This window comes from Gobio gobio (genome assembly GCF_949357685.1).
Source record: "Gobio gobio genome assembly, chromosome: 14".
NCBI classification, from domain to species: domain Eukaryota; kingdom Metazoa; phylum Chordata; class Actinopteri; order Cypriniformes; family Gobionidae; genus Gobio; species Gobio gobio.
Window position 1 is genome coordinate 42,622,319 of NC_137107.1, and position 288,358 is coordinate 42,910,676.

General features: G+C 39.0%; 8 protein-coding genes across 11 annotated transcripts; 4 read left to right on the forward strand and 4 right to left on the reverse strand.

Annotated features, from left to right (window-relative positions):
- The first annotated feature begins 2,323 nt into the window (after window positions 1-2,323).
- On the forward strand, window positions 2,324-10,157 carry LOC307137437 (proteinase-activated receptor 3). The gene is made up of 2 exons (XM_079835097.1): window positions 2,324-2,531; window positions 6,699-10,157. Exons 1-2 carry the CDS (start codon window positions 2,468-2,470, stop codon window positions 7,760-7,762), a joined length of 1,128 nt encoding a protein of 375 aa, XP_079691223.1. The 5' UTR covers window positions 2,324-2,467; the 3' UTR covers window positions 7,763-10,157.
- Window positions 10,158-14,086: 3,929 nt separating this feature from the next.
- Window positions 14,087-44,649, forward strand: taf1c (TATA-box binding protein associated factor, RNA polymerase I subunit C). Of its 2 annotated transcripts, XM_079835162.1 has the most exons (17): window positions 14,106-14,540; window positions 15,590-15,704; window positions 16,562-16,658; window positions 17,362-17,414; window positions 17,518-17,613; window positions 21,699-21,754; window positions 22,149-22,396; window positions 22,736-22,864; window positions 23,018-23,135; window positions 25,649-25,720; window positions 27,469-27,604; window positions 28,426-28,551; window positions 32,633-32,810; window positions 34,261-34,398; window positions 35,208-36,226; window positions 40,387-40,732; window positions 44,162-44,649. In XM_079835162.1, the coding sequence occupies exons 4-16, from the start codon at window positions 17,397-17,399 to the stop codon at window positions 40,699-40,701; spliced, it is 2,649 nt and encodes an 882-aa protein (XP_079691288.1). In that variant the 5' UTR covers window positions 14,106-14,540; window positions 15,590-15,704; window positions 16,562-16,658; window positions 17,362-17,396; the 3' UTR covers window positions 40,702-40,732; window positions 44,162-44,649. The 2 variants fall into 2 exon arrangements, with proteins under 2 accessions (XP_079691287.1, XP_079691288.1); XM_079835161.1 differs by lacking the exon at window positions 16,562-16,658 and having other exon boundaries at window positions 14,087-14,540.
- Window positions 41,540-47,303, reverse strand: ccng2 (cyclin G2). Its single transcript, XM_079835167.1, has 8 exons — window positions 47,210-47,303; window positions 46,273-46,414; window positions 45,650-45,787; window positions 45,309-45,559; window positions 44,933-45,011; window positions 44,747-44,845; window positions 44,175-44,377; window positions 41,540-42,543 (listed from the first exon to the last, which is right to left on the reverse strand). Exons 2-8 carry the CDS (start codon window positions 46,375-46,377, stop codon window positions 42,426-42,428), a joined length of 993 nt encoding a protein of 330 aa, XP_079691293.1. The 5' UTR covers window positions 46,378-46,414; window positions 47,210-47,303; the 3' UTR covers window positions 41,540-42,425.
- Window positions 47,304-48,990: 1,687 nt separating this feature from the next.
- ccni (cyclin I) lies at window positions 48,991-61,277 on the forward strand. Its single transcript, XM_079835859.1, has 7 exons — window positions 48,991-49,258; window positions 50,095-50,251; window positions 51,826-51,960; window positions 53,882-53,956; window positions 54,520-54,660; window positions 56,319-56,552; window positions 60,014-61,277. Exons 2-7 carry the CDS (start codon window positions 50,138-50,140, stop codon window positions 60,401-60,403), a joined length of 1,089 nt encoding a protein of 362 aa, XP_079691985.1. The 5' UTR covers window positions 48,991-49,258; window positions 50,095-50,137; the 3' UTR covers window positions 60,404-61,277.
- Window positions 61,278-62,698: 1,421 nt separating this feature from the next.
- Window positions 62,699-66,196, forward strand: sowahb (sosondowah ankyrin repeat domain family member B). Its single transcript, XM_079834975.1, has one exon. It carries the CDS (start codon window positions 62,738-62,740, stop codon window positions 64,892-64,894), a length of 2,157 nt encoding a protein of 718 aa, XP_079691101.1. The 5' UTR covers window positions 62,699-62,737; the 3' UTR covers window positions 64,895-66,196.
- Window positions 66,197-73,808: 7,612 nt separating this feature from the next.
- Window positions 73,809-176,925, reverse strand: shroom3 (shroom family member 3). Of its 2 annotated transcripts, XM_079835158.1 has the most exons (11): window positions 176,139-176,925; window positions 152,514-152,668; window positions 114,527-114,625; window positions 101,267-101,401; window positions 93,378-96,372; window positions 92,230-92,291; window positions 91,038-91,760; window positions 89,782-90,156; window positions 86,301-86,403; window positions 85,482-85,757; window positions 73,809-75,390 (listed from the first exon to the last, which is right to left on the reverse strand). In XM_079835158.1, the coding sequence occupies exons 1-11, from the start codon at window positions 176,283-176,285 to the stop codon at window positions 75,043-75,045; spliced, it is 5,418 nt and encodes a 1,805-aa protein (XP_079691284.1). In that variant the 5' UTR covers window positions 176,286-176,925; the 3' UTR covers window positions 73,809-75,042. The 2 variants fall into 2 exon arrangements, with proteins under 2 accessions (XP_079691284.1, XP_079691285.1); XM_079835159.1 differs by lacking the exons at window positions 152,514-152,668; window positions 176,139-176,925 and adding an exon at window positions 129,912-130,110.
- A 24,735-nt stretch (window positions 176,926-201,660) lies between these two features.
- On the reverse strand, window positions 201,661-210,485 carry stbd1 (starch binding domain 1). Its single transcript, XM_079836012.1, has 2 exons — window positions 210,069-210,485; window positions 201,661-207,300 (listed from the first exon to the last, which is right to left on the reverse strand). The coding sequence occupies exons 1-2, from the start codon at window positions 210,337-210,339 to the stop codon at window positions 206,033-206,035; spliced, it is 1,539 nt and encodes a 512-aa protein (XP_079692138.1). The 5' UTR covers window positions 210,340-210,485; the 3' UTR covers window positions 201,661-206,032.
- A 16,357-nt stretch (window positions 210,486-226,842) lies between these two features.
- Window positions 226,843-234,442, reverse strand: LOC307137301 (urokinase plasminogen activator surface receptor). 2 transcript variants are annotated; one of them, XM_079834889.1, is made up of 6 exons: window positions 233,984-234,442; window positions 233,796-233,901; window positions 233,615-233,710; window positions 232,589-232,735; window positions 227,708-227,815; window positions 226,843-227,580 (listed from the first exon to the last, which is right to left on the reverse strand). In XM_079834889.1, exons 2-6 carry the CDS (start codon window positions 233,842-233,844, stop codon window positions 227,387-227,389), a joined length of 594 nt encoding a protein of 197 aa, XP_079691015.1. In that variant the 5' UTR covers window positions 233,845-233,901; window positions 233,984-234,442; the 3' UTR covers window positions 226,843-227,386. The 2 variants fall into 2 exon arrangements, with proteins under 2 accessions (XP_079691015.1, XP_079691016.1); XM_079834890.1 differs by having other exon boundaries at window positions 227,184-227,580; window positions 232,589-232,684; window positions 233,984-234,204.
- Between the last annotated feature and the right edge of the window lie 53,916 nt (window positions 234,443-288,358).

Consider the following 288,358-nt stretch of genomic DNA (forward strand, 5'->3'; position numbering starts at 1 on the left):
AATGTTACTTAAGTAGAAGTAAAAGTACTTGTCTAAAAATTTACTCAAGTAAAAGTAAAAAGTAGTTCATTTAAAATGTACTCAGAGTAAAAGTTACTGAGTAACTTTTTTTAACTGTGGGCTGGGGGACTCTCCCTGGGTTGTAATATAATGAGATTTTCACGGTATGAAAACATCAGTTTCACAGCATCACGGTATTAATTATTTAATAAATAAACTGTATTATTAAATTATGGTTATATTATCACATCAAATGGCATTAAATTAATGAAAACAGTTGAACAAATGCTTTATTATAACAAACTTGAAACCATTTGTTTGTTTTGTTTTTTATTAAAATTCCAATAAAACATGTCTAATGAACTAAATTAAATAAATTATTATGAATTAGATTAACAACTTTAAGAATCTTTAAGAAATTTAAGAGTCTTATGACATTTTTGTTTTTATGATTTAATACAAATACATTTCCAAAACGGTGGTAATCAAATAAAAAATATATTCTTAAATAATGTTTAAATTATGTAATATTATTATTGTTGTTATTATTATTTTGACAAGTATTCTATAGGCCTACAATAGTAATATATTTCTGTCACAATTTCATCTAGTTAAACCGTTTATTTTTTACGGGTTTCAGTGAGGACCTATTTCAGTGAAGATGTTTCAGAGTGTATTTGATAATGGCTTTTAATCAAATAAAATGATGAAAATGCTCATTAGGGAGTCTCAGATTAGCTCTGGAAATGTTCATATGTTCATGTCCAAATATGTTTTTTGAGACGTTAAACACCACAAGCATCGCGTAGGCTACTTGAGTATGTAGTCTAGTAGACGAAACGGCGCTGCTCATTTATCAAGCTCATCTCCTTGATCATATATTCATATAGCAGTGTTTTGAGCTTTAATATTCACATACCATGTCGTGATTTGATTTATTGTACAGCTCTACTGTCGATGTATTCATTCATCCATCAGTTTGCGTGTTTAACGTGACATCTGCATTATACTGTAAATTAAATTGTCATGTCTGGATTCCGGGATTCCCTCTGCATCACAGAACACATTCGGCCTTAAGTTAAAAACATACCTTTATCCGCACAGAGGGTGTTCCCGAACATGTTCTATGTGTTTCCTCCTTTGCATCTAATTTTTTTTGCTAATTTATCCTCCAGGACAACACCCGGCAATCCTCCAGGACAAAAGTATTTCAACACTATCCAGGGATTCACAACGGCGGTTCGCTTTCAGTTGGGTCTGGAGTATGTCTTGTTCGTCCGTCTCCATCTTTTTGTGATTTTTGCGTGTTCGTTCTACCGCTCTTCAATTCAATGTAGTCGTTTCCGGATTGCGCCCCCCCCCCCCCCCCCTTGTATTATTTTTACTCAGTAACGGATGTGGTTTAAAATGTAGCGAAGTACAATACTTCAAACAAAACATACTTAAGTAAAAGTAAAATTACAGATTTTCAAAACTACTTAAAAAAGTAGAAGTACACAGAAAAACTACTCAATTACAGTAACGCGAGTAAATGTAATTCGTTACTTTCCACCTCTGCCGTTTAGTCTCATTGTTTGAATCTTGATTTACCACGAGTACCATGTTTTACCAAGTAACAAGTTTTAACAAGTGTCTCATAGCAGCCACCGAGCGAACGCACAGAATAACGTTAGTATTTTCAACACGCTCAAATGTATCTAATATGATAAAACAGTGCTGTGTTACCTCACATACGCTTGACCGGAAGAAGCGGAAGTGGTCAACTGTGGCATAATAAAAGCTCTGCTCCTGTCGAGCCGTGCGTCGCACTCGTCTCTCATTAGTAATCGCTCCCGTGGCCACGCCGCGCTCCCACAACACTCGGCCCTGCTCTACTTTACTACAGTAAAGTTAATAATCTCATCCAAGAACAGGGCCCAAGTCCCGTCCCGATTCTTTCCCACCGGCTTTGAGGTGAAAACGTCATCTCCCATGAATCGGCGCTCCATCTCTGCGTCATCAAGCTACGCCTTTGTTTTGAATAGGCGACCTCTAGCGGCGAAAAATACATATTGTGCCTTTAAATAAATGACTATGAACAAATTCTTTAACTTTTTAACTAGGCTATCCCTTTAAGACTTGTTGGATAGTGAAAAAGAGTTTCAGGTGCAAGAGCACAAAATGGTCCCAGTAATTAGGATGTTTATGATGTCAAAGGCTAAAGAATTCAACTGGACTAGTGGGAAGGAAGGATGATGTCATCGGTATGGAACGACTCTGCTATTCTGATGAGAGAGGGAGAGAGAGAGAGAGAGAGAGAGAGAGAGAGAGAGAGAGAGAGAGAGAGAGAGAGAGAGAGAGAGACGCGCGGTCACAGTTCTCTTGTGCCGTGAGTCGTGACTCGTGTCGAGCTTCATTTGCATTCCACACAGACAAACCGCGTTAAGACTTCGTTTTTAATTGACAAAATTGGACGTTTTTCTCGGTCATGGGGAAAGTTTTTCTTTTCGTTTTGATCACATTAATTCTTCTGAACGCGACCCAGGCTAAAGGTAAGAAAATCGATTGGTTGGAAACCGTTTAGTTTTGATTCACTTCAAACAATCCTTTGCTCTGTATAGCCAGATAATCTCCTCATATACATCTGCGTGAAGAGCGAGAAAAGATTCGACTTACTGTAGAAATACCACACCATAACAACTACATCATTGAATCGGATGTAGGATTGTACAGAAGTACAGTGTGTTTTTGTCTTTGTTTTTCGTAAAGACTATCCCTCTCTGAAATAATCTAAACCAAAACAAACCAAACAGATATACAGTACAACATTTGAGAAGTTATTTTTTGTTAGTTTATTTATATTATACTGTTCATATTTTTAGACCGATTTGAAATAGACATAACAGGAGGTCTTAGTAAAATAAGTTTGCAAATAACGTAAATTGGATTATTTTTTCTATTATAAACAACCATAAAACTGTATTCCCCATTGAAATAATCTATAATCAGATTTAATCAACTATACAGTAAAACATCTGAGATATATTAATATTATGAATATTTTTATATTATATTTATTGTTATATTTTAGTATGGTAGTTATTAATATTTTAGACTCATTTTAATAATAATAATAATAATACATTTTATAATTATTTCATAGCACTTTTAAAGCTAATTAGGACAAAGTGATTTACAAAAGGTAAAAAGACATGAAGAGCTTTATAAAATATACAATCAAGTAAAAAAAGTAATACATGAATAGCTTTACAAAATAAAAATAAAAATGAGATCTAATATCCATTGGCAGGCTATTCCACAACATTGGAGCCACTGCAGAAGCTCTGTCACCTTTTGTTGATCTTGGAACAGCCGACAATCAATGACTAGAAGATCTGAGACATCGAACTGTTTCATAGGTCTTAAAAGGTCTGCTAAATACTTAGACTCCAAACCATGTGGTGATTGTGTCAATAATAATAGCTTAAATACAATACTAAAAATGAATTGGTAGCCACATCTAGTAGGCAATTGAGCTAAAACTGGAGTTGATTAAAATATTTAGTTTGTGTCTATAGCAGCATTTTGTACTAATTGAAGCCTGGGCTAAAATGTGTTGATTTAAAGTAGAAAACAGATCAATAATCCAGACGAGATGAAATAAAAGCATGACTACGCTTCTGTCTTTAAAACTTAAAATCTGCCTCGCATTAGAAATATTTTTGAACTGATGAAAATACGACTGAGCCAACTTCTTTGGTGTCAAAATAAACACCCAAGTTTTTCACTACCTGCCGAATATTGGGGAACACCTTATTAAGAGCTGACTCAATCTCTACTTTATCAGTACTTCAGTTTTATTAGTATTGAATTGCAGAAAATTACAAGCCATCCAGTTTTTTACATCTGCTAAGCATGCTTGGAGGACATCTTAACTTCCAGATCATTGGATCGCAGTGATGAATATAACCAGTGTTGGGGAAAGTTACTTTTAAAAGTAATGCATTATAATATTGGGCTACTTCCTAGAAAAGTAACTAATTGCATTACAGTTACTTTTTAATGGAAAGTAATGTGTTACATTACTTTTGCATTACTTTTTCTCACCTGGGCTGGGCTTGCTTGGTTTTTAATAACAACAAAAAAAGTTCTAATTTTGGCGAACGCAAAGTGAAATGAATGAGCCTCAGGCTGAAGGAAATGCAAATTCCTTTCAGCTTTGCTGGCATTCTGGGTTGAAGACGAATGGGATGCAGGAGAAGAAAGTTCAACACTTACTTCAGCAATAAAAAAAGTAATTTTTTCTTATTAGTATGGTTGAAGTATATCATCGAAGGTCAGCAGCAAAGACATTGGTTAATAAAGTGAGATTAAATACATAAAGTATATATGTGTAATTTAATGTATTTAATTATTGCAGGTTTGCGTAATATTAAGATAGTTAATAATAATTGTGAGTAATACTGAATCTGTTTTTTTTGCAAGTGCACACAATTCATCTCAACATGGGGGCAAGTCAATAACTTGCGTTACTTGAAAAAGTATGATATTTTGTTGTATATTTAAAAGAAATGCATTACTTTACTAGCCTGACGTCGTCATACTCAATTCTAGTCAGAATATGAGTCTGATACTGCTCTGTTGGGCTGTGATTATGGGGCGTGTTTCAACCAAACCAGGAAAGACTTCACCTACAACCAATCAGAGCAACGGAGCGACGCATAACGTTAGTTGTCAAATGTCAACAGAACTCGACTGCACACAGTGTTGCCAAGTCCGCGGGTTGAAGCGACCCCAATTATGTGATATACAGACCCAGGAATGCGAATTTTAGCTGCCAGCCCTGCCAAAATAACACATATTTTACCCCCCAAATGCCTTTTTTTAATTTTTAATTTTTTTACCCCCCCCCCCCCCCCCCCCCCCCCAGTTGCACATGTATCGGTGTGTGTGTGTGTGTGTGTGTGTGGAGAGAGAGAGAGTAGGCTTACATTACATCTTATTGAATCATATAAGCTCATATTATATTTTATTGACACACTTTAATGGGTAAATTAATTTATTTACTGGACACATTAAACACAAACATATAAAGCTTTTATTTGTACACATAGCATTGAAACGATGGAGTGTGTTGTGGTTGCTTCATCTGACAGAGCTTCTTCCACAGACTTCTGCCTGCTTTATTTTAAATAAGCACCAGATGGCGCTGTTCTTGACACTCTCGAAGCTTTGAATCTTTTCCCGAAACAGTCAGGGTAAAGCCTCACTGCTTCATGAGGCTTCATTTCCACATCCCTACTTTCATATGCAACACATCTTAAAAGAATATGCTCTACCGTTTCTGGCAGACCACATTTGTCACAATAACCATTTTCATGTCTTAGCAATGATTGACAGAATGAACAGGCTTATATAGGGTGAGCTAACTAGGTAATGGGGTGCAGGTGGATGTAATCAATGGGTGTTGAAGAGTCCGGGCAAAGGATTATGGGAGATGTAGTCCTTGATGGAGTGACAGTCTGGAGTGGAGTGCCCTCTGGTGGTTCTCATAGGCACTCAGACTGGTGAATTTATGCTCGGTATGGTTCGCTTAAATAGTTCCAACTCGGTTGAGGTTCCAAGCGTGCCGTACCGATACTAAAAAGTGACGTGTAAACACTGCAGATTGCTGATTGTTCAGAGAGAATCGTCACTACCATTATATAGTTATGTGACAGTGATATAGCGACTGAGACCCTAAACTTATTGCTAAATACAAGATTAGTTTACTAGGGTGACCATATTTTGATTACCGAAAACCAGGACACTCGGCCCGGCAATGAGATGTTCAAATGATACTCGAAGTTTACTCAAAGATTCCTTATTATTTTCAATACATTTAAAGTATGCCCCCTCTGTATGGATAGAAAATTGTTAAATTAGGGCCAGGACAGGACTTGAAAACAGGACATGTCCTGGGAAAACAGGACGTTTGGTCACCCTAAGTTTACCCCTGTGCGCTGTCGAGCAAATCAAGTGATGCCGTCATCTGCGCTTAGTTGTACGAGTGCCTAAGAGTCTCTTGTTTTTAGCAGTATTTTGTTTTGCTGCCATCAGCCTCCTTTGAAACAAACTTTTTCGTCTTGTAGTTAAAAACATCCACATGCTGAGAAGTAGAGGCGGCACAATTACAACGATCGTTCTATAATCCCACTATCTAGCCATCTATCTAGCCATCTATCTAGCCATCTATCTAGCCATCTATCTTGCCATCTATCTAGCCATCTATCTAGCCATCTATCTAGCCATCTATCTATCTATCTATCTATCTATCTATCTATCTATCTATCTATCTATCTATCTATCTATCTATCTATCTATCTATCTATCTATCTATCTATCTATCTATCTATCTATCTATCTATCTATCTATCTATCTATCTATCTATCTATCTATCTATCTATCTATCATCTATCTATCTATCTATCTATCTATCTATCTATCTATCTATCTATCTATCTATCTATCTATCTATCTATCTATCTATCTATCTATCTATCTATCTATCTATCTATCTATCTATCTATCTATCTATCTATCTATCTATCTATCTATCTATCTATCTATCTATCTATCTATCTATCTATCTATCTATCTATCTATCTATCTATCTATCTATCTCCATATAAAGTGAGGAGAAGTACTATTCCTAACTCTTCTATATGTCCAATTGCAGGAAAGAGGGCCAAGAAGAACAAACGAAACGCCACTGACATCGCCATCCCGAGGACTTTTCAAGGATATGCGATCCCAGTTAACCTCCCTCCTCCTCCTAATCAAACAACAGATCCGCAAACATGCGGCATCCCGTCTGCCGTGGGGTTACGCAACAACAACACAGCAAAGTACCTCCAGGGTTCTCTGAGCAAGTGCTTCATCCCAGCGGTCTACATCATAGCCATCATTGTCGGCGTTCCCGCCAATATCGCCATTTTGTTCGCTGTTGGAGCCAAAGTGAGGGTCGTTTCATCGGCGATTTTGTACTGTAGCTTAGCGTTGTCCGACCTGCTGCTGTTGTTCAGCCTCTTGCTGAAGGCACACTATCATCTCAGTGGAAACAATTGGATTTTCGGTGAAACCGCCTGCCGCATCACGACCGCCTGTTTTTACGGCAACCTCTACTGCTCAGCTTTCACACTAGCGTGCATTAGTATCAAGCGCTACCTTGCCGTGGTTCATCCATTTCTCTATAAGAGTTTGCCAAAGCGCACGTTCAGCGCCTGGGGTTGCTTAACTGTTTGGATTGTGTTTATTATCGCCCTTATCCCGGAACTCCTAGTGCAGCAAAGCTACCGCATCCAACATCTCGGAATAACCACATGCCACGACGTTCTTCCTGACAACATATACTACTACCAGTGGCTTGTCTATTACAACCTTGGCCTCACCTGTGTTGGTTTTTTCCTGCCCCTAGTGGTGACAGTAGCATGTTACACTTCCATCGTCTGGCACCTGAACCGCTCGCACCGAGATTGGGCTCTTTACATCAGAGCTAGCACGTTTAACTTCATTATCTTCGCCCTGTGCTTCGGCCCAAGCAGCTGTTTTTATTTTCTGCATTACGTCCTTCTGTCTGCTGGCACTACAGAGAGTTTCTACATCTACTTCAGTGTGTCCGTGTGTCTGTGTTGCCTGCATAGCGCTCTGGATCCCTTTCTGTTCGCGCTCATGTCCAGGACTGTCGGAACCAAACGCTACTTTCTTGCACGCAAAGGACGCGCGCTTAGCATCTCTACGTAAAGTGAGTATGAGGTCTCTGCGGAACAAAAGTGGGTGTTTCTAAATTTGTGGGTGTTTTCAAACTGATGGGTGTTTATAAATCACGCAGTGAAAATGATCCCCTTCACCCGACCCCACCCCTAAACACTACCCACACTGTGACGTGGGCCAATCAGGTAACACAGTGGAAAACGCCCCTCTGTTTATGGCCTCGCCCACTGATCTGGTAACTCCTATTACTATCCTTCAGAGACCTATACTTGGGTACAGTCGACATGAAATGCATGTTGCGCAACCCATTTAGCTTCCGTAATCCTGTGTATTCCCAAGTGAAACAGGATGTTTAATGTGAACTCGTTGAAACAGCCGAAATAGAAAGTCGTTTTCTTAACGGCAAGAGAAAGTTGTAGCATTTTGATAAAAGACTACAAGCACTTACACTACCGTTCAAAAGATTGGGATAGTTTTTTGAAAGAAAGAAATGCTTTAATTTAGCAAGGATGCATACAATTGATCAAATTTGGCACTAAAGACATTTATACTTTTACAAAAGATTTCTGTTTTAGATATTATCCTGAAAAAATTTAGTTTTCAGCATTGATAATAATAATCAGGAATGTTTTTTGAGCAGCAAATCATCATCTAGAATGATCTCTGAAGGATCATGTGACACTGAAGACTAGATGAACACAGATAATTTTTTTTTTACCTTTATGGGTACAACAACTTGTAACTGCAGTACCCTTAAAAGGACACATTCTTGCCTCTTTTTTTTTTTTTTACCACAAAAAGGTTTATAGTAGTACCTTAAGGTACATATTTGTACTCTAAAGCCCTATTCGGACGGTAATTGTTTCTCACGTGGACGTTCGTAAAAATACATTTGCATGCCACCTCAGTGATAAAACTCGTGCATTCGGATGGCGATTTATTCACGGTGGAGGAGTGTGTTTTGTGATTCGCTGCTCATGTGGTCAATAACATAGTATGCTGTGAATAAAATGTCATTTGCTTGGTATAATAAGAATAAACGCATATTTAATTTAATAATAGGAAAATAATATACAAATTATTGAATTATTTAAATCTGTTTAAAAATAGGAAGATATATAGATGCACATTATATGCATATTTTATCTCAAAATAAAGGATGCCATTTTGTTCCACATGGAAATGAGCGGAAATAAGTTAATACAGCCTCTTATTAACATGAGGTAAACACAATGCTGCTTGGTTATTTTAACATATATAATTGCTGCCGTAATAACGTACCTTTTCAAATGTGTATGTGCTTTTCTTCTTTTTATTTTTTGAGCGGTGATGAAATATTTCAGTAATAAAGGCAATGTAACCAATTAGCGAAGTGCAACCGCACGGTGCTCTGCAGTGGTCAAAAAGGATATAAACAGTGAATTTTGAAGTGATATATTCTTGAAAACTTAATTTAATTACCACACAACCTTGGTGTTTGTCAAAAACAGTAGGTAATTCGGCCGGGGATTTTTACGCGGGTGGTGCTGGTGGGAAAAAAAACACTGACATTCTGGATTCGGATGGCAATAAAATCACAGACTAGTCCCTGTAAATGATGAAAATACCTTACGACCCCACGAGAAACAATTACCGTCCGAATAGGGCTTACACGGTACTAATATGCACCTTTTAGGAGTAAAAAATTACAAAGATGTCCTTTTAAGGGTACCGTGGTTACAGTTTGTTGTACCCCTAAAGGTAGGCCTACAATTTTTACTCCCTTTTTCTCTGTGAGAATGATGCTGAAATTCCAGCTTTGCATCACAGGAATAAATTCAATTTTAAAATATATTACAATATAAAACAGTTATTTTAATTTGTAATAATATTTCACAATATTTTCCTGTATTTTTTTATCAAATAAATGCAGCCTTGACGAGCAGAAGAGACCACATGCTTTTGAACAGTAGTGCACATTTGATGATGTACAGTGCACTAAGTAGGCAATACTATAGGGTCAATTCTGATTTCATTTTGACTAAATTGATTTAAAAAAAAAGGAGTAATCTAAAATCTGTTAGAATCTTGTTTCTAAAACCTCCTTGAGTTAGGTTTAAAGTATTTAATATGTGAAGACAAGTGCCATTAGGAGAACTAATAGTTTGTAGTTCCAGCCAGTTGGCTCGAATCGCTTGGACAGGACTGGAGCTGCACCTTTTATACTGAATACAAATGGAGAGACATTTGAATGGCCCTGAGAGAAAAGAGTGTAATATACGGCCTGGACTGTGTTCAGTGTGTGTTTTATGAATGTTACATAAAGCCTTGTTGACCAAGGCAAAGTTTGTCCGTTTGTATAGAGAATGTAAATGCTTTATGATAATGCCTATATTTAAACACATGTGATTTCAACGCAGAGCATTTAATACATAATATAGTCATTAAAACAAGTAAAACAAAAGTCTCGGCTGTCTGGTAAATTATATTCCATGGATCTCAATCAAATGCCATCTGCCGGACTAAGGTGGGTCCAGTGGTGTTTTGTTCACTTTAAAATGAAAATGAGCCCATGATTTACTCACCCTCAAGTCACCCTAGGTTTATATGACTTTCTTCTTTCTGGTGAACACAATCATATTTGTTATATTAATAAATATCCTTCCAAGCTTTATAATGGCAGTGACGGGGTCCATTTTGAGTTTGAAGCTCAAAAAAGCACATCCATTCATTATAAAAGTACTCCACACGGCTCTGGGGGGTTAATAAAGGCCTTCTGAAGAGAATTGATGGGTTTTTGTAAGAAAAATATCATATTTAAATCTTTATAAAGTAAAATATATAGCTTCCGAAGAAAGTGTGACGTTCTAGTGATACGTTGCATCAGTTACTCTTTTTCCGTAAGTTAAATACGGAAGGCGGTCTGGCGGAAGCTAGATATTTTACTTTATAAAGTTTTAAATATGATATTTTTCTTACAAAAACCCATCGATTCTCTTCAGAAGGCCTTTATTAACCCAGTGGAGCCGTGTGGAGTACTTTTATAATGAATGTATGTGCTTCTTTGAGCTTCAAACTCAAAATGGACCCAGTCACTGCCATTATAGAGCTTGGAAACATCAGGATATGTATTAATATAATGCTGATTATGTTCATTAGAAAGAAGAAAGCCATATACACCTAGGATGGCTTGAGGGTGAGTAAATCACTTTCATTTTAAAGTGAACTACTCCTTTAAATTTGATTAATCAAAAAAACCTCAGCAAGATTTGACTTCGACTGCAGTTTGGAGACGCCGTCTCTGGCTTGAAGACAACAGTGCCAGTGGGTTGTGACTAACTGTGTAGCAACACATTCTTTCTCTCTGTTTCTCATGCAGACATGCTCATACAGAGGCACAGACTTCTTAAAATCAGCTTGAAATGGAAGTTGCGATAATGTTTTCTTTTCCATTGCGACGTATATCCAAGAGAAACGGCTTCTCGAATGAGGAAAAAAAATTGGTAATGCTTTACAGCCAGGGGTCTCCAAACTCTGTCCTGGAGGGCCACTGTCCTGCAGAGTTTAGCTCCAACCCCAAATAAACACACCTGAACTAACTTATCAGTGTTTCACAAGCATAGATATACATAATAAAGGCTAGATGTCTTACGGAGGAGTCTCTAACGTCATCACCGGCGGCCATCTTGTCACAGGCAAGCTTTCTGGCGGGCTCTGAGGTACCTGATGTAAGGTGAGTGATCTGCACGAACACAACTACTCTTATCTCGCTGAAATCTTGACGGATTAACAAATGGATTGGTTTCTTACAAACATTATTAACGTGGCTATAATTCTGGATGCTTGAACAAATTATGAACAATTATTCAAAAGTATGCAGTGTCATATCTACATCTCTGTCGATTATAACAAACCAAACAGTTTGAAAATCGGTAGAAAATTGAGCAAGTTATGGTTGTTTAAAAAGCACATGCACCATTAAAACACAATGTTACGAGAGAGCGAGCTGACTGTGACAAGATGGCCGCCAGGTGCGGATGTCAACCTCCATTGGCCAGCAGCGCGGACGAGACATCTAGCCTTTATTATGTATATCTATGCTCACAAGGCCCTAGTTAGACACTAATAAGGTGGTTCAGGTGTGTTTATTTGGGGTTGGAGCTAAACTCTGCAGGACAGCGGCCCTCCAGGGCCGCGTTTGGAGACCCCTGATGTATATGATGCACTATAAAAGTGATTTTAATGCATTAATTATGCCTTGTAATGCACCTTATGTACTGTAACCACAGTTATAATATACATTATAATGCTTATCTAATCATAGAACACACCGTTAGAAAGTATAGTGCATTAAAACACATGACGAACAACCAATTTCAGAATCTGCAAATATTATAATACATTTTAACCTTGTTTACATAAGGGCTTTAATGGTGCAGTGTGTAGTATTTATGAGGATCTATAGACAGAAATGCAATATAATATACATAACTATGCTTTCAGTGGTGTATAAAGACATTACATAATGATTCGCTATGTTTTTATTACCTTAGAATGAGCCATTTCTCTCTACATACACCGCGAGGCTTACAGTGAAGTCGCCATTTTGCGCCGCCATGTTTCTACAGTAGCCCTAAATGGACAAACTTCTCTACACTTTTTGCCATTGAGATGACTTGAAAAAAAGTGTCCCAATCACCCTGACTTCACCCTACCAAAAATGTTGTCTATTGAGAATTGATTGGATGGTTGTGGTTTGCTATTGGTGGATGGTTGGCTAAAATTTACACAGTGCACCTTTAAGTGTTACCAAAAATGTTGTCCATTAAAAATTGATATAATGTTTTGCTATTGGTGGATGATCTCATGTGATTGACAGGTTGCCCCGCCCTCACGCCAGTAAACAAGTCATCAGAGAAGAGATGCGGCGAGAGAGAGGGGAATTTATTTTGATGAAAGATTACGAGGCACATGAATTTAAAAAACAATGATGCACGGATAAATCATTTATAATAAACACTGCAATATTCCATAAAGATAATTGTCAGTTTTGATATCATGGTGACTTTAATGTTGCAATGCAACTATAGATTTCACATTTGTCTCATATATTGTTTAATAGAGCCAATATGACAACTGATAGCCATAAATAAATGTTGTGTTGTGTTTGATTAGACTGCTCTCTTGTAATCTCTTATCTCACTAAGATATCATGTTTGACAAATATTCGTTTTGATGCATGGTTTACTCATTTTTATGGTTATGACCTGTCTTGTTGTTTTTAGCTGGAATGCTCTTTGGCTTTATCTCAGTGAGCAGTCGGTGCTTAAGTGTAAAATGTAAATGCATTCATTCACAGGCTTGATATGAACTCACGCATATCACTGTCTTGACAACCTCTATTGTTTCATAAGCGTAACCCTGCAGGAATGTGAAGAGAGGATGGCAGGTGGGGATCATAGAAAAAAATTGGAAAAGTGTTTTTGAGCCTATATTGTCATTGTAAATGCACATTAACTTAATTCAGTTCTTATTCAAGTTTTGCTTTTTGATTAATTTGTCAAGTCAAGTCACCTTTATTTATATAGCACTTTATACAACACAGAACATTTCAATGATGCAGACAGAATTCAATTCTGCTGTAAAGCAGATCTAAAAAGACAATAGTAGGCCTAAACAGTCAGTATTCAGTTAAAATCAGTTCAGTGTTGATTAGTTTAGGTTCAATTACTGTGTAAAGTATATGCTACATCAATTATGAAATTAGTTCAATTCAGCTATAAAGCATCAAAACAGAATGATCAACTGGTGCAAAATGACTGTGAATATTCAAACGAAAGATACTTTTGATTATTATTATATTTTTTAAAAAAATATTTGCTTACATTTATTTTCTTTTCATTTACATACCCAAGGACCTAGCACAGCATCAGATGTTTTATTACAACATGCAGGTAAAGTTTTTTTTTTTTTTTTTTTTTAAAGCACGAAAAGCAATACAATGTTTACATTGAAAATATGTAAATAAGCTGAGAACTAATAAAAACGTGTAAAAAATCTGGATGTACAACTGGGGACACTGCATTTATATATTCATTAGTTATAGGCCAAACTTACACTTTCACAATCAGTGTTTGCTGAAACCAGAAAACAAAACACTATTTATCACCTCTGTATTTATTATTACTGTATTTGTTTATTGTTTATTTGCTTACTTAGGCTACTTACTTGCGACAATTGAGCTACAAATGTTTATGACCATTGTACACTGACAAGAGCTTTATTTTGAAATTATTTAAATTCTTTTTTTTTTTTTTAAATGTTAAAAATGCTTTTATTTTGAAATGTGTTCCGGTGGCGGGCGGATTGAACGGTCTCGCGCGTTCTGGCTTCCGTAGTGTAAATCAGCTGAGACATGTGAGTGACGTGTGAACGGCGCGGACCGGACACGTTTTGTTTAGCGCACACGCGGTCGCTTGCCATCCACGTTTATCATAAGCGCGTTCTTCGTCGTGCAATATTTCCAAAATGTATCTATACGAAAATGACTTTTTCGACATATTACAATCTTAAAGCAACGTTATAAGTGGAGACAATCGTGGGACCCATCAGTGCGCACGTGGACGCCCGTGCTCACGTGAACATGCCCGGGCTTGTCTGATCTTCTTGGCCGGGTAGACGGGACTTCCGTGCGACCATCATGGACAACGCATTTCCTCATCAGCTTTTCCCACATTTGTTTCTGGATGGACCCCCTGAAGCTGAGGCGCAGCACAATTATGGAGGCTGGGGCTCATACGAGCGCGTGCTTGCTGTTAGTCCCGGGCCGGTAAGACGAGTCGCATCATAACGAAAGTGACAGATCCGCCCTGATGTACAGAATACACACGTTAAATATGCGGGCACACGTGTAAATATACAATTATACAAATGGCATGTGTTATATAGAGATTGAGATGTTTTTGGCGCTTTAAAGCAGCTATTCCTGATGCCTAAATGTATTTCTAGCCCTTATTATTGCATGTTAACTCTTTCAGTGGTGTTATGCAGTTATGATGCATGCACGAGCTAAACGAGGATTTGTTTATTTATTACTAAATATCCCTTGAATAATCTATAAGTGTGTGTGTGTATGTGTTTATATTAATATTATATGTTTGATCACACTTAAGTTTAGGGTCAAATTCTCAGTATTAACTACGACTTTTGACTTAATATAAGGTAGTTAAGTTTAGGTATTGGTAGGATTCAATTATGTAGAATATGGTCATGCAGAATAAGGCATTATTATGTGCTTTATAAGAACTAATAATCAGTCAATATCCGTGTAAAATGTATGCTAATAATAAACAACTAGCTTTTAGTGAGAATTGGACCCTAAACTAAAGTGTTACTGCAAGTTTTTATGATTATTTGAAGTACAGAAAACCAAAATTATGTCATCTTAAAGTTTATTATTGCATATGGTATGATCCCCCCTCCACCAAACTTTACACTTGGCACAATGCAGTCAGACAAGTCCCGTTCTCCTGGCAACCGCCAAACCCAGCAATATAGTGAATTACTTCACAAAATACCGCTTGAAGAATCAGTAAGAATAATTAAAAGAAATTCAATAACAATGCATACTGAGTTGATTTATGGTAAGGAGTTCCAGAGTTATTATAAATTATGATTCGGTGAAGTACAGAAATCACAAATGTATAGTGGCAGCCGTGGCACAAAAGAACACTAGGACTTCTCTAAATATTGGCTATTTGTGTTTTTTTCTTGCATGATTTAACAGAAAGAGAACACAATTATCATAATGTTATATTTCACATTCTCCACAATTGTGAATCTTTATCATGACTGACCTGTTTATTGTGAATTTTACAGTGTGATGATGAACAATCGGCGACCCTTCCTGGGTTTGAATCCCAGCACACTGTGAGCGGTGAGGAATGGGTGCCGGTCAAACCAGCCGTTACTCCTTTAATGCCAGCATTTGAAGGTAAATACTTATTATTAATGGTCTAAAGTTTAGTCATTTGATGGTCTTAAATGATAAAACATCCTCAGATCCCAAAATATAAAAAGCATTTTTTTCTGTTAATGTAGTGCATTAGCTTGGTTATGAATATAGAGTCTATTTTAAGTAATTCTTTGTGGAAGAAAAAAGCATTGTGGTAAATCTCACGAAGAACATGTTATAGGTTATATTTTAAAATAAAACAAAAATATATTAACATCAAGGCAGTTTTACCAATTAAAATGCAGTGTTATTTTAATATTTATATAATATCTAATATAAGGTTTTTCATTTTTTAAAATGAAATCATTACTATTTACCGGAATATCGCATAAGATATCGCCCATCCCTAACATCCATTTCATAACAAGCATGCGTGTTTATTTTAGCACTTTCATAATTGAAACAACACACAACAGCCTGTAAAACATTTAAACAATTATTAGTAAATAATGGTAACCTAAAGAATATAAGAGAATTAAATGTTAAAGGAACACAGACTTTTGGGACCGTCTAGCCTACTGCTCAATAAGTCATGAAATAACGCCAACATTTTCCACTTTAAAACAGTCCCCAGCACGCTCTCTGTGTAAGCATGTTGTCACGTTGGTTATGTTGACGGAAGTTAGCCTATTTTGAAGTGCTCTGTAAAATCATTGCGCCGCTGCACTCATGGGACGGCACAAAGTTCCTTGACTACGCAGAAATGAGAGTATAGTTCCCAGCCATGTCTAGAAAATCGCAACTTTTCATTTTCCGTCGGTCTTAGTACACAATGTAACTATACACAAACATGTAAATTGGAAAATGTTGGTGTTATTTTGTCTCTTATTGAGCAGTAGGCTAGCTGGAGCCATTTACCTCCAGTCTTTGTGCTAAGCTAGGCTAGCGGTGGGTGCATCAGACAGAGTTATGGCACGCACGAGGATGAGAATGGTATGTATGGACTTATCTAACTCTGGGGGATATGGGGAATAAGCTAAAGTCCCAAAATTCGGCGTGTTCCTTTAAAAAAAAAAAAGTGGATCACATTTCCCCACAAAGATGCGTCATATGCCGCTCTGAGCTTTGAGAGGGATGTGGGACACAAGCAGGAAAGAAACCTTATCTTTTTTTAATATCATATTTTTTTTCTCATCAAATTTTACCTTCCAAAGTGTCAAAACATTTAGGCTATGTTTGATTTTGTGCCGCCAGAGAAAGCGGAACTAAAATCACCTGTGCGTGCATGTGTGTGTGTGTGTGTGTGTGTGTGTGTGTGTGTGATAAATGCACTATACAAATAAACTTGATGTGCCTTACCAAGTCTAATAACAATCACAAACTGTGTTAAATCGAGTTAAAAAGGTGTCTGTCCTACAGTGTTTTTCTACTTTACTGAGGGCTGATCTCAATAACTCAATAATCAGTTTCATTTTAATTTGTTTATATTTTATTTGCTTATATAAAAAAAAATATTTTTTGCCGTTAACAAAATTTTTTGTAATCGTTTTAATTAACCAGTAACAACAACTGGGGTCGGGAGGTAATGTTTTTAATTGTAAAATGGTCACACTGCTAATGCTTTAGTTTTGTTTTCGGGGTGATAATTGCATGATTTATTTCTATATATTAATTTATTTTTAATCATCTTTCCAAGATGGCAAAGTCTCATCTGTTGATCTACCAGATCCAATGGATTTTCCAGAGCATGTAAGTTAGAGCAGCATAATTCTCATGATTGTTTTGAAGCGACTTCTCATCTCAAAATGTTGTATTTAGTAATAAAATGCGGTTTTGTCTCTTTTCTCTTCAGATGCAGTATTTCTACCAGCATTACTATACGGATGCGTTCTCTACAATGGGACATCTGCTCCGGGATAATCTCTCTTACTCACTTAAAGGGCCAGAGGTGAGGGAGACCTGGGCTCTGTTCTTCGTATGTCGCTATCTCAGTTAGCTGGATTTGATTGTTGACGATTTGGCATGATCTTGAATTGTTTGGTTCTTCGATGCTCATCCTGGACTTGCTGTCATAGCAACAGGTCCTTAAGCTTAAACCTGCTCGCGAGCAGCTTATTTCCTGTAAACAGGATTAGATTGCATCTTGAGGTGATATTTAAAATCTGTCCCAGCCACTGCTACTTTATTACAAGAGTTCATTACTGAACCAGGGGCAATAATAATAATTTTAAATAATAATAATATAGACATTTTTAATTGTATATGTATATGAGAATGTATATAATATTATCATGTTGTGTATAATAGAGCTGCAACTAACGATTATTTTTTCTGTCGACTAATCTAACGATTATTTTTTCGATTAGTCGACTAATCTAACGATTATTTTTCCGGATTAATCTTATGATTCTTTTTACTGATTATTGTACTTCAAAGAGGGTAGTGAATTTGTATATTATTTTAACATGAAATCAATGAATGATGACAATATTAATTGTATTTCAGGAAGGGTAGTGTACATAGGCTATGCCATTTTATAAAGAAATATATGAACACAAGAAGCTTTTTAAACATAATATATAATGATACTATTCATCATAAAATGTATACAGAGTAGGCCTAATTAGGAAAAGTTGTTTACTATAGTAGTTGAGTATGATTTACTTATTGATTTGTTTCAATAGTAAACGAAAATGCACTTGTATTTATCTGCAAAAGGTTCACATACAGGAGCTTTCAGCATAGTTTTAATATAGTATAACTAGTTGTCTATTTTGAAGATACATGTGCATAAACAACGACTAAAGCTGCCAGAAGTTTTAGCCCAAACTTCAAAGACACATTTAAATGATTAAAGCTAGAGGCATATCTTAACTTTAATGTTACTTTAATCATGCAAACTACCTATATACAACAAGTTATTATGCATATGTGTTTGGGACAGAGCGGAACCAGGTCGCATTAACAGCAGATATATGCAGCCCATAATAAATAAAAGCACGAGACGTACTGGGGTCGGAGAAGAACCCCGGAAAATGTGACCGTCTGTTGCAATCCACGCGCCACGGTTCAGCTGCGCGAGAGAACACTGGCAGCAGGGTTGCCAGGTTTACACAACAAAACCCACCCATTCGTTACTCAAAACTAGTCCAAAACAAGCCCAATCGCGTTTCGGGGAGGTTCTCTGGTAAATATCGCGTTCGGGGGGTTAAATATGTGTGTTTTTTTGCAGGGCTGCCTGCTAAAATTCTCATTCCCGGGGCTAAATATCACATAATTGGGATCGCTTCAACCCGCGGACATGAGACACAGCCCGCGGCAACAGTGTAGAAGTAGCCCAATTCCGCGGAAAAAAACGGGACTTGGCAACACTGACTGGCAGTGTGAAAGCTCCCGCTCTCCACGCGCACAGCACCTGCTCTGCCACCGCGCGCAATGTGAAACCGGCATTACAGAGCGAACAAAGCACAGTTTTACTCGGCTTCTGTTTAAAGTACTCCCACACTTTTGAATGTCGCGGTCTGGCTTTATATGATAAATGATCATTTTCACTATGCCCGGGAGCAGAAGCTGCCATTATTCTAGATCTTCTGTTCCATTCTAGAACGTAAATAATGTGCCGCCGACGCGTCGACGCATTTCACGCACGTCGACGTATTTTCGTAGTCGACGTCGACGCGTCGTTGCAGCCCTAGTGTATAATACTATAGACACAGCCACTTGATTGAGCGATTTATTTGTGATGGAATAATTACTTTATAATTTTATTGGAGGTTTACACACATGTTGTACAGTTAATCTGAGCCGTGCATTAATTTACGTGATGACGGATATTATGGGAGTGGCTTGATGCAGAGAATTTGATCTTAACCCTTAAGAAACTTTAATGCTGGCACGTTACAAATCTGCTCCAAATTGAATTAAAAATGTAATTACAACATTGAAATAAAAATGTAAAGGGTGTACAAACACTGTATAAAATCGTGAATATAAATAATTGGTAATCATGTAAAAAAAAAATAAAAAAAAAAAATAATTATCATTGATCTATTATAACTTATGTTGGTTTGGTCGTTTAGCTGTTTCCTTATAAAGGTCTAGATATTTGTGGGGGTTTTTTTTGGTGTAATTTGTCAAGTTTTTTGCCAGGTGGCTTTTTTGATTATATGATGTCATTACGTTGCTGTCTTGACTAGGGGTGCACCGATCCGATATTAGGATCGGATATCGGCCGCGATACTGACAAAATAGCTGGATCGGGGATCGGAAAAATGAACAGATCCACAAGCCGATCCAGGTGTTTTTTTCCGTCGCAGCAGAACCTACGTCATTCGTCAGCTTCACGTGTGTCGCATGCTAGAAGGGAGCGAGCCAGAGAGTCGGCTGTGTGGAGGAGATATTTCACGCTTGCCACACCAACTAGTTCGTCGCTGTTTCGAGGGTATTACTGCAAAGTCAGGGTCTTTCCTGCATTGACATTTTTTTGACGGCCAAAGCCTAATTTGATGAGTTATTGTGATTTACGAGTGATGTAGAACAGATGCTGCGCTCGTGACTGAGTGACAGAGAGACCGATCTGAGAGCTCCTCCCCCGCGCGCGCTCTCTGGGTCTTCAAAATAATCAGTGTTCGCTCTCATATTTCACATATTAATCCAAATCAAAAGCTCGGAAGACCGAAACCATGTTGCACGTGACACATTCGGACAATTTTGTCCTTGAATTATCACTGGGTGTGAATTGCGCTCAAAAAACATTGACTCTTCTCTGACCAGCTGACATAAAGCATACTTTCAATAAGCGGGAGACAAATTATATCCAGTTATGAAGTGTTTTCTGTGTGTTGACATCTTTCGCGATGTTCTAACAGACGGGATTCGCACACAACGCGTCTGCTAATGTCCGATTCGTGACCTAATGACTCCTTTGAACCGAATCATTTTAACGACTGGCCAGAACAACTGATCCGTCCAACACTGAACTCATGAACTCAGTTTATTAATTTACTCAGAACGCAACTGAAATGAGAACACAAGTGTGCTTACCCAATTTAGCAAGAGTGGGTAGTAAGAATTATTTTTAATTATCAACAGTATTTCATCTTATTTCTGTTGACAATGTGTAGTAAAATAAAAAGGCCTAGCCTACAATCATTTAATCTGGAGTGAGGTGAAACCAGAACAAAGTTGTTATTAGCTAGCTGAAAATTTTTAATAAATTGCATATGGCAGAAAATTAGACTATTTGTTAATTTGTAATGCTACTTTTTAATATTGATATGATTATATACCAAAACAATTATCTGTAGTGTAAAAAAATGTTTGGTAACTGTCAGATTACTATTGTATGTTTGACCAATAGGCCTACACTGTTTTTTGTTTCCACTGCTACATTTTATTTATTTAAAGAAGTTAGATTACATTCTATTTTAGATTTGAATGCACAATTGTTTTTTAAATAAATAAGAATTCAACACCTTACATACATCTGTTATTTTGTCTTAGTTATGTTTAGTTAGTAAAGTCTGGTGCCTTTAGTCTCTTCAAGGAAGGTATAAGGTGGAAGATATACAGTTTATTATTAATTCAACAATATATCGGATCGGTATCGGGTATCGACAGATACACAAAGCCCAGGCATCGGTATCGGTATCGGGACTGAAAAAGTCGGATCGGTGCACCCCTAGTCTTGACGCAAGCCAATCGCTGCATTGCTGATCGAGGTTTTGAGTATCGATGCATCTGCCCTCTTCAGGGAAAACAAGAACGTGCAGTAATCTTAGATCATTTAATCCAGATATTTAAATCCAATCCGCAAATTCGTTTGAAGAACCAAATTAGCCTGAGATCAGTTATCACGATTAAAAGATCTGGGATCTGTCAAATCATCTCGGATGTATTAAGCGAGGTACGAAGAACGGACCCCTGATGTGTGTGCTTGTTGTGGTCAGAATGAGGTGTCATTGTTTTGTTGTTGGCATGTTTTCACGTTTCTTAGTGGTCCTGTAGTAGTTGTCTTCTGTTCTTGTTTTTCAGGATGCCTTGTCAATGCGCTGGTCTAGAGTATTTATAGATGGCTTGAATTATAAGAGGTAAGATTATTTTATGGGAATCAACTTGTCTGACAATTGCCATGTTGATAATCACATCACATTAAAGTGCCTGATCTGGCCAATCAGAGCAGAGTAGACCAATCACAACAGACTGGAGTGGACCATCTGACCAATCAGAACAGTAGACCAATCACCAGAGTACACCATGTGCAATGTATATTAAGAGACAATTTAAGTTTTTGGAGACCTTATTTTAGGAGACTGCCAATACAAAATGAGAAATCTTTAAAATAGCATAATAGGGGCATTTAAAAACAAAAAATGGTTTTAAAAATAGTTTTAATTGGTAAAGTGAGAGGGAAAAAAGACAAGGTGAAGTTTTAATTTAGTAATGCATTAAAAATAATGCTCAGATGTGGTTTCCTCCTTTTAGGTGCGAGTATTCACATTTCTCGAAGAAGATCCGTCGTTTGCACCATCTTCTCAGGGATATTGTGAGCGACGTTCCTCCGTCTCTCCTTTCCTCGCTCCTCTACGAAGAGCTGACGTCTCGGAGGGAACAGCTGCAGTTCAGTCCAGATACCACAGGGGGCGCTCTCGGATACGTGCCCTTATATGAAGGTCGTGGCGGCAGTGAAGGCTGTTTTATCTATCCCAGCGGAGAAGGGATGGACAAACTCTGTATCCTCTGCCATAGTTGCCATAGCGTCACAGTTTGTTTGATGCCATGTTGATGAACTTTATTAAGGTGTCAGTGATCTGAGGGCTGATCTCAATAACTGAATATTTAAGTCCATATATTTTATTTTATCCCTGTTCAACCAATCACTTTACCAACCATCCAGAACACCATGGCAAGCACATAGCAACACACACTAACCCACCTAGAATACTATACCACTGGGGTGTCCAATCCTGCTCCTGGAGTGCCCAGCTCTGTAAATCATCTGTTCTTTATTCTTTAGAACATCTAAACATGTCTTTGCTGCTTGTAATATTTCCTTCACTGCTGTTCCTCAGATTTCCACAGGGTGGTGCAAGAGTTTAACGATGACAAGCCTCCTAGTTTTGACATGCAACCCCAACCTATTGTCTTTTATTTGAATGGAATTATCAGACAGCTCAGTTTGGACAATATGGAGGATGTAGGTGAGATGTGAGAAATGGATTGGCTGCTGAGAGAGAAAAAATTACATTTGGGAAGAGTCATTCATTACACCAATCAAACATCTTCATATCAGAGTGAAAAATCAAATCAATTTCATGTTGTCAAATTATTGCATGCCAAACATCTGTGTGCAGGTAATGTGGCTGTGCGGTCAGATTATTGCTGTGGCGTGTGGAGGATAGGAGACAACACAAAGCCGCGGTTATTGGACGTCATCCAGACAAAAGATCGCTTCTCTTGCGTCACCGTCAGGTGTGTCTGAAAGCTCTTGCTGCCTCACAGAACATGTCTGCTTGTGCTCCTGATGGACTCTGATTATTCAGGGCTTCCTTAAGGCCGACTGCAAGTTGACTAAAAATGTCCCTAGCGGTTATTCAAATGATCATTGATACTGCTCCATTGATACTGAACTGATAGTCAAAGTACTTTATTTTACTATTCTGCTGAATGAGTGTATGCAAGAATGAGTGCAGACATGTTGTGCATTTAAGTTTAAATAACCTTTTTCCCCCCCTTGCCATTGTGATCATGCTTGAATAGTGTTGTGTGTTCTGTGTTGGTTAGTTATACCTACTGGACACTAGGGCTGCCAAAATGTCTGAAAAGCTAAATTTAAAATTCTTTCATAAATATTAGCAAAATTCCAATTATATTCAAACTCTAAAGGCAATATTTAAATGTTAGATGGAAAATGTACTGTATTGTCTCCTATGGCCACAAGAGGTCGCAACCGAGCGCAACAAGCAAATGTAAACCAAATCAAGCATCGCATATTTTATTGAAATGTAATGACATTCACTTTTTACAGTGCATTAACTTTTTTTAAACAATTGTTATTAAATAAAATATAATTTCATTAATGAGCATGTAAGGAAAATTAGGTAACAAAAGTGCATAAAACTGCAAGTGCATCAGTAATCTGAGATAACACGCTTCAACAGGCAACGTAATGTGGACACAAAATAGCAAACGGATTTATCCGGAAGTGCGTCCGCGTGCACATACGCCTATATTGCAATCATTTGCGAACATGTCACTTGTGTGTTACAAACGGAACCTGGAGAACTGAGGAAGAGCCGCTTTCCTGCGCGAGCCTACCTCTCCGCGCCCTGCACAAGTGCAGATAGTGAGCGTTTGTTCAGCTCAGCTTCATCTGCACACACAACGCGTCTGCTAATGTCCGATTCGCGAACCAATGACTCATTTGAACCGGATCATTTTAACGACTGGTTAGAACAACTGATCCGTCCAACACTTGAACTAACGAACCAGTTTATTAATTTACTCAGAACTCCTCTGAAATGAGAACACAAGTGTGCTTACCCAATTCAGCAAGAGTGAATAGTAAGAATTAATTTAATTATCCACAGTCATTCAGCTTATTTATGTTGACAATGTGTAGTGAAATATAATTTAGTGTAGACTGGAGTTAGGTGAGACCAGAACAAAGTTGTTAGCTAGCTGATAATTTTACTAAATTGTATATGGTAGAAAATTAGGCTATTTATTAATTTATGCTACTTTTTAATATTGATATGATTATACCAAAACAATTATCATTAAATAGTGTAAAAAATGAGGATCAAAAGAAACAAACATCAAGGTAGAGATCATACATAATATCAGATGTCAAAATAAGATAAGCAAAAATTACAAAAGTTTCTTTGCATTTATTTTACATGTATTGTCAGTGTTGCACTCACAGATCACGTAGGTAGAGTTCTTTACTGTGTGTGTGGATGACAATGTCTGTCAGAAACCACCGAAGACCATTTTTGACCCAGGAAAAACCCTGCTATAGGATGATCACTTTTATTTGGTAACACTTTAGAATAATGGTCATTAGTTAATATTGGTTAACTAAATTAGTTAACATTAACTAATAATGAACTGCACTTATAAAGCGTTTATTAATTTTGTTAATGTTAATTTCAACATTTACTAATGCATTATTAAAATCTCGTTAACATTAGTTAATGCACTGTGAACTAACATGAACAAACCATGAACAGCTGTATTTATATTAACTAGCTTAAAAAAGATGAACAAATACAGTAACAAATGTACTGCTCATGGTTAGTTCATGTTAGTTAATACATTAACTAATGTTAACAAATGACCATTATTCTAAAGTGTTACCTTTTATTTTACCTTAATTACATTGACTTAATTCGATTTAAAAAGCACCAGCTGTAGCATTGATTTAACATTTTGGAACAATTATATACTTTGGTTTTATTTAATTTCACTGGTAAAGACTTTTTTTCTTTACACTGAATTTAAAAACAAATGCTGATTTAAGTAACATCTTTGTTTGGATTGCAGAATATGCAGTTGTTGCCTTTAATTTCACCTTTCAGCCTTTAATTTCCAATTAAATTTCTTGTTAATTTCAGATTGCGGACTTGTTTTCATTAGCCAAAAGCCAATTTAGCCTGTTAAATACCAAATAAACATCTTGTTCATGTATACTTTCATTCTTTTATTGTGTTAAAAAAAAAAAAAAAATCGGAAATCGGTATCGGAATCGGACAGTTTTCTTGAAAAAAATCGGTATCGGCCATGTAAAATCATGATCGGTGCATCACTAATTGAAACGTATACCTAAATGCATTTGTCTTTCTAGATTTCTTAAGAACGCAGGGTTTAGGATATTTTCCTGGATTTGCATGATATGTTTTATCCTTTGTAACTGTGGCTAAACCTATAACTTGAGTAAAAAAACGTATGTCTTATTAATGTTTTTTCTCTTTTGTCTTTCACAGTCCACACCTCCCAAATGAGCTTTTGGTGGTCAATGAGCAGGGAGCAGCATATCTTTGGACTGTGCAAAAAGGGTATGTGTATGTTTAAGAACAGTGTGTGCTTCACAGACTGTGCTATCTTGTGCTTAGAGCTCAGTGTACGAGACTCCAACATCATATCAGCTTCCATTACAAATTGTTCTTTAGCTGACTTTGAGCTGCACCCAAGCTCCAAATGTTAACCGAAGCTTTTCCATCATTGACTGAATTTTTTTTAGCCATGATTGAAAAATCTGAAGGCTGTCCATTTTGACAGATTACACTGAGGGTGATCTATTGTAACTTTTAACTGTAATTCCCACCCATGTCCAGTTGGTGGCGAGTGCACTCAAGTGTGGCAGCAGAGTGTGGTTTTCAGACTCCAGAACAAAATTAAGGCTGTGTTTACACGACAACGATGTCAAAATGGTCCCTGTTCACACGGATGTGCAAAAATTATTAAACAGGCTGTGCATGCCAGGCCAGTAGCTGGAGATATCTCTGTCACGAAACAGCTCGCGAAAACATTCATGTTGTTGTTTAAATGGAGACGAAGGCGTCACTTTCAAAACCTTGCACTTTGAAACCTGTTTTCAAAAGTTTGCATTTTCAAGCCCCCAAAATGCTGTTGACATGTGAATGAACGGCCAGAACACTTCTCTCTAGAGAGTTAATTTTTCTAGCTGACTGAGTTTTTGGACATTGAATGACTTTCCTGAGGTAAATGTAACATTACATCATTTACAAGCTGTTTTATTGACGTTTTTCTGTGGTTGAAACTGATTAAGCGACTACATGAGACATGATAATGGTTCTTGTTGAAGCTCAAACGTGCTGCGTAACACGAGAATGAACCTCATTGGTTCTTGCTGAAGCTCAAACGGGCTGCTTAACACAATAATTAACCTCATTGGTTCTTGCTGAAGCTCAAAGGTGCTGCTTAACACGAGAATGAACCTCATTGGTTCTTGCTGAAGCTCAAAGGTGCTGCTTAACACGAGAATGAACCTCATTGGTTCTTGCTGAAGCTCAAAGGTGCTGCTTAACATGAGAATTAACCTCATTGGTTCTTGCTGAAGCTCAAACGTGCTGCGTAACACGAGAATGAACCTCATTGGTTCTTGCTGAAGCTCAAAGGTGCTGCTTAACACGAGAATGAACCTCATTGGTTCTTGCTGAAGCTCAAAGGTGCTGCTTAACACGAGAATGAACCTCATTGGTTCTTGCTGAAGCTCAAAGGTGCTGCTTAACACGAGAATGAACCTCATTGGTTCTTGCTGAAGCTCAAAGGTGCTGCTTAACATGAGAATTAACCTCATTGGTTCTTGCTGAAGCTCAAACGTGCTGCGTAACACGAGAATGAACCTCATTGGTTCTTCCTAAAGCTCAAATGTGCTGCGTAGAACCTCATTGGTAGTTGTGTAGCTGTCAATGGAGGGACAGAGCTCTCAGATTTCATTTAATATCTTAATCTGTGACCCTGTGAAGTGCGGTGCATTTGTGAAATGAGGCTGTTTATTACAACAAAATGTATGTAATGCATAAAATCTAATTTCCGGATTGCATTGACAAAACCACAAATGAATGCTTCAGCATGGTTCCTTGCTGGACATCCACAAACAAATTCAGAGAACTGTTGACCCGACGTTTATGATCAATCAAACTGGGTTCTGCAGCAAAACCTCTAGTTTGTGAGTTAATGAGTCTTTGTGCAGTGAGCTGATGCAACCCCGTACCACAATGATGCAGTGTGTCGATGATGTAACCAGTCCAGAGTTTTGAGACATTCTGTTCTCTTTCAGATTGCAGAAGTTCCGTCAGGAGAGTTCCAACCTGTACTTCAATGCCAAGTCGCCATGGCGATGGTGTGAGTTCTCCTGTCATCCGAGAGTGATGGTCTATGCTGACAGAACGGGGGTGGAGCTTACAGACATACGGGTAAAGTGGTGCTTCTTAGGTGTATTATTATTGGCCAAAATTATGTCCTCCATAAACATTTAGTACCTTATCAGAGTGCATTGTTTTTCAAGTTTTAATAGCCAAACCACCAATACAGCAACACCCTACCAGAGTAGAAGCAGCATCATGCAAATACTTCATTATATCATATACTTCATGAATACTTCATATAATCAAAATTGGAGGATGTTACAGAGATAAAATACAGCTAAAGACATGGAACTTGCATTTAAAATAAATTCTTGTTCTCTCCTTTTCTGCATTTCACTTCTGCTCAGTATATGAACACATGAACGCTGAGTCAATTCACAAGCTTTTTACCATTTCATTTGAGGAAAAACTACCATGAAATACATGCTGAAACTGAATAAACTGTCAAAATAAGTCCGATTTGACTTTAGCAGAAATATATATTAATATTGTATTCTAAAAAAAAATCTTAAAGAAATTAGATATTTATTTATGTATTTATTTATCTATCTATCATACAAACCAAGATATTGGAAAAATAAAATGGAAAATACAGAATTTAGGGGATTTCATGGGGCTGTAAGTTAAAAGGTAGTTTACTCTGTGGAGATGAATTGTGAACAAACACGTTTTACATCCATTTGCAAGGTCTAACACATATGTGGAAAACATTTCCTTCTCTATTGATGGTAAATTAATATTGCGATGCTGTTTTTCACCATGTGACCCAGCCCTATTATGTTCGCTCTTTTGTTAGCCTTCTCTTTATTCCTCTGCGTTTTTAGGTGGCTCTCGATTTATTATTAATCTTTGTCACTTCCTCTATGCAGAGTGATGATTGTTCTCACACATTGTTCCGGATTGGAAAGACACCAGCTTGTGTGTCGGGAGAGCGAGTGATTCTAGCCAAGTACCTGGGTAAAAGCCACGCCAATCACCACCTTGTTAACACCCAGGTAAACACTGGCATATATCGTGATTCAAGATGAGTGTTTGCATCAGATATAAGTGCAGAGGGGTGTGTTCCACCTTGTGTTTTTCACTGAGATTCTCCAGAACTTCCTTGAATGATGATCTGTATCAAATATCTTGGGAATGGCATTGATTCTACACACACCTGTTTGAACTTTAAAAAAAAAATCTTTACAGGAACTAATGATCATTAATGTTGTGGAGCATTTCCTTATCGAATGTGTTTAATAACCACAATCTTGACATTACCAAAAGTAACTTGCCAGTACCACGGTAGTAATGTGGTATTCTTTGAACTACCTTGGTGTACACGAATACAAAAGTATATAAATATGTGACCCGTGCTGGCAAAAGGAGTCGGAATGTGCACAGGATAATTTCAAGCGACAGGCAATTTTGAGGTTCATTAAGCCCTCGATTAGCGATCCCAATGCTCCAAATAGCAATTAAACATCTAAAGGTGTCTTTATTTGTACGTTTTCTGGGAGAAGTATCTTTCCTTTGTCCATGAAAACGTTCTTACTCACGCTGACTGACCGATCCGAAGCGTGCGCATAATGACGCCTCTGCAATCCCGATATACACAGAATTACAGTACTTCAAAATATCTGTCTTGGCAAGTATTCAGGCAAACATTATCTGTTGTGTCTTATGTGAATGTTTGGTTAACTGTTGTGGAAAAACAATTGATGTGTTGTTATATTAGATCCGTGTGGTACAGTAGGTCTTAATACATAGGCGGTCGGTCTCATGAATGTAAATCAAACAATTGTGGTACCACTGGGAAAAAAAAGTTGAATATATTTTTCTTAATAGATATTTGGTTTTGACTTTGTGTGTATCAAATTTGGTGTTACGAGAGATTTTAAGGTATGGTTGCTAAGTGATATTGTTTTGGAACTGACTTTGCTGACTATATTGACTTAAAACAGGTGTAGCTCAGTCATTTTGAAGGGTTTTTAATAGAGCCCGACCGATAAAGGATTTTTAAGGCCGATACCGATACAAATATTTGGTCACTTAAAAATCCGATATTCCGATATATCAGCCGATATATATAAAATAACAGAAACGCGTAAAAAAAACACAAAAAGATTTCCCTTATACATTAGTTATTTGTAATTATTCATGATCCCTCAGCCTCTCTAAAATAATATGATAATGCAGTTTAAAAATAAACTTGTTTGTTTTATTGTCACAACAGAACAGAGGAACATAAAATATATTAAAGTTCTGATAAATAAAATGTATAAAAATACAAACTTAAGATATGAAACTTAAAGTCGTTTGGGCTAACAAAAACAAAAAATCAAAGTTACCAGTATTAATAGATGTGGTAAGCTTTATAAATATAACTTTTAGCAAGACTGGAAAAAAAAATATTCAGTTAAGTTCTAGAAGTTCTGATAAATAACAACAACAGCAAAACATAAACTATATACAGTATAAATATGAGCCACCTTATAATTACAATGTCAACTTGCTTATCCCTTTACATGCACTTTTAATTCTATCCATCAAGCTACCACAAACCATTTTCAATCATCATTTGCTGCCTGCCTTCTAAAATCTACTAACGTTACTGATGATGACTCGTGTAATCCATTATTTGACTCGTTAATGCGGCGTCTGAACGAAGTCACGCACTTTCGTTCACTCTTCACGAGCCTAACTTACGATTTACAATGCAGAGACTGGAACTACAAATATACTAGTTATAAATACAGTAATCATTACTTTATTCAGGCAGAATAAGTTTGTTGTGTTTTTCAAGGCGCATTAATGTTAGCGGTCTCCCACTGATAGCCATGGCATTAGCTAGCTTTGTGGTTAGCGTCTATGATAAGTTATAATTTAGAAATATGTATACTTTTTCAAAATAACGGGCAGGGGAGAGATGATACGTCTCATGATGTCAAACTGTCAGACTATTAAAGAAATACATCTTATTCAGTCACATTGTCCGAGGTAAAATAAGTCAGTCAACTGTAACCTAGCGTAATTACCAGCTCTCTTGGCTTACATGTAACAGCAAAACTGGACTTGGCAGTTACAAATTGTGTCATGTTATTTGAGTTAAGAAAACTGATGGGGATGTTCTTTTAACTGTTATTCAATTCAAGCAATGTATGTCTCGTTGCCAACTTACATGCATTTCGCGGATGATCTGTGTTGTGAATGCAGCGCTCAGAGCGCTGAAGCTCAGCATGACTCTGCTGGATCAGCTGGTGGTGTTGCCAGCCGGCACGTTGTAGAGTGCCCTCTGGTGGACAAACTATGAAACGCCAACACTCAATGTGTTTGAGAGGTGTTTCGTCCGGTTTTTTTATTTTTAAAAAAATATTAATTTATCGGCCATCATAAATGCCGATACCGATAGTTTGGAAAAAGCCTAATATCGGCCGATAATATCGGCCCGCCGATATATCGGTCGGGCTCTAGTTTTTAATAGAGAATGTGAAAATAACTTTAGAATTTTTTGACAATTTGATCATTGCGACTCATTTTGCCGGCACGGGTCACATTTAGTAATAATTAGGGAAGTAATCAACCAAAGAAAATCTTGGTCGACTGAAGTTCTGAAATTTTCGACTACAAATGATGCTAGGAAAAAAACGTTAAATTAATTAGCTGCGCAGTACTTGGTAGCCTTATTGTCTGCCTAAATGAATTATAAATAAACATAAACTAGTAGGCTATTTGCAGTATATTAAATCGTTTTTGAGCTGATTATTTTGCACTGAAATGAGTCTGACACACGAGTGTATCGGCTCTGACAGCTTTGCATCGCGTGCATCAGCGCAATATCATAGCCTATGATTTCCGAAAATATAGTACTATGTTGTCAACTAGTGATATCATCACAAGAACTTTTGAGGAATATGCAATATAATTTAGACAATTGTTTTTGTCAAATGTATTATAATAACTGACAGACACTATCATTTCAGCCACTGTGCAGCTCGAACATACACGAATAGACTATTAACTTAAAGCTTTTACTCTTAAACACAAAAGGCACGTCCAAGTTATCTTACCGTTTTTAGATGATATGACATGTTTGTCGTCGAGCTGTGATATGCAAACTGTTGCTTGCAAAATTTGCATTCGACTTTTTTCCCAATTTCTATTTTTAAAAAATGCTGCCACACTGTTGATGTCTTTGTTGACATGGTAGAAGAGGACTGACTAGGAAAACACTCTCAATTAAATAAATGATATACAGCAAAGTAGCCTAACTTTACTTCACTGTTTCTCTTCTCCAGTGGGTTGGGCTAATCCAAAATAAGTGAAAACAAGGGGATGTTCTGAGGACAGACTGTTACCTGTGAAACGGGTGCTCTGAAAACATCCCCATTAGCAATTAGTGCTTTCCACCTGATGAAATGAACGCGGCAAAAAAATCGACGAATCTGAATTTTTGTCGAGCCAGAACGTATCGACTAATAAACAACTAATCGACTGGGAGATTACAGCCCTAGTAATAATGAAGTATTGTGGAATGCTATTTATTCATTACTGTTCAAATGTTTGCAGTCTGTAAGATTTTCTTTTTTTGAGTTTTAAAAACAAGTCTCTTATGCTCACCAAGGCTGCATTTATTTGATCAAAAATACAACAAAAAATTTACAGAAATATTGTGTAATATTATTACTATTTAAATGAACTGTTTTCTATTGGAATATATTGTAAAATGTAATTTCCTGTGATCAAAGCTGAATTTTCAGCATCATTACTCCAAGCTTCAGTGTAACATGATCCTTCAGAAATCACTCTAATATGATGTTCTGCTCAAGAACATTTCTTATCATAATCAATGTTTAAAACAGTTGTGCTCATTAATATTTAATTGAAATAGAAATATTTTATAACATTATACATGGCTTTACTGTCACTTTTATTAATTGAATGCGTCCTTGCTGAAATGTTAATTCCTTTAAAAAAAAAAAAAAACTTTTGAGTGGTAATGTATATTTAAAGACCCATAACAGATTCTCCTGTTATTTGATGCCCTCACTGTGCAGTGTAAGAGAAATAAAGCATTTCCTGTTTCTGCGTCTGCAGTTTTCCACGTACATCATGGATGAGCGCGTTCCCAGTGTTCCCATGCTGAAATGGAACCATATGATGGAGTCTCCGCCTATATTTGCCTGCGGTCTGCCAGCACAGACCCCAAGCCAAACCTCCAAATTGCTGCTTGGTACTCAGAGGTCACAGGAAGTCATGCTACTGCAGTACACAGGTGAGGGGTTTGTGTATCAGTAACCGTTTCTGTTTGTTTACTAATTGCTGTGCATTATTTAAGTTATGAGTTTTATCAGTTTATTTTATCTGGTAATGTGCCACCAGTTGAGGTATAGGAAGACAATTATGATAATGGAAAGCATGTATTGCGGGTAGTTGAATCTTATTGGTCAGGGCACTTTTTTAATTTTTAATTTATTTATTTTTTTATATGCATTAGAGCCGGTTCACACAGAAGGCATTTTTGGCTTCCACTATGGTTTTCTTTTTGAACATGCTTCTTCAGCACCTTGTGAAAACGTTTAAAATCCCTTCTCGAGGCGCTGCGTTCTCTGCAGTTTCACTGTGTTTCGCTGTTTTTGAATGCATCAGTAGCTATGTTTCCATCTAAAGTTGCGAATTTAACTTGTGCGCAAAATTGGAATATCACTTAAAACATTTGCAAAAAAAAGCACAGATTCTATCCCGTGTTCAAGAGAACAAAATCGTCACTTCCTGGGAAATTGGTGCAACATATCCTTGATAATAGGGGAAGCTGCTGCAATTGTTTTCCAATTGCTTTTTTCCTACATAAGAAATTACTTCAGGCCCATTCAATTCACACCAAGAACGATAACAATAAAGATAACTATTAGCGTCCACACCAGAGGATGCTATCGTTCTGTTTATTCTAAGCTCGTGCTTGTCTGCCATTTTTAAATGCTCGAGCTCGTTACAGCAGGATGGATTCTGATTGGCTGTCAATGTTTTTATTGTTCATCAGCTGGAAAAAAAACATTCTGAAGGTGATTCCAAAGATATCGTTTCTCTCTGCACTTATAGGCTATTCTTTAATAAGACCGATTTTTAGAACTCTTATCTTTGTTATTTTTAGTTATCGTCCTTGGTGGGAACAGGCCTTTAGGGCTCAGTCAGAGCATACAGATGAAACTTAATAAATGTTGTCAAGTTATATTTTTTGGAGGAGGATGCATAGTGTTTGAGAACGTAATTGTGAGTTCTGGGAGGGCATTATACCCAACCATTTTGATGACTGGCTCAGGCATTTCAGAATGACCAAACCAACAGTTGAAATCAAACCAATTGTTTTTTTTGCAGAAGGGATTCACACAGTAAATGTGTTTCCATCTTAGTTTATCTGCACGTCTTCTCATCGGATAAAAGTTATCCGCTTCAATTGAGCTCATACGTTTGTTGTATGCACATTTTCAGAATTGATGCCGTTTCCATCAAGCGTTTAAGTGATATCCCAAAATGTGCACACAAATAGAAACACAGCTAGTGTGTCCAGTGTGAACTGTCAAAATGTAGATCTGCATGCAACCCAAAAAGGTTTTGAGCTTCTCCTGGAGCGTTTTTCCTGTAATAAGTGTACTGTATGACAATTTGAATAAAAACACTTTACTAAACAACTGAATAAATGACTGCATCTTTATTTTGTCACTTAGGTGGGAGGGAGCATGCCTGTCAGGCTCAGGGACCCATTCAGAGGCTTTTTAGTCCTAAAGAGAGTCTGAGCCACCTAGACCTTCAGCTACCCCACAAGCAACACCTCGCTCAGGAGAGACTGAATGTACCCGTTACAGGTCAGGACACTTTCACAACCATTTTATCAACTAAAACCAGATTGAAGGTAATAGATGGTATTTTTTGACTAGCATGAAGTATGTGATCTTAATTTGATCAAAGGTCAAAGGTGGGGAGCACAGGTACTGCGGGGGGGATCAGCAGGGGGGAAAAAAAGAAAGAAACAAGTGCATGAATAGAGGTTGACGCTCTGCTTTTATGAAGCGGCACCGAACTGCAATTCCACTGAATCGTTCTTTAGACCATTGACTGAACAAGCCCAGCATAGAAGTTCCTCGCTATAGAAAAGCACTGCTTCAGTGGACTGAATCACAAGTTGATATTGTGAAGGCGCCGCTCCCGTGCCATGTTCCAGCAAGAAGACGTACAAGAAGCTGAGGTTGTGAGGCGCTTGAGAGCCACTGGGGTAATCCATAGTGCACCAAATTGGACATTGGGTAAAGTGGGATAGCTAAGCTTTCTTGCTCCATCTCAAGCAAATCTGTGATAACACTACATTAATAATTCTAGCTGTTTTGTCATATGATAGCCTCTTTTAAGTTGGTTTGGAGTGGTGAGGTGATAATCACAGTCAAAAGTGGAAGAAAAGAACAGGATTTAATGCGATCCGAGCTGCTTTGAGACACTGAAATCACTGTATCATGAGCTGCTCACATTTGTAAATGAACAGTGTTGAGCATATATTTAATTAAATCAAAGCTTTTGAGATTTGAATCTCTCACTAATCTATACTTTCAGCCCTACTCTTATTTGGTGCAATGATTATCAGACTACTGTACTCATGTGGTGCTTTCAATTTATTCCTCAGGTTTTTCTGTTGTACGGAATAAGGAGTACGTGTCCGTTTTCCAGCTCTCAGATGCTGGAGACATCTTTTTCCAAACGTTGAAACTGCATGCAGACCAGACCACGACCAACGAGGATGTCCCAGAACAAGCTGTCAGTGTGGAACATACTGTAGAAAATGGACATTTGGAAGTAGTCAACAATGTTGACGAAGATCACTTAAATGCTTCGGATACCAGCAAAGACCCATTAAGCTGTTCTATTGGGAATAACACAACTTGCTGTACCAGACCACCCAACCCAAGCCAGGATCCTGATCTCCAAGTTGCCTGGAACGAATGGTTCAAGCCCATTTTTAAAAAGGCTTCAGGGAAAAAACGACACTCTCGTTTTCGACGGATAAGAACCGATGATTTAAAGGGCTTAAAAGGCAAAAAGAAGTATAAACTTGTGGCAGATAGTGTGACGAAATTGAGGAAAGACCTTCAAGCGGTTATGAGGAAGAAAGAGTCGCTCTCGCATAGGGTCACGTACCTGCCTCACCTGGACGTGACACCAGTTCCCAATCCTGTAGATCCCGAAGAATGGGACGACGATGTGAGCCAGCGTTTGGCTGCGTCGTGGGAGGGCAATTGGAAACAGTGGTGGGAGGAGAAGCTGGGCTTGAACCGGGCCCAGAAAATTGCTGCGCTCCGTAGAAGGCGTCATAAGGCGAAGCAGGCCAGAGCTCGGCATCGCACATCGCTTGCTGGAAGCTTCACCTCGTCTGTAAGTTACCAAGAAAGTGTCTTGGATTTGCCATCGGCGGGGAGCCAGGTTCTGGATTCTAATGATGAGACTTCGGAAAAATCTCAAGCCACGGACATGGCGGAATGGAGGTCCAGATCGGAGTTGCACAAAAAGAGCCGCATCATACTGAGACGGTTTTTAAATGATCAATCGACTGTGGAAGAACCTTTCAGATCTCCTCTACGTTCTCCTCCGAGAAGGCATGATCAAGACCTTTTGACATCTCCGTCAAAATCTCAGTCTTCTCTTCAGGTAAGGATTCACTGTTATGGAATTTCAGAGTTGATAACCAATAACTTGCCAATCATTGTGGCTGACACCGGTAATTGTATTACTTTTAACCTTGTTAAATGGAACCGCTGTCTAATACATTTGGCTTGTTTAATTGAAATCATCTGTTGTGCCATTTTCATGAATAAGTGAAAACAAGACATAATACCAAGACATGTTCATTAATTACATCTTAATATAAAATGGCACATGAGTACATTTGTGATTGTGAATTAAAGGGATGGTTCACACAACTATGAAATAATTATTAAATTATCATTTACTCGCCCCCCAAACCTGTAAGATTTTCTTCATCTTCAGAACACAAATGAAGCTCTTTTTAATGGTATCTGTGAGACGCTTTATATGTAGGGCTGGGCGATAAATCGATTTTATCAATTGACTCGAATGTGTAGTTTACGTTGATTTGTTTGAATAAAAATCAGTTTTCCCTTTAACATTCGCTGACGCTCCCCTCTGGCCTCCCGTAGTTCCGAATGGGCTCAGCCTGCGCCCCGTGCATTTGCCATAGAGATACACAAACAACAAGGACAGTGTCATCTTATAACATAGTGTCATTCGTAATTGGTTCGGTCAGTCGCAGAACAAACAATACCCCGCTGCAAAGTGTGTTTTAAGTCTGAACGGAACCGCGCTACTCGTTTGAGCTGCGTGGACGTTTTTCAGCTCGGAGCAATAATAGACAGCGCAGCGGAAGCTCACACTGAGTGTCACACGGGCCAATCTCGTGACACCATTACTACACAGCGCTGGGAGATCCAGTGAGAGCGTTTGAATTCACCACAGAATTAATAACATCGCTACTGTGAGATCTAGTGGAAGCGTTCGGCACAGTATTATGTTATAAACCACAGATATAAGATCAAACACAGCTGATGTGGAAACCAGACAACATGAGCGAGGATCAGGGGCACATGGATTTAATGGATTTGATGTTGTCATTATTCATCTCAGGGTTCGTGAAACCTTTAGAGATTAAAATTCAAGCACTTAAGGGTTTTCAGGAGCTTCACACTTTTTCCCAGCACTTCAAAGCTCCAAATATTTTCCAATTTTAATGTAATTTTTAATGTGATGATTTGTAAAACCAAAAGGGTATTGTGGAAGAAATAGGCGAATGTTTTTTTTTTTATATATATATATTTTTTTTTATATATACAATTCCTTTAATAATCACTGAAGCTTTTGGTCAGTTCAGTGTGAGACTATAAAAGAACAATGGTAACCTATATTTAGTAAGAGCAGACTAGATTTTTTTGCACATTACTTTTGTTAATAAAGTAATAAAATTTTGTTTTATCTGCATATCAATTCATAAACCTTTGATATGTATTGTATACTGCAAAACATATGGTGCCTATATATACACCGTGGAATAGTCAAGGTTTATTCACATGCTGAAAGTTTTGGACCCCAGGTATGTGCTACCAAGCCGCAAATATTTTTAAACAATATAAAGTTATAACTTGTTTTGAACAATTTCTTTATCTGCAGATTGATTTTAAGTAGGAGGGAAAAAATCGATTTAAATCGTAAATTGGATTTTTTTGTGAAAAAAAATCTGTTATTCTTTTTTTAGGCCATATCGCCCAGCCCTATTTATATGATGAACTTTTATTCACATAAACATTAATCTGTGAACATGAACAGAAACTCAGCCGGACCTGCTTGATGCGCAAGAACAAACCTTATTGGTTCTTGTGGAAGCTCAAACGTGTTGTGTAACACAAGATTGAAACTCGTTGGTTCTTGCACGTCAAGCAAACATTCTTTTTTACCTCAACTGATGTGTGAGTTGATGAATGTTTATATGCGAGTCAAAGGCTAAATTCCATCTGTTCATCATATAAAGTGATCGTGTCTCTTTAGAAAGTTTTGGACTAAACCGCTCAATTCATATGGATTAGTTTTACGATCTCTTTATGAACTTTTTGAAGCATCAAATACCCCTTTTCCACCAAGGCAGTGCTAGAGCTAATTCAGAGCCAGAGCTAGTCCTAGTTCATAGTTGGTTCGACTGAGGAGCCTTCTAAGAACCGGTTTGCTTTTCCACCTGCTTAGAGCCACAACAGAGCCATGTCTTACGTATACGTCACTGTATACGTCTCATCTCTCTCAGCAACACTAGTGAGGCAGCGGCAGTGTTGCCAAGTCTGTGGTTTTGCTGCGGGCTGTTTTTTCATGTCCGCGGGATGAAGCGACCCCAATATTATGTGATATTTAGCCCCGGGAATGCGAATTTTAGTAGGCAACCATGCCAAAAAACATATTTTACCCCCAAATGGAACGCGATTGGGCTTGTTTTGAGTAGCAATTGGGCGGGTTTTGATGTGAAAACCTGGCAACCCTGGGCAGCCGGAAACACACACCAGGCTTGTTCGAGATGCATCGTCACTGCGCAGACGATCAGCGTATGATATAGGCTTGCTACGATAGTCGGTGTTACCGGTGTCCAGACTCAACACCGGTTACATCACTTGCCCACCGTGACACCGCCCACCGTCTTTTTGATTTTTTTATAGTAATAAAATAATTTGGTTCAGTTAGAGAACAGACAATACAAATAAAAATTGAACGTATCTGCTTAATAAAGCAGGATCCGACCGTGAGTCTCGGCAGCGGCAGGAGTCATTCATCAGATTTAAGAGTGAGTAGCTGACTGAGATGATCGCGGAAGATTTGATTTCAGAGCGAAACGTAAAAGCGCCTATTTAACGGAGTTTGTCATTTGCTTTCTTGTTGTGTTTTTCATTAAAAATAATAGGCTAATGAACCCACAATTCAAGCAACCCGCAGCCAAATTGGCGCTAATTCAAAACCGAAAGGAAAATATGCACGGCCGCACAGAGCGCGCATTGTTTACTTTCGCCTGGCTCCGCGTGCGAGCCTCCGCGCTACGCTGACTGCGCGCATTTATTTTTGCCGCGCGCACCCTCAAGCTCGTGCGGGCGCGTTGAGTATAAACACGGCTTTACGGACGAACTGATATTCATTCATGGCGTGCATCTCAATCATAGACTGATCACTGCTTGATCAGTGCCCTGACTACTGAACTAGGGAACTGATTGAGACGCACCCATGGCCTCACAGAGCGCGCATTTACGAGCTGTCATTCATGGTGTGTGCGCACTGGCGCGTTTTCAGTTCAGAGCGGTCGTGTGCATGTTACTTTCGCTTAGATAGAATTAGTGATTTAAAAGCCTCCGCCGGTGTTACCGGTATTACCGGTGTTGTCACACATCAATTAACCGGTGGGAAAATTTCCTCACCGTCACATCCCTAGTATGATATAAAAAAAAACGCATGAGTGAATCAAAAGCATAAGGAGTCATATGCTCTCGCTGGACTCGTTATCATACGGCGATCGGTCTCTGCACAGCACCGCTGTGAACAAGCCATCCATCAACAATGCAAACGTTGCGTTACTATTCATTCACATGGCTTTACGATCCTACATCGGCATCAAAACACAACGCAAACACAGCGAATCCAACGCATTCATGCAGTTCGCCGTAATTTGTATTGACGGAGATTACAAACAAGCAGCAGCTGTTAGCTCCATTAGCTGCTATTTCAAACATGGCGGATCTCAAGTTTGTGTTGGTCTTGTTGACCCCGCCCCCAGCGCCTGACTTAATCGGTTCTTACTTCTAGCCCTGTTCTAGCCCAGCAATGTTTTGGCGCTACTTAAGAACCACTTTTCCTGGCTCGGAGCTGGGGCTTTGGGTGTGGAAACACAAAGAACCGATTTGAAACTAGGCTCTGGCTCCGATCTAGCTCTAGCTCTGCTTTGGTGGAAAAGGGGTAAAAGATCAAAGTGGTAGTTGCGTGTCAATGGAGGGACAGAAATCGCTCAGATTTGATTAAAAAAAGATCTTCATTTGTGGTTTGGGACGACATGAGGGTTGAGTAAATTATGACACTGTTCATTTTGGGGTGAACTAACCATTTAAATGAGCTTAATAAATTAACAAGTTGCGATGAAGTAATCCTCACTAGTGTCATGACAAATTGGCTAAACAAATTATCGGTGAAAGTTTCAGCAGAAATTCCATTATAACCGTAATAATCATAACCAATAATATATCGGCTGCCAATATATCACGCAACTCTACTTTCAGGTTGAACGACCAATCTCGAGCACCCCCAATGTTGCAGTAAGGACGGATTCGGGACCTCATCAAGGATCACCCACCTCGACATTGATGCCAACTAGCCAATTGAAGCGGCGCAAGGAGTTTTACCTTAATTCTCTTCCCACTTCGCAGACATGTACTCAGAACTCGGCACCGGACGATGGATTTTCATTGTCTCAAATTCGCCTTTCTTCGCCAACTCAGTCGTCCAAGCTCTCCTTGTCTTCCCAGAGAGTTTCCCAACTCAGAAGCTCCTCACAGGCCTCCCAGACAAAAAAGAAGTCTCGGATGGGCTTCTAAAAATCTGGCTCCAAACAAGGAATGCTGCAAGGCAAGTGACCTACTTTTTGTGCGGTGTCAAATGTTTGGGTACTGTACGCAGGCGGGATGTGTTTTAACAAGGAACTCGAGCCAATGTTTCTATAGCGAGTGTGTATGTGTGCATGAGTTGCACGAATTTTTGTAATGAATAGCAAATGCTGACTGTTTGAACCAATTAGAGCGTACTAGTGGTCTATAGATCGGTCCACTTGATTTTGTGGCACTTGAGTTTACAAAACTCGTATAATGTCTGTAGAGGAAAACCAAGTTTATTACTTGACTTTCCAACCATATTCAAAAGTGTCTTAAAATGTTTGCTATGTGGTATTCTCTAGTCTAGTGTTACTTGAAAAATGTCTTCACAGTATGTAGTGCATTGTGTTTTGAAATGGATCCCGTGGAATTTTTATGGCATGTTGCCCACTTGTTTCTCTAAGGGAACCGAAGGATCATTTCCAGCTGGTGAAAACTGACTTGACATGGTTTCTTTCTAGTGCACTGGTTGTTTCTCATAAGAACGAGTTCCTCTTTTTTTGAAAATGTCAATCGCATAGCACCAGGCAGAATTGCATCATGCACTTGTTGTTTGTAGGGGTTTAGATCGGCTGATAACATGACGTTGTTGTGGTTGACGAAGGCATGGTGAAGCCACTGTATTGTGTTGTTGTTGTGTGAAATTCAGCGGTTTACAGCATCTGCTGGCTGTTTACCATTTTCTGCGTGTGTGGAATAGTTGAGGCTCTTGGGAACAGAGAACCAATTGAGGTTGAGCTGATGTTCATGATAACCCAACTAAGCAAAACAGGAGACATTGAGTGAATTTCAAAATAGCTTTTTTTTTTTTAATTGTGAATGTTTTTTTGTTTTTTATATATATATATATTACCATGACAAAAATAACAATAAGTTAATATCTACAAGAAGCTATACAGAACGTATATGCACTTTTTTTTTTTTTACATTGTACAAATTTACATTTTTAGGCTTTTTTTTGTTGCACTTTTTCAACATACAGTATTTGTCTTCATACATCGGCTAAAGTGAAACTTGTACTAAATTGGCAAGTAGGTTAACATCATCACACTCAAACATACACACAAAAAAATAAACAATCTGCTTTTTTTCTCTCCCTGTGAACTCGATGCACACCTTGGTAAATCTCTGACTCCATGACCTCAGAGAGGCGGCAGTTCTGCAGGCACGCAGCTTTCCCGCTGGCACACGCTAACAATCATATTACAAAACTCAAAGTACAAGTCCTAAGTTGTTCTATAACAGTCTAGTGTACCTTGGATATGTCATATTGAGCAACCTGGAATGTTGACAAATCCTAACATGCACCAACTACTATAAACGCTAAGGCTACATTTTTTTGTTTTTTTTGTTTAACTTTTTAGCTGCCAGTGTTGTGCAGTGCAGAATTAACACAAGTCATCAAGAGAGACGTTTACAGTATGTGGACTGGCGTTTTGTAAAGCCATAAACCAAGAGGTTTAAAGTACAATTCTGATATTTTGGACTCGTTGGTTTCATTGAACCCAGGCACAATGGCACCTCGCTGTACAGCATTAGGTTTACAGCCAGGAGAGGTCTGTGACATCATCGTGAAAGATGACAAGGAAGCCATTGAGATCGTTATTTGGCGGTGTGGCGGACACATCTCCATTGGTGATTGTGCTCCTTGGCAAGTGGTTTAGAGCGAACTACTCTCTGCAGGCACGGGACCGGAAGTTGGAGGGGAAGTAGGGTCCTTCGGCGTCGCTGCCCAGCGAGCTGCTCAGACTCTCTTCCCCAGAGCTCAGGTCTTCACTTGAATCCTCACTGTTGTAAGAGGAACGAACACAGTCAGAATTTTGTTACAGATGCCCCTGAAATCATTAGTCATTTGTTTTGGGAATCTCCTAAGGTGCAAATTTTTTTTTTGAGAGGACTTTTTGATTTCGTTTTTTACAAAAGGAAGCCATGGTTGTTCATTTTGTAGAAGCTTTATGTGAAGTTATGGTAATTTTAATAATTATGTTTGGTCATTTATTAGATTCATGAAGTCAAATGGCTTGGACCAAATGCCTAAACTTGATTAAAACATCAAGACAATAAAATGTATTTGGGAACCGTATCTAAAAGTAAAATCTTGAAAGCTATACAAATTATGCAGTCGTTTCAGAGATGCTAGTTTATTTTTAGTAATTCTGTGCTTTTGTCATTTTTAGTTTTTATTCTATTAGCTTTAGTTTGCTTTTAAATAGTTATATTTATAGTCATTTTAGTACTTTAGTTATCTGGCCACATTTCTACGTTTTTCATTGAATATTATGCAAATGGTTTCAATCAAGCTGGAATATTTCTTTCTCCTTCTAATCTATTCTATTGATTTTTCTTCCCTTCTATATACCCATGGCATGTTTGGTGATGTAATTGTTTTGTTTTTTTTGTTGTACTGGCCACACCTCGCACGCCCGTCTCTTACTCACAGGTGATGCTGCACAACCTGTGTCCTCTTTGTAAACACATTATTCTCTACCCACATTCCATAGCTGCGCCTACCTTGACGTGTATGCATATCTAACCCATTAGTAGTGAGTCCCGTCTGGATTTTCAGCCTGTAATCAGCTGTGTCACTGAGTCTTGGGAATGACTTATTGCTCCTGGCGAATAAACATGCTTGGGTTGGTTGCTGGGACGTGACTAATCGTTCATAGTTATCAACTAACATGGTAAGGACACCTGATAGTAAGACGTTGGGTGGGGCGTACTGAAAGAACTTCAGCCTGTGCTGACGGGGTTGTGACGTAAGTGGTGTGTGTAAAAGAGTAACACACCAAGGTTAAGTCATGTCGTGATGGGGAAATACTGTGATTGAACTGAAACCAGAAGTTGTGATGGAAAATTGCGCACATAGTGACAGGCGTACTCTACGTAAATCATTCCCAAGTATGTTTGGTTGCTGCTATTTCCTGATGTTTTAGACTTAAGTTGTAATCTGTAGAATATGGACCTGGAAAATTCAATCAATCGGTCACATTATAGTAATCAGTGTTGTTTTAGTATTATTTATATTATTTTATAGTATTTATTCATATCTGAAATTAGTTTTAGTAATTTTTCTTTTGTCTTTTTTTGTTGTCATTTTAGTACTTAAACTTGTTTTATTTTCATATCTAATACTTAAGTTTTATTTTATTTGAATTACAGAAGACCGTTTTGGTTCAATACTGTCAGGTTCTGCTATCACAGAAGATCATTTTGACTTGTAAATTTGCCCCATAGACCGTCATTGCAAACGTAACTGTCTGTTTTTTGTTTGTTTTGCAAACTGAAGGACATCTAAATTTTCTGTGGTAAACAAGTGTGATTGAAACCATCTGTATGTGGTTAAACCAGAATATTCATACTACTGATATTAAGATGAGTGTGAGACTAATGTCGTGTCTTTCCGCAGGTGAGCTGTTTACCTCTCGCTCTCGTCCCACGAGCCCTCTGGAATTGTGGGTAGCTCTGGGATGCTGCGGTAGCTGCTGTGCAAGTTCTGCGCTGTCCTCCGCGAGACGATCCACACCAGTTTCTTGTGGTCGGGTTTGGCACATTCTGGAGAGGAGTACTCTCTCATACACTGGTCAACGAGGCCACGCCAGCGCGCCAGGTCAGCCTTCGAGATCTGAGTAGGGCAACAGACATTGCTACATTAGACACCAGCTCTTACATAAGGACAGGGCACAGAGCCAGCGAAATTTCAGATGGGACCGACAAGTGTAAACCAATAGTCTGCTGGCGACAGGACACTTCTTTAAGTGCTTTGAATTTTTTCCTTTGGATGTTTGAGAGCTATTGCAACCAAAGGAATATTTTTTTAATCAATCAATTGTAAAGGATTCTTGTGCTGGCACTGTTTTGGTTCAAAATTGTCTGATTAAACTAGTTCACTCGACCAATCTGTGATATTCACTTTTTATTTCTTCCCTTTTTGAAAGGTTTTATTGTGGTACTCAGGCCATTTAAAAAGACTGACCTACTTCTGAGTATTTACCTTCAAGTGTGTTTGTATGCGGTGGGCGATCTCAAACAGATCCGCAGACTGTAAGGCCTCGATCTCAAGCATCAAGAGCGACAAGGCGAGCACCGAAGGCTAAAAGAAAGAGGGAATTCATCAGAATTCAAACTTCCACATAATTCACTTCCAGTATCTGTTTATTTGTTTTGAAGTAGTTCTTACTTTTGCTTTGGAGAAAACAATTCTGCATAGGCAGGCTTTCAGCTGGGCTTCCAGTTTGTCAAGATTCAGGATGTCTTTTCTGAAAGCAAGAAAAAGAGTTGGTCAGAGTGCATTAAATGTGAGCTTGCATTTAGTTACTGTTAGCTGAGCTGTTTGTCATTTGACAAGCTGTTCCTGTGTGGTCTAGTCAGAAGATTATCCTAGTTTCTGATGGCTGACAGCATTCACTGTGACCCATATACAGCAAAATGCTCCTATAGTGCACTTGCCAACTCTGTCTATCAACCTTCACAGGGCCAAGTTTCCTTTGTCAATCCTGCACATTTAAAAAGTTTATCTGGCTTTTGAGTTTGATCATGCCACCACCCGTTCTTACCTGTTGGACGTGTGCGAAAGTGCAATGGCGTGGTACAAATGCAGAAAGGTTAAGGCTGTGACGGCTTTGAACTGGAAGTTGAGTTTCTCTGAAATGATCTTCTCCATTCGGCTGAGGTCCGAGACGGTAAACTTGCACTGGCTGATGCGAATGAGCTCGTGGCTGGACGAAATATTGCATTCCTCTTCGGTCGCTCGCGCGGCGATGTGGAGGCAGCCGATGCTGATGCAGGCCAAATACTTGGACTGAACCTTTACGCAAAAAACACCACCGATCAGTTATACCAGAGAAGATGTCATGCGGTACATGTTAATTGAAATCGGTTATAATTAACTGGTTACCTTCATCATAGCTAGAAACCTGTCCAGCAGGTTAACGGCTAGTACAAAGGTCTGAGTGCTGTAACCGAAGAAACTGGTCAAACTCCAGAGATCTTCCACTCGAGCATCTCGACATTTGGCTGAAACTCCATTACCGTTCTGTGTGCACAAGGAGAAATAAGGAACATTTCAAGTTAAAACTGTGATTTGGTCTAACATATTGTTAATTGGACCGTTAAAGTGATGGTTCACCCAAAAATTCAAACCTCAAGTTGATCCAAACCTGTACGAGTTTTTCTTCTGCTGAACACAAAGAATTTGGAAGTCAAAGAATAATAATATGGAAGTCAAAGGGACCCATCAACTGCATGGTTACCGACATTATTCAAAATGTTTTCCTTTGTATTCATCAGAAGAGAAATTCATACAGGTTTGGAACAACTTGAGGGTGAGAACATAATGACAGGATTTTAATTTTCGGGTGAACTATCCCTTTAAGAGTTGAGATGGTCGAGTTGTGTGTTTTTTTGTTTGTTTGTACATTTTACAAGTCAAATACAATGTAGAGAAATATTCTAAATTGCAATAACTGTTATGTTTTCAAATGTAATGTATTTTCACAGGAGTTAGTAAAACTAGTTTACCTCTTGGGTGGATTCGATCAAACTGAGACCCGTTTCCTTAGGCAGATAATGAACCTCCAGCTCCAAATTGCTCTTCAGCTCCTTCATCAGTTTGAAGGCCTCCATATTTTGTCTTTATCTGGGTTTCAAGTCTCCAAAGCACCTTTAAAAAGGGCATAAAAAAGTCAGTAAATTGAGTTCACCCAGGGCGGTGGGTCAAGGTTTTGCCCAGCCCCCCTCCGCTCAGCTGAGCCTCGGTGTCGGGTTTCGCTGGTTAACGCCTTCTTACAGCAGATCCAAACAAATAAATCGGACGTTTTCCGTCTGAGATGTGCAAATAAACGTGGAAACGTTGTTTTTAAAACGCTTTAACTTGAATATTAAGCCTAGAACAGCATCGAAAGTGAATGTCATCCAGCGGAGCTCAGTTGATCCTTCAGCTGGAAAATACCTCGACCAGAGGGGGAGGGGTTTAAATCTTTACACTGCTGTACAGTGTATGTTTTTAACCTCAGATTATGTACGGGTTATTTGATTATTACAACATAACATCGGGTACTGTAACATTTTACGGATCAATCTATTCGACTCAGAAGAATAATACAGAAATTGACTTCAAATTCTACATGTAACGTTACTGGCTTAGAAAGTAAACATCAAAGACGACCAAAAAAACGATATTCGGTCATTCCAATATAATAAATCTATAACTTACATTAAAGACATGCACAAATGGTCGATACAATACCATTTAAAACTATAAGAAATATACAAATCTGACGTTAGTCGAAATCTAGTCCATAAACACCAGCATAACCAAAGATCAAACCTATTTTCAGAATAATAAAAAAACAACTAGAACATTTAAACAGTGACAGTCCGTCTATACGGATATTTGAAAAGGAAACCAACATGTTAACGTCAATTCTTGAAGATAAGATGAATAAAGGTGAATTACCAGAGATGTTAAAAGGACATATTGTGTTTGTGTATCCGAGTCTTTCTTTCGTCTGTTTTCTCTGCTTCTCTTTCCTTTTGTTGATGTTGAATGTAGCTCCGCCCCTCTGGGCCTGGCACGTACGGAACGTAAGTATCTCTGTTTAGATGCATTTTATGCAGTTTATAACGGGTACTTTTGTCATTCCTGCACTTGGTTGAGTGTATGTGATGTTATTTCATCTTTATGAAACGTCTGTTTTAAATATTTCATGTTGTAGAACATACTAGCGTAGTTTTAAAGCGCTCGGTGTTTTAAGATACTGACAGTCGAACCGACCAATGGAATCGCCCGAAGATGTAGCGTTCAAATAGTCCGCCCAAAATTCTCGGCGCTCATTGGCTGCTGGGTTCCATGTAGACGCCGACCGTTGGTTGGACTCGATAGCTTTTCCTGCACTGTGAATGGTTGTTGCTGGGTTTGTTTTGACAGGGTTGCCAAGGGGCAGGAAATGTAGTACAAATGCATTCCGAATCCTCTTTCATATGTTCATTTTGTGATGAGTTTCTGTGTTTTCCAATTAAAAAATAGCCCTTTTCTCTTCAACAATCATTAAACGAGTTATTTACATTTTAGTTGAATGTTATAGCAGATGCTAGTGAATTTGTTACAATGAATTGATGCGTGAAAGGTGAAAAATATTCCATTAGGTCCGAGAAATGACCGTATCAGGCACATCGAATTTAATAATAATGATAATAATACTATTTTTTTATGAATGCTATTAAAATGTAAATTTTCTCTTTAACACACACACACACACACACACACACACACACACACACACACACACACACACACACACACACACACACACACACACACACACACAACACAACACACACACATATAACATGTACACAACACACACACACACATATATAACATGTACACAACACACACATATATAACATGTACACAACACACACACATATATAACATGTACACAACATACACATATATAACATGTACACAGCACACACATATATAACATGTACACAGCACACACATATATAACATGTACACAACACACACATATATAACATGTACACAACACACACACATATATAACGTACACAACACACATATATAACATGTACACAACACACACACACATTTATAACATGTACACAACACACGTACACAACACACACATATATAACATGTACACAACACACGTACACAACACACACACATAACATGTACACAACACACGTACACAACACACACACATATAACATGTACACAACACACATACACAACACACACATATATAGCATGTACACAACACACACACATAACATGTACACAACACACATACACACCACACACATATAACACATACAACACCACACACATATATAACATTCAACACACACACACACACACACACATATATATAATATCCGTTATTGAAAAGGATCTATAGATGTTAGAATATTTGAATTGATTCATTTACATTTTATCTCCTTAATATTTCGTTTGTACGTTGTTTTATGTATTTCTGTGTCATCTTGAGACTGTATTTGAATGTAGTCCCTACAGTACGATCTACACTCAAAACCCTTCGCCAGAGAAAGTAGTCCTTTCATGACACTTACCGAATTCAAAATAATTTCCGTTCATAAATGAACATCTGACTCCATCTACATTAATTTGCTGTGCTTTTTAGTATTTTTAACCGTTTATAATCTTTCTTAATATTTTTTTTATTTATGAGAATGTTTTAGGTGGAGGTTCCTGTGTACGGTGAGGAGTTTGGCGGAAGGTTCTCCTTCCCTTCTCAGTCTCCTCCTCGGAAGTAGACGTCCGTCTATATTCCGTTCATTTTATTTTTAACATCAGTTCGGAAATATCCCTTTTAGATTTTTAAAACCCACACCAAATTTTACCTCAAGCATGGAGGCGAAGCTGGACGCTTAAAAAGATGGCTGATTCCGATTTGCTCCTTTATTTTACCTCCGTTTAATGGACCGGATGATCTGCGTTTCCCACAACCTTGCAGGGGAGGTAAAGAAATCTTAACCATTTCTAAGGGCTTTTATAGACAGATTTGTATAATTTCACTTAATGAAACCAGCGTAAATGGATATTACGATACCTATAAAATACTACATTTGTGTTTTTGGTGTAGCTAGGTGTGTGTGTGATTGCATGTATACTGATCTATTACTGTGTAGCTAGTCCGCTAACACATATCTAATGTAAACTGCGTCAACACTATTAACATTTCATACTGAGCTGTGATAAGGGGTTTTGTCGTGTTTAAAGGCATTGTTTACACTAAACTGTACAGGTGTTGTACAGCAGTATTGCTTCTATATAACAAGAATGGGACACTGAATTAATTCTCATTTGTCCTCAATTCAAATGGCAAGTGAAACCACCATCAGTCCAGAGCTGATTTATAGTAAATGTTTTTTTTTTTTAACGTAAATTGTTCTTGATTTGGTATTCATTGTAACATTAGGAATAACTATGATGGCATATGCAGTATATGTGTAAATTAGTGCTGTCAAATCGATTAATCGCATCCAAAATAAAAGTTCGTGTTTACATAATGTGTGTGCTGTGTATAATTATGTATATACATAAATGTGTGTGTATTTATATATATATTTAAAAAATATTTGCATGTGTTTATACTAAATATATATTTTGTTATTAAAATATAATTATAAGCAGGTTGGATAAAATACTTAAAGTAAATGCATTTGTCCTAAACTGTGTTTTTAAATGTGATTAAAAAATAGACTTGATAATAAATCAATTCCCAAGGCAGCCCAGACATCCCTTGGAATTTATGACAGACTATGTTTGATATGTTTTGTGTGTTCTGCGCTCAGGTAGCTGTATCCAGTGGGGAGGTAGGCTTTTCCAGGGTGCGTGATGAAGTTCACCCAACCCTTGGAAAGCCGGAAGCTGTCATCTCTTCTAGAGAAGGCAGTTTCTAGGGAAGCCAAACTATGGAAGGTTTACGTGCCAAAGAAACCTACCAACCAGGTGAGTCTGTCAGCTGATATCTCTGGTTTGTGAGGTATGACAAAACCATGTTTACATAGTGGGAGGCAGATAGTTATGAAGAGAATTTAATTTAGTTTCTGTCTAGGTACAGTGTGAATATTAATGTTGCGATGTACCATCATCATCATTATTATGTACTGTAATTTCGAGGCCTGAATTTCAGAAGATTTAGTATTTATGACTTGCCAGAATTTTGTAGACACTGGGAAGCAGTTTTATGAGGCTGTTTATCTCTAGATACTGATGTCTATTGTGACTATATATGGTGTGTTTGTGTCTGTTACACTCATATATGTGACAGTGTCAGAGGTCTGCCACACAAACCGATCCTGATGGGAACTATGGCACTATGGTTTTATAAATTTGAGTTTGCTTTTAGTGAAGTAGTAATTAATGAAAAACAAAATGCTTTACTATTAGGGGTGTAATGGTACACAAAACTGACGGAAAACTGACAGCAGGGGAGAGAACTAAATATTAAAGGGCTTTTTTTTTATTTAAATTAAACAGTGGTTTACTGAACAAATTGTGTTTGTCCTTAAATGAATTCAATTATAACTAAGTATCTCTGCTAATGCTGTAAAGTGTAAACTATATAGGGAGCCCTTACTTGCACACTATAACATTAAAGGCTAGTTAGCCTAAATTCAGTTGCTATTTACTTGTAGATATAATAATCAACACTCAAATAATAACTCATTGTATGCAAACATTTAAACTTCACATCAGGCAGTTTTTGCATTAACTTCTAAATCTAATTAAAAAATTGTTATTACTCCAATTCGTTGTTGAAATATAATCATTTAAACACAGTGTCTGTCATTTTCATGACCGATTAATTTAAACATACATGAAATAATCAAGACATCACTAACAGGTTCAGTAGAATATAATGAATATATATAGCCTAATAGGGTGCATATATTTAGCCAAAGAGTTGATTTCTCTAGTAAACTAACAGCTGTGGACACTGAATGACTTCTGAGGTAAATGTGATGCTACGTGACATTGTTTTTAAGCTGTTTTATTGACGTCTTTCTGAGGTTGAAACACTGATTGGGCAATTAAACAACATTTGATACCTTTCAGTAAGTTGTAAAGTATCCTCAACATACCTTCAGATGTTGATTCATGTTTATTCTCTAGGAAGAGATGATCGCTTTCACTCGCGCTGCCACTTGAACTGACGCGCATATACTGTGTGGTCTGTCACGTCACATTAAATAGCGTCAAAACGGCATTTATCGTTTGAATTTCAGGATAAAATGGACTGAATACTTCATATGTTCATGTGGGAGCTCAGATTGAAGTGTGTTCCGCTCGTAAAACAAGCTGACTGTAAACTGTTAAAGATTGCAGTCGGTACAGTTTCTTTACACACTTGTACCGAAACGGTTTGGTACGAATACGAGTACCGTTACACCCCTAATTACTATTATAAATAAACATCTGTGCATCTGAGTCTACTTGGATTGACACTACAAGCAGCTTTGATTTGGATTTGACAGTATGGGTTGTTTTGTGTTTGATTGAATGTGTTTTTTTTTCTTTAGGATACAGATATTTCCCCTGAAAAGCGTGATGAGGCCGTCCGGTGGTTGAGGGATGTGCATTCCCAGCTGAAGCTCTATCCAGAGACCCTCTGCCTGGCCATCGGCATTCTGGATCGCTTCCTCTCTGCCATTAAGGTAATGTTTAAAAAAGTCTGACCGGTCAAGGTCTCCTGTCCCAGTCAATGATTGTGGTTTTATGGCATTTTCCATTTATACAGCTGTCCATAACAGGTTTTAGCTGGTCTAATTGCGGCCCATGATAGGGACTTCACATAATAACTCCTATTTTTAAAAACAATTATAATAATGTTCTCGATTCTACGTTTCACCTCTGTTAAAGCTTGTTTATTAATTTAGCTCATTCTTAGCATTGTGTGCGGAAAATATTGTGGCTCTTATGATACATTTCATATGATATTCCACTTTGATTTGTAAGGTGGGTAGGATAAAGCACCTACTAAATGCAGAAATGTGTCGGGTGCATTTAAATTGATGCATTTTGTGCAGTGTAATTTATGCATGTTTGAATTGTATGCAGTGTAATTTATGCATTTAAATCTATGCATGTATGCATTTTGTGCAGTGTAATTTATGCATTTAAATGAATGCATTGTAACTTGTGCACTTAAAGTTATGCATATGCATGTCATGCATTATAATGTATGCATTTAAAGTTATCATTTTAGTATGATTAGCATAATTGCATTCTTCTGTGCAGTGAACATTATTTTATTCTATTATACAACTTTTTACAGATAAAATTTAGGTGACTATTTAGCTTAGTGGTTTTATTATACAACACTGAATATTTTTTGCTCTCTTCTCTTTGTGCCATTTTCTTTTAGAACATCAGAAAACGTTCCTGAACATTCAAGGGCTGCAGAGGCAATTCTAGAATCTTTTTTATTTTTTAGATAGAAAGTGAAACTGCCTGCGACGTATTTTTAGATGCAGCTACATGGCAGTCACTGCAGATCTGATTTGTTCTTGTGCTTTGGCATTCGAGTGAACAGGAAATAAACACAGGAAGTTCTTATCTGTGTGAGAAACATTTGCCCTTACCTGTTGTGACAAATCATTATATACTAAACAAGTAGCAAGAAGAGTGGGGATATGTATCCAAACTACAAATTACATGTAATCACGACGCCAGGCGCAACGCAAATGTTTTTTTGCTAGTTTCAGCCCGACGCAGTTCTCATTTTCACGTCCAGAGCCACGTTGTTTAAGTAGAAAATGCCCTCACGCTCATCTGTTCGCCCATGGGCGTGCTGGTCTGAAAACAGGTGTGTTCAGGCGCATTGTTGGTGCGTTGCAATTTTGAGGCAACTGAAAACAACTGCGCCATTGACCAACAAAAACCTGGTCTAAAGTCAATAGGGCAGTATTTAAAGGTTGTGTTAGCAATATGTGCCTATAGGCGGGTGCACAACACATTTACACTCTGTTTATTACACACACACAGTGACGTGCAGCAGCACACAAATATTTTTAAATATTAAAAATAAAAGGATTCCTCTCTGGAGAAGCGTTCAGTCTTCCCGCTCGCAAATTCCGCCATGTAAATAGCGAATCCGCCATGGTGCGAGCGCAACTGGCTTTTAAAGGGAATGGGAGATGAGACTCTTGATTGGTTTATTGCACATTACGCCCAAAACACACCCATGACTCATTAAGAGAATAGGGACAACCCTTTTAGACCATGCGCCTGGCGTGCAGACTGTTCTTCTACTAGCAAAAGTGGATCCGCCCTAAGTGCACTTGCGCTGTGCACTTCAGACCATGCGCTTAGATTGTTAAAATAGGGCCCATAATGTAGTAAGCTTATTTATGACATTTTACAATATTATTATTAGCTTTTTTGTTGTTCCTTTAATTTGTTTTTATTGCATTTATTCAACATCTGAAGATAGCCTCAGATGCTGACGTGGCATTAAAAAAAAACATTACTACTACTACCTGTTGGGACAAACTTGCATACACAATAAGCAGTGCACGAGATGCATTATTGCAGTACCGTCACTGATCAATCTCTCTCTCTCTCTCTCTTTTTCAGGCCCGCCCTAAGTACCTGCGCTGTATCGCCATCTCTTGTTTCTTCCTGGCTGTTAAGACCAATGAGGAAGATGAGGTGAATGCAGTATTAATATGCCAATCCACGATCAGATGCATGGTCATCTTCGGTCATCATGGCTCTCTGTGGCTTTATCTATTTGTGTAGCAGTTCAGTTCTCCTGTGGGAAACTATGACCCTGGATGGAACATCTCTGATGTCACGGGGCAGATAAATCCCTTTCAAGTCTAAAATCAGCCCCAGTCTGATGGCCTTTTAGTAAAAACTGTCCTTTAGTGAGACTGAAGGATGACAAAACATTCCCATCAGCTGCTTGATGAAAGAACAGACAGTGAGACATTATCTGAAGGAATACAACAACTGAGATTTTTCCACTTAAAACACCAAAGATGGACTAATATTTAATCTGATTATTTTCTGGCAGCCCTTTTAAAGTCATTTCTGGCTAGAACTGACCATGTGATGTGGCTTAAATTTAGCGAAGCAATCACCACAATTAGTTCAGTTATGCCATTTCTGTACTATGTATTTTTGTCAACCAGTATGTTTGTGTTTTAATAATTCTGTGTGTTTCTGTGGACACCTCTGTGTGTGTAACTGTTTAATGTGTGTTTTTGCAGCGGATCCCGTCTCTGAGGGAGCTGGTGTCCAGCAGCAAATGTGGCTGTTCTCCGTCGGAGATCTTGCGGATGGAGAGGATTATTCTGGATAAGCTGAACTGGGACCTGCACTCTGCCACCGCACTGGACTTCCTTTACATCGTGAGTGCACTTCCTCTCTCTCTCACACACGCAAGATGCCACCAAACTTTGCAGCTTTACGTACAGATGGCAAACTTTGCTTCATACATATTCTGGGCTCTCTGAGAGTTTTGGTGATTGTAATTGACGTCTCCTTAATGTATGTATGTATGTATGTATGTATGTGGGTCAAAGACGAAATAGGGGTTTTCAAGCATCAAAAAAATAAATGTGTAATACAGCTTTAAATTTAGTTTTTTCCTGTACATTAGAATGTGTCCTGTTTAATTTTATATTTTCTTATAAAAAATAATGACTATCACACATTTTTTACCATAATTTACAGAAGACACCCACTAAAATGTCATTCAGTGTAACAATATTTATGTATCAGAAAATCTTATTAGGCATATTTAAAACAGGAATCATTTGATGGCATATTAAAGGACTCTATTTAAGTATCAAAGTCCAGCCCACAAATACTAATTAATTGTAATTTTTAAATCTTTATACTTTGCCACTATCCTTCAAACCACTAGGTTTACCCATTTGCCAGGAAGAAGTTTTTGTAAGGAAGTGAAAATCATTTAAAATAGAATAAAATTTTGTATGATCACATTATTTTATATATTTTAATGATTACAGGTTAGAATAAGTATATTGTTTAATTTTTTACATAAATATATCTGTTACACTGAATGAAAAAAGCATTACCCTGAATGACGAAATTCTACTTCAGCTTATATTGCAGGCCATAAGCTGGCCATCTATATCAAAAAATGAGCTTGACCAGTAAAGTTAATCACAATTATTCACAACATCTACTTATTTTTAAAAAATTCTAACAATATAAATGTTTTTTTGGCATTTCACTGAATGACGTGCGGTTTTGTAACTTAGATACCACACCATGAAAAGGTGGAATTATCAAATATTTAAGAGCAATGAATTCACTTTTCTGCAGCACCACATGGTCTTCAGGGGGCCTTGATGATGTCACAGACTGTCGAATGACTATCTGTTTTTTATATGATTTCAGAATGGCTTCTTGATCCTGTTACACTGAATGATCTCTTACAAACTGGATTTTCGGGACAAAAGTCCCCTGGTTATTTAAATACTTAAAAAAAATAAGTAAGACATAGTCTTTTTAATATAACACAGCCAACACATATTTGAAAATGCCAAGAAAACAAATATATTTTTTTACTTGTTATTTCATACATTTATTTAAAAATGTAATGGCAAAATCAAATTCCGGACCATTACGCTGAATGACAATTTTACACTTTGGAACATTATTTCCCCTAAATGTTGACATTTTATTTTGACAAAAGTTATTTGAAATAGTAAAGTAGACCGTTTACTTGCATTTAACATGTTTTTTATGTATATAAAATGACTTTTGTAAACATATTTTGATGCGGACACCAAAATTGTCACGTCTCGTCTTTGACCCATGTATGTATGTATGTATGTTGATGCTAGTAGTAAGAGAAATGAATTTAGATAGGTTTGCATCCTTATGTGGGTGTTGAGGAAGGATCCTCCTTGTTGGCATATTGAGGTTGCTGTTAATCTCCAGCTTTCCATGTGGGTGCTGAAGGACTGCCAATTCATCCGATCAAGTGCTGAGATGCAAAAATATAGATTTTTATCCACCCTTTCTCTCTTTGTAGTTCCATGCGATGGTTCTGAGCTGTAAGTCCGGGCGGCTGAACGTGGCGTTGTCGGGTCTGAACCCGTCACAGCACGTGGCTCTGCTCACCCAGCAGCTCTTCCACTGTCTGACCCACAATGCACTGCTGCCGGTGCGTGGCTCATTGCTGTCCCTCGGCCTCATCACGCTGGAACTGGAGAAACTCTGTCCTGATTGGCTCGCTCTCACTGTCGACCTGCTGCACAAATTACAGGTAAGAACTGAAGAAGTTCAGTGGCTCCAGATTGTGTTTGAATACATTATAATGTATGAGTCTTTTAAACAAATACCTTCCTGGGATGTCTAACATTAGTGTCTATAGGGTTGTCTATAGGGGCCAACTAGTCCTGAGATGATTTCCATGTGTTTTCATGATTTCCATGAGAGTGCTTTTTTTTAACACTGTATAGCCTGACATATGACATAATAGTCAGAAAAATCAAATGTTTTGAAATAGAACAAGTTATTTGATCCTTTAGACAAAATCTAACAAACAAATGTGTGTGTGTGTGTGTGTGTGTGTGTATATATATATATATATATCCGATCAGGCATAACATAAGACCACCTTCCTAATATTTTGTTGGTCCCCCTTTTGCTGCCAAAACAGCCCTGACCCATCAAGGTGGGATTGGATTGGACTTGTTTGTTCAGCACATCCCACAGATGCTCGACTGGATTGAGTTCTGGGGAATTTGAAGGCCAAGTCAACACCTCAAACTCGTTGTTGTGCTCCTCAAACCATTCCTGAACCAGTTTTGCTTTGTGTCAGGCGCATTATCTGCTGAAAGAGCCACAGCCACCAGGAAATACCGTTTCCTTAGGTTGGTGGTACGTGTCCAACATGGATGGCAGAAACCCAAGGTTTCCCAGCAGAACATTGCCCAAAGCATCACTGCCTCCGCCGGCGTGCCTTCTTCCCATAGTGCATCCTGGTGCCATGTGTTGCCCAGGTAAGCGACACACACGCACCCGGCCATCCACGTGATGTAAAAGAACATGTGATTCATCAGACCAGGCCACCTTCTTCCATTGCGCCGTGGTCCAGTTCTGATGCTCACATGCCCACTGTTGGTGCTTTTGGCGGTGGACACTGCATGTGCACCCTGACTGGTCAGCGGCTATGCCGCCCCATACGCAACAAACTGCGATGCTCTGTGTATTCTGACACCCTTCTATCCAAACCAGCTTTAACTTCTTGAGCAATTTGAGCTACAGTAGCTCATCTGTTTGATCAGACCACACGTGCATCAATGAGCGTTGGCCGCCCATGACCCTGTCGCCGGTTCTCCACTGTTCCTTCCTTGGAGCACTCTTGATACTGACCACTGCAGACCGGGAACACCCCACAAGAGCTGCAGTTTTGGAGATGCTCTGACCCAGTCGTCTAGCCATCACAATTTGGCCCTTGTCGAGCTTGCAAATTTTTTTTTTTTCATATATTTGATACTTCAGGCTTTTATGGCTCATATAGTTTGATATATCAACAACCTGCCTATCTCATAGCGTCTGTAGCCAGTTTCAAAAAACGTCTAAAGACACATCTTTTCCAGCAGCACCTGACCAATTAAAACCAGCACTTAACTAACTTAACTATTCTATTCATTGTTCTGTTTTTATATATATATATAAACCTATATGTACTGCGCTAGACTAACTGAGACTTATTACAGCACTTCAGGCTGTTGCCCTGTGTTTGTCTGATTGCTTCTATTGCTCTCATTTGTAAGTCACTTTGGATAAAAGCGTCTGCTAAATGATTAAATGTAAATATAGGAGAATATGGAGCTCATAATCAAGGATGAAAACTCAGCCAAAATATGAGATTTTTTTAACAGTTTAACAGAGTACTTGCATAAAATGCATATAAATATCAGCTGTCACTCTACCAATAATATTTCTTAGTAAGATGATATATATATGCTTCGTCTTATGATGAAAGCTCTGTAGTTTTTTATTCAGGGGGTCAAAACCATAGACTGTAAAAAATATGGACATGGTGTCCGTGACGTCACCCATAGGATTCTGAAGAGCAGTTTTGAAGCGTAAAGTAGGATCGAGCTGGCCAGCGCGTCATCGTGCGTCACTCCCAGATAATAGAAAATGGGCAAAAAGGCGGGACGTGGGCGGAGCTAAGGTGACGCGATGACTAACAGACAGCAGATAAATGGCTGTCCACCTGTCACTCAAAGTAGTCACGCCCTTAATTATGCAGAACTTTAAGGCTTTATATAATGTAAACGAATGAGTTATTAAAAAAAATCACCCCCCTCACAGTTGTCATGACGGGCAAAATTAGCCGTATAGACCAAAACATTGAAAATGTTTCTCAAAAGTCTGATGGATCATATTTAATACATTTTAACATGTTTTTTTTGTGGAAAATTATGCATGGATAAACAAGTAAACCAAAGCTGCAGTCCAGTAAGTGTTCATCTTGAAATATTACTAACAATATAGAAGCTTTTGTTCACTTTTTTTGTTACGTTTGTTCACCACAAAAAGACATGTGAACCACGACCTGAAGCTGGACGTTTTTACAATTATGCTTCGCTAAAAAAGTATAAACTATCAAGCAGATTTGATCATGTTGATCATTTAGAGGCTTTGCAAATTTGATACAGTAGTATTTATAGGTTTAAAAGAGTAAATGTGTATTGAATATTGTTTGTAAAATGAAATAATGTCGATTTTAGAGGGAAAAATCAGGTGACCAGATCCAAACATTTCCATTCAACAAATACGTAAAGTGCTCAGAAAGATCACATTGATCTGTGGTCGCATTGACATGGAGACTAAATCAAGTTTAGTGTCAGTCGCGTTTTGCGACGATCCAGTTATCTCATTATTCCTCAATCCCTCGTGCTACAGGGGCTCTTTTCATCCTTGATGTTCAGATGAACTCATCTGAACTCATCATCTATACATTAGAGCCGCACCAGCGTACATAATCTGTCTCACATGCTTGGGTTTCTGTAGGCTCTCTAACCCTTATCAAAACTCAAAAGAGGCCCGGTCATTCACTTCTCCAAACAAACTCCGTTATCTGTGCCAGCAGCTCAAAGCGAAAGAAGAAATAAAGACCTTTAAAAGTCCCTTGCATTACTGTAATGAGTGTCATACATTTACAGAAATTCCCAAAGTTCAGTTTTACGGTTCCATGTACCTTTAAAAATACAGGTTGTGAAGCAGTTTTCAAATATGAATAACTATGTATTGAAGATTGATGTCTTTTTATTTGATTTACACCATCATTCAAAAGTTTAGGGTTGGTAAGATTTAAAAAGATAAATGTATTTGACAGTAAAAACAGAAACATTGTGAAATATTGATAGAATTTTAAAGAATTGTTTTCTATTTGAATACATCTTAAAATGTAGTTTATTCCTGTGATCAAAGCTGAATTTTCAGCATCATTACTCGTCTTCAGTGTCACATGATCTTTCAGAAATCATTCTAATATATGCTGCTCAAGAAACATTTATGATTATTATTATTATAAATGTTGAAAACAAACTGTTTTTTAGGATTGTTTTGATTAATGGAGAATTTAAAAAAACGCATTTATTTAAAAATGGAAATCTTTTGTAACGTTATAAATGTGTTTACTGTCACTTTTGTGTCCTTTTATTTGTTGTAGAACTAACACCTATTTTTCCGCTTCCTCTTTTTCAGATCGACAGTTCTCAGCTGATTGGCTGTCGAGAGCTGGTTGCACGTTGCCTGTCCACACATATGGCTTCCCTGCCTCCTAACACTGTGTACATCTGCCATCCCCTACCGAAAGCTCGGGAGCCTCGGGACAGGGGAGTCCTGCCCACCTGGCAAGTCTCCTCTGCCCCGACAGCACCCTCTGACCCCAACAACCGCTCAAGCAAGTCCTCAGCCAAGCGGAAGGTGGAGCACATGGAGGTGGATGAGTATTTTGATGGGATCAAGCGCCTGTACAACGAAGAGAGTCCCCAGGAGGGGGCGCTCGCGTGCACGGGCGAAACAGTGGGAGGAGGGCAGAAGAATGCTGGCTCCTCCCCCTGCCCGCCTCTCCAACCGGTCAGAGAAACCTAGAGGAAGAAAACGCCTAAACAATCACACAACCACAGCAACCGTGTTCATCAGTTCACCTCAGAGCAAGAGAGAGGCCAAAAATACTAACAAAAAAAAACATTTCTGTGCATTATGCCATTTCATAACCGTTCGCTGAGCGTAAACATAAAAGGCTTGGAAAAAAGCCGGAAAAAAATCTAAATATAAAGGAAAAATGTTTGCAAAAAAAAGTAGGAATATTTTTCCCTCCATCTGTGGAAACTGATAGTTCCATTGTTCCTGTTCGTTTCTTTTTATATGTATTTCCTGTCATTTATTTCATCTATACGTTTCACCGTTGTATCTCCTTTTTATTTGTCAAACACAGCCCTCAATATTTCTGAGTGCTCTTACACACACATATATATGTATGTGTGTGTATATGCATGCATATATATATGAAGGCTGTGGTAAAAGAGTGGCATTTCTGAAGATGTATATTAGTTTTGTACAAATGTACACTCTCTTTCACAGCTGGGTCTAATTGCTCGTTGTGATACGCGTGTGTGTGTGTGTGTGATCGAATGTGTGTGTGAGTATTTGAAGGGTGATAATGTCCCTATCACTTCCTTAAACTGAGCATTAAAGATGAACTGGTGTAATCCATGGCATTAGATCACACATGGCGTGACTTAGTAGTTAGTAATGTGACTGTTATATTGAGTAGAACAAAATGCGTAAGATGCTGAACTAACAAAAAGCTTTAGACCTTCACCATTCCTTTGCTGATCATCATAACCTTCATGCGCTGTTCCTGCCGAAAGCTTTCTCTCCTGCTCTGAGGTGCTGAGGACAGTCCGGGCCGCTGCTGAGAAACCTCCCAACGCTCAAATAAATGAACATGTACTGAACTGATGATGTCTCTGCTGTCGTTTTTTTTCTGAGTTTGTGTGTGTGGAGAAACAATACTGTGTTCTTAACAATGAAATGTGATATTTCTACTGTCGAACTCTCTAACCAGGGAGAAACTGAGAGGTCATGGTTGTGAAACACAGGTCAGGCTTTTACGTCATCTGTATGTGATTTATGTGCTTTAGCTGATGGATGAGTTGCTGAAGAAAATGTGTATTCGGTTTCTCAAGCCTATGATGCAAGTAAGTGGAATTGGAAATGATTAGCTATTTATTCAAATTTGAATGTTAAATTACTAGAACTTCAATGTTTCATATAACCAGTTCAAACAGAAAAAAGTGGCATGTCTGCTTATTGCAGACAATAAAAAAAAATGCTGCAGGATATTTCTCCATCATGATCTTAATTTGCCTTGATTTTTAGTGCATGAATGTTTTAGTGGATGTCAGTTCTCAAGTTCACACGGGTGTCCTAGAAGAGGAACCACAGGTTCATCACATTAACTATGAATATGTTCTACCACAAGTTTCAGAACTTTGTGTCCTCATTTCATATTTAATCAATTAATACAACCATTTTACAAACAATACAACCGGACACATCTGTCTGTATTTAAAGAAATGCTACTTGTTTGATTTGTTTTTTAACCTAAAGTCACACTCTAAAAAATGCTGGGTTATTTTTTCAACCCAACCGCTGGGTTGAGAATGTTGGGTCATTTTATTGGGTTATTTTCTCAGTGTTGGGTTGTTTTTTGTGTAACCCAACCGCTGGGTCAAGTATACTGGCAGTTGAAACAGTGAACTCATTTTATATTTAATCAATTAATACAACCATTTTACAATACAATACAACCGGACACATCTGTCTGTATTTAAATAAATGCTACTTGTTTGATTTGTTTTTTAACCTAAAGAAATGAATATATGTTCACTACTCTCAAGTGCCCAAATAGCTACTTTCAGGTACCATAAATAAATGGAAAAATGTATACTTGTTCAGCCATTCGACCTATTTTTAAAACAACATTTAATGAAGTTCTAATAATATTTCACAATATACAGGCAACAGTATATTTTAGCAGTTTAAAATATAGTATAACTATTTGAATAATATAAGCAGGTTGTTTTCTATTGTAAGTATTATCATCACTAGAATTCAAACCAAGGTTTTTGATAGTTCATAAATATGTACACGGATAGATAGATAGATAGATAGATAGATAGATAGATAGATAGATAGATAGATAGATAGATAGATAGATAGATAGATAGATAGATAGATAGATAGATAGATAGATAGATAGATAGAGGTGCACAGGTATCTCAGGACGCAGGTATGCAGGTGGAAATGAGAGCGAAACCAGTGGGTGGAGTTACAATCTCAACTGGCAAAACCGCCTGTCAGGTCCCTCGGTTCAGTTTGATTCTGGGATAACACGAGAGGGATTCACACGGCGCGAGCATGGCCACCGACTTTACTCAAGAGTCCGTGATGCGCTTCGTCGTCAACAACGGCGGGAAGGTGCGAAACGCGGATTTATTGAACCACTACAGGAGGTTTTTGAGGGAGGACGAGGACCGAGAGCAGAACCGGGAGTTATTTAAGAGGTATGTGAACTCCGTGGCGACTGTGCGGCAGGAGGAGGGGGTGTCTGTTGTTGTGCTGAGGAAAAAATACCGTGCGCATCTCGGAGACCTCGCCAAGACCCACGAGCCCGAGCGACAGAAAGAACGAGACTCTAAACCAGCGGTGAGCGGCAAACCGCGAGCTGATTTGACCATCCCAACTCGTGTTGAAATCTTGCCAGCTGCTGGTATCATCACCACCACCTCCACCACAAACAACAATAATAACAACAACGATTCTACTCCCACTTTTGAAAAAGCGGTCAAAACTTCAACACCACATGGGAGGGAACAATCTGTTGTTTACACTTCCCCTGCAGAACAGGTTAACAACACCTGCCATTTAAAACCAACCCCATCTGACACAGACAGTCGCTCGAGTGCGAGCGGCCAGAGCTTTGAACAGCCATGGGAGTCCAAAGCAACCAGGGAGGCAACAGAGCTGGAACACAACAGCGTAAACCCTGCCAAACAGAGACAATTAAGGGAAGCAGATGGTTGCGAGCAGTCCTTCGTCGCCCCTGCTTACTATGAGGTTAGATTGTGGCCTCCAGTTGAAAGGAAAAGTTCGGAAGCCGGCACATTCGATGTTCACAGACACTCAGGCGAGCCTGTCGCCAAAGCGTGGCCTTTGCACTCGACCCTCGGACAGTCTCATGTGTACAACTCTTCTCCTTGTCTACTGGACCGCCCTGTTTCTCCTCATATACACTCCCAGGCGTACGCTCATGCAGGCCTGAGCCAAAGCAATGATAGTCTACTACGACCGAACGGAAGGTTTAACGGGTTTCCGATCCAAGAGCAGGAAGAGTATGAGTCTCAAATGCACGGCTTGCCTGAAGATGTCCATGCAAGCGCCACGTATCTGCAGCTCCATCGTCCTTCGAGTCTGTCCTCTAGTCGTGATAGCATCTCAATCCCCTCCCCTTTGTCTACTCCACCTGATACCGACTGGCCTCAAGATTTTGGGCGCGAGGAGCAGTCCAGCGATCAGGAATTTGGAGGGCAAGACAGGGACGATGTACGCGCTTTCCTGCGTCGCACACAAGAGGCGAGGTTATTGTCGCAACTCCACCAACCGAGTCGCAACATCACGTCCTTGCACCACTCGACGGGTCACCTCGACGACGAGGGCTCGAGGGCATCCACAGGAAGCAATTCCCCGGAGACCCATTACGGACCCATCGCCCGGCGGTTGACGTCCCGTCTGCGGAGTCGCATGTGTCGGAGTCTCGGAGAAGACCTGGATCATTCGTTCCCAGAGGACAACATCTCGGCACGGCACAACCGTCTCCAGCTGCTGTCCTCGACTCTAAGCATGGGCAATCTAATCACCGCATCCTCTAGCCGAGGACACAGTTCCCTCTCTTCGCCCACAGGATCCACACAGAGTTTGGGGAACTCCGTGCACGATGGGTCGTTCAGCAGCAAACATTCGCCCATCCCTCTGGACTCCAGAGAACACAACTGGTTTGTCAAAGCAGCATCAGGCTCGTGGACCGACATCTACGCCCTCTTCCGAGAGGACACGAGCCTCCTGAGCAAACGAGACTTCATATCTGGCTTCACCGTCGTCCACTGGATTGCAAAGCATGGCGACCATCGCGTCCTGAACACGCTGTGGTACGGAGTCGACAAAGTCGGGATGACTCTAGACGTCAACGCGAAAACTTTGTGCGGCTACACGCCGCTACACCTGGCGGCCATTCACGGCCACAAGAAACTCATTCGGCTCCTGGTGCAAAAGTTCAAAGCTGATGTGCGGCTACGGGACAGCAGCGGGAAGAGGCCGTGGCAATACTTGGGCAAAGATGAACACCGGGACATCTTAGAACTTCTGGGTGCCCCACAGAAACGCATTAGTGGTTGCCCAGTAATCCTGCCCGAAAGATCTGCCACCACAAAGGTGAACGTCAAAAGAAATACGTCCATTGCCGCACTGTTCAAACACAAGTCTCACTTGATGGTCAAGTCTAGTCCGGAAGCTTTTTAGTGGCGGTATTGTTGTAAGGACTTTAACCTCATAATGGTGGCACTTTTTTTTTGCTGGTGTAAAAGCACTTTCACTTCTTTTTTATGATTAAAAATATGGCCACGTGCATTGAACGGTGCGATGTTTCTGTTGTGTTCTCGGTTTCTAAATTGGGTTTGAGGGTTTTCTATGAATGTCGTTTCTATATATATTCTGGGAGTTTTGAAACTCCCTTGTGAGGGAAAGGGTTAGTTCACTCAAATGAAACTTCTGTCATTATTTACTCACGCTCATGTCTTTCCAAACCTGTTTGACTTTCTTCTGTGGAACTCAAAAGAAGATATTTTTTGTCGATGCAATGAAAGTCCCATGTTGTTTTGGACCCCACTGACTTTTGTAAAATACATTTGTTCCACAGAAGATAGAAAGCCAAACAGGTTTGGACTGACATGAATGACAGAATGGTTATTTTTGAGTGGACTATCCCTGTTTTGCTTCATACTAATACAAACTAGATTCCCACTCACGTTGTTTCAGACAGAGGATCATCTAAATATGCTTTCTGCTCATAACAAGTTCTTCATTTCCTCTGCAGGGACAAATTAGTTTGAGTTTTTACCCTTAAGCTCTGCAGGTTTTTTCTTCTCCTCTGTGCTTAATCTAGGAAACTATTCAGTTCAGAAATGTCCATGTTCTCTAGTGTGTGTTGAGGTGAGCATTTCGATCTCGTTTGCAATTTATTTTTGTGTTGGGATATTGCAGTTGGCGTCTTTCTTCCCGTGATCTCGCACAGCACTGCATGCGTCCATGGTGAAAACCACAGATAAGCTCTCAGCTGGTTTAGTCCAGCTAATATTTAACTCATTTATCCTCCTTATCTTAAAACGTTGGATGAGAGATAAAGAAAAAAGCCTCCAAATTCCAACTGATTTGGAAGAACATTCCAGTCATAGCTCGCAGACCTCCTTGAGTGTTTTCTTGAGGTCCTTTTCTCTCTTTTCCGTTTTTCTCAGAGTCATGTGATGTAGGAATGAAAGTTCTCTGTGTTCAAGGCTTGATGATTTGCATGCTGAGCTAAACCTGTTTCTTGTGTGTTCTGCCTGATCTGAGTTTAGCCTGGCTTCACTGGTGGAGTTGGGATATTATCACTTTTTTTCTTCCGTGGAAACATCACAATGCGATCTATGTGTATGAAGTGTTGTGTTCGCCGACATGTTTCGACTTGTCTCGGCTTGTTGGCTGAGTCTTGCATAATATTTACACTTTATGATACACCTTTATGTTCCAGCTTTATTATTTTGAATAAAACACAAAGACTTTGACCACTGTAAAACCGTTTTGACCTTTGATTCAGTTGCATGTGTAGATCTGCCTTAATATACAGACCAATCAAATGGTTTGACTTTGAAATCAAGCAAATCTTCCCCAGAGGTTTCTTTTCAAGGGCAAACAAATCCTCGGTGGTGCATGCAACGTATTCGGACCTCTTAGATTTTTAAATTACAATCACATGACTATTTTGAGGCACAGTAGCCAAAAGTGATGCTCGGAGGGGATTTTTTAACTATGAGGGAAGAACAAAAAAACTATCTGACATAATGATTTGGCAAAAAAAGGCAAACTACAGTTAGAGGTTTAATTTTACTATGCAAAAACGTATCATAACCAGTTATTAATATTTCATTGGTTCTCTCTTGTTTTTGCATAGTTTATTCCAAAAATTACAATTTTGCATCACAAATCAAACAATTGACTCCAAGCTCAACTATGCAACATCCTTACAAAAGCTTTAACACATTTTTTATAATATTTGAATAAAAGGCGAAGATGTCAATTTTCCGAGGCTGGACATCACTTTTGGCCAGTGAACCGCCTGCTGCTGTTTAAATGATTCAGATTGCTTGCACTGCCCTGATAAAGTAGCACATATCATTATGGTTAAGCCGTTACACTGATCTGGGATCTGGTTACCATTACATTGTTTGTTTGGCAGTTTCTTTTCACTCACAAGTTTCCTGTTGCAGAACTGACCGTATTATGGCCGGTGTCAAGTGACCTGATTCTCTCTAAAGGGATTCCAAGAATAAAGGTGAATATAACACAACTCCCACACCTTATGACCATTTGACCAATTTCATTACTTTCCCAGGCATTTGTGATTAACTCTTTCCCCGCCATTGACGGAAATGTTTGGCTTTCCGTGTTTTCACTGTTATAAGGTAGGGGGCGCTATTCACATCTTCTAAAAGAGTACTAAATCTCTAGCCTGGATGCCAGCTGAACTTAGCTCCACCCACAACATTTGAGGTCGGGAAGTTCGGTCTGGACTTGATCCATTGTGGAGCGACTATGCTCGAACCAGAGGCGTTCGGACCAATCAGATTGTCAGGGCGGGCTTTATACACTCTAAAAAAAAAAGGTTCTATATGGCACCAAAAATGGTTCTTGGCTCGTAATCATAGGGGAACCTTTTTTAGTGCTATATAGCACCAATTTTGGTGCTTCAGTGTAGGGGTCGACCGATATGGATTTTTTAGTGTCGGCTCAAGAAGTGCCGATACCGATTTTTTTTTTCATCAGCCTTAGCCGATGACCGATACGGGCTGCCGATTTTCTTGAGCCGATACTGCTTTTGCTCCCACAATTTACAACATAAAAATGACACAATGATCATGATGATAACAATTTAAAATTTACAATTTAAAAAAAGGAACATTTATTGAACTAAAATTTTTTTTAAACAAATGGTAAAAACAGGTGAGGTAGAACAAGAAAAAAAAAGTTCAGTGGTGAAAATAAATTCTGAAAATAAATATTTAAGCATAAATAAAATAATTACACTATTGCACAGTATCAACACACTGACTGTACTATACTTAATTTTAAAACTATTTACAACCTAGTCATTTAATGGTTACACTCTAAAAAATGCTGGGTTAAAAATAACCCAAGTTGGTTTGAATATGGACTAACCCAGCAATTGGTGTTTTGACCCAGCGGTTGGGTAAAATGTTTGCTTAAAACAACCCAATTGATGGGTTAGTCCATTTTCAACCCAACTTGGGTTATTTTTAACCCAGCATTTTTTAGAGTGTAGGTGCACTTAACTTAATATCTTGTAGAGCAACACCAGCGGTAATTCAGGAAAAAATCTCCCAATGTTCCATGTGAAACTTCAGTCTTTCGACCTTTTACCATCGTGTCAATTCTCAATTGATTTTGATTCATATGCGCGAGGGAGGGAGAGCAAGAGAGTTTGAAGATGGTGAGAGCTGCCTGTGGACGCCTGTTTGTTAATAATGCAGGGAAAAAAATATCGGCGAATGCAGCAGCCTTGTATCGGCCGATACACGTAAAAATCACAAATATCGGCCCGATATATCGGTCTAAAACTACTTCAGTGGTTCTTCAGCGATTTTTTTCAGAGGTTCTTTGACTAAGGTGCTATATAGCACCTCTGAAGAACCATTTTTGGTGCCATATAGAACCTTTTTTTTTTAGAGTGTATGATGATGGACAGATGATCAACAGTAATGTAACCATCCACGTCACCAAAGAGCGCTTGGGTTGAATTTTTTCTAATCCTAAACGGAGATCTTGTTCGTATATGCATTCACCTTTGTCTCAAAAATGATGATCGTGTTGGTAAGTACTCCGCGTATCCTTAAATTCTTTTTACAACACCGGCAAAGATCATTTACACTCTTCTTCTTCCAGTGTTCGTGCAGTTGAGTTCTGATGACAACTATGCGTCGCTCAACACGTCCCTTACTCCGTTGCTCTGATTGGTTGTAGGTCTATTCAATTGAGTGCAGAGGCATTTTCTTTCCTGGTTATGTTGAAACACGCCCCATATTCACAGTATCAGACTCATATTCTGACTAGAATCTGAGTATGACGACGTCAGGCTACTAAATCTCCTGAACAAAATGTGCATATTCTTACATAATGGTGTTGTTTCTTCTGCTTTTACATCTGTGTTTTGTAAAAGCAGAAGAAACAACATTATGTAAGAATATGCACATTTTGTTTGTAAATAATGCAGGGAAAAAAATATCGGCGAATGCAGCAGCCTTGTATCGGCCGATGCCGATACACGTAAAAATCACAAATATCGGCCCGATATATCGGCCGGCATATATTATGTAAGAATATGCACATTTTGTTCAGGAGATTTAGTAGCCTGACGTCGTCATACTCAGATTCTAGTCAGAATATGAGTCTGATACTGTGATTATGGGGCGTGTTTCAACCGAAACAGGAAAGAAAATGCCTCTGCACTCAATCTTCGAAACTGCCTAACGCTACTGAGTTAAATGTTCACCTAGGACTGTGAAGCTTTGGAGGTGTTGATGGACTCGATCTACTCCATCTGTGTTTTGATTATCGCTCTGAATCTGATACAGATGTAGTCTTTTAAAAAAAAAAGACTAAAAAAAAAAGGTTCTATATGGCACCAAAAATGGTTCTTGGCTCGTAATCATAGGGGAACCTTTTTTAGTGCTATATAGCACCAATTTTGGTGCTTCAGTGTAGGGGTCGACCGATATGGATTTTTTAGTGTCGGCTCAAGAAGTGCCGATACCGATTTTTTTTTTCATCAGCCTTAGCCGATGACCGATACGGGCTGCCGATTTTCTTGAGCCGATACTGCTTTTGCTCCCACAATTTACAACATAAAAATGACACAATGATCATGATGATAACAATTTAAAATTTACAATTTAAAAAAAGGAACATTTATTGAACTAAAATTTTTTTTTAACAAATGGTAAAAACAGGTGAGGTAGAACAAGAAAAAAAAAGTTCAGTGGTGAAAATAAATTCTGAAAATAAATATTTAAGCATAAATAAAATAATTACACTATTGCACAGTATCAACACACTGACTGTACTATACTTAATTTTAAAACTATTTACAACCTAGTCATTTAATGGTTACACTCTAAAAAATGCTGGGTTAAAAATAACCCAAGTTGGTTTGAATATGGACTAACCCAGCAATTGGTGTTTTGACCCAGCGGTTGGGTAAAATGTTTGCTTAAAACAACCCAATTGATGGGTTAGTCCATTTTCAACCCAACTTGGGTTATTTTTAACCCAGCATTTTTTAGAGTGTAGGTGCACTTAACTTAATATCTTGTAGAGCAACACCAGCGGTAATTCAGGAAAAAATCTCCCAATGTTCCATGTGAAACTTCAGTCTTTCGACCTTTTACCATCGTGTCAATTCTCAATTGATTTTGATTCATATGCGCGAGGGAGGGAGAGCAAGAGAGTTTGAAGATGGTGAGAGCTGCCTGTGGACGCCTGTTTGTTAATAATGCAGGGAAAAAAATATCGGCGAATGCAGCAGCCTTGTATCGGCCGATACACGTAAAAATCACAAATATCGGCCCGATATATCGGTCTAAAACTACTTCAGTGGTTCTTCAGCGATTTTTCAGAGGTTCTTTGACTAAGGTGCTATATAGCACCTCTGAAGAACCATTTTTGGTGCCATATAGAACCTTTTTTTTTTAGAGTGTATGATGATGGACAGATGATCAACAGTAATGTAACCATCCACGTCACCAAAGAGCGCTTGGGTTGAATTTTTTCTAATCCTAAACGGAGATCTTGTTCGTATATGCATTCACCTTTGTCTCAAAAATGATGATCGTGTTGGTAAGTACTCCGCGTATCCTTAAATTCTTTTTACAACACCGGCAAAGATCATTTACACTCTTCTTCTTCCAGTGTTCGTGCAGTTGAGTTCTGATGACAACTATGCGTCGCTCAACACGTCCCTTACTCCGTTGCTCTGATTGGTTGTAGGTCTATTCAATTGAGTGCAGAGGCATTTTCTTTCCTGGTTATGTTGAAACACGCCCCATATTCACAGTATCAGACTCATATTCTGACTAGAATCTGAGTATGACGACGTCAGGCTACTAAATCTCCTGAACAAAATGTGCATATTCTTACATAATGGTGTTGTTTCTTCTGCTTTTACATCTGTGTTTTGTAAAAGCAGAAGAAACAACATTATGTAAGAATATGCACATTTTGTTTGTAAATAATGCAGGGAAAAAAATATCGGCGAATGCAGCAGCCTTGTATCGGCCGATGCCGATACACGTAAAAATCACAAATATCGGCCCGATATATCGGCCGGCATATATTATGTAAGAATATGCACATTTTGTTCAGGAGATTTAGTAGCCTGACGTCGTCATACTCAGATTCTAGTCAGAATATGAGTCTGATACTGTGATTATGGGGCGTGTTTCAACCGAAACAGGAAAGAAAATGCCTCTGCACTCAATCTTCGAAACTGCCTAACGCTACTGAGTTAAATGTTCACCTAGGACTGTGAAGCTTTGGAGGTGTTGATGGACTCGATCTACTCCATCTGTGTTTTGATTATCGCTCTGAATCTGATACAGATGTAGTCTTTTAAAAAAAAATTGAACAAAAGCTGAGAATTTTGTCAATGAAACTTCAACCCACAATCAAGTGTTGATAAAAAAAAGAATGCAATAAGCTAGAATAAAACAGGCTTCTTTTTTCTGTTTTTTTTTTAAAGGCAGAGGCTCTGTTCTTTCTTTTTATATATTACATATTCATATATTCAAACAAATATTCTGGGGGCCATGGAAATTTTGTGCAAATGATCAAAAATGCTGGCGGTGAAAGACTTAATCATTTTAGCGCTTGCGTTTACAAAAAGCTATTTCTAATTGCTCAAATATTTTTAAGTACACCTAGAAACAATTTCTCTCCCTGCCCTTGGTTGAGCAACTGGTTTTGTGCGAATGCAAAACATTCAGAACATCACAAGAGCTTCACTTATGCGGCTTCGATTTGCGCATCTGAGGTGAATATTTCCAATGCATTGCATATTAGAGTGAAATCTGAATTTGAAATATGGCATATGAAAACAAGTACAGCATCTATGATCTGTATAGTGTTTTTCTTTGGAAAATTTTTACTTCACAACACTCAAAAGCATAATATTGCACTGTTTACTGCACTACGGTTCATATTGAATATAATTTAATACTTAATTACATGAAAATTATTCAAAGTTTTACTTGAGTACAAGTAAGAAAGTACTACGTTTTAATGTAATTTAAGTATTAAAGGTTAAAAAAAAAGTATGACATGTATTGAAGTAAATTTTCCAAAAGAAAAAAAAAAAACGGATAAAGTATAGTAAAAATACTTCACTATTGTCCACCTCCACCTGTCAGGGGTCCTATTATGCCCTTTTACGCAATATTATCTGTCTGCAATACCTAGAATATGTTTTCATGCTTGATTGTTAAAAAACATTATTTTTCACATACTTTACAGCACCTCTCTTCCAAAGTCTTGCTAGAATGTGCCGTTTATTTCCTGCTTCGATGAAGCCCCTCCTTCCGAAATGTACTGATTGGTTGGCTCCCAGTGCCCAGTGTGTTTTGATTGGCACAGCTTAATTAGCGCGTGTTCGCTTTTCCCCCTGTGATGAGAAATCCTAGCCTGACAAGCCAGACCCACATCAAGATGTTGGGTCTGTGAACACACCATTGGCGGGGCTCAATCTGGGGGGCGGGATAAAAGCTTGTCTTTCAAATTCCCTCTGCACGCAATTGGATAGCACTACAACCAACCAGAGCAACGAAGAAGGTGAAGTGGAGCTAGTTGATAAGATTAAACTTTCGCCATATCCGGTCGGCAAAACTCTGAATACATCTTCCTTTCTTAAGAATGACTTCAGCGCCTTTCTATGTTCTTTTCTCAAAGAAAAGCTTAATTCCAAGTCTTCCAGAGTCGCGGCCAAAGCTGATTCTAAAGGCCGCTGTTCGCCAGCTTCTTTGTTTACAAGTAGCACGCGGAACTGCCGCAACTCTGCCGACATTGTTAAGCCTGCCCACCGACTCTATACACGACGTGATTGGCCTGACCAGAGTTTGGTTTTTACAGCTCGCAAGCCAACGGAGAGTTGCTAGACTACCCTGGCTGCAAATTAGATTTGCTGCCGCTAGGGTGCGTCTAGATTTCTAGGCTAGAGAAATCCAGTTCCCCTGTGAAATAGTGTCTGCTTAGGACCCCAGAGCGATTCCATTGGCTGAAAGAACTTTTAATGGGTAATCTGTTCAGGGCCTGATTACAATTCGTACAAAATCACATTTTGATTTTTGTTGTTTAAATAGTGTTAAAATGGTCTTGCAAATCATATATACTAGTATATAACCGAAGCTATAAGTTGTGAAATCAAGCATATCTCGTTCTTAATGTTTTTTTTAGTTAGCATATGTTTTAGCATAGCATACAGCTAACCGATTAGCTTAGTTTATACGCCATGGTTGCACTTACCCTACATCTTAAAAGCCCCACTTTAATGTTTATATAATAAAAAAAAACTCTTGTATTTTTGTGCACCTGTTCTGTATATTATTGTTTTTTATTCTTTATTATTTACATTATAGGTACATTACTATGTTATGATTTTGTATTGGTATTTTTACTTAGATGATCAATTTAAGTAATTGACAATATGTTAGGCATGTCCCATTATAGCGATCAATTACGTATTTCAAATTGTCATTTGTGTGTACTTAGTATGACAATGAATTCATAGTTTATTTTTAAACAATTGCTTGTTCAGAATCGTGTATTCTGAATCAATTTCTGTTTAAACAAAACATCGCGATAACAGCTTTTGATCAGGCATTTAAAACAGCTACACTGTTTCACAGGGGGACAGGACTTCTCATGACACCTGTCCCTTTATAACCACGAGTTCTTCTCTAGTGTAAATATTAATAATCAAATCAATTCAAACAGTTTCTTAGAAATCGCTTACAGCATCTTCAAAGCAGTTTTATTTGAACAGGTGGAATATATAGCAGAAAAATACCAATACTTATGGAAGGTGAGTTTCAGTGAGTTCTGACAGGACTCAATCAATCATAAAACGTCATTATTTTATTATTTTTACAATGAAATGACAAATATGAAAATGGCAAATAATGCAACACCAAGACAATGAGGTTGTATTTAAAAAATAGATTTATTTTGCCTTCCAATTGTGCTCTTTTTTTGCTTTTAAACAGTGTAAAGCATGGCAGGACCTTCTCTTCAGATTAGGCCCATCAAAAAAACAAAAACGGCATGTGTATCAGATCACAACAGCTCTTATACAAGAACAGTCCAATACAAACACTTGCATTATGAGCATCTACAGTTCGCTGCTATTGCGGTCTATGTGTTTACATACAGCTGTATGGGGTACGAGACTGTGTAAAGATGTTCTCCAAATAAAAAAACAGCCACAAATTCAAATAAAATCAAATATATTATTGGCAAAACAAGTTGGGCGTGTGCATTGCGATCAAACCAGGAAGTATAAATCCCTGCATGCAGCTCAGTTGTGAATAATATTTGTTCAATATCAGTTTTAACGGACTTTTCGCTTCCTAATCGCTACTGAAAGCAAGTACTGATATTGTGTTGAAGTGCCAGTGAACCGTCATTATTGTTTCTGCTAGTAATCGTCATGATTTAGATATAATAGCACCTCTTAAAGCTGACCATAAACGCCCAAAAGCCACAAAAACACCCTCACTAGTAATTTGCTTACAAAAATACAAGATCTATTCTGTTTTTAAACCATCTACACTTTAAAATCATGAGGGGATTGCTCAAGAGTATGTACAGCAACGTACAGATTACAAAATTCTTCCTAAACGTAAAATCATAAATATTTCGCTGTCGCATTTATTGGCAACAGGAATTTCAACGAATAGACAGTGTGTGTATGTGTGTGTGTGTGTTCAATAGTTTCTTCTCTGTGACATCATAGTGGTTCATCTGTTCCAAAGTGCTCAGAAGTTACAGGGCTGGAAATGATTAGTGTTTTGGCCAATCACAATGATGCGTTTTGTGCCATTGAATTAGCATTGTGTTGTGCCTTGTGCTTCAGTGTTGTGCTATATGCTAAGTACGTAGTGTAAATGCATCGGGCATTTATTTAGCGGTGCAGTGTAGATGATGTCTCAGTTATGGTCTTCCATACGTTGTGCTCATATTCTGTCATTTCCTTCATTTAAGGCACTTGTTTGCATGCACTGCTAATCGTCAGTGTCATTGAATCATGTTCCTCCTCAGCTGCGAGTGGCATCATTCTATGATGGGCGGAGTCAGAGTGAGGTCACTGTGGTGGGACGTTGCAGGTGGGTGGAGTTAAAACAAGGCTGTGCTTGGGGGGCGGAGTCAGTGTTCTTTGGGTGGTACTCGGGGGGGAGGGTCTCCTCCAGCCTCCTCACTTGCTCCTCCCCCTGGCGTATGAGCTCGTCCAGGTGGCGCTGTCGTATGAGCAGGGCGGGTTTGATGCGGATGTAGCGCTGGTAGTCGCGCAGCTGCGGGCGGCTCAGGTAACCGGCCAGAATATCCTGAACCACTCGCTCGCGCCGGTCCAGGTTTTCCTTCAGCTCACGAGCGTCTTCCTGTTGACTGCACAGCTGCTTCCGCTTCAGCTGCAGAGATTCCTACAGAGACGCATAAACACATTGGCACACATCAGCACAAACATTCAACGTTTCGGGGTCAGTAAGATTATATTTTCAAAAGAAAGTCATCCTTTTATCAGGCAAGGATACATTAAATTGATCAAAAGTGACAGATTTTTTTTGTAACATTACAAATGTCTTTACTATTTCCAAATTAATGCTTTCTACTTTGATAATACATGTTTCTTGAGCAGCAAATCAGCATATTAGAATGATTTCTAGGGTTGCAAAATTCTGGGAATTTTCAAGGCTGAAAAATTTCCATGGAAATTAACGGAATTAATTGGAATAAACTGGGAATTTGCAAAATTGCAGGTTAGCCTATAACAATGAACTTAAATGTAGTTCATGTAAAATCTTGCAGCATAATTTTGGTTAGATTTATTGCAATTTCAGTTGAATTTCCACCCTACACCTTCCTCAAACACGCACGCACGCACACACACACACAATTTACTGCAGGGCTATAGCGGCCACACCCCCTGCATACACTGTATATTTCTCCATTACATGCATATTTGATCAAAAATAACAGAAATATTGTGAAATGTTATTACAATTTAAAATAATGTTTTTCTATTTTTAATATACTTTTAAAATGTAATTTATTCCTGTGATCAAAGCTGAATTTTCAGCATCATTACTCCAGTCTTCAGTGTCACATGATCCCTCAGAAACATTTAAGAAACATTTATTATTATTATCAATGTTGAAAACTGTTGTGCTGCGCAAAATTTTTTATAACCAGAGATACATTTTCTATGATTCTTTGATTAAAAAGTTAAAGAACAGCATTTATTTAAAATATAAATATTTTATAACAATATACATAGCCGTTCAAAAGTTTGGGGTCAGAATTTTTCTTTTTTTCTGAAAAAAATGAATATTTTATTCAGCAAGGATAAAAATAAAAGTGATAGTAAAGACTTATGGTATATTATTTAAAAAGAACAGCATTTATTCAAAATATAAATCTTTTCTAGGTTTCATTCATCAATGAATCCTGAAAAAAGTATCACAGGTTCCAAAAAAATATTAAGCAGCTGATTCCAACATTGATAATTGAGCATCAAATCAGCATATTAGAATGATTTCTGAAGGATCATGTGACACTGAAACAAATAACACATGCATAATAATTGCTGCAATAAAAATATATTTATTTGATATATTTACTAAATTAGAAGTAATTAATTGGGAAATTTATCAATATGCAAAAAAGAAGAAGAAAGAAAACAAACCCTAACATGTCAGCTCATGACCAATTAAAATGTTTATATTTATGCTTGTATATGATACCGTTTATTTATATATTCCAATTAATTCTCTTAAGTTCCCATACATTCCTGTTAAGTTTCCAAATTGGGATTTTCCAAAATTCCCCAGACTAAGTTACCATGGAAAGTTTCCAGAAACTTTCCGCCCCATTTGCAACCCTAATCATATGACAATGAAGACTGGAGTAATGATGATGATAAATTCAGCTTTGATCACAGGAATAAATTACATTTTAAAAAGATATAAAAATTGAAAACAGTTATTTTAAATTGTAATAATATTTCACAGTATTACTGTTTTTACAGTATTTTTATCAAATAAATGCTGCCTTGGTGAGCAGAAGACATTTAAAAAAATCTGTAACCTTTAAATCCTTACAGACTCCAAACGTTTGAACAGTAGTGTACATAAATATTTGCAGCTGTATGTGATGCTAGATAAAACATAATAATAAATAATGTTTCTATTTTAAAGTTTCAATATGTCAGCAGTATCCAAATCTAAAGCAGTCTTTATTTAGCGTTATAGGAATGACTAGTTCAGTCACTCTAGCGGAGTTGGCAAACCAGGATGTTTTTATGCGGGGTCGACTCTAGTGTTTGTAGAAGCATAATATTGCAAACACAGTGATGCCAAACATCTTTTTGCTGGAAACTCCTCCTAATAGAAACGAATATTACTGTTGTTTGTACAGTTTCTGTGGCTTGTCAAACAGGATTAGCTGTATAATACAATAAAATAAACAAAAGCACAATCCAAGGACTGTGACTTAAAACGAAGCTGATCTGAAGATGTGGGAATTGCTCTGATATAAGTGTGGCAGGGTTCTGAAATGCTCATGCGTGTGCAATCGAAAACATTACTGTCTGTATATTGAAACTACATTTTAAACAGCATTAAATGGAATACTTGATTCTGATTGGTCAATCGTGCCATCTAGTTATTCCCCGATAACAACCGCTAAAAACTGATAACAGGCTCACCCAGGTGAAGTTGCCGTTTTTTTTTTTTTTTTTTCTCCTCGTGGAAGTTTTGCATTTGGTGCGCTAATAAAATATTAAAACCCAGTCAAATCAATATTTTGTGTTTAGTTATTTAATTATGTCATCCGGTGTCGCGGGTTCGCTCTCGTTTCATACGCAGCTGCTGCCATTTTGCAAATATTTTTTTTGCACTCTGTAATGGATAAGATGAACAGGTAAGATTTCATCTCAGATCAATATCTCTGCATTTCCTCACCCTCAAGTTGGTCCAAACCTGTATGAATTTCTTTGTTCTGCTGATCAAAAAGGAAGATATTTGGAAGAACGTTTGTAACCAAGCAGATCTTGGCAGCCATTGACTACTATAGTATTCCCCCCCCACTATTGTAGTCAGTGGCGGCCGAGATCTGCTGTTACAAATGTTCTTCCAAATATCTTCCTTTTTGATCATCAGAACAAAAACTCATACAGGTTTGGAACAACTTGAATGACTAAATGATGACAGAATTTTCATTTTTGGGTGAACTATCCCTTTAAATGTCTGTCTGGTTTGAACTCGCCGCTTACTCTCTCCATGGAAGCTCGACTCGGATTGATATTTCACATCTAATTATTTACTTATGTGGCAAGTAGCCGTATAATAAGCGGGATAATGTAAATCCAGCCGGTTGTTACCGCAGAATAAACCCCCTCAGGCTGATGCAAGACCTCTCTTGTTCACCCTGTCTGGGTTTATTCTGATAATAAATATAGGCTAGCCGATAACAACCGGCTGGATGTACATTATCCCTTATTTATGTCATGAGATATCAAACACACAAAGTGTTATTATCATGAACCCGAGCCTAAATAAACCATGACGTTAGGTTTCAGTGTAATTCACAGATAAGACTTTATCTCTGTCCTCACCTTTCAAATGAATCACTATCTTATGTAATATGTCCTTTAATGAGCATTTCTTGTTTCTTCTCAGTACGAGAAATGCGGGCGAGCAAAGTTATTTGGAAGAGCACTTTATTCAGAAAAACTAAGTGTTAAAGGAGTGTCTGCTTGGGAATTCAAGGTATGTTTGCATGACAACGATGTATTAAACACAAGTTTTCATGCATAGACGAAAGCATTGTCACAACAATCCTGTTCAAATGGATCCGCGTAAACATAAAAAAAAAACGCTGTAGTGTTCATGCCAGGCCAGTAGTTGGCCATGTCACTTTGTAAAGAAACACTACACGCCTATAGACTGAACATGATGCGCATGATGTTACCATTTTCACAAATTTGTGTTTTTGTGTGGATGCTGCCCGGGACTAGCCTAGAAATCTAGACGCACCCTAGCGGCAGAAAATGTATTTTGCCGCGAGTGTAGTCTAGCAACTCTCGGTAGACCTGAGAGCTGGAAAAACCAAACTCTGGTCAGGCCAATCACAGCGTGTGTAGAGTCGGTGGGCGGGCTTAACATAATGACAGCACGTCATGGCAGAGTTGCGGCGGTTCTGCGTACTACTCGTAAACAAAGAAGCTGACGAACAGCGTCTTTTGAATCGGATTTGGCCTTGACTCTGGAAGACTTGGAGTTAAGCTTTTCTTTGAGAAAAGAACAAAGAACGGCACTGAAGTCATTCTTAAAAAAAAGATGTGTTCGACGTTTTGCCTACCGGATACAGCAAAAGTCTATCAACTAACGTTAGCTCGGCTTCACCTTCTCTTTGCTCTGGTTGGTTGTGGTGCTCATGGCACTATCCAATTGCATGCAGAGGGAATTTGAAAGACAACCGTTTATCCCGCCCCTCGGATTGAGCCCTGCCAATGATGAGTTTCCAGACCCAACATCTTGATGTGGGTCTGGCTTGTCAGGCTAGCCCGGGACTGGAAAATGCAAGTTGATCTAGACCGGAAGCTCAGCTTTCCTCCTGAGATGATTACAACTAACCTCAGGCCGGACCTGATCATGTGGTCAACCCTCGCAAAAGTTCCTGTTCATTGTGGAACTAACTGTGCCAGGGGAGGCTACAATTGGTGAAGTGAATGAACGTAAAAGCCTGAAGTACTCAGACGTAGCAGCCGAAGTAGTACAATGGGGCTGGCGAACCCAGTTGATCCCAGTAGAGATTGGTTGCAGAGGTTTTCTAGGCACAACAACAACTAGGCTACTGAAGGGGTTGGGAGTCAGAGGACAGGCCTTCCAACAAGCTGCTAGGCTGCTGAGCAAAGCAGCAACTGGCTGTGGCTAAAAAGGAAGGACCCCAAATGGTCTGCAAAATGACCAAGAGGGGTAAAAGCAGAGGGGAGCACACCTGGAAGGCCAGGTGTTGCTGTTGAGCCCTTTGGAGGTGTCGTGGACCTATCAATGAAACACCAAGGAAGGCGGGTGCCCACCTGATGACCCCCATGAAGTGATTACCCCTACCCACTCAAGATGTTAAGAAAGTGCCGATTATTCAAAGGGATTGTAATATCAAGTCCTATATGCTCAACGAGTTGACACGGAGACGATAACGGTATCGTTTTCAAATACTTGCACTTTGAAACCTGTTTTCAAAAGTTAGCAATTTCAGGTTCCCAAAACGCTGTTGTCAAGTAAATGAACAGCCAAAAAGCATAAAATGGTTTCCTTTTTTTTTTTTAAATGGTGTCATGTGAATGGCCCTCAGACTGTTGTCTGTTGTCAGTGGGAAGATCATTTAATTAATTAATCTTTAATAATCATACATGTAGCCCCAATTATTTGAAATATTTGTACTTACACTACCATTCAAAAGATTGGATCAGTAAGATTTTTTAAAAATAAATTACAATTAATATTCAGTAAAGAAGCAATAATTTGATCAAACGTGACAGTAAAGACATTTATAATGTTTATAATGAACTTTCTATTAATCAAAGGAGCATACACACACAAAAAAAGTTCTATATGGCACCAAAAAATGGTTCTTGGCTCGTAATCATAGGGGAAACTTTTTAAGTGCTATATAGCACCAATTTTGGTGCTTCAGCGGTTCTTTGACTAAAGGTGCTATATAGCACCGCTACCATATACAGAACATGTTAAGATATGGTGCTATATAGCACCAAATGTGGCAGAAGGGCTTGTCCTCTCCTCACAGCAAAATGGACATATTTGCATGACTTTCTAACATTTACAGATGGAGAATATAACTGTGAAATGTAAGTTATGCACTGAGGAAAACCGCATTAAACACCGCAAGTATTTATCTGTCTGTCAGCAGCACAAGTGTCTCTCAGAGCGTCTGACAGGGCAAGCTGCTTTAAACCATACGTGTTAACTGGGCCTATATCTTACCAGTTATTTTGAAGCCCTTAATATAAAGCATGTGTCATGTTTAGGACAAATTGTATCATGCACTTTCCCTGCATCAGCTCACTCTCCACTATTTTTCAGATGCTTTCGTATCAATCTACTGTATATCGATATAAACGGTATTGCCTCCTTCAATATCGTTTCTAAGAAATATAGGCCTATCGATATATTGTACACACTCGATATACCGCCCAGTCTTAAAGGAGCATGTAACAAATTTATCATGATTTACACAAAAATATTAAGCAGCACAACTGTTTACAACATTGATAAAGATCATAAATGTTTCTTGAGCAGCAAATCCTCATATCAGAATGATTTCTGAAGGATCATGTGACGCTGAAGACTGGAGTAATGATGCTGAAAATTCAGCTTTGATCACAGGAATAAATTACATTTTAACATGTATTCACATAGAAAACAGTTCTTTTAAACTGTACTAATATTTCACAATATTACAGTATTTTTGTTCAAATAAATGCAGCCAAGAGACTTACTGACCCAAACTTTTAAACAGCAGTGTATATAACTGTATTAGTCATCACATGACCATTGCTAATGACCAACTAATGTTAGTGATTAAATCAGGGAAGCTTAAGGGGAAATATATACTACAATATACCCTTTCATTTACACATTCAAAAACATTTGAACCTAACACACATCTTTTGATTAAAAATAGTGTTCATAACATTCCCAGTACTAAAGCACAATGTGTGTTTATGTGAGTGAGGCTTTTGTCTCCCTCAAGCATATTATTTATGATGTTGTAATCTTCTAAAATGATCACTTATTGTTGTTTTGTACTTGTTTATGTAAAGCCGGAGAGGTAAAAGTTGCCCTGCAGGGCAATAGATGTGTAAGACCGATTAAACATGCAGTTTTCCGTAAAATATAAATATTATTATATTTATTCTGAAATACTCTATTTTATATTTTTAATAATGAAAATGTTATTGTAATAGTAATATTTCTTGTTTTGTTAAATGTTTTTATTTAGCAATAATAATAAAATCTTAATAATAATTATTAGTCATATTAATATATGAGCACAAAATGTTATATGTACACTTTTCAATTGTAAAAATAATAAATAAAATTGCATTTTAAATTGCAAAACTCAATTTTACCCAGAATAATCGCAATTCGATATTTTTCCCAAGTCGTGCAGCCCTAGTTTAGGGTTAGTTACTTGTAATTATCAGGGCCGGATTAACCATCAGGGCAACTGGTCACTTGCCCAGGGGCACAGGACATCTAAGGGGCCCTGGCTGGGCACCGTCAAATATTATGTTAGATCACGTTATAAACGCAGTCCTCACTTTCCTAATTATATGCAGATTTTTGCAACCCGTTCGATCAACATATGTTAAATCACGTTAAAAACAGTGTCTGTAGCTTCCTTCTCTCCTGCACAGCGAGCGAGGACGGGCTGTCAGGTCGAATCACGTGACTTGACGCTCTGAAATCAGAGTTGCCAAATTGAGCGGTTTTGAATTGGGTGGATAAAATTTGGGCTGGTTTGGGGTCAGTTTGGCGGTTTTCAAACATCTAAATTTTATAGTCTAATCAGTTAATAACAAACTCAAGTGTGCATGTACTCCATAAAATCAGTCATCATGACACATACTGGCATAGAGTCAGCTGGCGTTGGTGTTGACGTCACCGACGAGCACGCACTTTCAGCCAATCAGCGATCTGCAGGGAGTCGCGCTCATTTATGACAGGTTTTCAGTGCGAAATTGTAGCTGGATATCAAATGATCGCTATGCCAAAGTGGCATAAATATACAGTTATAAATTATCTACAGTAATGAGTGGTGGGAGAGTGAACCAACTCTCAAAACGTGAATTACACCTGTGACTCAAAGACTCTTTATACATATAACTAACTCTAAGAGCACAGTTGAATGACTTGAATTAAAACGGAATATATGACTCCTGTCCATCGTCGTGTGGACACTGGCCTGACCAGAACATTTGCACCTTTTAAACCGTCCAGACTGTGCTGTACTCGTCCCAACAGCTGCTGAAAGAGGTTTGAATCAACGATTAATCCATTTGGACTGTGTTAAAGGGTAACCTCAGCGATTTAGCATTAAGCCTTGTATCAGTAGAAACCCTGTCGTATATTCGAATTATTGTTATTCCCCCTCATATCCCCCTGAGACGAGAATTATGCATTTTATTACTGGGAAAAAAATCCTCCAATGACGCAAATATCGTAATTTTGCGTCGTCGTCGGATTTTTGGCCAGAGGCAAGAGACTACAGGAGCTAGACTCCTGCTGCGTGTGCCGTGACTTTCGTTCGGCTTACTCACACTTTATTGAAAAGACACGTTCAGTTTTTCATTGTAAAGTCTATTCTCTAACTGAACGAAATGGTTTATTACTCTGAATATCAAAACGACGGTGGGGCGGTGGGCAAGTGATAACCAATAGCCGTGGCATTGCATTCTGGGAGTTGTTGTCTTTCATCCACAAGACCATTTTTTTTTCTTTTCATAGTCTAGAAGGCACCAAATTTCACATTTCTACTAGATAAATGACACAGTTTAAATACACATTCATCTTTCCCAGCGCTGAAGTGCCCCTTTAAGTTCTGCGTTATGTTCCACACATATGTACTTCACGAAAGACATAACGTTACTGTAGTTCTGTCTGAAGTTAAAGTATAACACAAAGGTAAACGCATTCTTGTTGTTCATTTTTTGTTGTAGGACTATCGTACAGTATCAGTGAATGACACATTTGGCTGTGGTGTGTGTGTAATGCCTACTAATTACATTGTTTATTCCGATTATATTGGGCACTTTTTGTACTTAAATTAGTTTATTCTTACTGTTGACATTTGAAAATGATGCATGCGTTTTTCCATGGGTTAAAATCATCAGTTAATTTTGTGATTTTGACAGTTTCCACTTAAACAATTTAGTCATGCATGACTATATTTGAATGCCCTGTTTTGATCCATTTTCCTGGGAAATGTATTATGTTTTATTTTATTTTGACATCATTATTTTGTTTTAAGGAGATAAATGGTGCTAACCAACTTTGATTGACATGGCAATACAATTATATCACATTATTTTGGCAGTTCAAAATTTGGGCGTTTTTTTTTTCTTGGATTGGGCGGGATTTAGTGAGCGTTTGGGTTGGAAATCGTCGACCCAATCGGGCAACACTGTCTGAAATTTAAGCGGGAGCGCTAAAAGAAAATTAAAAAGAGAAAAGGAATTGAAATTAGTCAACATTTTGAAACGTATTCCAAAAATAGCCATAATTTCACATTGTAGCATTTTAGAAATAATCTCTGTTTTCTTTTTTAAGTTAAAGCTACACTGTGTAACTTTTTTAGTTTATTCTTAAGATAAAAACACTTAGTTCTTTCAAAAATATATGTGCTCATTAATGTATATTTACTTTCAAGTTATGTATTTTCAATGGCATATTATAAACTTACAAGAATACTTTATTACTGGACTTATATAGTGTTGACGATTTCAAAACACGGCATCATGAAGCTTCGAAGCGTTATGAATCAGTGAGTCGATTCAGCTGTTTGGATCGGCAAATTTCAGCAGTTTGGCGGTTTGACACGTGATCCGAATCATGATTCGACTCACTGATTCATAACGGTTCGAAGCTTCATGAGGCCGTGTTTTGAAATCGTCATCACTATACAAGTCGTTATTTAGGGTTTTTTTGTGCACAAAAACTATTCTCGTCACTCCATAAAGTTATTGTAGAACCACTGTAGTGAGATGGACTTTGTAACGACATCTTTAGTACCTTTTAAGGGTCTTGAGAGTGAACCGTGCATTGTGCCAATGGAGGCCTTTCAGAGCCATCAGATTTCAACTAAAATATCTTCATTTGTGTTCTGAAGATGAACGGAGGTCTGACGGGTATCGAACGACATGAGGGTAATTAATTAATGACAGAATTTTCATTTTTGGGTGAACTAACCCTTTAAGGCTTCCCTAGCTGTCTGCTTTATTTCACTGTTGCAGTCTAAATATAATTGATTGGCTATATTGAAACATTTAATAATTACTCTGTCGCCACCAAGTTCTGTGAAAGATTCATTGTAAAAAGTTATGTTAGACATTTGTGCATCTGTTCTGTCTCTTGAATGCACTTTATGCTGAGGCCATCTCCACTGAGCATTGCAGAAGCCTGATTTGTTAGTATAGAAGTATAGGCTATATGCTCTTGGTGATAGCGACTTTGCGATTGTTGCTTTGGGGCAGGGGCAGGGGCAGGGGCAGGGGCAGGGGCAGGGGCAGGGGCAGGGACAGGGGCAGGGGGGCCCTCGAGTCTTGTTGCCCAGGGCACAGGAAATTGTTAATCCGGCCCTGGTAATTATGCATAATTTACTGTTATTAATATAACAAGTACATGTAGTAATGTGTAACTACGGCACCTTAAAATAAATTGTAATTATAAATTGAGTTAAATGTAAATGTATTTTCTGAAACACTCCTCACCCTCTCTTCTACACTCTCCTCGTCGTCGTCGTCCAGCGCGCAGAGTGTGTTCTCCACACGGGCGAGTCGAGCGCTCAGCGACAGCAGCAGGTTTACGATCTTCTCCAGGTCTCCCACGAACATGCGGTACTTCTCTCTCTCATTGGGTTTGCAGCATTCAACTAAAGCTTCCATGCTGCCGCCTAGAGCCCCGAACCGCTTCTGCTGCTCCAGCAGCCCCTCTCTCTCCCCCTGCAGCGATCGGATGCTCACGTGTAGCGCGTGCAACAGCTCCACCTGCAGGACAGCAGATCGTAATGCACCATGAACAAACAGACGCTCTTAGGTCACAGGTCTGGGCCTCAGCCATTCAGCACACGTCATCGGCTCAGGGAAATGAAGGATGGCTTTGTGCGGTGACATTGGGCTCATTCTTGTGCCACTGCTCTCAATGAATACAATATGACTCCAGTATGAGAGTCACAACAATGAGTTTGAACTCGTATGCCAGGCAAAACATTTTTCCAGTTATATTTTAAAATATATTTCAGAAGTATTAAAACTAGGTAAAAATATCAGTTAAAAAAATGTATATGTATATATTTATATTATATATACTATTTATATATATATATTACATTATTATATTTGTAATATATATAAATAATGTATAAAAAAAGATACATTTTTAAACACACATATTAAATTATATTTAATGATTTAGATATATATTACAATATATTACAATAATAACATTTATATAAAATATATTATTATTTAACATATTTAAAAAATAATGTATACTTTAAAATAAAAAAAACCAATGAATGTGTATCTGACCTTCTTTTGATTCAAATAAGCTTCTTCGTCGTCCAGGTTGGTTTCCATTTTCCTTGGAACAGCGTGAGAGGGAGTCTCTGGAGCACATGGATCATCTTGAGCCCTAATGGAGGTCAAAGACAACAAACAAAGAGAAATGTTTGTCTTGCTCACACACAAACACTAGTTTTACTCCCTGAATGTCCTATTTTTCAGACCCAGGGACAGAGAATGGCTAAAATCCACATTCCCCGTGTCAAACAGAGCACACGTAATTACACGTTTAGTTCAGCGGCACAACAGAACAATCACACACGGCGCATATCAATGGAGCAATACACTCACAGGGTTTCTGCAGGTTTCATGAAGGTACATTTAAGACCAATTCAAGAAAATTTAAGGAATAAATAGAAGGGAACATAAAGGGAATGTAAATGTCTAAGCACACAATGAGTTGTAAGTTTGTGTTCAAAGTTTGTTTTCAATTTTCAACAGATCTCCATAACTTTTTAATTAATTTTACACAAAAAATGCTTAAAAGTTGGAGATAAAGTGATTTTATGATAAAAAAACAAGAACAAATGTGTTCATAAAAATCAACTTAATTCAAATGCAAGTAATTTCCATACCAAATGACAGATTTTTGTTCTTGCTTTAAGCATAAACTCACTTTTTTTGTTCAATTTCTCAGAAAACAAGACTTAATTTCTTCATTTCGCATGTCAAGTAAATGTATCTCGATTTAAGGATGTTTTTTCCGTGCATGCAATTTAATTTAAGGCCTTATGAAATCTGTTTCTCTGGACTCTGTTTTAATGGTTAAATTAAATTTGACTGACTTTCACTCATCTTCGGAACACAAATGAAGGTATTTTTAATGAAATGGGAAAGATTTCTGTCCATTGACAGTCTAAGCAATTTCCACTTTGATGCTTCAAAAAATATGTCTATCTAATCCACAAACAAATCCATACAAATTCAAGCAGTTTATTCCAAATTTTCTGAAGAGACTCGATCGCTTTATATGATGATAAAAACTATCACGGGTTTGGAACAACATTAGGGTGAGTAAACTATGACAGAATTTTCATGTTTGGGTGAACTGTCCCTTTAAGTGTTCTGACCTACTTTTGATTTATACATTCAAAATTTTCCAAATTCTGTGACATTCTGCATTATACAGTATTCCATTTTTCTATATGAATTCTGCAATTCAGTCCACGTTTTCTGCATCGCATAAATTATAGGGCCCTAATTTAAAGCTGCTGTCCGTAACTTGTTCAAGATTTACAAAAAATTATATAATGATAACGTACAACAGGAATCCATTTTCCAAACAGTGTTTTTGTCTTACCCTGATCATTATGGTACACTTATAATAAGTGTTTATATTGGGACTATTTCAGACCGGTCTGCTAGGAACTGCTGCGGAGGAGCACAGTCCCTGCGTGACTCGCCATAGACATAAACAGAGAGAAGTAGCTCCGGCTGCAATGTTCTTCCGCAAGACGCGTGCAGTTCTGTTCAATAACCGCTAGAGCGCAAAAAGTTACAGACTGAATTTAAGACTTTTTAAAGGAATACTCCACTATTTAAAAAAAAAGGCTAATTTTCACACTCCCCTAGAGTTAAACAGTTGAGTATACTATACTATTCTCTCATTCCTGCGTAATAATCAAGGAACTTTGGGCTGTACCATGAGTGCAGCGGCGCAACAATATTACACAGAGCCTGAAAATAGGCTAACTTCCGTCAACATAACCAACGTGACAACCTGCTTGCACAGGGAGCGTGCTGGGGACTATTTTCAGGTGCTGTGTAATATCATTGCGCCGCTGCACTCGTGGTCCAGCAGCAAAGTTCCTTGATTATTACGCAGGAATGAGAGAATAGTTCCTAGCCATATCGGCCTAGAAAATCACAACTTTTCATTTTCCGTCGGTCTTAGTACACGATGCAACTACAGAAGAGTCACGTTTTAAATAGGAAAAATATCAAAACTCTTTGATCATTTGAGCGAGATGCTAACGGTCTAATCAGATTCAATGATCTATGCTAAGCTATGCTAAAAGTGCTACCGCCAGACCCAGAGATCGGCTGAATGGATTCGAAAACGGTAAAACTCAACTGTTTAACTCTAGGGGAGTTGGAAAATGAGCCTATTTTCAAATATAGTGGCGTGTTCCTTTAAGGCCTTAAATTGTGGAAGGTCAAATGAAGACTTTTTTTAAGACACCACACATGGTAGTACCGCACTGCTCATGTTTGTTAATCAGATGCATTTCATAAAATTTTTATTTGAGGGAAAAAAAATAGTGTTGTGAAACTTTTATGAGCCTGTCTGCAAAATTGTGTGTAGTATCTCAAGGTGACACAAGTTTCTACATTTACCAATGGATGAGAAATGTGTGTTTCAGGATCGGCCACTAGATGTCAGTGTAATTGTGCACTGGTTAGGAGATCATCAATCATGCCGAGAGTAAACTTTAGAGAGAGAGAGAGAGACTGACCGACTGTGACAAATCTGACCCAAACTAAGCAAGCTCATCAGTTGCCTGGATATATGAGGTGAGAAAAAATCCTTCTGTTTGATCTACGAGTTCCCATGTGTTTCATATCATTACAAAAATACCATACCCTACAGATCAGTGTATTTATATTATATTTGAGCACATGGAATGCACATGATTACATTGAACATGTATACGTAATGCCATGGTTTTTGGAGTACTTTGGAGCAATGATAAAACAATATATATAAATAGATAAATATCAGCCAGGCCTTTTAGCTGTATTTATTAAGCTCTCCTTTTCTATATTAAAATAATATTAAGCACATATATCAGCCAGCCTGGCAGTGTTATTTTAGTATGATTTATATACAATTGTAGTATGAATTAATATCTTGAACTAGCTTTCAATTTTATATTTTCATTTTAATTTTAGTTTAAGTGCTTCTGTCATTTGAATTAATTTTCATTTACATTTTTTTTTAAAATTACATTTCATATTTTATATCAATTTAGTACCTCAACTTATTTATTATATATTCATTATAATTACGGAAAACACATTTTAAGAGTTTTATTTTGTTAACATCCTGGTCTCTAGATATCATTACCGGCATTGAAAACCCATGTCAGTCATTCTCATTCACTACCTTTGTGTACCATGTAAATACCATGACCCTAGTAAATGTAACCTCTACTATTAATAATCTCTCATAGCTACAGTACTGCCACAGTCATTTTTTGTAAGGAACATGAGTGAAATATGCACTAAATTCAGCAAACATGCATGTCAAATATACAGAAGTGTTATCTTTACAGCTCTATTGCACAATCTATTGTTGAGTTATCGCAGTTAAATTGGGTCGAGCACTAATATAATCAGCTTTAAACAAAGAGCTCTTGTGTTTATCGGTCCTGTGAGCATGCAATCCACCTGATTATTGGGTAACGCTATAAACAGGCTCTACCTTCACCATCTGTTCAAATCTCACCTGTGACTCGAATGGCCGCTGCTCCTCCTGTGTGGAGACGGGAAGATGTCCTCCATCAGGTCGAGGGTGGTTTTACCTGCCCAGGTGTCCAGGAGTGAGGTGAGGGATTTGTCGTGGCTCACCAGCTCTCGGGCTAAAGTCTCCACAAGCAGCTCGGCGCGTGTCCGCTCTCGTCTGGACAGCAGATTGTAGTCGGGTCCCAGGATCTCGGAGAAGTCCTCCTCTTGAGGAGCACTCCTGGGGGACTGGGGTTGAGATGAAGCGCTGGTGTTCGAGGTGGACTGAGGGTCAGGGGTCACCGATGGAGTCGTGTGGTCGTTTAATGGTCGGTCAGGCATTGGATGGATTGATGTATCGACCAGATTCTCATAAGCGCTGCAATGTGAGATGAGAGAAAATCATGTTACGTTAATGAGATTGATGGAATATTTGGGGTTCATTACAAGTTAAGCTCAATCGATAGCATCTGTGACAAATACATTTTTTCTAATTCCCACCTTTTCTTTACAAAAAAAGCAAAAATCTGTTACGGTGAGACACTTAAATGGGGCATATAGCCACCAGACATGATTTTAGTGCAAAAAAAAAATCTTTCCAATGAAAAGGCTGTGAAAATGATTTATACAGCTTTTCAATATTTTTTCAATTATACACAAGTTTTAACAGAAGAATTAATGCAAGTGGTTTTATAAAATTATAAGCTTCATATTTTTACTTTAAAAACCTACAAATTTGTGCCTATTCACTTCCATTGTTTTTGTCCATATGGGAAATACATTTTATAAATAAATATCTAAATTAAATAAATAAAATTAAATTGGCCAAAAAAAAAATATATGTTTTAAATAGCACAGCTTGAGGACATATACATAATTTCATTTTAAGATACAAATTCCATAATATAAATAATTAATATAATTAAATAGGAAATATAAGTAACTCAAATGTATCCCAAAATATTTTATGAAAATATTTTTACATCTATAGTAGCAATATATTGTTTGTATATTTTGAAATATATTTTCAGATGTATTTTGAAAAAAAAAAGTATTTTTGCCTCTTTTTATTAAGAAAACAAGGGATGTTTAAATTAATTTTGAGGTAATCATCATAATGCTACAAATGCTGATTAAACCCAGAATATTGGAAAAAAAAGTCAACGTGTTCACCCCCCCGCTTCTCACCTAATTATATCCCTAAAATCTGATTGGTTTATATAAAAGTTGTCCCAAGATCAACAAAGGGTGTGTCTTTACCTGATGGACTGTAATGGATGCTGTAAAGCTTCCATCAGACCCACATCCTCCTCGATGTGGGGTGGGAGAGGCGGAGGAGGCAGGAAGTCCTCTGTAATCTCTGTCTCTCTGATGGGCAGTGCTGGTGGTGGAGGAGAAGGTGGCGGTGGAGCTAAAAACACTTCATCATCATCTTGCAACACAGTTATACTCTGAACATCGTGAAGATTAGACTCTGAGATTCGAAGAGACAGGAGTGGCTTTGTTGGGGAGTCAGGGCTCTTGGGAAGGGTGGGCGGCTTTGAATCGGATGGCCGTGCAAGTTGTAATCCCATGACCTCTGGGTGTGGAGGTGATGGAGTGGCCACCAGACACGGGAAGTCCTTCAGGGTGTCTTCAGAAGTGCTGGTGTCGCTGGAGTTTTGCCGCAACATTCCCAGTGCTCCGGACGGACTTTGCGAGCCAGTTTCTGGAAAAGCAATAGAATCCAGGTTGGGCTGACACAGTCTGTCTGCGTTATGCCAGTCGAGGCTGGCGGAAGTGCCTGGTGAGGTGAGAGGGCAAGGGAGTCCCACAGACGCAGCTAGACCAGAAGCGCTTTGCGCTCTAGGCCGGTCTGAATGTCTCTGACGCTCTCGCCGCAACACAGGTGCGTTTTGCTGGACAGGTCCCTGGTTTAGCTGGTAACTCCTCTCCGTACGTGATGAACATGACGACTGTTTATGTCCCGTGTTCGCCAACACCCTATTAAAACAAATGCATATGAAATGAAACATCCTGTTGCCTCAAATTGTGCTTGTCAGATTTCCAATACCTGTCATTTTTAAAGTGAATTAATGCAAATAATTTGTCCTTCAATGCCTGGTGGGAATTCTTGCATGGCTCAAAACAAACTCAAAAATAGCTGCAGTGGGACTCCTGTCACTGGCACTGACCAATTAAGGGTTGGTCCTTAATTTAAGACCTTTTAAGGTTAAATATTTCCATAAAACTGTTTCAGTTTTGAACTTGCTAAGAAATTCTTGCTCTTTAAAGGACTGATCTACACAATTCTTCTACACAGAAAAAACCTATTATTCTTATCCAGTTTGGATAAGTTCAACAATTTATTTTATATGCATATATGGGACTTAAGGAATACAAAACTCAAGAGGCTCTATTTGTAGAACGAAGGAAGTAAATGGTTTTTATGTATATATTTATACACACAAACCTGTTTTCAGAGGATTCCTTGGAGGAAACTCTAAACAACTGAAGGTCTCTGGCTAAGAAGTCCTAGACAAAAAGAGAACAAAAGAACAAATAATGTTTTATTTGAGCAGGTGATGCATTGTAGCCCTTTCTGGTAGAGGTGTCAACAAAAAAATCGTAAAATGTCATATACCAGGAACAGGAAGTTAATCATGAATTAATGATTACCACAAGTTTAGAGAGCGTTGGGACTTTCATGTTAATTTTAAACTCAAGCGCATGCCATGACTACTGATAAACTAAGATCCGCTAATAAGAAAGGGACGGCATGACAACATCCTCATAGCTGAACTATGTCGTATTCAATTACTGCGAACAGATGCAGAGACCGTGACCTGAAGGGTGTGCGTGGTTCTGATGATTTATTCATGGCCAGAATGTTTAAGTTTATGTAAAACCACAAAATTAGTAAGTAGCAAAGTCATCATGCTGGTATTTTATCTACTGGCTTGAAACCACTTCCAATTTTGGAATTTGTGAATAGTCTGGGATTTCACAGGATAGTTGTGCGTCTACTGTACACGGTCATCATCATACCAGAACCATTATCGTTTACATAAAGGATAATTATTCCCTTAGATAAATGGCCTTCTTAACCATTCCAAATATTTTAAACCCAAAACCATGACGAGTTGTCCATTATCTCCAACTCCTCCCCTCTGGCACAGAAGGAGTGCAGTTATCTGTTGCACATCTGTCAGATCTCTGACTACAGCCCAGGCTCTGTGGCACCAAACAGGAAGTGAGGAGCACTGGCCTCTTCCTGTGGAGCACCAGGAGTGGGTACAAAAATGATTATCTGCCCATCTCTAAGAAAGGAACTGCTCCTTTGCCCTACAACAGACCACCGAGTACCATAATTGGTTGAAAACTTGTTCACTGATTATCACTGAACACCACATCGGCGGTTAGAGTTTTCTTCAACCAAAATTTTAGGGGAATTCTGAATGAGTAATTGGTTTTAACTATTCAATAGGAGAGTTAAAATAAGCAAATCTGCTCTGCCGTGAACACTGTTACTGTTTAACTTTGTGTGATATGAAGTCATGTCACTTCAATGATCTAACCAGTCAAGCTCGCCTGGCTTGTTTGCCACCAAATCAATTTTACCTGACTGAAGTTCTCCACTGGAGATGACTTGGAGCGGGAGTGCTGAGGAACGGGACGTTCTTCACTACGGTCCAGCAAGTCCTCAGCGGAAGCTGACCTCCCTGAGCTTTTAGCTGATGTGGCTCTCTCGAAAATGGCCTCCAGGTGCTGCGGAAGCGTATTTCTGGTCAGGGTTGGGCCTGGCTTATGAGATTCAGAATTTGTGCCTTGTGGCTGATGTGCAAAAAACTCAGGCCGTGTGTGGTTTTGGGTGCCCCTGAGAGGGTAAAAGGAGCTTTGCATTCCTGCTGGAAGAGTGGAGGCTTTTTGTACACCACCAGAGAGGCCATCATGTCCCGGCTCTTGCAAAGAGCACACACTAGAGTTGAGGCTCCGCAAGTCAGCGGAAGAGGAAGCGGACTGTAGATAAGCACTATGTGGGCGGTTTGGACGTCCGTCTACTCTTCTACCTGTTTTGCGCTCCATGTACTCAACTAAGGCATCTTGCTGCATTTGCTTCAAATCAGGCCTGGAGGAGAAGAATCTGGGCTCAGCATTGCGATTCGCCACCTGCTCAAACATCCTGCGTCGGTCTGCAACGCTTGTCTCACTCGCCAGAAACTGCTGTGTAACATTCCTCTCAGCCTGACTGATTTCCTGAGTCAACACGCCAACTTCATGCATATTTTCAGGCTCGGAAAATGATCGCTTCTTTTGCTCCATCGTAAACCGTTTGCGCCCACAGATCCGCATAACTGGGGGTCCAACAGCCGGGATACTAGGGAGTTCAGGAGGAGCGGTTTTGTTTGGCGCTTCAACAGGAACAACATGTCGTTCCTTTGGAGTGTGTGGGGACGTTGTAGCTGGTTTGGGACTTGTACCTGGTCCTTTTCGTTCTAGGGACGCATGTTTGGCCGGCACTGGTGGAGGGATAACATTAAGGTCCCGTCTTCTGAAGGAAGTTGACCTGAGAACCTTAGACTGGGCATCTTTAATGCTGTCTCTATATGCTCTGTTAAAAGATGTGTCTTGGATGGTGCCCAAGATGTCATGAATGTCACCTTTCCCTTTGCCATTCCCCTCACCAAGCTGAAAGGTACTCTTACTCCTTTGAAGACAGGTCTTGTTGGTGACAACAGGTTCTTTTTGCTGGCGATGTTGGACATGATCACTACTCCCACGTCTCATTTGGAAATCCTGCTGCACTTCCATGTGTCCATCATAGCTTGACATGCTAGAAGTACTCTGAGTTCTCCCATGAGGGATTGAGCTGTTGCTTCTCTCCAACATGTTGTGCGCATCCTCCACACCAGAGAAGGAGCTCTTGGCACTGGAAGGTCTTGATGTTTGGCTCAGACGAGCCATAGAACCATGGTGGGAGAGGCTGCTATGACTGCGAGGTTTGACTTGCTGTTTCTCAAAATGACTTACTTTCTCCAGCACAGACATGCTACGCTCACTCTGGACACTGCTTTGGCTAGCAGTACTCTCGGGACTGGCGCATCGTTGAACCTCAGCAAGTGCATTCTCCAGTCTGGTCAGGGGGTGATCAAAGTCTTGACCTCTCTGCTGGAGAGCACTAGAGTCACTGTAGTGCCTTGAAGGTTTGACTGGCTGGTCACTTCCTTGAGTTTGGATGAAGTTTCCTCTGTATGTTTGAGCAACTTGTCCCTGTGCAACTTTCCCAGTGTAAAGTGCGTCTGGATGGATGTTTTGCTCGTTGCATTTATTTTGTTCTTCATCTCGAGGTGGCCTGTAGTTGTCGTATACCTCCATACCAAGCGAAAACCTTGGCCTCTCTCTTGGTTGCACAGGGGTGTAAGGGTCCCTCCTCTCCTGGGGTACATATGGTGTTTGTGACTTCTGCACTTGTGGCTGCAAATGAGGCCGATAAAAAACAGGTTTAACCTGTGTATCATCTTGCACTTTATCAGAGAGCTTAGGTTGTGCCGAAACATAGGTTTGGACAGGGTTTGGGTTGGGAGCATTGCTTTGGTATCCGTTTTCAAGGTTGACCCTGTCCTCTTTTACTGGTCCACCTAAGTGGTCATAGTTATGGTTTTGCTTGCTCTCCTTGGCCAGTGCTGGGTAGACACTAACAGAGTTAGGGTTGCTGGTTGGGATTTGTGCAAAATGTGGCTCGGGTGGTGGGACAGGGTAGATGCTGGTGGGTAACATGAGGCGGCCGGGTTGTGCGGCTTGAGGACAACCCTGTTTGGGTTTGGTGGTAGGGCTACTTTCAGGGCTTTTTTCAATCACTGTGTGCAACTGACCTTCAGCTCCAAACGAGGACTTTCCTGTTGCCACAGAACCACTTGAGTGATGCCAAGAACCCTTGTTAAGTGCCCGCTGTGACCGAGCATGCTCAAGACTCGACCAAGAGTTGGGACGATCGTGATTACGAAATGCTGCATAGCTGTCACTGCGTAATGGAGGAGCTGGTGCCCCCTTTAGGTTCTCATAGGAGTGCCGGTTGTGAGCTGGATCCCAGACTGTCCCAACACTGTGGCGTTGTGAGCTGGTGGTGCTTCCACTACTCCCACTGCTTCCACTACTACTGCTGCCACGGTGACAGATCATGCCTGGGACATTCCCACTTCTAGACTGTGCTCTGCTGTCATTGGTCCTCATTAATGCTGAAGAGGTAATCTCATGCTCTTCAGACACACCCTGTTGGGGATCGTACACAGTGCGTATGTAGCGTATATCGGCCTGCTGCATCCCTTCTCTCTGTAGAACGTTCTCCATGGAATATGACCTCTCCTTGTTAAACGATGGTGCCGCTGCAAGGTACTCTGGGATACTAGAGCTGGTCGAGAAGGAACTGTATGCAGAGTCCCGCTTGCTGTGCAGGTGATCGATGCTGCTGGAGGATTTGGATGATGATAGTTGATAGCAGGAGCTATAGGCTGGGTGAGTGTGGTCTAGGCTCTCCATGCTTCCCCGGGAACTGTACTGATCCGGGCTCTTCCTAAGAAATCCCGTCTCAAATCCTGATAGGTCTGTGGTCGAAGCACTGCAAGAAAGAAAGGAGAAACATGAGTAATATACTAGGAACTGATTATATATATATTCTGATCATTTTACTGGGGTGGGGGAAAAAAGATAAGAATATGCCTAAGAGCAATAATAAGGTTTTACTGGGGTAATATATCAGATTGAGATACTATTGTGGTTGTCGGTCTGAGCTAAATTAGTAGCCGTTACAAACTCGGATAGACATCAAAGACATTTGTGTTTGCTATGCCTGTGACTCAATTATTCAACAAAGTATGAAGATGGTCTCTGATAATAATAATGCATTTGATGTTATTGATGTCTGGCCTTTTTACAACATATCTGGTATTGATTAAACCGGGAAATCTATGAAGTTGTTGTGAATTTGCATTGAGATTTCCTCATACTTCCTGTTCTCTCATCCCTGATCACGTGAGGATAACGTGACAAATATACACCATTAGATCTGTTACCAAACTTATCGACTGTGGGAATCTGCTACATAAAGGTTGGAATCATGGCGGTGTGTTATGTGTGTGTGTGTGTGTGTGAGACAGTGATGCCCTGGGTATGTGCCCTTTTATGGGTATGTGATTGCCGGACTCTGAAAGCTGGCATCAGAATGCTGGTATTTCTGCTGGCATAATTAACATGATGTCACTGACCCATTGTCAACAGCTCTGCAGTCACCCCTCTAAGAACTAGATCAACCAATCACAGGTCAGTCCATCAAACAATGACCACCAGGTCTCAGAATGTGGAACGCTATTGGTGTAGCCCACGGTGACCATCGCCATGGGAACCTTTGGAGGGTTGTCGAGGGAGTGTCATCCCAAAGAATGTTTTTTTTTTTTCTTTTAGAACGTGCGTCAATGCTTTGCTTTCTGGTCCTCTTCAAACACTCTAATTGTTTTTCTTTCAGTGTCATCACTGATGGCCCTTGAACGTTCTGGTCTAAATACAGTGATAATGACCCAGATAACAAGCACACAAGGATTTTTTATGTTTGGGCAACTACATAAAATATGCCCTCTGCTTATGCTATGATCGTACACAAAAAGAAACCAAGAGCCGTGTCTGACCAAAATAATCAACATTTATATCTACTAACGGTCATGTTTATGGGCTGATGTGGGCATATGCATCCACGTGCCACTTAAATAACACCCTCAAGGGCTAATCATTTTCATGTATCAAGAGGTTGCAACTTTTTAGGAAATACCTCATGAAGCCAAATCAGGTGTTGCAACCCCAACAAAGCACACATATTATTCTCTCTCTTTGAATAAATGACTCCATTGTTGTCAGTGGATTATTGCTAATCTGTGTAGGCCGATCCTTCAGTTGCATAGCTGGGAACTGTTAAAAATGTCATCTTCACTGTCTGACAATCATCATCCTTGTGAAATAGAAGCAACTGATAAAGAAAAACAATTAAGGTTTGAAAGTACGTTTCCCTGCTGTTATTTTCTTTGCTCTAAAAAGGTTAGAAGCACTTTCTACTTTTCAAGCAAACTGTAGAGATCGTGATCTTTTATGTCCTCGTAATAAATTTTAAAATACAGCAATGACTGCCTACTAGATGGCTGTGCTGACTGGCCAAATGATATCACGTGTCTCATGCGTTCATTTCGGTTTGGAATTTGGCTTCCAGCAATTATGAAAACAAGGATAAATAATCAAGATAAAATGATCATCGTGCCGCATGCCGTTCCTTTCCTTTAAAGCATAAACTTAAAGGGTTAGTTCACCCAAAAATGAAAATAATGTAATTTATTACTCACCCTCATGCCGTTCCAAGACCTCCGTTCATCTTCGGAACGCAAATGAAGATATTTTTGTTGAAATCCGATGGCTCAGTGAGGCCTGCATAGCCAGCAATGGCATTTTCTCTCAAGATCCATTAAAGTACTAAAAACATATTTAAATCAGTTCATGCGAGTACAGTGGTTCAATATTAATATTATAAAGCGACAAAAATTTTTTTGGTCCGCCAAAAAAAAACTAAATAACGACTTATATAGTGATGGCCGATTTCAAAACACTGCTTCATGAAGCTTCAGAGCGTTATGAATCAACATATCGAATCAGAGCGCCAAAGTCACGTGATTTCAGCAGTTTGGCGGTTTGACACGCGATCCGATATCATGATTCAACCCACTGATTCATAACGCTCCGAAGCTTCATGAAGCAGTGTTAAGTCACAGTCCTTCGATCGTGCTTTTGTTTAATTTATTGTATTATACAGCTAGTCCTGTTTGACAAGCATCAGGAACTGTACAAACAACAGTAATATTAGTTTTTAGTACATTAATGGATCTTGAGAGAGGAAATGTCATTTCTGGCTAAGCAGGCCTCACTGAGCTTCATTTGGGTTCCAAAGATGAACAAAGGTCTTACGGGTGTGGAACGGCATGAGGGTGAGTAATAAATGACATTATTTTCATTTTTGGGTGAACTAACCCTTTAACGTCCAAATCAGTCAAATCCTGTAACGTGACTGTCATAGTTTACTGCAGGACATGCATTATTTTATAAAGCGATATTAAAAGCGCATTAAACTGCGAAAGAGACTTTCTGTATGTGAGCTGCGAGACGGAATGCGCACCTAAACCATCAAATATACACAAAAATATGTCAAAATGTCCATCTTGGCAAGTATTTACATAAAGACAGTCAGTAATGTCTTAAGTGAATAAAGAGTTAAGAAAGAAATCGGATGTGTGTCATTATATTAGATGCATGCATTCAAGCCTAATGTGAATCGGTGCTGACTGTGTCATTAATGTTAAAGCGGTGTCTAATGCTATTTCATGCATTCTGACTTATTTACACTGTTAAAGAGTTGGATTGTCATGCTAAACATGGCCAAAAAAATTGGACCAATGAAGGAGTATTTCAGTGCCGAATACACTCCTTCAGGATTCAAGCAAGTTTCGGAAAGTTTTTTTTCCGAGTATGGCCCTGTATGAAGTCATGAATGGCAGAATTCCTTGTATGGGCACTTCTCCCGGATGAGCATGTGCCACATCCACCCGAGCGAGAGCAAGAGCGCGCCCATCAACATCTTTGTTGATTTTGTACAAAATGGCTTCTGTAAGCCAAACAATGTCACTAAAGAAGTGTGTTTTTGGTTGTGAGGGAAAGATAACCTTGTTCAGCTTCCCAAATAACCCAGTGTTAAGGAAACAATGGATGCAGTTTGTTTTTTCCAGAGCAGCAACGGAGTTCTGCAAGTGTGTTTGTTCCCGGTCATGAGTCGAAACTGCAGGCGGTGAGTGAAACTGCATCAAATGTCTGTGTTTTGTTGGCAATCGGCGTATACGTGCATATAATGAACAACACAATAACAAACGTTATCCAGGGATAATGCCGTGCTCATGACTCTTTAGATCCGCCCACTGCACGCCCCACGAGTAGGCCTGTCGCGATTGGTCGATTCAATCCACTGCGTCGACGCTGTTAATTAGTCAACGTCAAAATTTTTAGTCGACTGGGTAAGTTGGGTACGATATGAAATTGTATTAGTACCGGTACTTTAAAAATGACAGCAGTCTAATAAGAGCAGTATTTCTTAATCTGCGTCGATGTGTGACAGCTTGAGTGAGGACGTGTGTGTGAGCTCTAATTCCACCATTCACCAAACAATGGAAGCAGAACAGTCTAATATATACGCGCAGCTCAGGAAAAAGAACGCAACAGAAAAGTGCGGCGCGGCCGGGACGTAATTGCGCACGCAGCCGCCCATACGCCTGTATGTGGATTATTGGGTTTGAATGGTAATAAATATGTAAAAATCCACATCCTGGCGAGTATTCGGGTAAACGCAGTCGGATATGTCTTTAGTGAACGTATACAGAGTTGAATGAGAAATCGGGTGTTACAATGAATTTGGTCCATGCAGCTCTTAAAGGGCCGGACCTAATATTCTGTGTGAAGCAGGGCAGGGCAGGAACCTGGCAGGAACATGGGGAACATAGGGGGTTTTTTTAACCCTAAAACAATGATAAAACAATGAATAGTAAGTTATGTTATATTATTCAATTACTTATACTGTTTTTTTTTGCCATGGTATGGATTCAGTATCTGTATTGAGGTATTTTAGTCTGGTATCGTATCCAAGTCATAATTTTGGTATCGTGACAACACTATTCTATATAAAAAGTATTTGCTGATATTCTGTTTTGTTATGTTGGTTTACAAATTTGTACCTTTTTACATGTTTACTCTTTTAGTTTTACATTTTGTCAAGGGCTTGTTTACATTTATACTTTTTTTACAGTACACTACTGAAGGCCAACGTTGCAAGTTTAAGTAAAATTGTTGAAAATTATTGTGATAAATTAGTCGATAGATTAATCAATATAAAAATAGTCGTTAGTGGCAGCCCTACACACGAGTTCTGTACAGTATCTCTCTTTTATGAATATGATAAATCTCTTCGGAGATTATGATAAAGACTCTTCGGAGATATGAAAGATGCAATACTACTTTATAGGTACTCAAGATTAACATGAGACTGGCAGAAACTGTGCGTGTTATTAAACAAAAGAAAGACAAAATCACTCACTGCACTTGACTGAATAACTTTAGTAGTTTTAATGAGAATCAATGTTTTAAATTTAATTCAAAAAGACTATGCAGTGTTTTAAAGTTTAACTCAGGGTTTAATGACTTTTTTGAACACTGATTGTTTAATGCAATACTGTGTTTTAAATTGTGCAAATAGATAAGTCTATAGGCTTGTTCCAGTCTGGATATTCTCAATAGTACATCTCAAAATTGGGAAGATTGCGATTCAGATCATGTTTTGTGATCGCTTGTAGATAAGATCGTGATATGAAATTTTGGGAAGATTTCCCAGCCCTAAAAGCACTAGACTGCAGGTGTGTTTGTGTGTGAGTTGCACTGACCTGGAGTGGTAGCTCTGGTGCCAGGGGGCTCCCACACCACCCTGGGTGACTTGCATCATGCTTTCTGAGTCCTGAGGGCCCTCGCCCAGCTTCGTAGAATGCCAGGAATGAGGTCGAGATCCGGGCTCACTCCGTCTGGGAAAAAATAGATTCAAAGAAATGTAAAAAGCCATGCCTTTGCAGAATCCTCAAAATACATGACGTAAACACAACGTTAGGATTAAGAATAAATAATTAAAATACAAAGGTCGGACATAGTTTAGTGAGAAGTCAAAGCAGTTTAATGTAAGCATAAAGCACACATTGTCTGGTGTAGTCAAGGCCACTGAGGATAAAGGATCAAAACATCCCTGAAGAATGTGGCACTGCATTAGAAGCAGAATCTCGCTGTGTAAACATCAGTAAATAGATACTTCCTAATCTAGCCACTGGAAATTTGAAGTCAACCAATATTTGGACTAAGGATTTCCATTCAAATTTTATGTTACAAATATTTATGTATTATAAACATTTATTCCCAAGTATGAGAAATCCAATTCTGGGAAGCAGGGAAGTAGATTTCTATTTCTAGTTTTGGCACAGGGTGCTGAAGTATGTTTTCGAAACATGGCAAGAATGCCGGCATTGTTTAAAACAAAAACATTTTTGGTTTCAAACGGCGTGGAACATAATGAATGTTTTTCATATAACGATCAGCAGACTGTCTGTGCCTACTGCTGCTCCAGACATTTGAACACACACTCACACACAATGCCAGTTTGTGCCCAACCAGTCTGCTGACTGAAGTGACCTACTAAGGTCTTTAATGATGGTGTGAGATCAGTAGCCAGAAAGACAAAGCCAGTAAGAGACTAAAGATCATGTTCAGTCAGCTGACTGGGCAAATGTAGCACATACCTCTTTAGTGATCTTCTAGAATTGCAGCGTTCTAGAACTTTGGGTTTGACTTAGGAACATTAAAGTGCCAAGACTTCAGTGTTGAAGTCTTGACTATGATACACAGTATATATATATATAGATATATACACATATATAGATGGATAGATAGATAGATAGATAGATAGAGAGAGAGAGAGAGAGAGAGAGAGAGAGAGAGAGAGAGAGAGAGAGAGAGAGAGAGAGAGAGAGAGAGAGAGAGAGAGAGAGAGTACACAACTTTTTCCAACATTGGTAATAATAATACATGTTTCTTGAGCATCAAATCCTCATATCAGAATGATTTCTGAAGGATCATGTGACACTGAAGACTGGAGTAATGATGCTGAAAATTCAGCTTTGAATCACAGAAATAAATTGAATTTTTAAATATATTCAAATAGAAAACAGTTATTTTAAATTGTAAAAAATATTTCACAATAATATTGTTTTTGCTGTATTTTGGATCAAATAAATGCAGCCTTGGTGAGCAGAAAAGACTTTAAAAACATGTTTAAAATCTTACCGTTCTCAAATTTTTGACCGGTAGTGTGTAACAATATATACATATATATATATATATATGTATATATATATATATATATATATATATATATATAGTATTGCTATTGTAATATATCACTGTATTATATCCAATTATTAAACTAAATAGGAAATATTACTATTATAATACACCACTGTAAAATAAAAAAGATAGTAGGTCATTGTTTTTGAGGAGCTGCAAATTCCTCCACAAAGCTGCACCTAGATGATCACATTTCTCAGGACAATGAAGTGTCTTAGCCTCCACATAGACTTGTTTCCTTAACAACCCCACTCCCTTGAACTTCGACCCTGCTCTATGGAGACAGATCAGACATTGCATCTGCAAAACATCTGGCTTTTATGATATGTTGCTATGGAGGCAGCTTTCTTGCTGCTTTAACACACCCTCTTCCAAAGGGCCATTCCTTCTGACCAGTCCAGATTTGAATAAGATCAGTCATAATGACTTCCACAAGTAAAACATTTGAAATCAATGTTTAGCAAAATGCAGCAGGGCAGACAACAGAAAACCCTTCTGACCATCTTATGATTGTCTGAACCCACTGCGGTTCAATCTGAGAGGGTCAACAGGAAACGCTGATCAAGAACTACTTATCTAGATTCACAGGAGCGCAGTCGTTCCATCTAGGGAGGATAATTACTTTGCATTTTTGAAATACTTTCTGTAATGAGTAATCATATACAGATTGTGGATTCCTGCCATGCATTACCTGCTCAACAGGAGCTTATTCATATTTATACTGCAGGGCTGTTGAATGCTCCAATCTGATTGGTTGACAAACATTCTCAGGTGAGCAATTATTTTCAGGGAAATGCACAGCTAAAGTAGTTCCAGGCAGGTCTTGACCGCATTATAATTTCATATTACTTCGCCAAATGATTTCAGTTATTTCAAAGGTCTTTACAGCCGATAACTAGCCTGGATGCCAGCCGAACTTGGCCTCACCCACAACATTTTAACTCGGGCAGTTCGGTCTTGACTTGATCCGTAGAGAAGTAATTATGCCTGAACAGAAACTGTTCGGACCAATGAAATTGTCAGGGTGGGCTTTAGACGATGATGGACAGATGATAAACGTAATCATCCACGTCAAAGGCGCTTGGGTTTAATTCGTTCTAATCCTAAACTGAGAACTTGTTCGTATATGCATTCAGCTTTACTATTTCTCTCAGAAATGATGATCGTGTTGGTAAGTACTCGGTGTATCCTTAAATTATTTTTTTACAACACCGGCAAAGATCGTTTACACTCATCTTTTTCTTCTAACGTTAGGCTACTTATTCCAGCGTGCGTGCAGACAGGGTTGCCAAGTTTTTACAACAAAACCTGCCCAATAGGTAATGTTACTCAAAACTAGCCAAAAACAAGCCCAAAAGCTTTCCGGGGGGGTTCTCCGGGGAAAAAAAGGCATTTGGGGGGTAAAATATGTGTTATTTTGGCTGCGCTGGCAGCTAAAATTCGCATTCCTGGGTCTGTATATCACATAATTGGGGTCGCTTCAACCCGCGGACTTGGCAACACTGTGTGCAGTCGAGTTCTGTTGACATTTGACAACTAACGTTATGCGTCGCTCCGTTGCTCTGATTGGTTGTAGGTCTATCCAATTGAGGTCTTTCCTGATTCGGCTGAAAAACGCCCCATAATCACAGTCCAACGGAGCAGTATCAGACTCAAATTCTGAATAGAATTGAGTATGACGACGTCAGGCTAGCCGATAACAGCAAAATAACCAAAACCCATAACGACACCGACCAAGCAAATAAATATACTTAACAATAGGATAAAAACACCAAATTATTTCCATATTTTTGCCACAAAATGACGTTTTATAATGTATGGAAGCACATACTCTCTTTCTCCCGCTGTCTCTCACACTCAAACGCACACACACACATACAGTACGGACACAAACAGCGCAACTTAAAAGCTACATGACATTTCTCACTAGTGAGGTAATAACGGCGCTGTTCTTGAAGCAGATAAACTTACAGTTTCTCTATTAGTAGAGACGCTGCTGCGAACACTGTTGAGAGACGCACAGATTTAAGTAATTCATATATGCTAAGGCCCAATCCCATTTCTACCCCTTACACCTTCCAGTGAATGCGTAAAATGAAAATGGGGTGTCTCGATTCTCTTTTGTTTGGAGGGTAAGGGCCAGATAGCCCTTCAAACGAAGATTTTTCGGGATCACACTTCGAACGAAGGGGTATGAAAAACACTACCATACTGCTAGAATGCGTGTAGTGATGTTGCCACCCGGGGGGCGATCACTTGTGTGTTGCCTGGCTGACAGTTTCTCCGTAGCTTGCTAAACCCGCCATTTGAGTGATGTGAAACAAATTAATAATACAGTTATATCTGAAATATCTGGTCATCCTTCATAACGCAGTCGCTTTTTACATCTTGTATTGTCTGTAAACTCTTGGGTTAACAAGGCAACAACTGAATTGTTTGTATTAGGCTACATTGCAAAGAGCTCCGTTATCGCAGCACCACAGTACAAAACGAAACCATATTCGTACCGGCCGGATCGAATAAACAAAGAGAGAAGTTTGGCCCGATAGAAAAGCAGCTCCACTAGTCTTGTATGTTCTGTATCATTCTGTATCATCTTAGGATACAGGATAAGTCCAAATACAGGGTAAATCAAGGTTGGGAGGGAGTAATCTGTTAAACGTGTTTGCGCCTGATTTCCGTTAGATATGTGCACTTCATAGCTGTTCATACTGGTTAAATGTTACAGGACACTAATAAAAGAAACGGGGTATGATGACTTGTAAAGGGGTTGATTATCGCGCGCGCTTATCGCCAGCGTTTTTCCGAGACGTTTTTCAGGCACGTCTTGAGTGTTCACACCCAAACAATTTTCACTGCCGATGCGCAGAGTGAAAGTGCAAATTCAGTAGATGCCGCTCCCGGTACACAAGGTGGTGCTGCACCACTTTACGCTCGGTTGTCACACAGAAGAAGAAGAGAGACAGTATTTACATTTACCAAAACCATTCACACACTTTTGCTAACTGGCAAGCAGTATTAGCAGCTCATCTTTCTCTTTGTCTACTTACTTCCTCTTCGTCGTATCAATGTGTGCAAGACCGTTTTGTGCTTGAGCACCACAAAGTCGTGTTTTACTGTAACTTCAGCAGCTCCAGGCATGTGAAAACAAGCGCCTCTCCCACTGGTCGGCCGGTTTTTAACGCGCTGCGTCAAAACAAAGAAACGAACCCAAGGCTTTTTTTTTTTAATTACGTTTTTATGTCTGCCATTTTGCGTGTCGGTGTGCACACTCACATTGGCGCCCTTTGTTTAGTCACGAGCCGGTAGACGTCGGCGATAAACGCGTGCGAAAAAAGTCCCGGTGTGAACAGGCCTTAATGGTGTAGTTAATGGTTAATGGTTTCCCATTTCTTAGGGGAATATTTTCACCCCTACGGCTTGCCACTAGTTTCATAGAATAGTATAAAATAGAATTGGGCCTAAATCTCTCTTTCTCTCTCTAATAACTCACTGCATTAACAACTGCATTAGTCTGCTATCAAGCCTCCATTACTAGTTCTAAAATGACATTTTGGAATTTGCAAAGGAGGCTTGGGATTAAAGGCGTAAGAAATTAGTCAGCGTTTTAAGAAAAAAAAACTTGACAAATGTCTTGACATACATCTGAACAATGTTTTGAGGTGTGGTAAATGTGGTATAAGAGGAATAATTGACTACGGGCCATTGAATTATTGAAAAATAATTACCATTATTTGTGTATTATTTTTCTAACAATTCAACGGCCTGTCGTCAATTATTCCGCTTATACTACGTTTACCAAACCTCGAAACATTGTTATATATATATATATATATATATATTGCAATTTGAATAACAGGGTTATCATCATTAACTAAAACTATTAAAACGATTTGTTAATTGAAATAACATACAAATATTAGATGGAAAAAGGAAAACTAAAAACATTGCCTTGTCAATTGACTGAAATAAATTTACGTTGAAGCACTAAAATTACTAAATACTCAACTAATACTAAAAACTAAAGATAAAAATAAATAAAACCAGTAACACTTTAGTATGGGGAACACATATTCACTATTAACTACGACTTTTGCCTCAATAAACTCCTAATTTAATGTTATTAATAGTTAGTAAGGTAGTTTTGTAGCATTTAAGTTTAGGTATTGGGTGGGATTAAGGGATGTAGAATAAGGCATTAATATACGCTTAATAAGTACTAATAACAGCCAATATCCTAGAAATATGCATGCTAATAAGCAAGTAGTTAATAGTGAGAACTGGACCCTAAACTAAAGTGTTACCATAAAACCTGAATAATAATCAAATGATAATAATAATCCTATAATAAAAAGAAGAATAATCCTATTCAGGGCAATTCAATTTTTACATATATATATATATATAATGAAAGTCAAAAACATTTTATTGACCAAAAAAATACAGATATTTTGGGTCACAAAAGAAAAGTTTGTGGTAAATAAATCATGGCAGGATTTTAAATTCTGCCTGAACCATCCCTTTATTCCGCAGGTTTACAAAGCAAGTAGTTAATTTAAAGCATGTCAAAGGCCTTCCTCAAACTAGTAGGTGGCTGGTTACCATCCCATATTTACTGACCTGCAACCTGTCATTCCCTTGCTATCCTCCCTTACTGAACACTCAGTAATTACCTTGCAGTAAGTCTCAGCACTTTTGAGATGAGTCCAGTGGCCAGACCGTTGACGCTGGTCTCCGACGGCGTCTTACACAGCGCCCCGTCCGAACGTCCAAGATTTGATTTCTGCTTCCTCCGCAGCTTTTTGCGGTAAAAGGCCCCGAGCAGCTCCATGTCGTCCTTCGCAGTCTCCCGATAAACTGAGAGTAAAACGAGTGGCGGTTGGAAGGGTTGGCGGGACGCAAAGATCGTTAAAACGCGCAATTAAGAGTCATTAAAACGACTTGATAAGAGCTAGAATAAACATCCTGCCCTCGGCAGCACTGGGCGCTCGGGACAAACATATTTCAACAACGAAGATAGAAGGAGGACAAAGAGGAGGAATAAGCTTCCTTCATGAGATTGGATTTTAGAAAGTGTTGGATATAAGAAAGTGGGAAAATAGAAATATAACGCAACACGCCGAAAAGCTGGGAGCAAATGTGAACACATGATAGCATGCGTTCACAACATCAAACAAAGACTGCTCTTTGTGTGCATCTTCCTCTCTTCCTTTCTTTTTCTCCCTCTTCGTCATCATGATCATCCACGTGATCCCAGACAAGTCAACAAGCCCATCCATGCCCAGAGGGCATTATGGGAACAGGAAGGCCATAGTTAGGGTGTGTCGCAGACTTGCTTTCATGTGCTGGTGACAGCCGTCTCCGGGCCTGCAGGGAATATGTGCAGGTGTAATAGCACAGGTGTCTTCACCTGTCCGCAAAATAAGGCCACTGGACATGAGCAGCGTGTTGACATATTGCTCAGTTTACTCTTGCGTGCACATCAGAAGAACCTGAGGTTTCTTTGACAAATACATCACAGAGTGATGACACCCGAGTACAATAACTGCGGATTTCCGTGGCATCCCATCGTTCCCAGGAGAGTCCCTTCTCGCCACACTCTCATAGTAACCTGACTCTTCAGGAGTCCAAAGGGTTTGACCCACAAAACCCCCCCAAAACCATCTCTCTCGAGCCTTCTCGTCGCCTGCCCGGCTGGGCCAGACTGCAGAGGGTGTGTCCCGCTGCAGAAACCTTATCTGATCCCTGGGAACGCGGCTCGTCAACTACACTAATCTGTTTGATCTGAGAGGAAAATGAAATTGGAGAATTGGATCAGACTGGGATGGGGGTGTTTGTACGGCGAGGTTTGCGAGGAGAATGGAGATGGACGCTAAATACTGTCTGTCTGGTGTGGCTCTGATTGTTGCAATCACAGGGGTGTGTGTGTGTGTGTGTGTGTGTGTGTGAGTGTGTGTGTGTGATGGAAATGGATATAGTTAGTGACAGAGCAGGTCACAGGCCGCATCCCAAATTGTTTTCTATTGTAATATATAGTCAAATGTAATTTATTCCTGTGATCAAAGCTGAATTTTCAGCATCATTACTCCAGTCTTCAGTGTCACATGATCCTTTAGAAATCATTCTGATATGAGGATTTGCTGCTCAAGAAACATTTGATTCATTTTTTCAGCAATCTTTAATAAATAGAAAGTTTTTTTTTAAATGTCACTTTTGATCAATTTAATGCATCCTTACTGAATAAAATGAATAATTACTTTTTCTTACTGACCCCAAACTTTTGAACATATTGTTTGCATTTGCATGTTTGCAACACACTAAATGCATTATTTAAAAGTGTATTATTACTTGAAGTGTGCAAATTCAACTAAATAAAAAAGAAATAACACAGACTCCTCGGCATCTGTAGCACAAGGTTTTGTGGGCAATATTAATCCAAAAAGCATGCAAAAACCCAACCGGAAACTGTACATCGCATAAAATAAAACAAATAAATACATACAAATCTTGCTCAGTATGTCTGTGTTGTTTTCCAGAAAAAATATCTAAACATACTTAAAACAAGGACAAAATTACATAAGATATTAAGTCTTATTTTAAGAGAATTCTAACAAAATTTACTGAGGTTTATGCTTTAAAAAAATAATAAAAGAAAAGAAAAATAGAACAAAATCAAGTTTATATTTCTAATATATTAATTTTATGTATAATATATAATATATAATTTTTACTGGAAAACATCACAAAAATGCTGATTAAAGGGTTAGTTCACCCAAAAATGAAAATTCTGTCATTAATTACTCACCCTCATGTCGTTGGACACCCGTAAGACCTCCGTTCATATTCAGAACACAAATGAAGATATTTTAGTTGAAAGCTGATGGCTGAGAAAGGCTTCAGACAGGCCTCCATTGGCATTCAGTACATTGACACTTCCAAGATCCATGAAAGGCACTTAAAACGTTGTTACAAAGTCTATCTCACCACAGTGGCTCTACAATAATTTTACAATGCGACGACAATAGTTTTCGTGCGCAAAAAAAATCAAAATAACACCTTTAACCAACTTGTTCTCGACTTCCGTGTGTGCCTCCACGACGCATGCGCGAGAATATGACGCAGATCCGGCGCTCGGACACATGACCCAGAAGCGATTTGTTTACGAGCAGAGGAAGACGCGCGTGTCTAAGCTGTTGAATTCTACATTGATCGTGCTTTAGGTCTCGGCGTAGTTCTCAAAATGGGGTTAAAGTGTGTATTTCATGGATTCCCGAACGCCGGCGCTACGTCATATTCTCGCGCATGCGTCGTGGAGGCACACACGGAAGTCGAGAACAAGTTGGTTAAAGGTGTTATTTTGATTTTTTTTTGCGCACAAAAACTATTGTCGTCGCATCGTAAAATTATTGTAGAGTCACTGTGGTGAGATAGACTTTGTAACGACGTTTTAAGTGCCTTTTATGCGTCTTGGGAGTGTAAATGTACTGAATGCCAATGGAGGCCTGTCTGAAGCCTTTCTAAGCCATCAGCTTTCAACTAAAATATCTTCATTTGTGTTCCGAATATGAACGGAGGTCTTACGGGTGTCGAACGACATGAGGGTGAGTAATTAATGACAGAATTTTCATTTTTGGGTGAACTAACCCTTTAAGTAATGTGTTTTTGCAGGGTATAAAATCTGGGCACCCGTCATTTTTTGAATGCATTTGGAATTGGAAAATTGGAATGCAACCTTAAAGGGTTAGTTCACCCAAAAATGAAATTTCTGTCATTAATTACTCGCCCTCATGTCGTTCCAAACCCGTAAGACCTTTGTTCATCTTCGGAACCCAAATGAAGATATTTTTTAATGAAATCCTTGAGCTAACATAGGCAGCAACACAGAAAGGTAGTAAAGACATCATTAAATGAGTCCATGTGACTTCAGTGTCGAGAATACTTTTTGTGTGCAAAAAACAAACAAAAATAACAACTTTATTCAACAATCTCTTCTCATCAACGTCATTCTTCTACGCTGTTGACGTAGTAAACACAGTGCAGCGCTTCCAGGTTCTACATCAGAACGCCGACTCATTATTGGCCGACCCCTGTGTCAACTTCACACGCATGTGTCGTGGTGCTCACGTGAACAGCGTTGGCCAATAATGAGCCAGCGTTCTGACGTAGAACCCGGAAGCGCTGCACATTTCATCAAAAATATCTTCATTTGTGTTCCGAAGATGAATGAAGGCCTGAATGAGGGCGAGTAATTAGTGACAGAATTTTTTTTTTTTCTTTTTTAAGGCCCCAATATACTCCCAGTTCTTTTTCATTCTTCGCTTAAGGGTAAAAAGACATTTGAAATACATGACCAGTGGTATACCGTTAGAAAACATCCAGATGCCGCCCACACGTTTAGATGAATATGTAAATATGTGCTGCGTGCTTTCCTCTCAACAACAAAAATGACAGCGGTTAGAAAACAGCAATTAAGAAAGCATCTGATCATAGCGATGTGGATGTTTGCACCAGCTCTGCAATTCAAGAGTCGTCATGTTTATTAATACGTATTAATTATTTTACAGTTTTAAATAAAACTAAATTTTCTACTATAAAGTAGCTCTCCAGTGTGTTCATATTTTTACTCACGGACGTCTGACTTCGAAGACTGAACAGAAGAAATAAACTAGAAAAGATTTACACGTGAAAGGAGGCGGAGCCAAAGAGCCACACCTACCTATTACATAACTGCCACGGACCAATGGTAGCATGAGGTGTTTACCCCCCAGGGCAAACTTTTCAAACTCCCGAAACGAACTCTAAACAAACTTTATTTTGGCCTGATTTTGTTTAAATTACGTCATACCAGTTCTTCAATTTCGCTTGAAGTATATCGGAGCCTTTTCATCTGGATGCCATCTCAAGACACAAGTGAAATAACGTCTTCTTCTATCCTCCATCCATCTTTGCTTCAATCAGAAGATGGAGAGAATACAGAGAAGATCCCCTTATACTGACCCCACAGGAGACTATCCATTACTATCATGAACCCTCAAACCGATTGTAGTAGAGTCCTTTAAACGAACGCGGTTCATCGGAATGAAGACATCCAGGGGGAGACGGGTTATGTTATTAATGCATGTCACTGTGGGATTATGGGAAATCCTACCTCTGAGTGTGCGAATAACATTGGAATGTTCACAATCCAGAAACATGGATGAAAAACACACATGACAGATGAACTGCAAGTGAACTAGACATTATTAACGTCCTAAAAAGAAGATTCTTCTTCTAAGAACCAATTACAGCATTATGGAGAATCCGAGCGAGTTAAGAGAGAGAATTTAAGATGCAGTTTTAAATCGTCGTCCCAAGATACTTTAGACTTCCTGTACACATTCCATGAATATCTCAATGCATGTGTACGATAACACGTACACACATGTAAATAACCGTTCTAAACTGTTGGGTGGGTCAGACACCATTGTCTTGGATTAATCTTTGTACATCTATAGGGTTTTACACAACACATTTCTCAAATCCACCAAATCACCAATGAAAGCTCCAATAACTGCAGGAAAGGACCATCTAAACAGATGTTTCATTACAACATCTATGATATTCGGAGCCCAAAGGTGAGTGGACCATCCAAAACGAAGACTTAATTAGGAAATCTCTAAAAGCTAGTCCAGGAACATGGTAACTAAACACGGACAAAATTAAAACATATTTAGTATGTGTTTACAAGAGAGGGGTGGGAAATATTGTGCTCGCTATCTGTCTTTGTGTCTCTGGAGTGATCAGCGCGCCATCTGTCGGACCAATGAAATCTACTGGATGAAAAATAAATGACCTTTTTCATTGTATTTATGTATTTGAAATTTCAGTACATTATATATTGTACTGTATAACTAAAGCGCTTTACATAAACCTCTCAAAAGTTTGGGTTCAGAAAGATTTGAATCTTATCTTATCAAGATTTTCCTCTTATGTCATTTATTTGATCAAAAATACAGTAAATCAAAAATACAGTAAAAACAGTAATATTGTGAAATATTATTACAATAAAATAACTGATTAAATACATTTATATCACTCCAGTACGGCTGGTTTGCAGCTCAAGAAACATTTCTTATTATTATCAATGTTGAAAACATTTGACATTTTAATATATGCGTGTGTGTGTATATGATACTTTGAAGAATAGTATAGGATACTTATAGGATATTATATAGGATAGGATGCGTTGAAGAAAAGTTTCTTTTGTAATATTATAAATGTCTTTACTGTCACTCTTGATCAGTTTAATGCCTCCTTCCTATGATATGGCTCGAGTCCCTTTTTTAATATACGTTTTACCATCTTTTAGCCTGCCATCATATCCCCATCAAGCTCTTCAACATCATGTGACCTTTCCATTACAGCCTTATTCGGATGAAAGTGAGATTTCGGGTTGTCTCGCTATTTACAGCATCTGTACACAGTACTCCAGTTTTATTTACACACAGAAAGACAGGAAAAGAATAGAAAAAAAGGATTCATTTTGACATGTGAGACAACAGCACAATGTTGCCCTTCTCCGAAAATCCCCTTTAAACCCCGTAAACAACTCCGTATTAGTGGATTTAGAATAAACGGAGACGGGATGCAATGACAGTCACCCCTAACGTGACCGTCGGGGGAAACGAATACAAATCCACTTCAGCATTTCCTTTTCCTGTAAGAGATATGTTCGTTTCCTGTTTTCCTCTGATAAAAAATAGAAGTTCTGGGTCCTGAGAAAATAGGTTCTGTCTCTTGAGAATTTTCTCTGATGAATGACCTCATGCGTGCAGATCAGGGTTATTATAGTTAAAGGGATAGTTCACCCAAAAATTAAAATTAGCCCATAATTTACTCACCCTCAAGTCATCCTAGGTGTATATGACATTCTTCTTTCAGACAAATAAAATCTGAGGTATATTACAAAAGTCCAGGCTAATCCAAGCATCAGAACTGGATTCGTAGTTGCTTTGTTTTTGAAGTCCATAAAAAGTGCATCTGCCCATCAAATAACGTGCTCCACCCGGCTCTGGAGTGTTCATAAAGGCCTTCTGAAGCGAATCGATGCATTTGTGTAAGAAAAATATCCATATTTAAAACTTTATAGAGAAAACCTTCCCTGTTCATTTTATGGAAAAATTGTTGAAAAAGTTCCCCTGCCGATCGAAAGACTAACGCAACCAGGTCCGCTTGTCATGACATCACGTACGCATCTTGAGTTTCACTGTCAACATTCAACACTTTTCCAAGGAAATCCATCGGCTGGAACTTCAGAAGGCCTTTATTAACACCCCGGAGCCGCGTGGAGCAGTTATTTGATGGACAGATGCACTTTTTATGGACTTCAAAAACAGAGCAACTATTAATCCAGTTCTGATGCTTGGATTAGCCTGGACTTTTTAATATAATTCCGATTTTATTCGTCTGAAAGAAGAATGTCATATACACCTAGGATGACTTGAGGCTGAGTAAATTATAGGCTAATTTTCATTTTTTGGTGAACTATCCTTTTAACTAAAACTAAAACCATAAAAAAAACATTTTTGTTACTAGAAATAAAATAAATGTTAACTTAATTCAAATGACTTTTTGCTTGTGTGTTTAAAAAGAAAATGAAAATAGAATTTTGGATTGAGGAAAAGTAGATTTTTGTTCGCAATCTTAATGGTAACTAATGGTGCAGATGCAAGCAGGCATGACCAAACACAAAGACGAACAGCGAGTTGATCTCTTCACACCTGTTTCTGATGCGTAGTTTCACTCCTCCGCTGCATCTGCCGTCTCTGGAAGGACTGAGAGGTCGCGGGTCAGAACAGCAAGGGCCTGGACAACACTCTCTGCAAACACAGACGGAAGTTTAGGTTAGAAACTCACTCTTTATAAAGCACAAACAGTTAAAGTGCTCGTGTCGTGGAAAACAGAACAGCTTTTTTCAAAATGTGATCAAATGTCTGTAGCTAATCAACACTTCCTACTCTTGTTTACAGATTGTCATGATTATGGAATCACAACCATGAGCTCATTAAGTTAAAAACAGGTCACTAATAAGTGTGTCGAGACGCCTGCATTGTATATGAAAGCTTTCTAAGAAATGCATGTGATGGGCATGACTAAACACGGCTTGACTAGTTGATTGTGAAAATATGTCATTTTGCACATCCCTAGTCTAGACAGTATAAGCTCATTGGTTACTTTGTAGACGATGCGTGTCTGTTTGTCTTTAGATGATGTATTTTTGGAATTTGGAGAATCAATGTTGGACAGCGAGTGAGAAGACCAACTCTCTCTCTCTCCTTCACGTGAGTGTATTGTGTGCATGTTTGGGATTGACTCAGTTCAAAAGCGGTGTTGTTTTTCCGCCGTATTTGACAAAGGAGGCACCGGCCATTCACCACATGCTCACATGGATGTCATACACAGAGAGTTTCTATTAACCTGAAGGACATGGCCCTGTAACTCTAAACTGTATAAATAAATAAATAAATAAATAAATAAAAAAGACAAGTCTATTCCAATTTTTGGCTGCACACTGCTCTTAAGTAAAAGTGCATACCAGTATTATACTGTATATTTCATATTAGTTTCATATATATATATATATATATATATATATATATATATATATATATAACTCTCTTAATAAGAAAGGAGATGATATCTATCTATCATGAGACATATAAATGTGTGTACATCCACTTCTATTATTATCACTAGCTATGTTTCCATCCACCTATTTTTATGTGCATTTTTTGCATTAAAACAATGGAATGGATGGAAATGCCAAGATGCGCATAAATTCTAGAAATGCACATAAAAACATATGAGCTTAATTGAAGCGGATACATTTTTATACGATAAGAAGACCCTATACGATAATAAATCCCTCGATGCACAACAAAAAACTCTTGTGACTCAACATTGGATGTGATTGGATGACTGGACTAACCAGCGGACCAATCGCATCGCAACACATCTAATTTTATTTTATTATTTACAATTTTTAATTTTAATTAAAAAGTTTAATTCCCTCCTAGAAGCGTTCTCAAACACCAGCCATGTGCGCTCTTAGAAGTCGATTATTATGATGTAGGAAACATTTCTGCAGCAACTTCCATTTTTGTTAAAGATATTTTGCACCAGTTTTCCAGGAAGTGACCATTTTTGTTCTCTTGAACACGAGATGGAAACGCTGCTTTTTTCGCAAATGTTTTAAGCTATTTCCAAATTTTGCTTACAAGTTAAATGCGCAACTTTGAATGGAAACAGCTGCTGATGAACAGTTGTGCTGCTTATGTTTGTGGAAAATAATACATTTCTTCAGGATGCTTTGATGAACAGAAAGTTCAAAAGAACAGCGTTTATTTGAAATAGAAATCTTTTGTAACATTAATTTGAGGTTTTATTTAAAGGATTAGTTAGGGCTGTACGATTAATTGAAAAATAATCGAAACCGAAATTCAGAACCCTTTAACAAACGTATTTTTCCCATGTTGGTTATTTCGGTTTAAGTCACGTGACTCCGCCCCGTCAGTCACATCAAGTGCAGTTTGCAGGCACACAGAGAGATGCAGGAGCAGTTATCTGTGTTTATAGATGCCCAGAATCACTATAGTAACTGCATGTTTTACACAGTTTATACAGGTCAGTTAATTGCTGTTCTTATAGCCTACGCGCTGCCACACACACACACACACACACACACACACACACACACACACACACACACACACACACACACACACACACACACACACACACACACACACACACACACACACACACACACACACACACACACACACACACACACACACACACACACACACACACACACACACACACACACACACACACACACACACACACACACACACACACACACACACACACACACACACACACACACACACACACACACACACACACACACACACACACACACACACACACACACACACACACACACACACACACACACACACACACACACACACACACACACGGCGCTTTCACTTTCATCCTCAAAGTTTGTCAACTAAATGCGTTTAAATACTATTCAAAAACAACAATACGGAAAACTTATACATTCAGTGCTCATGAGCTTTTTTCTGTGACAGAGAGAGCAGAGCCGTGTCGCGTCTCTGACAACGCGCGCGCCCTGAAGGCAGACCTTTCACCTGCGTCCTCACAAAGCTTTGTCATTTGTATGTGTTTTAAGTCCTGCCAGTTTGAACATTAAATCGATTTTAGACCATCAGATGTGTATTATGTTGAACTAATGCCTGATATATTGTGACAAACGAACACTCAGACAGAAGCTCGCACATCACGTGAAGATCGCGTGCAGAGAGCAGCGCAAAAACGCAGTGTCACCGCTGTCCTGTGACTAAAGTAGCTTAGAAACTCAACCGTTATAGGCATATATTTTAATACATTTGAAGTAAGTACAAACCACAGCTTCATATTAATAGAGACGGAGTAATTCACACACACAATTACTCTCTCATTAATGCATTCAAATAAATGTAGGCTAATGTAGGTCTACTACTGTGTTCATTTATCTGATGTACAACAAGCAGAAATCTGCCCCATAGACAATAACTGCTGAAAGTGAACCGTTTCCTTCAAGTATTTTAAAAATCACAAAGAAATGCACTTTTTCATTAGAAAAAAAAAATCCACCTTTAATAGTAGAAAATATTTACAGTAAAAAACGTATCAGGAACTTACTCAAAAACCTTATGAGGGCAAAAAAAAGAAAAAAAAGAAAATGAAAAAAAATTGTTCATTAATTGTAATCGAGGTAAAATGTTCAATTAATCGAAATTTTTATTTTTGGTCAAATCGTTACAGCCCTAGGATTAGTTCACTTCAAAATGAAAATTTCCTGATAATTTACTCACCCCCATCTCACCCAAGATTTTGATGTCTTTCTTTCTTCAGTCGAAAAGAAATTAAGTTTTTTGAGGAAAACATTCCAGGATTTTTCTTCACATAATTGTTTTCAATTGCAACCAAAATGTTGAAGGTCCAAATCAATGCAGTTTCAAAGCGCTTTGAAGGGCGATCCCCGACGAGGAATAGGGTCTTATCTAGCAAAACGATTGGTCATTTAAAAAAAAAAAAAACATGCGAAGACTAATACAAACACCCTTTAACAAAAAAAAAGGTAAAACAACGATGTCGGACAATTTTGAAGTTGAAGATGGAGTGTTTTTTGGTAAAGGGAGTTTGAATTCGTCCTCGCACGTTTGGTTGGGGCGGTACTTCCGCCTACGTCTAGTGTGACGTCTCAGCGTGATTGCGCAATCACTGGCGGCCGTAGAGCAGCACAAGATGAGCAATTTTGGTTAAAAAAGTATATTAATTTGTAATTAAAAAAAAAAATTATAGATGCTTTGGCTAGATAAGACCCTATTCCTGGGATCGTGCAGAGCCTCTGAAGCCCTTTGAAACTTTATTGATTTGGACCTTAAACATTTTGGTTGCAATTGAAAACCACTATGTGAAGAAAAATCCTGAAATGTTTTTCCTCAAAAAACTTATTTTCTTTTCTACTGAAGAAAGAAAGACAAACATCTTGGATGAAATGGGGGTGAGTAAATTATCATGAAAATTTCATTGTGAAGTGAACTAATTCTTTAATGCATTCTTGCTGAAGAAAAATACGAATCTCTCAAAACAAAACCCTTATTTTTTGTAAACTAAATGCTTATTTGCATTTCGTGTGACAAGTGCTTTGAGGCTATTTCATAAACTGCAAGAGCTTCGACAGCAAAACAGCAGCCCTCCCGTCTCACTGAGGAATGGTGCGAGAGAGAAACACGTGTCATGTTGACACAGCATTCCTATAGTTAGGGAATGTGTCATCGCTCTCTTTTTAAAGGCTTTTTGAAAGCTTTAACACACTAATAAAAAGACAACACAAAGACGTTCCAAACAAACCCCACGTAAACATTCACTTAAAGAGACAGTCAGTCAAAAAATAAAAACATTCATTTTCTCATCACCCTCACGTCATTCCAAAACCAGTATGACTTTCTTTCTAGCATGGGACATAAAAAGATGTATAATATGATTCATTGTGTGAAAAGGAGAGCTTTGACATTCTGCTAGATGACGTTCGGTTCAACATGAGCGTGAGAAACTGCTTTCCCTTTAAAAGCGAACAGCATGTCACATACCTCCGTTTCAGATGTTCTTTCTTTTTTAAAGCTTGATTTATCACTCTCTCTCTCCAAACGGGTGTGATCAGCCCGGCTGTAAATATGCATTGGCTCTGAGCCGTTTCAGAAAAGATATTCTTCTAATTATATCGCTATTAATCACTTCAAGTGGCCTATGAAATCTCCGAACATTTATTGGAGCGGAGAGTCTTGATACACCATCTCCGATCAACACATTAACAATCCATGATTTAGATCCCAGCGTCCGCATCTCTAAACTCTTCGGCTCAAATGCCCCAGCATTCCTTGCATACCTGCCCCCTGGAGGACCTTGGTGGTCACCATAGAGACGTGACCACCATGCAACTTCCTGTAAACCCGCAATGCTGCTCGGAGATACACCGCCGTTCAAAAATGCATCAAAGTTCTTTTGAACTTTCAATTCATCAAAGAAATATGTAGGGACCATAAATAATCATATTTGAGGTGTGTGTGTGTGTGTGTGTGTGTGTGTGTGTGTGTGTGTGTGTGTGTGTGTGTGTGTGTGTGTGTGTGTGTGTGTGTGTGTGTGTGTGTGTAAATATTCCACGCCACCCACACGCTTGACCCTTTCCTCACAGATCTGACCTTTTCTCTTGTTTATATGCGTCTCGAGTGAAACGCACCCAACCACAACATCAATCAGCCACCCAATAATAAACGCTGAGTACAGCCAAACTCTCCACGGAGCACAAGATGAACAAACGCGCTACTGAACTGAGACAGTCGCTTAGAGGGGGGCGAGGAAGACCACCAGCGCTCGTCACACCCTGATCTATCATAAGACTGGAAGATCAGAGGTACTTAAAAATGTTCCCAAACACGGTTTTAGAGGTTTGTTAAACATCCATCTGCATAGTGTTGTAGAAACTTAGAAACCGGTGACTTTTTCCACTTTTTCTCCACTGATTTTTGTGGAAATACATGGAATTCTGCGCAATAGATTTAAACATGGTAGACGGAGCTAAAATGCAATGCTTTTATTTCAATTCAATTCAAATGTTTAAAGGGGTGGTTGATTATGATTTCACTTTTTAAACTTTAGTTAGTATGTAATGTTGCTGTTTGAGCATAAACAATATCTGCAAAGTTACAACGCTCAAAGTTCAAAGCAAAGGGAGATATTTTCTTTTTTTAAAAATTGCTTTTTAGAGACTACACAAGCTTCCTCCCGGGTTAGTTACATCACTAACCCTGAAATTTACATAAACCCTGCCCGCGAGAACATGCAACAAAGGGGGTGAGATTATGCTAAGAATACGCTAATCAATGACTTGAAGTTAGTAACTCCACATCATCTACATAAACTCATCAACTAACCATTCAGGAACATCTACATGTCAGTCTCTCCATCATTGTCTGACTCCGGTTTGAACATAAAAGGCTGAACAGTTTCATTGCCTGTCTGCATGAGGTTATGAGAGCTGCTAACACAAGCTCTTGAAGCTCCGCCCCGTGAGCAGCAGCTCATTTGCATTTAAAGGGACACAAAATACGTCACGTTTTTGCTCACCCTTGAAAAATGACAATTTTAAAGTCCCAGTTAACCAGAAGTTGCATCTGATTTTATTTCAGTGCTGTGATGCATTTCCAAGTGAAACGAATATTGAATAAAGGGCAGGATTTTACTTCAGCGCTCCTCCTCTCCATCTCTCGCTCATAGCAGACAAATGCTGCGTTCACACCAAACGCGAATAGAGCGTCAAAATCGCGTCTACCACGTCTAGTTGGACGCTTGAACATTTTGAATCCATACGAGCGTCCAATTCGCTGTATAAATCGAGCGTTTGAAGCAAAATAGACGCGCGTTCAAGACGCTCCAGGAGAAATATGTCATAAAACACCACTCTGCCTCTTTTCATTTTCATTAAAAATATGTATTAAACATTAATATCCAGACAAATGTGGTCCAGGCAACTCCTACATTATCTTCACTGCATGTATATTTAAATATCCTGAAAAAAAAAAGTTATGAAACTTCTCTTTGCCCTCAGTCAAAACGATTTGGCAGACAACAAATCATAGATTCATGACACCAAAAGATTGCCCGTTAGATCCACACAAGACGAACCACTACAGGACATCAGAGCCAGCGGCAAACGTCAGCAGGACTGGCCGAGGAAAGGCTGCTCTCGCCGGGGTTAATGAGCGCTGAGCGCCCGGTGATAGCCTGGATCTCACAACTCCAAAAACACAAGATTATTTTTTTTAAATGAGCGCTCTCTTTATAAATAAACCACAGATTTGAGCTTTAAACAACTACATTCTCACCTGAAAAGTCTTTGTGACACAATAGTAGTATTTTTTAATTATGCAGGGTTTCTCATCATGTCACTTTACCACGTGACAGCAGCAAGCAGGCTCCTGATTGGTTAACGCGGCTCGAATTGACGCCAAAGTTCAAATTTTTCAACTCGGGCGTCAGACGCGAATTCGCTTCAAATGCGTGAATGCACAAAAAGCACCACTCGTGCAAGACGCTAAATTCGCGTCAAATTTGCGTCATTCGTGCAAACTGGACGCGCGAACGAGGCGGAATCGCGTCCATCGCGCTGTACGAAACGCGTCTATTGCGCCGCAGGACCTCCAGACGCGCGTCAACGCACCTTTCCATTGACTTAACATTGAAATCACTCGCTCCTGACGCTCTATTCGCGTTTGGTGTGAACTCAGCATAACGATTGGAGGGGAGTGGCCGTCAAACTGACGTCATCGGAAAGGGAACGCCATTCCAGACCGGAAGTTACTTTTCAGATTTTGATTAAAGATTACCACGGCAAACTATTTTTTTCTATGTATTAACTTGCCTGGATTAATTGTTCACCCTAAGATCTGTAATGTGTGCTAGCAAAGTAAATAAGATCTTTAACATGCTATAACAAATTATCTGTGTGATATTTTGAGCTAATAATTATAAGCTATAGGCAAAACAAGTCAAAAATGTCAATTTTGGTCGAATTTGATTAACTAAAAACTAAAAATTTGTTAATTAAGCCCTTGCCTAGCAATCCCAATGCTACAAATAGCAATTAAACATCTAAAAGTATACACACACACGCACATACATACATACGTATGTATATATGTATGTATATATATGTATATATACGTATGTATATATACGTATGTATGTATGTATGTACGTATGTATGTATGTATGTATGCATGTATGCATGTATGCATGTATGTATGTATATATATATATATATACACAAACACACACACACACACACACACACAGTATATATATACACATTTATACAATATCATATCATAATGCATTTTTATATATATATATATATATATATATATATATATATATATATATATATATATATAAAAGCATTATGATATTGTTTATCTATGAAATCGTGAATTGTTTCCTACAACAATCTGCAGTCAAATTCTCAGAACAATAATAATATAATACTTAGGTGCAATTCTTGACGCTATTAAAAATAAATCATCCACTTGTTCCTGACCCTGGGATCCTTCTGAAATCTCTACAGAAATGAGCAAATGAGATGTCCTTTAAAAATCCCACAATATTCAAAATGAGCCGTTTTTAGAGCTTGATTAAATAAAGGCTATGTTTATAATGAGGAGGACGTTTTAAGATATGAAGCTTGCAGGATGTTTTAATGGTACAAAGACCTCTTATAAGTCAAAAGATCATGGCAAATTTGCTTCCTCATGTCAGGAGCCCTTTAATTAAAGAAGCTTTATTTTTTCACAGGGTTTGTGTCCTGAGTTGCACTTTCAGCATACTTCAAATATGGAAAACAAGGGGACGTTCCCTTCAAAACATGCCATTCTCCTTGAACACACCCTTCACCTGCATTTAGAGATTCTGTGAAAGTGTTTAAAGCTAAACCAGCTTGACCCGCTGCTGGAATTTTTACAGCCAAGAGAACGAATGCCGAGAGAAGGAACAAAGGAATAAAATAATTTGTTTTGACACACATCGCTTCATCACGTGAAGAAAAAAGAATGAGAGAAAAGTAAAAAATGCATGCAATAAGCCCTTTGTTTACTATAATAATGCTGGTATTTAAATCTGATAGTAATGCCGATCAGGTTATTTGTTCTTGTTTGAAAAGATATAATCTCTTCTCCATAAACAATAAAAACAGATGAAGAGCTGACCTATCTCTGTATCTGATAGACAAAATCAATACAATCTGAATGCTTATGCAAAACAGCGTCTAGCATAATATTTAAGGAAGGTGTTTTTTTTTACATGAGACAGCCAACCAGAATAATATAGCAACTGCATGGTGACGTGATAAACATCGTGCAACCCATGCACAGCATGAACCATTCACAATTAACTGGATTAATCAGCAATTTATAATAATAATAATGATAATAATAATTATTATAACTATGATTAAAATAAGCTATTTTTAATAATATAATATAATTAATAAAATATAATATAATATTTTTTGGTATAAATTATAAAATTTATATATTATAATAAACTGAATGATAATTTACCATTTGGAATTATCTGGATTCACCAACAATTACTACTAATAATAATATTAAAGTCCCTGTAAAGGCAATTCTGAGATTTTTTTCTAAACACATTATAAATGTTAGAAATGTATTGCTGAAACAAATTACAAAGACTGTGAACTATGTATTACTGAATTCAAAAGTTAGACCGTTTTTCACCGTTGCTGTGTTCAGGATTTTCTGGGCGGGGCTAAAACGGTGGCTCGATGACGCACTGGAGCCACCGAGCCTGGCTCCTCCCCTAACACGATCATAACTAGAGCACATTCGCATCAGTTCGCCCGCTCGATCGCAAGTTACTGTCGGTGCTGTAAGTTACTATAGTCTACAACTTACAAAAAAGCTTACAAAACAAACACGATGATCACGAAGAGGTGGATTAATTTTGTAAACAGCCATCTTGATGGAGAGCTGAGGATAACCACCGACGCCTGCCTCTGATTCTGCGGTGACAATACACCGGATCGTTTTACAAACTTTCACCGGAGACAACGGGGATTCACTGATAATCCGCTGCAGAACTGACTATCACCCGCCCCGGCCTTAGTCCTCCCATCCCGCCGACATCTGGTGCGTCGTGATCATAGACGCTCGTGATCAGTGAGTGTTGTCTTGTGTGCTACGTCAGCTTTCCCGCGAGTGGGCGTGGCTTCGGCGGGGACGACAGCGGACACACCCCCAGGATTTGAGAGCTCATTTTTTCAAGTTTTTGATAAGCTATTTTATGTACTTGGCTGATTTTTTAATGATTCAAATTTGGCTGGGTGGTTAAGAACACATTTATCTGTGGTGTGAGAAACTCAGAACACATGTTTAGTTTTGACTTTACAGGGACTTTAATTATTATTGTTGTTATTATGGCCTTCAAAAACGTCAAACTTTAAAACTACTTCAAACTTTCTGGTCAGGCTTTCTCAAGCCAACATCAAAGTTTGTCTTGGTGAACCTTATCTAGTTATAATATGTAATATAGTAATAATATATAAAACACACATGCACATACACACATATATATATATATATATACACACACACTCACCTAAAGGATTATTAGGAACACCTGTTCAATTTCTCATTAATGCAATTATCTAATCAACCAATCACATGGCAGTTGCTTCAATGCATTTAGGGGTGTGGTCCTGGTCAAGACAATCTCCTGAACTCCAAACTGAATGTCAGTTTGGAGCTTTCCCATATAATAAATTAATATAAGATAATTAATATAATATAATAAATATAATATAATTAATATAATATAATATAATATAATATAAATAATTGAATGCTATCTGGATTCATCAACAATTAACAATTAATAATAAAAAAAAATTATAATTATATCATAATATGATGCTATTAATATAATATTTTATAAAAAATTTACTAATTAATCAGACATTTTTTTCTGTAATTAATCGCACCTAATATTAAAGGCATGGGGGTCGATTTGAATTAGCTTTAAATTGTATGCTGAATTTCACGTGCAAATTTATGCATGTCATGCATGAAAGTGTTCATACAAAGTTTTTACGCATGCTTAGCGAAAGAGACCCATTTTCATAAGAAAATATGGACATCTCGTTTGCATCTTCTGGGCTGCTGGAAGACACCGTTTCAGTTCGTCTCCCCTGCATGCCTGCCCTCGGTCACTGAACACAACCCCCGAATGAAAGAAGAAACCAGGAACCTGATATCGGCGGAGAACAGGAAGAGACAAAATACTCTGGCAGAGGAAGAGAACACAGGGATACAGATGAAAAATAAGAGGTGATAAAAACAACAGCAGCTTTAAATGGAAGATTCACTTTGAGGATTAAGTGCTCTAGCCACACCAGAAGTTCAACAAAGCTTTGCTAATAAATTAAGTGACAACCAAACACGCTGACCTTTAGTGACTCCCCCTAAAAACAAACACGGCAACCTGACTTAACTACATTCTGGATGAACACCTCTGCCTTTATCTCTTCTCTTTGGCTCCATCTTCTAGCCTTTCTCTTGCGACTTAAAACTACATAAAATCATAAAAACAATTCTCATTCCTTCATGCCAGACAGTATTATCTCGTGTTTTTCAGAGAATCGTGCTGTTCATTATCCAGAGTGTTTTGCACTCTCCCGTCTATGGACACTAAGCCTCATGAATTTTGGATCTAGATACAGGTGCAAAACACATCATTCCAGACGAGTCAAACAAACATGCCCAGCAATAATCTACCATACACTGCTCCAAACACAGAGTCATATGCTAATTAAGTTAAATAAGTTCAGTAGACAACACAATAACTAGCTTACCAAGCTACACTTGTAATTTACAGTAGTTTAAACAACAATCAAGCGTCCCATTTGAAAACGTAGTTAGCTTAACTTAGCTACTAATAAAAAAAACAATAACATTGAACCTGAAAAGGCACAATATGTAAGATTTTTGGAATAAAATATCCAAAACCACCAGAACAATGTTATACATTTTGTTGACAACAAAGTTTAAATCCAGAGAAATCCGCAATTTTAACCATTTCACACATAAATTTAAAATATTCTGGCTGACCCCCCAAGCGTGAGTTTTTCAAGGCGACCGTTATTCAGATCGTGTTACTTTATGGTTTCCATGGTGACACGTCATTGCTTGTCACAATAGTGCTGTATGAATGATAATCGGCTTTTATTATTTAATTTTTCCTTTTTTATAGAAAATATTCACATATTTACATGAAATATCAGATTTTACGATTGTCAAATATGGACAAGTGGATGCATGTGTTGTTTAAACACCTTTTATAACGATTGTGTTAGTTGAGTTATATGTGCGATGGGCGCCACCATTTTAGTTTGTGCTGCAGTTCAGAGAATTGGATCTATTGGATTTAGACCGATATGAATAAAACTTTTTGGATTATTATTGCAGATTCTATAGACATTAGTGTGTATTTTACAAACTCTACATTTATTGTTTTGCTGGTAATTATGTGTATTTAAATGTCTGAAACCTAAAATAAATATTATTCGGTTGAAAACACTGAATAGTTGTTGTATATGACAAGTGTTAAGCCCATCTCTCTCTGGCTCAGAAGCAGTCAACGCGCAAAAGCACATTTGAATTTAGCAATTGATCACATGATGCACTAGGGCTGGGCGATATGTGTGAAAACTGTATCACGATACAAGCGTTTCATATCGGTCGATAACGATAATTATTGATATGTTTTATGACCTATTTATAATAAGGACCAGGAGAAAAATATTTTACATTTAAACATTTTTATTTTAAACGTAACCTTCCTCTGATTATAATCCCCTCAGTTATAAAGGCAGAAATGTCAACACAACCATGGAAAACACTCAAATAATTAAAATATAAACACAAGTCTAAAATCACAAAGAACACTTAACAATTATCTCTTAACATTAAGTGCAGTGCCTCCGTTATTTCTTTGTAACCGTTACAGTTTAGATGCTTTGTCATAAGGCACTGATGCAGAGTAACATTACCTCTCCATGTAGTTTCAAAGGCTGAATCCGAAATCGCCCTTATACCCTTAAATAGGGCACTATTTGAGTGGACGGCCATTTGTAGAGGTGTCCAAAACAATAGTGGACATTATTGAGTGCACTCATTCTATCCCACTTTGCACCGCAATAACGAGTGTACAGCCGAACTGTATCAGTGGACTAAAGTAGGGAATAGTGATTGAGGGTTTAGGGGGGCGATTTCGGATTCAGCCAAAGTCAAGAATAGCACAACGGCGAGCGCATCGAGTATAAACACGTCCCCAAACGAACGAGGCGCGCGCGCTGTCAGTGGAAGCTTGCGCTGCGGAGCCAGACGAAAGTATAAACAAGGCTTAAGGTGGTAAAACAAGTTTGTGATATTACCAGTCTTGGTGGGGACGACGGTCTTGCAGACGACATTGGTCTGACTACGGTCAAATTTATTAAATCCAAAAAACTGGCGAGCTGACTTGTTTTCCTGTTTTATCAACCATTTCATCGCTCGCTGCGGCGATCATTTTCCACTTATCACTCCACGCCGGTTCTGTTACTGAAGAATGAATCCAACACGAGACAACAATATGGCGCAACCAAACATGATGCAGTTACATGATTGGCTGTTAGCCTGTCGTTCCCTACGTTGCTTGGTTACCAGAGAGCGAGTGCCTTTGTTCATGCAACCAAACTTGCTTCGCAACCTCTGGTTTCTTCCAACGAAGAAAAAAAAAAAGTACAGTATCGAACATTTTATCGAACGCATTTTTTATTGAAAAAAAAAAAAAAAACGTTTTATCGCCCAGCCCTACTAATCACACCGGTGTGATTCTACGCTCCAGCCAGCCAAGACTGATCACACCGATGTGAGAAAAAGTTCAAGTTCAACCTCAGGGAAGGAGGTGGGAACCGGGAAACGTTAAACGTAACTTTAATCGTACAATTAAAATAAACAAAACAAAAGGAGTGGCAGCGGCTACATCTTTGTTACTGTTTTGAGTAAGAAACCTCTAGTGGCGAAACTTACATACTGTGCCTTTAAAAGGGTGATAAATATTACTTTTTCATCAGAATATTAGAGATTTAGCAGTATTTATCAAACACAAAAGCAATGAGTGTTTTTGAAAGAATACCCACTGATGATAACTTGAATTTTTTTCAACAAGGGATGTCACAAGTACCGGTACTTCGGTACCAAGTCGGTACTGAAATTCTAAAAATGTGACGATACCAGCATTTCTGTAGTACCGGTAGTACCGACTCCCGAGTATATTCGGTACCCGCAGCTGCGTTCAGTGGCTTCCGTGTTTATCTAAGCGCAGGGCTCCAGACCGTAGCCGAACATATACTAGTGTCTGCTGATATTAAACTGCAAAATACTATTTAAATATTACTCCTCCATGTTCTGCGTCTCTGTGTGAATGACGGGACGCAGGGGCGCGGGCTTTGTAGTCTCTGCCATGTGTCACTATATGTGGACACGAACGCATAAACCGTCCCTTCATGAGAATTTACCGTTACATTTGTGAGAAAACGGTCATATGAACACAGACACTCAAAGGTCTTCACGGCAACCCGTCAAAATAAAAGTTTGGTTTAAAAAATTGAAATTGACAGAATATATCAGGCTACTGTTGTAGCCTACAGTAGATTTAGCAATATGTAGTAATAATAATACGTCTCTACTAATAATACAAATTATTCCTAGATGGTTGATTATTTCTCACTTGATCTTTTTTTATAAACAATGTTTACTTTTAAACAGCATACAGCCTTTAAATGTTTGTATTATTTACTTATAATGATTATCATAAATAATAAACTTAATACATTTAATAAATATTTTTTAAATAGTAAAAAAAACAAAAAACATTTAGCTGTGGTACCGAAATTGGTACCGAGTACCGTGCAATTTTTTTGGTATTGGTACCGACTACTGGAATTTTGGGACCGTGACATCCCTATTTGCAACAATGTGTTATTGATCTAAACCGAAACAACATTGAACTAAATTGAACTGAATAATGACACTATTCTCTACAAATTCACTACTGAATTGGTTTCATAATTGATGAATTTTACAACATTAACACTTTTAACACTCCTGATTATTAATGTGGAGGTGCTTTTAAAACAATATGTATACAGGGCTAATAAATAAAAATATATAAATGCCTTTTACACCAAATACAACCATTAAACCTAGCCGAAAACACAGTGACAAACAGCAGCATTTCATATTCATAGCAATGAATCATTTTTCACAGTCTATTCAATACAGACAAGCCTTTCATTTGCATATGGAAACAAGCAGTTCATATGCAATTCTATGCAAAACAAAACACCAATCTCACAGTAACCAAACTCAGAGCCATCCCACCATGATCTCATTCATATATGCAATATTAGTGTTAAATATTCAGCCAAACGCACCTGGAAGCTGCACTCCAGTCCAACAAACTGTCGGCTAGTTGATATATAACAAGCAGATGAACTTTTGTTTCGCAAGATCAAGGTTAAATTTATAAGGTTAAATTTATAAGGAAAACTGCATATTTTAGATGTCATTATTTCTTTTGATCCATTTCAATTGCCTTTTAGCTTTTTGCGGCTCGCTTGATAGTGATACAACGTGACTAATGAAATTTAAATGGTACAAATATTCCATGTAATCACAGAATTAATACGGTCATAAAAATGGCATGCATGGTAATTATACAAGAATTAGAAAAATTTGGTTTTAAACAGGTTGCTGTCGCTTGCCAGCTAGCCATTTATCTAATGATATACAACTGTAGTACGCTTTATTCCAAACAAAGACACATTGTTAGACACAGCAGTGAGATTATATAAACACAGAGAGGAAACAACTTCTACCTGTTTTATATGTACGTATGTGACTGGGATTACTGTACCTGTCACGCTGATGGAGTGTCAGTGCGGCCGTTTCCCCGAGAACAGACCTAAACAAACCTGCAGTCAAACATCCAGAGCAACAGGAAATAAATCCCAACTTCACTCATTCAGTTTTAAAAGAGCCCGACTCCACATACTGCACACGGACTCCACACTGGCAGGGGAAGAACAACATCTCTCTGTTGCTCGCTCTCAAACACGGGTGACACATCAGAGGATAATGACTGCCGTCCTCTTAGCCAATCAGAGGAGCCACAGGACTGACTGAAAGCCACAGTGGTGATGTCACAGAGCAGGTTCCTCTTGTCCTGCCTTCAGGCTATCTCTCTCTCTCTCTCTCTCTCTCTCTCTCTCTCTCTCTCTCTCTCTCTGTCTTTCTCTCCTCTTGTTCTTGTCCCTCACTTTTCCTCATTCATGCTCATGCTAATGGACATTTAAATATTTTTACCTATGGTGACTCAACCAGTTTTACATCTGAGTTCATGTCCCCATTTTCATTCCCTTCATCACAGCTTTAGGGGCCATTTACACGACACCATTTTCAGCTAAAAACTGAAAACTTTTAAATGTGCTTTGGCTGTACATTTACACAACAATGTAATTGTGAAAGTGGTGACGTCATACGCATGTGTAATAGGCAGTGTTGGGGTAACACATTACAAGTAATCAGATTACTTTTCATGTAACTAGTAAAGTAACGCATTACTTTTAATTTTACATTTACTTTTTTATCTGATATGATAAACAGAGCTGCGTTACCTCATACTCGTGACTGGAAAAGCGGAGGTCCCACCGGCGACTGTGTCATAATAAAAGTCCCGCTGCTCGCGAGGCGTGTGTTGTGTTCATCTTATTAACAATCGCTCCAGCGGCCTTGCTCAGCTCCACAACACTCGGTCCTGCTCTGCTTCATACTACAGTACCATTAATAATCACATCCAGGAACATGATTTCTGCCCGAGTCCTATCCCGATTCTATCCACCGGCTGTGAGGTGAAGACCACATGTCCCAAGATTCTGCGTTCAAACGTGGCGTCATCAAACTATGCCTTTGTTTTGAATAGGCGACCTCTAGTGGACGGAAAAGTTACATAGTGCACCTTTAAGTTGTCTAAAGGCCCGGGTATACTTCGGCCGTCCGCGTTCGTGCACCGCCCGCATGACGTAATTTTCGTCATTCGGAGGGCTCGCGGCCGGCCGCACACCCCGTCCGCGCGCCATGCGCCAGCAGTACAGAAGAGTCCACTAGGTGGCAATACACACAGTATTGAGCACAGTGTTCAGCCGTCGAAGAAGAGTGTGCAAAGACCGGTTTAAAAACAACACGCTTGAAAAAAAAGAGAGAATTTTTGATTCTTCAGTGTTTCTTCCAAACTATGTTGCAATGGTGGATCCACTACAGTTCTTCTCCGATCATGCCCAGCAAATGTCCCTTTGATGACAGGACTCAGTGCTGCCCTCCGATGTCTGGTAGAGCATAGACACTTTTTTACTGCGCATGTGTCGAACGCGATCCTCCGCGCGCATCCGTTGTGTAGTATACTTTAAAAGACGCGCGGACAGGGCTGCGCGCGTGACGCGTCCGGGCGCGGTAAGTGAAGTATACCCGGGCCTTAAGATTACTGTGCGTTCTCATGTTCCCTGAAGAGGGCAGATGCATCGATACTCGAAACCACGATCAGCAATGCAGCGATTGACTTTCGGCAAGACAGCAACATAGTGACATCATATAATTAAAAAAGACACCTGACAAAAAACATGACGAATTTCTGGACCTTTATAAAGGATGACCAAAACAACATAAAAGTTTTAAAAGATAAATGATTAAAACATCCCAATTATTTATATTCATGATTTCTAGTATTTGTACAGCCTTTACATTTTTATTTCTATGTTGTAAATAGCAATTAATTTTATATTTAAAGCAGATTTGTTACGTGACAGCATTAATTCAAGTTTCTTAAGGGTCAAGATCAAGTTATCTGCATCTCCTGGGCTGCATCAAGCCATCCCATAATATCCATCATCACTCAAATTAATGCACGGCTCAGATTAACTGCACAGCATGTGTGTAAGACTCCAATAATATTATAAAGTAATTATTCCATCACATCACAAATAAATCTCTGTCTATAGTATTATAGACTACACAACATTATAATACTATTTTCAATTTGTTTTTAATATTATTATTTAAAATTATTATTGCCCCTGGTTCAGTAAGGAACTCTAGCAGTGGCTGGGACAGATTTTAAGTATCAACGGCGCTTAAAAAGATGCAATCTAATCCTGTTTACATGAAATAAGCTGACCCGAGCAGGTTTAAGCTTAAGGACCTGTTGCTATGACAGCAAGTCCAGGATGAGCGCCGAAGAACCAAACAATCCAAGATCATGCCAAATCGTCAACAATCAAATCCAGCTAACTGAGATAGCGACATACGAAGAACAGACCCCTGGTGAGAAAATGTAACGCAAAAGTAACGTAATGTTACTTTCCATAAAAAGTAACGCATTTTGTGATGCATTACTTTTAAAAGTAACTTTTTCAACATTGGTCATACGTGTTCAGTCTATAGGCATGCACGAGAACTTGACAACCAAAGCAACAATGGCGGACTACAGGACTGTGTTTGTGCTGTTTTTCTCCAGAAAAGTGTAGATTTTCGGGTCGTAGTAGTGGTGCGGTATAGTGAAGTATAGTATAGTAATCTACTGCGCCACTACTATAACCAGCGAAAAAGCATTATTTACGTATGCCAAATTCTAACATTGCCAACAAACTACTGGCCTGGCATGCATAATACATCGGTTTTTAGTTGCTTTCATTGTAATACTTCACAATATTACAACTCTTACAGTATTTTTGATCAAATAAATGCAGCCATGGTGAGCATAAGAGACTTCCTTTGCAAAAGAATAGTGCCACGCACCTGTGCTTTCTTATATATATATATAAAAGGGCAGGCGGGTGGCAATATCAGGAAAGGCTCTTGAATTGCTCTAACAGGTGGGAATAAGGAAAACCCGTCCTATTGCACACCTGTTTTGAATCCTGAGCCCTGCATCTGTGTGTGAGCTGACCGTCACCATAGAAACATCCAAACCTTGATCACCACAAAGCTTTCAGTCCAAACGAGGGGGGTGGGATCGGCTACAAATGTGTTTGTATGTGGGTGGAGGAGGGTGTTCACATCACAGACGGGAGTAAAATGCAATAAACAGAATCTGGGCCTGTTCGCTAGAAAAAGCTCAAATTAAAGACAGAGATCTTTGCATCAGATGCCGCAGTAATATGACTCTGTGTCATAACTAGACACTTTCCAGTGTCATGTGTGTTTTCCCTCGCTGAAAGCAAAATACTGTGTGAAGCAACAATCACAGCCAATAAGAACATATTTAAGGTTCATATACATCTAGACTGCAAAAAAAAAAAAAAAAAAACTTAAATAAGAATATCTTGTTTTGTTTTCCGGCAAACATATCTATCTAAATATCCTTACTGAATTTACTGAAGAAGCAAAATTGTTTTTAGTATGTATCTTGACTATTCAGATTTTTTTTTAAATAATAATAAAGATTTTATATAGTGTAGCTATGTGCTACAAAATAAATAAATTAACAATAAATGAACAAATAGACAGACAGACAGATAGATAGAGACAGACAGACAGACAATAGATAGATAGACAGACAGATAGAGACAGACAGATAGACAGTCAATAAATAGATAGATAAACAGACAGACAGACGATAGATAGACAGAGACAGACAGATAGACAGACATACAGAGACAGACAGATAGGAGACAGACAATAGATAGAGACAGACAGATAGACAGACAGATGATAGACAGACAGACAGACAACAGATAGATAGACAGACAGACAGATACAGACAGACAGACAGACAGACACAGATAGGTAGACAGACAGACAGACAGACAGACAGACAGACACAGATAGGTAGACAGACAGACAGACAGACAGACAGACAGACACAGATAGGTAGACAGACAGACAGACAGACAGACAGACAGACACAGATAGGTAGACAGACAGACAGACAGACAGACAGACACAGATAGGTAGACAGACAGACAGACAGACAGACAGACACAGATAGGTAGACAGACAGACAGACAGACAGACAGACAGACAGACAGACAGACAGACAGACAGACAGACAGACAGACAGACAGACAGACAGACAGACAGACAGACAGACAGACAGACAGACAGACAGACAGACAGACAGACAGACAGACAGACAGACAGACAGACAGACAGACAGACAGACAGACAGACAGACAGACAGACAGACAGACAGACAGACAGACAGACAGACAGACAGACAGACAGACAGACAGACAGACAGACAGACAGACAGACAGACAGACAGACAGACAGACAGACAGACAGACAGACAGACAGACAGACAGACAGACAGACAGACAGACAGACAGACAGACAGACAGACAGACAGACAGACAGACAGACATACATACATACATACATACATACATACATACATACATACATACATACATACATACATACATACATACATACATACATACATACATACATACATACATACATACATACATACATACATACATACATACATACATACATACATACATACATACATACATACATACATACATACATACATACATACATACATACATACATACATACATACATACATACATACATACATACATACATACATACATACATACATACATACATACATACATACATACATACATACATACATACATACATACATACATACATACATACATACATACAGATGGATAGGAGACAGACATACAGATAGATAGATCGATAGATAGATAAGAGAAAGACAGACAGATAGAGACACAGATAGACAGACAGACAGACAGACAGACAGATAGATAGACAGACAGATGGACAGACAGACAAATATAGACAGTCAGACAGATGGATAGGAGACAGACATACAGATAGATCGATAGATAGATAGGAGAAAGACAGACAGATAGAGACACAGATAGATAGATAGATAGAGACACAGATAGATAGATAGATAGATAGATAGATAGATAGATAGATAGATAGATAGATAGATAGATAGATAGATAGATAGATAGATAGATAGATAGATAGATAGATAGATAGATAGATAGATAGATAGATAGATAGATAGATAGATAGATAGATAGATAGATAGATAGATAGAGACAGACAGACAGACAGACAGACATACAGAGACAGACATAGATAGACAGATAGACATATAGATAGAAACAGACAGACAGGCATAGATACATGCATACAGATAGAGACAGACAGACAGATAGACAGACAGGTAGATACACTAGATAGCCTTGTGCAATGCAAACCCACAAACATTTCTCCATTTCTCTCTCTTTCTATCTCTCAATGTTTCTGACAGCCCCATCAACAAGACAAATAAAAGCCACACAGTAAACACTGTTTGTTTAATGTACAAGCCAATGTCTCCCTCCCTTCCTCTCTATCTCACTGTCATTTGTACAGTGGTCTGGCAGAGTGCACCGAAACGCGTTATGCAACTTTACACACTGTATGACTGCCATAATAATACTGATCCATTTCCCTGTGTTGATATAAACAAACCAAAGGTGTCTGCTAGTATCTAATGCCCCAAACAGCCTACAATAAAACAGGTCCAGGGTCACATAAGCATGTGATCAGTTTCAGGTGTGTGCTAAGTTTCAGATGTCCTGCTGTGCAGTCAAATACAGGTGTGCGTGTGTGGTCAGGTAGAACCTCACCTACTGCATCATGTCTTATTGAACCATAGCCCGCCCTTCATGCATGCACACGTGCAAATGTTTGATTAAACACTGAGTGGACATAACTACATCCTACTTTACTGCGGCCTCACGATCAATATCATACAGGCCGGGTCACACACACACACACACACACACACCTGAAGGCCTTGGTTGTGTTTCACGGAACATGCAAGTCAGCAGCACGTCTCTAGACCAGTCAGGTAGCATTTTTGCAGAATGTGACTGTTTGCAATAGCCAACCAACAATGCTTTTCAATTAGTGAGGTTAAGTAGTGAGTTTATCTAGATATTTCGTTCATTTTAGGCCTGGAGCTTAAAAGGGAATTAATTTAGAGATCTTTGAGAGGATTTTAGCATGCTGACAGTGTGCCAAGATATTAAGGGTTAGTTCACCCAAAAATGAAAATTGTGTCATTACTCACCATCATGTCGTTCCAAACCAGTAAGACCTTCATTCAGCTTTGGAACAAAAATCAAGATCTATTTGATGAAATCTGAGAGCTTTCTGTCCCTCCATTGACAGCTACGCAACTACCACTTGGCAGCGCGTCACTCCCGAATAACCGAAAATGGGCAAAGAGGCAAGACGTGGGCGGAGCTGAGGTGACGACTAACAGACAGCAGACAAACGACAATCCACCTGTCACTCAAAGTGACCACGCCCTTAATTATGCAGAACTTTAATGCTTTATATAATGTAAACGAATGAGTTATAAAAAAATTCACCCCCCTCACAGTTATCATGAAGGGCAAAATTAGCCGTATAGACAAAAAACACAATTTGTACCAGACTGTAAACATGTTTTTTTCTGCTGTAAAGTTGGCCATTTTACCATGGGGCTCAATGAGATTCTGCTCCCTTCTGGAGCCTGTCCCTAGCGGCCAGTCGATGAATTGCAGTTTAAGGGCGTTTTCACACCTACCTTGTTTGGTCCGGATTTTCTGACTTTTTAGTTTGGTCCGAATCAAAATTGCAGGTGTGAAACCTCCCCCGTACCACGGTCCGGACCAAACTGACGAAATTTGGTCCGACGAATAGAGGTCGTCTCGGTCCGGATCAAACTGAACAAAGGTTCGGTTCGTTTCTAGTGTGATAGCATTTTCTGTATGGTTCGGACTTTCAGACCATTTACAGGAAGTTCCTGTTTATGTTTAAATATTATAACGTTATTTTTAAATTCAATCTAGGCTACATTGATTATGAAAAGTGAAAATATGCGCAATCTGTCAGAAGACAGAAAGTCAGAAATAATTTTGAACGAAATTTTGTATGATTTTGCTTTGAAAGCATTTCTTTAATGGGAATTTCGTTTTGTATAAATTGTATCTTAATTTTAATCAACGTTTAATCAGATAATTGCCTGGATTTAATAAATAAGAAGCAAATAGTCTAGAGCAGACAATTATCGCGGGAGCGATCACATGCTTTACACATGAACTGGAGCGCGTCTCAAATAAACCGAAACTCAGCAGGCTACTTGCCTCACAAACATGAGAAATATGTGTATATAAAGCTTGAAAATGTCCACTTTTAAACGTAACGAATAAAAAAATAGTCAAGCAATGCGCACTGTTCAATAGTGGCAACGATATGCGTCCTTTCATTCAACTTGTCAAAGACGCTGATGTCAGACGCACGTCCGTTTACAAACCAATCAATGTCCAGATGCCGCCCACATAGATGATGACGAGTGGACGCAAGTGCGCCATGTAAAGTTCTTTAGTGCGCTCACATAATTGCAATGTGAAACCAAACCAAAACTAACCGAATATATAAAAAGTATCAAAACATGGTGCGGACCTTGGTGCGGACTTTCAGGTGTGAAAACGCCCTAAGTCACTTCTGTATTGGGTTCAAGAGAAACTGGGGGAGGTCGCCGCTTGAGGAAAACTCATATCTGCTTTTACAGCCTCATTGTTTTTATACCCACACTCTGGCGATCTATTCTAACCCAAGCTTTCCAAATTGTAGATTTTTAAAGGTACACTATGTAACTTAAAAAAAAAAAAATCTAAATTAACACAATTTAAGTTAATGCGTCATCAATCCTTACCCTGATTCATTGGTAAGCTTATTATAAGTGATTATATATTGTCGGGACAGTTTTTGTGGGAAATTGCGTACACTTTGCCCGTGCGCGTCTCGTCATATCCGTAAATAGAGGAAAGTTGCTCTGGCTACTTTTTTCGAACCATATTCATCTGCACAGTCACGCAGAACAGAAGCACAACCAAAACAATGTTCTTCAGCAAAATGCATGCAATTTTGTTTTTTAACTGCAACAATTTACTTTCAATTTAATTTCTGAGTGAAAATTATTCCTACTCCAATTTTTTTTTCAGTGTGTAGCCATAAAACATACATTTTGAAGCAAATCCAATGCATTCACCAGTAAATTTCCTGATTTTTAACATCCTTATTTGATCGGACTACCAAGAGTTAAAACATTTAAATATTCTAAATAATATTTCATCCCAAGATGATAACTAAACCCCCCTGCTGAATTAAACAGTCAATTCAAATTTACATGACAGCAAGGTAGCAAACTAGTGTTTATTGTTGTATAATCGCTATCTTCCACATACTATTTTTTTAAATGTAGTACGCAGAATACAGAACATACTGTGCACTATGAGGTAAACTAAGATGTTAGTCCATTCAGGACATATCTTGTGTTTCTTATGCCTGTAATTAGTCTTCCAATGAGGTGAGCGAGGAGAAAGCAGAGACCGAGAGAAGCAGGCAGGTGTTAGGTGGAGGCTCTTGGCACATAAGCATCATTTAACAAGACATTGTTAAATATTTACAGTGTTCCTGAGTGTCACGTTGAGACTGATTATCGGTTTTAGTGGTAAGGAATGTTCATGTCTCTCTCTCACCATAAAACAGGTTATGAATGAGAAAAAAAAAACAGAGCGAGAGGTCTGGACGAAACTGTGAACCTAACAAAAAAATGTGTATTTCTAAACAATAACTAAAATGTTCAAAAACAAACGATGAACCTCCTTAACCAAGATGCTTAGCACTGACCACACACATAAAACAACAGAAAGAGAATTATGCTGTTCACGTCATGTCGGAATTAACGCCATCCATTTTAAGTTTATAGCTCTGTACTCCTCCTGCATGCCAGCAATTGTCTAATTGACGAAGTTAATACTTAAAGTTGAAGAGTGTTATTTAAATAATGGCACAAATACCAGTAAATTGACTAGCGCAAGCCTTAGTAAATCACCTTGCGGGAGTCATTTAAAAACTCTCCTCCCATTAATTTTGCATCTGAAAGGGAAACTCCTACAAATGCATATGCAATAAGGTCAGCCGCAAAAATAACCCTGTCCACACCTTTTCAGCGCAAATTTTTCACTGCGTGTCCGTGACATCACCCATAGGATTCTGAAGAGCAGTTTTGAATCGTAAAGTAGGGATTAAAACATTTGTGCTTTTGATGAGGATAAATGGAAATTAGAGCGTAAGAAGATGGATAATTCCATTCTTTGTCATAACAAATAACATAATAAAAAGTATGAAATACAAGCACAGTCTGAAAAGCAGAAATGACAGTATCCCCCTGTATAAATGCAATGCATTGCTGTAAACAAAACAGTGTAATACTGTAAAACCTATAATATTAAAGCAGGATATTGTTTTTGGTAATAACAGTACTATACTGTAAATGTTATTTACAGTAGTGGTCCTGTAAAAATACAGTAAGTAGCTTGCAAACTCCGCTGCCAGTATTTTACTGTAAATTTACAATGAAAACTTACGTTTCGCTTTTATATTCCGGCATTTGTATTTAGGTTGTGTTAATTTGTGAAGATTATCATGATAAAAAAAATAATAAACACGTAAGAATCGCAAAATTTTGTTGGTCACAGAGCTTATTTTCTGCAATAATCCAAAAGCCATTGGGAAAATCCTTTGAGCTTTTTGTTTTGGGAACCAGGATGATGCCAACTAAACAGGTTGGCCTACAAAAAAACCATTAGCTCAACAAGTAGTGTGAGTTTGGTGTGAAACTACCTGTTTTCCGACCAATGAAAGGCTAGGGGTCTATATTTTTGCAGTTCTGATAGGTGACAATAGTTTTGCAGAAATTACATACTTCACCTTAAAAGAAAGAGTACCATCTGTGCAATAACAATTCTTCCGGAACAGGGTTACTCCATAAAAACATTTAAAGGGATAGTTCACCCAAAAATTTAAATTGGATGTTTATCTGCTTACCCCCAGAGCATCCAAGATATGGGTGACTTTGTTTCTTCAGTAGAACACAAATGAAGATTTGAGCGTGCGATCACTTCCGGTGAGTGAGGTCAATGTACACGAAATGGCGTAGAGATATGGCGAGAGATCACTTCCGCCGCTATATGTCTATGTGCCAGATCGTGTCCAGACCTCACTTACCGGAAGTAATCATGCGCTGAAGGCTGTTGGACATTATACACAAACATTATATAAATACTGTTTGGTTTCTCGCACAAACCGATCGTTTCGTGTCTTAAGACATCAATGTGTCGCCACGAGCCGCAGGGTTTAATATGGATTTGTTTGTGCATGTTTTTTTACTCTCATAGTTCTCATACTCTCATGTGTTATATGACCGAAAGGTTGGAGTTAAAAATCTTCATTTGTGTTCTGCTGAAGAAACAAAGTCATCTATATATTGGATGCCCTGGGGATAAGCAGATAAACATAACATTTTCATTTTTGGGCGAACTACCCCTTTAAAAAACTTTATTCAAAAAAATTTGCATCCAAATCCCAAGCACATTAACCAAATGGATATATTTCTGCCACTGTGAATCATTCATGTGTTTTACATACCTGGCTGATTCAGCAAACGCCTCTGAAACCTTCATCTAATCTGGACTGAGACCTGATCTCTCCAAGCATTCACATGAGCTTCAACGAACGCTCTTAAAAGTTGTTAATCAGCTGTAAGAGGCTTTAGGCTTGCTTCCGCTGGACATAACTAAAGATCTCCATGTTTATTTGGACCCAGTAGAGTCTGGTCTATTCATAAAAGTGACTCATATTTTAATCCTTGGTAAAGCGTGGAAGTTGCACATCACTTCACCATCAGCGAGAACTGACGTTCTCAGACACCTTCCCCCTTTGACACACAGTCTCAAGTCCTTTCTCTTGTATAACTCTTCCTGAATGGCGAGGCAATGATGTCATAGGCCACACGGCGACCGTTGCCGGGTCCGCCGGGGCTGTTGCTGAGGCTAAGACGGGCTTGTTGGATCTGTCTTTGAGGCTTGACTCTGACAGGCAAGAGAGATCACACAAGGCTCAGAGTCAACACAGAAAACAACCACGAGAAAAGAAACTGAAGGAAACCTAGAGGACCAAAGAGTGAGTGTGTGTGTGCGCATTGTTGAGCTTGTTCCTTTGTGTTTTCTTTCCCTCCTTCCCACCGATGTTTGACCTCTGGACTCATATGTAAATCAACATCCTCCTTCACCAAACTGTTCCACCGCTGAGCTGTTCTGACAACACTCTGTGTATTCTGTATACACTATTGTTCAAAAGTTTAGGGTCAGAAAGATCTTTTTTTGAAAGAAATTAATACTTTTCTTCAGCAAGAATGCATTCATTTGATCAAAAGTGACAGTAAAGACATTTATATTGTTACAAAAGACAATTAGCCCATGACTTTCTTCTTTCTGTTGAACATAATCAGTTATATTAATAAATATCCTGACACTTCCAAGCTTTATAATGGCAGTGACATGCCCGATTTTCACTCGCAGACAGGTTTCGCGAAATCGCCGTCAAATGCCCGAAATCATTGGCAAATCTGTGCTTGTTCACGCGAGTCACGATTCCGCTGTGTGCATTATCAAAGACACCATCTGAGAGAGTCGATGACGCATCGCTGATGCTTCGAGATATTTGGCATGCTAAATATCTGGACCGGTCTGCGTTTCAAAATCCTGCTGTGAGAAATGAGTTCTGACTGAAAATGACCTACAGCCAGAGGTTCAGGTTCAGGGAGGAGTTATAGACCAGAATATCAGTTTTAATAGATGTATTTACAATTATACCAAACAGAAAGCACAAACATCTGCTTGACCAGCCCGCAACAGCAGCACATTTCAAAATTATTTATTTACCTCCAACTCTCTTTGCAGAACACTATCATTGCTCCCTCTGTCTCTCAACCATTTCCTCCATAATCTTTTTTTCTCCTTTTCACAGCAAATGAACATTGATAATAAGAAAAGTTAAAATCCTCATATCAGAATGATTTCTGAAGGATCATGTGACACTGAAGACTGGAGTAATGATGCTGATAATTCAGCTTTGATCACAGGAATAAATTACATTTTAAATGTATTAAATTTGCAATAATATTTCCCAATATTACTGTTTTTACTGTGTTTTTCAATAAATAAATGCTGCCATGGTGATCATAAAAGACTTCTTTCATAAACATAAAAAAAATCTCACAGTTACGTGATGTTTGAGGGTGAGTAAATCTGACTAAATTCCTGTTACTAAGTGTTTCAAGCACACTTGAAAATATTTCGAAACTTCAACAGCACACATCTCAAAGAATTTGGCAAAACCAAATCATCCTCGGAATCAATCTGTAGCAGCTATGCAAGTTATAAACATAATCCTATGTCCTAAAGAATCGATATAGAGAGATATATATCATCCCAAGAGCCAATCAAAACACAGACATGCTCAAATATACCTAATTTACTTGCCAGTGACTCAAACAAAACTCCTCTTTCAAAGATTGATGCAACAAACCTGCTCAAATTCAGCAACTATTATTCCTCAGAAGCACTCAAATTAAGCAGCTATGACGTTTTTGTTTGTTCCAAACCTGTACGACTTTCCTCCTCCTGCAGAATACAAAAAAGATATCTTGATCTCTAGTCAATTCAGGTGTTTTTTTTGCCACACTGAAAAACACCTGTGCCCCTTGGCTACGGAAATTGCATAAAGGCAGCCAATCAGATTGTAGCTTCGTGATTTGAGATTGCCCTCAATATCCCCCAAACATCTCGTTTCCTCTCTGTGCCTGAGAATGACAATCCCTCTCTTTTTGCATTTCCCCGTGTTCTTTCACCTCTGATCTGGAGTCAGTCTGGGTGAACGTGACACCAACACCGTCCTCACAAAACCAGGTGTGACACAATGCCTCCCATTATAAGAGCATTATCCAGGCTGAGAGGGGCCTTGTGTGTGTGTGTGTGTTTGTGTGTGCGCGCACCTCACTGTGTAAATTGCAGTATCTGATGTCATTGTCACCCCATGCCAAAGGCTCACACTCACTCTTGAAATAGGGAGATTACTCTCAGAAACATAGCCTATATATTATATATATATATATATATATATATATTGGTATGTGTGATAGTGGCCTTCAGTCATAATGCTTCGTAAAGAGATGCAATTAAACAAAATATACTGTCTTTATTTTGTTTCTACATTATTTTGGAGAATAAACTTATAAATAAAATTATTACAACATTATAAAAAAAAAAATTTAATGATATGTTTAAAAGTTTTTTATTTTTAATTGTATCGATTGTCAGCACATACATATATATATACATATACATATATATATACATATACATATATATATATATATATATATATACATATACATATATATATACATATACATATACATATACATATATATATATATATATATATATATATATATATATATATATATATATATATATATATATATATATATATATATATATATATATATATATATATATATATATATATATATATATATATATATATATATATATATATATATATATACACAGTGAGGGAAATTAGTATTTGAACACCCTGCTATTTTGCAAGTTCTCCCACTTAGAAATCATGGAAGGCTCTGAAATTGTCATTGTAGGTGCATGTCCACTGTGAGAGACATAAAAAAAAAATCCAGAAATCACAATATATGATTTTTTTTTACTATTTATTTGTATGATACAGCTGCAAATAAATATTTGAACACCTGTCTATCATCTAGAATTCTGACCCTCAAAGACCTGTTAGTCTGCCTTTAAAATGTCCACCTCCACTCCATTTATTATCCTAAATTAGATGCACCTGTTTGAGGTCGTTAGCTGCATAAAGACACCTGTCCACCCCATACAATCAGTAATAATCCAAATACTAACATGGCCAAGACCAAAGAGCTGTCCAAAGACACTAGAGACAAAATTGTACACCTCCACAAGGCTGGAAAGGGCTACGGGGAAATTGCCAAGCAGCTTGGTGAAAAAAGGTCCACTGTTGGAGCAATCATTAGAAAATGGAAGAAGCTAAACATGACTGTCAATCTCCCTCGGACTGGGGCTCCATGCAAGATCTCACCTCGTGGGGTCTCAATGATCCTAAGAAAGGAAAGAAATCAGCCCAGAACTACACGGGAGGAGCTGGTCAATGACCTCAAAAGAGCTGGGACCACCGTTTCCAAGGTTACTGTTGGTAATACACTAAGAAGTCATGGTTTGAAATCATGCATGGCACGGAAGGTTCCCCTGCTTAAACCAGCACATGTCCAGGCCCGTCTTAAGTTTGCCAATGACAATTTGGATGATCCAGAGGAGTCATGGGAGAAAGTCATGTGGTCAGATGAGACCAAAATTGAACTTTTTGGTCATAATTCCACTAAACGTGTTTGGAGGAAGAAGAATGATGAGTACCATCCCAAGAACACCCTCCCTACTGTGAAGCATGGGGGTGGTAGCATCATGCTTTGGGGGTGTTTTTCTGCACATGGGACAGGGCGACTGCACTGTATTAAGGAGAGGATGACCGGGGCCATGTATTGCGAGATTTTGGGGAACAACCTCCTTCCTTCAGTTAGAGCATTGAAGATGGGTCGAGGCTGGGTCTTCCAACATGACAATGACCCGAAGCACACAGCCAGGATAACCAAGGAGTGGCTCTGTAAGAAGCATATCAAGGTTCTGGCGTGGCCTAGCCAGTCTCCAGACCTAAACCCAATAGACCCTTTGGAGGGAGCTCAAACTCTGTGTTTCTCAGCGACAGGCCAGAAACCTGACTGATCTAGAGAAGATCTGTGTGGAGGAGTGGGCCAAAATCCCTCCTGCAGTGCAAACCTGGTGAAAAACTACAGGAAACGTTTGACCTGTGTAATTACAAACAAAGGCTACTGTACCAAATATTAACATTGATTTTCTCAGGTGCTCAAATACTTATTTGCAGCTGTATCATACAAATAAATAGTGAAAAAATTATACATTGTGATTTCTGGATTTTTTTAGATTGTGTCTCCCACAGTGAACATGCACCTCCGATGACAATTTCAGACCCCTCCATGATTTCTAAGTGGGAGAACTTGCAAAATAGCAGGGTGTTCAAATAATTATTTTCCTCACTGTATATGTGTATGTATGTATGTATGTATGTATGTATGTATGTATGTATGTATGTATGTATGTATGTATGTATGTATGTATGTATGTATGTATGTATGTATGTATGTATGTATGTATGTATGTATGTATGTATGTATGTATGTATGTATGTATGTATGTATGTATGTATGTATGTATGTATGTATGTATGTATGTATGTATGTATGTATATATATATATATATATATATATATATATAGTGAATATATTAATCAATTTTGTATCTGTGCTGTTAATTCTTAATAATTTCAGATGTAAATTTTAAAAAAAAATTCGATTCATTTATATCTTTACAATTAATTACGATTAATAAAAAAATTTAAAAATAAAAAATGAATGGTACCTGGCCGTAAAAAAACAGGATGGAGTTTGTTCAAATGTTTGCTTAACATTGCCAATATCAATATGTACATTTTTTTTTTATCATATTTTTTCCTTGATTTTCCCACTATGCAGCAGTCTTTAAAAGATGCAATCAAACAAAATATTTAAAATATACTGTCTTAATTAATTTTTTTTTCTCCAAAATCATGTAGAAACTAAATAATTACAACATTAAAATATATAAAAAAAAGTAATATGTTTAAATGTTTTTTATTTTTTATTGTATCGATTGTCAGCACTAATATATATATATATATATATATATATGTGAGTGAATATATTAATCAATTTTGTATCTGTGCTGTTAATTCTTAATAATTTCAGATGTAAATAAAAAATGTTTTTATTCATTTATATATTTGCAATTAATTACGATTAATAAAAAATGTAAAAATTAAAAAATGAATGGTACTTGGCTGTAATTTGTTCAAAAGTTTGCTTAACATTGCCAATATCAATTTGTAAAATTTTTTTTTATCATATTTGTTTCTAGATTTTCCCACTACGCAGCAGTCTTTAGAAACCTGACAGAACAGAATGCAAACATTTTTTATGTCAAATGAGGTATATGCATTAAACTAAATCAAACGTCTGTCATCTGTTAGTCACCTCGTGATATTTTCAAATTGTTCGGTTTATACAATAAAATTCAAAGTGCTCCAATGTTGTTTTTTGGACCCCATTAACTTTCATCGTATAGAACACAGAGTTTATAAAACATTCTTCAAAATATCATCTTTTCCAAACATTCAGTGAATATCAAATTGTAACTTTGGCTGCCCTTATCCCTTTTTAAAACATGACCAATCAGTGAAATCACATTTAGTCCGAGAAGCAGCACAGGCTTTCACAATCATGTGTGAATCATCCTATATCACAACTGAACGCTTCTTCAGAACTGCTTCTCTTAACAAATACAGATTATTGTGTACCGGCCCTGAAACCGCAACACATGCAATGCTGTAAACCACCCGGCATTTCTCACTCCTGTGAGAACACAGGCATCTTTGTGTCGTCTGTGATGCCAGTACTCTGTAACCTATATCTGAGTGTGCGTGTGTGAACTCTCTCAGGAGACTAACTCTGCTCAGTCCCGCCCCCTAGAGGCCTCGACATACACGTCCGCCTGTCACCATGGCAACGCTGCACACCTGCCAGTTTCACCTGTACCTCAAGCCCGTATCATGTGTCAAGCATCGTTCACATGTGCTTTTTAATGGGTTAAAGGGATAGTTCACCCGAAAATGAAAATTAGCCCATGATTAGTTAGTTATTTTAGTCTATAACGTTTTAAATATGGATATTTTTCTTACACAAACACGCCACTTCACTTCAGAAGGCCTTTATTAACCCCCCGGAGCTGTGTGGAGCAGTTATTTGATGGATAGATGCACTTTTATGGACCTCAAAAACTAACCATCAAGTCACTGCCATTATAAAGCTTTGAAGAGCCAGGACTTTTGTAATATAACTTGAGGGTGAGTAAATCATGGGCTAAATTTTCATTTTTTGGTGAACTGCCCCTTTAACAGGCCAGGAATGGCAGCAAAATGTAAGACCTGTACGTGTGCCTTTATCAGAAGGAAAGTGTTTTCTATTTTTAGTGGTGTTAAACACATCCACCCTGTTGCAGTAATGTTGATAACACCAGAGCCAGACTAGTTTGAGCAAGACCATAGAACCAGCACGCTAAAGCAAGACCGCATACAAACTAAGCATTGATAAAACTATTTAAGTGAGAATTGCCTAAAAATATTTAACAGACCCATTCAAATGTTTGGAGTTAGTATGATTTTTTAATCTATATATATTTTTTATATTCAGCAAGGATGCTTAAAATTGATCAGAAGTGCAGTAAAACATGTATAATGTTACAAAAGTGTTCTATGTTTAGAAAGAGAGAAAAATGTTTTGGTGAAAAAAAAAAAGGTGAAAAAGGGTAACATGTTTACAAACTAAATAGTTTGTAGGGGGTCTGGGGGGTCCTTTTCCCCCCAGGAGAAAATGACTGTGGTTTTCACATATAAATCAAGCATTCTGGTAGCCTGACAAGCCAGATCCACATCAAGATGTTGGGTCTGGAAACTCATCATTGGCAGGGCTCAATCCGAGGGGCGGGATAAACGGTTGTCTTTAAAATTCCCTCTGCATGCAATTGGATAGCGCCATGAGCGCCAACCAACCAGAGCAAAGAAGAAGGTGAAGCCGAGCTAACGTTAGTTGATAGACTTCCGTCGTATCCGGTCGGTAAAACTCCCAAAATATCTTCTTTTCTTAAGAATGACTTCAGTGCTGTTCTTTTCTCAAAGAAAAGCTTAACTCCAAGTCTTCCAGAGTCGCGGTCAAAGCCGATTCAAAAGACCTTTGTTCGTCAGATTTGTTCGCAGAACCTCCGCAACTCTGCCGTGACGTGCCGTCATTATGTTAAGCCCGCCCACCGACTCTACACACGCTGTGATTGGCCTGACCAGAGTTTGGTTTTTCCAGCTCTGAGGTCTACCAAGAGTTGCTAGACTACACTCGCGGCAAAATACATTTTCTGCCGCAAGGGTGCGTCTAGATTTCTAGGCTAGCATTCTGGTGCACTGTGTCAAGAAAATAAAGGGAAAAGACAACATTTGCCTTTTGTAAAAAAGGGCTGGAAATTGACACAAATTTCACAATTGGATTCGATTTTGATTCACAAGCTTGCGATTCAATTTCAATTAGTTCAATATTGATTCATTTGGGGCCTATCAGGTACAGTACATGGGACATTTCCTCAAAGAAAAAAAAAAAAATCTCTCAACTAACGCTGTAATGCCGGGAACACTTCCCATAACACCTGATGCACTCGTTACATCTTAAAAAGAATGGCATCTACGCTAATGTTAGTCTCTCTGTTTATCCTGAGGTTTACTGTAGTTAAGCCGGATCCGGGTCGTATCCAGATCAGATGGTGGACCTGCGCTAGACACGACCAGAGCAGGCCTGAAGTGTCAGCACAGACCGTGTCAACTAGGGATGAAACGATTACCGGTTTCACGATTAACCACGATAAAATTTTGTGACGGTTAGTAATATCGTATAAAATTTAATTATCATTAAAACCGCATGTGATTATCACGATTGTGAAAACTCGCGGTAAATCATGTCCAGTCAGCGTCAGTCTGGCGCAGCGCACTGCCGTCTTTTGAATGGGAATAAATGTCAGAAGGCAGTGACAGCGCCTGGAGATTTTTCAGATTTCTAAAAGGACCAGATCTGAGGTGTGGTCATATTTTGGCTTTTACAAAAGTCCTGAGGGAAACTTAATCGAAGTCACCCTGTCTGACGAACATGCCAGAAGAAAGTCGCTGTAATAGGGTGAACACTTCAAAACTACGAACGCAAGGCAAGTGGACTTTGACCTCAATACCAAAACTACGTCTGGGAAATAATAACGTGACGCGAACGAACACATTCAGACAAGACTAGGGTGACATTTAAGGGATAATAATCAGGGCTTAACATTAACAACCGCAATTTGCGGGTGTAACGTTATTTCGGCTGCACACTATTGCCACTCTGGCTGATGAACTTATTATAGTCTTCTCAAAAGCCATCTGTTATAATCGCGTTGCGCATTATAACCACTTACACGTGTTTCTATTGAGTTTATGAAAGCGACGTCGTCTCATAATCAGAGGCGTTCATATCAACCGGAGTTTTTGTTCAGAGCGCGCGCCGCTCTCACTCGCTGAAATCTACTCAAAGCAGAGATAAACGTGCAATGTACGCAGGAGATTCATTCATCATACCGTGGTCGACTGTTTTTGTTCTATTTCAGCAGCGAAAATGGTTTAAAACAAACAGCAGAACCACAGAGCATCTGATATGACTGGCATAACGCAGGCGAATTTAGGGACCGTCTCTAAAGTTACACACAACATTGGTAACGTTATACACGTTTCTGACTTCAATAGCATTTGAAGGGAATGACAGTCATAAAACTGACTGTAAGGTGTTCATCTAGGTGTCAGGTATGATACATACCTTTTGATATTTAATAAAATAAACTGTCAAATCATATGGAAATATGCATATTTCACTAGGATAGGCCTACTGTTTGGGCTCTTACACAAAAATGTGCTAGATTAAAATGCATCATTGCTGAACACTGATGAGAATATTGCTTGAATATATTTACAGAGATAATATTAGAGATTATATTTACGACAAATTATTATTATTTATGCGTTATGCGTTGCTATTGACGACGGCCATTATAAGGAAGGAAATCCCACTGAATAGAATCTAGCTTAAAAAAGTGCATAGAGCTGCTTGATTTATTTGTTGTTTGTTGATTTCAAATATAAAACTTGTTTAAATGTTTTAAGTGTGTGCATCTGTTCTTTTGGAACGCTTTCATCTCATTTGAACAAAACCGTGATAATATTGATAACCGTGATAATTTGGGTCACTATAATCGTGATGTTAAATTTCCATACCGTTTCATCCCTAGTGTCAACTAGACTCACCCCTGTGAAGGCCTCATCGACACGACATCCTCAACAAACCCGTCTCCTGCGCGGTGGCTCCGATCTTCAACCAGATGGAACTGGACAAATACTCTGAATGTTCTGATCTAATCTGACTTCTGATATGTAATGCTGCCTGAACCATAATCACACGTTTGTTCGCTTTTTTGGTTCCTTGCCACCGTCGCCCCTGTTGCCTTCGGCTTTTGTCTTGCTCAATTGAGGACACTAAATATTCAACTATATTACTGATCTGCCCGCATTGTCACTATATGATGATTGAAACGAGCTGGATGACAACTTAAAGACTGTTTAAATGGCATCTTTTTATGAATGAAGGCAAGTATGACTGATTCTAATACAACTACTGATGTCTCTATGAAACTTATTTTTTTAAATAATTATAGACATTCAGCATTATAGTATAATTGAAAGCTATATCAATTTCAACATTTATTAGACATTTAAAAAATAACTTTTAATTTAAGTGAACTTAAAATAATCTTCACATAAACCCATTATAATAAAAAATGTAATATTTACCTGTTGCCTTCCTCCCTGTCTAAAAGGAAATATAGGCTACAGAAATTGAATAAAGTTATCACACAGTCTGCACTGCATTAATAATAAATTAAATATAGATCAATCCTTAAAGCTATTTTGTTCTTGATTAATATTAATGACAGAAGTTGTTTTATTAGGCTGCTGTCACTTTAAGATCTGACGTGCAATCTCATTTTCCAAGTTAAATTTAAGATGTTATTTAACTAATTTAAGCAAATTTATTTGGCATTTAACGCATTTTGGCATAATTTTGTGTGTTATTGTTTGTTCAAGCACGTATAATGTAACGCTAGCCCAAGGATGACAGAAAAAAACGGATGATGCGTTAATTTCTTTTAATATATTTAACACGTTAAACTGATTAAGTTAAAGAACAGATTAAGTAAAGATACAATGAATATAGTGCATATATTTAGCAAAATGTTTCTCTCCAAGTTCATTTTTCTAGCTGACTAAGTTCCTGGACATTGAATGGCTTTTCTGAGGTAAATGTGACATTGCTTGCTTACAAGCGGTTTTATTGACGTCTTTCCGTGGTTGAAATACTGATTGAGTCACGCCACATTAAAGAACGGCAAAAAATATTGTGACAGCTCGAGAGACGTCTATGATCTCCCTCCAGCCTATGGGAAAGTAGCCCATTTACGGTTTATAGTGCTTGCAATCCCCCCCCCCCCAAAAAAAAAACATGTCGATCTACACGACTCACATAAATGCCTTATTTTGATTAAAAACGGTGAATTTCGCCAAAAAGCAACTCATTTTCAGGTATGATAAACTCAAAGAGGCTGTGAAAGCGGACTAGTGAACTCGGCTGTAGAATCATACATGTCAATATCTTGAGCTTGTGTTCACCACACACCTTATTTCAAGCATTTAACCAAAAACCCATTAAAAAAAACCCATTTACAAAGGAACCGGAAGTGTTAAAATGCGAACTCGTTTCTGGGTTTTGGCCTACAAAAATACCCTCTATTTCAACAGAAATATGATAAAAGTTCTATAAATAGATAATAAGTAATTTATTATCTACCTTAGCAACACACTAACCGCCTCCAACACCCTAGAAACCACACAGAAATGTGCTGCGGAAAATGCTCACATCATTCTAGCATTGTGGAATTGAGTTTTGCATGGGCAAGCACCATCAATTAAAAAAAAAAAAAAATCTACTTTAATTTATGTAAAATGTATAGTAACTTGGTGTAAATCCAACTAATGTTCTTGTATATTTCATAACAGCTTCAAAAGGTCATTCAGGAACTATTTGGTTTATAAACCACTGGTCACAAAGTTGGAGCAAAGCTCCTGACCGGAGAGAATGAGGAAAGTCTAGCACAAAAAAAAACGTTGGGAAAGTGGTCAACAAAAAAGTAGATTTCAGGATCTGTCCTGTCAATAAACTATTTTAAATAGACAGAAACGATCCACAACCATCCACAAGTTTTGGAAATGAATACTGTTATTCATTCAAAAAATGAATACTGTTATTCAGCAAGGATGCATTAAATTAATCAAAATTCAAAATCTACTCATCAAAGAATCTGTTTTCAACATTGATAATAATCAGAAATGTTTCTTGAGCATGATTTCTGAAGGATCATGTGACCCTGAAGACTGAAAATTCAGCTTTGAATCACAGGAATAAATGACATTTTAACATATAATCAGATAATAAATAAATTCTAATAATATTTCACAGTATTCCTGTTTTTACTGTATTTTTGATCGAATAAACACAGCCTTGATGAGCATGAGAAACTTCTTTCAAAACCATAAAAAAAAAAAATCTCCCCAAACTTTTGAACACTAGTGTACATCAATCAAATAAGAGCCCCAGGGCATTACGGGACTGAAGTGAACTGCTTTCGGTCTTACCTTCGCACTGTGAGCTGCAGTGTTTTGTAAGATCCTTTAACGAGCGATATGGCCTCCTGCCTCCATCCACTCAACTCCACTTCATTAATTATGACCACCTCATCTCCCGCCTGCAGGGGGTGCTGCAACAGAGACGCCTTCCCGCCCTCCTCTACCTGTGGGACGTAAAGAAAACACACACACACACAAACAGACCGTGAGCGCTCTGTGCGGTAACAGATAGAGGCTGTGAGGGAACAAAATTAAAAACACATGCATGCTCACGGACGCGCAGAGCCCCCAGTAAAACCCGCCCAGAATTCAAAGAATGTTTTCTTTGGACCTTTAAGCATACACATTCGCGGAGTCTCTAGACACTAATATTTTGGTCACACAATCTCCTGTCCTGGTCGGATGGAGTCCCACGTTACAAAAAGCTCAGCAACATCCAGACAACATAATGTCATTGTGCACCTGAGAGGACTCCATTCATTCTTTTACTGCTCCCAAACAATACAAAGAGCACAAGGCATTATTCATGCGCAGGAAATGTAATGTTTAGATATGTCAGCCACAAAGAAACCTCTGTAAATCCCAAGTAGCATCTCACTGTGGACAAAGAATTGGTTAGATAAGATCGGTTAATGCACTCTTTTCTTGCGTTCTTGGAAGCAGGTACTGCGTGTCTCATGCTGAATTATTCTGACAACGGATTTCCAGTACTCTAAAGAAAAGGCCTGTGGTGTGACGGTGAAATATTCCCCCTGGAAACCGACGTATTTATGTATATGTGACAATAGCAATTAAGAGGAATGGTCTGCACTTCAATTACCTACACCAGGGTTATTCAAATCTTGCCCTGGAGGGCCAATGCGCCGCAGAGTTTAGCTCCAACTAGGGCCGCGGTTATGAAATTTACCTTGCGGTTATTATGGGTGGCTCAATAGCGCGGTCTGCGGTAGTACCGCAGTGTTTTTTTTTATTTTATTTTTTTTACAAAACCTAATTTATCCTGATTTTCCTGCATAAAAAGCTCTGTTGTTGAGTTATTATGTAGCATAAATTGTTGCTTTTTAACTGACAAAGATACACGTTTTAAAACATTTTTGTTTATTGTTAAATGCAAAACAGCAACAAGAACATGCCTTTTCCCATTAAAAAAATAAAAGAAATCAAATAATTTTAACGTATCATTGATATAATTGTCCCTATATCGAGGATCTAAAAAACTGGGCTTTGCCAAAAGTTTTTGTAAGGCAGCTGGTTCATACTTCCCCTGTAGAACACTACACATTTTGTGCTTTATGTCCGATGTTAAGGTGGTATCCTCGCTTGATGCTTTAAGCATATCTTCTGTCAGGAGTTTCAGGACGGGTTTGACAGAAGACACTGTAACGTAGCTTTCGCCAGACAGCAGATCCGTAAACTCAGCCGCAGGTTGGGTACTCTTGTATCATTATTAATTTACTTAACATCAAATGCACATGACGAATTGTAAAACAAGGCCACAAAAAAACAAAACAAAAACAAAAACAAAAACTGAACACTGCGGTTGCCGCGGTTTCTGCGTTTACTTTCCTTCCTCTGCGGTTGGCTTGTCAAAAGCGCGGTTTTACAATTTTGCGGTTACCGCAACAGCCCTAGCTCCAACCCTGATCAAACTCACCTACCTGGGATTTTCTAATGAACCTGAAGACATTGATTAGCCTGTTCAGGTGTGTTTGATTAGGGTTGGAGCTAAACTTTGCAGCGCATTGGCCCTCCAGGGCAAGATTTGAATAACCCTGACCTAGACTGTGACTTAAATAAGTTTAAATTGAGTTTCTAGAACTCTTTAGACTTTCATGGTAAAGATACCGTATTGTTCCACATATGGTGTTTTTTCTTGGAAATACTTCTGAAAAAATGGGGTCGTCTTACATTCAGGATCTTTCACATGTCAATAACACACACAAACAATAGGTAGCACCAAATACATGTGAAAAGGAGTGTGCCCCCCAGGACTGAAGCGACCCACAGTTTACAGCAGAGGTAGGCTCTGGGTCAGGCTGGGCCGCATCAAGTACTCCAAAAAAAAGAAAGAAGCACAACTGATCCAATCTTCTCAAACTTTTTTATTAACAGTTCTTCCATATGAATGTTTCTTCTCAACAAGAACTGTTCCTCTGAATTTGAACATTCCCTTCTGAACATGAACGGTTCTTCAGAACATCGCCTACTCTCTTCTCTTGCCTACTCTATTTTTTTAAATATAGCCTATAGAAATTAAATCATTATGCAATAATGAAATGATGAATGATTTATTATTTAAAGCAGCACTAGGTAGGTTTTGCTCTCGGGGTCCCCCTACAGTTGGGAAACAGTATTGTCCTCTACTACTGTTGTAAACTCTGTCATCCTACATCAGGGGATGCATCGCACGTGCATTTGTTTTGACAACCATGACGCCGCATTCACACGGGACGTCGGCGTCAATGCTTCTCGGCCCGTGTGAATGCGGGGTGATAGTCCTGAACACTGCGGGAGTTCACATGCAGGTGTTCTGCTTGCGTCGCGTGTGAAATGACTTCATCCCAGGTAGAGTGGCATATGTTTCAGCATGTCATATGAATATAATTTCATGGGTTTTATTTTTTTTCAAACGCCAAATGATCGCGATGCTCACGTTTACAAGCCAGCGTCATTATAGTAGCCTAGTCTATTGGTTCCCGTTTTACAGAATCTATATGATACTTCAATTCAATGTTTTAGTGGTAGGTAATAACCATATATCGTCAATATTATAATATCAAGCTACCATAGGTTAATCTGCAAATTAGAAAAATCGATTGGCATTATAGCTTGAGGCAAGACAAATAAACAAATATCACAGACATGTTAGGTATCCTAAAATATGATTTTGTACGTCTTATGTATTTACTTGCAAGAATGTAGCCCCTCCTCCTTCAGCTCACGCCAACGAGCAAACGCTGGCCCAATGTTGATCCTCGTCCTGCCTTTAATCCGATCACTTTCTCGTTTCCTCTTTTTGCTTTCCTCCGACAAAACCTTTGCTTTCTTATTTTTCTGTGCTGCTTCGGCCATGACTATAACATCCGGCAAACAAACGATAGTTGGGCTTGCACGTCCGAATTTAAGGAAGTGGGGGCGGTGGTGGAAGTGAAGTATATGCCGTAAAGCAGTCGAATTTTTTAGTTCTTTTAATTCTCGGGTTACTACCCGAAACCCGAAGTTTAAAAGTACGATTAAAAACGATACAGACCCCGTCAGGCTATGGCAGACGTGTCATTCAACCTATTGTAAGTCGATGTATCATCACAAGAGTCTTGAAAATATATTACCTAGTGCTGCTTTAAAATAAATAGACTAATTCAAAGCAAGGCCGTAACCAGATCAAACAGAACAGTGAACGAAATTCTAGGTCTAATTCTAGTTGGGAAATAATCTTTTTGGGGCTATTTGCAAACTATATTTGCATTAATTTGCGTCAAATATATTATTAGTCCCGAGATTCTTCGCATTAGTAAATACATATGTAGATCTGCTGTTGACATTTGCATTCCCTAGTGGTCTGGTGGTTTTTGTAAACCGTGTCAAAGGTTCTGGGTTCTAATCCGCCCTCATATTTTTTCTTTTTTCTTTTTTATTAAAATCAAACATGTTCATCAATGATTGTATATTAAGAGCATAGACATGTTTGTGTGCATTTTGTTTTGTGATTTCACCTGAAAGAATAGAGTCCCTCTCCGCAACAGCATTAAGCGATAGATTGACGCACTCTTCTCTGTGTGTGAAGACCAAAAGAGAACGTAAACCCCGCCTACTTTGATTGGCCATCTCAATCATTTTGATATTGACGAGCACTGTTAGACCACATTCGTTTCAAATGTCTGATCAGCCTCATTAACAGGCCGCACTAACACTAAACTTTGATGTCAAGTAGGGGGCCACAAAATATCGTCCCACGGGCCTCAAGTGGCCTGCGGGCCGTGAGTTTGAGACCCATGGTTTACAGTGACATGATGGCGAGTGACCGTCCAGAACAGAGCAGTTTAAAAGCCGGGCAAACATTCTTCAAAATATATTCTTTTGTGTTCAGCAGAACAAAGAAACTCATACAGGTTTGGAACAACTTGAGGGTGAGTAAATGATGACAGAATTTACATTTTTGGGTGAGCTATCCCTTTAACAGAGCGGTGAAGTGAGGCTGCAGTTCGCACCACCATCTTAATCTGTGGTGTGGGTGGGGTGTGCAATATAATGATTTTTGATCGTGGACAATTAAAATGTTACCAAAATCCGCTTTTGAAAAAAATATTGAAGTGCTAAAGTACACATTCTATCATTTGCCTCAATCCCAATATACTGAACAACGCGACATACATTCACACCACACGTTAGTGGTAGAGTTATACCACGGAACACTACAGTTATTAATACGAAATCACTTAATACTAATTACTTTCTTAAGCTGCGTTTCCACCACAGGAACTTCCCAGAGGAACTAGGGACTGTAGTTCCGGGTAAAGACTGCCATCAAATATGGCAGTAGCCAAAACATTTTTTGCATAATAAAAACCAGTCATTAGCTTTGCATTAGTTCCGTCATATGCCTTGTTGGTATTGAAATACAGCATTTAAATCAAGTCAAGTCATATTTACTTGTGTGGTGCTTTTCACAATACACATCGTTTCAAAGCGGCTTTATAGGAATTTAAACTGTAATAGGAAGTCATACTGTAGTGTCTATAAAGTGCCTTCAGTTTCATCAAGACGTGTGTGTGTGTGTGGAATTTGAAATTACAATGTTTCTTTCTGACTCTAGATGCATGACTGTTGGATATCACCACATTATAATTCGGCTTCGATTGTAAATTGCTTCAGGGGGAAAAAAAGTCTGATTCAATGATTGACTGCTAAATGTACAGGTGGGTAGCCAAGCAAATTCTAACAGAGAATAAGATTCAACCTCTGGTTTATTGTTAGCATTCCTTCACTGCAGACAGATCGGTGCCAAACAAAAGAAGTCCTTCAGGAAGCCCTTTCAAGATAACACGCAGTACAAACTCGCATTTCATTCTTCTTCTAAAAGACGTGCATTGGGAAGTGTCCCCAATTGTCTGTCGTTTCCTGTCAAAACCCTTCTTTCGTTTGGCTCTTTCCTGACGGCGCTCACCCTCAAAAGCCCGCCGTGAGCCACTTCCTTGCGCCATTCAAATCAGGACATATTCGGAATAATCGTACGAGCAAGCATGTCTTCCCTTTCACCGGTTATTGAGCGTAAAGCTGGGCGACTCAAAGAAAAGACGGCTAGCGGAGATTTACTTAACACTCGGCCTTGGGGCCGTGAATAGGAGTGTTTAATTGTGGATGTGCTGCCAAGCCAGTGACAATGAATCCATTAATATGTAACTGAACAAAGCGTCTAATTCTCTTAACCTTATTTTAACCCCGCGACTTCCTGGGGTTTAGGTCGCTCTTAGCTCGTCTTCTATTGCCGCCACACTGTAAACAACACGCCACATTCTGAGACGGACGAATAAAAGAGCAGCTCCACAGAAGAGGCTGAATCAGTATTCAAGGCTACATAAAGTACGGTTGGAATTGCAATGTAGGGTTTTTTTTTTGGATCATCTCTTCTTTTGTTGTTTTCCAGGCTAGCGAGGCTCGCGTGAATTCCGTCGCTGACATTCCGCTCTCTCTGTGTTGGGTCTTTGCCAGAGGCCTGGGCTTTATCCTGCCCTGTGTTTGCCTGCTCTCAAGGAGAAGATGAAGGGGGTAAGAACAGTGTGGGGGGTAAGAGAGAGAAGAGAAATGTTTGGACTAAGCTACAATACAATGGCATTCTACTCATACTAGTTTTACAGTATGCACAGTAAGTAGCAGTGTTTAGGAAACTTCTTTGACGTCTATCTACGTCTGTCTAAAGCAGGGTTGTCCAAACTCTGTCCTGGAGAGTTTAGCTCCAGCTTGCCTCAACACACCTGCTGGAAGTTTCTAGTATGCCTAGTAAGACCTTGATTAGCTGGTTCAGGTGTGTTTCATTGGGATTGGAGCTAAACTCTGCAGGACAGTGGCCCTCCAGAAGCAGGATTGGACACCCCTGGTCTAATGTGAGTTTTCAACATTGATAGCAGCAAATCATCATACGAGAATGATTTCTGAAGGATCATGTGACACTGAAGACTGGAGCAATGATGCTGAAAATTCAGCTTTGATCACACGAATATTTTTTAAAGGACATTTTTAATCAACTAAATGCTGCCTGGGTGAGTATTAGGGATGGAACGTTATGAAAATTTCATATTACGATTATAGTGACCCAAATTATCAGGATTATCAATATTATCACGGTTTTGTTCGAAATGAGACGAAAGTGTTCAAAAAGAAGTTAAAGAACAGATTTCAGCAAGTTTTATATTCATATTTTATATTTATATTATACACTTTTTTTAAGCTAGATTCTATTCTGTGGCATTTCCTTCCTTATAATGGCCGTCGTCAATAGCAACGCATCATAACAGCACATCCATGTATCACAACGGTTTCATTCAAAGGCATCTTGCGTCTTCCATCTCGGTTTTTGGTTGTATTGAAAATGAAATCAGAGGACTTTACTATTAAAACTATAATTATTACTTGCGATCATCTTGTCTGGACGATTGTTTTGTACACTGTACAAAACTGATTTATAAACAGGTAAGATTTAAAACATGAATCTCAATTCAATATGCACGATCTACACACACACACACTTTCAGAAGATGCGTAATAGCGCCCCCTACCCTATAACAGTGAAAACACGGAAAGCCAGAAAAATTTTCGTCAAAGAGGAAAGACTTAACATTTAACCCTCTAGTGCTCTTCTTTTAGGGGTTGCATTGGTTGTCTTCCCGGTCATAAGTGACCGGACACCTAAAAAATTTAACTTCCTCCACCCCAGTAAAACCAATGCAATTTATTTTTCTTCAATAATATTTTTTATTTTGAGATGATTTGGTATTTTTTTATATTTATGCAATAATTATGGTCTATTTTTGCCATTGAAAATTATATAAAATTTTTATTTTATTTTAATTATTACAGTATTTCAGGTTAAAATAGAGACTAGGCCTTCAAAATATTTTTTTTGAAGGCAGATTAGCACCCTCTTTTGGAATTATTTAAGAAATCATGCAACCATGGTTGTAATCACTAGAGGTCTCTATGGAGAGGCTTGAGAATTCCCTAGTTCTCTTTTGAACACATTTAATGATTTTATTATGGATTTGAATATATATTCAAAAAATCTCAAAGGCTATTTATTATAAAGTTTTAGATTTTTTTGTTGTTGTTGGAAATATAGATTTTTTTTCTGTGAATTTGTGTTTTTGCAGATTTCCCATTAATTTCCTATGATGGTCATTTTTGACCGAAGAGCACAAGTGGGAGTATTTTTTTTATGACCACTTAGCATGCTCGAATCATGCCCTCAATTTCTTTGTGTGTTTACATACCTAATGCTAGAATAGTCACCAAGTTTCATATCATTCTGATGAAGCTATGATTTAAAAATTCAAAATGTGGTTCATAGGTTCAGTTTTTCATAGGTGTGTGTGTGTGTGTGTGTGTGTGTGTGTGTGTGTATATAAGTGTGCGTGTGTGTGTGAGTGGATGTGTCAATATCACACTCTTGATGTTTTAGAGTGTCACCCCTTTACTGCTGTGTACTTTTTTTAGCATTGTGGCCGATTTGTAGATTGTACACACAAATATTTGGAGAATTTTTGTGTTTTTGCCGATTTCCCATTCATTTCCTATGGTCGGTCATTTATGACCGACGAAAATGAACGCTACTTTTTTTTTTACGACCAATTAGCATGCTCGAATCATAACCCCAATTTTTTTGTGCGTTTACATACCTAATGCTAGAAAAGTCACCAAATTTCATTTCATTCCGATGAAGCTGTGATTTTTAACATTTCAAAACAGAAAATTCTTCGGTTAGAAATGACCGAAGAGCACCAGAGGGTCAACTTCATACATTAAAAAGCAAAAATCAATAAAGAGAATGCCACAAATGTCCGCCACAAGCAGTATATTTTTCTAAAAAAAAAAACTATTTAGTACTAATACTATTTAGGATGGGTAGCATGCAAATTAGGATACAGCCAGGCAGTTTCATCAACCCACAGTTACTGGTGTTGACACTGCCACACACACAGGAGAAGATCTGAGTGTGAGGCGCTGAAAGAAGCCCATCGGTGACATTTACACCACCCATAATCCCTTCGCTCTGTCTCTCCCTCTCACCCTTTCTTCCGTCACTGTCCCGCTGTATACTCCTCGGTCTCTCTTCTCAGATAAGAGCAGCTCTCAAGGCCTATAGCTCCTCTTCATCCTTCCTCCTTATCTCCTGTTTTGCCCGGGCGTCTTAACCGCACTCCGGGGCCGTATTGTTGCCGTGGTAATGGTGACAAGCTCTTAAATGGGGAATGAAGGGCTGCGGCTGTTGTTTGCGTCCTGCTCACTATTCAGCACAACACACTTCACAGCTCACTATGACACACAACACACTACTCACCATTGAAAACAAGACACTGCTCTACAGCACGCAACAGAAAGCGTGCTATTCAGCGCAACACACATTACTGCACAAAAGAGCCACATCAGACAACATGGACCAAACCGCAGCAGTGTGTGTTAGCTCGCGCTCTCTTGGGACTGACAAACTACAGATAAATGAACTGTGTCTCCTGTTGAGACAAGTCCAGATTTCTTCGACAAGAAAAAGTTATAAGTTTGCATCCCAAATCACATCCTACACATGTACTTTGCTGGTGTTAACACTGCCGCTAAAAAGTCAGTAAGATATGAATATGAATGCTTTATGTTTGTGTTATACTACTATTATATACTATTAAATAGGGCTGGAACGATTTGACCAAAAATCTAAATCTTGATTAATTGAACATTTACGATTCCGATTAATGAACGATTGTTTTGCTTTTATTTTTCTGCCCTAATAGTTCACGGATAAGGTTTGTACTGTAAATATGCTCAAATATTAAAAGGTGGGATATATTTTTTCTAATGAAAAAGTGCATTTCTTTGTGATTTTAAAATACTTGAAGGAAACCGCTCACTTTCAGCAGTTATTGTCTATGGGGCAGATTTCTGTTTGTTGTACATCAGATACAGGTACATTCATTTTTTGAATGCATTACCGAGAGAGTGATTGGGTGTGTGAATTAGTCATACCGTCTCTATTAATTATGAAGCTGTGGTTTGTAGTTACTTCAAAGGTTGAGTTTCTAAGCTACTTTAGTGATGAATCACAGGATAACGTTGACAATGAGTTTCTGCTCTCCTCTCTTTACGTGATGCGCAGTGCGAAGTTGCAAACTACTGTATGTATGAGTGTTCGTGTGTCAATGCATCAGCGCATTAGTTCAATATAATGACACGCATCCGATGGTCTAAAATCATTTCAGTGTTCAAACTGGCAGGCCTTAAAACAAATGAAAAAGTTTTGTGAGAACGCAAGTGAAAGTGATCTGGCTTCAGGGCGTGCGCGTCAGAAAAAAGTTAATGAGCACTGAATGGTGATGTTTTCCATATTGTTGTTCTTGAATAGTGCAAACTGGCAAGCCTTTAAATTTAATTGACAAACTTCATGAGGACGCAAGTTAATATGATCTGGCTTCGGGGCTTGGGCGACATGTGTGTGTTTCAGCGCATACAAGAACAGCGATTACCCATAGTAATACTGAGCATCTACAACCCAAAATCAGAAAAAGTTGGGACAGTATGGAAAACGCAAATAAAAAAGTGATTTCTAAATTTACTTTGACTTGTATTTCATTGCAGACAATATGAAAAAATATTTCATGTTTTGTCTGGTCAACTTCATGTCATCTGTAAATATGCATCCTTTCCTGTCATTCAGACCTGCAACACATTTAAAAAAAAAGTTGGGACAGTAAAGCATTTACCACTTTGTAATGTTGCCATTCCTTTTCACAACACTTAAAAGACGTTTAGGGACTGAAGACACCAAGTGATGAAGTGTTTCAGGTGTAATTTTGTCCCATTCTTCCTGCAAACAAGTCTTAAGGTGGGCAACAGTACGGGGTCTTCGTTGTCGTATTTTGCGCTTCAAAATGCGCCACACATTCTCTTTTGGAGACAGGTCAGGACTGTAGGCAGGCCAGTCAAGTACCCGTACCCTCTTCCTCCGCAGCCAGGACTTTGTAATGTGTGCAGAATGTGGTTTTGCATTGTCTTGTTGAAATATGCATGGACGTCACTGGAAAAGATGTCTTCTTGAAGGCAGCATATTATGCTCCAAAATCTCTATGTACTTTTCAGCATTAATGGTGCCTTCACAGAAATGCAAGTTACCTTTGCCAAGGGCACTGACACAACCCCATACCATGACAGACCCTTGCTTTTGGACTTGTTGCTGGTAACAGTCTGGATGATCCTTTTCTTCTTTGGTCCGGAGCACACGGTGTCCATTCCTACCAAAAAATACCTGAAATACTGATTCATCTGACCACAGTACACGTTTCCACTGTGTGATGGTCCATCCCAGATGCCTCCGAGCCCAGAGAAGTCGACGGCGCTTCTGGACACTGTTAACATAGGGCTTCCTTTTGGCACAGTACAGTTTTAACTGGCATTTGTGGATGTAACTACGTATTGTGGTACTTGACAAAGGTTTGCCAAAGTAGTCCTGAGCCCATGTGGTGATATCGCTTATAGATGAATGACGATTCTTGATGCAGTGCCGCCTGAGGGATCGGAGATCACGGTTGTTCAGCTTAGGCTTGCGCCCTTGTCCTTTACGCACTGAAATTCCTCCAGATTCCTTGAATCTTTTAATTATGTTATGCACCGTTGAATGTGAAATATCCAAATCTCTTCCTATCTGTCTTTGAGGAACATTGTTTTTAAACATTTCAATAATTTTCTCACGTATTTGTTGGCAAACTGGCGATCCTCGGCCCATCTTTGCTCCTAAAGGATTAGACCTTTCTTGGATGCTGCTTTTGTACCAAATCATAATACAATCACCTGTTGACATCACCTGTTTCAAATCACATCATTATTTAACCATTTTACCTCATTACTAGCCCTAAATTGCTCCTGTCCCAACTTTTTTTGAAATGTGTTGCAGGTCTGAATGACAGGAAAGGATGCATATTTACAAATGACATGAAGTTGACCTGACAAAACATGAAATATTTTGTGTTCATATTGTCTGCAATGAAATACAATTCAAAGTAAATTTAGAAATCACTTCTTTTTTTTTTTTTTGCGTTTTCCATACTGTCCCAACTTTTTCTGATTTGGGGTTGTATAAACAAAGATAACTGCTCTTGAATCTTTCCATGTGCCTGCAAACTGCACTGGACGGGGCGGAGTCACATGACTAAAACCGAAATAACCGACATGGGAAAATTACGTCGATTAGAGGTTCTGAATTTCGGTTTCGATTAATCGCCCATCCATACTATTAAATTACTATTTTAAATAAATGCTGTTCTTTAACCTTCTATTCATCAAAGAATCCTGAAATTGATTATTGTTTCATGGTTTCCACACAAATATTAAGCAGCACAACTGTTTTCAACATTGATGATAATAATCAGAAATGTTCCTTGAGCAGAAAATCACCATATTAGAATGATTTCTGAAGGATCATGTGACACTGATCAAGACTGGAGTAATGATGCTGAAAATTCAGCTTTGATCACAGGAATAAATTACATTTGACAATATATTATATTGGAAAACAGCTCTTTTAAATTATAATATTTTACAATATTACTGTTTTTACTGCATTTTTCATCAAATAAATGCAGCCTGGGTAAGCATTAAAGCATAAAACATTTTTTTTTTATCTTATAGACCAAAAACTTTAAAAAGTACTGTACATAATTTATTATGTAATAAGTAGGCCTATACCAGTATTGGGATAGTCTACAATGGAATAATGTTGTGTATTTACACCATAGATTGTACTTTTTTGCATTTGCATCTAGACAAAATTCATTAATACGTAACTTTTAATTGACCCTTTAATTTAAACAAACATTTTGATCATCTCAAAATGGACAAATCTCAGCCACTCTTTCAGTCTATCATTATATTTTCGATCCCATAAATCGTACACACAGATGCAGTACACAAACATTTCATATTCTAGGCACCTTTGACATATATCAATGAACTATGATTTAGGATGCATTAACCCTAATCTTGCATGCTATTTAGGACGAACAGAATGCAAATTGGGATGCAGCCAAATGGGTTTATTCACTCTGAATGCAAATTACGTGATCTGTATAGACTTGATTTCAGGATAGACTGAATTTGCTTTGGTATGCAATTCCAAATTACACTTTTAGGGTCGGATTGGGTGTACAAATCCTCATGCTTTGGAAACATCTGTTTCCAAGCAGAAAACATCATTGTAATCAATTCCTGTTTATGCAGTTGAACATAACAGGTACTGTATACATAAACGCAGGAGTGCAGGGGATCCGGGATCCCATTGTCATGGCAGCAGCAAATCCACAAACTATCTAGATATTTTGTGTTGTTTTTCTGAGAGGCTAGAGAGAGAGAGATTGGAGTCGGGCAACAGAGGACATTACTCAAGACCCAAAATCCAGAGCACCAAATAAGGCAGGACGAGGATCTCCTCTGCTTTCGCCTGTTTCCATCCAAGAATTACTCCCCGTTTAAGAAAAAACACCTCCAAACAAATACAGCCATGCATTTTAATCAAATGAAACTTTCATATCAATTTATAAATTTTGAACTATGTTCACGAGCAATAAAATGCAGGCATGCGGTCTTAAAAAGTGTTTTTTTACAGTGGTTTTAGTAGAACTAGAAACTAAAACACTGATCTAACAATCTCCAAAAAACCATATAGAAGCATCATCTCAAGAAGCCAAAATGTTTTTAAGAGGGGAGTTGATTAACTAAAAAAAATAAAAAAATAAAAATAAAGATTAAATCCATGTAAAATAAACTAAATATCATAGTAAAGACATCAAAAAATGAATCCATGTGACTCCAGTGGTTTAACCTCAATTTTATGGAGCAACATGCTTTTTTGGCGAAAAAAACCCACATAATTTACCACTTAGTTCACCCAAAAATTAACGCACCCTTAAGTCATCCTAGGTGTATATAGACCTGTCACGATAACTACTTTTTGTTTCGCGATATTTCGTCCCAGAAATAATAGCGATAAACTATATTATTGTCATTTTAAGGCTATTTTATGCCACTGACTATATAATCCTAATATAACAGCATAATAATGCAAATAGACCTACACACTTTCAAATGACAACCTTTTAATTCTTTAGATCATGGAAATTAAGGGTAAAAAATATATTATCCTAAAAATAATAAAAAGTAAATAAACATTTTCCCTTGTGAAACGGCTTTAACACTCGTCATTCTGTGTTGACAATTATATGTGCACCGTGAACAGGAGATTGCGGCTTTGAAATCGAGTCCATTTGGGCTTATTCTTCCAAACTGTCAGTAGTTGTCAGGAAAACACTGTAACGCCTCAAATAGCGCCTTTTTTCACCTGTCCATAACCGCTCGGTGTAGGGCTGTACGATTAATCGAAAAATAACCGAAACCGACATTCAGAACCTCTAACCGACGTATTTTTCCCATGTCGGTTATTTCGGTTTTCACGTGACTCCGCCCCGTCAGTCACATCAAGTGCAGTTTGAAGGCACACAGAGATGCAGGAGCAGTAATCTGTGTTTATAGATGTCCAGAATCACTATAGTAACTGCATGTTTTACACAGTTTATACAGGTCAGTTAATCGCCGTTCTTATAGCCTACCGCTGACACACACACACACACACACACAGAGAGAGAGAGAGACGGCGCGCGCAAGCCCCAAAGCCGCTTTCACTTTCGTGCTCGTAAAGTTTGTCAAGTAAATGCGTTTAAACGCGACAACGCGTGCGCCCTGAAGGCAGATCTTTCACCTGCGTTCTCGCAAAGCTTTGTCATTTGTAGGTGGTTAAGCCCTGCCAGCTTGAACATTAAAGCGAGTTTCGACTATCAGATGTGTATTATGTTGAACTAATGCCTGATTTATTGTGACAAACGAACACTCAGACAGAAGCTCGCACATCAAGTGAAGATCGCGCGCAGAGGAGTGCAAAAACGCAGGATCAACGCTGTCCTGTGACTAAAGTAAAGTCACTAAAGTAGCTCAGAAACTCAACCGTTATTTTAATACCTTTGAAGTTAGTACAAACCACAGCTTCATAATGAATAGAGACAGTAAGAGTAATTCACACACACAATCACTCTCTCATTAATGCATTCAGATAAATGTAATGTAGGCCTACTGTGTTAATTTATCTGTATCTGATGCACAACAAACAGAAATCTGCTCCATAGACAATAACTGCTGAAAGTGAACCGTTTCCTTCAAGTATTTTAAAAATCACAAAGAAATGCACTTTTTCATTAGAAAAAAAAAAAAATCCACCTTTAATAGTAGAAAATATTTACAGTACAAACCTTATCAGGAACTTACTCAAAAAACTTGTGAGGGCAAAAAAAAAAAAAGCAAAATAATCGTTCATTAATCGTAATCGAGGTCAAATGTTCAATTAATCGAGGTTTTTATTTTTGGTCAAATCGTTACAGCCCTAGCTCGGTGTATGAAGGAACTGCCCGAGAACCACTTTCGCCTCCGTCACGGAAAACATACAAGATGACAGCACAGTCGAGTAAAATGTTGGTGACATTCATTATCATGTAAACATAATGGGCGATATATTGCTTCACAAAAAAAACATTGAGGTCATGTACATATAGTGCGCGATATATCGATATATTGATTATTGCGACAGGCCTAGGTGTATATGACTACACCTAGGATGACTTGAGGGTGAGTACATCATGGGCTAATTTTCATTTTTGGGTGAACTATCTCTTTAACAAAGTACCACCACCACGACACAATGTTGTGTTGGTGCGTGAGCAGACGTTGTGTAAATTCGTGTTGGAGATGAATGTTTTTGCGCAAACAAAGCACTCGCGTTGCTTCATAAAATGAGGTTAAACCACTGGAGTCACATGGATTACTTTTATGATGTCTTTACTACCTTTCTGGGGATGAAAGTGGTAGTTGCGTCGCTGTCAATTGAGGGACAGAAAGCTCTCAGATTTCATCAAAAAGATCTTAATTTGTGTTTCGTAGATGAATGAAAGTCTTACGGGTTTGGAACAACATGAGGGTGAGTAATTAATAGTACATCACGATGTGTTGCATCCACAATTTTCAATATTACTGCACATGGCTACATTTTTGTCAATGAATACAACTAGTCAGATATATATGAACTCCCTTTTTATTTTATCTGCTCCAAGAAAGTACACTTCCTTAATGTAGCAAACAATGATATTATGCACGCAGTGCCTGGAAATAGTCACCAGCACACTCCCTGTGCAAGCAGGTTGTCACGTTAGTTATGTTGACGGAAGATAGCCTATTTTCAGGCACTGCGTAATATCATTGCACCGCTGCACTCATGGGATGGCACAAAGTTCCTTGACTACGCAGAAATGAGAGTATAGTTCCTAGTCATGTCTAGAAAATCGCAACTTTTTATTTTCCATCGGTCTTAGTACACAATGTAACTATACACAAACATGTAAATAGGAAAATGTTGGCGTTATTTTGTCACTTATTGGGCAGTAAGCTAGCTGGAGCCATTTACCTCCAGTCTTTGTGCTAAGCTAGGCTAGCGGTGGGTGCATCAGACAGAGTTATGGCACGCACGGAGGTGAGAATAGTATGTATGGACTAATCTAACTCTGGGGGATACGGTGAATAAGCTTAAGTCCCAAAAAGTCTGTGTGTTCCTTTAAGTCTGAACCCAGTAGATGACAGGACCATTTATAGCTAACAAACACTAGTAAATAATAAAAGCGCATGAAACTGTCAAGTAGTGTACTTAAGTTACATTGCAGCCTCACACACACGTATGCAGCCTCACACACACGCAGCCTCGCGCACACACACGTGGACACACTCATATATGCTGTATATGCAAAAAAATGGGTGCATTTATTACTCGTTTTCTGGTTTCGCCTCCCTCCGCAATTTTACGCTAGTGCGAGAAGCGCGTATGTGACGAATGATGTCAAAGAAACGTCATTAGGTTATAATTGATTATGGTTTATTGCTGCATCAATGCAGAATCATTCACATTGCGATGCGTTGATGCAAATTAATTTTAACACCCCTAGTAATTAATGACAGTTTTCATTTTTGGGTGAACTAACCCTTTGAGCCCAACAAATAACCATTATTCTCTAATTGTCCAGTTTCATATGTACTCAATCTTCAAAAAACCTAGAAACCAAAACATTTCTCTGCAGAAACAATAATGACAATCTTAAAGGACCATAACAACGCAACACTATAGAGCCTAAATGGTGTTTTTTGCTGAAAATAAACATTATTGAGCTCATGACTGGACGAAAGGGATAAATTACGTGATTAATACCCCAGGAAAGTCTGGGGAAACGATTATTCCTACATGAGATCTTCCAGTATTAGTCACAAAACCAGCTCAGGGATTCTTGCTCAATTTCGTGATAGTAAGCACCTGCTAAAGTTCATGTTGAGTCTAATAATATTCTGTTGGTCACTTCCCAGAAAACAAGTGTAGTTTCCCCCCATTGATCATTTGCAGTCTACCACATACATCCTGCTGCATGCTGACTTTGGACTGATTTAACTGTGATTCAACGATTCATAATCTCTTGTACGGCTAAACTTACAGATACACACTCACAAACACATGCACTGCAGAAGAGAGATAAAAACTCTTAAAGTGTTTAACCCTGACAATGCCAACAATTAGTCTCCATTATTCTCCAAGGATAAAGCCAGTGGGTCAACTGAGACAGAATATCTTCACATATCATATTCATAAAACAGCAAGACGTTTTTAAAACACTTGACGTGAAAAACCCTGTAGGGTGAGTTGCACCAATAAGGATTCAATGAAGAAAAGTTTATCGCTAATCTAGGATTTGTTGATCTGGGTTTTTTTTTTAATCTAGTTGTTGCACCACTTAATTTTAAAACAGATTAATTACGCAGTAAAAACTTTATAAAGCTGATCAAGCAGCAGACGGAGGGTGAACTGACAACTAAAGAATCCTAATGCCGATTTTCAAACTCATCGGATCACTGCTCCTTTCACACTGCATGACTATCTGGGGTAGCATTCAGTCACTGCTGTGTTCACACTGCACGATGGATCGGCGACAGGAGGTTTCACACTGCATGACTTTACAATAGGAAGAATCACCGACAACTCTCTCGATTGTGCAAACTACGTTTCACAACCACACACACGTGAGATGTGACAAGTAAACAACACGAGATCGCGCGCGTGTCAGACTGTTCTCGCGCGAAACTGGAATTGTTATTAAAAATGATAAACTAGAGAAAGTTTGCGATCCAAATTGTCTGCGCGCGGATTTGCAACAAAAAGGAGAAAAAGAAAAAATATTATGGTGGGGGAAATGGTTGGGGAGACAGAGGGAGCAATGATAGTGTTCTGCAAAGAGAGTCTGAGGTAAATAATTTTGCAAAGTGCTACTTCTGTGGCTGGTCAAGCAAATGTTTGTGCTTTGTTTCTGTTTGATATAATTGTAAATATATCTATTAAAACTGATATTCTGGTCTAGAACTCCTCGCTGAACCTCCCGCTGCCCTGTATCTTGCTCTCTCATTGGCTGATGTAATTTTCAGTCAAAACACATTTCACACAGCAGGAGTTTAAATCGCAGAGAGGTCCAGATATTTAGCATGCCAAATATCTCACGGGCATCGGCAACTCGTCTGCGATTCTCTCTGTTCATATCTTTGATAATTCACACTGTGTGATTGTCACTCACGTGCACGAGCACCGATTTGCCTATGATTTCGGGCATTTGTCTGCGATTTCGCAAAACCTGTCGGCGAGTCAAAATCGGGCAGTGTGAACTCGAGATTATTTGTGCAACCCACCCTTAAAGTCCCGTAATGTGCTAAAACAGTGATATTAAAAGATCAAATTCCGTTTACACCCTTGTGATGATGCATACTACATACATCGAGTAGATGAGCCAAGAATATGGACTCAACCGGTTTTCTCTATAATGGGTTTCAATGGGAAAAATACGCTTAACGAGAAACCTTAATATTCTGTGTTCATCTGCTTTCCTAAAGAAAGTATGCATCATCAATAAGGTGTATATTGAATTTGGTATTTTAATATCACTGTCTTTCTTACTGCCTACAAACCTGATAAAAATGACTGCGGGCAATGGAGGAAAGCCTTGTTTTGCCCTTCAGGTGGGCATTTGTAAGCGTGTGATATCACGTGAAAACTATGAATATGAAGTAAGATAGAATAAAGCAGGAATTCTCCTGTGAGTCCTATTACAGGCATTCCTCTCTCTGGCCTGGGATGTTTTCATTTAATTCCCATGAGCCTCCCTGACTGTAGTGTGCTGATTAGCCAACATGACTGATGAGTACTGATCCAGTACAGTGCGAAAGAGCTCATTCTGATCACAAGATCAGAGATTAACCACCAGTTTGCAGTCACTGTGTCAGACCTGAATAGATGAATTTGCTCTGATCATATATACGACAGAAGTGTCATCGGACAAAATATCATAAGTACCATAGAAAACACCGGATTTTAATTAGAACCCTTCCTTTCTTTGGAAACTTGCAAACTTCATTGCAAACTTGGGAAACTTGAGTTGCTTATTTGTAATAAGTTAATCTAATGTGACCAGATAAGCCTACTGCTTCAGTTGGTTTAGTTCCTAACTGGGAAGGAAATGAGTTATGTTTCCTGTTTCGAAGAAAAACAAATACATAGATCATGAGTCTCCCATTAATTCCATTACCATCCCCATAAAGATGATCTATTGATTATCAGCAAAGTAGAGGTCATCAAGAAAATCATCACAATAACTATAGCTAATACTGAGGGTTAGTGACTGGAAATATTAATTCATTTTAAAACCACTCCACTTTTTTTAGACGTGAATGATAGCTTGGCACTTCATTACTTCATCAAATGGGCTTTCAATAAAACTGTAACAGTAGAAAGTTGAAATCGGTGCTGTAGAAAAACAGTAGAAAGTTGAAATCGGTGCTAACTGACTAGAGAAAACGAAGGAAAGGGGCTTTCGCACAGGGTAGTTATAAGAACTAACCGCCAAAGTGTTTCCCCGAGAACTAAAGTTTTTCCTAGTTGCATTCGCGTCACCAATAGGAACTCTGAAGTGACACAAGCCGTGTTGTTGTGACTTATTTTGACGGCGCTGAGAACTCCTAACTGTGCGTTCACACCGCCGCCGGCGAGAGCGTCAAAGTGGCCGGAAGTCATTCATTCTCAATGGGAGCCCGACGGCGAGCTCCGGCGAGAGCGGCGCGGCGCGTCTTGGACGATTTGGGCGTCGAGGAGAGTTGAAATCAGGTCAACTTTATGGTAATGAGCTATGACGCGCTTCGGCGGCAACCAATGGGAATGTAGTAGTGCTCCGCTTGAGATGATTCTAGAGAACGCAGTGCTGTAAACTTTGGTTCCGACCACATTAGTTCCCAAGCAAAATAGAGGAGAGGTTGATCACTGCTGGTGCGGCGGGTTTGATAAGAAGATGCGCAACATTATTTATACACCACACAAATGGCTTTTAATTGGTTTATTTCGTTAGCAAACATGTAACTATAATTGTTAAGTTCTTTCCATCGATCTGCTTTTTTAAACTTTCACATTTAAATGATTTCATGAGGTTATATTATACGGTTATACCCTACTTGTGGTCAGTCAGCACAAACGCCGATCAACATGATTGTTTGCTTTGCATCCCCTTTAAATGCCGTTTCAAAAAAGACCAAGCATTCGATCTACGTCAGAGCGGCAGCGCGTCCACGAATCTTCTACAGCGTCGATGGCAGGGCGGCCAGAGCGAAGTTTGACGCTCTCGCCGCCGGCGGTGTGAACGCACAGAAAGACTGAGCACACAGCGCTCACATTCTCCGTCTTCATTAGTATTAGTCCTGTCTAATATGATATTAGATAGAACTGTTATACAAAGAAAGTAGACAGTATACGAAGAAGTATTAACGTTTGCCGTGTGGCTGATGTCCAATGTCGTAGCTGAGCAGAAATACATAATCATGTTTCGCTTGGTCCCCTCAAAGTCGCGTTGGATTTTCTCCTTAGCATAAAGGTTGAGAGGTCCATCTATCACTGTTTTCCATGTTCAAGGAGTTATATAGTAAATATATAGGCTAGAATCTGTGTGTTTTCACAGCTTTTTAAAAATGGAAAAACGGGTGCTGGTGTTTCACGTGCGTTCGGCCCATAGAACGTAAAAAAATATGGATGACGCAACTTCATTTTCTTCCGCTGAAGGTCCGAATATGGCGCTGACATCTTGCGCAGATTTAGGACCGAGTCTGAGCAGTAGAAAGCAGGAAGTAGAGCCGCGATAGCAAAAGCCCGCCCACACTCTCACAGATGCAGAACAATTCACTATGTCGGTGTGAAATAAACAGTTATGGAAATGTAGAAATTAAAGCTAAAGCTCCAATCTCCTCCCGAAAATCCAGAAAAAAAAAGTCTGTTGGTGCCTCAGTGACAACTTCACTCAAGAGAAGCTGTCAATCACAGCTGTCAATCATGACGTCAAATCGTTTTATAGCATCAAATAACTAACTAAAACTAGACCTATTTAAAAAAAATGAAATGCTTGAAATGAAATCATGATAAAAATACCTAAAATGACAGAAACCTACTTTGGGGAAAAAATATATGAAGTGTAATTGGATTGTTTAGTTTGTCTCGCGACCATTAGAATACACGGAGGGGTGGGGGTTATGAGCTATACTGGGACCAGCCACCTGGGGGCGATCGAGACGTTTTGGCTTCAGTTTTTAACACGAGTGCGGCAGGCTTGGTTCGGCCAATCAGCGTTCACTTATGTCACTGGTAGTTCCTATTGTGCTGGGTTGGACTCTACTCTGGCTAATTTAGTTCCCCCAAAAGGAGTTCCTAGAACTAAAATTGTTCCTAGTTTTTGCGGTGCAAACCCACCAAAAATCCCGGCACTTCCACCAATAGTTCTAGCAACTATGAAAAGGTTCCTACGGTGCGAAAGCCCCTTACAAGGCGGTTGTCTTCCCTTTTGCCAAATAGGTAAGAAAATGTCAACATCCATAATGCACTGGGCCGTCCAAGGCCACCCACAGTCTGCAAGGGATACACTTGACCAAAGTCAAATACCGCCTTGCTTTAGTTGCAAATACTTCTTAGCAAAAATGTAGTCATAATGGTGTTGGCTTATTATTGTTCCTAGGTGCGATAGTAAGAGTAAACTTTTAGTGGGAATTACTTCTGGTTTCCAGTGAAGGATCCAGCACGTTGACCCAAGTCATCTAGGGATGAGAATATCATGACGCCTTACCTAGCAACCACTAAGAATAGCCTAGCAACCACATAGCAGCATCTGAACACTAAATGTCATCCTTTCATAAATATAAAAACATAGTTCTTTAATTGACAAATTGATAATTTGATTTTCAGGAGATGGAAGAATTCAAAATATAAAAGCCTAAATTATCCTTAGACATTCTAATATTGATATAGAAAAAAAGTATAAAGATATTTCTTTTTTACATGTACCAAGAGAGAATATTTTCCCCTCCAAGACTGCTAAAAACAATCCAGTTGAACTAAATCTTACCCAGGTGGCCACCTAAGGATCTTGAGCTTTACAGAACTACAATGGATTCTCGAATTCCGCCATCTATTATTTTTTATGTTCAGGCTCCAGCCGTGTGGGAGAATTCAACAGGAGCATGTGAAAAACTGTTTTATGAATGTAGCAGGTCAAAATCTGTTACTCACGCTGGTCTGGGTGTCACACCAAGAATCTGACCCTGTACTCAGCAATTACGGTCTAGATGCCTGAAGGACGCACCCTCTCATTAAGAAGTGTGTGTGACATACAGACCCCTATGGTCTGCTGCGTTATACCTCATGTGACCTTCATATGTGAAATCCAGAACCATAACATGATATATATTTCAGTAAATGCCTTATTTTAATATATAATAAGAACTTTACAGATGTAATATGACTAGTCCTGAATGACCAAAAAACACATAGCGGCTCCAAAACGTATTTGGACATTTGAAATATCAGAATTTCATTGTATTTTAAATAAAAAACCAAAACAAGAGGCACCTGAAAACATGTGATATATTTTCTCAGAACTTTTCTCATTTTACAAAATGATTTTTAGTGTATATTAGAAGTTCAGTGACCCTGTTTTTGTACGTTAAAAAGTGGGAATTGGTGATTCTATCTAACACTTTTTAGTTAACTTTACATAATGCCTTAACTTTAATGTCTTCATTGTAAAAATCCAGTAATCTGTAGTATTCACATACTATTCCTTGTTTAAACCCCAAGTTAAGAATAATTGATTGGGTTGTGTGCCATTTTATAAAGAAAAAAAAGTGTTCACTTTGGTTGGGCACTTGGAACATATATATTATTATAACTCTTTCTATTGATACAGCAATGCAACAAGAAATCACAGTTATTTGGTATCAAATAAAGAGAAGTAATAAATAGGTTGCTTTTAAAAGTTGACCTAGTTTTTTTTTTATTTAGACAGAAATTAAGTTAATCTTTTAAAATTAACCTATGTAAAATTTCACTTTATGTCATATAATGATCATTTACAATTTTATTGCTAACACTTCCATCATAAACACCTGTGACTTCCGTCATAAACACCTTTCAATTGGGTTGATATAATCCCTCTATATTTGTAAACATTCAGCATCAAAACACAAAAATGGTAGCAACAATGCTGCTATACTAAGTCAAGAGTAAATCTAAAGTAAAATATCAAGTAATCTCTACAGTTCTTTTTTAGTTACTAGAACTCGTGTGTAAGTAAACTTTACAAACTAAGCATTTGTTAGCACAACATACTATTCATTTTTAAGGCAATCGGTTTTTAAAGCAAGCCTAACTAATTCGATTTTACAGTGTATTCTTAATATCAACCTATCGTTTCTTTCTAGGGGTAGTAATTGGTTAGGGTTCGTGATTATTTTATAAATCTGTCTTGGCAACATTATAGTGACCAAGACCATCACACAGGTGTCCAAGCAAAATAACCATAACCACATGTGTAGTCAACACATCTATAGACATGCTCCACTAAAATTTGACTATCAAAAAGTGCCAAAATGCTTTTTGAACATTGTTTTTGTCTTTTTAAACGTTCTTCATGTGAAATGTTGTGCTTGTGATATGTTGACACTTAGTTTGGCATTCTTTATCTCATGCAGTGACATGTGAGACTTAAGTGTTCATAATTTCCATTTCATTTCCAGCTACAAATCATGAAACCCTCATTATGTTTCTCTCCTGGCGTATAGAATAACATGCTGCTGACTGACACATGCTGACCCTTTGAGTGCTGTAGCTGTTATATTCAGGTGACAGACACGCATTCATCATCGTGTGAAGGACAGGTGTGTAAGATGATATTTTACCTTCGATATGATTAACGGCTCGTCGTGTTCAAGCCCACCTTTGAGCGTGAAACCCCAGGGCGCTCCACCCTGCAACTGAGCCTCGACGAACACAAACTTTCCCTTTTGGATCACGGCACTGCTGCTGCCTGGAAAACTATTATCCATCGCTGGAATGTTGGGGAAAAGAATGGACGAGGACGTCTCTTAGTTACTCAGTCAACCAATAAACTCCGCTAGGAACACGGCCAAGGATGTCCTGGATGTTTCTTGTTCTCAGTCAAAACTTCAACGTTGTGATGGGTCATTTCCTTGAATTACTTCATTTGGGATCGCAGCGGAACATAACAATTCTGTTTCTAGCACCTACCTTACATCCCTACCTGCTAGATGACTCTAAAAACTTGTCCAGCCTTTCAAAAATTTACATTTGCAAATAAGCAGGCAAATGTGATTTTGTGTACCACTTTTCCAGGTAGTGGTCTCACTTTTAAACCCCGTTTGTCAGCCCTTGCTCGCTTCCGACTTCATTTTTACATCACAATAGAATTTGATTCATTTCACTGCGTCCGCAGAAAGACCGAGCGCTCGCGCCCGCCGCGATTCCCCTCAGCGAGTCCTGTCAGAAAGAAAAAGCTCCTTCTCGAGTTTCCAAAATCATGGATTCAGTGCGAAACCGCGTTCCCGCTTTTAAAACACAGTCTTGAAGTTTTATTTTCTTGTTGATGCGCTGAAACTCTTCGCAGCCATGGATGAGGGAGTCTGTGGTCGACCCCCCCACCCACCTAACTCCACAGTTCATCGGAATGGTTACGCGCATGCGCGAAACCGTGCAAACCGCTCTACCACAGTGAAATACAACAGCCCTCGAAATCACATACTACCAGTGCCTCTGACCGAAACTGGCTGACATAATGTAGTCAAATCACCACCTTGTCCTCCCACATCATACATGGAAAACCACACATACACTCACACATACTTTTAACAAGTTTGATCAAGTCATTCAATTCATATTTCGGAGTTATTTACTTGGTGCTTATGTCATGTGTATCAAAATACAGTGAAAACTGAACTTAAAAAAGCTGGATACATTTGACTGAAAACCTTACCAGCAGTTTAGTTGCTCGAGGGAGTGGATATCGAGTTTTCTTGCCTAATCTGGTTATTTAAGTTAGACATTTCTACCGTCCCAGTGGCCTTAAAAGTTCTCTAGGCGATTTGTATTGAATACCATTCATAAATTGTTCCTATTACCTGACATATTTCACTGTAATTCGTGTTCATATTACAACTCTTTAGATATCACCTGTTTCTGTGACAGCCATGACTTTGTAAACAGCAAACTAATCACACGCAGAGAAGCGGGCCGCCCTTTTTACCCAATCACAAACGCCCTCTGCCTGTCAATCACTGACATTAGAATTGCTCATAAGATTTATGTGGGCGGTGTTTTGAAGAACGAGCCTGTGGTTGGTCAATTGTGGTGTCATTTTGTAGGCCTAGGCTTGGGAATTTTCAATATACTTAAAAAAAATTCAATAGGCTACTTTTTTAGAATAGCACTAGTTTTGCATGCATTCTTATAAAGGCTTGTACTTAACATTAGTCAAAGAGACTTGTTTTGTTATAGGTTACCTAAACTACACACAGTTATTCCTCAAATGTGAATGTGGCCCTTAAAGGAATAGTTCACCCCAAAAAAAAAATTAGCCCATAATTTACTCACCCTCAGTTCATCCTATGAATTTTCATTTTTGGGTGAACTATCCCTTTAAAGGGTCATGAAACCCTAAACCAAATTTTCTAATATTTCAACAGAATTACGTGTGTTGAACATCATGGAAGACAATGTTAACATCTGTTAGTTTTGAATGTGGGAGAAAACTATTTAATTTGAAACCTTTTTGCTCTATTTTAACTTCCTGGTGTAAATTCGTCTTCATGTCAACGTCATAGGTTGTGACGTTTTCTCGAACTATTGTACGCCGATGACTCATCCGTGTCTCAAAATTATTCATGAGACTGCGTGTATTTATCCTATGAATAAAGGCCTTCTGAAGTGAATAGATGCATTTGTGTAAGAAAAATATCCATAATTAAAACTTTTTAAAGTAAATTCCGGCTGATCGCCTTCCGTATTCAAATTACGGAAAAGGTTTCTGACGACATTGCACACCAGTTACGCTTGTCAGACTTTTTAAGCATTTTGAACTGTGAGAGGTGTTACACTTTTTCTGCAAGTTGAATACGGAAGGCGATGTATCAGTATGTCCAAATATATCAGTTATAAAAAGAATGTAATGATGTTCATTTATTCACTTAATAGGCTATTATTATTAATTAACAGTTTATCAAGTGAAAGAAATTATGTTCAATTTGTTTTAGAATGCACTATATAGTAAGCTATACACATTTTAAATTAATATTGTATTTAGTAAAATCATTTACTGAGTTGATAGAGACCCAATTTCGAGGGAGGACCCGATTTGACACCGGCTCAGGCCCTGTCCACACGGAGACGCATTTAGCTGTATACGTAAAAATTGTGTACCGTATCAGCGTTTCATCCGGCGTTTTGGAAGCATGAAACCGATATTTTTTTAAAGCGGGTCCCAGAGTGGATAAATCTGAAAACGACACCCATGCGTTTGCATGTTTACAGCCAATCCGTATATTTTGTGAAACGGTGATGTCATCACACCACGTCCCATGCGGGAAAGACTAGAAAGGGATACAACTACGGGCACTGGCCATGCGCACATCAATATTGCGTCATTTAATTACTGTATTTGTATTAGGTGTAGGTGTTAAGTAGCAGATCTGGTAAGTAAATTTATTTATTGTTAATTTATTGTGAAATTTTCCCTCCCTTGCTACCATTGCTGTACCCCTTCTAGCCACAACTCTTCTTCTCTGTTTTTAGTGTATATCTGTGTCAGAATTACAGCGCCACATACTGGCCTGGCATGTATATTACATCATTTTGAGTCAGTTTCAGTGCTCTTGTGTGTACACAGATATTTCTTGAAACGAGGGAAAAAAAAGATTGGATAGGGAAAGCTCTGACTTCGTGTGGACGGGGCCTCAGAAATGTTACATTTATTCCAGGTTTTGGAAACAGCTCTATTCATTGCGTTAACAAAATGTCTGAAATCATTTACTGCACATTAAAAATAATACTAATAAATACTTTGCATCAGTTAAATAGCCTATAAACAGATGTCTAATTTGTGGTTTAAAGGTTGAAGATGTTTTATTTACTAAAAATAAAGTTTTACTTATTTAAAACTGATTCGGATTTTCAAACTGATACTGACGGTTTTATTCAAATTGATGTTGTCATTGTAAAGTAGAAACAGCTGGAGAGCTGTTTAAAAGTTAAGTATGTCGTTTATATACTTCTGGCCAACCCTGATCTGTTAATCATCACCTTAACCTGTTTTTACTTGTCTCTACCAGCAGCTGTAAGACCTGACCCCTGTTGTAAATGAAATAATACTTCTATGGGGCAAGTTTTACCCATATTAAATTTTGGCCTTCTTAGAGTATTGAATGAAATTTGATTATTGGTAGGTATTCAACAGAAAAGCACGCAGTTTTGTTTTTGGGGTGCTGCAGGGTCCGACTCTCTTCATTGGCAGCATGCTCCTCAAGAAAAATATTTATTTTCTTTAAATGCAAGACTATTTAAGGACAATCTACTTGTGCTGGTCCACTTGAACTTGAAACTATTAAAAATGATCATCGTCTTTCTAGCAAATGTACACACTATAAAAGTTGATTTAAATGCACCTTTGCACAATGATGTGACAACCAGTATGATGTGAGAGGCTCTGGTAATTTCAAGTGATTTTTTTACCTTCCCAAAAAACAATTCAAGTTTACTTCAAAAAACATAAGTGGAGCAGAATAGGATCTCTGAGTTGGTTTCCAAGTAAAACATTTTCCTCTTTCATGATCACTGAAAGCTCCAAAGGTGCCTTTCATCATTACAATGGCACACCTGCGGCATAGTATAACAGGTGTGGCCACTGTGCTCAGCCTCAAGACACATCTGAACATGTTTACCAATGACATCAGACCTATTAGGTCATTTCCTGATATCCAACTTATTACAGAGCAATGGGCAGATTGGAAGGGGGAAAAAAGCAAACAAACAAACAAGACTACTTTGGACACGAAGTTCTTCAGAGTAAGCACAACTACAGATAAAATGCTCATAATAGATTTTTGCAGTAGCATGTATCACATAAAACCTTTTTCATGACCTATGCTACTCCTAAAACTCAACTACCACTTTGACGCTTCAAAAAGTTCATAAAGAGATTGTAAAACTAATCCATATTAATTGAGCGGTTTAGTCAAAATTTTCTGAAGAGACTCGATCGCTTTATGATGAACAGATTTAATTCAGTCTTTTATATATAAACATTGATCATCGAACACAGACAGAAGCTCAACCCGAACATGCTTGATGCATGAGAGCAAACCTCATTTGTGTTTGCTGAAGCTCAAACGTGCTGCGTAACACAAGAATGAACCTCATTGGTTCTTTGCAGAAACTCAAACGTGCTGCATAACATGAGAATGAACCTCATTGGTTCTTCCAGAAACTCAAACGTGCTGCCTAACACGAGAATGAACCTCATTGGTTCTTGCAGAACCTCAAACGTGCTGCGTAACACACAAGAATTAACCTCATTGGTTCTTTGCAGAAACTCAAACGTGCTGTGTAACACGAGAATGAACCTCATTGGTTCTCACTGAAGCTCAAACGTGCTGTGTAACACAAGAATTAACCTCATTGGTTCTTGCAGAAGCTCAAACGTGCTGTGTAACACAAGAATGAACCTCATTGGTTCTTGCAGAAGCTCAAACATGCTGTGAAACACGAGAATGAACCTCATTGGTTCTCACTGAAGCTCAAACGTGCTGTGTAACATGAGAATGAACATCATTGGTTCTTGCAGAAGATCAAACGTGCTCCATTACACAAGAAAATGAACTTCATTCGTTCTTGTGGAAGCTCGAACATAATGCGTAACACTATGAACCTCATTGGTTCATGTTGATGGTCAAACGTGCTGCGTAACACAAGAATGAACCTCATTTGTTCTTGACGAAGCTCAAACATAATGCGTAACACTAGAATGAACATCATTGGTTCTTGCAGAAGCTCAAACATAATGCGTAACACTAGAATGAACCTCATTGGTTCTTGTTGAAGCTCAAATGTGCTGCATAACACTAGAATGAACCTCATTGGTTCTTGTTGAAGCTCAAATATGCTGCGTAACACTAGAATGAACCTCATGGGTTCATGTTGATGGTCAAATGTGCTGCGTCACATTCAAATGAACCTCATTGGTTCTTGCAGAAACGCAAACGTGCTGCGTAACACGAGAATGAACCTCATTGGTTCTTGCAGAAACTCAAACGTGCTGCGTAACACGAGAATGAACTTCATTGGTTCTTGCAGAAACTCAAACGTGCTGCGTAACACGAGAATGAACCTCATTGGTTCTTGCAGAAACTCAAACGTGCTGCGTAACACGAGAATGAACCTCATTGGTTCTTGCAGAAACTCAAACGTGCTGCGTAACACGAGAATGAACTTCATTGGTTCTTGCAGAAACTCAAACGTGCTGCGTAACACGAGAATGAACCTCATTGGTTCTTGCAGAAACTCAAACGTGCTGCGTAACACGAGAATGAACTTCATTGGTTCTTGCAGAAACTCAAACGTGCTGCGTAACACGAGAATGAACTTCATTGGTTCTTGCAGAAACTCAAACGTGCTGCGTAACACGAGAATGAACCTCATTGGTTCTTGCAGAAACTCAAACGTGCTGCGTAACACGAGAATGAACCTCATTGGTTCAACCCTATCAGGCAATGACTTGCATGAAGGCACCTCACGAAACTGATTTTGGACAGATTTCTGAGGCAGCTAAATGGTTTAATGATCTACAGCAAAATAGACAGAGCTTGGTCAATAAAGTACATTTACACACAAACTGTTCACCTACCGCAACTTTCAGGCGCCATCTTTCTTTTTTAGTTCAACTGTCACAGAATGGAACGCACAGGATTGTGGGATATCAAAGGTAGCGAAGGATACATTTATGCTTCCTTAAAAAATCGATCAGATGAAGGAATCTCAGGAGACAGGGATTGAAGCTAACTTTGGATTCAGATGTGCCTTGATGCTAGCCTGGTTTTACCAGACTCTCGTACATTTCATTTGTACATAGAGTCTGGCCACTCTCCATTGACAAGCGTTTACTTCCTTGAAGGCGGGTTCTCTGTTGAAGTTTAAAACTATTGGATCTGCCAAGAGTCACTCTGGATCTGCCTAACCAATCACTAACGTTTGGTCGTGACGTATGTCACGCGCCGTTCGCCTTTGATTCTCACATTAACTGAGCACACCACCTCAGTGTCAGTGATAAAACCTCGTGCATTCGGATTGTTATTTATTCACGGTGGAGAGGAGAGTTTTGTGATCGGAACGCGCTGCTCTCGTGGTGCATCTCTCATGCAATCATAACATGATTGTATGCTGTCAATAAAATGTCATATGCTTAGTATGATAAGAATAAATGCTGCCTTGAATAACAGCCCAATTCAAATGTTTACGTGCTTTTCTTCTTTTATTTTTTGAGCGGTGGTGAAATATTTTGCTCTTCTAAACACTTGCCAGTATTTAAAGAAATACAAGTCTAGAAATGCAAATTACAGCTCACGCAACCGCGCAGTGCTCTGAAAGGGTCTATAAAGGATATACAGTGAGTTTTGAAGTGATATATTCTTGAAAACTCAGAGATGTGGATTCGTACAGCAATTACATTACCACACGACCTTGGTGTTTGTCAAAAGTCGATAATTCAGCCTGGGTTTTTCTCGCGGGTGGTGGGAGACGGACGGCTTCAGCCAACTCCTTCACCACTAACGGAGCGAGCTGGAAAAGACTTTTCCCGGACCACAACATCAGCAGTGATTGTTCTTGCTCCGTGTAACGGGAGTTCGTTTGTTCAGGGAAGGAGGCGGCGGGAACCGGCGAACGTTTAACAACTTTTAATCAAATAATAAACACAAAATGAAAGTAAAAGCGGCAGCCCCTAACGGACGACTGCCGCGCACAAACATAACAAAACCCAACTTAAAATCCAGGCCTGGTCCTCTTTCGTCCTTCACCGGTGTCGCTCGCCCTTATATGCCTCCGTGCTCCCTCATGAGAGGACTCGAGACCGGTGTGTCTCAATCACGCACACCGGTCTCGCTCGCTCGTCCACCTCGCCACACTTTTAACTTCTGGACATTCGTCAGCGCTGCCACACACTCGCATCTTTCACCGCCACCATTACTGAACTACAACTCAAACTAGCGCACGACATCAACGTCGTCGCTCTCAGCCACTCCCTCTGTGCGCTGATTGGACCGGTAAAAAATTGTTCGGGGGAAAACCTAAGCATACACCGCAGTCCCAGACGTAGTACTGAAGGAAAATGAAAATTGAGCGGAAGTACGTTGGAGGGCGGAGCCAGGCTACCTTGATGCCTTCCTACTTTGGAATGTGTCCTTTCGAAAGCAGCATTTATCAGTTTTCCCAAGCAGTCCAATTGTGAATTTCATGTTTCATGTCTCCTTGGAAAATTTAGAGTAACCTGCTCAATTCATTTGGATTCGTTTTAGAATTTCTTTATTTAGTTTTTGAAGCATCAAAGTGGTAGTTGCCTAGCTGTCAACGGAGGGACAGAAAGCTCTCAGATTTCATAATTTTTATATTATGTTTTTATCATAGTTTTTCCGAAGATGGATGATAGTCTTAAGGGTTTGGAATGACATGAAGGTGAGTCATTTTTGGTTGAACTTTAATATAAATAAATATAAATTATCCCTTTAATATAAATAACATTCTGGATGGTGTTCTCTTTCCCTTTTGTCATTAGACAGGAATTCAAGAGTAGTGAGAGTGTTTTGGAAACAGCCTAAAGGCATGTTATTATTTTCCCATAATTGCGATGCAAAATGCTGAATCCTGGATTGAATTGAACCTGCCCATATATCTAATTTGTTTATTTGGGATACTCATAAATAGGACTACATTATGCAAGAGCAAATAAAGACACTATAGCCTATTGCACTGATTAAAAATAAGTTTCATAAACAAGAGCCCAAAAATGTTCCCTGATTAGCATTGAACTAATAAATAGAATAACATTTGATCACAAACATTCTCCTAGACTGTACAAGAACCCGTGATCTCATTTGGAGGACGAGGAGGTTTGAGTTGCCATATGAGTGTTAGAACATGCTGAGACCTTAAGAGGGCGCTAAACACACATGAACACTAATTCATTCCAGTTTTGAGCTCTTAGGAGATTTAATAATTGCAGATTGAAGTATCCTAAATGAGCCAGCATACCATAGCTTCAGTTGTCTAATCAAAAACGTGTTCACAGGCTTTAATTTTCAAAATCTGGACTGAGCTATAAATGTCTGGGTGGTCTCTTTACACGGTCTAATTTGAATAGAAACATGTTTTCTAAATGTTTAAAGTACATAATTAAATTTGCCTTTGATGTTTAATTTGATTAAGATGTTTATGAGTGTGAATAATAAACAGTGGCGCTACAGCAGACAGCTTGTTTTCCCTGTATTTATGTAATGCACACAACGTTTGCATGCTGAGAAATGCTGAGAGTTTGCCAGTAAAATAGCATCAGTGTTCAAAAATAAAAGCCGTCTCGTAGACACAGTATCGTCTTTCAGTGCCACAATAAACAGTATAACAAACAAATACACACACTTATCCATATCATAAATATCTTGTGTATATATATGAGTCACACACCGATCAGGTGTAACATTTTGACAGGTGAAGTGAATAACACTGATTATCTCTAAATCACGGCACCTGTTAGTGGGTGGGATATATTAGACAGCAAGTGAACATTTTGTTCTCAAAGTTGATGTGTTAGAAGCAGGAAAAATGGGCAAGCGAGAGTTTAACAAGAGCCAAATTGTGATGGCATCTATCAAAAGTGCTCCAAGGAAGGAACAGTGGTGAACCGGCGACAGGGTCATGGCGGCCAAGGCTCATTGATGCACATGGGGAGCGAAGGCTGGCCCGTGTGGTCTGATCAAACAGACGAGCTACTGGAGCTCAAATTGCTCAAGAGGTTAATGCTCGTTCTGATAGAAAGGTGTCAGAACACACAGTGCATTGCCGCTGACCAGTCAGGGTGCCCATGCTGACCCCTGTCCACAGCCGAAAGCACCAACTTGAGCATGTAAGCATCAGAACTGGACCACAGAGCAGTGGAAGAAGGTGGCCTGGTCTGACTTATCACATTTTCGGATGGCCGGGTGCATGTGCGTCACTTACCTGGGGAACACATGGCTCCAGGATGCACTATGGGAAGAAGGCAAGCCGGCGGAGGCGGTTTGATGCTTTAGGCAATGTTCTGCTGGGAAACCGTGGGTTCTGTCATCCATGTGGATGTTACTTTGACATGTACCATCTACCTTAGCATTGTTGCAGACCATATATACCCTTTCATGGATATGGTATTCCCTGGTGGCTGTGGCTCTTTCAGCAGATAATGCGCCTACCATAAAGCAAAAATGGTTCAGGAATGGTTTGAGGAGCACAACAATGAGTTTGAGGTGTTGACTTGGCCTCCAAATTCCCCAGATCTCAATCCAATCGAGCATCTGTGGGTTATGGTGAGCAAACAAGTCCGACCCATGGAGGCCCCACATCGCAACTTACAGGACTTAAAGGATCTGCTGCTAACATATTGGTGCCAGATACCACAGCACACCTTCAGGGTTCTAGCGCAGTCCATGCCTCGATGGGTTAGGGCTGTTTTGGCAGCAAAAGGGGGACCAACACAATATTATAATACAACCCCAAATCAGAAAAAGTTGGGACAGTATGGAAAACGCAAAATAAAAAAAAGAAGTGATTTCTAAATTTACTTTGACTTGTATTTCATTGCAGACAATATGAACACAAAATATTTCATGTTTTGTCTGGTCAACTTCATGTCATTTTTAAATATGCATCCTTTCCTGTCATTCAGACCTGCAACACATTTCAAAAAAAGTTGGGACAGTAAAGCATTTATCACTTTGTAATGTTGCCATTCCTTTTCACAACACTTAAAAGACGTTTAGGGACTGAAGACACCAAGTGATGAAGTGTTTCAGGTGTAATTTTGTCCCATTCTTCCTGCAAACAAGTCTTAAGGTGGGCAACAGTACGGGGTCTTCGTTGTCGCATTTTGCGCTTCAAAATGCGCCACACATTCTCTATTGGAGACAGGTCGGGACTGCAGGCAGGCCAGTCAAGTACCCGTACCCTCTTCCTCCGCAGCCAGGACTTTGTAATGTGTGCAGAATGTGGTTTTGCATTGTCTTGTTGAAACATGGACGTCCCTGGAAAATATGTCTTCTTGAAGGCAGCATATTATGCTCCAAAATCTCTATGTACTTTTCAGCATTAATGGTGCCTTCACAGAAGTGCAAGTTACCTTTGCCAAGGGCACTGACACAACCCCATACCATGACAGACCCTTGCTTTTGGACTTGTTGCTGGTAACAGTCTGGATGATCCTTTTCTTCTTTGGTCCGGAGCACACGGCATCCATTCCTCCCAAAAAATACCTGAAATACTGATTCATCTGACCACAGTACACGTTTCCACTGTGTGATGGTCCATCCCAGATGCCTCCGAGCCCAGAGAAGTCGACGGCGCTTCTGGACACTGTTAACATAGGGCTTCCTTTTGGCACAGTACAGTTTTAACTGTCATTTGTGGATGTAACTACGTATTGTGGTACTTGACAAAGGTTTGCCAAAGTAGTCCTGAGCCCATGTGGTGATATTGCTTATAGATGAATAATGATTCTTGATGCAGTGCCGCCTGAGGGATCGGAGATCACGGTTGTTCAGCTTAGGCTTGCGCCCTTGTCCTTTACGCACTGAAATTCCTCCAGATTCCTTGAATCTTTTAATTATGTTATGCACCGTTGAATGTGAAATATCCAAAGCTCTTCCTATCTGTCTTTGAGGAACATTGTTTTTAAACATTTCAATAATTTTCTCACGTATTTGTTGGCAAACTGGCGATCCTCGGCCCATCTTTGCTCCTAAAGGATTAGACCTTTCTTTCTCACCTGTTGACATCACCTGTTTCAAATCACATCATTATTTAACCATTTTACCTCATTACTAGCCCTAAATTGCTCCTGTCCCAACTTTTTTTGAAATGTGTTGCAGGTCTGAATGACAGGAAAGGATGCATATTTACAAATGACATGCAGTTGAAGAATTGAAGACATAAAAGAGAATTGAAGAGAATAGACCCCCTTCTTTTTCTTTTTGCATATTAGTAGTGCATGGCATACACTACCCGTCAAAAGTTAATTAAGATTTTTTAAAATGTTTTTGAAAGAAGTCTCTTATGATCACCAAGGCTGCATTTATTTAAAATGTATATTTTTGTATATAAATGTAATATTTATATTTTAAAATGTAATTTATTCCTGTGATCAAAGCTGAATTTTCAGCATCATTCCTCCAGTCTTCAGTGTCAAATGATCCTTCAGAAATTATTCTAATATGATGATTTCTCGAGAAACATGTCTGATTATTATCAGTGTTGAAAGCAGTTTCATATTTTTGTGGAAACGGTGATACACTACAATTCAAAAGTTTTACAGAAATGAATACTTGCTTTATAATTAATAATTGTTCAATAATCTAGCAAAAAGCATGATGTGACACGAAAGACTGGAGCAATGATACTGAATTTAAAAAAAGTATACATATTTAAATAAAAATAAAAAAACAGTTATTCTAAATTGTAGCCTAATAAACATTTTTCACAATATTACTATTTTTACTGTATTTTTGATCAAATAAATTATGCCTTATACACTGAAATTGTGTTGTCATGATTTAAGCATGATGTACATCAGCCCCACATTAATCAATTAACTTAAACAAACATCATTTGTTGTTCATGTAACTTCAACATCATGGAATGAAAATATTTGACGTGACCCAATTCAGTAGTCTCAAAGTGAATTGTTTATGGCTCCCTGACATGATTCAGGCATTCAATTTCATATATTCATTCATCCACTTCAATTTCTTACTTTAATGTTACACAATTGAGTTATAATACTGCACTAGCTTTGACAGACTATAGCACACATTTGCATCTTACATGCTAAGCATTAAAGCTCCTTCAGCTTAGCAGTTATGTCATTAGCTGTATCAATCCACAGCCTCAGCAAATGCTCCCCTCTTCTCCACAACGGAGAAAATTGTTCTAATAATTCCAACATAATTGCACATTAAACACAATCAAGTCTACCCCTTTCTCATCTTGCTCAAAAATACATAAAATAACACTTTTACTTATAAAATAACAAAATGTACTCTCTCTTGATTTAGCCATAAGCAAAGCATACTGGGAATTAACAAGCCCTGCCCAGTCTAGTTAATGCAACACAAATCATTAATGTAATCTCAACACAAATGGATTAAGTAAACTTCAATTTGACTTATATTTATTGAACACAATCAAATTAAGTGAGGACAAAATGTATAGCAATTATGTTACTTTAGCTCATTTTAACTAAACAATTTGAACAAGCAGTAAAAATATTTTTTTTTTCCAGTGTAGTGAGCAGAAGAGACTTCTTTAAAAAAAAACGTAATAATTGCAAACTTTTGAATGGTATATAATCTAGGGGGGAAACAATCAGCGCATGTGGGTTTGTGGCCTTTACCCCGTAAACACTGTTAATGATTTATTCAGTTTGAGCATGTCCGATACAAGATCCTTTCAAATCGAATGGTTTTCTTGTGTTGTCAGGTTTATTGAATGAGCTGATTGCTTTATAATTATCAGCCCATTGTTGCAGACACACTCAGTGATAAATCCATAGCTGCCGACCACTTGGTTAAGAGCTAGTTTCAGCGTTCACGTGATCAAAGTGTGCTCAAAGTCCTCCAATCCTTCTGAAACCCATCAAGTCAACGAACTTGCTTGCAGTGAAATGATGAAATCGCTACACATCCTTTTACTTGGAAATTGCTTCAACCAGATTCTAGCGCATCAATTGAATATGGTATCAAAACTTAATTAGACTAAATTTTGCATGAAAGTTTTTGCATTGTAAAGTGGTGACGGTAGTGAAAATGTGCTGGAATAACATAATTAAAGATAGATTTTGCAGTGTAATCTTCTAACTGAATAAATGGAGCAACCATGACAATGACACTATAGCTCACTAAAGGCCGTCAGCGCCGTGGGTTCGCTATGTTATCCAGGGAGGCTATTTCTGTGTTCTGGCCTTTCATACACACACTATCCTTTTATAGCGCGGCCTGTTGAAGGGCAACAGCAGTCATGGGGCTATAGCAGTATGAGAGAGAGAGAGATATGTTTTATTAATAGTCTCAAGTGCAGCGAATTTCCATTAAAGCTAGTAATGCTTGAGTGTGTGAGTGTCTACATGGAGGCACATCAGTTTTGGTGTGTGTTTGTAATTGGGGGTGAGCATAAGGGTGATGTAGTTATGGATGTGTTGAAGTGGCATATCTGAATGTATTTAACGCAATAATGAGATTTGAGAGCTACAATGGAGTGCAAGTGTTTTTAGCGAGTTTAAAATTACATGACCCTTTTGAAAAAGAAGTGCGCTTCATTGTATTGAATGTGCTTCGACTCTTCAAAGTACATATATTTAAAAACTGTACTTAATAAAGGCCACTTAAAGGTGCACTATGTAACTTTTCCGTCCACTAGAGGTCGCCTATTCAAAATAAAGGCGTAGTTTGATGACGCCACGTTTGAGAAATCATGTTCATGAATGCGATTATCAGTTGTGTAAAGTAACGAATTACAAATACTCTCGTTACTGTAATTGAGTAGTTTTTCCTCAGGAATTGTACTTTATTAAGTAGTTTAAAACCAGTGTACTTTTACTTGAGTACATTTTAAGTGCTGTATCGGTACTTTTACTGCGCTATTTTCCCTAAACCTGCAGTCGCTGCTTTATGTTTATTTTTGTCCTGTCAACGTGATTGGCCAAGGCGAATAATAAGTCCTGTCTCCATGCGTCACGCGTGTGACTCCCGTCATATCAAGCATAGCGCAGGGAGTCGCGACCAGCCAAGAGTGAGAGGCACGCTTACTTTATGAAAGGGGGTTGTTGCTGGTTACTGTATGATGACTTAAATCGTGAAATTGCTCCGTGAGCCAACATACATCCTCATCTCAGTGTAGTTTATCAAATGAGCGAGGAGAGAACGTGTCCAAAGTCAAGTGTTTCTTAAAGGGGCGGTACACTTCATTACAAATCATATATAAAACATATACATACCAGCATAATTAAATCAAAAGACAATCCAATGAAAATCAAAAAATATATTCAAAATAAGAGAATCAGAGTTTTTAATAATAAAGAAAAGATTTTGAGTGAAAATTATACTGTAGATTTTACACTCATTACAAGTGCATATTTTAATGTAATGTGTTCTCATAGCGATTTAAAATTGTAGTCCATGTATATAGCAAATAACTTTCATAAAACATCACATTTATATTTAAATCAGCTTTATGTTTTTAATTACAAGCAAAAATAATCAGAGGTGAAAATTGTGAGCTACTCGATTCTGATTTCTGAAGTGTATTCTTTTAACAGAGAAAACATCCATTGAAATTAAAGCAGTACAATGAATGCGTCTAGAAAAGAAATAACTGCTTTTTTAACATAAAATTGTTAATGTAAAACGCTTTGCAACCTTTTTTAATTAACCACAAGAAAACCTCTACAGACTGGTTGTCATAAATGTTACCAGATTATTGGTTGCTTTCTCAAATATTACATGGCTGTATTTTTAGTGCTAGCAGTCAAAAATAAAACCTCATGAGTATGAGGTAACGCAGCTCTGTTTATCATATTAGATACATCTGAGTGTGTTGAAAATGATGTTATGACGAGACTGTGCGTTCGCTCGGCGGCTGCTGACACTTGTTCACACTGCAGTGAGAGTAAAGCGTTTCTGCAAAATAAAACCAGAAACCGAGGGGAACGCAGATATGATGACGACAGTCGACAGGCGACGTCCTCACACGTCCCGGTTCCTTGGCAAAAATAGCAATTTTCTCACGATTTACAAATAGTTGGAAACATTTGGGATATTGTACGTACTCAACTGAACAAAATATATAACACTGGCCTAGTGGTTTTTGGTTATTAACTGAAAAAACATAGAGCATAGAGTTACATAGAGCACCTTTAAGTATGTTATGTTTCTTAACACACTTAAATGTTTCTTAACACGCCAAATTAACAAAATAACAAAAATAATTTTGCTTTGAGAATATCAGGGCATTGAATCACTTTAAAGGGTTAGTTCACCCAAAAATGAAAATTCTGTCATTAATTACTCACCCTCATGTCGTTCGACACCCCTAAGACCTCTGTTCATATTCGGAACACAAATGAAGATATTTTTGTTGAAAGCTGATGGCTGAGAAAGGCTTCAGATAGGCCTCCATTGGCATTCAGTACATTCACACTTCCAAGATCCATAAAAGGCACTTAAAACGTTGTTACAAAGTCCATCTCACCACAGTGACTCTACAATAATTTTACGATGCGACGACAATAGTTTTTGTGCGCAAAAAAAATCAAAATAACACCTTTATCCAACTTGTTCTTGTCTTCCGTGTGTGCCTCCACGACGCATGCGCGAGAATATGATGTAGCGCCGGGGTTCGGGAATCCATGAAATGCACACTTAAGCCCCATTTTAAGAACTACGCCGAAACCTAAAGCACGATCAATGTAGAATTCAACAGCTTAGATACGCGCGTCTTCCTCTGCTTGTAAACAAATTGCTTCTGGGTCATGTGTCCGAACGCCGGATCTGCGTCATATTCTCGCGCATGCGTCGTGGAGGCACACACGGAAGACAATAACAAGTTGGATAAAGGTGTTATTTAGATTTTTTTTGGCACACAAAAAGCAGCTTTCAACTAAAATATCTTCATTTGTGTTCCGAATATGAACGGAGGTCTTACGGGTGTCGAACGACATGAGGGTGAGTAATTAATGACAGAATTTTCCTTTTTGGGTGAACTAACCCTTTAAGTCTCTTCACACGTTAGTGAACACGAGCAATAAGTTGGTGGCTGCAGTTCACTTAACGGTGTCTCTAAAGTAGCTATAATATTTCCTTAATTAGTACCTTTTTGAAGGTATGCTAAAGTGTATGTCTTTTTCACAATGGAAGGGGCAAAAAATGATGACAGAAGTTTTGGAGTGAACTGTTCCTTTCAACAATTTTAGTGTTGACACCTAGTGCACTTACTGCAGGGACAGTTCCCCTGGAGCCCAAGGGCACAGTGGTGATTAGGTAACTGAGCAACACTTCAGTTCATGAATCATCCTTCAGCAGCTTTAGAACTGAGGGCCTTTGGGATGCAAGGCAGGATTGTTATACCCTAATTTATCACCAGGCCTATGATATGATAGACCCAACTATGTCACTACCATTCAAACATTTGGTGTCAGTACCAACCCATGTTTTGGTCAAATAACCCAACCTTTGGTTTAAATGTTTTGGGGTTTGTCCATATTTGACCCAAACATGGGTTGTAACAAGCAAGCTTAATTTTTTAGTGATGAGTTATTTTGTTCAGCAAGGATGCATTAAATTGATCAAAAGTGACAGTAAAAATGTAATATTTAAAAAAGAAAAGCTGAATGTTCTATTCACAGTATCCTGAAAACATGTATCATGGTTTCCACAAAAATATGAAGCAGCACGTTTTTCACAATAAGATGTTTCTTGAGCAGCCAATCAGCATATTAGAATGATTTCCCAAGGATCATGTGACACTGAAGACAGGAGTAATGATGCTGAAAATTCAGCTTTGACCACAGGAATAAATTGCATTTTAAAATATATCCAAATAGAAAACAGTTATTTTAAATTGTAAAAATACTTCACAATATTACTGTTTTTTAATTGCATTTTTGTTCAAATAAATGCAGCCTTGGTGAGCAGAAGAGACTTCTTTCAAAAACATAAAGTGAACGGTATATATGCTCAAACACAGCCCATCAATCATCTCTGGCTCAAGGTGAAGATCTAACCCTATACCATTCAGATGTATACAGAGGTCAGAGGTCAAACCCTGCAACACAATTGCACCTTTAAATTTGCACAGATCTAAAATGGCATTACTTGTCATATGATACATAAACTCCCCTTTGGCTGTAGCATATTTGAGTAAGTCCCTTCTCTGTGGTGTCAATTGGCTGTAAATTTGTTTGTCATAGAAAGTCACAGGAGAATATAGTGAAGCCTGAAGGGTGTAAATGAGATTTCTATTAAAAGCAATAGCAACTCGTTCTGCTTAACACGCACACTTTAACACCTTTAAAATAAACACACAGAGTATCTGAACTGACTGCAGATCAACAGAAGAATGCAAACTAATTCAAACTTCTTCAATACATAAGTGCGTCAATTTACATTGGAAAATGTGTGGGGTTTGTTTGGACGCTGACACTACGGATTTTTTGAAGTACCTTATATTGTTTTTAAGCATCATTGATGAATATGAATATGGCAATCCAACAGTGCCATGGTTTCACAGTTTTTGTAAGGGTCAATGCACTAAAATCCAACAGTTGTTCTTACTAAGACTTTTTTTTAAAGTAAACTTTACTTGATGTCCAATCATTTGATGGACTTGAACAATTTAGTAATCTGAACAATTTGCATGCTATGCATTTGTTACTCAAAAAACCCAGGTAAACATTACTTGACTGGTTTGAGTACCATTTTGCCAAAGCAAAAAAAAAAACACACACTCAACGAGGCAAAACGTTTTTGAGGTGGGGCAATTCTTAACCCCTTAACTGTCACCATTCCACAGGTAGGTGCTCTTTTTTTTTTGATCGTATCATATATTTAAGTAATTATTTAGTTTAGTAATTTAGTAATTTATTAATATAAATTAGGTATCATTTGAAAGCTTACAAACTCAAAATTCATCCTGTGAAAACCGTTTTGAAATCGGACATTGTGTTACCATGGAACGGGACCACGGTACTCTAAATTATTCTTGCGGGCTCCTCCCCTAGTGGGCGGTGTCATGTTTCAAATTACAACAATTATTTTAACTACATTATAATTAAAATCTTCTCCAATCTTGACAAAACACATATTGTCGGAAAGGTCTGAGTCTCAAAGGTCCATATTTGGTGACTGTTTTGTGATGGAAGTGATATTTGGACAGAAATTTACAGGAAAATGCATTGAAAAAAAACAATCAATGGAATTTGAATGATTATTTTTGGTATAGCGCCTAAACAAAATCTCATGGGGACTTCAATTTTTGTGATATCAACTTAAAATTTGGAACACAACTTGGTTAGACATACGGATTTGATTTTATAGTCATTTTAGAGTAAAACATTTTTTGTAAAATATATATTTTAAATGAAATAAAAAAATATTTAGTACAGTATTTTTCATTTACAGTAGATTTAAACTTCCATAACTTTTTCATACTATCATATTTGAATTGCTTTCACTTCAGCAATAATCTGCAGAGTGTCTTCTTTAAAACGAGACCAAACTTTTGGTCTATATTCCAAAGCATTCTTGAATTAAAGCCCTTTAAGTTTGGATAGTGCATTTTCATGTGTATTCTCAAAAAGGGGGGTGACAGTTTAGACTTTTCACTCATTTCCTCCACTTCTGCAGTCATCGTTCTTCTTATATGCATTCACTCATTTTCCAGTCATCTTGAATGTTATTGTCAATACAACTAAACATTTTGGGAGAACGTAACATGTTGATTTCAATTCATGTTGATTTCCTAAAATTTCTCACCATTATGGTGATTAGTGAATTAATGATATATAAAATAACTATATTTCACGTCAAATAATGATCTTTTAACATTTTATTGCTAACACTTATGACATAAACTTTTAATTGGGTCGACATAATCCCTCTATTTATGACAATATCTTGCAGTTGACCATGCTTGAGTCACACACAGACTTCAACATTCAGCATACAAAACACAAAATTACAATATATATATATATATATATATATATATATATATATATATATATATATATATATATATATATATATATATATATATATATATATATATATATATATATATATATTTATTATTTTTTTTTTTTTAAACTTAAGACCATTACAAATTTATTTGCTGTCATTATTGGGGTTATACTGATAAAAGACAGCAAATAAAATGGTAATTTTAAAAGCAATTAATTTATGCATGCCGCAATGCATTCTGGGAGTACTCTTCCTCAGATCACAGATAGAATTAAGCTGACAAAACTTAAATGGTTTAAGTAAGAACAACTTGATGCAATTAAGCTTACTCAATGGAGTGTTAAGTGCATTCAATGCTAGTTGAATTACTAAAAAATACGTACACTTTACTTGAAGAAAACGTGGAAACCGATTGCACATAGTTTTTTAAGTCGCCATAGCTGCAAATGACAGATTAAAACTATATTGAGAATATTAGTATTTAAGATGTTTGCAGAACATAATATAGCACTGTTAAATGGAACTATTCAAGTAATATTAAATCTTAATTAAGATTAGTAAATATCTAGAGTATGTTAACTAGAATTGGCATTAAACTAACTTGATATGTATTACTTAATTTACTTGGGAGGTGTTAGCTTTCTTTACTTTGAGCTGATTATTAAATTAACTTCAGTTTTCCCTTTGCAAAAACAAAGCAATCGGTTTCCAAACTTTTTTTAAGTAAACTGAACTTGTTATAATTTACAGTTTGAGGACATGATTTTGACAAAGTATTGCATTTAATGCTTGAAAGATATAGATATGTTAATGTAACCCCTCCTGTTCGAACTGCCCCACTCCAAGCGAGACTCGAACCCGGGTCCGCCGGCATGAGAGTCGGACGCTCTAACAAGGAGGCTAAAGGCTGCAACCTCTAGCGTCAGTCTCTAGAGCAGCATTCTCAAACTTGCCGCCCGCGGGTCACTTGCGGCCCCCTTCTTCACATCAAAGTTTAGTGTTAGTGCGGCACGCAAGTTGCTCTGAAAAGCACCTTTTTGCTGAATCGTTGCGTGTGCAGCGCTTGCCGCGCTTGCTGCCTCCTTTGTGTGTGTGTGTGTGAGAGAGAGAGAAAGAGAGTTGGCTCGCCCCTCCCTCGTGCAGTATGATTGGTTGACACCGCGTGATTGACAGGAACAGATGAACAAAGCTGATCAGACAGTTGAAACGAATGTGGTCTAACAGCGCTCGTCAATGTCAAAATGATTGAGATGGCCAATCAAATCAAAGTATGCGGGGTTAACGTTCTCTTTTGGCTCGTGCACACTGCTCAGTCTTCACACACAGACGAGTGCGTCAATCTATCGCTTAATACCGTTGCTGAGAGAGACTCTATTCTTTCTGGTGAAATCGCAAAACAAAATGCAAACGTGTCCATGGTCTTACTATACAATCATTGATGAACATCTTTGATTTTAATGAAGAAAAACTATATGAGAGCGGATTAGAACCCGGAACCTTCGACACGGTTGACAAAAATTCTACCACCAGACCACTAAGGAATCTATAAGTTATTTGCGGATCTATGTATTTATTCACTCACTCATGCGAAGAATATCGGGACTAATAATATATTTTACGCAAATTAATGCAAATTGTTTTCAAATAGTTCCAAAAAGATTATTTCCCAACTAGAAGTAGACCTAGAATTTCGCTCACTGTTCTGTTTGACCTGGTTACGGCCTTGCTGTGAATTAGTCAATTATTTAAAATTAAATTAAAATCTTTCATTATTTCATATTACATGATTTCATTTCTATAGGCTATATTTAGTTCAAATTCAGAGGAACAGTTCATGTTCAGAAGAAACATTCATGTTGAAGAACTTTTAATAATAAAGATTGAGAAGATTGGATCAGTTGTGCTCCTTTTTTTTGGAATACTTGAAACACTTTTTATGTGTAATACTTGATGCGGCCCAGCCTGACCCAGAGTCTACCTCCAGCGGCCCCCAGGTAAAATGAGTTTGAGACCCCTGCCCTAGAGCGTCTCTTGAGATCAGAGGAGTGAGGTTTACTCACAGAGCGACTACTAGCTGGCCTCCGTTACACTCACCCCCCTAAACCTCTCTCCCATCCGGATCACAGCACCAATGTAAGCCCTCCTGTTCGAACCGCCCCGCTCCAAGCGAGACTCGAACCCGGGTCCACCGGCATGAGAGTCGGACGCTCTAACAAGGAGGCTAAAAGCTGCAACCTCTAGCGTCAGTCGCTAGAATGTCTCTTGAGATCAGAGGAGTGAGGTTTACTTGAACAGCAACTACTAGCTGGCCTCCGTTACATCAACACATATTAACAGTTGAGTTCTGTGCTTTTAACTAAACATTTAGCATCATATAGCTCTTGCTATTCTGTTTATTTAGCCCGACTGGAACACTGTATATGGAACACAAATGTGCATTGAATCAAGTTATGCCTGCTGATAAAACCCCTCAAATGCTTAAACTAGCTTTGAGTAGTTTGTTAGTCTCCCAGCGTCTAAAAACATAGATGCTGGGATAATAATAGACCAGTCTGACCAGTGAAAACACATTTGGCAGCAAACTACGGACACTTTAAGCTGGTTTAAGCTTTTCTTCTGAAAAGATAAATAGGTCACTGAAAGCTAAAGCTGTTTTAGACTGTCCGTTCTCTCTCAGGAGGGCTGGGATATTCAGAGATGACCCCCTTTCTATCTCTGTCTGGAGCCTTCATCAAAACTAGATTCAGATGAATTAGTGTATTTACATTTCAATGCTTATAAGTTGTTCATCAAAGAATCCTGAAAAAATGTATTGTGGTTTCCACAACTGTTTTCAACAATGAATAATCAATCATAATAAGAAGAAATGCTATACTTGAGCAGCAAATCCTCATGTTAGAATGATTTCTGAAGGATCATGTGACACTGAAGACTGGAGTAATGATGCTGAAAATTCACAGGAATAAATTATATATTCATAGAAAACAGCTTTTTTAAATTGAAATAATATTTCACAATATTACTGTTTATACTGTATTTTTGATCAAATGAATGCAGCCTTGGTGAGCAGAAGAGACTTCTTTCAAAAGCAATAAAATCTGCAGTTTAGATGTTTATGAGTTCCAGACTGCTTTGCATTTGCTTTGACATGCATATAATTGTGTAAGCCAACTGGTTTTCATTTTTTTAATCCCTTTTATCTCTTTTCTAAGTATGTTAGTTTTCCGACCTTACATTACGTCTCTTGTTGTGGTAAAATTAATCATTTACAGGCCTGTGGTGCACTGGCAAACTCTCTAATATGCAAATGATCTGTTTCTATGTCACACATACATAGAACATTCTAGAGTGGAAAAAAAAGAACTCAAGGATTGCAATGATTTCATAGAGAAGAATATGAAATCTTGCATTACATAGAGAATGTTCCATCACATCCGACTCAAACTTCCTTTGAACCCATAAATGTTTCATGATCCAGGCCAAAGTCACTGTGTGTTTGGGGAGTAAAACAGCAAATAGTGCCGCAGTGGACTCAAGCAAATAAGCACTGCAATATAACCCAGTCAGTGAAGAGGACATGATTAATTTCCCTTTGATTTTCATTAGGACAGCAAAGTCGAGTTTGTGATTACGGTAGTTAATCATATTGTCCGCATGTCAAGGACACCAAGAATCATTCGCATTCAAGCCCGAGTTCAGACTTGGCCAAGACACTAATATTGATTTTTAGTACGTTTTGACAATTGTGTACAAACTTTACAGATGTTTTCAGTGCTTCTGTAATCATCTCTTCGACCTGTGCTGGGAAGATAAATACAATCCTATCCAAATGGAAGATTGGTTTGCCAGTTTCACAATTTTATCTTTACTCTCATCCATAATTTTGAGTTTGTGAAAGGCCCTGGTATACACTCACCTAAAGGATTATTAGGAACACCATACTAATACTGTGTTTGACCCTCTTTCGCCTTCAGAACTGCCTTAATTCTACGTGGCATTGATTCAAAAAGGTGCTAAAAGCATTCTTTAGAAATGTTGGCCCATATTGATAGGATAGCATCTTGCAGTTGATGGAGATTTGTGGGATGCACATCCAGGGCACGAAGCTCCCGTTCCACCACATCCCAAAGATGCTCTATTGGGTTGAGATCTGGTGACTGTGGGGGCCATTTTAGTACAGTGAACTCATTGTCATGTTCAAGAAACCAATTTGAAATGATTCGAGCTTTGTGACATGGTGCATTATCCTGCTGGAAGTAGCCATCAGAGGATGGGTACATGGTGGTCATAAAGGGATGGACATGGTCAGAAACAATGCTCAGGTAGGCTGTGGCATTTAAACGATGCCCAATTGGCATTAAGGGGCCTAAAGTGTGCCATGAAAACATCCCCCACACCATTACACCACCACCACCAGCCTGCACAGTGGTAACAAGGCATGATGGATCCATGTTCTCATTCTGTTTACGCCAAATTCTGACTCTACCATCTGAATGTCTCAACAGAAATCGAGACTCATCAGACCAGGTAACATTTTTCCAGTCTTCAACTGTCCAATTTTGGTGAGCTTGTGCAAATTGTAGCCTCTTTTTCCTATTTGTCGAGGAGATGAGTGGTACCCGGTGGGGTCTTCTGCTTTTGTTGCCCATCCGCCTCAAGGTTGTGCGTGTTGTGGCTTCACAAATACTTTGCTGCATACCTCGGTTGTAACGAGTGGTTATTTCAGTCAAAGTTGCTCTTCTATCAGCTTGAATCAGTCAACCCATTCTCCTCTGACCTCTAGCATTAACAAGGCATTTTCGCCCACAGGACTGCCGCATACTGGATGTTTTTCCCTTTTCACACCATTCTTTGTAAACCCTAGAAATGGTTGTGCGTGAAAATCCCAGTAACTGAGCAGATTGTGAAATACTCAGACCGACCCGTCTGGCACCAACAACCATGCCACGCTCAAAATTCCCATTCTGACATTCAGTTTGGAGTTCAGGAGATTGTCTTGACCAGGACCACACCCCTAAATGCATTGAAGCAACTGCCATGTGATTGGTTGATTAGATAATTGCATTAATGAGAAATTGAACAGGTGTTGAACAGGTATATGTATATACACATGCATACAGCGATCAGGCATAACAGTGGCTGCATCCGAAAACCTAGTCAGCTGACTCGTTGCCTCGCTGCCTTATCAGACAATGAATTGTAAGGCAGAGTTTGTGCATGAAGGCACCTCACGAAACTAACTTCGGACAGACTTCTTAGGCAGTGTAACAGTTTAATGAGCTACAGCAAAATAGAGCGAGCTTCGGTGAGAACTTATTTAATTACTACATTAGTAATTTCAATCTAGAAATTACATCAGAAGTGGAAAATGTTTGTGAAAAACGTACATTTATACACAATCTGACCAGCTATGCTTAAACTCTCGGACGCCATCTTTTTTTCCAGCTCAACTGTCACAGAATGGAACGCACAGGATTGTGGGATATCAAAGGCAGCGAAGGATACAAATATGCTGCCTTCACAAATCGATCAGATGAAGGAGTCATCAGAAATCTCAGGAGACAGGAAGTGAAACTAACATTAGATTCGGACGTGCCTTGATGCCTTCCTACCTTGAAATGTGTCCTCCGAAGGCAGCATTTTCCAGGTTTCGGATGCAGCCATTATGAATTGAATAACACTGATTATCTCTTCATCACGGAACCTGTTAGTGGGTGGGATATATTAGGCAGCAAGTGAACATTTTGTCCTCAAAGTTGATGTGTTAGAAGCAGGAAAAATTAGCAAAGCGTAAGGATTTGAGTGAGTTTGACAAGGGCCAAATTGTGATGGCTAGACGACTGGGTCAGAGCATCTCCAAAACTGCAGCTCTTGTGGGGTGTTCCCGGTCTGCAGTGGTCAGTATCTATCAAAAGTGCTCCAAGGAAGGAACAGTGGAGAACCGGCGACAGGGTCATGGGCGGCCAAGGCTCATTGATGCATGTGGGGAGCGAAGGCTGGCCCGTGTGGTCTGATCAAACAGACGAGCTACTGTAGCTCAAATTGCTCAAGAGGTTAAAGCTGGTTCTGATAGAAAGGTGTCAGAATACACAGAGCATCACAGTTTGTTGCGGCGTATGGAGCGGCATAGCCGCTGACCAGTCAGGGTGCCCATGCTGACCCCTGTCCACCAACAAAAACATCAACAGTGGGCACATGAGCATCAGAACTTGACCAAGGAGCAATGGAAGAAGGTGGCCTGGTCTGACTTAAATTATCTGCTTCTAAAATCTTGGTGCCACCAACACAATATTAGGAAGGTGGTCATAATGTATGTGTTTGAGTGTGTATTACAACAGTATTTGTCCTTAAGTGAAAGATGTGATATACAATGAGCAACAAATTGTTCAATTGTTAATATAATAATTTACTTTATTGAATCAAGTCATTTGCTGAGAAACATTTACTGATTGACAGTTAAACATACGTCTAAAGGTCAGAAACAGTTTTACACCTGAATTTCACAGAAAAACAAAACAGTTGAAGCCAAAAGACAAATAAACACGTTTAGTCAAAAGTGTAAGCAGCAAAGGTTATTCGTTTTAAGGCAGTCATTGTGAAACAATAAAAATATATTCACCTTTTTAAAAAATCATTTCTACTTAAACTAAAAAGCATCAAATCTCTGTAGGGACTAAATTAGAGTGGTCTACATGCAGTTGACAGTGATGGCAAACAAAAAGCTACAGTGATATTGTCAGCGGGAATGCTGATGTCATTGTCATGTATTTGTGTAATAGAATCAAAAGATACAGCAGCCGTTTAGCTTGTGATTTAGGGAATGGCTGTATGCAAACAGTCCAAGCTGGGATTTGGAAAGATTAAGCTGATTTTATGTCAGCATTTAACATATTAGAATCAGAGGATGCCAAACTGCAACAAAGAAAATTGTGTTTTTTTTTTGGTTGGTCGGTGTTCTGCATTGCTCAAGGAGTACAAAGCATTTGCATACAGGACAATCATATTACAGGCCTGAAAGATACACTATGCAAGTAAGAAAACGCTAAAGTTTCTAGCAATTCAAGCTGAAATGTGTCAGCCGTTCAAATGCAGTACATGTTGCATTTTCGGTGTCACCACAAGGGGCGCATTCAGTTTCCTCTTTCAGATCAAATACTGTCGTTACAGAGCAACACTCTTAAAAAAATAAAGATTCAAATTGTAGAATAACTATGTTGTATTCTCACGCTGCGTCCGAAATCGCATACTGTCTGAGTAGGCACTACATTTAAATTTATTTCGCGACCGTTAAAAAAATAAGGTCTATGAAGTATGAATATGGGTAGTATCAATGTAATCCGGACGTACTACATCCGCCATGTTGTTATTATTGTCAGTTGACCTACCAGGGCGCTTCACTGCCATTCATAAATCCTCTCCCGTGGCCTCATGGGATAGCAAAGTGTCTATCGCAGGGGTTTTCAAACTTTATGATGCCAAGGACCCCCAAATATGATGAACCTTTTATGAGGGACCCCCTTCCAAAAATCCATCTATATATTTTTATGTATGAAAAAAACATTTAAACTGTTAGATAAGTAGTAAGTGTGACATTACAATTACAACATATTGTTTCCAAACTTAAATCGGCTATGCTTAATGTTGGATGTATGAACCCGAAGAAGAACATTTTCAATTTAAAATGATTTGTATAAGCAACTTTCGCAATAAATGTATGTAAGAAGCTTAAAGAAAGATAAGAAAGATACAAAGCAAACATATACTACATTTCTGGAAAGAATGTATACGGAAAGAAAGGAGAGAAACATTAAGAAATGAAACAGTTAAGGCCTGTTCACACATTTTTTGGCGCACATTTATCGTCATCGTTTAACGGCTTGTGACTAAACAAAGGGCGCCAATGTGAGTGTGCACACCGACGTGCAAAACGGCAGGCGTAAAAGTGTCATAAAAAAACAACGCCTTGGGTTTGTTTTTTTGTTTTGACAAGGCGTGTTAAAAACTGTCCAACCAATGAGATTGCCGCTTTTGTTCACGTGCCTGGAGCTACTGAAGTTACAGTAAAACACGACTTGGTGGCGCTCAAGCACAAAACGGTCTAGCCGAGCACACATTGATACGACGAAGAGGAAGTGAGTAGCCAAAGAAAGATGAGCTGCTAATGCTGCTTGCCAGTTAGCAAAAAGTGTGTAAATGGTTTTGGCAAGCACGTAAATACCATAGATATACATAATAAAGGCTAGATGTCTTACAGCGGAGTCTCTAACATCATCACCGGCGGCCATCTTGTCACAGGCAAGCTTTCTGGCGGGCTCTGAGGTACCTGATGTAAGGTGAGTGATCTGCACGAACACAAATACTCTTATCTCGCTGAAATCTTGACGGATTTACAAATGGTATGGTTTCTTACAAACGTTATTAACGTGGCTATAATTCTGGATGCTTGAAGAAATTATGAATAATTATTCATAAGTATGCAGTGTCATAACTACATCTCTGACGTTTATAACAAACCAAACCGTTTGAAAATCAGTAGAAAATTGAGCAAGTTATGGTTATTTAAAAAGTGCATGCACCATTAAAACACAATGTTACGAGTGAGCAAGCTGACTGTGACAAGATGGCCGCCAGGTGCGGACGTCGACATCCATTGGCCAGCAGCGCGGACGAGACATCTAGCCTTTACTATGTATATCTTTGGTAAATACTTTCTCTCTTCTTCTTCTTCTGTGTGACAAGTGAGTGTCAGAAGGCTCACCACCTTGTGTACGGGGAGCGGCATCTACTGAATTTGCACGTTAACTCGGCGTATCGCCAGTGAAAATCGCTTGGGTGTGAACACAAAAGCGATAAGCGCGCGCGATAATTGTCCCGGTGTGCACAGGCCTTTAGAAGGTTCGGTAGACTTTATCCATTTTTTTCTTTGTCTTTTTATTCTCTGGGGACCTCTTAGAACCTTCTTGAAAATTATGAAAACCCCTGGTCTATCGAATGCGCACTTCACGAGTTCACACTAACATATAATTTAGAGGGAATAAATTTAAATGCGTATTTGGCGTGCTGTCCGGGGGGAGGAATTTGGCCCGAACACAGAGTACCCCCCCGTGTATGTAAGTGGTTAGAACTAAAAGTGTGGAGAAGGGGTGGTGGAGGGATGCTGATAAACTCGGAGGTAAGACTGCTGAATATATATACCTATTATTGTTGATTGGCTGAGTTCTCTCCACTCATGTCAATTATCTGAACGTGCTCCTTCCGACCTTTAATAAAACATAATTTCAGAATCTCACCGGAAGTAGGTCATCTGGGGACTTATTATGCATTCAGACATACTACTCTGTTGGCATACCGTTTTTCGCATACTATATAGTTGGGAGGTATTCGATTTCGGACGCAGCGTCAGTGTCACCACAAGGGGCGCTATAGCGGGAATTAGCACTAATTGACTTCCTCTGCATTCGGTTTTCTATTCTAGATCAAATACTGTTGTGACAGAGCAGAAGTTTGAAGAAATTCACACTGGACATCAACAAGTGCATAGCTAGAAACCCGACTAACAAATTCAGTAATATTGGAAGGAAACTCCACCTGAGAACTGAGGTTTCTTATATGTACACTGGGACTGCATATTTGCAAGCGTTCGCGTTGGCATTCGTGCACTTGCATAGAGTATGTTTCCAGCCTAAAGTGAGATCATGAAAAGATCAGTGTAATTGTTGTAACATTATAGATTAAAATAACAGTGCACACAAAACATTCTCAGAATGGAGATACACTTTATCCTCTGGAAGCATTAGGATTTTCCCTTATACATGAAAGACTTTTTTTTATGGATTTTCTCCATTTTGGTACGTTGCTGTTACAGGATTATAGTTTTAAGGGCAGACACTTTCAGTACAATTGGATATAATCAACACACATATCATTTATTGACGTAAAAAAGTGCATATTTGTAATGTTATAATCTTATTGCTATAGTAACAGTTCCACAGCCTCATGCTTTATTGACATAATTCATTAATAATCAACAATATTATAATATAATCTTACATATTGGGTTTCAATAATGCACTATGGATTATTATTGCTGTATAGAGCAGGAAGAAGACAGTAGGGCTGCACGATTTTGGGGGGGAAATTTAATCGCTATATTTGATATAATTTGCGATTGTGATTTAAAATGTAACAAAAAAATCCATAAGTAATTAGTATTATTATTACTAAATAAAACTATAAAAATTACTAAATAAAACAATAAGAATTATTAGTAATATTTCACTGTAAAATAAAAAATCTTTATATTAAACTAATATTTATGGCTGTCCTCATTTTTCAATCATTTATTTTGATTTTAAACTGCAGGAACCCCTCAAAGTTTGTCCTTTATTGAAAAGCACTTCTCATTACATGTATGGTAAAAATGTTTAGCGCATGTGGCATTCTCAAATGGATGTTAATGCAACCCAAAATCAGAGCAGATGCGGATATGGAGATCATGTGGAGCAGACATATTGCAGTCATACTGTGATTTTGTTGTTGTTGATAAATCGTGCAGCCCTACAATCTTAAAAATAAAGGTTCTTAAAAGGTGGTTTTCGCAGCAATGCCATAGAGGAACCATTCTGGGTTCCTCAAAGAAACGTAACAGTTCTTTATTAGTGCAAAGAACATAATGGAAAGCTTCCATGTTCTTTTTTTTGTGGAACCATAGATGCCAATAAAGAACCTTTACTTTTAAGAGTAGTAGATAGTCACCTCTGAGTTCAGCGACATCCCCAGCACTTGTCAAGATAGACTTCTTCATCTTGGCTAGTTAAAAAGAGATAGCGGTTTCCACACTCCTCCCAGCGAGAGATCCTTCCATCGTCCACCAGGACGAACTTCCACTCCACCTGGCTCTCCACGGGGAGGGTGATAGTGTTGGCCCAGAACCCGTCCTTGGCACGGTGGAGTGGAACGAAACTCTCCCAGGCCCCCAACTCCTGCAGGCTCCCGGTAACAGCCACCAGCTGGCTAGGAGAGTATGTGATGTAGTGAATGCTGAAGGTTACGCTGACCACTTGCGATAAAGGCGGAACGGTCGCTACTCTTTTATTCGCCGGTCCTTCGTCCTCTTTGGCTAAACCAGTCTTGACTTGCCCTTCTTTTTCCAGCTGTGTCTGTTTTTCTTCAGGGCTGGCTGCAGTTGGCGCAAGCCAGGGAAGATCTCTGAACTCTGGTGCACCTACATTTAGCCACTCGTTATTGTCCATAATGGCGTCCATTATGCTGATCTCATTCTTTTCAAGATTCTCCTCCACTGGCGCTCTATCTTCACTGGTTTTCTTCTCACCAGACGCGTGCGAGAGGCTCACCTGTGTTGAAGGAACAAGGAAGGTATTATCAGTGTGGAAGCCCAAGTAGTTGTGGAAGTCAAACCTGTTGCTCTGGTTGACCATAGTCTTATTATCATAGCAACAGCAATCAAAGTTATTTGTTCGAGGAAAACGCCAGTCATGCTGATCTTCGAAGTTCTTGCTCGCGTCCTCCACCTTGTTGTCTTCCTCTAATGGGATCTTACTAGGATTGGATGGTTTAACCGCTTGGTCTGAAGAAGAACTAGTGACATGATCTTGATGGCGTCTCTGATAGATGAACTCCTGAGCGCTTTCCGTTTCAGATGGTTCATCTGCGTCTACACTCAGCCCCGTCTCAGATTTGTCGAGATATTCCCCATGTTGGCAATCTAATTGCGTCGATCGTACACTCACATCAGCCGAAACCTCGCGTCCACCATCATCGTCGTCCTGAATATGATCCTCACATTCCGTGTTTTCATCAGGATCCATTTCTACCCACTGATCCGGATCAGAATCCGTTTTGTCTCGCATCTCGCGTTCTAAGTCCGTTAGAAGCTCGTCTGTAATCTCCTCCATGTCCTTAAGAGTGCTTTCATTCAGGTCCTTTTCCGATATCTCAGCGGGAAGGAGCATGTTGTCTGTGTCTGAGAGGTTGCCGGATTCGCTGCAACACTTTCCATCCTGGCATTCTCCTAAAAGAGATTGGAAATGCATTAGCCACGTCACGTGCGCCTTCAAATGATCAAAAATTTATATGGGAATTCTTTTAGTAAAGAACAGATAGTCTTTTCTCTGTCTTTTACACCATTTTTGTAAGGTGAAAAATGATCGGTTTATGGGAAAAGTGCATGTCAAAATAGGCAATGTAAATATGACCTGTGGCTAGAAGTAGGTTACTTACTGATGGACTTTGTACAATGTTTATTCACCCATTAGTAAATCAATCAAAATTCCTCAGTAATCAAGCAGAAATGTAACCGAGCAAATATTAGTCACAATTAAACATGCTAGAGAAACAACAATTCAGATCAGTGAGAATGAGGTTGTGACTTTAGTAGAAACTAGATTTGCATTTCTAGAAGAAAATATCCGTGCTTACAGGGCAGAAAAAGAGTATGGTTTCATTTCAGGCTTTGGCTCTTTGAAATGAAATACAGCATCAGAGCTCCCTCAAACTTTGCACTTTGTCATGACATTCAGTTCATCTTGTTTTTTGGCAGCTGAACAAGAGAGTCACTGTCAAAATTTCAACAAGATTGTGTCATATCATAGTAAACCCAACTTGGAATAATTTAACTTAAAATGAACAAGAAAACCTTTGTTATATGTACTTAAATATTTGAGTTCACTCAACATTCTTTAAGTATGTGCAAGTTGTGTTCACTTAACACTACTTAGTAGATTCTATCGTGTTTTTTTACATCTATATACACACAGAGGTTTTTCAGACATATTCAAGATATACACTGTAAAAACAAAAAGATAAAATTTACGGTGAAAAACGGCAGTTGTGGTTGCCAGAATTTACCGTAAAAAATATGGTAGCAACATTTTAGGTTTTACGGGACAGCACTTAGTTTACTGTCTATTTTACAGTTCAAAACCGTATAATTTAAAGGTTTATATTGTAGTAATTATGTGTACACTGTAAAAATGTACAGTAAAAAACGTTAAATTAACAACCTATTGAAATATTAAGATCTGTTATGTACCTTTGATATATACTGACAAGTCACAGCAATGAATAGAGTCACATGATGAATCAAAGCTCATCACAAGCAGCTTTTGGAGGACAATACTAATATATGGAAGGTGTCATTCAAACAAACATTAAACACTATCATAGTAACACACATGACATTTAAAAAAAATGCAATAAACATTAATTTAACAACATTAGATGTAACATAAAACCCTAATGTACATAACTGATTAGAAAAAAATAAGAAGAAACTGTTATTTTACTGCAAAGTGACATTAAATGTAAGGTTAAATCTATTAGTTATTCACCGTAGAGTACGGAAACTTTCTGTTAACCATTTAACTGTTTTTCACCGTAGTGTTTTACCATTAAAATCACGATCATTTTTTACAGTGTATAGGCTTCTTTGCTAAAGAACGGTGATGGTTTAATAAATGCAAGAAAAAACATCTCAGATTGACCTCTTACAACAGCTCTTACAAAAAATGCTACGTTTTAGCATCATTATTTCAGTGTCACATTACCCTTCAGAAATCATTCCAATATGATGATTTTCTGCTCAAGAAATATTTCTTATTATTATCAATGTTGACAACAGTTGTGCTGCTTAAAATGTTTGTGGAAACCTTAAATCTTACTGACCCCAAACCTTTAAATGGAAGCCTAGTATTTACACATTTTTGGTGATTTAATAATAATAAAACATATTATTATTTATGGCTATGTGGATTTATTAGAACATTTTAGACATAGCATGGATTTTTTTATTTATTAATTAGTTAAAGCGTGACATCATACACTGGTAAAAATTATGTGTTGGATTTACTTAAAATAGCCTTTATATGCACCATTTTTGCATCACACTTTTTAATTAAACCCAACTTGGAATAATTTTACTTGAAATTAACAAGAAAACCTTTGTTTTATGTACTTAAATATTTGAGTTCACTAAACATTCTTTACTTAAAAATATATGTAACACGATAGAATCTACTACGTAATGTTAAGATAACACAACTTGCACATACTAGCATGTTACATATATTTTTAAGTAAAGAATGTTGAGTGAACTCAAATATTTAAGTACATATAGCAGGTTTTCTTGCTAATTTTAAGTAAAATTATTCCAAGTTGGGTTTATTTAAAAAGTGTGATGCAAAAAGGGTGCATAGCCTATATTTTAAGTAAATCCAACACATCATTTTTACCAGTGTATCCTGTTTGTTACTGTGTCCAAAGAAATGTTTCATGCTCAAAGTGAGACAAGATTACACGTTTGTACTTTAATATCTCCAGTTAATAAAATTTTTAGAGTGCTGACCTTTTTCATATTTTTGTACTGATATAGGTCTAAGCACCTAATTAACTGGGAGAGTGGTGAGTGCTTTGATTCAAGATTTAAGGCTAAAATTATTACCATTCATGATAACAATCAATAACATAATCCATCTCCAAAACCCCGCCCTGCAAATTTCTGTCAGTAAAAGAGCAAAATGATTGACATGCATAAAACGTTTCTGATTGGCTAAGTTTTCTGAATGGCCAAAACAGCGCGGGCACGGGACGGCTTTTAGCCGTTTAACCGTCAATGGCTGTCACGGTGTGATTTATATTCTTATTAACGTGATACCTGACAAGTAATAGTGATATGTTATGTGTGGTAGGCCTATTCGAAAAAAAAAGAAAAAGAAAAAAAAGTCTCACACATGTGCGCACTAATATTTAGCCTACTATGCTTCAACAATTGTCCGGCTTTACCTGTTGACTCGGTAGGTCGATCGTCCCTCTCTCTTTTCATCGTCCGAGCCGAGCTCGCTTCTCCCGCTGCCTCCGCCGTTTCGTTCCCGTTATTCTCGTCACCCTTCCCGCGCTGACCTCTAAAGGATCGGTAAATGAAGAACGCGGCGCAGACCGACAGCGTGGCAATGATCCCCACGGCGACTACGGCACCGAAGCCACCGATCAGATCCAGCAGGGAATGAATACCGCGCCGGTCCAGCGCAATCGGTTTGCTGTTCTTCATGGTCATGCTGTGTGTGAAAAGCGTTAATGTAGATGTAACCGTGCAGGTGACGCGATGCGGGTGATCACTTCATTCTCAGCGCCGCGGGCGGAATGACCCTTTGATGCGGCAGAAGATGAAAAGCAGCCCCGCAATCAGGTGAGCACACTGCCAATGGGCTCTCTCTCTCTCTCTCTCTCTCTCTCTCTCTCTCTCTCTCTCTCTCTCTCTCTCTCTCTCTCTCTCTCTCTCTCTCTCTCTCTCTCTCTGTGAGAGATTCAATGCAAATGAGCTTTACTGGCATGACTTGTACAGTATTGCAAAAGCATTGGTCATTGCATGAGCAATAAAGATGAATAATGATTATATAATTCATATACACATATGTATTTATATTTGACCTTTTTTGGCATCTGGGGCAAACTATGCATTATTTTTTTTTCATGTAAACATCATAAAAACACAACATTATTATCAGCAACAGCAGTTTTATGTAATATGCTATTTTATATATAGCATATATATAGCATATATATATATATATATATATATATATATATATATATATATATATATATATATATATATATATATATATATATATATATATATATATAGCATATATATATATATAGCCTATATATATAAATTTATTCATATATTTATTTATGTTGCACATTTTCCCCCTTTTTTGTTTTGCCCCCAAATGTAATTTATAAAAAAAAATGTACCAATGTTTTATTTTCATTCACAATTATTTTTGTTAGATTTTGATTTAGAATTTCTTATATTCTTACTTTTTATATATATATATATATATATATATATATATATATATATATATATATATATATATATATATTACATTGCAGTTCAGGGCTTTTGCATGTTATATCCAACTGTACATTTTACATACTACCACTAAAGGAAAAAAATAATGCATTTAAATAAAACATTCCTTTTTATGGCATATACACAGCAGATTTAAAAGATTGTTTTTAAGTTGTTCGGTTAGTATTGCTGTTATTTTCTGTCTTTTGCTCTGAATGTGACTATGTCAAAGTTCAGTTATTGATTAAACAGGGAACTCACTCTAGATTTGAATACAGTAACACGAACATATCTGATAACCTTAATTTTAAATAGTAGTTTGCGGTGGGGGTTTTGATTGTAAAAGAGACAAACACAACACATTTTTGCAACCCATGTGATTGCTGTAATAATACATGTTAATATTGCCCATGTCAACTGCACAAGAACAGATTTGAGCACGAACATACTTAAGTGTAAAATCAATGATTATTTGATCTTTGTCCCCTAAAAAACTTTTGACATTTTCTACAGCAGTTTTTACTTGATCCATTTGTTGACCTGCTGATCAGTGTTGAGGCTTATCAAAAAGCAGTCAATCATCATGGGAGTTAAGAAGATTTAGTCATTCAGCTTGTAGTTTCTATTTTCTGGTGACCTCTCTGATATACAATAAGACCAATAACAATTGCAATAAATACATTGATAATCCTGTGACAATAAATACAACATAATGAGATGCAGTTATTTTGGTAATATCATCTGCTGCCACCTGCTGATCAATGATGCTAAATGCAGTTTTACTGTTACTACAGTACAACAGTTTAAAAAAAAAAGTTATTATTATTTCACAATATATGGATTTAATAGCACATATTTTTGCAGTCCATGTGATTTGAGTAAATATTCAGTGAATATAAAGTAATTCATTCCAATATGTTAATTTTGTGTAACAGATCATTTTTAACATAATTAAATTATGTTCTAAATATTGGCATTATATCAGCCATCGACCACACATCACAGCATTTGTGTCTCATTAGTCAATTTAGGTTTCAGAAGGGTGCTCTCTAGCGCCCGCCCTCGCAGCACTCCTGGAGCATCAGTGAATGTCTGAACCTTTTTAATAGTTGTGTTTGAGTCCCTCAATTGTCCTCAGTGTGAAAAGGTGGACCTCAAAATCATACATTCACTGCTGGAGAGGGTTCAAATATGCAAAAGATGCTGGAAAACTGAAGAATTTTCGGGACCTGGAGGATTTTTCTGGAGAACGTTGGGCAGTTTAACTGCTCAGGGCAAACAAGGGACTCATGAACCAAACAGTCGGATCATCCAAGTAACAACACATAGTTTTAAGAATCAAGGGTATGTAAACTTTTGAACAGGGAAATTCAGTTATTGTCTTGTGGACTATGTAAACATCCTTAATGCAGGGCTCGACATTAAAGGGTTAGTTCACCCAAAAATGAAAATTCTGTCATTAATGACTTACCCTCATGTCGTTCGACACCCCTAAGACCTCTGTTCATCTTCGGAACACAAATGAAGATATTTTAGTTGAAATCTGATGGCTCTGAAAGGCCTCCATTGGCACAATGCACTTTACACTCTCAAGACCCATAAAAGGTACTAAAGACGTCGTTACAAAGTCCATCTCACTACAGTGGTTCTACAATAACTTTATGAAGCAACGAGAATAGTTTTTGTGCGGAAAAAAAACCTAAATAACGACTTATATAGTGATGACCGATTTCAAAACACGGCATCATGAAGCTTCGAAGCGTTATGAATCAGTGAGTCGATTAAGCGGTTTGGCGGTTTGACACACGATCCGAATCATGATTCGACTAGCTGATTCATAACGCTTCGAAGCTTCATGATGCTGTGTTTTGAAATCGGTCATAACTATATAAGTCATTATTTATTTATTTTTTGCGCACAAAAACTATTCTCGTCGATTCATAAAATGATTGTAGAACCTGCACTGTAGTGAGATGGACTTTGTAACGACGTCTTTAGTACCTTTTATGGGTCTTGAGAGTGTACAGTACATTGTGCCAATGGAGGCCTTTCAGAGCCATCAGATTTCAACTAAAATATCTTCATTTGTGTTCCGAAGATGAACGGAGGTCTTACGGGTGTCGAACGACATGAGGGTAACTAATTAATGACAGAATTTTCATTTTTGGGTGAACTAACCCTTTAAGAATATAAAATGAAACATGAAGCATAACCTATATATAATAAGATTATGGAAATAAAAGGTTAAAATATCACAAATATGCAGATTTAAATATGTCAAAGCTGATTGAACACTGTTGAGAATATTGCTTCAGAATAAATTATATTTATCAAAAAAATTAAAAATTCCGGACAAGCAAATTTTTTGCTCAGACAAGTGAATGACAGATTGACTTGTCCGAAGGACAAGCACGTGAACAGGCCTAATGTCGAGCCCTGCTTAATGTAAAATATCTTATTCAGGACATTAATACATTAAAAATAACATTGATTTTGTATGGTCTCTTGTTTTGTTACAATTATTCACATTTTCACAGATTCTGCAAGGCGTATATCAACCTCTGAATCAATTGCTTTGCAAAATGATGCAGTTTCAAAGCGCTCAAAATGCCACAAGCTGGTGATGTAAATGCAGCGAAACCTTTTGTAAAAACACCTTTTACAAACCAAAAGCAAATGTTTTTTTTTTTGAAAGTGCAAACTATTAAATGCAATTAACACATCATCTAATAAATGAAGTGTCTGTATAATGTGTTATTTTATTAAATTGTAGGCCTTGTTTAATTGAGAGCTTGTTTAATCAGGCCAATAAGAGAGGTGCAGTGTGTAGTATTTATGAGGATCTATTGACAGAAATTCAATATAATATACATAACTATGTTTTCAGTGGTGTATAAAGACCTTACACAATGAACCGTTATGTTTTTAGATCAACTAACATGATCATTATAAAGGATTTTAAATGACAAAACACATTCACTTACATATATTTGAAAATCGGAATTTCAGATAGTTCATGACATAGTTAACAAGTTTGTGAAGATTTTGAATAAAAAAGGAAAAACAAAATAAAAGTGATTCATCTCTCATACAGCCCTATTGTGGCTGCGGTGTCACATGACATGCATGACACAATCGCCATGGAAAAATAAGGCGACGCGTTCTAAAATATTTAGCCAGAGAAGGCAATATGGTCATATTTCTGCAAAAGAATTGCCGAAACTTGAAGCTTGTTTGTAGCATACCAAGAATACCGACTACTTTGCTTTTATACTGTAACTGTTATTTAGTGTTAAATTATTGTAGTTGGCTGTCACATCTGGAGAAAGCAGGCTGAGGCATGGGGTTTAATAAAGAAACAACTATACAAATGAAAGGAAACATGGAGAACAAGAAGAAACAAAAGCTAACACATACAACAACTGACAGAGAGCAAATGAAACACAAGGGCTATATATACACATGGGCAAACAAGCTTAACATAAGTAACGAGGAAACAAGATACACCTGGGGAGACTAATCAACATGAAAAAATTCAAAACTACAAACATGGCCAAAGGAACAGGAGACATGAATATTCACAGAAACAATAGTAACATATCACTTCAAAATAAAAGTCTGTACAAAACAATCGTTACACTGGGTTAGGTGGCTTAGGTTTTATAGTGAATTTGTTATGTAAATTTTTTGTGTTTTGTATTTATTTATATATTTAAGTATACTTTACACGTATAATAAATTGTTCCATTTAAAGATTTTTTTCCAATAAAAAGCCACTCTTTAATGTCATTGTTTTGTGGCTCTGGATTCAGTGCAGCAGGAAGTAGGAGAGCAGAGAACAGCAGAGGAACAGGAAGCTCTGGGTGACGCTCTGAGCCCCGTTACACAGGTTCCCCTCGCAACATGTGAAGCTCCCAAGGTCAAAACTACTAACTGATGTGGCATCACAAATAGATTTAGAGACACAGCCTTTTATAACCTCTGTCTGATTTACAAAAGTCCCTGATGAACAGAAAAGAAATCAGAAAGTGGATTCGTGAATGAAAGCTGAGGGGTCTCATCTGGTTTTCGGTATATGAAAACACATATGCATAGGATTAAAAAACGATAATAAAAAAATCCCTTCATCCTTCTCACCTGTAATGCAGCGGTCTTCACTCCCTGAACAGCTCATTATGTTGGTTGAGCAGTTCTGTCCATAACAATAGTAACATTTCTTTCCATTCTGGTCATTAGAGGGCTCTACAGGAAGAAAAAGAAGAAGCTTTCTTTACATCGTTCTGTCTTATTGTGCACAAACACAGTTGCCGGTTGCATAAACAACTTTATGTGTCAACTTATGACGTTTGCGTGGTTTTTACATTCAAAAACATTTTATTGAATAAGTAATGTCCTGGAACGCTCGGTTTTTATGGCCGTGCCACATTGAAGACATAGGAGTAAATACCAGCTGCTATGATTGGATAGCAGTTTTGCATATAATAATGAGCTTGGGCTCCCTGTGAGTACACGTGGGGAATTGTTTTTGAAAACGTGTGGAAAAACGGCAACCGGAATGATTCGCCCACAGAGCTTGCAAAATGTCTTCATCAAACAAACACAATGATCTCTCATCCACCCGCAATTAATATGGAGGTTATTTTGTATTACTTGGCCCGTCTGATCGGTGGACATTACCACGAACTGCATCACACACACTTCCGCGATTGTATTTTTCCTTCAAATATCAAGTCAAGAGAGTGAACAATGCACTATTTTCCACTATTTAAGATAACCCGTCGGGCAGGCCAATGATACAATCATGGCTAAAAGTGTTGGCACCCCTGGTAAATATGATCAAAGATGGCTGTAAAAATAAATCTGCATTGTTTATCCTTTTGATCTATCATTCAAAACATTCGCAAAAACCTAACCTTTCATTGAAGTAAAAAGATTGGAAGTGGGGGGTAAATCACATTATAAAATAAATGCTTTTATCCAAAAAACGTTGGCCACCATTATTGGCACTCATTAATTAAATACTTTTTGCAACCTCCTTTTCCCAAGATAACAGCCCTATATTCCCAAGATAACAGTCTTGTTCTTTAATGCCTGAAGAGTTTGGAGAACACCTGACAAGAGATCAGACACCCTTCCTTCATACAGAATCTCTCCAGGTCCTTCAGATTCACAGATCCATGTTGTTGCTTCTTCTCTTCAGTTCACCCCACTCATTTTCTATAGGTTTCAATAGGGGACTGGGACGACTATGGCAGAAGCTTCATTTTGTGTTCAGCGACACATTTGTGTGTTGATTTTGATGTTTGTTTTGGATCATTGTCCTGAGGGAAGATTCAACCACGGCCCATTATAAGATTTCTAGCAAAGGCCGTCAGGTTTAGATTTTTTTATCTGTTGGTATTTGCTAGAATCCATGAAACCATGTATCTGAACAAGATGTCCAGGACCTCCAGAAAAAACATAGGCCCACAACATTAAAGATCCAGCTGTATTTTTAACCGTGGGCATGGGGTACTTTTTATCCCTGTTTGCACCAAAATCCTCTGGTGTGTTTGCTGCTATAAAGCTCATTTTATAGTTTCATTTGACCACAGAACCAGGTCCCGTTTTAATTTCCAGTCGTGTCTGACAACTGAAAATGCTGAAATTTGTTTTTGGATGAGCGAGGAGGATTTTTCTTGATTCTCTCCCAAACAACAAGTGGTGATGAAGGGGTTGTTTGATTTGAAAGGTTTGTTTGAAAGGCTTTCTGACCCCAAGACTCAACTAATCTCTGCAATTCTCCATCTGTGATCAGTGATCAAGACACACGTCCTATTCCAGGCAGATTCATAACATCTTTAGTTGATTAACAAATTATTGCCCTGATAGTGGGGATTTTCAATGGTTCAGCTATATTCTTACTGCCACTTTCTATTTTGTGAAGCTCAACAATCTTTTGCTGTACATCAGGATTATGTTCTTTGGTTTTACTCATTGTGATGATGATTAAGGGAATTTGGCCTTTGTGTTTCCTCATATTTATACTGTGAAACGACATCATAGCTAGACAATTTAATGTTCATAGTTACCCTGGTGTGCTAAAAAAAGCAAATATAAATGGGAATATACTTCAGAGATATTTTACTCATAAACAGTTCTAGGGGTGCCAGTAATTGTGGCCAACATGTTTTGGAGAAAAAATAATTTCCCCCCACTTTCTTTTTTACTTCAATGAAAGGTTAGGTTTTTGCAATTTTTTTTAATAATAGATCAAAAGGATAAACAATGCAGATTGATTTTTACAGCCATCTTTGATCATATTTATCAGGGGTGCCAACACTTTTGGCCATGACTGTACGTTTTGGTAGCCCTACTGGAAAACACATTAACGTTAGCCCCAGGATGTCGGGCTTTGTGAGCCCTGGCCCATACATGTTCGAGTCTGATCCCGAATCGCAGGACAATGAACCAACAACACCTCAAATACAAAGGATACTCCAGCCTGTGACAGCATGGAAGTTATGTTTAGTTATACACGTACATAATCAGTAGATATCATACAATCTGTAAAAATGCAATACATATCACATATATATATATGTGATATATATGTGTGATGAGATTTAAAAAAAGGTGCTGTGCGTGTGCGCCTTCTATATTGGATCTGACAGGAATGATGCTATATATATATATATATATATATATATATATATATATATATATATATATATATATATATATATATATATATATATATATATATATATATTAAAAAAAACATTTTTTTTACTCACATTTATGTGTTGCATCATTCCTGTCAGATCCAATATAGAAGGCGCACACGCACAGCACCTTTTTTTAAATCTCATCCTGTCTGCAAATCCAGTCTCGTGTTTACAAACGAATCCGCGGTGAAATGAAGTGAACAAACGTGCAATATCTTGCCCACGTGACCTGGATCTTCATTAAAAATAAAGTTAAACTGCATTCCAAATATTGGAATCCGAATTAAGTTTATATAGTATGTTTATTGCTTGGAAGTTCGATCCGGTTTAGCTCCACGTAGGCCTATGTTATTATGTCTGGAACGCATCGGTGGGCCGGGCTACAGAATTAGGCGTTCCACTACGATTTTCACTGCACTCTGACGTCACAGGGAAGCACATTCGCAGATCGAGCATTTGCTGAGCCAGCTGTCAATAAAAGCTTTTCATTGACTAACAAGGAAGTTTTCAGCTCCAAAACTGACAGGATATTCTTATATTACCATCACATTTTATACATCAAAAGCTCAAGGGAAAGTTGATTTCTTAATTCATGACCCCTTTAAGACTTATTAATTTTGTTTTCTTTAAGACTGTTCATACTGTAACTTTTTAAAATCAGTTCCATAAAAATATAGACTAGCCTAAATTGATACCGAAAAGTAAAATTGAATGCCCCTAGTGGGTCATACTAGATCTTAAAACACTGTCTTAACATAATGACTATATTTATGCTCATTGTTCAAATGCAAAGTTGTGTCCTCATAATTGTGATTGTGTACTAGAGGGCACACTAGTTCACTCCCTTGCAGTTAACATAGCAATCACCTCAGCGTATAATTCATGGTATATGAAGGATAAAAATATAACAATAATCTTTTTTTAAATTGAAATAACTTTTCAGTGTGTTCACAATCTTAGTTCAATTTTTTTTTTGTCTGGGCTAGGGACAGGTGACAGGTGAGAAAGGTGACAGATGAGAAAATTTTCCCACCAGTTAATTGACATGGGACAACACCGGTAATACCGGTATCACCAGTGGGGTGAATTCCTTTCCGGCTGACGTTCCCACATAGATTGTCCCACTACAGTTATTTCTCAATTGAATGTAAAGTACAATACCTGGAGCATCTTGGACATTACACAGGTCTGTATTACAGCAGTAAGAAGAGGTCTTTAAATCGCCGATGCTGATGAATCCAGTTGCACATTCACTTGGTCGAACACACAGTTTAGCCTTCACTGTAGAAGTATTATTTGGACTAACAGCTGCAAAGCAGAACGAAAAGACAAACAATATAAGATTTTTTTTTCATTGAATTTTTTTTTTTTTTTTTTAAATAACAAATTGTAGTATGGAATAACTTCTGTATTTTATATAGAACGTTTTTAGCCAGGATGCCAGCCGAATGTAGCCCCGCCCACAACATTTGAGGTCGGGAAGTTCTGTCTGGACTTGATCTGTTGTGGAGCAACTATGCTCGAACCAGAGCTGTTTGGACCAATCAAACTGTCAGGGCAGGCTTTATACGATGATGGACAGATGATCAACAGTAACGTCATCATCTACGTCACCAAAGAGTACTTGGGTTGAATTCGTTCTAATCCTAATTCTTCTTCTACTTCTTCCAGTGTTCGTGCAGTTGAGTTTTGTTGACAACTGTGCGTCGCTCAACACGTCACTTACTCCGTTGCTCTGATTGGTTGTAGGTCTATCCAATTGAGTGCAGAGGCATGTTCTTTCCTGGTTCGGTTGAAACACGCCCCCATAATCACAGCCCAATGGAGCAGTATCAGACTCATATTCTGACTAGAATCTGAGTATGACGACGTCAGGCTAGAACATTTTATTCATGCAATTGTAAATTATGTACAGAAACAAAAGTAGCCGTTCTGTGACGACGGACGAGTTCAACATATATTTACATTTTGTAGCATCAGTGGACTATAGCAGCATCTCCATCAGCCAATTATAACAATACATTTCAATCCATCATAGTGGACTTACAAACATATGTTGCACTGAGGCATTTGGTAAATCCACTGGAGCATGTCGTCTGTTCACATGAGCGCGTCAGATTTATGCATTGATAACAGCTGAGAGAGTGTCCTTTAGTAACAAAAAGAGAGACAGAGAGAGACATCAATGATCTGTAGCATTCAATAACATTAAAAACAAACATTTGTATTTGTACCTGCAGTGAACAGAACGAAGAGAAGAAAAACTGAGATTTGCAGATCCATCTTTGATAAGGAGGGGAATGAAATAATGTGCCTGTTTCATCACTCATTTTATAGCTTCTCAAAAGGGGAGGATCTTCATGAGGAAATGAAAGTTCAACAGAAAGACGCTGAAGTAAAAACAGTAGATATTAAATTATTTACTTGCCAATATTACAACTTCAGTCTAGCGAGGAAATGAGTCTTGGTTTTTATTAGAAAAGTAAACTTAAAAGGATAGTTCACCTGAAAACATTTCAATTCTATCATCATTTACTCACCCTCATGTTATTTCCAAACCTGCAAATCAAAAGTCAAGTCACCTTTATTTAGTGCTTTAAATACATGTTGTTTCAAAGTAGCTTTGTAATGAAAATAATGCAAGAAAGTTTGTTTTGGCTGTACAGCAGATCCAGAAGAAAATAGTGTCATTGTCCAGCTTAAGTAAGTTCAGTGTTAATTCATTTCCAAAATCATGAGTTATCAATTTAGTTAATTTATCTATACAGCAGCTCTGGAGAAAACAAGGATGTCACCGTCGAGCTCAGTTCAGTTATCATACAATGGTGTCAATGCAGGCAGATCAATAATATTGTTGAATATTAAGTGTCCCCAACAAAGCAAACCAAAACTCCATCAAGTGACAGAATGCTTGGGAGAAACCAGGCTCAGTTGGGGTGCCAGTTCTCCTCTGGCCAACGAACTAACAGTGTACGATTATGATTCTGGCAACATTACAAGTCAGAAGTCAGATTAGATCAGAACATTCAGAGTATTTGTCCAGTTCCATCTGATTGAAGAGTCATCACGCCGGTATGGAGACGGGTTTGTTGAGGATCAGTGCCACTGGCTGTCGTGTCAATGAGGCCATCACAGTGGGAAGAGTTAAGTTGAAACAATCTCTGCTGACACTTAAGGGATGCGTTGGGGTTATGTCTAGATGCCGGTCCTTCATCTGATCTGGATACGGCCCGGATCTGGCAGACTACGGTAACCTCGGGATAAACAGAGAGACTAATATTAGCGTATATGCCATTCTTATGATATACAGTGCCCTCCACTAATATTGACACTCTTGGTAAATATGAGCTAAAGCGCCTGTGAAAATAAATCTGTATTGTTTATTCTTTTGATCCTTCATTCAAAACATTTATAAAATTCGAACCTTTCATTGAAGTAAAACAATTGAAAGTGGGGGGAAATATGAAATAAATTCTATTCTCCAGTGCATATTGGCCACAATTATTAGCACCCCTAAACATTATTATGAGTAAAATATCTCTGAAGTATATTCCCATTCATATTTACATTCTTTTAGCACATGACTAGGAGCATGAAATCGTCTAGCCATGACTTCCTGTTCCACAGGATTATAAATATGAGGAAACACAAAGGCAAAATTCTTGTACTAATTCGTCACAATGCATGAGACCAAGGAATATAGTTCTGATGTGCAACATTAAAAACAAACACTGTTGAGCTTCACAAAATAGAAAGTGTCTGTAAGAATATAGCTGAACCATTGAAAATCCCCATTTTCACCATCAGGGCAATAATTAAGAAGTTCCAATCAACTAAAGATGTTACGAATCTGCCTGGAAGAGGACATGTGTCTTAATGCACAGTGAAGAGGAGAGTTTGAGTGGACAAAGACTCTCCAAGGGTCACAGCTTGAGAATTGCAGAGATCAGTTGAGTCTTGGGGTCAGAAAGCCTAAAAAATGTATCAAACAGCACCTACATCACCACAAGTTGTTTGGGAGGGTTTCAAGAAAAATCCTCCTCGCTCATCCAAAAACAAACTCCAGCATATTCAGTTGTCAGACACGACTGGAAGGGACCTGGTTCTGTGGTCAGATGAAACTAAAAAAAGAGCTGTTTGGCAGCAAACCCAACAGATGTGTTTGGTGCAAATAAGGATAAAAAGTACTCCATGCCCACAGTTAAATACTGCTTGATCTTTAATGTGGGCCTATTTTTTTTAGATCAGATACATGGTATCATGGATTCTAGTAAGTACCAACAGTACTTGCCCCTTCGTGCATTCACCAACAGAAAAAAATTATAAAAACATGACCGCTTCTGATAGAAATCTTACAATGGGCTGTGGTTGGATCTTCCATCAGGTCAACGATCAACACAAAAATGAAGCTTCTGAACCTGAACCCTATAGAAATGAGGGGGGTGAACTGAAGAGAAGAAGCACCAACATGGATCTGTGAATCTGAATGATCTGGAGAGATTCTGTATGAAGGAAGGGTCTCTGGTCTCTTATCAGGTATTCTCCAAACTCATCAGGCATTAAAGAAGAAGACTCTTTATCTTTATAAGCGGTTATCTTGGAAAAAGGATGTTGCAATAATTGGGTGCGATGGGGGTATGTGACAAGCAGGGCGAGCGAGAGCCGCGAGAGAGCGGCGCGAGGCCGGTGAATGACTGAAGATAAGTGCCAGCTGTGCGTCACACCGGTCTCAAATCCTCTCACGGAGAAGCTCGGAAGCATAAAAGGAGGAGCAACGACAGTGAAGGACAAGAGAGGACCAGGCCTGGATTTTATATTGTGTTTTATTATGTGTATGCGCGGCAGTCATCCGTGAGGAGGCTGCCATTTTTACTTTCAGTTAGTTTTTTTATTTATTAAAGTCTTTTTGAAACGTTCACCGGTTCCCGTCTCCTTCTTCCCATAACAACAAACCCCGTAACACCCAACGGCAACAATTTTGGTCATTTTCACAAAACTTTCATGGCCCACAGAAGATTTTGTTGTATGAATATCTGAACATACAATAGCCTATCAAAGGAAATAAGATCCTCTGCTTTTAAAACAACAACAATTGCAATTTTTATCAAAACTGTAGCTAAGTTTCATATATAAATAAAAAGCAAAGAAAACAACTGTGCCAAATTCCAACATGAAAGTTGGAAATTCCTCTTTTTGAAAGGTGTGAAATCACTATTGTGGAGTTTTTCTTTTGCTATTTGAGCAAATGGGGACACAAAAAATATATTTAATGTATACTCTCATTCACCGTTTTAAAAGTAAACCCAACTATGACGACTTCCGCTTCTGAGAAACCCGGAAATGTGAAAAGGGTCTATGTTCTCTGATCCCACCTGTTACATTTATTAATTAGGGTAATGACATTAACATTTGACTTCTACTCAGGCCAGCCAAACACCAGCACCACTGACAGATGAGGAGGAGATGGAGGAAGAATATTCAAATCCAACAGGAAAAAGAATAAAGTAATTGTAGGAAATAAAGATGACCATAAACATTGTAAATAAATGTATTTAACAGCTGTGGTGGTGGTTATGGCATAAATCTCATACTACTCTCTGGCTTCATCCTTCCATCCCATACAATAATCCGTTTTCAGAAAGTGTGATGATGGGAATATGAGTGTCATCAATGCGTCCAACCACTGGAAATCCTAAAGGAAATTCGAATTATTAGGTTACTTCGAGACATTTATCAAGCGAACGTCAGGATCCTATATAAAAGGACATGACATTTTTGTCATGTTGACAGTGTCCTCATGATGAAATATGAGCAATGAATGTATGTTCCTGCACTGCAAAGAATGTTTTTCTTACTTTGTATTTTTGTCAGGTGGCAGATCATTTAATTTGTTTTAAGTAAACTTCGCTTAATTTAGATTTAGATTTAATGTATAATTTTTTTGATATTTATACTTGAAATACGACAAAATACTCAGTAAGAAAAGCATTTATGCAGTTTGAATGAATGAATAAAGTATTTAAACACTGCTGGCGCTTTAAGACAGAAAGAAACTCTGGGTTTACCAAAGAGAACCTGCTCCAGACCAGGTTAGGTTCACAGTGTAAGTTACCCTGGTAACTGACTCTGAATATAAGTTTCCACTCTTTTAGAAACGGGCTTGACTTACCCTGCTTTCTCGGGTTTGACATACCTCTGAAACAGAAAACACAGATGTCCCCTCATTTCAGGGTTAACATACTCAGAGTTTTCACTTAACCTCCTTTCTGAAATGGGCCCCGGGTCAGACAGACGTCATAAAAAAACACTTTTTTATTTCTCCACTAGGGGGCGGTATTTAACCATATCACTACATCCCTCTTTCTGAGATTTAAATTTTTAACAACATAACAGAACTCTTACACAACTACAATACCACAAAATCTGTTATCTCCTTTACATTACCGCCAAAACCGATACAAATTTTTCACTTTATATTAACACTTCCCATACAAAACACATCTTACAAACAGAACAGAGATTATTATTCCTTCTTTTTTTTTCTTCAAAACATTTAACCTTTTTTTTCCCCTTTTCTCTTTAACAAAGAAGGGTGGGGTAGACTGCCCATAGTGTGGGGGTTTATTCTGCCCTGTAGCAAATCACTCAGTTCTCCCCATAGTACCTTCTAGCTATACACAAAGTCCTTCAGGTACTTTGGGGGTCTCCTGTCCCTGGAAGGAAATCTTCTCACTGGAGTGCTGAGAAGTGCTGAAGCATTATCCGAACACCCCACCTCTGGCCCCATACCAGAATTTGTGTTTACCAGTACACGTGTTGTACTAAGACTTGATGTTTCTCCTGGGGTTGACACAAGGTGACTACGATTCCAACAAAGAATGCCCTTAGGAGAATCCACCAGGTAAGATCTTGGAGTCTCCGCTTTCGTAATCACAGTCCCTTTTTCTTTAGTGTCACTGATCCACACTGACTCGCCTGGATATAACTGTGGTAAGTCATGTGCTCTGTGTCTTTTATTAAACTGTTTACCTTGTTTCTCTCTCCTAACCTTTTCCTCTGCTTTCAGGCGATCCATGTCCATCCAGCCTGGGTTCAACATTGATGCTATAACTGGGACTGTCGTGCGTAGCTTTCGGCCCATCAGCAGTTCTGCAGGACTATATCCATTAGCTAATGGTGTTGCCCGGTACTCCACAAGAGCAAGATATGGATCTGGTGCTTTGGTAAGGAAATCCTTCACAGTCCTCACTGATCTGTCAGCTTCCCCATTGGCTTGAGGATAACTGGGACTGGATGTTGTATGAGAGAAACCCCACTCTTTAGCAAATTTCTTGAAATATTCTCCACTGAATTGAGGACCATTGTCTGATTTCACCTCAGTAGGAACACCGTGATGAGCAAATATACTTTTAAGATGGATTACCACACCTTGTTGATGACAGTTTCGCTATTTCCACAAACCGGGAAAAATTGTTCTGGCAGGTCACGTTAGTCAGCTCGCATCAGATCCATATTTAAGTTAAAAAATAATAGTAATAATTATAACTCTATGACTAAACATACCCAGTCACAAAAAACATTAAAGCTATCCCATTACTTTATATCACTTTTTTCCTTGTAACATAGTAAAGGGCTCACATACTGTCCATCTTTGCTGTGTTTGGCCTTCATAAACATAATTGTTTTTACATAATCAAATGGAAGAGACACATTGTAACTCTTAAAACTTAATTGTGTATTTCAGATGCTGTCATGTACCACAACCTCATCATCCGAAGAGAGAAACTGACACTCAAAATACTCACATGTTGGAGGATGTAAAGACTTCATAGAGGATTGTGAAGATATTTCACTGGAACCTGGTTTCTTTATTACATCTATATCATGTTCAATGTCAATTGTTATGTATTAATGTATTCAGCTAACAACTGTAGTTAGAGGACTGTCATTTTTGCTACAATTTGCCTTGTCAATAAAAATTAAAAGTACTTAATTGACACAACATGCTGGGTTTTTTCAAATAGAGGCAACACGATTATAAGACTAGGCAGATAGAGGACTAAATACAACAACATTAAAGTGATAGTTCACCCAAAAATAAAATTCTGTCATTATTTACTCACCCTCATGTTGTTCCAAACCTGCATGAGTTTCTTTGTTCTGCTGAACAACACAAAAGAAGATATTTTGAAGACTTTTTGTAACCAAGCAGAGAGAGCAACCATTGACTACCATAGTAGGGAAAAAAATACTATGGTAGTCAATGGTTGCTCTATCTGCTTGATTACAAACATTCTTCAAAATATCTTCTTTTGTGTTCAGCAGAACAAAGAAACTCATACAGGTTTGGAACAACTTGAGGGAGAGTAAATGATGACAGAATTTCCATTTTTGGGTGAACTGTCGCTTTAATAAATAATTTATCAAAATATTGTAAGTAATACTGCTACACTCTAAAAAATGCTGGGTTAAAAACAATCCAAGTTGGGTTGAAAATGGACTAACCCAGCGATTGGGTTGTTTTAAGCAAACATTAACCCAACCGCTGGGTTAAAACGATCCATTCACTGGGTTAAAACAACCCAATTGCTGGGTTAGTCCATTTTCAACCCAACTTGGGTTGTTTTTAACCCAGCATTTTTTAGAGTGTAATATTAATAATATGAATATACTAATATACTGATATTAATGAAAATAAACTATTATAAAAATGTTATTTATAACACCATTAAGATCCTCCATGCATTCTAAAAAATGCTGGGTTAAAAACAACCCAAGTTGGGTTGAAAATGGACAAACCCAGCGTTTGGGCTGTTTTAACCCAGTAGTTGGGTTAAATGTTTGCCCAAGGTGCTGGGCAGTTTTATTTATCCCTATTGTTTAAAAATTACTATATGGCTGGCTTAAAATTAACTCAAAATAGGTTGAAAAGTAAAAATCAGACACATAGTTACTAGAGGCAACAATAATAATCAAAAGTTGAACATTTATAAGCAATTTAATAAATGTTTATTATTTAATTATTATTCATTAATGTTATTCATAATGTTCATGTATTAAACATATTAATGTTAATTTCCAACATCCTTTTATTTTAAGCAAGCAATACAGTCATTTTTAAACAATAGCTGGGTTACCCAGCAGGTTGAGCAATTATTTAACCCAACCGCTGGGTTCTGCTATTGTTACAAGCTGAAGAACCACTTAAATACATTTCAGAAGTGCCAGCAGTTTTCAAGTTATTGTACTCCTCTGACTAATAATAGATAATAATATCCTTTGATCAACAGTAGTTTGAACAAATTACATGTTTTAAAAATAAAGAAACAAATGCAGAGGTGATCATTGCATTTTATTTCAGTGATTGTAACATTTTATTTAATATTTCATAAAATGTATATACATTTCCTTCAACTAATCAGATTTTGTATATTGTTTTAAATTCCTCACACCAGGACAAATCTAGTACAGATAAAACCACAAGCTATAGGTTCAGTACAGCGTGTTTGATTGTAGAATCAGAAGAGCTGCTGGATTCAGTGCAGCAGGAAGTAGGAGAGCAGAGAACAGCAGAGGAACAGGAAGCTCTGGGTGACGCTCTGAGCCCCGTTACACAGGTTCCCCTCACAGCATGAGGTATTCACAAGGTCAACACCACTAGCTGATGTGACATCACAAATAGATTTAGAGGCACAGCCTTTTACAACCACTGTCTGATTTAAAATAGTCCCTGATGAATAGAAAAGAAAACAAAAGTGGATTCATGAATGAAAGCTGGGGTGTCTCAGCTGGATATTGGTATATGAAAACTCTATCAAATGCATAAGATTAAAAAAGATTAACAAAATATTTCTCACCTGTTGATTTAATGCAGCGATCTTGACTCCCTGAACAGCTCAATGTGTTTGTGCAGTTCTGTCCATCACAATAGAAACATTTCTTTCCATTCGCGGCGTTAGGCGGATCTATAGGAAAAAAAGAAAAAAGCTTTATTTACATTGTTCTGTCTTTTTGCATAGGTGCTCGTTGTTCCAATGAAAAGTTGTGTCATAATCTTTTGTAAAATTGGAATAACTTTCCAGTTTGTTCACACTCGTAGTTCAGTTCTCTTGGTTATTTTTGTCTGGACCAAAAAAGAAAATGCTTTCACTTTTCCACCAACACGGTTCCAGTGCAGGTTCCTGGCCTGCGTCCATTCTTGAACCATTCTGCGCATTTTTACATCCGGCCGAAAAGGGGGTTCTGGGCTGGAAACATGGGCGTAGAATACGCGAGGGACTTTTAAAAAAAATTTTTTTCAACAAGTGTGTTCACTTACAGGCCAATGTGATTACTCCAGTCTTCAGTGTCACATCCTTCAGAAATCATTCTAATATGATGATTTGCTGCTAAAGAAACATTTCTGATTATTATCAATGTTGAAAACTGTAGACAACGGAGAAATGCTGTCACTGTCCCTATGTAGCCTGACGTAGTCATACTCAAGTCAGAATATGAGTCTGATACTGCTCTGCTGGACTGTGGTTATGGGGCGTGTTTCAACCGAACCAGGAAAGACCTAAGTTGGATAGACCTACAACCAATCAGAGCAACGGAGCGACGCATAATGTTAGTAGTAAACAGAACTCAACTGCACGCACGCTGGAAGAAGTAGAAGAAGAAGATGAGTGTAAACGATCTTTGCTGGTGTTGTAAAAAAGAATCGGATCAAAAACATAGACTGTTAAAAAAATATGGACGTAGTGTCCGTGACGTCACCCATAGGATTCTGAAGAGCCGCTTTGAAGCGCAAAGTAGGGTCGAGGTGGCCGTTGTCATCTTGTCAGCACCATGGGCGTTACTAGACCCTTTTTAGGGGGGCTTTAAACTTCTGCCCAGCCCCCCTAACAAAAATGTGTGATTAACCTTTCAAACATATGAAACTGGCGAGAGGCTTCGGCTTCGTCTCGTCTTTTAATCAGCGTGTTCTTTCTTCAATCCGCTGTGGCAGCAGAGGTGTGTGCGTTGATCTGAGCCTCTGTCACCACTCGTCAATGTCAAAATATTTGAGTAAACCAATCAAATCAGAGTAGGCGGGCTTTATGTACGCAGAGATGCTCCAGTGGCTGAGCGCAAATTTTAGCAGCAAGGGGGTAATCCTACACCCAGAAAGCGTACCTTCCATAGGAGGTGCTGTTAGCTGTTAGCATCCCATTCACTCCCATTCATTTTGGCGTCACTTTGACAGCGAATAACTTTACATCTGAGGCGTTTAAAGGCTCCATCTGTCCATTGTTTATTTCTAAAGAAACACGACAATGTATAAAAGGCTCCATTACCTTGTAGCTTACACTATCGCCCCGTAGAAGCGTTTTTGTAAAAAATAGGCTAACGATTGCGTCATAACCATGCGACTCTCGGCGCGCAGTAGAGAAATTACCGTAGAGACAGGAGGAGAAGCTCACAGGCAATCTTTTACTGTCTATGAGGCAATCGGGGGGACGTGGAGGCATAAACGCCGATAAAGTCAAGGGAGAGGCATGGGGACAATCCCATAGAGAGCCAAAAGCAACGGGACAAAATATTTCAACAACGTGATTCAGACTTTTGCACAGCTAGAAGACTTGCCACTGTCAGACAGGTTGCTCACGTCACATCTACATTGTCAAGCTCAGTCTGAGGCTGCGCAGTACGCTCAGTGAGTGTGACTTCATTTTTTCTCTGTGAAGTCTATGGGGTCACTGTGTCCATTTCTTTTACTGTCTATGAGCAGGACTCGACGTCAAGTGCAAGATATGTAGCTAAACTAAACGTTTCATATTTGACAGCTGCTTCTTTAAGTCAGAAATGTTAAACAAATGACAAAAATATTCAGGGAAATTAATAAACTTTTGTCTAATTTTGCCATTTTGATTTGAAATAGGCCTATGTAATGTCATTTATAATTTAATTAACAAACAATACATATTAACAAAGTAATATTAGTAATATGTGTGTGCATATTGTAAATTTAATAATTCCATGTGTAGCTCTCAGTAAATAAAAAAGCTCAACTTTTTTCAGCTTGTATTGGGCATAAGATAAGTAATGAATGTGGGCATATTGTGAATTAATTTAATACATTTAGTTACCTAGCTTTCCTGTTAGCCTTCAGTAAATTAACATGTCTACAAAAATGAGTCATAAAACATATAAATATCAGTTAAACATGTATGTTTAATTTCTTCACTGACAAAAATGAATTTTTTTTATCAGTCATATCTGCCTACTGACATGGTTTTCAAGCTATTGTTATCTAATTTTTTGGCGTTCGGAACATTTTAAAATGCACATATGTAGATGATCATAGAAATCAAAATTTTCTCGAGGGGCCATGCCCCCCAAACCCCCCTAACCTCACATTTGGGATCTCAGTGATTATAAACCTGCCTACTTTGTATGATTAAGGGATGTAAAATATGTCATACAGAATGAGGCATTAATATTTGCTTTATTGGTATAAGTAATAATAAACAGCCAATATCCTAATATGCATACTAATAAGCTACTAGTTAATAGTGAGAATTGGACCCTTTTTTTCCCTCATATCCTCACTGGGGGCTGAGCCCCCCTAAAATGAAAATCCTAGAAATGCCCCTGGTCAGCGCGTCATCGCACGTCACTCCCGGATAATAGAAAATGGGCAGAGAGGCGGGACGTGGGCGGAGCTGAGGTGACGTGATGACTAACAGACAGCAGACAAACAACAATCCACCTGTCACTCAAGTGGCCACGCCCTTAATTATGCAGGACTTTAAAGCTTTATATAATGTAAATGAATGAGTTATAAAAAAAATTCACCCCCCTCACAGTTGTCATGAAGGGCAAAATTAGCCGTATAGACCAAAACCACAATTTGTACCAGGCTGTAAACATGTTTTTTTCTGCTGTAAAGTTGGGCATTTTAACATGGGGCTCAATGAGATTCTGCTCTCTTCTGGAGGCCAGTTGATGAATTGCAGTATAAGTCACTTCCGTATTGGCTTCAAGAGAAACTGTGAGAGATTGCCGCTTGATCAAAACAGGGCAAATACATTACTGACTATATGTCCAGGTGGAAACTGTCAAAATAGCAATCCCTCAGAAAAACACATGCATCCTTTTCAATGTCAACTGTAAGAATAAGCCAATTTAAGTGCAATAAGTGCACAATATAAGAGATCGGAAGAAGCAATGTAAATAACAGGCATTCACATGTGGAGTACTTACCAACACAATCATCATTTTTGAGAGAAATAGTTAGTAAAGGTGAATGCATATACGAACAAGTTCTCCGTTTAGGATTAGAACAAATTCAACCCAATCGCTCTTTGGTGCCGTGAACGCTTACGTTACTGTTGATCATCTGTCCATCATCGTATAAAGCCCGCCCTGACAATCTCATTGAACATTGCATAGTTGCTCCACAACGGATCAAGTCCAGACCGAACTTGAGCTTTGCTCTAAAGTGCTCTTGTGATAACTCGCGACATCACTTCCTGTTTTTGGCTTGATGTTTAGATGTGTTTGGCCCATGTTGCATTCATATTTCAGTCGAACCACACTAGAGTTTGTTCGGTGTGGTTCATTTCAGGGATCTCGGTCCGCTTATTTGGCAGCAGGGTTCGGACGGCCGCGTTTTACACTCATTTAAATGAACCGCACAAACAGAGCATCTCACCAGTGTAAGGTGGAAAATAATCAAAGATATTTGAAATAGAACAAAATCATCTGCTTTACTGTTAGCAACCATCGTCGTGACCAAGATATTTGAATTTGTCTCAACCCCCTCACCCCTTAACGCCATCAGAAGGGCTATTTGGGATTTCTAAGGACAAAAGAATGGCTTGCCGGCCAAATGCTTTTCACACCTTTGGTACAGTGGGAGAAGTTTCGTCTGATTGGTTACTTTCAAACGTCTCACGGTTTGGTCTGATTGGTCAGTTTTGAAAGAGTCATATTTGAGTTTGGTGACATCAGGGAAGAGGATAAAAGAAGATCCGAACTGTAGCTTTTCCACTTTTGATTCTCTGTTTTCTCTAGAGAGAGCTGCTCTTTAGCTCTCTCTTTCTTTTCTTTCTTTCTCTCTTTCTCTCTCTCACTCTCACAGGTAATATTCTAGGCAGAGGCCTACCGAGTATAATTAAGGGTTTAAGTTTACATCTATTTGAAGCTATTTTAAGTGTAACCATAATTAGAATTTGTGTTTCCTTTTAAAAGAGATTTCTGTCCATGATGTAATTGACATTTTACATTTACTTGATTGTTAATAAATTGTTACATTTTTGATCCTTTCTGAATTCATCTGTAATTATTAACTATCTCCAATACGGAACGGTATAATTGCAACAAAGGGTTAAAACAGAATGATTAAATGTATGATTAACTATCAAATATAAATGACCAAACAACCAGTTGGCATTCTCTTCTAAATGCGACAACTATGATAAATGGAGTCAGATAAATAATATTATAATCAAATCCATTTTTCCAGCTGAAACACTGAACGCGCATGCAGCCTTCACCGCGGTTCGCTACCGATCCTTGGAGCGTATTCATGCGGTCTTACACCGGAGTTTGTTTGTTTTAATCCTACCAAACATGCCAAGTGTGAACAAACCCGGAAGCAAAATTCCTTTTCCTTTCCGGCTGATGTCACAGTCCCCAATAGAAAGTCCCACTACAATAATTTCTTGGTAAATGTTTTATGACTGCAAACTGTTGAATGTAAAGTACAATACCTGGAGCATCTTGGGCGTTACACAGGTCTGTGTTACAGCAGTAAGAAGAGGTCTGTAAAATACCGATGTTGATGGACCCACTTGCACAGCCACTTGCTGGAACACACAGTTTAGCCTTCACTGTAGAATTACTATTTGGACTAACAGCTGCAAAGCAGAACAAAAAGACAACATTTGTATTATAAAATGACCACTAATGATTTTTTTTCTCATTAAATAAATAAATATATATATTAAATTACAAATTATATTATAGAATAATAATTGTTAAGGGAAAACAAAAATAATTTTGGTATTTTATATAGAACATTTTATGTATGCAATTGTAATTTCTGTCCAGAAAAATATTAGCTGATCTGTGATGACTGACGAGTTCAACATATATTTCTGAGCAGTATTTGAATATTTTAAACAGCTGTTCAAATTTTTGTATTCACAATGGTGTTCATCACAGCACTAAACACTTAAATACTTTGACTTTAAATATGCTACTCATTTTCTAAATTATAAATTTTTACTACAACATGCCCTAGATATTGATTACATTTTTTTTTATTGTTCAGTAACACTTTCGATTATTAGTTAATTTATTCGTTAGCATTCGTTAACTAACAATAAAAATACTTCCGATGTTTTTATTAATTTTAGTAAATGTTAATTTCAACATTTAATAATATAATTTTAAAATCAAAACCTGAGCTAACATGAACTACCGTTATCAGTTAATAATGTTAATGTTAATGCATTAAATAACTTTAACTAATGAGACCTTATTGTAAAGTATAAAGTGTTACCTATTGTTCTTTATAAATCTTTTGCACTTTAATCTGTTCGAAAAGTATTGTTTCACTGTATTTAAATGTTCAGCTCTTTTTGTTATAAGAAAAAAGTTATTAAACCTGTTATAGTATGACAACACTTTTTCTTGCTACTTATTTCAAAATCGTGATACCGTGATAAAAGCTTCAGCAATTATTGCAACATGAATGTTTGATACCGTCACATGCCTAAAATCATCATACTTACAAACATATGTTGCACTGAGGCAGTTGGTCAATCCACTGGAGCATGTCGACTGTACACAGGAGCCCATCAGACACTGATAACAGCTGAGAGAGTGTCCTAGCAATAAAAAGAGAGAAAGAGACATCAATGATCTGTATTTGTATTCAATGACATTAAACACAAACATTATTTTTCTTTGTACCTGCAGTGAACAGAACGAAGAGAAGAAAAACTGAGATTTGCAGATCCATCTTTGTTCAGGAGGAGAATGAAATAACACACCTGTGTCATCACTCATTTTATAGCTTCTAAAAAGGGGAGGATCTTCATGAGAAAATGAAAGTTTAACAGAAAGACATTGAAACAGTAGATATTAAATAATTTACTTACAATATTACAACTTCAGCAGAGGGGTCTTAGATCAGAGCCTATACTTAAAAGGATAGTTCATTAAAAAAAAAAAAAAAAAAAACATATTCTGGCATATTCTAAGTTCTCTTTAAAGAAATTTGGAAGAAGTCGAATTCAATCTCTCAGAGTCAAAGTTCCAGGTCTCAGAGAATATTAACTTTATTGCATGAACAACAAAGTGAGATGCCAGCTGAACATCTGATCTTTCCATAGTAAAACTCCATCATTTATCCTGCTTTCTTATCTCCCCTCATCCAATGGGCACCCTTCCAGCCCTCCTTTCTCCTCTAACTCCACCTTGCGATTACACAATACCACCTTATGATTTTGCAGCACTTAAATGCAAAGCTCTGCATCTTTTAAGATTTATTGTGGAAAAACCCCAGAGCTCCTCTTTACATGTGAGGTACCATTCTCTTAACGCTCTACCGGTCAACTAGGCCTCACTTCCGTGCCCATACACCAAATGATGCAATCTCCCAGTAGTTTTCCATGTTCTTCCAAGACCGTCTCATTACAGAAGGCCTAGTCATAATCGTATTGATACATAATCTTGTTTATATCATATAATCAGCGTAATTCTCCAACACGTCATTTCCAAACCTGCAATTATTTATTCCGCAGAACACAAAAGAAGATATTTGGGCGGGGGAATATTGTCAATGTTCAATGTTATTTTGGACCCAAACACTGTTCATTATATGGTAGCATTTTATTTTACTTTCCTGTTGCCCATGTACATACAACACAGGAATTTACAGGATTAAAAGAGTTTCTGTAGTCAGAAATGTACTGTGAATCTGGGTCATTTTCTTACGGATTACTGTGAAGCAACAGCCAAATGATGCTGACATCCCAGTAATTTACTGTTTTACTGTGAATTCACATGATAAAGTTGTCTTAGCTTGGGATCCCTAGATCTTGTTTATTCATATCTAGCCACATCAGAAGTGTGACAAATGAAAACATTTATTAAAATAATCTAGAATATAAAAGTTAGTCAAACTATGCTATTATTAGCATTATTTCAGCATAAAGATTTACCAATATACTATTTCAAATTCATAATTGTTTGCAGATGGATATTTCACAATAGTAAAGCAGCTGCTGAGATATATCTTTGAAAGGTGGGAAATCATCTTGCAAATCACCATGCGGCTCATGGCGACACATTGATGTCTTAAGACATGAAACGATCGGAGAAACCGAATAGTATTTATGTAATTTTTTTACCTCTTATCAGACAAATGTCATCTAGTATTCCCAGCGCCATAACTTCCGGCGAATAAAGTCAAAATACTGGCGTGATCAAATATATATATATACATAGATGCCTCATTCGACCGATCCGCGCAGGACCTAATGAGGAATCTATGTATATACTGTATCTATGATCGCACCGGTATTTTGCATGTATTTTGACCTTATTCGCCGGAAGTGATGGCGCGGGGACGGCTGATGCAGAGCCATAGCAAAAAAAGAAATACATTTTTAAATATGTATATTTTTCTTACACAAACGCATCGATTCACTTCAGAAGGCCTTTATTAACACCCCGGGGCCGCGTGGAGCACGTTATTTGAAGGACAGAGGCATTTTTTATGGACTTCAAAAACAGAGCAACTATTTCTGCTATTATTATGCTTGGATTAGCCAGAACATTTTTAATATAACTCATATTTTATTCGTCTGAAAGAAGAATGTCATATACACCTCGGATGACTTGAGGGTGAGTAAATCATCGGCTAATTTTCATTTTGGGTGAACTATCCCTTTAATGCCGCACTGCATGCTGGGTCCCTTCATAGTAGGCTACATATCCACTGTAGAAATACAGTATTATATTATAGATTTTGCAAGAAATTTCCAAGAGTTTTTTTTTTTAACCCTGAACCCACCCTAAACCTAACCCATAGTAAACTTATATTACTTTATAGTTACCTATAAGTGCACATACTGTAAAATAAAGTACAACCCATAATATCTTTTGCGTTCTGGAGACGAAAGAAAGTCATTCGCATTTGGAACAACATGAGGGTGAGTCAATGATAACAGAATTTTCATTTTTGAGTGAACTATCCCTTATTAAAAAGTGAAAACTATAAAGATAGTCTTTTAAATTGTTCTAAATATAAAATAATAGCAGAGTTCACACAACTATAATGACAATAAACAATATAATTTGAATCAAGTTTAGAATTATTTCTTCCAGCTGATAAATGATAAAAACTTTGACAGCCAATCAGAATCCATCCTGCTTTACGATTGAGCTTGAGCATTTCAAACGGACATAACGGCGCACAAATGGACATAAGGACATAGTTTAAGCATTTTGAACTGCGAGAGGCGTTACACTTTCTGTGTAATTTGAATGCGCAAGGCGGTCTGGTGGAAGCTAGATATTTTAATTTATAAAGTTTTAAATATGGATATTTTTCTTATAAAACTCGATCAATTGGCTTCAGAAGACCCGGAGCCGTGTGGATGCGTTTATGATGGATGGATGCACTGTTTTCAGCTTCAAACCCGTGAGCCCCATTCACTGACATTATAAAGCTTGGAAACATCAGGATATTTATTAATATAACTCAGATTGTTTTCATCAGAAAGAATAAAGTCATATATGATGATGGCTTGAGGGTCAGTAAATCATGGGGTAGTTTTTATTTTAAAGTGAACTAATCCTTTAAGGAACAATGTGTTCACAATGTGACAGAAACAATGTACATAACTTACAATTATTATTTCCTTTGGAAAGGATAAATGTACTAGCAAGTACAGCATGACCATAAACTACCAACTAAACTAAATTCTTAACTAGCATATGTTTTATATATTTTATTGTTATATTAAGATCTTTAGTTAGAAAAAAAAGCACATTCGTTTTCAGATGGTGAACAGCAAAGTTGATCCACCAGCTAGACCATGCATTAAACCAGCTAAAAACAGCCTGAACAAGGATTCACAGAGTTCATACAGGGCAGACGAGGCGTGTTAAGGTTCAGCTTTTGTTTTCAGCAGGGGGTATTGTGTGTTTGCTAAACATTTGCAACTGACTGTCACGCTCATAATAATGCTTAAGGTACAACTGATGTTATATTAAAATGTTAAGAAACCAGTCTACGAATAGTTCACATTCTCTTTTCACCCAGTGAGACTGTTTGTCTCGCACCATGAGCATCAAAAGGATACAAATTCAAACACTGGGTGTTTGACTGATGACATGCGGAATTAAAATATCATAAACCTTTGAGACAGACCATTTATTAGCTCTTTATGCTTCTGTAGAAGTCAGTATGACTTATTTTTCAACACTGAAATCAATTGGGAATTTTTAATTGATATACCCAAATTCATGTTTTGATGGCCACTATTAAATGATTTTTTATGAAATGTTATAAACCTCGAAAACATATGGCATTTAAATGAGCACTTTAAAATGTTAAATTCTTTATAAATATATATTGATGCTCTTACCAGGGAGTGGATAAGTGGTATTGTAAATATATTGAAGTAAATAAATATTATATTGAATAACAATTAGGGCTGTCAATCAGTTCATTTTTAATCAACTTTAATTACGTGTTAATTAGTTGCATCTCATTTGCAGAGAAATACAACCAAATGTTAATACAATTAATTACATTTGCATAGAGAAAATTCTTCAAAATGCTTAAACAAGAAATTCCTCTGTGATTTTTAATTTTTGCTAGGTTACTTCTACTTGTTTAGTACTTGAGGACAATGTAAAGTTTGTATGTTTTTGGCTAGATACTTGGACTATTTACTTTGTCCCTTCTTTCATTTAAAGGGGGATCTAATGCTATTAAATGCATTTTGACTTACACTGTTAAAGAGCTGGATTCTCATGCTAAACATGGCCAACATTTAAAAAAAATTGTTGAACATATGACAGAGTATTTCTGTGCCAAATACAGCTTCTTTTCAGCTATTTTTTTACAAAAAAAATTTCAGCTTCATACTCGTGAGACCCATTCACTGACATTATAAAGCTTGAAAACATCAGGATATTTATTAATATAACTCAGATTGTGTTCATCATAAAAAATGAAGTCATATGAACCTATGATGATGGCTTGAGGGTCAGTAAATCATAGGGTAGTTTTAATTTTAAATTGAACTAATCCTTTAAGTAACAATGTGTTCACAATGTGACAGAAATAATGTACATAACTTAAAATTATTATTTCCTTTGCACCAGCAAGTACAGTATGACCATAAACTACTGTGCTCAAAGTTCTTAACTATAGCATATTTTTTATATTTTTGTGTTGTATTAAGATCTTTAGTTGGAAAAAAAACACATTCGTTTTCAGATGGTAAACAGCAAAAGTTGATACACCAGCTAGACCATGCATTAAACCAGCTAAAAACAGCCTGAACAAGGATTCACAGAGTTCATACAGGGCAGACGAGGCGTGTTAAGGTTCAGCTTTTGTTTTCAGCAGGGGGTATTATATGTTTGCTAAATATTTGCAATTGACTGTCACGCACATAATAATGCTTAAGGTACAACTGATGTGATAATAAAATGTTAAGAAACCAGTCTACGAATAGTTAACTTTCTCTTTTCACCCAGTGAGACTGTTTGTCTCGCACCATTTAAGCATCAAAAGGATACAAATTCAAACGCTGGGTGTTTGACTGATGACATGTGGAATTAAAAATATCATAAACCATTAAGAAAGACCATTTATGAGCTCTGAGGTTAAGAATATTTCAGAGTACAGAGAATTTCTGTGCCAAATACACTCCTTCAGGATTCAAACAAGTTTCAGAAAGTTTTTTCAGAGTATAGCCCTGTATCACGTCATAAAGGACGGAAATCCTTGTTTGGGCACTTCTCCCGTATGAGCGGCAATGCGCACGTCAACCAGAGCAAGAGCAAGAGTGCGGCCATCAACAAGCTTGGCATGGCAGTGCTGCCATTTTGTTTTTAGACCACAAAATCAACAATGTCACTAAAAAAAGTGTGTTTCTGATTGTGAGGGAAAGATAAGAAAGATAACCATGTTCAGCTTCCCAAATAACGAAGCATTAAGGAAACAGTGGATGCAGTTTGTTTTCCCGGAGCAGCCACGGAATTCTGCAAGTGTGTTTGTTTGTTCTCGGTCATGGTGAGTCAAACTGCATCAAATGTCTGTGGTTTGTTGGCAATCGGCGTGTAAGTGCATGTAATGTAAACAACACAAATGTTTAGTGAATCGAAAGTTATCCAGGGAGTGTGTGTGCTTGAGATTCTTTAGATCCGCCCACTGCACTCCTTCACGAGTTCCCCTTCGAGGGAACTCGAACTGCGTCATCGTGACGACACTTTGGGGAACGCCCCTCGCGTAAAGCGTCTGAAGAAACTGTAGAATCAGCCCAATCCGATTGGTGTTGCGTGATGACGTAGTATGTGACGGCATACCCGGAAGATACAAAGAGACGTCTGAACGCAACAGAGATAGCTTTTTTGCTCTTCAGCGTGAGCGCTCAGTTCGGTTTCCCTCCCCCGAAATTCAACGGGGTGGTTCGGACTGTGGTCGGTCCCGAGCAGGTGCGGGTGATGGAGCAAGAAGTACGCTCTCTGCTGGTCAAGGAGGCTATAGAATATATTCCTCCACCAGACAGGGAGTCCGGGTTCTACAGCCGGTACTTCATAGTTCCCAAGAAGGATGGGGGGTTGCGTCCAATTCTAGATCTCAGGCATCTGAACCGGTCTCTGAGGAGATACAGGTTCAGGATTCTCACAATTCCAGCCATCGTGACTCAGATCCAGTTTGAGGACTGGTTCGTCACGATAGATCTGAAGGATGCATACTTCCATATCTCCATCCTTCCAGCTCACAGGAAGTTCCTGCGGTTCGCTTTTGGGGGCGAAGCGTACCAGTATCGGGTTCTTCCTTTCGGCCTAGCTCTCTCCCCTCGCACCTTCACGAAGTGTATGGATGCAGCACTGGCTCCGTTGAGACTCCAGGGCATCCGTATACTCAATTATATCGACGACTGGCTGATTTTGGCTCAGTCGTACGATATGGCGGTTCGACATCGAGATGTCGTTCTAGCCCACATAAGGTGCTTGGGTCTCAGACTCAACATGAAGAAGAGCGTGTTGACGCCCTCCCAGATGACTACGTTCCTGGGGGTTGTATGGGATTTGACGCTGATGCGGGCACAGCTGTCCCCCGCACGCGTGGAGTCCATACTGGCGATGGTCTCGAGAGTGAAACTGGGCCGCAGCCTCACTATGAAGCAGTTTCAGAGACTGCTGGGTCTCATGGCAGCGGCAGCCAACGTGATTCCGTTCGGTCTGCTTTACATGAGACCCCTCCAGTGGTGGCTGAGAACCAAGGGGTTTTCCCCCAAGGGGAATCCTTTCCGCATGATCAGGGTAACGCGCAGATGCCTCTGTTCCCTCGTCATGTGGAAGAAACCTTGGTTCCTGTCCCAAGGGCCAGTGTTGGGAGCATCGTGTTGCCGGAAGTCCGTTTCAACAGACGCTTCCCTCACTGGTTGGGGCGCGGTCATGGAAAGCCGCTTTTCTAGGGGTCTGTGGGGGACCCGGCATTCTTCCTGGCATATCAATTGCCTGGAAATGCTGGCGGTCTACAAGGCTCTGAGGAGCTTTCTCCCGGACCTCCCATGGTGCGTCGGCCACCATGTCCTGATACGATCCGACAACATGTCGGCAGTATCGTATCTAAACCACCAGGGGGGCCTGAGGTCGCGCCCTCTTTGCAGACTGGCGCATCAGGTCCTTCTGTGGTCCCAGGGGAAGTTGTCATCCCTCAGGGCGATGTACATCCCCGGGGACCAAAATCAGGGAGCAGACATCCTGTCGAGGCAGGGGCTGAGGCCCGGGGAATGGCGACTCCACCCCGAGGTGGTGGAGGCTATGTGCGAGCGGTTGGGCCCGGTAGAAGTGGATCTATTTGCGTCTCAAGAGACGTCCCACTGCCCGCTGTGGTTCTCCCTCACTCATCCGGCCCCACTGGGGCTGGATGCCATGGCACAGATGTGGCCGAGGCTGCGTCTGTACGCTTTTCCCCCGATTGCTCTGCTCCCGGGAGTTCTGGAACGTGTCCGCCGGGAGGGCGTCAGCCTTCTCTTAGTAGCACCCCGGTGGCCCACTCGAGTATGGTTCTCCGACATCATCGACCTGCTGGATGGTCCCCCATGGCAGGTCCCTCTGAGGAGGGACCTGCTGTCTCAGCCCAGGGGTACGATTTTCTACCCCCGGCCAGAGGTATGGGATCTCTGGGTCTGGCCCCTGAGGGGGCTCAGTTCCTAGCAGAGGGCCTGTCGGCGGGTGTTGTGGAGACCCTACTCAGTTCCAGAGCTCCATCCACCAGGAGGTTGTACAGCCTAAAGTGGAATGTATTTTCCACTTGGTGTAGAGAGCGGGAGGTGAACCCAGTTAACTGCCCGGTGGCTTCAGTGCTGGAGTTCCTTCAGGACCGCTTCTCCGCCGGTCTTTCCCCGTCCACACTTAAGGTGTATGTGGCTGCCATTGGGGCTTTCCACGCACCTTTAGGTGATGCGACATTGGGAAGGCACCATCTGGTTGTACGATTCCTCCGTGGGGCTCGGAGGATGAGGCCTGCGGCTCATTCCAGGGTCCCAACCTGGGACCTGGCAGTGGTGCTCGAGGGGTTGGCTGAGGCCCCCTTTGATCCGCTGGAGTCGGCTGAGGCGAGAATACTGACCTTCAAGGTGGCTTTTCTCCTTGCCATCACTTCTCTGAGGAGAGTGGGGGACCTCCAGGCCTTGGCGGTCACGCCGACTTGCCTGGAGTTTGCCCCTGGCATGGTTAAAGCCATATTGCATCCCAGCCAGGGCTACGTGCCCAAGGTGCCATCTAACAGGGCAAGGTCAGTGGTTCTCCAGGCATTCCATCCTCCACCTCACGTGACGGCGGAAGAGAGCCGACTTCACCTCCTCTGCCCCGTGCGGGCATTGAGGATCTATTTGGAGAAGTCTGCTCAGTGGAGAAGGTCAGACCAGTTGTTGGTGTGTTTTGGCTCACGCAAGAAGGGGCTGCCTGCGTCCAAACAGACGATCAGTAGTTGGATTGTCCAGGCTATAGCCATGGCTTATCAGGTGCACAACTTGCCTTCACCTTTAGCCGTGAGGGCCCATTCTACTAGGAGCATGGCCTCCTCTGTGGCCCTCCTTTCTGGAGCCTCTATGCAGGAGATCTGCGAGGCGGCGGGGTGCTCGCCCCCTAGTTGTGCCTGGTTTCCAGCTTCACACTGGGGTGGGTATGATTGGTGCGGGATAGTTGGTACTCGTTCCCCAAAGTGTTGTCACGATGACGCAGTTCGAGTTCCCTCGAAGGGGAACGTCTCGGGTTATGACTATAACCCTTGTTCCCCGAGAAGGGAACGAGACACTGCGTCTCGTGTCCACCCAATCATCAGAGCGCTCGCTTCATCGCAAAGAACGCTATCTCTGTTGCGTTCAGACGTCTCTTTGTATCTTCCGGGTATGCCGTCACATACTACATCATCACGCAACACCAATCGGATTGGGCTGATTCTACAGTTTCTTCAGACGCTTTTCGCGAGGAGCGTTCCCCAAAGAGTCGTCACGATGACGCAGTGTCTCGTTCCCTTCTCGGGGAACAAGGGTTATAGTCATAACCCGAGACGTTCTCTATTTTCGGAAAGAATCAGTACAGCGTATTTGTCTTTTATAAATATGATAAAACTAAAGACTCTTCGGAGATATGAGGGATGCACTGTGGTATGACCCTTTAAGTATAATTTATTTAATCTAAGTATAACTTTTAATCAAGTATAATCAAGTACATGGGTTCAGGAGATTATTGCACAGTATTTTTAAGAAATCCTCAATGACAAAATGCATGACTGGAAAATTAGTCTGCAGGTGCATTTGAAATGATTTAACTAATCATCTTGTAATGAATGTTCAATTTTAATTTCTGAGTATGAAACCTATTAAGTTACTTATTAAGTGCAAAAAGTGCCACCATAATCAAAGCACTCTCTCAATATTCAAAGTGCAAACAGAGACCAAAACAGAGACCAGAACTAAGAGGTGGTTACAACTACACAGCCCAGCCAGACTATTATATGTGGCCTAATTTGTGCGTATTAGGGAGCTTGCATTTACTTTCGCTTTCAAATTTGCTATCGCACGTACTCAGTGTACAGGGAGTGGCGGTGCTGAGAGAATAGTTAACATTCTCTTTTCACCCAGTGAGACTGTTTGTCTTGCACCATGAGCATCAAAAGGATTCAAATTCAAACACTGGGTGTTTGACTGATGACATGTGACATTTAAAATATCATAAACCTTTAAGACAGACCATTTATGAGCTCTGAGGTTATGCTTCTGTAGAAGTCATTGTGACTTATTTTTCAACACTGAAATCAATTGATAATTTTTAATTGATATTCAAATTCATGTTTTGATGGCCACTATTAACTGATTTTTTATGAAATGTTATAAACTTTGAAAACAATTGGCATTTAAATGAGCACTTTAAAATGTTAAATTCTTTGTGAATATATATATTGATGTTCTTACCAGGGAGTGGATAAGTGGTATTGTAAATATATTACAGTAAATAAATATTATATTGAATAACAATTAGGGCTGTCAATCAGTTAATTTTTAATACATTTTAATTACGTGTTAATTAGTTGCATCTCAATATTTGCAGAGAAATACAACCAAAGGTTAATACAATTAATTACATTTGCATAGAGAAAATTCTTCAAAATGCTTAAACAAGAAATTCCTCTGTGGTTTTTATTTTTGCTAGGTTACTTACTTCTACTTTTTTAGTATGTGAGGACAATGTAAAGTTTGTATGTTTTTGGCTAGATGCTTTCGACTTTTTACTTTGGATTTTTATTCAGTGTCCCTTCTTTCATTTAAAGCTACACTATGTAACTTTTCCGTCCACTAGAGGTCGCCTGTTCAAAACAAAGGCGTAGTTTGATGACAGCACGTTTGAGCGCAGAATCTCGGGACATGTGGTCTTCACCTCACAGCCGGTGGAAAACAGTCAGGATAGGACTCGGGCAGAAATCATGTTCATGGATGCGATTATTAACATTACTGTAGTGAAGCAGAGCAGGACCGAGTGTTGTGGAGCTGAGCAAGGCCGCAGGAGTGATTGAAGAGCGGGACTGTTATTATGGCATAGTCGCTGGCGGGACTTTTATTATGACACGGTTGCCGGCGCAACTTCCTCTTTTCCAGTCATGAGTTTGAGGTAACGCAACTCTGTTTATCGTATTAGATATATCTGAGTGTGTTGAAAAGGAAGTTATGACGTTCGCTCAGCGGCTGCTATGACACTTCACACTGCAGTGAGAGTAAAGTGTTTCACTGAATAAAACCGGAGACCGAGGGTGACGCAGATATGACGCAATCGACAGGCGACTCCCTCACACGCATAGCTCACACGTCCCAGTTCCTCGGTTAAAATAGCAATTTCTCACGATTTACAAATAGTTGGAAACATTTAGGATATTCTAAGTACTCAACTGAACAAAATATATAACACTGGCCTGGTGGTTTCTGGATATTTTACTGCAAAAATCCTACATAGTTCACCTTTAAAGGGGGGATCTAATGCTATTTCATGCACTCTGACTTATTTACACTGTTAAAGAGTTGGATTGTCATGCTAAACATGGCCAACATTTCAAAAAATGAGTTGGATGTATTTCTGTGCCAAATACACTCCTTCAGGATTCAAACAAGTTTCGGAAAGTTTTTTTTTTCCGAGTATGGCCCTTTATGATGTAATTTTGTTTTTAGACCACAAAATCAACAATGTCACTAAAGAAGTGTGTTTCTGATTGTCAGGGAAAGATAACCTTGTTCAGCTTCCCAAATAACCAAGTGTTTGTTTTCCCGGAGCAGCAAAGGAGTTCTGCAAGTGTGTTTGTTTGTTCCCGGTCATGAGGTGGTGAGTGAAACTGCATGCATATAATGTAAACAACACAACAATTGCATAGAGGCTACACTTCAAACCAGGAGAGTTATTGTAATGTAGGCTGCACACAAATTAATGTTAATGTTAATTAAAGACCAAGGCTAGTAAACGTCTCCTATAAACTGTATGTTTAAGCTCCTATAAACTTAAAGGGATAGTTCACCCAAAAATTAAAATTCTGTCATCATTTACTCACCTTCAAGTTGTTTCAAACCTGTATGAGTTTCTTTGTTCTGCTGAACACAAAAGAAGATATTTTGAAGAATGTTTATAACCAAGCAGAGAGAGCAACCATTGACTACCATTGTACACAACAAAGAAACAGGTTTCGCATAACTTGAGGGTGAGTAAATGATGACAGAATTTAAATTTTTGGGTGAACTAACCCTTTAACCATGAACACAAAAGCCACACCACACCACACCACACCACACAAATGGCTTTTAATAGGTTTATTTTGTTAGCAAACATGAACTATAATTCAGTTCTTTCCATCGATCAATTACTTTCAGATTTAAAAGATTTCATGAGGTTAACTTATACCCTTTGTGGTCAGTCTGTACAAATGCTTGTTTGCTTTTCAGCCCCTTTAAATACAATTTAAATACCGGTGGATGTGAACGCACAGTGAGAAAAAAAAGGTCTGTAAATTTGGATGATTATAAAACACAAAAATGAAAGCATCATTGACAACATTCAAAAGTCAACTAAAAACTCAGCTCTTCCGTGTCCACTTAACCTAAAAAAAAAAAAGCCTTTCTTTTCCTCTTTCTTCCATTTTTCCCTCCCTACTCTAGCCTGTGCTACACTGAGCAATGTACACTGACTCAGTATTTCAGGCACTTGTTGCGCTTACTCGCTTCTTCATGACCAATCTCTTCATGTACTACCAAGTTGGAAGTTGCTTTGGATAAAAGTGTCTTCTAAATGCATAAATGTAAATGTAAATGTTGTGATCATGATGGTTATTGTAGTTTTAGACTAAATGTGAACATGCATTTACTCCTCTCACTTGCACAAAAACAGATTTAGTATTTCTAAAAATGTATAAAAACAGTGAAATGCAAACTCAGAATATTATGCAAACCTACAACAATTAAATATGTTAAATAAAACAAATATTTTTATGGATTTAATCTCACTTTATTGACCAATGTACTTGCTGATGATTCAGTAAAACAAATAAACAAAAATTACTTGAGGCATTTTGTTTTTATAGGTTAAGTAAGTGTTAAACTTTCTTCTCCTGCTTCTATTCTTCTGCAATCCAGAATGGCAGCACAGCTGAAAGGTTTGTTTGAGATTTACATTTGCCCCAAAAAAAAAGCATTTGAATAATACACTTGTGAAGATTCACTCAGCTGTTTCAAATTGTCAAATCGGTTCTGTCTCAAAAGTGTGGACACACCCTTTTAATGTTTTTTAAAAGGGCGTGTAATTCAAGTCTGATGACATTAAGCTGAATCTGATGTGGAAGAATGTGACCTGGCCTGTAACCATGTAATTTTGAAATTGTTCTTTTGAAGGTGTTCCGCAGGCATGTGTAGGTGTGATGTAGCCTACAGGTGTTCTCGTGCTTTTGACTCTAGTTTATTTGTATGGTGTCAGCTTGAGTTAACGCATTGAGTTATGTAATTAGATTACCTTTTTCCAAATAACTAGTAAAGTAACACATTACTTTTAAATGTACAAAAAATATATACTTTTCAAATACATAACACAAGTTACTTTGTTTTCCCATTTATTGACTGACAGCTCTCCTGTCTCCAAGTTGAGAAAAATAATGACCCAGATAGCAGACCAACACTGAATCAACGTTGAATCAATGTTAAAGGTGCTCTATGTAAAAAAAGTTCTTGTGAGGTGTGTGTTCTGACTTCTTATTACGAATCGCTCCTGCGGCCTTGCTCAGCTCAACAACACTCGGTCCTGCTCTGCTTCATACTATAGTAACGTTAATAATCACATCCATGAACATGATTTCTGCCCGAGTTCTATCCCGATTATTTTCCACCGGCTGTGAGGTGAAGACCTCATGTCCCAAGATTCCGCGCTCAAACGTGGCGTCATCAAACTACGCCTTTATTTTGAACAGGCGACCTCTAGTGGACGGAAAAGTTACATAGTGCAGCTTTAATGCATCAACTACAATATAATTGAATCAATGTTGAAATTTAACATTAATTTTGCATCAGATTTGTAACTTTGCACCCTGAAATAATGTTATTTCAACAATGAAAAATAGATCAAGATGGGCATAAAATCTATATTTTTTCTACTTAAATTAAATCACTTATTTAACACTGAATCAATGTTAATGCATCAACCAAATGATCATTGAATCAATGTCACATTGCTATCTGGGGAGTAAGTGCAGAGGCGTTGTATGTGTTGTCCTACCATCTGTCCTCTCGATCCCATTCCCTCACACCTCCTTCAAGCCATCTCTCCTACACTCCTACCAGCACTCACACACACCATCAACACATCGCTCTGCACCGGCATTTTCCCTACCACATTCAAGCAGGCTCAGGTAACTCCACTGCTTAAGAAACCCACATTAAACTCATCACTCATAGATAGCTTCAGACCTGTTTCTCTCCTACCATTCATAGCGAAAACTCTTGAACGAGTTGTTTTCAACAAGGTTTCCTCCTTCCTCTCACAGAATAATCAGCTGGACGTCATCCAATCCGGTTTCAAAAGGGGCCACTCCACAGAGACTGCATTACTGTCGGTCACTGAAGCCCTGCGGATAGCTAAAGCTGATTCCAAGTCATCAGTCCTCGTCCTCCTTGATCTATCTGCTGCCTTTGACACGGTCAATCATCTGATTCTTCTGTCCACCCTCTCATCACTGGGCATCACAGGGACTCCGCTCCATTGGTTTGAGTCACATGGCTTCTCATACCACTGCTATGCTGATGACACTCAGCTCTACCTTTCATTCCAACCAGACTAAAATAGTAGCTGCAAGAATCTCCAGCTGTCTGGCGGACATCTCTGCATGGATGAGAAAACATCACTTGCAGCTCAACCTGGCAAAGACTGAGTTTCTTGTCTTCCCTGCCAGTCCCACTATACAACATGACTTCACCATCCAGTTAGATACATCCTTGATTTCCCCATCAAAGTCAGTCAGAAATCTTGGAGTAACATTTGATGACCAGTTGTCCTTCAGAGAACACATTTCTAAGATAACTCGCTCATGCAGGTTTGTGCTCCACAACATCAGGAAGATTAGACCGTTCCTAACAGAGCACACAACACAGCTTCTTGTCCAGGCCCTGGTTATTTATAGACTTGACTACTGCAATGCGCTTCTGGCTGGACTCCCCTCTTGTGCGATCCAAACACTTCGAATGATCCAGAATGCAGCAGCACGTCTTGTCTTCAACGAGCCCAAAAGGACCCACGTCACACCTCTCTTCATCTCTCTGCACTGGCTACCACTCGCTGCTCGTATCAAGTTTATGGCGCTGGCGCTTGCCTACAGAGCCACCACGAGCTCAGCTCCTGCATACTTTGACTCGATTCTACGAATCCACAACCCCACCAGAAGCCTTTGCTCAGCTAAGGAGCGACGGCTTGTGGTACCAGTGAGATGGTGGTCCAGTGGGTTAAACCATGGACCTGATATGCAGAAGGTTGCTGGTTCAATCCCAGCGGTCACCACCAGTGTGTCCTTGAGCAAGGCACTTTACTCCATGTTTCTCCAGGGGGATTGTCCCTGTAATAAGGGAGTAGTAAGTAAGTAGTAAGTCGCTTTGGATAAAAGCGTCTGCCAAATGCATAAATGTAAATGTACCATCACAGAAAGGCAAAAAATCCCATTCCAGAACATTTTCATTCAACGTACCATCACAGAAAGGCAAAAAATCCCATTCCAGAACATTTTCATTCAACGTTCCAAGCTGGTGCAACGATCTTCTCACTGCCATCTGAAACGCAGAATCATTGACAACATTCACAAGTCAACTAAAAACTCAGCTCTTCCGTGACCACAAAAAAAGCCTTTTTTTCCCTATTTCTTACCTTTTTCCCTCCCTACTCTAGCCTGTGCTACACTGAGCAATGTACATGGACTCAGTATTTCAGGCACTTGTTGCGCTTACTCGACTCTTCATGACCAATCGCTTCCTGTACTCCCAAGTTGTAAGTCGCTTTGGATAAAAGTGTCTGGTAAATGCATAAATGTAAATGTAAATGTTGTGCTCATGATGGTTATTGTAGTTTTAGACTAAATAAGAACATGCATTTGTTCCTCTCACTTACACAAAAACTTAGATTTAGTATTTCTAAAAATTTATAAAAACAGTGAAATGCAAACTCAGAATATTATGCAAACCTACAACAATTAAATATGTTAAATAAAACAAATATTTGTATGGATTTAATCTCACTTTATTGACCGATGTACTTGCTGCTGATTCAGTAAAACTAATAAGCAAAAATGACTTGAGATGCTTTGTTTTTATTGGTTAAGTAAGTGTTAAACTTTCTTCTCCTGCCTCTATTCTTCTGCAATCCAGAATGGCAGCACAGCTGAAAGGTTTGTTTGAGATTTACATTCGCCAAAAAATAGAACTGTGTTGGCTGTAGTCAGATGACTTTAGTGGTCACCCTGCTACATTACTGCTGAAAAAATAAAATAGACAATGTTTACAAGATTTCAACTTTAATATGATGATTTTGTAAGGAATTTTCATCATTTTACTTTTTTCATATTTTAAAGTTGCATTTATTTGGTTCTTTGTTCAATATCACACCATTATTTAATTTTTATTAGATGTCAGCACAAAACTCTAATCTGTGCAAACTTTGCTGAAATGAAACATCTTGCTTTGGTCTACTCTGGAAGTGTTCTGTTAACTCTTTGTCCCTTGAGAAGATATACTAAAATGGTTGCTGAAATTGATATTTTTCATGGCCACAGAAAAATAATTATTTCTTTGAATTTACCTAAGCGCTTAAAGCGCATTAGCAAGATTGATCATTAAACATACGGACACAATACATACATAACACGATACATACATGATAAGAGGTAAGGTTAAAATGGTTGGAGGGAAAAGGGTTCCGAACAGATGGATGAAGTTATGCAGAAAGTCTATAACCTTTTGGAAGAACCACCATTAATAAACTTCTTTGTCTGAACAAAGAGTTTACAGTTTTACTAACTACACAGCGATTTCTGTTTCGTACTTTACTTGCATTTAGCCTGAGCTGTAGAAGACCGTCCGAGGTGAAATCGCAGCAGAAAGTTTGTTGGTTCCATCCGATGGCATTGAAGTGGCAGTCAAGTTCTTCTGCATCGATTGAAGAAGAAATGATGAGATTGCGTGGTTGCTTCGACTCCGTGGAGGAAGTTGCACATGGCATGCAGAGTTTGGGCCTTCTGGTACATGGCCTTTGGCTCTGTGTTTGTGGAAGCCTGCCATGTGGACAGCCTGCTGGCGGGAGCCCACAGACACAGTGTCTCGTGTCCGTGGAGCAGGAGAAGAGAGAGAGGGAGGGACGAGTGCATTGCTCCTTAAGAAGTCTGCAGGAGGTCACCACCTCCTGAAGTAGACTTGACCAATGAGATTGTTGGGATTTCCAAGCGGGAAGTTCCTTTGGAGATTTTATGGCCCTTTGTTTTAAACATGAAATCGAAAGGGTCTGTGCCCATTTATACTCTAATTAATGCAACAAACACATATTGCCTCCTACGAGAACGTGACATACAAGAAAGTGTAAGTCGTGAAGCGAGCATTAATTTGATAGGAGACACAACATATATGAGGTTACCTGAAATTGTCTTATGAACAATTTACTTTCTTAAGTGAAATACAATGCTATGGACCCTTTACAAGACAGTTATGTGTCTACATACAAGGTCATAGGGTGCTTGTTTATTTATAGACGGTTTGTCTATAACTTGAGGCAAGTTATAAGTTATAATAGAGACTTTCCATGTGGCCAAATTCCTTTGGGGTCGTAAAACGTCTTATCAGTTTTGTTTCCAGGGTAACCGAGGATCCTTCTCTGTTGTGTTAGGGGAAGGTCTGTTACTAAAGCACAAAGTATTTAAAACATATTTGTTAAATGTAACTGGCAACTATGTGTCTGATTTGCCCCAATCACTACAACATATAGTTATTACTTACCTTCCTTTGAAATCAAATATCTGTGATTTCTTGTTGATTTCTTGTTGCATCGCTGCATCAGGAAGAGAAATACAATAACATGAATGAAGTTCCAAGCGAGAAATTTTAGGAAATCAACATGAATTTATGAAGTCAACTTATGTGACGTCCTCCCAAAATGTTTAGTTGTATTAAGAATTGCCGCGCCTCAAAAACCTTTTGTGTTTTATTTTGAATTTAAAGTCATTCCAGTCAAGTAATGTTTACAAAGTAACAAAGGCAAAGCATGCAAACAGTACAGATGACTAAATTGTTTCAAGTAAGTTCAACAAATTATTGGACATTAAGTAAAGTTAACTAAAAAGTAAGACTGTTGAATTTTACAGTGGATGCAGTCGTCCAAATTTTAGAAGCACACCATGTCGCTGCAAGAGAGAGGGGAAGTTATTTTTAATAAAGATTACAAGGGCACATGAATTTAAAAAAATAAAGATGTGCACAGATAAATCATAATAAATACTGCAATATTCCATAAAAAAAATAAGAATTGTCCATTTTGATTTCACTGTGAAAAAAAGATAATACATAATACAAATTTCAAGTTTTATGCTTACATTGTAAATGAACCCTGTAGTAGGTGTAAAGGTATTTTATTTCATAAATGCATATCTTTTTCAGTTCATCACACCAGACGAACAAGTCTTATTCTACTTGGTTTCCACTTTTATTTCTCATTGCTGCTTCCACATACAAACTTAACTCCCTCTTCACCCACTGCCCCCTAGAGCCTATGCAGGAGCTGCATACTATATATGAAACACCAATTACAGATCTATATTCAAACAGCTTGAATAGTCACCAAATATTGTAAGGAACAAATACGAGTTATATATTCAGTGCAGTGTGTCTCACTGTAGAATCAGAAGAGCTGCTGGATTCAGTGCAGCAGGAAGTAGGAGAGCAGAGAACAGCAGAGGAACAGGAAGCTCTGGGTGACGCTCTGAGCACCGTTACACAGGTTCCCCTCACAACATGAGACGCCCTCAACATTAGGAACTGCAGCATCACAAACTGATTTAAACGCACAGCCTTTTACACCCACTAACTGGCCTCCAGAAGTCCCTGATGAAAGGAAAGAAACAGGTTGATTCCATCTTTATTGGTATAGGTGATCATTAAACGTTTAAACTGAAGAGTTTAAAGATCATGACCTTAATCTTCTTCCTTATCCAGATTCTCACCTGTTGCTTTAATGCAGAGATCTTCACTCCCTGAACAGCTCACTGTGTTTGAGCAGTTCTTATTTACGTCACAATAGTAACATTTCTTTCCATTGGGGGTATTATTGCTGAGATCTACAGGAGGAAAAATAGATTTGTAACTTTATTTACAGGGTCCTGGTCTTATTGTGCACACAACATATAGATGCTCATTATTCCAAAGAATCCCTTTATGACTGTAAACTGTTGACTATAAAGTACAATACCTGGAGCAGCTTGGCTATTACACAGGTCTGTGCTACAGCAGTAAGAAGAGACCCACTTGGACAGCCATTGTCATAGCACCAATGCCACCTAAAAACATGAATAATATAGGAATGAACAGTTCAACTGCACATTATTTTGATAGTAAATATATTTATAAATCTGAGTAGAAATGAAAAAAAAAAAAAAAAGTAGTAAGTTTCCCAAAAATGATCACTAGTGATCTTTAAAAAAAAAAAAAAAATTAAAAGTGGAGTATGTCGTTTCTTCGACGCTAGTAACACAAACATTACAAAAATAGAGCATGTTGCATATTTTCAAACAATCTTGAAATGCCCCTTTCATGCATCGCGCCTGCTCCAAATCAAACATCACAAATACTGCTTGTGAAGGCATGTCTCAACCGGGAAAAGTGACACTTGATATTTAATCTTATTAGATGATTAGTTTACTGTATTGGATAGATTTTACTTTCAATCAAACATTTACAATGGGTTTGTAAAAGATCTTTTTATGCATGTTTTTGTTGCAAATACGCTGTTCTGACCAGCAGGGGTCACCAGCGTGTGGCGTTTCAAACCATACGCTTGGAAACCATGTTAGAAGCAGAGAATCATCGGTTTAATTTAGGGATGCACCCATACCACTTTTTTTCAGACCAAGTAAAAGTACAAGTACTTACATTTGGGTACCGATACGACTACTTAATAATACCATTACAGTTCTTCTAACAATGTTGTTTTCATCAGATGTTTTTCACTTTCTGACTGTAACAAAGTAAGCAGGGCACAACCTAACAGGGGGTTAGTTCTAACACACATGGTTTAAAACTTTCCACATGTGCCAGCATGACGAAACTTATGCCATATCAACACTATATAGAGAAAAAAACTATAGAAGCCAAAATAAAAAAAATCTATAGAAGATATCACTGAACATTTATTTAACCATAGTAAATTAAATTAAACTTATGTGTTTTCTCTCCTAATCCATGCTCACATATTGTATTTAAAAATACTGGACTAAAGCTCTGTGATAGTGAGTAAGTGATAAGCACAAGAGAAGAATGGAAATCATAATGGTCAAACTACATTCTTTAAATATAAAACAAAGGAAGAAGATAAGTAGGCAGGCTAATAAATTTGTGGCAACACTGTGTGCTCATGTGCAGCTCAATCATTCAAGTCTGTCAGCTTCTGTGTGCATTCAACAGCATGTGCTGCTGCTCCTCTCAGCCACTCACTGAACAGGGTAGATGCAGAGAGAGGTGGGATGGCAGAGGGAAAGCAAGACCTCGCGCTCGCAGGACAGTACTAACGACATTTGTAAAGTTAATGAGCTTTGTCAAAAAAGTCGCTAGATTTGTCGCTAAGTTGGCAACACTGATCGTCCTGAAGAACCCTTTATATGCTGAAATGGTTCTTTGAGTTTAGGGTTCTTTATTCCCGCCTTTTCGTTTTTCAAATTAGTAGGCCTAACTGTCAAAACCGCATTACTGATTTTCTGGAGCTCAACTATACAACTACACAGCTGTCAACACACCCTAGACAGGTAAATTATGTCTTTCTAAAAAATTTCTATAATTTTTAACTTTAAATATTGTAACTGGTTTAATACCCATCATGTCTTTTTTCTCTTTTTAGTTTAACAGAACATGTAAGTGTGAGCAGCTCTGTTCAGTTAAGGATACTCATCTCTTCTCCACAAAGTAAGTAACAGAAATATTGAATTTATGATCCATATTTTTAGATTTTAAAAAAAATATTACTCTATGCCTAAACATACCCAGTCACAAAGGAAGAGACACATTGTAACTCTTAAAACTTAATTGTGTATTTCAGAAGCTGTCAAGTATCACAACCTCAATATCTGCAGAAAGAAACTGACACTCAAAATACACACATATTGGAAGACGTAATGACTTCAAAATGATTCTATTTAGCACCAAAAAGGGGTCTGCTATTGTTACAAGCCGAACTCCTTAACTACATTTTCAGACCCTTCGTTTCTACGGGCGGGAATTCCCCTAGAAGCATCTATATTGGCCCAACCGGACATGGTTCCCGGAACTAGTGCTCCTCGCGACAGCACCTCCTTGGCCCATTCCTCTGAGGAAGGACCTCCTGACTCAGAGACGGGGCACCCTATGGCACCCGCGTCCGGACCTCTGGAAACTCCATGTCTGGTCCCTGACGGGACGCGGAGGTTCTAGGTGACCTACCATAAGCGGTAGTTGACACCCTCTACGAGGCGCCTCTATGCGTTGAAGTGGAACCTGTTTGTCGATTGGTGTTCTTCTCGCCGAGAAGACCCCCGAAGATGTTCGATCAGGTCTGTGCTTTCCTTTCTACAAGATGGGTTGGAGCGAAGGCTGTCTCCCTCCACCCTTAAAGTCTATGTTGCCGCTATCTCTGCTAATCATGAGCTAGAAGATGGAAAATCTCTAGGTGAGCACGATCTGATCGTCAGGTTCCTGAGGGGGGCGAGGAGACTAAATCCGCCTCGCCCTCCCTCTATACCCTCTTGGGACTTAAAGGTACGGTAGGTAAGAATGATCTAAAACACTTTTGTCCAAATTTTTTTAAACTTTCTTTATATGTCAATACATAATTAAAATGTAAGTACTCTGAAAAAGAGAGTATAAAAATCGAGTGACTCTAGACTTTTTAATCTGCAATAAACACCGCTCATTATTTTTGTTCGGGCCGACAAAAGTGATTGGCTTGGGCGCCTGTCACTCTCTCTCGCTACCATGGCTACCGCCCCTTTTGCTACAGGATCTGCCCACATGCGCGCACCCCAATGTTGCCAAGTCGGGCTACTTCAAACACTGTTGCCGCGGGCTGTTTTTCATGTTCGCGGGTTGAAGCAACCCCAATTATGTGATATTTTGCCCCGGGATTTGCGAATTTTAGCAGGCAGCCCTACCAAAAAGGCACATATTTTACCGCCCAAACATGATTTTTACCGGAGAAACACTTGTTTAGGCTTGTTTTGGGCTAGTTTTGAGTAGCAATTGGGCGGATTTTGTTTAGAAAACCTGGCAACCCTGGCGCAACCATTTGATTTGAGGAGTTCACGAGGCTGTATTTCTGCTGGACAGGAAATCTTTCATTTTGATTATACATTTTTTTGGTTTATGTTTTCATGAAGTATGTATCACTAGCACACGTAGCTGCCTAATATAGCTAATATAACATTACTTAGCATAAAGTTAAAATGTTATACACTAAACGAGCCATTAGTAGAGATGATAAATACTCAATATGCTTAGCTCAAGTTGATCGCTGTCGTGTTGAATTTCTCAAAATGTAACTTTAGATAACAAAATGCATGTGTAAAAGCTAGTACACCGCATCCAGGAACTTTTTTTAGAACTAAGTCAGCTTTAGCTACTACCCTCTGTCTAAACTCTTTTACCATGTTCACCGGGAACTTTACCTGCACGTTTATTTCGGCCCATGGTTTGTTTTTATATTCTCTACCTATGTTTACTGATGCTTTTATCTTGTATCTATGTGTGTCGTAGACACTGTGTTGTGTGTGTATTTGAAACTTTACCAGTATCGTTATTCTAGCTTGATAGTGAGTACTAAAAGACATCTTATTTGTTTATATTCATAATGATAAAGTTAGATTTTTTATTACATGTGATTCTGACATGATGTCACTACATGCATTTCTTCTCCGCTCGCCTCAGGTAAATAATGCGTCTTTCAGCTGACGGTCGGCGTGGCGCGTTCATGTGTTTTGGGGGCGTGGCTTTGTAAAGAGCCCAGAAGGGAGAAGGTGGAGTGAATGGAAATAATGAGCTGTCTTTAAAACAGTCGTGAGAGGTCTACAGACACTCAATTTTCATACTTTCTTTTTCAGAGTACTTACATTTTAATTATGTATTGATATATAAAGAAAGTTTAAACAAATTTGGAAAAAAAAGTTTTTTAACCAAATCCTACCTACCCTACCTTTAACTCTGGTGCTGACTGCACTACAGAGAGTGCCCTTTGAGCCTTTGCAGTCAGCTGAGTTTAAAATCTTGTCATAAAGACAATACTCCTGACTGCGTTGGCCTCCATCAAGAGGGTAGGGGACCTGCAGGCATTTTCGGTTGACAAATCGTGCCTGGAATTCGGGCCTGGTAACTCTCATGTGATCATGAGACCCTGGCCTGGATGTGTGCCCAAGGTTCCCACTACTCCCTTCCGGGACCAGGTGGTGAGCCTGCAAGCGCTGCCTTCGGAGGAGGCAGACCCAGCCCTAGATTTTCTCTGTCCCGTCCGTGCTCTCCGGACTTACGTGGACAGAACGCAAAGCTTCAGGACCTCAGAGCAGCTCTTCGTCTGTTACGGAGGACAGCAGAAGGGAAAGGCTGTCTACAAGCAGAGGATGGCCCACTGGATAGTGGATGCCATCGTCTTGGCTTATGAGTCCCAAGACGTGCCCTGCCCGCTCGGGTTAAGAGCCCACTCCACTAGGGGTGTTGCCTCTTCCTGGGCGCTGGCTCGTGGCGCCTCGTTGAGAGATATTTGTAGAGCTGCGGGCTGGGCAACACCTAACACGTTCGCTAGATTCTATAGCCTCCGTGTAGAGCCAGTATCTTCCTGTGTGCTCACTTCCCATAGTCAGTAACACCGAAGTGCCTTTTCTAGTGTCGGCTTGCTGCGCCATTCCCTCCCCTATGGTAGACGGATACGTGCGCTTATTCTGCTCCAGTCGAGTTCCCCAGAACGGCAAACCCTGTTGAGTCCTCCGCAACCCACGGCAGTCGGACGTGGCGGAGCGTTCAACGCCAGGTCTAACACTTGTATGCATTGGTGGAACTTGTGTTAGGCTGGGTTCCATATATTGTGACCCCCACGGCGGTCCCATATGTGTATTCTTCCACGGTACGGCTCCCTACGGCGAGCCCGTGTCTTTCCCTCGGCGGAGTCTCCTCTGCCGTCTCAGGAAGGTGTTGTCCCCCTCCTCTAATTGGCCGGGGCCACCCCTGGGACTTCCGTATGTTGTGCTGCCCACGGCCAGCCCATACGTGTATTCTCCACATGGTAACTCCCTCTGGGCATGATGTGGCTTCCGCAGCGGCCTTCACAGGCACGCTTTCCCAGCGTTATCCAATACAGTCAGCTGAGTGGGTCTTGCGGAACAGCAGCTTTGACACTCCCTGCGTGAATTCCCCGCCCGCATCAGATCGGGGTCTGAGGGGCTCATCGCTGGGCGCTGGAAGTGGTAGTAACTATGGCGTTTTCCAAAGGGATCCTAATTCGTTGGTACGTCCGACGTACGTCGAACGTGACCGACTGAAAGGGAACGTCTCGGTTAAATATGGTAACCCTCGTTCCCTGAAGGAGGGAACGGAGACTTACGTCCCGTCGCCACAGTTGCTGTACCATCACTGCAGGGCCGAGTCACTAAGTTCGGCTCCTCAGTGAAAAACAGTGTGCATTCGCTCCTGTTTCCTGTTTATACCCGCGACGCGGGGCGGAGCGCGAGCGACGAATTGGGATCACTTCAGGGAGCCCCTATCAGCTTCGAGATATAGAGAACAGGCCAATGATTGGCGTGCGATATTTGCATCTCGCGCTCCGCCCCGCGCCGCGGGTATAAACAGGAAGCGAGAGCGAATGCACGCTGTTTTTCACTGAGGAGCCGAACTTAGTGACTCGGCCCTGCAGTGATGGTACAGCAACTGTGGCGACGGGACGTACGTCTCCGTTCCCTCCTTCAGGGAACGTGGGTTACCATACGTAACCGAGACGATAATAATATCCTTTGATCAACAGTAGATTGAACAAATTGCATGTTTTAAAAATAAAGAAACAAATGCAGAAGTGATCATTACATTTTATTTCAGTGATCGTAACATTTCATTTAATATTTTATAATTTAATATATGTATATTTCCTTCAACTAATCAGACTTTGTATATTGTTTTAAATTCCTCACACCAGGTCAAATCTAGTACAGATAAAAACACAAGCTATAGGTTCAGTACATCGTGTTTGATTGTAGTATCAGAAGAGCTGCTGGATTCAGTGCAGCAGGAAGTAGGAGAGCAGAGAACAGCAGAGGAACAGGAAGCTCTGGGTGACGCTCTGAGCACCGTTACACAGGTTCCCCTCACAACATGTGAAGCTCCCAAGGACACTACTAGCTGATGTGACATCACAAATAGATTTAGAGACACAGCCTTTTATAACCTCTGTCTGATTTACAAAAGTCCCTGATGAATAGAAAAGAAAACCAAAATGGATTCATGAATGAAAGCTGGGGTGTCTCAGCTGGCTATTGGTATATGAAAACTCCATCAAATGCATAAGATTTAGAAAAAAAAAAAAAAATTCACTACATTCTTCTCACCTGAAATACAGTAGTCTTCACTTACTGAACAGCTCACTGTGTTTGAGCAGTTCTGTCCATCACAATAGTAACATTTCTTTCCATTCAGGACATTTGAGGGCTCTACAGGAAGAAGAAAAATAAGCTTTCTTTACATTGTTCTGTCTTATTGTGCACAAACAGTTGCCGGTTGCATAAAACTTTAAGACTAGTCTTATTACTTTTCCAGCAGACGTCACAGTTCCCAATAGATTGTCCCACTACATTAATTTCTTGGTAAATATTTAATGACTGTAAACTGTTGACTGTAAAGTACAATACCTGGAGCATCTTGGGCGTTACACAGGTCTGTGTTACAGCAGTAAGTAGAGGCCTTTAAAATACCGATGTTGATGAACCCAGTTGGACAGTAACTTGCTGGAACGCACAGTTTGGCCTTCATTGTAGAAGTACTATTTGGACTAAAAGCTGCAGAGCAGAACAAAAGGCATTTATTTATTATTATTATTACAAAAAAAATTAATTTACACTTTTTTTTTAAATTACAAATTATAGTATGGAATAACAGTTTGAGGGAAAACAAAATGAATTTTTGTATTTTATATAGAACTTTTTTTTTGTGTTTTTATAGTAAATTCTGTCCAGAAAAGAATCAGCCATTCTGTGGCAACTAAAATTAACTGAACCGAGTTCAACATATATTTACATTTTGCAGCATCAATGGACTATAGGAGCATCTCCATCAGCCAACTATAACAATACATTTTAATCCATCATATTGGACTTACTAATATATGTTTCACTGAGGCATTTGGTAAATCCACTGGAGCATGTCGTCTGTTGTTCACAAGAGGCCATCGAATGTGTGCATTCATAACAGCTGAGAGATTGTCCTTTAGTAATAAAAAGAGAGACAGAGAGAGACATCAATGATCTGTATTAGCATTCAATAACATAAAAAAAAAAACATTGGTCTTCGTACCTGCAGTGAAAAAAATGAAGAGAAGAAAAACTGAGATTTGCAGATCCATCTTTGATCAGGATGTGAATGAAATAATGTGCCTGTCATCACTCATTTTATAGCTTCTCAAAAGGGAAGGATTTTCATGAGAAAATTAAAGTTTAACAGAAAGACAATGAAGTATACACAGTAGGTATTAAATTATTTACTTGCCAATATTACAACTTCAGTAGAGGGGTCTAGTATGGAAATGAATCTGGCTCTTTATTAGAAAAGTAAACTTAAAAGGATATTTCATCTAAAAACATTTAAATTCTATCATCATTTACTCACCCTCATGTAATTTCCAAACCTGCAAATCAGTCACCTTTATTTGTTTAGTGCCTTTTACAATACAGATTGTTTCAAAGCAGCTTTACAATGAAAATAATGCAACAAAATTTGTTTTGGCTGTACAGCAGATATGAATGCTCTAGCATAAGTTCTGCCAGGAAGACTCAAATGTTACGTCACTTCAGATCTAACCTATCATGGTCTACTACTGGGAGTATAAAAGATCGGTACTTACACATGTCTAAATTTGCAGATGCTGACGGCCACATTTAATTTAGTTCATTTATCTATACAGCAGCTCTGGAGAAAACAATGATGTCTTCGTCCAGCTCAGTTAATTTCTCATACAATGGTGTCAATGCAGGCAGATCAATAATATTGTTGAATATTAAGTGTCCCCAACTAAGCAAACCAAAACTCAGGGTCAGTCGGGGTGCCAGTTCTCCTCTGACCAAACGAACAAACAGTGTGTGATTATGATTCAGGCAGCATTACAGGTCAGAAGTCAGATTAGATCGGAATATTCTGAATATTCTTCCAGTTCCATCTGATTGAAGATCGGAGTCATCACGCCGGTATGGAGACTGGTTTTGTTGAGGATCATGTCAATGAAGCCATCACAGGGGAGAGTCTAGTTGACACAATCTTTGCTGACACTTAAAGGGTTAGTTCACCCAAAAATGAAAATTCTGTCAATAATTACTCACCCTCATTTCGTTCGACAACCGTAAGACCTCCGTTCATCTTCGGAACACAAATGAAGATATTTTTGTTGAAAGCTGATGGCTGAGAAAGGCTTCAGATAGGCCTCCATTGGCATTCAGTACATTTACACTCACAATACCCATAAAAGGCACTTAAAACGTTGTTACAAAGTCCATCTCACCACAGTGGCTCTACAATAATTTTACGATGCGACGACAATAGTTTTTGTGCGCAAAAAAAAATCTAAATAACGCCTTTATCCAACTTGTTCTTGTCTTCCGTGTAGGCCTCCACGACGCATGCGCGAGAATATTACGCAGATCCGGCGTTCGGACACATGACCCAGAAGCGATTTGTTTACAAGCAGAGGAAGACGCGCCGCGTCTAAGCTGTTGGATTCTACATTGATCGTGCTTTAGGTCTCGGCGTAATGCTCAAATGGGACTAAAGTGTGCATCACATGGATTCCCGAACGCCGGCGCTACGTCATATTCTCGCGCATGCGTCGTGGAGGCACACACGGAAGACAAGAAGAGGTTGAATAAAGTCGTTATTTCGATTTTTTTTGCGCACAAAAACTATTGTCGTCGCTTCGTAAAATTATTATAGAGCCACTGTGGTGAGATGGACTTTGTAACGACGTTATAAGTGCCTTTTATGGGTCTTGTGAGTGTAAATGTACTGAATGCCAATGGAGGCCTATCTGAAGCCTTTCTCAGCCATCAGCTTTCAACAAAAATATCTTCATTTGTGTTCCGAAGATGAACGGAGGTCTTACGGGTGTCGAACGACATGAGGGTGAGTACTTAATGACAGAATTTTCATTTTTGGGTGAACTAACCCTTTAAGGGATACGTTGGGGTTATGTCTAGATGCCGGTCCTTCATCTGATCTGGATACGGCCTGGATCCGGCAGATAAACAAGCTACAGCTGCTTGAATCCCAGTGCAGGAGCTGTAGGTTACCACAGAAACGTTAGTGGTTAGTTGATTACTGTCGCGACTCGTGACACTCGCGAACAGCACTGAACAGCACTGAACATGCAAAGCCAGTACAACTTGAATATTATTATCATAAACTTTTGATTAACTTCGGTAGGCTGTACAACAAAGGAATTATAATTGGCTGTAATTTGTTTTTTTTCTGCAGAGAGCGGATCTCTGTTGATGTGTCTAATTATTTTATCGATCATTTGTTGGTAAAGGGTGATTTATATAGCATTTTTTACAATGCAGATTGTTTCAAAGTAGCTTCACAATGGTAACAGGAAAATAATGCAACAGAATTTAGTAGAAAGTAATATAGTTAAATATTTAGTGTCCCCAACTGAGCAAGCCAAAAGCCAAAGGCGACAGGGGCGACAGTGGCAAGAAACCAAAACTCCATCAGGTGACATAATGGAGAAAAAAACCTTGGGAGAAACCAGGCTCAGTCGGGGTGCCAGTTCTCCTCTGGCAAAACGAAAAAACAGTGAATGATTATGATTCAGGCAGCATTACGGGTCAGAAGTCAGATTAGATCGGAACATTCAGAGTATTTGTCCAGTTCCATCTGGTTGAAGATCGGAGTCACCACGCAGGTTTGTTGAGGATGTCGTGTCGATGAAGCCATCACAGTGGAGAGTCTAGTTGACACAATCTTTGTTGACACTTAAGGGATGGGTTGGGGTTATGTCTAGATGCCGGTCCTTTATCTGATCTGAATACGGCCCGGATCCAGCAGACTACGGTAACCTCGGGATAAACAGAGAGACTAATATTAGTGTACATCGTCCTCCACTAATATTGGCATCCTTGGTAAATATGAGCTAAAGCGCCTGTGAAAATAAATCTGCATTGTTTATCCTTTTGATCCTTCATTAAAAAAAATCATAAAAAAGAACCTTTCATTGAAGTAAAACAATTCAAAGTGGGGGGAAGCTCACATCATGAAATACATTTTATTCTCCAATGCATGTTGGCCACAATTATTGGCATCCCTAAAAAATTCTTATGAGTAAAATATCTCTGAAGTACATTACAATTCATATTCCCAAATTTTTAGCACATGACTAGGAGCACGGAATTGTCCAGCCATGACTTCCTGTTCCACGGGAGTATAAATATGAGGAAACATAAAATTCCCTTAATCATCCATCCCAATGAGGAAACCAAAGAATATAGTTCTGATGTGCATGGAGCCAGATCAGTCTCATTAATAATTCACGATGTGCACATGCATAGCCAATTTCACGTGCATGAAACCAAATTCACGTGCACCAAAAAAAAATTAACGTGCGTGAAAAAAAAAAAGAAATTCACAAAAAGAAATTCACTTGAGAAAATAAAATGATATATTTATAAGATACAATTTACAAATGCAAAAAACAGATTGTAGGTATACAACTGTGCACAGAAACTTAATATTTTTGAGTTTATCCTTGAATCTGAATGTGCAAATCATCATTCGCATGTGAATCGACTTGGATTTGTGTGTCTTTCTTGCCAGCAGAATGATTTAAGCTTACCAATCGACCAATCATTATCACGTGATGGCATATACCTGGGTGTTAAGTCATCAGCTTTCGTCCTCATTTCATGTCATGGCTGAGGTATGTGCAGTTTGATCAGTTAATTTCTGTTTACTGAAGTTAAAGAAGTTAGAGATAATTTGAAGCAATAGTTTATTAACTATTAACAGATGTAAGCTACTGCTATGGTAGTCAGATGTCCCACATTTTGTCCAAAATGAAGAGGAAATGATGATTGTTTTGTTACATTTTAGCTGCAGGTACAGATCCCCTCAGCCAGCTCTCTCAGTTACAATCACGCAAATTATTAAAAAACAATCATCTGTGTGACCAATATTTTTATGAATAGACCTATTTTTATGAGCACTCATTGTTTAGTGATAACGATATTTGTACTTTTTTAGTCATTAGTCTTTGTCTATTTAAGCCCTCATGTTTGTCATGTGTCCTTGTCGAGTATTGTTTGTTGTAACCCGCTGTTGGTGAGTGTTTCATAGTCAAGTCTTAGTTTGTTTTGTATTTGTTCACCATGTAAATAAACTGTACTTGGGTTCACTTCAACTTGCCTCCAGTGGAAATCCGTTATAGCTGATTATCATAAATACGATATTTATCACAAGGGTCTCTGCGGCAAAAGCGAAAGTACCAGATGGTGAATGTTCCGAAAATGTCTCTTTGCACAGCAGAGCACCAGTTTCAATAAAAGGATATGCCTATATTTAAGTTTATATAGCCTACTTTTACCTTTTTTCGCTGTTGTTCTAAAAATGGTTTTCGGTTATCATAAACAAGCTACAGCTGCTTGAATCCCAGTGCAGGAGCTGTAGGTTACCACAGAAAAGTAAGTGGTTAGTTGATTACTGTTGCGACTCGTGACACTCGTGAACAACACTGAACAGCACTGAACATAGCCGGTACAACTTGAATATTATTATCATAAACTTTTAATTAACTTCGGTAGGCTCTACAACAAAGGAATTGTAATTGGCTGTTTTTTTTCTGCAGAGAGCGGATCTCTGTTGATGTGTCTAATTATTTTATCGATCATTTGTTGGTAAAGGGTGAGAGATCTGACGAGCCACATTATTTTTGTCAAAGAGCCAGGTGTGGCTCGCGAGCCATAGGTTCCCGACCACTGCCCTAGCCTGTGATTGGCATGCCGTGTGATATGAAAGCTTCTGTTATCCCTCCTCCTCCCCAGCACCACCTGTAGAGATCTGCTACGGGGGTTTTGCCATTCTTGCAGCAGCATTTCCTGATTGTTATTTTGACTAAGATGAACAAATGATTGTAGTGGCTCAGCAGCAGCAGTAACAGCAGCAGCAGCAGCAGCATAGCAGCATAGCAGATCTCATCCCAAAATGAAGCCTAAGTATACAGTATGTCATGGCCCATGCCAATAAATGCTGGTTGAAATGTATCCACTCTGAGTTGTCATGACTGAAAAACCTTTATTTCATAATGAGATTTGTTTTACTTCAAGAAAATGTTAGAATTCTGTGAATATTTTGAATGAAAGATCAAAAAGATAAACATGTGTTGGGGAAAAATGTAATCACAGAATAAGATTTATGTTTGAGTTCACACAGAAATCAACATCTATTTCAGCCATGCAAAACACCCTTGACACAGTGTTTGTGGAAACCCAGGGGGGTAGCAGCGGGAGATCTAGATTGAGAGCCTTCCTGAACCAAAGGTGTCGGATAATTTAAATTAGTTCTAAGACAGAGGAAGGACCATTGTGTTTCTTGCTTTTAATTCAAATGAGTTCCAAGACAGAAAGGGGATCATTCGTGTATTGTGTCTCACCTCTTACTCATGGTAAAGCCTTCAGTGGTTTTCTACAGATGTATGGAAAATTACTGAGGAGGTTGTTTAGACATTGGGGGTATAAGAAGCTTGTGGCTTCTTTGTGTCTCCAGTTCACACTCAAGGCAGCCTCGAATGGCTGCACTGACCATGGCTCTTTCTTGCAAGAAAAATAAATCTTTATAAAGACAATTGGATTATGGTTTGTCTCTTATTAGTGATGTCAATGAATTAATTTTTGCCATAACACATGTAAATACCCTACAAGATAAACATGTTGGGTATTTAATTTCAATTGTTTTATTGATTTTATTTTTAAAGATTTTATTGTCAATTGTTCAATGTTATATTGGACCCAAACGCCGTTCATAATATATTTTGTGTTCGGCAGATGAAAGAAAGTCATACGTATTTGGAACAAAATGAGGGTGAGTAAATAATGACAGAATTGTAATTTTTGGAGTGAGCTATCCGTTGTAAGTCAAGTCAAGTCACCTTTATTTATTTAGCATTTTTTACAATGCAGATTGTTTCAAAGCAGCTTCACAATGGTAACAGGAAAATAATGCAACAGAATTTAGTAGAAAGTTATATAGTTAAATATTTAGTGTCCCCAACTGAGCAAGCCAAAAGCCAAAGGCGACAGGGGCGACAGTGGCAAGAAACCAAAACTCCATCAGGTGACATAATGGAGAAAAAAACCTTGGGAGAAACCAGGCTCAGTCAGGGTGCCAGTTCTCCTCTAGCCAAATGAAAAAAAACCAGTGAATGATTATGATTCAGGCAGCATTACAGGTCAGAAGTCAGATTAGATCGGAACATTCAGAGTATTTGTCCAGTTCCATCTGGTTGAAGATCGGAGTCACCACGCAGGTTTGTTGAGGATGTCGTGTCGATGAGGCCATCACAGGGGAGAGTCTAGTTGACACGGTCTGTGCTGACACTTCAGGGCTGCGTTTGTCGCGTCTAGGTGCAGGTCCACCAACTGATCTGGATACGGCTGACAACAGTAAACCTCGGGATAAACACAGAGACTAATATTAGTGTAGATTTTTTTATTTTTATGATGTAACGATTACATCCAGTGTCATGGGAAGTGTCCCCGATTCTGGCAGACCTAATTAATGCAGCCTAAAACAATAATTTCACTGATTTGAATACTATAAATTGATAAAGTTCTATGTGTATGCCATAGTAAAGAGATGTGTTTTTAGTCTAGATTTAAACTGACAGAGTGTGTCTGCTTCCTGAACAGTGCTAGGAAGACTGTTCCAAAGTTTAGGTGCTAAATAGGAAAAGGATTGACCGCCAGCAGTTGATTCTGATATTCTAGGTATTATCCAGGATTTTGTGACCGCGTGATGGAGTATAATGCATTAAGAGGTCGTTCCAGTACTGGAAAGCTAAGTAATTAGCAAGATTTTAAAATGTATACAATGTTTAATAGGAAGCCAGTGCAGTGTTGACAGAACCGGGCTAATATGGTCATACTTCCTGGTTCTAGTAAGAACTCTAGCTGCTGCGTTTTGGACCAGCTGCAGTTTATTTATTAAGCGAGCAGGGCAACCACCCAGTAGAGCATTACAATAATCTTGAGGTCATGAACGCATGAACTAACTGTTCAGCATTTTGCATTGAAAGCATGTGCCGTAATTTAGATATATTTTTAAGATGGAAAAATGCGGTTCCCTTTCAGTCGGTCACGTTCGACGTACGTTGGAACTGACCGACGAATTGGGATCTGTTTCCAGAGACTGACCTACTTCGAGTGATTAAAACGAGCCAATGGACATTGGCATGCGGTTCACACATTCCACGCACCGCCCCGCAGCGCGGGTATAAATACGGAAGTGGAATACCGCATCATTGCTTTTTTAACTTCGGAGCCGAACGGTTTGCTGTATCAAGCTGTTTCTACGAAGAGTGTTTAGACGAGTCTCGAGGAGGATCGCTCTCTTACCTGGGTGCTGGTGTGACGGCGCGAGTCAGCGAGTGGCCGCTGCAACATACACTTGTTCCTGTGTTGGTTGGCTGGGCGTTTCCGTTCTTTGAGTGCTCACACGCAGGCTTGCAATCGGACTGCTGTGAGCCGCGGCCATCTCCCTGAGTGCTTCAGCACTTCTAAAAGAGCATTTCCTTCTAAAAGAGCAACACGGTTTGACCCTGCGTCTTTTTCAAGATGTCACTCAAACCGTGTGTTTCTGGATGCGGTTGTTTCCTGTCCTCATTTGACGGCCACGATCTCTCTCGCATATAAACATGTGAGATTGCTTTCGTGGGTGATCCATGCTCTCTCAGGAGAGCATGGTCACGTCGGCGCGTTGTTCGTCTCACCTTTCTCGTAAGGGCTTGAGCGTTCAGCGCGCCGTGTGCCGTCTCGCGCCGGCTGATAGCGGGGGTTGTTACGGCAACCCAGCGCGTCACTCGGCGCTCTGATGCGCGGTCGAGACTATGAAACCTCAAACGGGGTTGAGTCCCTTCGCTTATTCCCCGATCTAGTTTCTTTTCTGGGGCCCCAGAAAAGGATTACTTTGGCTAATAAGCGTTGGTGGCCTGAGGATTACAGTGGGGCTTCCCCGCCGAGTACATCTCTTCGGGCCCCCACTCCTCTATCGCATCACGAGCGTGCTGAGACTTTGTTTGTGGGTGGTTCATGTTCTCTCACGAGAACATGACCACGTCGGCGCGTTGTTCACCTTGCTCTTTCATAGGGGCTAGATTGTTCAGCGCACAGTGCAAAAAGTGCCACCATAATCAAAGCACTCTCTCAATATTCAAAGTGCAAACAGAGACCAAAACAGAGACCCGAACTAAGAGGTGGTTACAACTACACAGCCCAGCCAGACTATTATATGTGGCCTAATTTGTGCGTATTAGGGAGCTCGCATTTACTTTCGCTTTCAAATTTGCTATCGCACATACTCAGTGTACAGGGAGCGGCGGTGCTGAGAGAATAGTCCACATTCTCTTTTCACTCAAAGAGACTGTTTGTCTCGCACCATGAGCATCAAAAGGATTCAAATTCAAACACTGGGTGTTTGACTGATGACATGCGACATTTAAAATATCATAAACCTTTAAGACAGACCATTTATGAGCTCTGAGGTTATGCTTCTGTAGAAGTCATTGTGACTTATTTTTCAACACTGAAATCAATTGATAATTTTTAATTGATATTCAAATTCATGTTTTGATGGCCACTATTAACTGATTTTTTATGAAATTTTATAAACTTCGAAAACAATTGGCATTTAAATGAGCACTTTAAAATGTTAAATTCTTTGTAAATATATATATTGATGTTCTTACCAGGGAGTGGATAAGTGGTACTGTAAATATATTACAGTAAATAAATATTATATTGAATAACAATTAGGGCTGTCAATCAGTTAATTTTTAATACATTTTAATTACGTGTTAATTAGTTGCATCTCAATATTTGCAGAGAAATACAACCAAAGGTTAATACAATTAATTACATTTGCATAGAGAAAATTCTTCAAAATGCTTAAACAAGAAATTCCTCTGTGGTTTTTATTTTTGCTATAGGTTACTTACTTCTACTTTTTTAGTACTTGAGGACAATGTTAAAGTTTGTATGTTTTTGGCTAGATACTTTGGACTTTTTACTTTGGATTTTTATTCAGTGTCCCATCTTTCATTTAAAGGGGGGATCTAATGCTATTTCATGCACTCTGACTTATTTACACTGTTAAAGAGTTGGATTGTCATGCTAAACATGGCCAACATTTCAAAAAATGAGTTGGATGTATTTCTGTGCCAAATACACTCCTTCAGGATTCAAACAAGTTTCGGAAAGTTTTTTTTCCGAGTATGGCCCTTTATGATGTCATTTTGTTTTTAGACCACAAAATCAACAATGTCACTAAAGAAGTGTGTTTCTGATTGTCAGGGAAAGATAACCTTGTTCAGCTTCCCAAATAACCCAGCGTTTGTTTTTCGAGTTCTGCAAGTGTGTTTGTTTTTTCCCGGTCATGAGGTGGTGAGTGAAACTGCATGCATATAATGAAAAACAACACAACCTATAGTGAATCGAAAGTTATCCAGGGATTGTGTGTGTGCTTGAGATTCTTTAGCTTCACCGGCCACACTTTATATTAGGTGACCTTAACTACTATGTACTTACATCAAAAAATAAGTACAATGTACTTATTGTGTTCATATTGTATTGCAAAACACTTTTGCTGATATTGAGGTGGGATACGAGTAATATTAGGGACAGGTTTGGTGGTATGGGTAAGTTTAAGGATATAGGGTTAGGTGTAAGGGAAGTGTCAACTGTGTAATTACAAATGTAACTACAGAAATTAATTACAGATATAATTACACGCAGCTAATTTAAAAAATGTAAGTACATTGTAAAAACATGTATGTACACAATAAGTGCATTGTGGTTACTTCTACTTTTTTAATACTTGAGGACGATGTAAAGTTTGTATGTTTTTGGCTAGATACTTGGACTTTTTTACGCTCAGCACCGCCGCTCCCTATACACAGAGTACGTGCGATCGCAAATTTGAAAGCGAAAGTAAAATGCGAGCTCCCTAATACGCAACTTGTACGGGAAACACACCCCTGTCTGGCTGGTCAAAATTCATGACTGGAAAAATAGTCTTCAGGTGCATTTGAAATGATTTGACTAATAATCTTGTAATGAATGTTCAATACCTATTTTACTTTCTGAGTATGAAACTTATTAAGTTACTTATTAAGTGCAAAAAGTGCCACCATAATCAAAGCACTCTCTCAATATTCAAAGTGCACAGAAACAGAGACCAAAACAGAGACCAGAGCTAAGAGGTGGTTACAACTACAGCCAGACAAGCTATTGTATGTAGCCTAATTTGTGTGTATTTGTGGAGCGGGAATTGAATGACCAATTGCAGAGGCTACACTTCAAACCAGGAGAGTTATTGTAAAGGCCCGGGTATACTTCACTTACCGCGCCCGGACGCGTCACGCGCGCAGCCCTGTCCGCGCGTCTTTCAAAGTATACTACACAACGGATGCGCGCGGAGGATCGCGTTCGACACATGCGCAGTAAAAAAGTGTCTATGCTCCACCAGACATCGGAGGGCAGCACTGAGTCCTGTCATCAACGGGACATTCGCTGGGCATGATCGGAGAAGAACTGTAGTGCATCCACCATTGCAACATAGTTTGGAAGAAACACTGAAGAATCAAAAATTCTCTCTTTTTTTTCCAAGCGTGTTGTTTTTAAACCGGTCTTTGCACACTCTTCTTCGACGGCTGAACACTGTGCTCAATACTGTGTTTATTGCCACCTAGTGGACTCTTCTGTACTGCTGGCGCATGCGCTGTTGCACGCGGACCGTCCGCGCGGTCACAAAATTTGGGATGCGCGCGGACGGGGTGTGCGGCCGGCCGCGAGCCCTCCGAGTGACGAAAATTACGTCATGCGGGCGGTGCACGAACGCGGACGGCCGAAGTATACCCGGGCCTTAATGAAGGCTGCACACAAATTAATGTTAATGTTAATTAAAGACCAAGGCTAGTAAACGTCTCCTATAAACTGTATGTTTAAGCTCCTATAAACTTAAAGGGATAGTTCACCCAAAAATGAAAATTCTGTCATCATTTACACACCTTCAAGTTGTGCGAAACCAGTTTCTTTGTTCTGCTGAATACAAAAGAAGATATTTTGAAGAATGTTTGTAACCAGCAGAGAGAGCAACCATTGACTACCATTGTACACATAGTAACAAAGAAACAGGTTTCGCGTCACTTGAGGGTAAGTAAATGATGACAGAATTAAAAATTTTGGGTGAACTAACCCTTTAACCATGAACACAAAAGCCACACCACACAAATGGCTTTTAATAGGTTTATTTTGTTAGCAAACATGTTTTTCTGCGTCTCAAAAGTCTCAAAAGTGTGGACACACCCTTTTAATGTTTTTTAAAAGGGCGTGTAATTAAAGTCTGATGACATTAAGCTGAATCTGATGTGGAAGAATGTGACCTGGCCTGTAACCATGTAATTTTGAAATTGTTCTTTTGAAGGTGTTCCGCAGGCATGTGTAGGTGTGATGTAGCCTACAGGTGTTCTCGTGCTTTTGACTCTTGTTTTTTTAGTATGGTGTCAGCTTGAGTTAACGCATTGAGTTATGTAATTAGATGACCTTTTTCCAAATAACTAGTAAAGTAACACATTACTTTTAAATGTACAAAAAAACTATCTGTTACTTTTCAAATACATAACACAAGTTACTTTGTTTTCCCATTTATTGACTGACAGCTCTCCTGTCTCCAAGTTGAGAAAAATAATGACCCAGATAGCAGACCAACACTGAATCAACGTTGAATCGATGTTAAAGGTGCACTATGTAAAAAAGTTCTTGTGAGGTGTGTGTTCCGCTCTTCTTATTAAGAATCGCTCCTGCGGCCTTGCTCAGCTCCACAACACTTGGTCCTGCTCTGCTTCATACTATAGTAACGTTAATAATCACATCCATGGACATGATTTCTGCCCGAGTTCCAGAGGTGGACAGTAACTAAGTACATGTACTTGAGTACTGTACTTAAGTACACTTTTTGAGTATCTGTACTTTACTGAAGTATAATTTTTTAGGGATACTTTTACTTTAACTTCACTACATTTGAAAGACAAATATCGTACTTTTTACTCCACTACATTTCTATCAAGGTCCTCAAAGTCGAAAGTCGTTTCTGTAGCAGCTTTAAAAGTCAGTGGATGATTTTACTCTTCTTTAAAAGTTTTTTTTTTTTTTCAGACAGCCTATCAGTAATCACTCTTGTATAGGGTCATGTGAAGTTTCCCAAACAAATTTTAACACTGATCAGTTTATAGCAAAATGGAAGAAAATTCAATTTTCTTTCCAATTCCAAATTCCAAAATTCCATTCCGACTACAGCTTTCCTGTAGCTCAAACAGTAGAGCATGGCGCTAGCAACGCCAAGGTCATGGGTTCGATTCCCAGGGAAAGCAAGAACTGACAAAATGTGTACCTTGATTGCAATGTAAGTCGCTTTGGATAAAAGCGTCTGCCAAATGCGTAAATGTAAATGTAAATGTAAAATGGTTCCTTGGCACAGTGTGTGCACCCATGGCTATACTTCAAATGTATATTTCAGTTTTCTCAAAAGATTAAAGATTAGTTTAGTTGGCATACACTTGACGCATGTCTCATAAAATGTTAAAAAATGTAGATGTCTGGAAGAAAGAGAAGAGTAAACAGTTGGGAGAATATCAGATGCGTATCAGAGTATAGGGTCCATGCATTCAGCCTTAAAGTGACAGCAGCTTGTAAAGAGCTTTGTAACTTTTACACAAGAAATTAAAATGTTAATACTTGTATAAAAGTTACAACATTCTGTACAAATGTAAAGAAATGAGTTTAAGGTAGTCGTATGCTAGCATGTCGGATGGAGCATCACTGACTAGCTTAAACCACCATGGCATAGCGTGCATTTATACAACAATGCAACAATAATAAAATAATACATTGACATAAAAAATGAAATGTACTTTTAATACTTAAGTATTTTTAAAAACAAGTACTTCTGTACTTTTACTTAAGTAAAAATCTGTTTTTAGAACTTTTACTTGTAACGGAGTAATATTTGACCAGTAGTACTTTTACTTTTACTCAAGTAATAGCATTGTGTACTTTGTCCACCTCTGCCGAGTTCTATCCCGATTATTTTCCACCGGCTGTGAGGTGAAGACCTCATGTCCCAAGATTCCGCGCTCAAACGTGGCGTCATCAAACTACGCCTTTATTTTGAACAGGCGACCTCTAGTGGACGGAAAAGTTACATAGTGCAGCTTTAATGCATCAGCTACAATATCATTGAATCAATGTTGAAATTTAACATTGATTTTTCATCAGATTTGCAACTTTGCACCCTGAAATAATGTTATTTCAACAATGAAAAATAGATCAAGATGGGCATAAAATCTATATTTTTTCTACTTAAATTAAATCACTTATTTAACACTGAATCAATGTTAATGCATCAACCAAATGATCATTGAATTAATGTCACATTGCTATCTGGGGAGTAAGTGCAGAGGCGTTGTATGTGTTGTCCTACCATCTGTCCTCTCGATCCCATTCCCTCACACCTCCTTCAAGCCATCTCTCCTACACTCCTACCAGCACTCAAACACACCATCAACACATCTCTCTGCACCGGCATTTTCTCTACCACATTCAAGCAGGCTCGGGTAACTCCACTGCTTAAGAAACCCACATTAAACTCATCACTCATAGACAACTTCAGACCTGTTTCTCTCCTACCATTCATAGCGAAAACTCTTGAACGAGTTGTTTTCAACAAGGTTTCCTCCTTCCTCTCACAGAATAATCAGCTGGACGTCATCCAATCAGGTTTCAAAAGGGGCCACTCCACAGAGACTGCATTACTGTCGGTCACTGAAGCCCTGCGGATAGCTAAAGCTGATTCCAAATCATCAGTCCTCGTCCTCCTTGTTCTATCTGCTGCCTTTGACACGGTCAATCATCTGATTCTTCTGTCCACCCTCTCATCAATGGGCATCACAGGGACTCCGCTCAATTGGTTTGAGTCTTATCTCACAGGTAGGTTTTTCAAGGTTGCCTGGAGAGGAATCCGAAGCACATCAACTGACCACGGGGGTTTCTCAGGGCTCAGTGCTTGGACCTCTCCTCTTCTCCATCTACACTACTTCATTGGGACCCATCATACAGGCACATGGCTTCTCATACCACTGCTATGCTGATGACACTCAGCTCTACCTTTCATTTCAACCGTACGACCCCACAGTAGCTGCAATAATCTCCAGCTGTCTGGCTACTACTCGCTGCTCGCATCAAGTTAAAGGCGCTGACGCCTGCCTACAGAGCCACCACGAGCTCAGCTCCCGGATACTTTGACTCCATTCTACGAATCCACACCGGCACCAGAAGCCTTCGCTCAGCTAAGGAGCAACGGCTTGTGTACCATCACAGAGAGGCAAAAAATCCCTTTCCAGAACATTTTCATTCAATGTTCCCTGCTGGTGGAACGATCTTCCCACCGCCATCCGAAACGCAGAATCATTGACAAAATTCAAAAGTCAACTAAAAACTCATCTCTTCCTTGACCACTTAACCTAAAAAAATACAAAAAAAGGCTTTCTTTTCCTCTTTGTTCCCTTTTTCCCTCCCTACTCTAGCCTGTGCTACACTGAGCAATGTACACTGACTCAGTATTTCAGGCACTTGTTGCGCTTACTCGACTCTTCATGACCAATCGCTTCATGTACTCCCAAGTTGTAAGTCGCTTTGGATAAAAGTGTCTTCTAAATGCATAAATGTAAATGTAAATGTTGTGATCATGATGGTTATTGTAGTTTTAGACTAAATGTGAACATGCATTTGTTCCTCTCACTTGCACAAAAACAGATTTAGTATTTCTAAAAATGTATAAAAACAGTGAAATGCAAACTCAGAATATTATGCAAACCTACAACAATTAAATATGTTAAATAAAACAAATATTTGTATGGATTTAATCTCACTTTATTGACTGATGTACTTGCTGATGATTCAGTAAAACAAATAAGCAAAAGTCACTTGAGACGTTTTGTTTTTATTGGTTAAGTAAGTGTTAAACTTTCTTCTCCTGCTTCTATTCTTCTGCAATCCAGAATGGCAGCACAGCTGAAAGGTTTGTTTGAGATTTATATTTGCCAAAAAATGGAACTGTGTTGGCTGTAGTCAGATGACTTTAATGGTCACTGTAACGAAGGTTACGCTTAAAGATGATAAGGGCTGATTTTGATTGCAGTGAACCAGGTGTGTCGGTCAGAACACCACAGAGAGAAGCATCAATTTGAACTGATTTTATTTTCACTGGTATGGAATATTAACAGGAGAGGGAGTCAGCCTTTACATGAACCTTAACAAGAAGGAGTTTGAGCTAGACTGTGGAGGGCTTCCTTTACGGCCTGCAGAGAGAATGGATCCTAACTTTGCTTGACCCTGAAGGTGATGGCCGATAAACATGCAAAGGGACAATGACCCAAATGCGTGAGCAGGTTGAGCACATTTAGTGGAGACTTAGATTCAGTAGGTGCACAGTCAGTGAGTCCTGCTTTAATTGACGTAGAACTGGCTCATAAGTGGGCCGAATACTCATTAACAGACGTAGACGTGTTTGGTATGCTCGTAGTTGAGATGTAGATGTACAGTATTATGAGTGTGTGGTTTCTCTGCAACACACAAAGAGCAATACTCAAATAACAGCAACATCAGTACAGATAATCATCATTCACATACTGACTATAGGCTGCTCCCTTCAGACAATGACAATGATCCATAAACACCTGATATAACATTTCCATCACATTTACTTTCACTATTTATCTACATTATCTACTAAAACATTATTAACATTATAATTCTGAACTTTGAAGATCCACACATAAGTTATAATAACTGGCACGGATTAGTTAACATTGCCATGTAACATTATACAGCCGATCACTGCCTCATTAAAGATAACGAGCATCAATCAACATTGAAGGAGTAAAGTACTCACTCGTTATAGGACGCACACAAACACAAGAAACATCTAATCAGAGTGATGCACGTCTTCAGCCGTTCCTGAATGCGGCAAACTGATTTCGGACAGCTGCTGAGGTAATCTGCTGTTCGCGCCGTACTGAATGAACAGTGTCTCTTCCGGTTGCTCGCGCCACAGACTTTCATAATAAGAGTCTCACTAGAGTAGCGCAAGTGCTCTGACATTATCATAAGTGGCCTTTTGCACAGCCGCCCCCAAATTGCGTGCAATTTGCTCACGTAAAAGGCTCATCCTTAATTTGAAGTCGTTGGAGGGCACTCCTCATCCTCCTCAGCATCTGGGATGACTGGAAGAGTAATAAGCCGGGCAACTGGCCGGGTGTACACTTTATCTTTGACTTGCACATCCGCGGAACGTACATGACCATCTGCACTCGGATGTACTTTAACCACCCTGCCAACTGGCCAAAGTGCCCTGGGAAACTGGGGGTCAACCAACAGGACTACTGAATCCACTGTCAGATCAGCTGGGGCACCATGCCACTTCTGCCTGGATTGGAGGGTTGGCAGGTAGCACCTGATGAACCTTGCCCAGAAGTGATCTGCTATAACTTGGCAGTGTCGCCATCTCCGCCGGCTTAGACCCTCGCTCTGAGGGTAGACAACTGGAGGTAATGCTCCATCCAGCCGCTCCATCAAGAGGACATTAGGAGTCACGGCATCCAAGTCAGCAACACTGGATGAGGTATAGCCCAAAGGTTTGGTATTCAGTATTGCCTCTACCTCCAGTAAGGTAGTATGTAGTACCTCCTCAGAAATAGGTTGAACTCCTAGGACTGTATATAACGCAGTCTTGACAGACTTGATCTCCCTCTCCCACGTTCCCCCGAAGTGAGGAGCTGCAGGGGGATTGAAGCGGAAATCAATCTTCTGCTTGGCTAGGAGTCGTTGGAGGTCGGCGGACATGCTGTCAAAAGACTCACGGAGCTCCTTCTCTCCTGCCTTAAAATTGGTACCCTGGTCGGAGTAGAGTTCAGCTGGAGTCCCTCTGCGTGCAATGAACCGCCTGAGGCTCATCAGGAAAGAGTCTGCGTCCATACTGTGCAAGATGTCCAGATGCACTGCCCGAGTGGTCAGACACTTATAGATGATACCCCATCTCTTTTCGGAGCGTCGTCCTATTTTGACTTGAAATGGTCCAAAGCAGTCGACGCCCGTGGAGTAAAACGGCGGTTTGTATAAGCGTAGACGGGCCACAGGTAGGTCGGCCATTTTAGGGACTAGCGGCTTAGATTTCCATCTTCGGCACTCCTCGCACTGGTGTTGCACCCTCCGAACTGCCTCCCTGCCACGGAGAATCCAGAAAACCCTGCGCAACTCTGCGAATACCCGCTCAGGACCCGGATGACAGAGACGAGCATCGTAGTCCTGGATAAGGAGTTTTGTTGCTGGATGCGAGGGGTCCAGGACAATAGGATGTTTGGATCCAGGGTCTAACCATTCGGCACGTCGGAGTCTTCCTCCAACTCTTATGATTCCCTCTTCAGGATCCAGCTCCGGGGACAGGGTAAGGAGACGACTACTACGAAGTACGGCTTTCCCTGCCTTTAGGTGACGCAACTCCTCTGGAAAGCACTCAGTCTGAACTCTCCTGAAGATAGTCGTCTCTGCTTGCCTGTAGTCCGCTGCTCTCAAGGACTCATCTCGGTCGGCCGCCCCGTGTGCCTCCTGCGCTACGGACTCAACCATATCCTTCCAGGACTTGAATGACTTGCCCAGGTTTTTCTCCGGTCTATCTGCTCTAGATATCACGCCACACGTAGCAGACTTCTTATATTCTGTGACATCCTCTTCTGGTACCTCTCCTGGTGAGGATGGCCATTCAGCAGGTCCCTTGAGGAGGAAGGACGGCCCTTGGCTCCAGCGGTTAGGCACAGCCAATTCTGCCAAGGTCTTTCCACGAGTCACATCATCTGCCGGGTTTTGCGCGGAGTCGACATAGCGCCAGGTACTCTCTCCTGTCAGCTCCTGGATCTCAGAGACACGTGTACCCACGAAAACCTTGAAGCGGCATGACTCCGACTGTAACCAGGTTAACACTGTTGTCGAATCGCTCCAGAGGATTGTCCGATCCGTCTTCAACGTCAGTTCTCTTTCTAACGTCTTTGCCAATTGGGCAGCTGTCAAGGCACCACAGAGCTCGAGGCGGGGAATGGAATGCTGTCGCCGGGGTGCTACCCTGGACCTAGCTGCCAGGAATGCCAGGTGAACCCGTCCCTGGGTGTCTTCTGTTCTCAGATAAGAGACTGATCCGTAGGCCCTTTCCGAGGCGTCACTGAACACGTGGATCTGTCTGGAAGCAACCATCGGATCGGTTAGAGCGGGAGTATAGTGTCGGGGTAATGAGATGTGTGACAGCAGATGTAACTCTGATTCCCACTCCTTCCATGCCTTCTGTAGATCTTGAGGGATAAGTGGGTCATCCCAGTCGCGTGGCTTGTCCCACATGCTCTGGACGATCATCTTGGCGCGAGTCGTGTAAGGTGCAATGAATCCCAAGGGATCATATTGTCGGGCGAGCACCTTGTAAACATTCCTCATTGTGAGTGCTCCATACTCCAGAGGCCGGCTCTTGTAGCCTAAGGTGTCTGTCTCCCAGTGCCAGCTGAGTCCGAGGGCCGGTTCTGAATGTCCAGGTTCCTCATGTGAAAGCCATCGCTCCATACTGTCGGACCTCGCCTCTGCAGGTAGGTGCCTGAGGACATCAGGTATGTTGCAGGCCCACTGCCTGATCTCAAACCCTCCAGATGCTAGCACTTCCCTGAGCCGGTCCACCAGCTCCTTAGCTTCATCTGCTGTGTGCACACTCTGAAGACAATTGTCCACGTAGAAACAGTGCTCCACTGAATGCTTGACTCCTTCTCCTGGACTCCCATGATCTCTCGCATGCATCTGGAGAGCGAAAGTGGCGCAACACGGTGAACACGCAGTGCCAAATGGTAAGACCTGCCACTCGAAGACATCAGGGGGGTTTTCACGCTTTATGTCCCTCCAGATAAACCTGAGGAGCGACCGATCTTCTGGTAGGAGCTGAACCTGGTGAAACATGCCTCTGATGTCACCACTGACTGCTACTGCATGTTCCCTGAAGCGCAGTAAAACGCCCAGAAGAGAGGCTCCCAATGTTGGTCCAGGAAGGAGGGTATCATTGAGGCTTCGACCTCGGAATTGGAAGGAGCAGTTGAAGACCAAACGACTCTTTCCGTTATGGCACACTAAATGGTGGGGTATATACCATGACTCATCTCTGGTTGAGACTTCACTGAGGTCAATCTTCTTGACTGCTCCCGTCTCCACCAACTTGTGGATCGCAGCACAGTACTCGTCGGCTCGTAGGGGGTCCCGGGCCAAGCGTCTCTCCAGACTTCTGAGGCTGGGTAAGACGGCTTCCTTGGGAGCCTGGAGAGGGGGAATGTCTCGCTTCCGTAACAGAGGTGTGGCATATCTGTGGACACCTGCGACCTGAATTCGCCTTGTCTTAGCCTCTAGGAGCTCCACTGCTTCCTTATCCTGCTTTGACCTCATTGCCAGTTTACCACTCTGGTATGGCAAGGTGTCCATCTTCCACAGCTTTTCCACATTCTGCATCAGCTCTGTCGTCTGGGGTGAGACACTAGTGAAGAGACACTGCTGGGTGCTCGGGGCCCATTGTGTAAGGTGTGCAGGTCCTTGAAGGGTCCATCCCAGTCTTGTGCGAATGGCTGCTGGACCTCCAGGAGGGCCCATTCTCACCGGCTCAACAGGGGTAAGTAGATGGGGGTAGTCCGCACCAATTAACATGAGCGGCTTGACGTGATCGAATGTCTCGAGGGGAAGATCTGCCAGGTGCTTGTACTTCCTCTTCAAGCTGGCGATGGGGTAGGAGTGGTCCGCTAAACCCAAGCGTTGAGAAGTGAAGGCCTCCACTATCCGAAAAGTTCTCTTTGGATTGGCGGAGGAGGAGATCTTGAATGAAACAGCAGCTCCCTTCAGAGTTTGGACTTCCTGCCTAATCGTGCGGAGAGCAAGGTCCTCAGGCTTCTTCTGTAAGCCCAATTTATCAACTGCCTCGGGGAGGAGCATTGTGCGCTCAGAACCATCGTCTAGAACTGCGTAAGTGTCTAGTGTCCTGTCCCTGTTGCGCAGGATAACTCTGACGACTTTCAGGAGAACACGTGAGTGGGCCGATGGTCTGTCTAAGTAGAGAACCTCTGTACTAGTGCTAACCAGACAACTTTCAGCCTTTGGCGGCTCAGCTTTGGGGCGTGCATTGGCGTCATGCAATACTCTCAGATGTTTTCCTTGACATACCTCGCAGAGTTTCTTGAGGTCACATTGCGCTGCCTGATGTGCTCTCCCGCATCTCCAACATCTCTTATTAACCCTGATCCACTCGATGACCTCCTCTTTGGTGAGTCTCTGAATGACTGGACACCTATTCAAGAAGTGCTCTGTACCCTCACAGTATGGACAGTAGGGTTTTGATTTACTCTTCCATTTCGGCGCAGATGAGTTCTGACCCTCTTGTCTCAATCCCTGATTCGATGGATAGCTCTCTACTCCGTGAAGCACTGTAGCTGCTGGCTTGCTGCGCCGCTTCTCAACTCGGTAGCCTGACAGCCCCTGGGTACGGATGTCTGATGGGTTATCGTAACCTTGGCACCACGACTCGTACCGAAGCCATTCCGCCAGGTCGGGCAGTGTGTGAGGGTGTCCGGGACGATGGAACATCTGACGCCTGAAGTTCGCTCTCATCTCCATTGGAAGCTTGGTGAGGAGTCGGGCCACATGTGAGCCACATCTAAGCTCGACTTCTCCATCTGGGCCCAGTGTCTGTAACATACCCACAAGTGACTGTACATGCAGGGAGAACCTCTCAAAAGCAGATACATCTCCTCTTCTGATCTCAGGTGAATCCATCACTGCAGCGATCCTCTGCAAGGCCACATGGTGCGGCTGACCGAACTTCTCTGTCAAGGCTGCCATGGTGTCAGTGTATGGCCTAGGCGAGGTAATAAAGGAGTCGGCAATGAGACAGGCCTCTTCAAGTTTTACGTGATCCACCAGAATCTGGTACTTGAAAAGCTCGGTAGCGTCGGTAGGTAACAGGTTTGTTAGGGCTAGTTTAAGCCGAGAAAACTCCATCGGGTCCTTATGGACGAAGAAAGGAATTCTTGGTGCCGGCCCCCTGTACTCTCCTCCTCCCAAAGTTGCAGATGCTGGCGAGAACTGCCTGCCTCGAGCGGGATGAGGTTGGCTTGTATCAGGCCTGGCTGGGTACTGCCTTGAGGATCCCGCATCAGGGCGATACATACTAGGCTGCGGACGCGAGATGCGCAGGTAAGGTTCTGGCCCCGGGGTGTAGGAACGGACGTTTTGCTGATCAGGACCTCGTCTAGGCTGAGGGGGGTTTAAACTACGAGGGGTAGAATGTGGCCGAGTATGGGCTGTGACGCTGGAAGTCACACTGTCCCTCATTAGCTGTAACTCGCTCATCATTCGGTCTATCGCGGTGACCATTCGCTGCTCCTCGGCAACCGCAGACAGTGGAGGGTATTCAAACGAAGGCCATGGTGGAGGTGGCAGTCCCTCATCATACTCCTCTTCCGCTAACGCTAATGAGTCACCTGGTAATGGATGAGGTGGCACTGGCCATTGCTCTGAGGACGGATCTGGCAGCGCTGCTCCTACTACTCTGGCTGAGGCTGTTAACTCACACGTTTCCCTTCTATCTTCATGAGGTGAGGCTAAACTGTACTGCCTGCTCTCTCGATGTAGCATGCTCTGCCCTGCTCCCTCTTCACTGTAGGGTGGATGGGTATGTTGCCATCCTAAGCTGGTGTCATGAAAGCTCTCCTCAGAGCGGGAGGTGAAATCATCCTGTACATCGGGTTGCATACTCCACTTCACATGAGGCTGTGAACTCCACTCATCCTCTCTAGGCGTGTGTGGTACAGGGCTGACATGTGGTGGGCCGAGTATCTTCGGTCGCACTGCACTGACCTCATAATCCTCCAAATATGATGGCGGTCTTATTTGACGTTTGGGCCGAGTGACCCATGTTGCTTCATCACTCTGCCGCATACTCCCAGCACAGCTGCAATCCGGCTCGAAGGACCACAAATGTAACGAAGGTTACGCTTAAAGATGATAAGGGCTGATTTTGATTGCAGTGAACCAGGTGTGTCGGTCAGAACACCACAGAGAGAAGCATCAATTTGAACTGATTTTATTTTCACTGGTATGGAATATTAACAGGAGAGGGAGTCAGCCTTTACATGAACCTTAACAAGAAGGAGTTTGAGCTAGACTGTGGAGGGCTTCCTTTACGGCCTGCAGAGAGAATGGATCCTAACTTTGCTTGACCCTGAAGGTGATGGCCGATAAACATGCAAAGGGACAATGACCCAAATGCGTGAGCAGGTTGAGCACATTTAGTGGAGACTTAGATTCAGTAGGTGCACAGTCAGTGAGTCCTGCTTTAATTGACGTAGAACTGGCTCATAAGTGGGCCGAATACTCATTAACAGACGTAGACGTGTTTGGTATGCTCGTAGTTGAGATGTAGATGTACAGTATTATGAGTGTGTGGTTTCTCTGCAACACACAAAGAGCAATACTCAAATAACAGCAACATCAGTACAGATAATCATCATTCACATACTGACTATAGGCTGCTCCCTTCAGACAATGACAATGATCCATAAACACCTGATATAACATTTCCATCACATTTACTTTCACTATTTATCTACATTATCTACTAAAACATTATTAACATTATAATTCTGAACTTTGAAGATCCACACATAAGTTATAATAACTGGCACGGATTAGTTAACATTGCCATGTAACATTATACAGCCGATCACTGCCTCATTAAAGATAACGAGCATCAATCAACATTGAAGGAGTAAAGTACTCACTCGTTATAGGACGCACACAAACACAAGAAACATCTAATCAGAGTGATGCACGTCTTCAGCCGTTCCTGAATGCGGCAAACTGATTTCGGACAGCTGCTGAGGTAATCTGCTGTTCGCGCCGTACTGAATGAACAGTGTCTCTTCCGGTTGCTCGCGCCACAGACTTTCATAATAAGAGTCTCACTAGAGTAGCGCAAGTGCTCTGACATTATCATAAGTGGCCTTTTGCACAGTCACCCTTTTACATTACTGCTGAAAAATTAAAATAGACAATTTTTTCAAGATTTCAACTTTAACATGAATGATTTTGTCTGGAATTTTTATAATTTTTACTTGTATATTTTTAAGTTGCATTTATTTGGTTCTTTGTTCAATCTGACACCATTATTTTATTTTTATTAGATGTCTGCACAAAACTCTAATCTGTGCAAACATTAAATTTAGCTGAAATTAAACATCTTGCTTTGGTGTACTCTGGAAGTGTTAACTCTTTGTCCCTTGAGAAGATATACTAAAATGGTTGATGAAATGTGAAGGGTGTACAATTTTTTTTTGAGATACTGTATATATACATATAGAATAGTTATTACTTCCCTTCCTTTGAAATCAAATATCTGTGATTTCTTGTTGCATCGCAGGAAGAGAATTACAATAATATAAATGAAGTTCCATGTGAGAAATTTTAGGAAATCAACATGAATTTATGAAGTCAACTTATGTGAGCTCCTCCCAAAATGTTTAGTTGTATTAAGAATGCAATGTTCCATAAAAAATAAGAATTGTCCAGTTTGATTTCACTGTGAAAAAAAGATAATACATAATACAAATTTCAAGTTTTATGCTTACATTGTAAGCTACAAACGTAACTCTCTCTTCACCCACTGCCCTCTAGAGCCTATATGCAGGAGCTGCATACTATATATGTAACACCAATTACAGATCTATATTCAAACAGCCTGAATAGTCACCAAATATTGTAAGGAACAAATGCGAGTTATATATTCAGTGCAGTGTGTCTCACTGTAGAATCAGAAGAGCTGCTGGATTCAGTGCAGCAGGAAGTAGGAGAGCAGAGAACAGCAGAGGAACAGGAAGCTCTGGGTGACGCTCTGAGCACCGTTACACAGGTTCCCCTCACAACATGAGACGCCCTCAACATTAGGAACCGCAGCATCACAAACTGATTTAAACGCACAGCCTTTTACACCCACTGACTGGCCTGCAAAAGTCCCTGATGAAAGGAAAGAAACAGGTTGATTCCATCTTTATTGGTATAGGTGATCATTAAATGTTTAAACCTAAGAGTTTAAACTTTTCCAAGGCTGAGGTTGATGGACCCACTTGGACAGCCATTTTCAGGAGCACAATTTTTAGCTGTCATTGCACCAATGCCACCTAAAAACATAAATAATATAGGAATGAACAGTTCAACTGCACATTATTTTGATGGTAAATATATTTATAAATCTGAATAGAAATAAAAAAAAAAAAGTAGAAAGTTTCCCAAAAATTATTACTAGTGATCTTTTTTTTTTTTTTTTAAATAAATAAAAAGTGGAGTATGCCGTTTCTTCGACGCTAGTGACACAAACATTGAAACAAAAACCTTGAAACGCCTTTTCATGCATTGCGCCTGCACCAAATCAAACATCACAAATACTGCTTGTGAAGGCATGTCTCAACAGGGAAAAGTGACACTTGATATTTACTCTTATTAGATGATTAGTTAATTGTATTGGATAGATTTTACTGTCAATCAAACATTTTGCAATGGGTTTGTAAAAGATCTTTTTATGCATATTTTTGTTGCAAGTACAATGTTCTGACCAGCAGGGGTCACCAGCGTGTGGTGTTTCAAACCATTCGCTTGGAAACTATGTTAGAAGCAGAGAATCATCGGTTTAATTTAGGGATGCACCCATACCACTTTTTTTCAGACCAAGTACATGTACTTACATTTGGGTACTTGGCGATACCAAGTACCGATACGAGTACTTAATAATACCGTTACAGTTATTCTAACAATGTTGTTTTCATCAGATGTTTTTCACTTTCTGACTGTAACAAAATAAGCAGGGCACAACCTAACAGGGGGTTAGTTCTAACACACATGGTTTAAAACTTTCCACATGTGCCAACACACGAAACTTATGCCATTTCAACACTATAAAGAGAAAAAAACTGTGCCAAAATTAAAGAAATCTATACAAGATATCACTGAACATTAATTTAGGCTAATCATAGTAAATTAAATTAAACTTATGTGTTTTCTCTCCTAATCCATGCTCACATACTGTATTTTCACGAGTTCACACTTACAAATAATCAGATAGTAAATAGTATGCGTATTTGGCGTGCTGTCCGAGGAGAGGGCTCCAAGCTCGGTATTTGGCCCGAACCCAGAATACTCCCCCCGTATCTCTGGTTAGGAAGTAACCAGGTGAATGTGAGGAAGACGGGGTGGTGGAGGGATGCTGAAACACTGTCAATGAACAATGAATGGTGAGTTGACTGGGTATTTATATGGTACTTCACTTGTGCTGATTGGGTAGACATGTTGATTGCTGATTGCTGACAGCTGGTTAGAAGGACATGATGATTGGATAGATCATTTGAACGTGTCCCTCCCGAACTTTGTTAATAAAACATAATTTAAAATACTGGACTAAAACTTAGTGAGTAATATGAGTGATAAACACAAGAGAAGAATGGAAATCATAATGGTCAAACTACATTCTTTAAATATAAAACAAAGGAAGAAGATAAGTAATAAATTCGAGGCAACACTGTGTGCTCATGTGCAGCTTGATCATTCAAGTCTGTCAGCTCCTGTGTGCGTTCAACGGCATGTGCTGCTGCTCCTCTCAGCCACTCACTGAACAAGGGTAGATGCAGAGAGAGGGGTGATGGCAGAGGGAAAGCAAGACCACGCACTCGCAGGACAGTAGGCCTACTGACGACATTTGTAAAGTTACTGAGCTTTGTCCAAAAAGCAGTCCTTCCAGAAAAATGCGGCTTTTTTTTGTGATTGTTGCGGGCAAAAATCCTTGATTATGCGGCACGTTTACTTAAAAAATGCGATGGAAAATGCGGGATATTTAAGCAATTTTATGCGATAAAATTGCGGGAATTTGCCAAAAATGCGGTTTGATGATCATTAAAAAGAGAAAAAAGGCACTACATCACAGAAAGTGCTGGGAATATTTAAGTTCTCATCTTGTTTTATTGAAGACCTTAATAAACACATGGCTCAAATTTACAAAACTTTGAGTCAAACAAGTTCTGTAGCTTTACAAAAGGAATATGCTACAACTTCTGAAAAAATGAATAAATAACTTCCTCTTTTACAGAGGTAGCTATACAAAACAGACATTTGAGTGCTTCCAATGCACAAAGTGCAATCTCTTAAAGGGTTAGTTCACCCAAAAATGAAAATTCTGTCATTAATGACTGACCCTCAAGTCGTTGGACACCCGTCAGACCTCCGTTCATCTTCAGACACAAATGAAGATATTTTAGTTGAAATCTGATGGCTCAGAAAGGCCCTGTGCACTGCACTTTACACTCTCATGACCCATAAAAGGTACTAAAGACGTCGTTACAAAGTCCATCTCACTACAGTGGTTCTACAATAACTTTATGAAGTGACGAGAATAGTTTTTGTGCTAAAACCTAAACAACGACTTATATAGTGATGACCGATTTAAAAAAAAAAGCATCATGAAGCTTCGAAGCATTATGAATCAGTGAGTCGATTCATGATTCAGATCACGTGTCAAACTGCTGAAATACGTGACTTTGGCGAACCAAAACGCTGAATCGACTCACTGATTCAAAGCGTTTCGAAGCTTCATGATGCTGTATTTTGAAATTGGTCAACACACCGGGAAACTGCTTTGCGCGGTCTTTTGCTGTTATTTGTGTTGGCAAATGGGAATTTGCGTGCTTCATCATGGTTCACCGATATCTAGGGTTTCATCACCACGGGGTTTGCAGTGTTTCGATGACGTTCGCGTTGGGTAATTACGTCACTTCAAAACATTCCCATGGCAATAGGGGGAAATGGCGGCTCTTGTGTGAAGTAAACAAACATCTTTCAGCTTTCTGCTAATATATATGACTTTTTTGCAACGGAAATGCGGGGATAATGAAATCATGCTAGCCCCGCATATTTTGCAAGCGGAAATAGGCAATTTACGCTGCGAAAGTACAGCATATTTGAAAAAATGTAGCCCCCGCATAAATATGCGGACTTTGGCTGATTATGCATTAAATCATGCGATCGCATAATCACGTTTTTCTGGAGGGACTGAAAAAGTCGCTAGATTGCTAGTCGCTTTTTTGAAAAAAAGTCGCTAAATGGGTCTGAAAAGTCGCTAAGTTGGCAACACTGATCGTCGTGAAGGTAGGGTTCTTTATTCCCGCCTTTTTGTTTTTCAAATTAGTAGGCCTAACTGTCAAAGCCACCGCATTACTGGTTTTCTGGAGCTCAGCTATACAACCACACAGCTGTCAACACACTCTAGACAGATAAATTATGTCTTTCTTAAAATTTCTTTCATTTTTAACTTTAAATATTGTAACTGGTTTAATACCAATCATGTCTTTTTTCTCTTTTTATTTTAACAGAACATGTAAGTGTGAGCAGCTCTGTTCAGTTAAGGATACTCATCTCTTCTCCACAAAGTAAGTAACAGAAATATTGAATTTGTGATCCATATTTTTAGATTAAAAAAATATATTACTCTATGCCTAAACATACCCAGTCACAAAGGAAGTGACACACTGTAACTCTTAAAACTTAATTGTGTATTTCAGAAGCTGTCACGTAGCACAACCTCATTATCTGCAGAAACAAACTGACACTCAAAATACACACATATTGGAGGAAGTAAAGACTTCGAAATGGTTCTGTTTAGCACCAAAAAGGGTTCTGCTATTGGTACAAGCCGAAGAACCATTCTACTTAACTACATTTTGCCAGCAGTTTTCAAGTTATTGTACTCCTCTGACTAATAATAGATAGCCTATTAATATCCTTTGATCAACAGTTGAACAAATTGCATGTTTTAAAAATAAAGAAACAAATGCAGAAGTGATCATTACATTTTATTTCAGTGATCGTAAAATTTTATTTAATATTTTATCAAATGTATATTTCCTTGAACTAATCAGATTTTGTATATTTTAAATTCCTCACACCAGGACAAATCTAGGACAGATAAAAACACAAGTTATATATTCAGTACAGTGTGTCTCACTGTAGAATCTGAAGAGCTGCTGGATTCAGTGCAGCAGGAAGTAGGAGAGCAGAGAACAGCAGAGGAACAGGAAGCTCTGTGTGACGCTCTGAGCCCCGTTAGATGTGGAGCTCTGGGTAAAACTCGAGGTGGTGCTCTGAGCACCGTTAGATGTGGAGCTCTGGGTGAAACTCGAGTTGGTGCTTTGAGCACCGTTACACAGGTTCCCCTCACAGCATGTGAAGCTCCCAAGGTCAACACTAACTGATTTTGCGACATCACAAATAGATTTAGAGACACAGCCTTTTACAACCTCTGTCTGATTTACAAAAGTCCCTGATGAACAGAAAAGAA

Bases quoted from the DNA above. Each gene is read 5' to 3' on its own strand.
- shroom3 (XM_079835158.1), bottom strand. From the start codon at position 176,285: ATGGATAATAGTTTTCCAGGCAGCAGCAGTGCCGTGATCCAAAAGGGA. The intron at 96,373-101,266 runs GTCAGTGCAACT...TCTTTCTTGCAG, and splicing joins CACCAGAGCTACCACTCCAG to TGCTTCGACCACAGACCTAT. The intron at 90,157-91,037 runs GTAAAGACACAC...CTCACATTGCAG, and splicing joins CATCCATTACAGTCCATCAG to CGCTTATGAGAATCTGGTCG.
- sowahb (XM_079834975.1), top strand. From the start codon at position 62,738: ATGGCCACCGACTTTACTCAAGAGTCCGTGATGCGCTTCGTCGTCAAC.
- LOC307137437 (XM_079835097.1), top strand. From the start codon at position 2,468: ATGGGGAAAGTTTTTCTTTTCGTTTTGATCACATTAATTCTTCTGAAC. The intron at 2,532-6,698 runs GTAAGAAAATCG...GTCCAATTGCAG, and splicing joins GAACGCGACCCAGGCTAAAG to GAAAGAGGGCCAAGAAGAAC.
- stbd1 (XM_079836012.1), bottom strand. From the start codon at position 210,339: ATGACCATGAAGAACAGCAAACCGATTGCGCTGGACCGGCGCGGTATT. The intron at 207,301-210,068 runs GTAAAGCCGGAC...AATCTCTTTTAG, and splicing joins TCGACCTACCGAGTCAACAG to GAGAATGCCAGGATGGAAAG.
- ccng2 (XM_079835167.1), bottom strand. From the start codon at position 46,377: ATGGAGGCCTTCAAACTGATGAAGGAGCTGAAGAGCAATTTGGAGCTG. The intron at 45,012-45,308 runs GTAAGAACGGGT...TCTTGCTTTCAG, and splicing joins CTTTCGCACACGTCCAACAG to AAAAGACATCCTGAATCTTG. The intron at 44,846-44,932 runs GTAAGAACTACT...TCTTTCTTTTAG, and splicing joins TTGTTTTCTCCAAAGCAAAA to CCTTCGGTGCTCGCCTTGTC.
- ccni (XM_079835859.1), top strand. From the start codon at position 50,138: ATGAAGTTCACCCAACCCTTGGAAAGCCGGAAGCTGTCATCTCTTCTA. The intron at 50,252-51,825 runs GTGAGTCTGTCA...TTTTTTCTTTAG, and splicing joins CAAAGAAACCTACCAACCAG to GATACAGATATTTCCCCTGA. The intron at 53,957-54,519 runs GTGAATGCAGTA...GTGTTTTTGCAG, and splicing joins AGACCAATGAGGAAGATGAG to CGGATCCCGTCTCTGAGGGA.
- taf1c (XM_079835161.1), top strand. From the start codon at position 14,412: ATGGACAACGCATTTCCTCATCAGCTTTTCCCACATTTGTTTCTGGAT. The intron at 14,541-15,589 runs GTAAGACGAGTC...TGAATTTTACAG, and splicing joins TTGCTGTTAGTCCCGGGCCG to TGTGATGATGAACAATCGGC. The intron at 27,605-28,425 runs GTAAAGTGGTGC...TCCTCTATGCAG, and splicing joins TGGAGCTTACAGACATACGG to AGTGATGATTGTTCTCACAC.
- LOC307137301 (XM_079834889.1), bottom strand. From the start codon at position 233,844: ATGGATCTGCAAATCTCAGTTTTTCTTCTCTTCGTTCTGTTCACTGCA. The intron at 232,736-233,614 runs GTAAGTATGATG...TCTGCTTTGCAG, and splicing joins CCTCAGTGCAACATATGTTT to CTGTTAGTCCAAATAGTAAT. The intron at 227,581-227,707 runs GTGAGAAATATT...TCTATTCATCAG, and splicing joins TCGCTGCATTAAATCAACAG to GGACTATTTTAAATCAGACA.